This window comes from Betta splendens, chromosome 9 (genome assembly GCF_900634795.4).
Source record: "Betta splendens chromosome 9, fBetSpl5.4, whole genome shotgun sequence".
Taxonomy (NCBI): domain Eukaryota; kingdom Metazoa; phylum Chordata; class Actinopteri; order Anabantiformes; family Osphronemidae; genus Betta; species Betta splendens.
Genome location: NC_040889.2, coordinates 26,955,036 through 27,227,859, shown reverse-complemented (window position 1 = coordinate 27,227,859; position 272,824 = coordinate 26,955,036). Strand labels below are relative to the sequence as shown.

The following is a 272,824-nucleotide window of genomic DNA, read 5'->3' as shown; positions in this document are numbered from 1 at the left end:
TGAGAACAGAAAGCGAAGGTTAAATCTGTATGCCAATACTGAAGGATGCAGCATTGCTTGTAGTTTACTTTTAATGTACAATAAGCATGCATTATGTGGGTGTAATTACTTCAGCAGTGAGGTACTCAAGGATAGCTGCACTATACACAGCTGCTGTGGCTCCTACACGACCATGGCTGGTTGTGCGAGTCTTCAAGTGCCTGTGGATACGACCCACCGGAAACTGACAGGAAACAGTTAGGGGACAAGAGTTTAGATATAACAGAGGTATCCCTTGAATGCAATACAGCCACAAACTGTCAAATAAAGATTCAAAGGTTTACCTGCAGCCCAGCTCTCTGGGAACGTGACACTGCTTTTGCCTTGGCTTTGCCACTGTCTTTTCCTGCCTTGCCACCAGCCTGCATGAAGAGATTTTTAGGAAAATTGTTTATAAAAAGGTAGCATAAATGTGTAGACGTTAAATCAATAGACATGTTATTTATAAAGTTAAATGTTAGCTCGTGGGTTACAGTTTGGTAGAAAAACAACTGCGAAAGTAGCCGCTAAATAAATGTACAAGTGGATGAATATGTAACGTTACAGGTGCCCGGTTAAGCGGTTATGTTTCCCGCCAATTAAATAAAACCCAAAACAGACCAATGGGGGCGACAGTTACGGTGATGGTCACATGGAAAGAACTTTATTTTTTCTTTAAACTAACAAAGAACAACCCGAGAAACGACGGACGTGGGGAGCTGTCAAAGCAGCGCTGCCGCTCAGCCCGCGACTAACACAAAACAGACGCGCCGCGTTGACACGCTCAGTGAAACGAAGTTTTCATTCACGGTTTTCAAAACAAAAGAAGTTTCCCTCGGCGTCACATGAACTCTGTGAGCAGAGAACGCGCACCCTGGTGCCTTAGAGAAATGCAGTAATTTACAGACCTACTGCAAAAGTACCCTGATCAAAATAACAGTAACCAACCGTTAAGCTAATAAATAGCCCAACTTAGCTTGCTAAAACACCTATAAGTGGCTGGATCAAATCAAAAGCACTTCAAAATAAAACAAACTTATATCGGAGCGCTCCACTTGTCTAACCAAACTATCCGAAAAACACACCGCAGTGCTCACTACATTCCATTTACTATAAAAGCCATAAAACTGACGTAAACCGAGCACCTTAATGCTAACGTGTTAGCTGACAGTTAGCGCTTTAGCCAGCTTTTAAACCACACATCTTCTACTCGAATTTCCTCAGTCCAAATAAAAACCAGCACTTTCTACAGTGTAGCATTAAATACATTACAAATGCAACATCAACCCGGTTAATGCAATTAACATCAGCTGAAGAGAACATACCATTTTTCCGTCTCCTTATTTCACCGTAGAACAGAGCGGATAGCAAATAATTTCGGTTGCCGAAGCAAAGAAACAATAAACCCTTTTGCAAATCTTTCGCATGCGACCCCTCGTGGGAGTCTACATAGCCAATCAGAGTGCGTGTTGTTACTTCGAATCTCTGTTCTGACCAATTGCCACGCGTCTTGCAGAGCCTTCGCCCATCCCCCACTCATCGTGCCTGCCTTTGCGCACGAAACCAACAAGTAGGCGGGATTGTCCTTCCAGGGGCATCCATCCCAAAAATGTGCAAAATACACAGTCAGGAGGCCGTTGTGTCACTCCACTATTCCGCTTCCCATCCTATATAATAAAATAGTTTTGTGCCACTTGTATTAGAAAACTAGTTACAGTAGCAGTAATTAAATAAAAAGGTATTTCGCCGATGTAAATGTAATTAATTTGTGAAATACTGATAAGACGCGCTGTTATGGATTGTAAATACAACAACCACTCGAATGTCATCCACAGGGCGGCTGCGTTCTGTTGACAGACGAGAAACATGGCGAATGGAGGCGTACGGTCCTTGTCTGTTTATGTAATTGGCAGCACTGGCGCCCAATCAGAGTCTAGAAACGAGCGTCCGGTTTCCTCCGCGAGCTCAGCAAGCAAGGGGTGGGGTGGGGGTCAAAGATACGCAGAGAAACGGGCTGCTGGTGGCGAAGATGGCGGATGGGGACAGTGGCAGTGAGCGCGGAGGCAGCAGCGGTGGCGGTGGTGGCGGAGGGGGAGGAGGAGGCGGCGGTTTCCAGCATTACCAGCGGGAACCGGAGACACAGGAGCTGGCGTCGAAGCGGCTGGACATTCAGAACAAACGCTTCTACCTTGACGTCAAGCAGAACGCCAAAGGCCGGTTCATCAAAATAGCCGAGGTCGGCGCGGGGGGCTCGAAAAGTCGACTGACTCTGTCCATGTCAGTTGCGGCAGAGTTCCGCGACTACCTGGGGGATTTCATAGAGCACTACGCCCAGCTCGGGCCTAGCACCCCGGAGCAGATCGCGCAGTCATCCGGTGGAGATGACACCGGGCCTCGACGGGCCTTAAAGAGCGAGTTCTTGGTGCGTGAGAACCGAAAATACTACCTCGACCTGAAGGAGAACCAGAGGGGTCGCTTTCTCCGGATCCGGCAGACCGTCAACCGAGGCCCCGGCTTCGGGGTGGGAGTAGGGGGCATCCCGGGTGCTGGCCTGCAGGCCGGACAGACCATCGCGCTCCCGGCGCAGGGCTTAATAGAGTTCCGAGACGCCTTGGCCAAGTTGATAGACGACTACGGAGCCGACGAGGAGGAGCTGGCCGGCGGCGGAGGGGCCGGGGGCTACAGCGAGCTTCCGGAGGGCACCTCCATCATGGTGGACTCCAAGCGCTTCTTCTTTGACGTGGGATCCAACAAGTACGGAGTTTTCCTACGGGTGAGCGAAGTGAAGCCCAGTTATAGAAACTCTATAACAATCCCCTTCAAGGCGTGGAGCAAGTTCGGGGGAGCGTTCAGCCGCTACGCCGAGGAAATGAAGGAGATCCAGGAGCGGCACCGGGATAAGATGTACGAGAGGAGAGCCGGAGAGGAGTCTGAGGGGGACGACGTGGACGACGATTGATGGGAGAGGTGGCCGCTTGTGATGAAGCTGACAACACGACGCAAAGCCTGGAGAGAAACGGAGAGAAAAGAACGACCTAGCTATTCTGTGCATGACGAATCGAACTTAAAAATGCTAAAACAAAGGAGAAAAATAAAACGTATATTTGACTGAGAAATTACTGTCTATATAAGAGAATAATGTTCTAAAGTTTAGGTGGATGTTATAGCTAAACGAGTGCGGGCTGCTGAAGTCAGCCTTAGTAGATTCCCCATTGACAAAAATATATAAATATATAGCTCTATATATCTATATATATTGATTGTTCATTTGATAGCCTCACTTATGTAGCCCAGCAAATTCAGTTTGACAGTGCTCAAGATGCAGCAGCAGGTTACCAGTCCCACTTCCTGGTTGCTATCCAATGATAAGAGCCTGACCTCGAGCTGACCTTCTAGTCTGTGTGATGATAATGAGGAAGTGCGACATACTCAAACCAGCAGGTGCGGAGTGGGAGTAAGCCGGGGACCCTGCATCGCTGCCCGTGGCACTTAGTATGTGTTCTATGTCTAAAGAACAGCTTGCCCTGATAGACCCTCAACACCCAAGCCACGGTCTCCACTCTTACTGGGCATCGCAGGACATCCTCTTAGCCTGTTGGGGGAGGGGGGGTCCCGTAAGGTGATCTGTTACAAGCACATGGCTCATTTGGATTCTCTGGACGATCCAAATGAGTCCAAACGACCTCCTCCTCCTCCCCCTCCTCCCCCATCCTGTCTCTCTCCCTCCTGGGCATTCCTCAGGTGCTGAAGTGTGGGGAGGCCTGCTCACGCGTGGCTTGTTTTGTCTCAGGGCTGGCAAGTCTCCTGTGCATTCTGTGGGTTGTATCAGCGTAACCTGTGCCTGTGCATCATCTGCCCCGGCAGTTGAGACGCCTGTGGCAACTGGCGGCGTCTTGTGCGATGCAGGGCCACTTTTGACTGCAGTGACCTTTTTTTCCGTCAAAGCGGATGCAGTGAGCTCAGGCCTCTAGCACTGGTCAAAATGTTTTGAGTTAAAGCTTAATGTTGCCGGGCTTGAGCTATGGTCTCAAGGGATTTGACCTTGCTGACTTATTTAGGGTGCATCATTTGGATCCTTTAATCTTGAACTGAGACCATTAATGACTGAAGCATTTTCAGTCTGATTGTAAGAAAAATTAGGTGCTCTTGGAAAACAAAAACCCATAATGGGGTGCTGTACCTAAAGAAAAAAGAAACTATATATATAGATATAGATATATCTATATATAGATATAGATATACTGGAAGAGATTTACTTACTAAAAAGCAAGTATAGATAGAATTATTTTTCAAAAGAGATGTATTGAAATATGTCTTAGAAATATAAGACGTTTATTAGATAATGCTGCCTAAAGTGGCTTATTTAAAACACTAAACTTGGATGCAACTGTCCAGGGTGATATTTCATACCTGATTGTTTCCTAACATTCTTTTATTCCTTAGAGGAAATTTAAAGAGTACAATAAATTGATAAATAACATTGTTATAGCAATTTCTAGAAACAACTTCTTTGAAGTAGTTTGTCAGCAAACACTCAGCACTCCAGTTCACTTTACAGAGCATCATGTTGTCCCCTTTTTTTTTAAGTCCACCTATTGTTTTTAGCCTGGTTTGTCACAGGTTGGCTCTCCATCGGTCGCCATACGACACCAACAAACACCCCTAATCATCATGTTGTTGTTAGTGCTCCTTTTTTGAGATATGATCTTTTATTTGCATGCCTGCTCTCATAAGGAGCTGCCTTGTGTTTTTTTTCTTTTGCATACTCTGATTGCTGTATGATGGTATTTATCCATTTTGAGAGAAGTTTTAAGTTTCATTTTGGTATTGCAATTGAAAAAAGTTCACTTTTCAGACTAATAACAAAAAAAGCCACAAAGTACCCGTGCTTTGGGGAATGTCACTTTCATTGTCCCACTCCCTTGAGTGTGTAAACCTCTCGTTGAATTTTACTTTACCCACTTCAACACAGCAGATAAATGCCATATGAAAAAACAGAAACACCTGGGAGCAATACTTTTTTTCTTTTCTATTGATATAAATATACTATATATAATATTACACATGAGATTGAACTACATCCTTCTTCCTGTACTGTGTTACGTGAAATGGCAGCTGTTTCAGTCATGTGTGTTCTGCTGTAATATTCTACCAAGTTCCTTTCAACGAGAAATAAAAAAAGGTTTTTGCTCAGGGGAGGCGTGATTTTTTTAGACTTACAGAACTATTTCTAAAAAAACTATGAACAGCATATTTAAACAAAATGAAAGGCCATATTTTAATCTTAATATTGTTAGTAGACCAGTAAATTAATCTAATGATTTCAGCTCTTTGAAATCCTATTCTAGATCATTTATTGATCTCTAAGGGGAAAGAATCACTCGTTAAAGCTGCTACCATGCTGCTATAATGAGCATATTTCCCCCTTGGGATCGATAAAGTGTTATGTATCTGCCTCATGGTTAAACACGAATATATCATAGTGGCTTCCTCCTTAAAGTAGCATTGGAAAGTTGCCTTTTTATTGATGCGTTTCTTTCATTCTTAGAATTGTTCACATTTGGTCTCAAACTCCATCTACATACTGTAGTCAATAGAACCTGCAAGTTCTGAATCAGCACTTATTTATAGATTAGATCACAAATATTAAAATACTAATTTGAAACATTTGGGCAGACATTTAGAAGGTTAAATACTTATGAATAAAGTAGCTTTAAAGCAAGAAGTAAAAAATCTTCTGCCAGCACTGAAAGATTAAACCTACAACATGCAGCGGTATTGTTTTTGGTTGATCTCGGAGGACATGTGCTCACATCTCTCACCTAATTCAGTTTTGCCAGAAATAAATGCAATCATAACAATAAAACTGTTAGCTGGAAAGCTAGCAGAGGGAAGCTGTTTCATCAGCAGTGCCAAACCATCTAAGCTCCTGGTTTATACTCGACGTACCTCATTTCACACGCCCTGCAGGGCGCTTTCCTGGGGTTCTTGTAACGATTACAAGCACATCCAACACAAGAAAAAGTCTGTTTAATCAGATCTGTTGTCAGTGTGGAGAGCTTGGAAACTAACCGTGCTACTTAACCAGGAAGGCCTCATGGTGATAGAGGATCAGTTCAGGCCCTCTTGCTATTCAGATCTCTATAGATTAATAAAGGTGTGGCAGGTTCGCTTCACAAACAAGTGCTGTATCACGCTCAGCAGACCAGCTAGTGGTGGTTTTGGACTGGATCAGACACAGTGACCAACGCCAGCAGGTAACATGGGAATATGGAAGCTTCCCCTTGGATCTGTGGTTTTACTCGTCCTTCAAACTCGAATTGGAACCAATTCCAAATGAAAAGACATATTAAGAATAGACCCAACTATTGAGCAGTGGTCTAATACTTTACCCGTATCCGTCTGTGAGAGGAGCTTCATGATGTGACTTCGGACTCAGTTCTGCGCTGCTCTCCCAGCTTCTTGATCTGCTCAGTTTAATAGTCAGTTAACGCTATGGTTTAAACTCTAGTTTGAGTGTTTTTTTCTTTTTTCAAAGCTGCTCTCATCTACATCACCAATAAAACATAAACAACCAGAAATGTTGGCGTTATTATTTTAAGCTTCGATTTAGATGAAGATCAAATTGCATTTCATGGCAAATTAATGCAGAAACAAATGATGTTTCAAAAGGTTCTGCCACTGTTTCAGATTAATGTGCTTCTCCTGATGTCGTCATGACAGAGGTTGGACCAGAGAAGGTGCCAGGACACAAAACTGTCAGTTATAGGAAAGTGTAATTATCAAAGTAGTGGTAAGAAGATGTGTTTGGCGCTTTGACTCACTAGGTGGCGTAGGTCTCACTCTGGAGAAGCTATTAGAGTGGTAAGGATGTAATTGGATTCACAGTAGGTCTGAGAGGCTGCAGAAAGAATAGAAAGCATTAAGGAAAAAATCTAAGTAACCACCCTGTGGTATGACAAACTGTACATAAAGTGCAAGAAAATACAAAAATAAATCAATTTCATTACATGTAGTTGATACATATACTGGGATCTACCTTCAAAAGGAATTGAAACAACTATTTTAGTACAACTGCTCAGCTAAGAAGCGTGTCTGGAGTCTGGCTATTGACTATAAGACTTGTAGAAAACACACTTGATGACCTCTGATGATGATGATGTAATTGATGATCTTGCTTTTACAACGGTAAGTCATTTATGGTTTCGCAACATAACCAGCAAAGGAATATGTGGTTTCATAACACTAGAAATAGAATCTCCCAGACAGAAAGTGAAAAGAAGAGGAGAAAAGTGAGCAGCTCATAAAATCTCCAGTTTCACAATAGTGATGAAAGATTAGAATTGGTGGTGCATTTTTCCACGTACAGGACATGATTCAGCCTTTGTTGAGGTATTAGACTCAACACAGAACATGAGGCAAATGAATGTCCCTCAAGATAATAAAGAGTGAGAGGGAAATCCAGTCAGAGCTGAAACATCATATTAAAGGCTCAGTTTCCTGTGAGAGTGAGGCTAAATGCGTTCTGTGTTCTGCACTTCCTCTATTTGAGTCCCAGAGACATAAATGTTTTCCTTCGCATTAATGGCCCACACTACTTCCTCTCTGCCACACAGCCTCCGTGACCTCTCAGAGCGCAGTGATGACACAGTGTGTGTGTGCGTGCGTGCATGCTTGCATGTGGGCGAGAGAGGACACATCAAGGGCATGTAAATTCACTCCGAGCCGCTTGCCAGTAAAAGAGGATTATTTCATGTGGCCTGGTTCCTGATGGCTCGACCCAGAGAGACGAGCCATCGTTCAGAGCATTCAGAGCAACAGGAAGAGGCGAAGGTGAAGGGATCTCAACGCCCTGTTTGTTATAACCTCACTTTTCAGTGGGACAGAATTGCGGTAACCAGGGAGACTGGATGCATCAATGTGGAGCAGAAAAGCCGGGGATCCCACACATGCAGAGCAAATATCCTACAGTGCAGAATGAGCTATTTTTAGTCAGTGTTGCCATGTATGAGGAAAGTCTCCGACTCAGGCAACCATGTGTGCATTATTCAGCGTCATCCTCATCTGCTGCATAAATGGAAGAAATGATCAGCTCAATTTGACATAAGCAAGAGATGCAGCACAGCATGAGACGCACACGTGCAGTCGGGTGGCGGCTGTATCAACGTTTTACTGTCATGACACTTTACTGGACAGGTTTCCTCCCAAATACATACAATGGAATCTTTTTACAGTTTTTATTTGTTCTCTATTTTCTGATCTTTTGTAATTTTTGGGCATTTTATGCTCCATTTAACCTGAAACTGCAACACAATAGTGGCCTGGTAGCTCAATGGGAGGAGCGTCAGGGAAGCTGAAGGTCAGCTTGAACCCAGCTGATCCCACCAGGTGTGTCCTTGAGCAAGACACTTCACATTGGCTGGCTGTGCCCTGAGCTCGACTGCCCACTGCTCCCCCACGGGGGGGACACAATTTCCCCAAGAAGAGAAAGTTTGTCTTATCTTATCTGTAATAACATTATAAAGCCATATGTCAGCAGCAGAAATCAATCAGTGCTGAACACCACCTGCCACAAGGTAACTCACAAGGTGGCACAATTCACAAGCTAATGTTTTGCCTTTAAATTTTGTATTTCAATCTGACTGAGCTTTTATTAAATAAATTGAAGCTAAATTAATCCACAGTAATAAGGTAAGGTTCCATAAAATTAGTAAACTCCCAAAGTGTGGAAAATAAACTAAGTCCAAAGCAGTAATCCTCAAAATTATTTTAAGTCCCAGCAGCAGGGTCCCAAGTCAAGAAGGACAGTTCGCAAAAAATGCCTAAGTCCAGAGCAGTAAGATTCAGGGTCGACAGAGCCTTTATTCCACAAAAAAGTGACAGAAGACACGACAGACTGAGGATTTCTGCTTACAACATCACCTTATATACCCGTTGCTCACTGGGATTCAGCTCCCCGGACATTTGATCATCATCTTGAGCTTTTAGTGTGTTTTTTTTTACCATTATTGTATTATATTTTTACCCAGTAATAATCCCAAACAAAGTGAAGACACTTGTTGCTCTGCCCTTTTCTCCCCGGGCGGGGCAGCTCCCCTCCAAACCTTCACTTTCCCATGGTCAGGTTACTGTAGGTCAGGTGCCTGCAGCAGAAGCTGCACTCCTCCCACCTGCCTTATCTAGGTCAGTAAAACACACTGTACGTTTAATGGTCTTGGTGCTACTACACTTCTGTTGCATAACAGGGTCTCCTCTTCACACACATGACCCAGTGAGCGCTATTATCCACACCTGCCACAGTGGGTGCTGTTGTAGTACAGTAGGTGCTTTATTATTCTGTAACATTGTCAATTTTAGCAGTAATTACCTTATAACCTTTATGAATTTTTACATAACTGCATCCGCAACTTGCATCATCCATTACAGAATCTAAATGACATCTTTATTTCACACCACAGATGAGATTCTAAATGCACAACCGGTCATTAAAACAGTATCAGTTTAACTGCAGTACAGTACACACCTTTACAGCATCATTCTCCCACCACCCCAGGTGTCATTAAGACAGGTGACTCACATCCTCTGTGTTAGACACATGGCAGTTAGAAAGAGGCCTTGACACCGTCAAAATAAATGCTGCATAAATTTACACCTCTTTCCATAAAAATGGTAACAGTCAGCAGTGTTTTTTGGGTTTGACTCTAAAAAGTCATTTTTATTCAACGCCAGAAAATCATTCAGTGTCAGCTCATGTTGTTGATATAACCTGTGCAGACATGATGAGTAAACAATGCTTCCCTCTTTTAATTAAAAAAGCAGTAGCAACAGATTCTTGGAGTTGGTCCAAGGACTTGGCTTCCATTCACTCATCTCTCCATGCCCACTACTGTATGTAAACACCAACCAGCGCATGTAAGCAGGACAAGCTCTGTTTTGATCCAAGTCAGTCATTACTGGACAGAAGCAGTGGCTTTGGTGAGATGAGCTGCAGGGGGAGCTCTCTAAATGCAGAGCAAAAAAGCAAAAAGTGAGTGAAAAGTTCAAAGTGGGTGAGGCTCATCTGATGATGAAGCTGTTGCCTAGTCTGTGCACTGCATTTAGAAGCGTCTGCTCTGTGTTTACTGTAGCTGTGGCCTTGTAACCCTGCCTCTCACTGATTCTACGCTGGAATGGGCTCCAGCAAGCCTGCAACCCTTGGGGCCTGGTGAGAGAGTGAATCAGACAGCTGCTTGCGACATCGGAACCTGTTATAAGTTATTTAGATCTACCGGTTGTTGCAGTGCACAACACCATCCCTAGTCTAATCTATAACCGTTAATGTCGTTGCCCTGTTTTGAGTAGATCATTCACCTGTTTATCACGCAGGTTGAGTCAGAGATATAGATTGAAACATGACATAACTACAATTCAAATGTGAACCTATTATAACACAAGACTTTACACGCTCAAATGGAATGTGAACAAATCAGCCCTACAGCTGTTTTCTACAGTTTGTCTAAAGAACTAGACATTGAGCAAAACCAAAGCAGAACCAGTCCAGATTAATGAGACAGGTGTTGGTGTTCTGAAACCGCAGAACCGGGAACCGCTTGGACCCACCATGGCAGGCGTTGTCGTCTGAGGCAAAGCCACCGTGTCCTCCAGATCACCACGAAACAAGGCAAGCAAAAGGTCTTGGTGAGCATAGATAGTAGTTATAATCTAAAAGAGGTGGATAGAAAACTGGCCACTTCCCATAGCCTTTCGGCCGCCACCACCAGACTTCTACTTGTCGGCAGGGTTGAGCAGGTGCCACAACAAACACTGGGGCCCAACTTGGAGTGTCATGCCGTGGCAAACAGTGGAACAGGGGCAGAATCAGCTTGGAGTCCAGTAGCCGAGGCCGGGTGTGGGACCTGGGCAAGATGTGAAGCAGGAGCTGTGGTGGCGAGACGTGGGGCCGATGTGAACTGGAACAGATTCCGAATTGGAGAAGTGGGCATGGATGCTAAACTTGAACTGGAGCCAGTGGCATGGCCAACCATGGATCGGTGACTTGGACAGGATGTGGGACCACGGCACAGACGGGACGTGAAGCCAGCGTTGCAGAGACCAGGCCTACAGTAGCAAAAGTCTACCAGTGGCTGAAGCAGCAGACTGTAGGACCAGACGTAGAGTTTGACAAACACATGGAGCAGAAGAGGAACAAATGGCAGGAACTGCAGCAGTGGAAGATGGTGGAGTTGGAACTGGTAGAAGGACAGCACTGAAAGGAGTAGGGAGCAGATGGAGTGGTAAGCTCTGAGCCTTCAGCTCTTTCCAGATAGGCCAAGCTTCAATAGGTAATGGCAACATCAGAGGCGTGTGTTGCCTCTGGTAAACACTCCAGACAAAGACTTCCTGAAAATACTAAACTAAAGGATGGCGTTTTAACCCTGGTATCAGCCGGGGGGTTTCCAACAGAAGAGCGAGAAACAGTCCCCTGGGGCTGCAGCGGGGCATGAAGGGCAGCAGGGCGAGGCAAGGTCAGAGAGTCCTCTAGCAGGACAACAACTTGTTCAACACCATAGAAGCCCTCACACTCCTTCAGCCAAGGAGTGGAGGAACAACAGCCTTAGTCCAGTCTAATGTTGACTGTCTGGCGTGCACCTTAGGTAAACTAGGGAAAGTGGCATGGAGCTTGTACAGAGTCTCGATGACCTGGGCTCTATGGCCTGCTCTGACTGGGTCATTGTTACGACCCGCTATACAAAATGGCGGCTTGAGTCCTTGGGGGGTTCATTTGGACCCCCAAGTACATAGTAAATAGTAAATGACAAACCAAACACACTCCTAAACACACAAGGTACAAAACAAACAAAAGCACTAGATAACACTAATACAGCTAAACAAAAGGCTCGGTAAAACATTAACAAGGCTAAAAATGGAACTAAGATAAGGCATAAACAAACAAGGCTAAATCATGGTATGAATAAACGAGGCTAAGGCATGGCTGGAGTCTGGCTAAACATGAAAACAAGGAGCGAGGCTCAACATGAACAAACAACACACATGAACATGAACGTGGCTGAACAGAACTAGTGAGAGGTGCCAATGCATGTTTTATATACAAAGCAACACGTAGCAATGAATAACATGGCTAAACATGAAACAATGAGCTAGGGCAAGAGTAAGCGTCCTTCAAAGTCCACATCTGTAAGTGAGGGAAGGTGATGAAGGCAATGACCCAGCAGTGAACGCAGGGCTTGGAGTGTATTTGAAGGGCACAAGAGGGGAAAATCCAGGTGTAAGTAACTGTCCAGATTGCAGGGAGTTTAATGAGGGAGCGAGAGGAAGTGGGTGTGGTCCAAAGCAGAGGCGTGGCATGGTGAGGGAGGAGGGGTGGTCCAGAGCAGGAGAACGCCTCTACTCCAAAGTTCCTTGCGTGGGTTGGGCAGGTGCTGCAGCCATTACAACTCACTTTCTTCCTCTGGCGCTCTGTTCTTACACCGATGTCTTCCAGTCCAACAAAGTCACATCATAGTTTCAACAAAGTGTGACCTGAGTGACTGCATGCTATAGCTTGTCAGAGTCTGATGCAGGCATCCTGCACCAACATGGTTGTTCTCAGAAATGTATTTTAAAAGGTCTGTATCTTATTTTTAAATTGGGTTGGAATTGTTACAACTTGGTACAAAATAAAGGAAATTCAGGCATGTAGCCTTATTACATGCTGTGGTGTTCTGTTGTCAGTTCCAGGGGACCCCAGGGGAAAGAGCAGTAAACTATGATTAAAAGTGAAAACAAACACGCACACACGCGCACACACGCGCACACACGCGTGCACACGCGCGCACACACACACCACCTGTGAAATACTGATGGATGCGCGTCATCCTTTTCTGTAGAGATCATCTCCTGCGCAATTCTCGTCAGTCTGAACTGTCTCATTCTGGTTTCAACGGTTCATGGAGTCAGTTGTTATTGTCACGCAGTGTGTGTGTGTGTGTGTGTGTGTGTGTGTGTGTGTGTGTGTGTGTGTGTGTGTGTGTGTGTGTGTGTGTGTGTGTGTGTGTGTGTGTGTGTGTGTGTGTGTGTGTGTGCCAAGAAGTACTGTAAATCAAACCTCCTCAAACACATTCCTGTGCTGCACATGCTGTGTTTCTCCTGAGAAAGACACAGCATGGAGAAATTATGAAGGTGCCAATGCTTCACTAGCAGAAAAGCAGATGTGTGCATTTATGAGTGCTCAAAATCCAACCCGGCTGGATGTTTGTGAAACATTCTGCACTGTGTGTATGCAGACTCATCACCGTCCTGGCTGAGCCCAATGACGGTCATGTCGTCTGCATACTTCAGGAGTTTCACAGACGGTGCAGTCGTTGGTATAAAGGGAGAGGAGCAGTGGGGAGAGGACACATCCCTGCGGTGCGCTGGTGCTGATGGTGTGGGTTCCAGATGTGATGCTGCCCAGCCTCGCCTGCTGCTTCCTGCCTCCTCCAGGAGGCTCCTGATTCACTGATGTGGGATTGGGGACAGTGAGCTGGGTCAGTTTGTGGTGGAGTATTCCAGGGGTGATGGTATTGAAGGCTGGGTTGAAGTCCATGAACAGGATTCTGACACATGTGCCAGGGAGATCCAGGTGCTGCAGGATGTAGTGGAGTCCCAGGATTACTGCATCATCCTGTGGCCTGTTTTTCATGTAGGTGAACTGCAGAGGGTCCAGTAGGGGGTCTGTGAGGTCCTTCAGATGCCTCACCACCAGCCACTCAAACGTCTTCATGACCACACACGTCAGGGCGACAGGTCTAAATGGCTACAGGTCTGTTGCAGTTGAAGTTTGCTACATGATAACAAATCTGCCTACAGAAGGGAGGTTGGTCAGCTGGCCTCTTGGTGCAGTCACAATAACTAAAGTAGTAGATTTCAGAAGGAACCCTCCATCACTCCCTTCCCTCACCTTAACGGGTGACATCATAGCTACTGTGGAGTCATCCAGATTCCTGGGCTCCATCATCTGTGGGCACAATCTATTTGAGCTGGTGCCATTTTTATTTCATCTTATTCCGTCGACTATTTTGCACTGTACATCTCTAGCTATTGTCCTGAATATGTGTGTACTAGAAGTTTTTATGACAGCTACAGTACAAACTTGTGTATGTGCAAGTACATTTGGCAATGAAGCATTCCTGAGTCCTGATTCCTGATGTAGTTATAGACGCAAAAGATGAATCGAGTTGGCGGACGTCATCTGAAAGCTGAGTCCACGGGACTTTTTCCTTCTGACAGTCGTCTCAATACAACCCAACCTGCACAAAAGAGAATTTGCACTCACGTCCACCAGCGTGAGTAAAAGCATTGTCATTATGAAAGTGCGTTTGCTCCACCTTTCCCGACGGCCTCAGTGGTTATCTACAAACTGAAACTGTCATGTTTTGGGTTCATTTCCGGTTTTATTGTGTCGGATTTCCATTTCTGTTCAGTCCATGCCTAACGTTAATTCTCGTTCATATCACATCAGCTGTCTGCAATTAGTAATCATACCTGGCATTTAACACCCAGTACTCACCTCTGCCAGTTGCCAGATTGTCATTGATTCACTTCCGCTTTCCAGCAATTCATGATCCAGTCTAGTTACCAGTCCTGTTCTGTTCCTGACCGTGCCTCTAGCCTTGGTCTTTTGTACCTCAGCCGAGCTTGCCTGTTATCAGCCACTGCTTCTTACATGACACCGGCTCCGCCTAGTCATCTTGCATTGTATACGAGTTTCTCCGTTGCCGACCTTGCCTGCCAGACCACCGTTTTTGCCTTCGCCTCATCTCAGAGGTTTTCTGTATGTAAGTCACCTAACCATAATAAGACTCTAGTTTAAGATATCTGTGCCGTGCATGTGGGTCCGCTTTGTCAAGCCGAGAGCCAAACCTGACAGAAACTGTGTATCTGTGTTGTAGCAAACTCACACAAACATGTTTTAGCAAATGGGATTATGATTAACACTTAAACTTCTATTCCTACAAATTTTTATAAGTAATATAGTCATTTTAGTTAAATTATTATATGTGTATATGTATGTGTGTATGTGTACAGTAGATATACAGTGTATTTATTTCTTTTATATCTTTTTCACACAAATAGAGCCAGAAAACAAGATTACACAAACACAAATATAAAACATTTTTTAGGAATTGCATTTGTGTTTAATTTTTTTTGTTGTTTTTGTACATAAATCCTGTGAAATATCAATAGACACAACTAAGTTTGAAGTAGCAAAAACTGGCATGAACTCAATTACATGGAATAATACATTTGCTCTGCAGGGATTTTTTCCAAAACAAAACATGTCTAAATGTCAGAGGGAGCATTGAGCTGGACCCGATATAGCGTCTATGGCACAATAATAAGAAGGAAAACCATCAAAGAACCATTAACATTTAAAATCACAATTGAAGGAAGCACGTGTTGATGGAAAACCTGCACCAACAGACCTCAACACAATCAAAGGAGCAGACGACAGCTTCGCTCAGTACAGTCAACATTTTACACTTTAACCTTCTTCAGCGTCAGACAGACAGAAAAGTAGAACACCAACTTTTAGATTTAATTTAAAAGAAAAAAATTGCTGCGCATGAACAGTGAAATGGATAGTAAACATTGTCCTGGTGTGGCTCAAACATTAAAATTCATTCAGTATAAAATGTAAACAATCTCCTGAAGCAAACAGACATCACATTAAAGAACATTCCACAGTTTGCCACATCAGGGCAAAAGGCTTATAAGAAAATCATCATGAAAACATCTGAGGCTGCGAAACAAAGTGGGCATAAAGTTAAAGTTACACTTCACAAGCAATAGAATAATGAAAGCCTCAATCGATAAAATAAAAATCATTACAATTTAGAATGTAAAAGAGGAAATGCTCTAAAATCCAGCTGTTGAACATTGGTACTAGCTCCATTGTGCAGTTGTAGCTGAAGCAAAAGTGCAAAAGGCAAACGTGGAGTCACGTTGGAGAAGATCAAGCTGCCTGAAAACAGGAAAGAGGGAAAGAGCATGAGGAACAGTTTTTAGGCTGATGAGTGCACATTCAATACAAAGACTTGACCTAGTGACATACTAAAAATCACATAAACACTGTACCTCTACTTTGACTTGAGCAGAATGTGTTATCTCGCTGGTGAGGCCTACAACAGCCTCCGGAGAGATGGAAATGTACTTCTGTGGTATCGCCACAGTGCTCAAGCCCTGATAGCCACCAGCTCCCATGTTTTCCCACTTGAAACAGTGGTCCTCTTCTTGGACTGTTCCATCTGTAACGTCCTTCAACTGTGAATATAACAAACATTAAGATTTCCGTAGAAAACCTTCACAGTTGAATAAAAACTAAATGATGGGGGTTAAACTACAGTCCTCTGACCTCTGACCAGTTTCTAGTCTTTTTTTTCAAGATGGCAAAACATTTTTTTTTATTTCATATTTATTTATTCTTAATTCAGTAATTTCTTATTTTGATAACATAACTGAAAAAAGCTTAAATCATATCCATCTGAGTGACAATAACAATTCACCATTAATGCCTTAGATTCACTTAAACACTAATGAGAATGTTTTGGTAAAGATCTATATTTACCTCCAAGTTGACTTCATGCTCACTCTTCTTTTGCACTGTTAATAAAAACTTTTCTAGGTCCCTAATGAAAACGATGGCCAGCTGGGTTTCTTTCCTGTGTAGTTCCACTCTTGCTAAAAGCCCAAAGGAAAACAACAAATTATTAAAATATTTGTTTTTAACTATTCATAGGTAAATTTAATGTGATAGATAATTAAATTAAAATGCAACTTAAAAGCCACTCATTCAACAGTGGTTCCTTGTACCTCCCGTACCTGTGGATGCTTTCTCTTGCTCTCCATTTTGGAGGTCAGCAGCTTCCAGCCCCAGGTTATTTTTGGAGATCTTTCTGACCATGAAATATTTTCCAGTTATAGTCTTCAGATAAACCTGTTTCATTGTTGTATCCTCGTTGATGTTCTGTCAAAGGGGACAGAAAGGCTTTGAAAGTTAGAAACTCAATCTGTAGCATTTCATAAACCTGAAAATACACAGAACAAAAAAATCCACGTTTTCCGTATCTCTGCATTCATTAACAGAAAAGCTTCGTTTTGCACTGGGACAGTTTCCACACCTGTCTGGGATATACTGGGAGGCATGGAACAGCATTTCTTTAGCTACAGGAGAATGTCGTTTATCCACAAAAACCAATGTCTGCTTCCTCATAATGAACCTTGGGAGAGATGGCGGTGCACGGTGCAGCAGTGTCTTGCAAACTTTGTTTTATTATGGTTCTGGATCCAGATTTGGATTTAGGAATGAAACCAATGGGGCCCAGTATAGCGCCACTATTATTAAAATATTATTAGACCTGCTATTGAGTTTGTGTTTAAAATGACCAATTAATGGAAGATAGTTTGTATTTGCAGAACCTGCCAGGTCTTAAATCTAAAAACAATCACAACAATCTGTTTTCATTAGATAAACATTTACTCTGCTGTCGCTTCCTCGCGTTACTTATGGCAAAAGGCGCTCAGGCTGCGCGTCACTGACTATAAAAGTTAACTAAACTGAGCTCAACATCAACATAAATCAACCAAAGTGATTCGAAATTCATAACAAACTACATGAAATCCATAAGCACATGCGCAGCAGAATATAAAGGACGTCCGTCGGTGCACTAGTGTAAACCCGTGATATTGCGCCAATAAAGCAGCTCTTACGGTGCACACGGCAGCGCAAGAAAACACTGAAGCGCGCGAAGCAAAAACTTGGATATTACGCGGCGCGCATAAAGTAAAGCTTGTGCGCATTTCACTAGTGCCACTTACCCTGACAGAAGAAAGTCTGGTCGGCAGCGAGCGTCTCAGTGCGGAGCGAGTAAAGTCTGTGCGGAGGAAAGGCTTTAAGAAGCCACGGCCGCTGACGACAGTGACGTAGCGCCTCAGACAGCGACGATGGGATGGAGCAAACCGTGACAGTGATTCAAAAACATCAGCACAGCAATAAATGACGCACGCAGCCGTCGAAGACCGGCATGATTTTGTATTGCACGTTGCACCCAACCCAGCGTAGAAATGTATTGGGGAGCGGGCAGGGTGCACACAGCGCTGCAGACTGGCAGAGGTCCCAGTCACAGAAAGGCACCAGTCTGGGTCAAGGTCCACACGCTTCTCCCTGCACAGACACAAACTACACCGGAGATAAGAGGGGCCACAGGGATAGAGACCCAGTGCTTCAGGGCACCAGGTGGCACCACGGTGTGAATGGGATGCTTCAGCTCCCATGAGATGACAGCCCTCAGTCTAAACCACGACTCCACGCGTTGAACACGACGAACAGAAAGGCTCGTTAGAACATTTACTGGAATTCCCTTTTTCAGGAAACACTTGATTTGAAACACGTTGTGGGTTTCACTTACATCATGTTAACATTGATTTTATCACTTCTTAAAAAACACATACAGGTACCACATGTCTGGAGTTGTCAGTGTTCATGGTGACAAGTTTCATTCAAAATCCTGCCAGAATCCAAAACTATTTACCTGCAAGAACTCTTAGCGCCTTTAAAAGCATCTGCTGCCAAATTCTAAATTAGGTGACGTAATCCACATTTATTGGGAAAGATAACAATATTTCCCATTAAATGAATATTACATCACCATGAGCTGATGCTGTGATGTATCATCACCAGTGTTGAGTTTAAAGTGAGGACTGATATGATTAATAGTTTATTCTTAATTGTTGCCAAATATAAACGGGCCAAGACAAGTTGAGTAAAGAGAAATGAAACCAAACAGAAACATTTGTGTCAACTATGCTTCTGTAAAGTGTGTGTAAATCAGCTCTCTGCACGTTTAGCTACTGGGTTCAACTACGAGAAATGACTCTTCTACCGTTTGTTAAATTCACTAGTGTCTTCACTTAGTAAAGGTTCAATACGGATGTTTGAAATCCAGCATGAAATCCACCTACAAGACAAAGAATAGCTTTCATTATACAATGTGATGGTTGAGGTGTTTTAAAATATTAAGCCGCTGGTTTAGAATGAAAAGTGTTTAATACAAGAACACAAGAAAGAAGAAAAATTAACAATAACTATGGTCTTATGAATTGTGCAACTGTTTCTACCTCACAAAGGAAGCGACGTCTAACACAAACTATGTGGATATTGTTGCTAAATCAAAGAGGCCAAGTGTGAAACCTGGCTTTTATCTTGAACATTTCCTAAAGAAACAAAGCCCAACCTTGTGTGTATCACATCACCAGGAGATGTGGATTAGAGCTGCTGTAATGATGTTCTCGATCCTGAGGTTGAATTAAAACAAGGGATGATAAAGGTTTTAATCTTGTACACAAACCAAACGTTTTAGTTGGAATACAACGCAGGAAAGTAACTAGCGTCAGTTACCTGTTAACTGAAAGTGCCTCAGGGCCGGTAGGAGGACGAGCTCCGTCATCTTCTGTCTGGTTTCTCTCCACCAGTGAGGCACGTTACAGCAACTGTTCAATACAACGGCCTCAAACTGAAGCAGGCGTGAGCAGGGCCTCTTCAGACCCACATGATACCCGCTCTGTGAGGTTTCACATTCACTGCTCTCTAGATCAGATCACTTCACATCATTGTCACTCTCACTCACAGCTTCACTTACACGCGCATCACATAAATCCTGCACTGTGGAGTAGTAGTTGATACTTATCTCCCAACGGTTCGGATCCGGTGGAAAAACAAACAGCAGCAGTTCAAACCTGCAAATAGTGACAAAACAGCTGAATCTGGATCAAGTGCTTGTTTACAGAAGCTCCTGAACCCAGCGAAGGAACGGGACGGTGCTCAGTCACCGAGGGGGAGCGGAGAGTAAATTATTGTTTGTCTGAACAAGATTCAGTTCAAAAACATTCAGTTCAAAAACAGTGTAGGCGTCTTTGTACCTACTCTCACAAGGCCTGTTTGTAGTTCACTTGCTACATAAGAATTAAAGACAAATATTTGTAGACATGCTTTTAGTAATTCTTTTATTAAATTACTATATACACAATATACGAAACCTTGAGATAATGTAGGTACCCACAAAATCAAAATATGTGTTTCACAAGCAATTGAGAAATACACACGTTTAAAAATGCTCAGTGGCTAAAATGTAAGTTCCAGGTTCACGTGGAGTAAATCATGTATGAACATCCCACCCCCCCACACACTGTTCTGTAAATGGTGACTGTGCTTATGATGACGATTATTGCTTTTTACATCACAGTAGGTGAAGCCCTTGGGCACTAGACCACTTCATCGTAGACCAGCTGGACAGACACTTTGTCTTCCAGTGCTTCATTCTGTCTGTAAATGTACATGGGTGCGCCATCAGCAGACGGGCTGGTTTTCCCACCACCCTGCTTCTCACGGTTCTCCTCCTCCTCCTTAGAGAGCAAGTCGTTGTAGGAGGCCACACAAAGATCATGGTCCTGGAGGGACGCAGGGTATCGCGAAGACGCTCTCTCGATCCGCACCGAGCGCCTGACGGGTGTGAAGAAGCGAACCTCCTGCCCATTGACTCGAACTGGTTCCCTTGGTCGGTTCACTGGACCACTGAAGGAGATCATCACCATTAAATAAGTGGACATAGTTCTAGGCATGTTTTCATTCTTGACTGTTAATCTTTTTCATGTGTTCCTATAATTAATGCCCCCCAAAAGGCAATCCTTTTGACTCAGTCTTCTCTGGATATGTTGTCCCAGCACTTTTCCCGGACCGTCCTTATTTTTTCATTCTGGCACAAACTCAGCATTATTGTATTCGCATGAGCATGTGAGAGTGTGCTGGGAAGTACTTCCTCTCTGTCAGCTAAAATCTAGGTCAATTTGGACATTTGAAAAAGAAGTCAGCCTGTCAATTGTTCTGCTGTCACTTACTCGCAATAGCTGACAAACAAGGTATGTTTGATGAGCAAAGCGATATAGTACTGCCGTACTCTGACAGGTTTGTATTAACAGAACTTAGATGAGAGCAGTCACAAACTGCCACATTCATTTCCCAAACAAATGTTACTAATGGTAACGTCCCCGTCCCCAGAGGCACATGTTTTCTGTCACATGCTTCTAATGTAAATTCAACATCTTATGTACTAGCTGTTTCAAGATCCAAACCAGCAGATTGTGAAAAATCTACAGTATATTGGGATCTACATTAGAAATAAAGAAAATAAACACCAGACATACCCAGGAGTTGCTGTGATCTTGAACTTGACGACAGAGGAGTCTCCTTTCTCCCCATTGATAAGAGCTCGGACGGGTTCAGGCGTGCTCGCCAGGTTGTTGCTGCTCTCATCAGGGTTCTCATAAGATGGCATTTGATCCTGATCTTTCTTTATTTGTTCAGATGCTAACAAACACACAAGAGGCAGGAGTTAAAGCTGAATTAATGTGTATAATAACAACGTATGTGATTAAGCACAACAGATACAGTACTACCTTGAGTCTCATCCTTTTTCTTCAGAATCTCAAAGACCACAGTCCGCAGCTCATCTACTGGCTGAAAAGGGAAAAACAGGAACATGGCTTGTTATTTATTCTGGCATTGTTTCTCCCCCACAGGTCAACCTTGCGTCATTACACATGTCTATGGGTCTGCTCAGCTGAAAGAGATGTGTTCAACTTATCTAGAATTTCTGGCCCAGCATCAGCTTTTGGTCTTCAGCAGAAACCTCACACACTACCCCTCAGTGCCTGCCCCCAACTCCTCTCAGCACAACAGTGTTTAACAGGCATCTGCAGTGACCAAGACTTACTGTAGCAAGTGTTCAGGCACCTCAACATTGGAGTAAGACCAGATACAATAAAAACTATTTCTTTAAAAAGAACTTCACCAAACCCTAATGTAAAATGTCTTGAATTTCAAAAAATGTCAGATTTCTCTGAAAAATACCAGAAGCCAAGCTCCTGGCTCTCTTTTGGTCTAAAAAAAAACAAAGGTCTCATTTCTTGTTCAGTTCATTCATTTTGCTCATTTGCAACACTGTCCTCCCTGATTTAGATGTTACACAAGCCAGCGTTTTTCCCAGCACTGCATGCACATAGACGTTCAACAATGTTAACATTTAACAGCTACAGATGTGCTTTGATTTCAGGTCTGTAGTGTGAATGTCATACCTCCAACACAACAAGAACGGCCTCTTTAAACATGGGCAAGACATCAAGGTTGCCCTCCTGCTCCATGAGACGAGCCTGACAGATCCAGTATTTGGCAAATTTCTGAGAGATTGCTGGCAGCCGAGTGAGAACCCTCTTTACCTGCTCCAGAGGACAACCCTGTTGGTGCAAGACAGTGTCAACACAGGGAAAAGAAACTGTGACAGGATGACATAAACCCATCCAACATAACAAAGTATACCTCTTCAAGCAATTTAATGCAGTCAGCCAGGGCCCTGTCCACAGCCTGTATGAGAGAGTGGGCCTCATCTTCCTCCTTCATGGCGGTCCAGAAAGGCTGGGGCACTGCCACAGTGCGCCGGACCTGAGCTTTCACTGGCATTGGGGGACGTTTGTAGGAAATGCCCTTGGCTTCTCGCCATTCTTGTAGTTTTTTTCTAGAGAAACAACATTTTTTGCCATTATTTGAAAAGACAGCAAATTTGAAACACTGACATTTTTAAAAAAAACCATACTGCTGCACAGGTAAACTAAATCCAAAGTAAAGCTGAGTAAAGCTGCATTGATTTAATAAAGCTATGAAGTTCAACTAATATGTTTATTATGTTCCTACACAATTTATTTACACTGCTGTACATAGAAGAAACTAGTTACTAGAAGTATGTTTATAGCAAATTGTCATTGTTGTTTTTCTTTTTCTGCACTATTAATAATGTTGCACAGTTATTAGTTATTACTGTTCGTCTTCGTTTATTCTGTCTGTCTCTGTACTGTTATACTGCGTTATATCATATCATATCATATCATATCATATCATATCATATCATATCATCTTTATTGAGGTAATAGTTGCTGTGTAAAAGTTGAATCAAGGGCAGTGTTGCCTTATTGGATTCAATTTGATTATAGCGTTCACAATTGTGGCCAGTGTGTAATTTGTGTTTTTCAGTATGATTAGGACAACAAAGACCTAAATAAAATATACATGATATAAGATTTGTGACATGCTCAACTTAGTGTGACTCTCACTCTAGACTAGACTACAGTTTCACATTTAAAAAAACATCTAGTTGTACTTACATTCTCTCCTCCTGAGCAGCAGACAGTTTCTTTCGTTCAGTCTGTGGCGCAGCCCTGACTGGGACCTTTGGTGTCTTTAGCTCTGTGAGCTTTCCTGTAAGGCTAACGGTCCTGGCTGGCTGTGGAACCGTCTTTGACATCACTTGAACGTCCCGATTTTTACCCATTTGTTGGGAAAGCACATGTGCAGAACTACGTCCACTTTTACTTTGAGTCTCTCTACATTTCATGGTTTTAGCAGCCATCCCAGCCACAGAAGTCCCCCTGACTGAGCTGGAAGAGGACCTTGTTAATGGTTCCAAAGACGCTTGGGAAGTCACTTTGGATATTCTGTTGTTTTTCTTCCCTTTATCTTCGTATTTCTTCTTTATGGACCTGCCTGTGTTTTCACAGGCTGACTGACTGGTTGTGGACATTCCTGCTTTCCACTGTGGCTTAACAGTTGCTGCTTCACGTCGGGAGGACAGAGGTGCCGATTTCAGCTCTCCTATTTGACTCTTACAAGATGGCTGAGAATGTTTAACCAAAGGTGGCTTCAGGTTTGACTTGATCAGAACTTCATTTTTTCTAAATCTTGCAGACATGGAAAGAGTTGATTTCACATGGACAGGGTTGGTGGCGGCAGTGGTAGAAATAACTTTCTTTTGTGCAGTGGAGGTTCTCTGGGAAACTGAGGATAAGGGGCGGCATGCTGCCTTCTTAGAATTGGTGGTGAGAATATTACCAGGAGCTGTTTCAGAAGTGCGAATTAAGTGTGAATGCGTGGTTCTTGGCTGGGTAACTGCTGGAATCAGTCCTGTTTTTGTTTTGACAAGCGGTCCAAGACTCACCCTGACATTTACTGGGCCTGACAGGGCCACATTTGACCTACTGGTAAATCTGCTGTGTGATGCTGATACAGTTGTACGGCCTACATTTGAAGACACTTTGGCTGAAAATGGCTTTTCTGTATTCCTGGGTGCATTTGGATTAGGTTTGGAGGAAATTACTGTGTAGGTGCTTCTAAGAACAGAAATCTGTCTTTCATTACTCTGCTTATCATGGAAACCCCTTGTTGCATTCCCTTTGTTTAGATCACTGAGCACTCCTCTGGTCGGAATTTTTGTGCAGTGAACAGGCAGCGGCTTGACCTTTGAGGCCTCATATCCAACTTTTTGAGCAGGAACCTTATTCTCTTTTCCCAAAACAGCCTGTATAAAGAACCACCCATTAAAACAATATTATTTCCTGTACTTAATCATTAAGTAAACTTAGTTTCACATTAATAAACACGTTGAATTACAGTAACAGACACCCACCTTTAGTGCAGCCAAAGGTTTTTTGACTGGACAGTCAAAACGGGTCGAGCTGTGGAGCACAGAGAATATCACATCACTTGTCCTTAGACACGGTAAACAAAACATCACAACAACCTTGTGAGGCATAATGCAGTTTCGTTTCTTCTCTTACTTTGGGTTGGGCAGTTTCTGTTTTCCCTTTGTTGCCAAATACTCCATTAACTTCTGCTTACGTAGCTCTGTAACAAAATTAGACAGGTGTTAAATGAGTGTGGTGACAGATGTCTTACTTTTATCTTCTTTTATCTTCAATCGTTTAGGCTTTTCCCAGACACACATGCTTCTGTATAGACATGCTTGTACACAGGCACAATATTACACAGTATTCAGTGGTGTCAGTTCAGATTAATCAATTTTAAAGACATTTATCTTTTATCAGAGAAAAGTACAACAATGACATGACTGTGGACCTGGCTATTTTAGCCTCCTGCACAGGTTCAGGGCATTGGTACTTAATTTTCATAGCTCTCCTGTTCAACATAGACTTATTCCCCTCACACAGTAAATTTATTAATTGCACTGTTTTATCCTGACATCCTCTAATTTGCACAGTAATATTTGTTCTGCATTGTAATTTAGCACTTGCACTAATTTTGTCAAGATTTTTTTCACTTGTAGTGTGATGAGTTTTTCCAAAATATTTGTTATATGCACATGAGCCAATGGGCATCTTCTTCGGATTAATAGGATATCTATACACGTATAATAAACAGAAAGATGCCGCCACCTGGCTGCACGTTGCTGCTATAAAAACACAATGGAAAAAGTAACACAGCCATAGCCGCAGTCTAGAGAAAAGTTTCTTATTTACATAGATTTGTATTTTTAAGAAAACTTAAAAAACTAAAGTAGTTTCACACGTGGATTTGCCAAATGACACTACTTTAACGTACTTGTATATATGATCAATTAAAATGTTCGTTATAACGTTAACTGTAACGTTAGACTGTTAGCATGCTAACTTAAAGCTATACGTTTCAGTCATCTTTAAAGAAAGTAAGGCTAAATCAACTCACTAACCTTTTCTCGATACGACCTCTCCTTGCTCCATAGTTTAATTTGTTCCACGCTGTACCAAATTTATCGTTTTGAAATACTATGTCGTATAATTAGTTGATGATTACACGTTAAACTTCATAACAACAGAGCTCGCTCATCCGGGTTTGAATTTACCGGGAGTAAAGGCCCTCTCTTCTCTGATTGGACGAGTTTAAATTTCAAACATTCAGCACGCATGCCCACAACCTCTGCTCTGATTGGAACAACAACTCTGAGCAAAAGGTGCACGCAGATCTCGGAATAAAACTAAATCTCCAAAATCAAGCCTGGGTGTATGTCGACTAAGACCTACAACTCTCTTCTCCGTTTATCTAACAAAATAGCATAGCACCACTTTACATTAATTAAAATGTTCAATGTAGAAATACGGCGTGCAAGGCATAAAATGTTGATATATAAATTGTAAATTGGTTTACCCCTACGTTGCAACTTGATTGCCACAGCTTTCCATTATCTGAATTTCCTGAAACGCTGTGCGTCAGTTTGAAATGTGCCAAATAAATTCATAATAATCAGTCCGTTACATATTATAATATTTTAATAGATATTCACACTGCTGTAAACACAACACAAATTAAAAATAATTACACATATATACAGAAGTATTATTTTTAAGCAGCATGTAAAATGGCGCATAAATATTTAAATAAATAAATATTTATATGAATTCTCACATCACAAGACAATGCAATAGTGCCACCTAGTGGTGATAACGTATTATTTCAACCAACATCCTTTCACTCTGTACTTGGTACATACAGTGGAATATCGTAATAAAAGTAATAGAAAATATTTTTGTTACTGCTACTATGTTAATGCAGTGCCTTGTTTAAATTTACACAGAGTTTTTTTTTGTTAGTATTTCTATTCAGATGCACATCGCTTTCAACTCTGACGCTGGATGGTGAAGGTTCTGTAGCGATTGTCCGTCTCCTGGCACATCTCTACAGGATTGTTGTCGCTCTGTCCGGTGCTGATGTACCAGTCAGGAAAGCGAGCAGACATCAGGGTGCTGACGTTCAGCCCGGTGTCGTGTTTGTAGAACAGGAACCGCATCTCCTCACTATTGGGGCTGATAGTGGACAGACTACTTTTGTCCTCCACAACCTGAGGTAAAAAAACAAAGCGTCAAAAGGTCTGTTCATCACTCTCAACTATAACATTATTTCATAACTAATGAAAATGAATTTAGATGACTATTCAGATGACAGATAGATCCTTTTCTAGCTTTGTGAAACTGTGAAAGACTTTTACCTCCAGATGCAGAGTTGGCTCAGCATCATCCTTGAAGCAGGACAGGTACAGATCTGTGCCTTTGATGCGCAGAGTCACGGGTCTGGCCTCTCTGTCTGGTGACGGGTGTATGTAGGTCGACATGTTGAGGTAAACTGAGGAGAGAACAGATGATAGTCATGATAGTGAATGGTAAAATGCTCATAACTGGGATATCAGGCACAGGTGTGCTATGAGACATGACTTCTCATCCACTGACTGATGAACTATCCCCATGCACCTTGTCACTGTCTCACCTTTGCGGTGCTCATTGCCACCCTGCAGCATAATTGCGTAGAGCTTCAAGCTGTCTTGGCTCAGAACCAGGCTCCTCTTCTTAGTGTCATTTATGCTGCATTGGTATTCGACCCCACTGCTGAAATCATTCGACGGAGCAGACTCGCACTCGGTCACTAAATGTTCTGAGGGGAAAACAGGAACACCGGGTTAGCTGTCATCTTTCTCCATCTGAGCTTTCACAACTTTCACTATCCTTTGTTACTGGAACCAAATATGTGGGCGTAAAGTTAACTGTTGTCTGTGTGGTTACCTTCAATGATGCTCTCCATCACCACGTGCAGCAGGTTTTCGTCCCTGAACTCGGTGCTCAGCACGGACTGTGAGCCGCTGGTCTTCAGCCTCTCTAAGGCAATGATGATGTTGACCAAGTGTTTCATTTTAAGTGGCTGATGGGAGACCTCCAACTCCAGTCCCGTGGGCATCCTGTGGCTCCACTTCATGCTCACGCTGGATCTCATCTCACATTCCATCTTCAAGGCTGAGAAAGTTCTGCAGAAAGATATAATCGTTTTTAAGCTTCACTGATGCACTCAGGAGTTCAGAACCACAGCTGCATTATCCTTTAAATTACCTGCCAGAAAACGTGAGCTCACCTGTTAAAGTCAGTGGAGAGGATCTTGTATCTCTGTGCTTGGTTAGATTCCAGCAGTTGTTCTGTCTTCGCTGTTCTGTCTCTTTGCTTTTATAAACAGGAGGCAGTCGTCACAGGGAATTTCCTTCTCACAGTGGGAGGATCTACGTAGCTGATGATGAAAGACTGTACTTGTGACATTGAGAGAAAACCTGGACCCATCGCCGCCCACACCAGGAATACAGCATTACAAAATCATCCCAGGGCAATTAAGGTTTCCTGAAGGTGTGAGAAAACTCATCTTCACAATGTTCCTTCCATTTTTATTATGCATCTCAGGAATAATCTTCATTAAACCTTTAAAAGTAAACCTTTTGCTAACATCCTATCACAGCAACACATCTATGCTAGAAAGACCAACAGTTTTATTATCAAGAGTTATTATTCAAGTTTAAACAACATCTGTCCCCACAGTCTGGTTGTGACTAATTACAGGTTTGCTGTTATTACGTAATTTCTTAATTGTGCTAATAGAAACTATGTGTAACAGTCAATTAGCCCGAAAAGTCTGAAAGTGATGCGAAAAGTTTGCACAAAGGTAAAAGCAAAGGTTGAGTCTCTAGAGATTTTCAGACTGTTATTTTATTTTAAAAACAGATCACAGTGACACATTATATAAATGCCTCTAGAACTACCTCAAAATGTTACATACAGAATGTTTTGGTGTTGTTAAATACATGTGTGTATAGTTTTATAAATGACAGCTTTTTGCTGCTGCTGTTTCAGCTCTGCAGGGAACCAGCTGTGGAGCATCTTGGTTTTACAACTCCCTGCTCAATTCAGAAAAACAATTATATTTTACAGCAGGAAACTGCAGCTGGATTTATCGTACACAAACTAGAAGCGACTGGCTCACTGTTACATAACTGGCTTCTACGTCTCCTATCATTGAGGCAGACACTGCGTCATTCAGAAGCTGGATGCAGCCGGAAGCCACTTAGCACTGACTGGAAAGGTGCAGTTCTGCTAGAACGGTGTCACTTAGATGGATGGAGGAACGCACACATGTGCTTAACTATGGAGCTACCATGTACATGTATGTACACTAAGATATGATTATATAAACTTTATTCATCCCACAACGGGGAAAGTCTTTATTCTACAGCAGCAAAGAGACATTAAACACTACAGCAGGAAGAACAGTAAAAAGAACGGACGCAAGCAGCATCAACTATACGAAAAAATAAAACTATTAATTAAATTAATATTAGTTTAAATTAATAAAACAAATAATCAAGTAAAATCTTTAGTAAAAAATCAAGTACAATTTTCATAACTAGTGAACACCACTGAGTACAAAACCAACAATAGAACAACAGCAACAACAAATGAAGTACACGGTGTGTGTATTTGTGTGTCCCTGCAGTGTTGTTCAGTCTGACGAGTGAGACTGGTTTGACTCTCACTCAGCGACTCCATGTTGCAACATTCTTTCCTCGTCTGTTTCCACCGGTGCTGCTGACTCATCTTATTGTCCGATCCAGGAAATTCTTTTGGTGTGGCTGCACTTTTACTTCCCCTACTAGCTTTATTTTATATTGCATAGTTGCGTTGTGTCGTTATGTTTGCTAAAATTCCAAACTACGAAGTTGTTCACAATTTGGAAATTTTTTCCTACTAAAAAAAATCTAAATGTGAATCAGATGAGACAGCACAAAAAATGAACTCATGCTTTTGCAGTGATGGAGCAGAGCTCAGTTTTACTGAGCGAACCAGACACACACTGGATGGCAGATGTACGAGAGGCCAGTTACTCCTCATCCACCGAGATAGTGAGACGTTCAATGACCACACAGAGCTCGTTAATGATTTAAAAGCACTAAAAGCTCATTTGTGTATAAATTCACAGAACCCTTGATGCAAAAGTTGTGATCTATGGCAGAGCAGATTTCAGACAGATAGACGTGAGCCACAAGACTTTCTCTGTTCCACTAACAACATGAGGCACTAGTAAATATAGCGATAGAACAATGATTAGATGTAGTGTAACTGACTGGTCACATGCGAACACTACCCTCGGTTTCTACATCTGGGGGTTGAGTTTGCAAAATAATAAATCTTCTTCATCTCTGTTGTAATCTGTGTCGTCGATGATTATTACCCATTAATAAATGATCACATGGTTGTGGTTGTCTGCTCTCCTTTCGCAACACTCGTATCTTCTGTCTTTACAAAGACAACCACAGGACCTTCATTCATTCACATTCCTCTGGTGATACGAACACAGAGACAAACGTGTACGAACAGGGTTGAACAGGATTTTCTTCCTAGTTTCGAAGCAGTTTCGCTCTATAGACTCACATCTCACCAGAGATCTCCTCTGCCACTAGTGTGGACAGAAGGGGCAGCTCTGCAAAACTTATCTGAACAATAAAATTCCCAGTGATGTAAACACATCGGGAGCAGCAACTGCAGGATTTTCCTTCAAGGTTAAAATTCAACCCACTGACAGGAACTCAACCATTTTACTTCCTTGTCCACAACAATAAGCCCTGGGTGGATCTGTGAGTCAGGTTACTCATATTTCAAAGCAGATACTGCTCCCGGCTTTGACGCTTTGACGGAAAATTACAAAAGATGTCCGACAAGTCAGAAATTAATGCTTAAAAATAAAAAACGAGGCTCAAACTCTTTAAAATCAAAGTGTTTGATGAAAATACAAAACCTTTTTCTTTTCCTGGCACATTTCTAATTTCCTCATGCTTCCTCTCATACTGTATTTCCTACAGGAAGCAGCCTGTGACAACCTGTACACTGACTCATTCATTTAATCCAAGAGCTTGGTCAAAAATAAAATTGTGCAGAAATGATCTCTGGCCAATTGACAGCTCAGTTTAGACTTAAGACTCACTTAATACTGAATTAATACTTAATATAATTATTTTAAATGCATCCATTTGCATCTGCAGTAAACAAAGCGATTGATTGTAACCAGGTGTGACTTTCCTTCAGTCTGTGTTACATCCTAGAGAAAGGCCAGACCGAGCACAACAGGTGACAAACATGTCTCAGGTTTATTAATAACTTGCTTTATGTTTAAAACTCATACAGAAATTATAAAACAATATTTACAACTTGCACGTGTGTTGGTGTTTTTAAGTTAACCCATGTCAGAGGGAACGAACGCTGCCAAACAACAATCATGGAAAATAAAATAAACAAATGTTGTTTACTGACAGAGTGTCTGCGGTACAAACAAACAACCAGAGCTGATGCTCAGACACTCACACGGAAACCGAAAATATTTAAACTGCACATTCGAAGAATAACCTTGGCCTTAAAGACCTCAACCAAAAGAGCATGGGAGAGAGAGTGTGAAACCGTTTCAGGAGTGAACACATAAAAATGAATCCAGTACACTCATTAAAGCACAGCAAAGGCAACACAACGGTGACTCTGAGTTACTCAAGCGTCTGTCTGCATCTGTACAACATCAAATACAGCATCATATGAAGAAGGTTACAAAATTCTGGCCAGTAAAATTATTGCAACAGAGCTACTGAACCAGCAACTTTGGCAAATCTGTGGCCTTGAGCAACACTGCTTACCTTGTTAAAGTGCTTCTATTTTATCCACGACGTGTTCGATCCTTTCTTCACTTTCAAAATAGAGAACAATAGGAAGTTACTGATTTAAAACACGAGCATTTCTCCGAAACAACAAAAGAGAAAGAAAAGAAAGAAAGAAAAGAGACAAACAAATGAAGTGAAGCTATAAACTCACTTTTATCAAGATGCTGATGTTCTGATTTTTTTAATCTCATATCTCACTAGTGGATGGTAAGTTTTAAGATTATAATATATGTGTCCAACTACATCTGTACATTCAAACTTTATTTGCAGTGTTTATGTGGAGGTTTCAAGCTACGGCCTCCTTTATAGTTACTAATAGAAACGCTGGACCCACACAAGCGTAAAGGAAAACCTGCTGGTGTGCAATAGATTTTATTCAATAATATTCTGGTTCCTCCTTCGTTTTTGTGCAAAGATGACAAATGACACAACTACATGCAAACTGCTGCTGGCTTCGTTTTGGAGCAGCTCATTTATTTGGAGCTCAGGTGATGAGCTTGGCTGATGTTTCAAGTTAAAGCTATTGGGAGAATCTGGCTTCCTGAGATTTGTAAGGAGCAATTTGACGCTAAACAAGCACAATAAAGGGTGGAGGATAACTTTAATTGTTTAGTTTGGTGATCTTCTAAAACAACATAGGGAATAAGTGTTATAAAACTTTATCTACTTTAAATAAACTGACTGAAAAGGTTCGGCTGTTTGCAACCCGCACACATAGCAATGTCCTATAGTAAAACAGGTCAGGCCCATCAGGAATAAAACATTTGGTCTAATTAATATTTGTTTTTTACACCACTTTAGCAATTTCACAATTAGGCAAATGAAATGAAAAACAAAAACAAATTTTTATAAATACATTTTCATGTGCGGGACAAGGCTGTTAAACAGGCTTGAACTGTACTAACCATGTCTTTATTTTATACTATGACACATGTAACATTTGATCTGTATTAAATGATGACAAATAGTCTCCAAAGATTTATCACAAAATCAAATTTCATTTGAAAAAAATAAATGATCAGTTTCAGACTTTGGTGACAGATAAAATGAGAATAAAGTGCTTCAGGGCTCCTGTTTCAGGTCCTGATGAGGACTGCTAATACACTAATTCTGTAGAAAAGAACATTAAAGAAGCTTTACCCAGCTCTACGTGCACAAAATATCAGTTTGTTCACTGACCCAGACAGTAAGAAAAGGTCCTTAAGGTCATGTCTTGGGAAAAAAAAGACTAAATCTGTTCCACTTGTGATTGTCCAAATTTGAGACTGGCTGTTTGTATTTTGAGATGCCATCCTTCTTTTCAAGCGTCGCCTACACCTACAATTCCAAGAATCCCCCTTTTCCACATAATTGACAGAGCAGGTGCATCTTTGGATGCAACTGTTATTTATGTGCAATTGGGTAAAAAATGTTAGTGACACTGACAAAAGAGCAGCAAACAGAAAATAAAGATGCTATGACCTTAATAACAATAAAGGTTATGCAAGACTGCATTGCATTCTGGTAAATGTAGTAGTGTAGAAAGTGTATCAAGTGTGAATCAAGGTGGAACATTGTCATGAAACAAAAAAAAAAGAGCCTTTCATGTTTAAAACTTAAACCTGATGTACGAGTACGTTTTCATGTTTCCAATCACAAAACAAATCAAAGTCAGTTATGGTGGAAAAACAAAAAACAAAACGGCAAAAATCTCCAAATGTTTTGAATACACTTCACTTTAAAAGGTTCTCTGGTGCAGGACTATGTGATATTGAAAAACACAATAATAATAATAATAATAATAATAATAATCACAAAAATCACAAAATCTGGCTGATGCTGGGGATAAATGATGTTTGGCGGTTGCTCAGTACAAATGACCTGATAAAAACACAGTCCAAACAGAACCACTGACTGCAGAAGAACAACACTTTAAATCTTACAATAAGCCAAAATAAAATGTCTGATGCCCACCATCAGCAAAATATATATATTTATATGTATTTACACAGACATTAATCTAAATAAATAAAGTTTCAGATTTCTTACAGCATTTTCTAGGAGCTGATCAAGCTTCCCTCTTTTGGTTTCTGTTCCCACCATGTCAGGCGACGACCGTTTGGTCACATACACACATGAAAAGCGTCACACACAGTCAGACCCCCGTCTTCTTCAGCAGGACGCTCCGTGCAGAGCAGCTTCACTGCAGCGATTCCCACAGATGAACCTGAAGCGGCGTAGGGAGCGTTCACCAGTTCACTCTAAACATCTATCTGAACACATTCATTATAATCAGGTTGATTGTCTTGATCAGGATACAGACTACAGGCTGCCTAACGGTGCTGAATCTCCTAACTCTGGGATCAAGGCTCTGGGCTCATTTCTCTTTCTAAACAGTATATTGATAGACAGACACACCAAACCCTCTAGACTCCACAACAAAGAAAAAAGAAAAGGACTCAGGAGGAGTCTGTGTGTCCATCTCACACCCAATTCACCAATAAATATCTCATTCTAAATTTCTACACAACATATATTACTTTGTGTGAACGCCGCTGACGTGCTCGGGTCGTCTTTGTCTTCCAGCTGATGACGTGGGAGAGGACGTAGGATGCTACATGTGGCACAGAGCTGGTTGTTGGGGTTCGCAGGCTTCAACCGCGTGCTCACAGAGGACGCCGGGGAGTGGATGGGGAGGAGGGTGGCTGCTCCCTGAGTCTCTGATGACGGACAATGAAATGGAGACACACAGAGGGAGGAGGGGAATGGGGGGGGGCTTCCTGGCGTGGACAAGCAGGTCCTTCAGATCCGTCACCAGGTAAAACGTGGGGAGCATGCGCGCACACACAAACACACACTCAGGCCTTCTTTGCTTAAAATGAAGTGGGGGAGTGTTTGTGTTGACAAAAACTGGAGGAGGCAAATGTCCACAATACACTTTGGTGTGTGTGTGTGTGTGTGTGTGTGTGTTTGGTTTAAGTCTTGCATATTTACAATATGCATGCACATGGCTTGTCTCTTTGGGCTGACACACACGCACACTCACACACTCACTCACTTACTCACTTACTCACTCACTCACACACTCACACACTCATCTCCTCAGCTCAGACCCAAGTGTCGGTGTGTGTCGTCATATGCTGTTTTCCAGCTGGCTGTGGTGGTTCGCTGTGTGAGGCGAGTTCTGCTCGTTGAGGAGAAGCGTCGTCTCGTCCGGCCCGTTTTCTGTTGGGATGGAGTCCGTGCCCAGGTCCGTGATGGTGGGGGTGGCGGTGGGGCTGCCGTGATCCAGGCGAACCGTGCTGTGGCCGCTCTCCGGTGACTGAGGCGTGCTCTCCAGGCGAGACGCCATCAGGCCGTTCTGGTACTGAGACCGTGTGATCTGAAGAGGAACAAAACCATGAGCCCTACATGCATTTAAATGGAGTATGGCATAAAGAAAAAGCTAGAGCTAGCTAAATACTCCACCATCTTTCAGCAGCAGTTTGATGCAGAAAACAAAGCACAAAACCACAAATATAAAAGTAGAGGTAGAGGAATGAAGTGTGAAACGCTTGAACTACTCATCATTTTGGCACTGAAATAAACAAGATGCGAGTTTGTCCACTGTATTGATTGCGTGGGTGTCTATAAAACACAGACCAATTTCTCCTGTAATAAACCAGTAATACTAGTTCATCCACGGATGCTGGAATTATTTGTTTGTGCTGCGCTGACGTCGTGGTATAGCGCGTTTGTGTTTTTTATCTGTAGTTTGTACCTTGGCAAACTGCAGGTCGCTGAGGGCGCGCACGTAGAAGTCCGGCGTGTACTGGTGGGCCGGGTTGCTGTTGTTGAGCTGGCTGTTGCTGCCGCTGACGGACAGAGACTCGGTGCGGTCGGCTCCGCTCAGGGACGCCGTCCGGTTCAACCCGCCGAGGTGGGACGGCGAGCGGAACTCTGTGAAACACAAAATGTCATTACCAGCATCTGTAACAGCTGGAAAACACAAGGCCATGCTAAGAAGACACAAGATGCAAGAGTCCACAGCTACTCAGCATTGACTGGCTCTACGATGCAAACATCAGAGGGTGCGGTGAGGAGAGAAAGGCAGAAACGCCCTGACCCAATCATGAGGCTCATCACCCACCAACTACACAACTCATGACAACTGTCCACACACTTTTCACTGTTACAGAAGTAGAAATGTCAGCGATGTCAACAGGAATTCCAAACAAGCAGTGAAACTCCAACTGTCATCATCAAATTAGGCAAAACATAGAAGCAAGTTTCTATATTAAAACGTTAGTGCATGAAGATCCTGGACGATAAGGCAGAGGTGGAAACACACTAAAGCACCGTGGTTATGGTTTATGACAGACAAGTCAAATCCATGATAACTGTTGACAAACACTATACTTTCACCAATGAATCGTTTTATATGTCCTCATTCTGAACTCGTCCTTTAACTGTCTAGGCAGGGGTTTAAGCTAAATATGACCCAAATGGACAATAAATATTCAGGTATGAAAACAGTTTATAATGGATTAAATAATGGTTAATATTAGAATTCCATGTATATTTGTATGTTCTCTAAGTTGGTGTGGTCCTTCTGTTTCCGTTTAATTCCCACTCAGCCTTTAAGGCGTCACTTTTCCACCTCTGCTCCACCTTAGGGAGAAACTACGAGGACTAAACAAGTTTAGTGCGGCTTGATTGCATCATGGCATTTTTATCCAAACAACAGCACAGCTCTCGTACATGTCTCACACACTTCACATGCAGGCTGTGTGTTTTTACCGGAACCAGGGGGAGGGAGGGTTCCACCTGGAGGCCTCAGTGAGTCATAGGAAACGGTTTTACCTGCACACGTCAAATAGTTAACCTACAGGGTTAATCAGTACATCTACACGTATGGTACACTGTTAGTGGTTAGAGTCCACTTGGCAATAAAACAATACACGTTGTAATGTTAGAAATCCAGTAGGGAACTTTTTCTGTTTACATCTTCAACCTCTGCCGAAGTTCATCTACAAACAAAGAAGAGGGCCTGAAAAAAGCAGTCGTTAGTTCCTTGTTCGGCTTCATGTGACCATGTTCTGTTTATGTGGATTTTATGGAATAACATAAATCATCTAAGCCCCGTCTAAACACAACAGAAATGTTTACTTATTATTAGGTTAGAGTTCAATCCGCTGTTTACACTGACTAAACTTTCCACTTCCAACTTCAGTCACAGCTTTGACTCAGATACACATTCACACGTCTGCACTGCTGTAATGCACCAAATATTTAAACAGGGGCCAGAAAAAGCAGGTGACCTATTTCTCATTTCCTGGTTCTGCTTAAACAGATCATGAAACGTGATCTGATCTCCCCTAATGCCTGAAATATAAACAAACTCAATATTTCATTATGTCATTAAACACAGAAGATTAGAAACTCTGGTTTGTAACTGTGGTGAAGATCAGATCACTTTGTTTGTTTATTTTCACAGAAGCAGAAAGTCTAGACTCTATATCAGTAGTTAGTGACCTACAGTGATCTATTTATAACTAGTAACGGACAACATTCTGCCTAAATTCTGGCTCTACAGGTGAGGAGAAAGCATCTGAAGCCACTGTAGCTACAGTGCTGGAATGTTGGCAGATTAACTCTTTTCTCAACATCAAAATGAGTCTGTGCCTAATTTCTCTTCTTCAATTCATGGATCACACACACAAAAAGTCACCAGGTTCAGAGATGGGTTTGTCATTTGAGGTCAATGTTACGAAAGACTACGAACCACAAAAAAAAACACATTTGAGAAGCTGAAACCAGAGATTTTGAAAACCACTCACATGATGATCAGCCATCAGCGTTCGGGCAGGGGATGTTATTGTTGACTAGTTAGTGGGGGTTAACTAAGTGAAGGAGACCTGTGTGTTTGCTAACTCACTGCCACAGACTCAAACAGATGATGTTAAAATCTGCCCTTTACATCTGGGCAACAAAGAGTTTATTTGCCAACAAACAGCAGACAACCTGTGACTCTGTGGTCTGATCGTTCGCTGCCCAATATTAGAAGGTGTCTAATTTTCCCCAGTTACCCAAACTGGCGCAATTCAACCCCCCGGTGTTAAAGAACCCAGACATGCCGGAATTTACCTGGCAACCGAGAGAACAGAGAAAACCTCTTAAAGGAGAGGTGGCGAGGACGAGGTGCAGCCACTGAGAGGAGACAATGAGGGAAGGAGGAGGTGTTCGATGGGAGGAGGGGGAGGAAGGGAGAGTCACACAGTGAGAAAGGGGGAGACAGATCTGGTTCCAGATAGGCGAGGACATGCAAAACCACAGAGCAACACCGCATCAGATGACTGACTGAATATTCACACACATCTCTCTGGGCCCGAAGCTCCTGAAACTGAAAGCTGCTCAACGTTCACGCGAAGCTGAAGCAAAAGAAAGGCAAGAGGGTTCAGACAAGTCCCCTGGTGGCCAAGTTCTGTTTACCCTACGTACTACTGACCCGATGACCGTGGAATCCATTCAGTGCATGTTCCTACATTACTTCAACGACTGCGTCACTTTATTGTAACCACAAAGAAGCCATCAGCTGTAGTCAATCAAGAGGAATCTACGAGGCCTCGGATTTCAAAAATGAAGATATTATGGAACTTTTAACATCACTGGGACTAATAATCCTCTAGCATATTTGGACCTGGTTTATTCTGCAGGTTTATTTTTCATGATCTGATCCATCTGATGATGAAGCAGGAAACAAAAAAAAACAGACCAGGAAAACAGTATACGGAAACTTGACTAAAAGACACAGAACTGGCCTTAGACAGCGAGGAGACGCAACAGGAAAAAATGCTTCCTTATTTAGATTAAAAAGAGGAAGAGGGCATGACTTTCTGCATGTGTCATGAAATAAACGAGCTCTAGCGTGTTATTGGGGAACTTGAAAACCCTACTCGCTGTTCACACACAGGTCATTAAGCTCAGTTTAGATGTGACGTGAATGAGGTCGAGTAACGTGACCTAAAGTTGCCACACATTTAAGACTTTGTCAGATGGTGCCACTTATCTGTTACACATCCAAACTACAGCATTTTTATGTAGAACAAAGCTGAGCAGACCTCAAACTCCACAAGTGAAATCCCATGTGTTGCGTGAATTAATGATGGGCACACACAATTTGCAAACATGAAAGGAGAAGTTACAAGCACATTGCACACCTCATACTAAGCCTTTAGTACTACTTTTTGAATATGACGCACCAGACGATAGATGGTTACTTCCCTATTTTCACCACAAGACGTCAGTAAAAGCATTAAATCCTTATTACTTCAAGGAAAGGTTAACAGGTAAGGAAGATGGAGGGTTTAGACTCACCCAATGTGGGAGCACTTAAAGCCATGATGCCATAGTACGAGAAAGGCCCGGTCTCAAACTTCATGTTCTCATTTCCAGCCTCCACTTCCACTCGGCCCTGTTGGAAATTAAAACAGATGAAAAGCTTTATCTACTGTCTGGAAGGAACAGGCAGAACCCATTTATTACAGGTGGGAAGGACTCGATCAGACTCACCTGAGTGATGAGTACTGAGCACTTTAAATGAAGTTTGATCAGTTTGTTCTAAAAAAAATAATATGCTACTGTGTTTTTCAAGTTGCAATTACCAAATTATCATGTTTTTCTAAAAACATTGCAATTGCTGCAGAAATAAACTAAAACAATCATTAATTTACCAAAATATTTGATCACTTTTAATTTTATAACAAAGGTCATTGTACTTAAACCAAAAGCGTTGAGCTACATTGGACTGATGCTTTATGCATATGACACGTCTGAGCCTGCAGGGGGCGGTAGATGCTCAGGTAAAGACACTGTGTTGCCTGCTATGTTATTCACTAACGCAGAGTCTCTGCATCATTACTATAGAGGAAACATGTTTACTCTGGCTCTGCATAAACACTGGTGAAGGAGGCAACACTACTCTGATGAGGCATGATGTGATGCAAATGCAGCTTCTTTGGAAAATGAAGCTGAAAGGCGCGTCAGAAGGGGATGGATTTAGACATGCAGTGAGAGAGGAGAGGAGCAGAGAGAGAGGAGCAGAGAAGGGGGCTGAGGACGCCCCTGTGTTGATGCAGAGGCCTGGCCCGAATTGGCCCGATGGAATGTGTGAACTGCAGCAAGCACACAGAACAGTTAATCCAGTGTCATCCCTCCTTTCCCACATCCGTCAGTCCTGCCAACACACACACACACACACACACACACACACACACACACACACACACACACACACACACACACACACACACACACACACACACACACACACACACACACACACACACACACACACACACACACACACTCTCTCTCTCTCTCTAAAGCGCTTCACCTGTGGAAGCAGTTCTGTCACACGTGGATGTTTTAGAGGAACACTGCTCATCCAACAACAGTGTGCCATAATCTTCCCTCGTGTGGCTGTGGGTGTGGGGTGCGCGCCAAGCGCTGACACCTGGATGGGATACAACTGTATCTGGGGCTGTTACACAATGGGCTGCTCCTCTAACGACCTGCACTACAGGTGGATGCACTTAAGCAGAACAAGGCGGCAGCGACTTGGAATGTGAGTTCAAGTTCAGTGAATGAATTTGCGTCTCTCACTCACACCTGCTCAGTGCATCTATTTTCCATGCAGAGGAGGGTCAAATGCCTTGCTCAAGGACGACTAACTGCTGAAAGTCTTTACGAATCTATCAGCATGCGTGAGACGACGCTAATCAGCACGCAGCATATGCTCCGGCCTGGATGTATGAGGGCATCAGCTGCCTGCAAGACGCACGCATGTAGAAAAAGCCACACATGCCCCGTGAGAACAGCGGAGCGCTGACTTGGGGCGGTTGAATGCCATCTGCACTCATGCTCAGCTGGTGTTTAATTTAAAAGGGAGGCGTGGGGGTGGGAGAGGAGAGAGAGAATAGACACGGGGGAGGCAGAGGACAGGAGTGAGAGGTGTAAAACCTGATTTTCTTGGTAGTTAGAGCAACGCGCTGCACCAACACTGGGCTTTTAGTCAAAGGGCGCTTCAGTGGGTCACGGCAGAGTAAATGACTGGAGTGTGCTGCAGAGTTCTGCTGACTGAGCTCATGTTGATAGTACGTTAGTCTCAAGGCAAAAGACACGCGCAGGAATGTGGCAAGTGTACATGTAGCACCCTGCTCAGCATCAGGTAACATTAGCAGTACAGTAATAACAATACTAGGCAATCTGCAAGGATTTCAAAAGACCAGCAACAAACAGGTGTCATCAGCTGTCAAGGCACAAACGGTAAGAGAATAACTTCATTAGGATCTGTTCAAGCAGTTACAGAGACTTGACTCAAAGACGTTTAATAAGAGAGAACAGCTTGTAAGCGAGTTAGAGTTAGGCCTAAACGTCCCTCGGTGGGGGCATATTACACACAGCAGAAGGAGGAGGCCTCACCCTGAGCGTAGAAAAAGGCCAAGTCAGTGTGTGAACACAGTCCAGGGGATTCTGCGTTAGATGTGTGTGAAACTGATGAGCCCCCGCGGAGCTCTGTCACAGGTTCGTTAATAACTTATAGCGACGCCACTAGGGGGCTGAAACCAAACACACACGCTAGAGTGTGTGTGTGTTATAGAAATAAACTGAACCGTTGACTCAAGTTAATGGTTGTCAAACTGGTTCTGCAAAGTTACTGAGTCACACTTCAGCACCCGTTCACACACACAACCTAGATTTGTTCAGTGGGATGCAGCCACGTGAGTCAGTGTGGCCGTGTTTAACAGCTAAACCCCGGCCTGACGCTCAAATGTCAGGAGTGTGAAGTCACACTCTCATCAAGTCTCAGGGAATATTTCTTATTCTCCCAGGACGGATACATTCTCTGCTCCGCTCCACAACAGGAAGACTTGCTCACAAATGTGCTCTGACGCAATTATCCTGGAATGTGGCTACAAAAACATGGTGTAAAGCAGATATGCAGTCAATCAATTAGTGATAATGTTGTTATGTTAAGAATTTGTCTGGCTGGAAACAAAATAAACATATGATGATATGATAAGAAAACAATATCACTCATTTGCTGTCCAATATTTACATCATCTATGAACTCTACTGGCTCCTGATCCTACTAGTCAGAGGACAAACCCTCCATTATCTCCTTCCTAACTGTCTCTACCTCCTCTTTAGAGCTGAGCATTTACAGACCACATCTTTTACGGGTACATATCATACATAGAGGACTCCTGTTTTCAGTTGGATGCAGGAAATACAAATGTAAGACATTTATCATTCAAAACAAATATATGCACATATTTAATCCTAAAGCAAAGATGAGTGAGACTCCACTGCCAATCTAACAGCAGGCTTAATGTTAATATTTCCTTTCATCCAGACTTGATCGGGTTAAAACTTCAAATCCAAACTCAAAACTGTAGACAACAATAGTGTGGCTCTGTGGAGCGACTGCCGCTGTGAGGCTCCCAGAGCATCTTCACAGACACATGAATCACGCTGCTCATGAACAAACAGCCAGTCTGCAGACAGGACACCGAGACGCTGAATTATCTGCATCTGAGTGACTCCACCGAACTCCCACGCATCACATGTACGCAGACACGTAATGCTACACACACTGGATGGCTCGGTTCTGGTTCTGAGTGTGCAGCTGTGAAACCATACTCTCAGCACACGTCCATGCTCTGCTACTTCACACCATGAGTCTGAGACCATTTATCAGCGTTCACTCAGCTTCCACCGTTCTCACATGTGTAAAAGCAGATCACTTAAGTCTCACTGATCTGCCACAGTAAATTCATGAAATCACCATAAGTCAACATGTCAGGAGTCTGTCTTCCATTACATATGCATTTAGGAGAAAACAGATGGTGGCATTTATGGTCAGATGAGTCACCTGCCGCGCTCCCAACCAGTAGGCGAGCGAATTGAATCACTGACTGATTTAATAAGCACCAAAATGGCTTGAATCATACGCCGTCGCCTCTGTAGTTCAACCGCCACCCAGTTTAAACCATAACAGCAGTTCATGACAAATACTGACCAGACACTTTATAAAGGTACACCTCTCGTTTCAGGGTTGAAGATTGTCACGAAGAGCGGTAATTCTGAGGTACAGTGGGCGATGCAGTCGAACCGGAGGTGGCGGTTTGGGCTGGGTCATATATTGTAAATATGGTGGCAAAAATTCAAAAAACATTTCCAGATCTATCGCACTTTCTACTCAATTTCTTCCTCAAAACAAGTTGTACTGGAATGTGGCCAAACTTTGTTTACAGAACAAATAAAAGCACTTAAGACTACCACTATATTGTGCCATTAAATATTTGCCCATACATTTAAATGCTTTTGAACAGAAATAAGCAATTTTCTGATACTCTGACACAAAACAACCCTTATTTTGAGTGAACAAAATACAACCACACAAATTTTACAACATGGATGTTCCACACAGTCGTCAATTTACCACTGCTGGCTCCAGGGTTTTCTTTTACAAAGCAACAGAGGATAATTCACGTTGTGGCATAGTGGCACTAAATGCCTTCGCCTCCAAAAAGGTCTCAGCCGATTACACCACATGTGAGGTCTACACAACAGCCTCAGCCGCTCGGCCTCCCATGGTGGAAATATCACCAAGATGAATGAGGAAGAGAAAGTCCAAACACATCCAGAGCTTACTGAAGCTGGGTAATGGCTGTTTGGGGAAATGTGTGAGAAAGAGATTAAGACAATGAGCCATGGTTTTCCCAGCCTGAAGGATTTAGGCACACGTGTACATGTACACAGACATGCAAAAGTGGTGAAAGTGATTTACAGTGTGTGAACGTTCAAAGTGAGGCAGAAATGATCAGGGTAAAGGGTGAGGATGTATGTGTTTGGAATAAACGATAACTAAGCATGATGAGAATACAACTTCTCTTTTTTATCCATTATGAAACATTTAGTAGAATTAAAATAAATGTCTGACCCAACAGGTAACACTTAACACATCTGGACAACTCTCTGACAAAATATGCATATATTCAAGTCTTCTGCTATGATGCTTCAGCTCCAGCCTACTATTAAACTAGAAGCCAGTCGCTTTCTGCTACTCTGGAGCTGCATGACGCCGCCGACCACGTCACCATACATTACTAACCCGGCTCATCTGCAATTATCGCTTCGAAAAACACTAGTAATGTTTATTTACTGAGTTGTAGTTGAAGGTGAACGTCATGGCAAACACAGTGCTTCTAAATACAGACTGATGTGTAACGTAAACAAGGGCCAAAGGTTTAAGTAAACTCAAGTCAAAACAAATACAGTTGAATCTTTGAATTTGGCCGATTATTGAGTCGCCTTCATTACATCCTGGTTCAATTTAAGGTCAACAGAGGGATGTTATGGAGCTTTGGAGTTCCATTGTTATGATCCTCTGATGAAGTAAACATTACATTCAGATCAGCAGCTGCTTCCATTGTCTCTCATTTTAACAGGCAAATAGCACCAATAAAACACAACAGCATCAACAGGTCTGTCTTTTTCAGAGTTAAACCACAGTCCCTTTATATCTGTTTCAGTATCTTCCTGTTAAACACTGACTAAACAGCCGGTAGATAAGATAACAGATTAAACTATGAAACAGGTCACATCTAATAATGGTCCCTTCAGTAGTAGAACAAGATGTGATTGTGTGTAATTGCTGTACAGTCTGTATGAGAGTAATTCATTGACCTGTTTTATTCTCAAGTGTCCTGAATGAAGAACAGAACCGTGGACGTGCGGTTCAAGCCTAGAAACGGTGTGTGTCAGCCCTGAACCGCGGCTTATCTTATTATAGAGGCAATTGACTTTGTATCGGTTGGGAGTTGTTAGAACAATGCAGACAAGTTGCCCGTTCAGTTTTCTTTCTCTCAATAGACCAGGTGATTGTCTTAACACATTGTGCAATAAGGACAATTAATTCCTGCTTTTGCATTATTATTATTGTGACGAACATGTACGCTGTCAATCACAGATCTGGGTGAACCACCCCTGGAAGAGCAAAACCACAAATCTTTCTAAACAATAGTGAAGTTCACAAATGAATACTAAAATCTAGCACAGAGCTTAGTTATTAATTGGTCTTAGATAATAAGCCATGGTGGTGTGTGTCTGTGGTGAAGCAGAGGTCTGTATGTGGGTGGAGCAGTGAGATGTTCCCTCGTCGTTAGGCACGAATGAATCACAGATGCCTGTTCTTGTCTGATAACATCTGAGCAGACTGAGTAGTAAACACTGCACCACCTGCACATCACCTGTTTATTATCCTATATCCTTTAGTGTCAACAGACCAAACTCAGCTGCTTGCGTTTTCAACTGCCAAAAGAGAAGAGAAAGTAGTAGAAGACAATTTAAAATACTAGTTGGGATTTGAGGAGATGTTATAAATCCTGAAAGGTTTTTAATCATTGCATGTTTTAACAGACACAAAGGCGAAACAAAGCTACTCTCTGCTCTATCATCAGTTCCAGGACCCCTGTCAGGTCGCCTTCTGCCATCTGTCACAGCCTGCAGGTTAAAGCCACAGTTAACCACTCAATCCTGCTAAACTGCAGATCCACTATGAGAGGATGACGAGAGAAGTGGAGGAAAGAAGAGACGGAGGAGACGAGGGAAAAAGAAATGAGAAGAGGAAATATGTGTGGACGGCAAGTCTCATAATCCAGGGCTGCTGCACACACAACCTGTATTTTAGAAGCATGTAAGCGCTACATGGATCTTAGTAATAGTTATATATCGTCTAAAAAGTCAAGATCATGTTTCAGTTTCTCCTCCCACTCTCCTGAAGCCTGAATAACCATCAGTAAACGCATCTTTACATTTTGTTTGATCACCTAAATGTCTGTGGCAAACTCAATGATGACTTTGAAGGTCATGTGACAGTCGCTACTCCAGCCATAAAAGTTAATCATCTGCTGCAGAAGCACTAACGATACAAGGGTTATGTTCTGGTTTGAGAATTAAGCCCAAGTGTGTCCAGCGTTGGTGCGTATGAGAGTGTAAGTAGGATGTGGCTGCTGATCTACCACGCTCTGTGGGTGTAGGTGAATAAAGTCCAGGTTCATTTCTGTCTATTCCCATATCTGCTTCTCAGCAGCGGCTCATCCCACCCATGTCCTCCTGAGAGATTAAGCAAACCAGCGGCATCACGGTTTACCTGAAGGATGAGAACGAAGTAGTCGACGGGTTTGCCCCTCTGGTAGATGTAGTGATGAGGCGAGCGCTTGTCGCTGTCGCTGAACTTGATTTCCTGGATGACGTCTGGATGGCGCAGGATTCGTAGAAGCACCTTATCCGAGATCTGAGCAGGACTGAACAGGCTCACCTCTGCAGGACAAGACAGAGAGACACGGACACATGAGCAGAGCGCCATAGATTTTACATTAACTTGTATGAAAAGGATTTCCTCTTTGTATTGTATTGCTTGCCTCCCACTAACATATTGACTGAGTTGCTGATTAATGTGAAGAGTTCCTGGTTAAACGTGGTTCCCTTACATGTATTTCGCAACTGTTGCCGCACTTGTGTTGCAATCACTGCTCAACCATAAGCGCCTGATCCCCACCCAAACTGAAAACAAAGAAACTATCCACCCAGCAATGAAACCCTATGCAAACCGTAGTGAGAGCCGAAGTGGACACCTGTGACTAATGCTGCAATTCATCAAGTAACAGACAAACAAACTAATGTCACTGCTTCATGTTACGCTCACGTGTTCAGGCCATTAGCAAAACAACTAAATGCTGTGGCTGCATATGAATGTGCAGCATTTCTACCAAACCCCTGTTAAACCAGAGAGTTTTGACTTGTGGCGCCGATGGCATCACATCCAGCTTTCAGAAAATTCTCCAAGTTTAATAAACACACTTCCTCTCATCACTGCCTCGCTTTCCAGCTTCCAAGGCTACAGGATAAACCACTTACCGACATCCTGGGAATAATCATGTAGCTACATACAGCAACACGTTTATATGTACACACTGGAGCCCACAGCGCTGCTAGCTGTGTGTAGGACTGTGAGCAGCACCGGGATCAGTGACCACTGTGTGTGGCTCTGTGTACAGTACAGGCTTTCACCAGCCTGTTTCCTACCTGTAGCCAGGAAGCGATGGGCCGCCAGGAGCAGCTGCGGAGAGATCTTCACTTTAGATTCACTCTCGTGCTTGAAGGCGGAGAAGTCTCGCTTGTTTTTATTAGGTGCTACTCTTCTCCTGGTGCGGTTATCAGCTGAGGAGGGAGAAAGAATATACACATTAAAACCAACCTTGATCAATGCTTGATGTTGAAAAACTGCTGTGAGTGAAGACGAGCTGAATAATTGGACATAAAGTGGAAAACTAAAGTCAAACCTACTGTAAAGGTCTGATTCATCCAGGATTTCGGACTTTATGATCTCCTCAATCACATCTTCAAGGGTGACCAGCCCTAACACCTCGTAGAACGGGTCTCCCTCCCCCTCGTTGTTCACCTTCTGTACGATGGCCAGGTGGGATTTACCTGAGAGGAGACAAGAAGCGTCAGCTTTGCCTCTAGTGCTTTACAAATGTTTTACCCCGTACACTCCAACACAGCGAAGGCTTAGACAGAGGCCAAACACTGGCACACAGTATCACAACACTTGTGATTCCGCTTTATGCAGCTAAAGGTCCAAGGAAAAGCTTTGTTTCATTTGGCTTCTGTTAAATATCGAGTCATACACCACTTACTGACTGGTTGCTGAGCTGATCCCACAGGTGCCGACTTGAGCCCAGCGATGCTCTGAATTACAAATTCTCTGATGATATACAGGGTTTTAGTTTAAATCATTTGCTCTCTCTCACCCCAGCAAACTAACGTAGAACCAGTACTAACATGACATACTGATGTCTGCACAGACATCATTATTGCAGCAGGATGAGTGAGGACAGGCAGGATGTGATAAGACTCTTCACCACCTTCAGCTTTTTAATGATAGATATTGACATGTCATTCATTGTCTGTACAATCAAAAACTATCAGGTTGTAAGTGATAAAACATGAGGTCCAAAAGAAGAAAGTGTTTATATCTAAGTGATCAAAGGGATTTACAAAGAGCTCGTATGACAATTAATTATAAAAGACCAAAGGCTGGGAGTGTTTTACCCTGCGTGTGCCCTTGATGTCTGCCTGGGTGTCCTGGCAAACTAGGCTCTGCTGGCACGATGACACGAACACACTCCAAACATTCTCAGCTCACTTCAAATAGAGCAAGAATCCATTCTGCACGAGGCCAAGATCGACTCTAAGATGTCATGACATTAGACGCCGAGACGGGTGGATGGATGATGTGTGAGTGTTTAGTCTGGAAGTCTCAAGAGCGAGAGACAAGGCTGAGGACTTTGATTTGACTGACGGCGGGTGCCCTGGCCTGAGGGCTGATGGATTATTTTTATACCACAATCAGTGCTAGTGGAGGGAGGAGTCCTGTCCTGGGATCAGAGAGGAGAAATCTGAACAGAACGGAACATTCATCAACGGCTTCTCAAGATGCGAATTCCTGGGATCAGATTCGCTGCTGCCTGTGTGTCGCTGCTGTTTGTAAGTGTGTGGCCTCTCCCTGTGGTGCTGAGTCAATATTTCCAGAGGAAGTGAAACCCCAGGGGACATACTCACCCCCAGCTACTGGAGAGTGCCTCGAGAGCGAATTGACTTCAGAGCATGTCACTAACACAGAGAGCAAGGAAGCTCGTTGGTGTCTGAGACGTACAAAGTCACACAGGGATGTGCCTCTGTCACACAACATGAGTGCAGCGAGTTCACCTCAGGCTCAGACAGAAATACGCACAGATGTCGCTGATCAAAGTGTGAATGTGACATGGCAGGTCACATTGCTCATCCTCCTCGCGCAGCGTGAGGAGGTGACAGCAGAGGCCATCAGCGCTCCTCCACTTTGTAAAATTGCCACTTTATCTCGTTTAGTTTTTACCATGTGCGCGTTTTCAAGCTTTAATATCGCTTGAGATGAATCTGAAGGACACAATAGGACCACAGGACTAGGACTTGTCATCTATGTGCAGATCTGAGCCTCTGGTCCGATTCTCGGCCCCCTGGTCACCAGCATGGAAGCCCATCTGTTTGTTACCGCAAAACACTGGCGACAAAAGGACCGAGAGGTAGATGGATGAGTCTGAATGAAAAAGGAATGCCACACACAAACCACCTACGCACGCACAACACACCAACCAACCCGCTGCATAACACTGCTGCTAGGAGCAAAACACACAAACTGTGATGGGATGAAACAAAGACACTTGACCTCGATATGCATGTGCATTTTCAAATACATGACTAAACTTGTTGCAGAATGGGGAGAACTGATCAGCTTGTTTATTTTCTAGGCAGTGAAACCCCATGCAGGTAATTTACTCAGATATTAAGAGAGTAGGAATCACTTGTCTTTAAAATGATACAAAACCATAACTCTAGGCTTGACTTCATGGACACATTTAGCCAGTCCGGGCCTGGGTTGGGTCTTATTGCAACATGGTTCCACATCAACACAAGGATTCCCTGAGCAAATAGGACGCCCGGTTGTGAAACTTGATAACAAATATGAGTAGGCTACTCAGCAGCAGCTGAAACACAGCTGCAGGACAGGTTACGAGGAAGAAAGGCTCCTGCCTCCACTGGAGGAAGGTGCAGCGGCCATTGTTGTGAACAGTGAACCCATGCATGTATCACTACACACGGGAAGGAGCTCACGAAACAGCACCAAAAGAGGCAGTAGAAATAAGCTTGGTCTGACTCACACAGCCACAGTGACTACACAACACAGTCACAAGATTAGTCAGTAAAAAAAATTATAGTTAGCAGCTCTTGAGGCTGTGTTTTTGGTGATTGTCAGTCTGAGTGTAGACTTGTTGCCAATTATGGCTGGAAACTAAATGTCAACTTTTCTGTGCTCATTAAGCTGTTGTCTAGCACAAACTAGACTTTGTGCGTGACTCATGATCATGTCTATAACCAAGCTTGTGTTAACGCACATACGGGAAAACTTTGGTTTAGTTGAGTAAAAAAACAGGATAACAGAAATCTATGGTTCAACACCTAATAAGAACAACAGCGTTTGCAGCAGATACTTTCCCTTGAATACATAAAAAAAACTACTTCAAGCTTAAAAAAACACGTTGGAAGGTGGAATAAATAAAACTGAAGCATGTCATTTGCATTGCGTACATTAAATCATATCACCTGAACGATCAGATCATCAGTCAGATTTATCTAGACTTTATAATATACACTGTAATGCCTCCATGTGCATCTTCTGATCCCAAATTGATTTTAAGTCACGAGAAACTTTACCAGTGAGTTTATATTAGGGCCACAGTTATGTAACGTGATCTAGAGCAAATCTCAGCAGCAGAAAGGCGGCTGCGTGTGCCACCACATTAAGTCATTTCTGCTGAGCTGTTCCTTGTCCGTGCTGACTGATATCATTAGGGTCACAGTATGGAAGTGTTGATGTGTCACACACGCACCATGAAGTTGCACAGTCAGCACTTTGAGCTGCATCGACACGACAGGAAAAGGGTGAAAAGCAGCAGGAGGGCGATAAGAAGGCGAAGAGAATCAGAGAATAACTGATTTAAAGAGTGTTAATGTGAGCAGGTTTGTAAGACTCCACTCCCCATGTTATAGAGGAATCAGTGGCTAATAATAACTAATAAATCTACAAATATAAAAACTATTCAAACTCTCTTGTCACAGTTCTGCACATCTGCACACCCTGTACAGTATTTACTTTATTTTGGCTCTATTTAAAGCCTCTGAGTTCTAAGGGAAACATCTGGCTCTTTAGCTGTTACATCCTTCTTAATGTTCATGACAGTGGAGGGTAGTGACAGTTGGCTTTTAGAGCTTCTACACTGAAAACAGCTGCCTGCTGCAGCCAGAGATAATGCTCCGAGAGCAACGGGAGCAAACTAAACAGCAAAGATGCAGCACTGAGCATTAGAGCCTGACTGCAGAGAGGAAAGCTGCAGATGCAGGTGGGAGTTTCCACTTTGCCATGCATCCAAATCTGTACTGAAGCTGTAAATCGATACATGTTTGTCTATGAGGCAGGTAAAGTAAGAGTTGGAGCAGTTGGTTTTGCATAAATGATGTGAGGTTATTTTCCTGTTGTTGACTGTCATTTTTAAAGCCAGAGAGCTGTCACTGCCAGCAAACGAACAATCTTTAGACCATCAGAGACCATCCATCAGAAAGCAGAACCTGTGCTTAAATCAACTGATAGGTCTTTAAAAGAGAGAGCACACGATCAAGAATGGTCTCCAGGAGATAGATGGGTCAATGTAAATGTCAATAATCAACAGCAAAGTAAATATGTTCTATTTGCCACAACTGGTAAAGCTCAAAAGCAGGAAGGACAAATTAGGCAACGTGTGAGCAATAATGTGCTATGGAAGAACAGAAGCAAGATCTGAATCTAAGCTAATAACAGCAGTGTTTTAGTAACTGGCTGCAAAGAGAATGGAACTAGAACAATGACAATTTCTAGTTTCAGTGTCCATAAGCAAAAGTTCAAAAATCATTAACTTCAAACTAAATCTGATGCAATAAGCTGTAAGAGCCCCCGAGGGCTCCTGAAGCCTTACCAGCTACACCTGCTTGGCAGTGTTTATACATGTATATTCATAAACAGCTATCACTAAATAATTTAGCAGAGATGTGAACAGGTCATTCCAGTGTTCAGCTGTCTGGTGCCTAACGTGTCCCAGTAAGATCATGTTTTCATCTTACTCAAACCCTTCCAGCTGTTGTTGCATTGTCCGGTGACTGCTTTCTGCAAAACCACATCACAAAGACACTATTAGTATTTTAGTCCATTCAACTATTGCCAAGTAACTGAAACTGTCCTCAGGCAGTGAGAATAAGAAAAAAAGAAAAAAAAACAAGGACGAAGACAGGCAAAGGCACAAACGGGAGAATTAAGGGTCGAGACAAAAGACGTTGTGAGAGGAGAACAGAGGAGTGGATATTCACATCTGGAGTGTGACGAGCATCCATCAGTATGGGATCGGCTAAGCTCTCACTCAACACTCAAGGTTTATTAGAAAGATAATGAGCCAAGACAACATTGGAGTGGATCCAGGACATATCTGACTGTCCTTATGTGGCCCAGTTCAAACCCAATAAAACATCTGTGGAGCGATTCATGCACCAGCAACTGTCAAATGACTGCAGGGATGAGCATCATGGCAGTCACATGATCAAAGGTCACAACACAAAAACACTGCCTGCCGGTTCATATGGAGATCTGATTAAATCAGATTTTCCTTGTTTAGTCACAAATATTCTTTCTTTCAGTGTCGCTTTCTAGTGTTATTTTCCAGAATGTCATTAAAATTTCATATCTTCAGAAACATCACATCACGTTGCCGCAGGTTGGCTGCTGAGAAACGTCACACTACACTGTTTCGTTACTGGCCTGTTGTTTTACTATAAGCTCAACCTTAAAGTCTGGTTTGATTGTATAGAAAGCGCAACCCGGAGACACCTGCTGTATGTACACACATACCGACGCTGCTGGACGCCATCACCGTGGTAACTAATGCCAAGCAGCGAGCGAGAGGAACTTGAGATGTAAGCGGGGAGTCGGGTCAGTCCATAGGCAGGGGGCCAGCACACAAACAAGCCTGAGCTCCACCACATGAAGCGCCTCCACCAGCACCACAGGCTGCACAGTCACGGAGGGTGCCAACGCGGGACCAAAACAAATATGCGCCAACTGATTTGGAGAAAGTAGTCAGATATGTTTCTCTAAATTGCTTCATACAGTAGATGATCAATTAGTCAAAAAACATCTGGAAGCAGTTCCTATGTCTGTATGTGGGTTTCCAGTAAGTTATTGTAGAGGTTCTGTGGTCAGTCCTGTTGTCATAAGTCAGATGACATCTTAAGTGAAATTATAGCAGACGCTCGATGAACACACAGATAATAATTGCCCGGAAATACTAGAGATAAGATCAGCTGTTACATGCAACCAGCTCAAAAATTCTTCTTGATTACAAAAGCACAGATGCAAATCAGCCCCATAGCTCTAGGAAAAGCCACGGCGCAGTCTCTCCTGTGAATGACGATTCAAGTCTAGCTGTCTGCTTTTTGGATTTCATTAGATTATGGACCTGACAACACATGACAACACCCACTTTGTACTGCCTGGTGCAATTAATGCTCATAAGTTGTTTAAGACTTTATAAGTTAAAGATTTTCTAGATTGCAGCAGACGTTGGACCTGAGACACTGAACTATTTCTACACAACTGCTTGTTTCAGGGCATAAAAAAGCTTTTGGTTCATCTGTGCAGTTTTAGGGACAAAACCCAAAGAAAAAAAGTACTTAGTCATTGTATCTGCCACAATACTTTCACAGTAATGAATGAGCAGCATAATATGGGCTCATAATGCATCCAGGCTCAGGACCCATTCACATCAGGTTATGCCAGAATTTGTAACCTGCAACTATCAAAATTGTTTACTGTAGATGTAGAGGCCTGGATTACATTCAGGCTTTTAGTCATCTCATTATATCAAGTTTAAAGGCAAATAGGTTTACTCATGAAGAAATTTCTACTATGTGAAATAAACATAAAAGACTTTAAAGTCTTTATGATGAGAATGAGAGACTTCAAGCTTAAGACCTTAAACACAGCAACCGTGTGGCTTCTCATAATCACTTACAGTAATTCCCTCTGATAAAATTTGACCCAGCGTAGATTGTTTTCAGCTCTGTGTGTAGGCACTGCAGCTTGTTGCCAAACACCCCCACTTCATCAGTCAAGCCAGAAAAAAAACAAGCTGCAGAGCTGTTTAATGGCCAAATGTGCACCAAAACTCCAGCAGCTCAAAAGTCAACGTAAGACTTCGTAACATTTCTGCTGAAATGTGTTCAGGCAGACAAAACCACAGTGGCTTAGAGAAGCAGTCAGCAAAGTTAAGTGAAAGGTTGATACTGAGGCTGCTTTAGAGGCAGAGAATCGATCAGTCAGTCCTCGCTCTGCTACCATCCAGACACAGACAGTGCTTGGGTGTCTGTGCAAGTCTGTCTACGGTCTGTGACCTTGAGACAAGATGCCTGGGAGAGGAAAAACAAATCACTACGGGGGTGGCGTCATGTCCCCCAGAGAGGGAGTGTGCGCACTGTTGTGTTTGTGCACAAGAGGAAAAGGAGCGGGAGAAAGAAAAGTGATGAACTCAAGGTGATATTTGACTCTGACAAAGCCTCAACACTAGCAGAACCACAGAAGGCCCCTTGTTAATGAGAGCTACCAACCAGCAAGTTCACCACCAATAGCTGCAGCTCTAAATGGCTTGCATCCACCACAATCCCTGCTCAATTCCGTCACCTTCTAAAGTGAAACTGTCTTGGCAAAACCTCCCTGACACAGATTGTGGCACACAGCGCTGCCTATTAAGGCCAGAAACATACGAAGCAGCTTCAATCACATACTCATGCAGCCTTCGTTACGCTGATGCTCTTCAGTGCTGTTACGCCTGCAGCAGAGCTCTGTGCCCCAGAGACTGGACCAGGACCAGGTCTTGGCCCATACTCGTTTCCCTACAGATTTCACGACTCTGCTGTACAGACCTTTTTTGAACTCCTCCAGCATTGCGTCCAGCTTGGTGTCATGGAAAACAAAGTGCACAGGGTGGTTGTAGAACTTTGTGATGGTTTTTAAGGTGGTGCAGTCATCGGGGTCCACGAAGGCCAGGTCTTTGACGAACAGGACGTCCACAATGTTGGAGCGCTCGTCCTCGTACACGGGTATCCTGGTGTATCCGCTCTCCATGATCTCAGACATGGTGTTGAAGTCCAACACGGCGTCGCTGTGGATCATGAAGCAGTTGTTGAGCGACGTCATAACGTCCTCTACTGTTTTGGTCCTCAGCTCCAGCGCGCCTTGGATCATGTTGAGCTCCTCTTTCACCAGGTCATTGTACGGCTCAGTGACCTTCAGCATCTCCACCAGCTTCTCCCGGTTGTACACGGTGCCGATCTCCTGTCCAAGGATACAGTCGAGGAGTTTGCTGATGGGCCACGATAGAGGCAAAGTTAGGAGCATAAACAACTTTGTGAGCATGATAGTGTTCGCCCCCACCGCCAGCCCGTGCCGAGAGCACAGAGCCTGGGGGACGATCTCGCCGAAAATCACGATGCCGATGGTGGAGGCGACTACAGCGCCAAGACCAGACGTTGTGAGGTCGTCCAGGAGGATGGTCAGGCTGGTGTTGACCAGCACGTTGCCGAGGAGCAGGGAGCACAACAGATAATTGCCTTTCCTGCGGATGGGCTCAATCTTCCGTGCATATTTCTTCTCCTTCTCGGTGCCACAGCTCTGCACTATGCGGAGCTCCATCGGATCCAGCGCCATCAGTCCCAGGTTGAGTCCGCTGAACATGCCGGACAGCACCAGCAGACAACAGATGATGATCACCTGCAGCCAGATGGGCAACAGCCGCTTCTGTTCCTCCACCACGCGCAGTCGGACGTCTCTGTCGTCCAGCAGGCGCCACTTGTCCTCCTCCTCCTGGGTGTCCCGGACGCACAAGCCGAACACCTTCACCGCCTCACCCTTACGGAGCTGTTTGATGGTGAGGCTGACCAGCCCAGCGGTGTTCTGATTGTTTACCTCCATGCTCCCCTTCACTTCTATATCTTTTGTGAGTTCGGCACAAGTCCTGTTTACCGACAGCGTCATTGCGCTAAATTCATTATCGTCCAGTGCGGTGAACCCGACGAGCTTCGAGCTGTTTGGGAACAAGTGAAGCCCGTAGAACCTGAAGAGGATGTCGCTGCCTTCAGTCACCTGTATTTCCCCCCTCTCGGTAGTTTCGGACGGCTTTTCGCTCTTTTCCAGCCTCATGCCGAGTATTCGAGTAAAGCTTCTCGGCTCTGAAACCGCCGCCTCGGCCTGTTTTTCTGCAATAACCCAACAAAAAGCCAATAAAGTTAGCGTAAACCCCCATCCACTCGAGGCTGTCGCCATGTTTGTTTCGCTCTGCGTGAACGGGGGAACTGACGTCAACTCTTTTGCACATGCACATACCCTGAGCATTTAGCCAATCAGCGGCGCAAACGTCACTAGAAAACAACTTGACCGAGCCTCCTCTGTTTAAACTTTTAAGGTCGACTGCGGTGTTTTGTTTATTTAAGGTCGACCAAGCAGAGATTTCAAATTTCACTGACCTGACAGTTTTTTGTCGGGCTGATATCATGGACGGATTATCCTCTTAAGGGGAACCGGGCATTTTGGTTCCTACCCCTTCCTATTTTACGGTCCTAGCGCAACGAGCATTAAGTCTGTACACTAATGCCGTCATCCGGACTGATTTTCCTGTCCCAGCTGTCACCGGGTGAGTGTAAAGCTGTCTCCCCCTACTGGACAGTCAGTGTTAGTACATTTACAGACAGTCTAAAGTGGCCACTGATCAGGTTTCATCAGGGTGATGTCAGTGGTTGCAAAATGAGCCAAATGTTACACAGTGGTGTGCACCAAAACTACAAAATTTCAAAATGTTTTTTTGAAAATTATGAACAAATTGTATACTATAATTGTCCTACAACTAGTTCAATGACACACAACTCAAAAATACAGCCACAAAAAATATCTTTAATGCAATAGTGATTCAGACAGAGTAATGAGGCTGTTTGAACAGATTGTGAGAGTATATTGCATAGGTTGTTGATCTGGGATAGTCCTGGATGAAAGAGAAGTGGAAACTTTAGCCTGTGACTTCAACAATTCCTCAATGTCCCTAAGCAATAAAGTTCATTTCATTCTTTTATTGTCTTCTGATCAGTTTCAAGGAAACCAGCATTTTTGTCAATGTCCTTCTTACAGGTACAATCTTCCAACGTTTTTGTTTCACAAGATTACCAGAGAGAAGTGGTTTTGTAAGCATGCCAATGCAAAGCATGGACGTGATGAGACTATACGTCACTGAGGCCATGATAAATGTACTCTGCCACGCAGGTGCAGAGAGGCTTCCAAAGATGGGCAGGAATCCTCAATCAATCAAAGATGTCGCACAAGTTAAAAATCACACTGTGACCTATCAGTTCATAACCACATTCTTACAATGGTTTGTAAAAACAACATTTGAATGACTTAATGTTTTCACATTTGTAGATTAGCTTTGAGGTTTGCTATAAATGTTATAAATAAGAACAAGTTGCTAGTTTGGCTTGGATATAAATAATATAATACATAGTTCAAACACACACTGCTTTCTAAAACATATAAATATGTTCAAATATTGCATTTACTAAACCATGTCCTGTGGTTTTCTTAGTGATAAGCAAAGTTCTAGACAGATTAGTTAAAGCCATTTTCAAATGCTAAACTAGAATGACAAGTTTAGAAAAACAATCTCCGCCTCCCTGAGCAGAAAGTCACATCAATACTACATCTTAAATGTTGAATAAAAACACTCAAAAGCTTGGCAAAACACACCACCCTCCATATTGTTTTAAACTCTCTTTACAAGTAGGAGAGGCAACACACTCCCTTCTTATAGCTGGAGATTTTAAGAACTCAATGCAAAAGGCTAATATTGTAGAACACACTAGCAACTGTAGTTCACACATCTCTAACACTCAAATCAAATATATGTCTTTACAAGTCAACAAAAATCATTGCTATTGCACAGAAATACAGGGTATTTTCAATGGACACATCTAACAACAAGGCAGGTTATATGATGATTTGGTTTGACAGCATAAACGTCATTGCTCTCCCCAAAAACACAGTAAACCAAAAGAATGACATTGGTTGCATCTCAAATTCTATTTCTTTTTGCTTATAAAGCTGCTCTAACGGAAGATGCGTCATCATCCACATCAAAGGTTAAAATGAAAAACCCTTTTCCATTAGGCTCAGCTTCACTGAACAGCTTCCAGAGACAAAACGCAACCCCTTCTTTTACCTTCCTCAGTGCTGCAGTGAGCGACACTCAGAGGTGAACAAGTGCTTAAAGAGCGCAACATGATAATGACATTCAAAAGCACACAGACAATAAACAGACAGACCTAATATATTGTTTTTTTGTAAAAACATAACTAAGACACAAACAGTTTAGTGTACAATTTTCATCTAAAAGGCATAAAGTCAAATAAATACTCTTGAAGAAGCTCAAGGACAACTCTAAAAAAGGAGGTGGTTGACTTACAGTGACCTCATAGGCATGAATAGAGAGAGAGGTATTGTGAAAGCCCAGTTTTCATGGGCTTAAACAGTCAACGCTGACCACCACCCTTTCAAATACAAGCAGTGAATTGATGAAAACAAGACAAAGACATGCTACTGAGTCTTCCACACATTCACCACTGATGAAATGTAACAATTTAAAGAGACAGACAAGATTAAAATTGATATTTAAATATTGCAAAACATACAAAACATTTTAAGTGTAAACATTATGTTGGATGCCGTTTTTACACATGGAGAAATTATATAAAATAAGTCATGTCTGTCTTAGCTATAAATTGTTCTCATTAAATTGTACAAACAACATACTAAATCTTTTTTTATCATTACTGTAACAATATTGTTTATAATAACATCTGATTTGTATAAGTGTTTTCATTATACTGTTATAAATAGTTATATGTTAATTTCATACTGCGACTCCTCCAGCTTTGTCTTTTTAAAGGCAAAAATAATACTTGTATCTCTGCCGCGCACACACACACACTAACATGATCATACACACAAGCTGCCACAATCACACAGGGGCAGGGGAAGGGGTCACCAGGCAGCTCTATGTTCGATTGAGGGTTTGGAAGATTCTGGATATTTGAAGCATGACAGGGCCGGTCTCAGGATCATTCATCCACTGGGTGCTGTTCAGAGGGTTCTCCAGCATGTCTTCAAATGCTGCAGACCAACATGGAAGAAAGAAATGATTTGCCAAAAGAAGTAGCCTGTGAGTGTGTATCTAAAAACATACAGTACTTCAAATTGAATGCCTGAAAGAGTGCTTCACTCTGTTGATGTTAATAATGTTCATCTAAAGTGGTTGGAAAAAGCCTTTCCACTGCAGCACTAGGACCAGAGACCTGCCATTATCAAAAATGCTGAGCTGCTGTGGAGGTGGAACAAAATCCTCCACCAGGAAATCTAAATGTCACATCACTAAAAATAAAATTAAATGTAACTCTTTACTGTCCTTAAGATGATAATGCATAATAAATGTGAGCTGCACATGCTGTATTTTGTTTGCGTCACCGAAATTGAGTTCTACCTTTTTCATTACTTTAAAAACATTTATAGCATTGGTAAAACCACGCACAAATTAAATTATAGACTGTAATTCTTTTTTTTGCTTCAGCAACTTTAAGTCTCCAGCTGTGCTTGTGTTTAAAAAGCTTAAAGATGTTTTTGTTTGACCTAGAATTTGTCTTTACCTAGAAGGGTCTTGGGGTTGGTTAGACCCAGCTGGACCACTGGATTCTCTAGTATGGCTTGGAACAGCGGACTGTTGGTGTCAATCCCTTTGTCCAGATCTTCTGGAGAAGGCTTCCTGTCTCCCAGTAGCCATTCACACTGCACGGGAACATATTTTATTGGAGGACCAACTGCATATCATTTTCCATATTTTTATTTAATTATTTATCATCAGTTGTAGTTGATACACAACAACTTAGTTTGATTCCAAGGATTATGGGTAGCAATCAGCTACTGCTGTTTTTTTCTAATACAAGTTTTATTTGCCATCTTGCTGTGGGAGATGTGTGCACCTACCGCAGCATCCTGCTGGTTGTTATTGACTCTCAAAGCATCGATCACTTCTTTTTCATCAAAGCCCATCTCCATCAGTGCAATGACAGCCTGCAGAAACAAGAATGTGTTCAGTTTCAAAAAAGTAGCACAGCAATGTATAAAAGTTCTAGTTCAATAAAGCCACCCACTCTTGAGTCTGGTCTGAACTCCCGTTTCCTCCGGATTCTCTTAAAGATTTCTGTGAGCTCGTCCTGCTTGGTGCTCTCATCTGTGCCTGACTGGCTGGAGAGACTGCGTAGAAGGTTTGGACCAGAGGCTAATGTAGAGGCAGAGGGGCCTGGGGTGTCAGCTGCTGTGGCTCCTGATGCCCCAGAAGAGTCCTGCCCTGGTAGAGGCGTGTCTACAGAGGGATCGTCTACATGTTCGATGAGCCACTCCATCGCCTGAGTCACAGACATGCTGCAAGAGAGGGAAAGGTGGAGGAAAAAGACAAATGCAGCTTCTTGACTTTCTTAATTTTTGCAGAAAATGAATTAATAGAGTAAAGCAGATTTAGAAACAACCATCATCCATTGTGACATCATTATTACTAAACCAATACATACTGGTTCAATCGAAGAGCTTTGATGGCTCTGCTCTCAGGGAAACCCATCTCAGTGAGCTGCTGAAGGGCTGTTTCATCCACACGGTCCTCCTCATCTTCATCCAACATTGCTACAAGCCACCGAAAAACAAAGAGAGCAGAAACTGAAAGTGGGTGGAATGTCTAGAACAGTAATAATCAGGATGTTTTCTCTTGCGGGAATAAGATTACACATGACACGAATATTCGTAGCAATCTCTAAATTGCATTCACAGTCTTAAATCCAATGATTAAAAAAAAGTGAAATGTCAATGTCAAATATTTTAATTGTACTGCCTAAAACCTGTACTGCCTTCTAATGGCTCTGTGTTTGTTCACAGTATGTTAGCTCTGTAATACTCAAAGTACATTTTGACGCCTACGTCAATCCTAAGTATGATTATGTTATGACTATGACTTGTTGCAGGCACCATTTAAAAAAAGCTATTAAAAAGGGTTTTACCATTGGCTTTTTTGAAAAGTTCAACAGCATCAGGGTTCAAGGCAAGAAGCTTCTGGGCAACTTCAATGAGAGATACCAGTATTTTTCTAAGCTCTGTCTGAAACTGGAACAACACAAACACAGCAAAAATGAGTACAACCTCTGATACATTTCATTTTTTAACAGTGCACAAAGTTCCAAAAGTCTTACATCTCTGATGTTATGTTGGGTAACCGTGCGGTCAGTGTGGCGTGTGGACAGGCTGGAGGTGGCTTTAAGGATAGCATCTTTGTCTGGAGCTTTGTTATCTTGTTTTTTCTTTGACAGCCAGAAAAAAAGAGAAAGTTTTCAGACAGCAGCTAAAATGAGGCGTTGGTTTTCCTTTGCAAAAAAAAAAAAACTTTTTACAGCTGTACAAAATTATTCAGTAGTGAAGAAGAAATAAAGCTTACCTTTTCATCTGCACTAACATCTGCCATCTTTGGAGGGGTTGCTGGTGGTCTTTTCTTTATTAGTAGCAACACATCTACAATGCAATGCAGAGAAACAAGCTCGTGAAAAACCATGTGCAATCAGTTTGTCTAAATCCCCAAAACTTGTGACTAAGAGGTTGTAACACACCTTTATCTTTGAGATTTTCATCAGCAACAGTTTTAGTGTCTGTGAGGACTCTTTCTGTAGCAGCATGTATAAGTTTGTGGTGGGTAATTGTTTTGGGGTCTTCTAGATTTCCATGTACACACTATAAAAAGAAGCACACAAAAAAAAAATAAAGAAACAAACATTAAGCAGATGGGATGCAGCTGTCATTTTCATCATTACTCAGAACTAATGTTCACATGCTCTCAAGCGATTATGAATTGTTGTGCACTTTAATTTTAAAGTACATACATTTATCAGTAACTTGTTGGAAACTGTGAAATAAATAAAATAATGTTATTACTAGAAGCACTGGGTTAGATAACAAATGTCATCGTGACATTTGTGCTTGAGTGCTAATGTTACACAAAACTGGTCATCAATGGACATTTTGCGATGCAGCCACGAGAAGAGGGCATCCCGTTAGTCTTCAGCTGATGGTATAGGCCATAGAAGGAGAAGAGAGACGTGTGTAATAATAGACAACCTGAAACGCAGCATGCCTCCCTGACCAGCCTCAGCGAGCAGAAAGGGGCAGAGTCGAGCTGTTAGCTAGCTAGCTTAGAAGGGACAGCCAGCCTGCTAAATTATAAATAGCAAAGTCTACCCAGTTACTATAAATACAGAGCCTGTGACACTGACACGGACAGTTTACACAGACGGCATATACCCAGGCCAGAGGACTGACAGGACAGAAAAGCAGCAAAGGAGAGTAAAATGAGCCCAAAACCTACATGTTTCAAGCACTTCTCCTTTAGTTTCTCCACAGTGGTGTCTTCCGTGACCTCCTCCAGCCACTCCGTGCCATCCATGGTACAGATGTGTATTTTCAACACTTTTCCGGCAAATATTTTCTCCTCCTGGACGAACATACCTGTACTCTGGGGAGTAACCAGTACCAGTCCGGTGACGTTAGCTAGCAGCAGTTGTTCTGTGCTCCTGGCAAGCTAGCGTGCTAACCTTAGCACCTTGCTAGCTGTCGTTTTGTAAATCCGCCGACAACAGAAGAAACGCGTGCACCGACTAGCTGAGGGCCATATTCGGTTCACTCTGTCGGTTTTCGGTGGGCTAGCATCCGCTTAACTCGCCCGGTAGTTTCTTTCCCCCGTTAACGTATAAGCAGCCAGCCAACGAGTACCCTATTTTTACTGTAACGTTTGAACGTTGAACCTCAACTGTACTGTCCCCGATGCATCATGGGAGTCGTAGTTTTTATATCAATTCAACCTGAAAGTACTATGAAATGTTAGACATTAATATATTTCCGTAGTAAATGCAGCAAAATAGTAAAACAATTTAGTCTTATGTAAGCTGTGAGCTCCTCTGCTCATCATTTGTTTATTTAGCACATTTATTGTGGTCTTATTTTGTGGTATGTATGACATCACAACTTGGTCTTAATAGCTTTATTTGATACAATATACAATTTAAATATAAGTCTGTCTGAAGAAATTAAATGTTTTAATGAAACATTTCATCATCATTAAAAATCGTATTTTAAATCAAAAGAAAAACATTTTGATATTTTTTGAGGACCCACATAATACTAAATACAACAATAACATTACAGACAACAGAACAGATCATATTGCTTTTGAGTATGTACTCTGTATTGACTGATGAATATTCAGAATACTCCCGACAGATGTAAAAATATGGATCCATCCAGAAAAGCAGGCAACTGCCCCAGAGCCTTTTGCCCCCCAAGCACCAGATGTTCTAAGTGCCAAGTCATTTGTGCTAATAAAAGTACCAAAGTCAGTGAGGATGTCTTTAAGTGTCTGTTCTGGTCTGTGCAACAGAACCAAGCCCAGATATTTTCCCTTTTTCAGACTACAAAGTTTTTTTTTGCAGGAAAATCATAAGTAGCTTGTGGTTGACCTTTATTATTTTCACAATGTAAGTTAGTGGCAGTTTTCAAACCAAGGTCCATCTCCACCACTAGATGGAGACACACTAACAGTGACCTGTCCTTGCAACAACCATCAAATAAAGAACTGAAGCTTAAGAAGAAAGGTCATATTTAGCTTTGCTTAAACCAATCACATGTGAGGTATGTTATGGTTTCTTTTATTCTTACTCTAAGAGATAACAGACACAGACCCTAACAATAACATTTGTAGATCATCTATTGCAGCTAAACAAAGACAAGCTGTTAAAGTTCAAGACTCAAAAGTGTCCTTTATTAACACAAGAAACATTTTTACAGTATGACAAGCAAATGATAACTTTGCAAGAAGAAAGATATTACAAATATTACAACTGTACTACAAACTAATGTGGTTTTTAAAATTAAAACATTTTGCAAACTACAGAATGCCAAGGAGTGTCTCACAAAGCACTGAAGTGAATAACACTTAGTAACATACACACGGTTGCCTCAGTGGATCATTTGTTTAACAGAACAGAAATAAATATGAATATATAAACTTAATATGTATTTTTAAAAATGTCATTGAGAAAAATGTCGACTAACAATATATTGTATTTATTCATATATATTTCTATTCATTTATGCATCAATGGAGCAAAATACAAAATATATATTCTGTTCTGTTTTACATTTTTGAGGCTGTTGACTTGTGTGAAAATTACAAAAATCACATGCTTAAGACATCAGATTTTTTAAACAAAATCTTGCTTACAAGGGAAATGTTTAACATATTTACATGAGGAACACAGCCATAGGCTCAAACCTTTAGGAGGGAGGCAGGAAATGATGGTTCCTTTTCCCCCTGGACAATATACTGAGGCCAATGGGCCGTTTCTCCAAACCACAGGACTAACAGATACTCAAGCCTCTTTTATCTGCCAGTCTTCAAGAGGGCTGTTTACTGTACAACATATCACATCTCCACACAATGCAATCACACCTCAGGCACAACATTAAGTTCTTAAGTTGAGTAAAGAAATGTGCACCACTTCAGAAGAAAAAAATTACGTGACATTAAAAAAAGGGAGAGGACCTGTGTGTGAAACGTATGGTTCTGTTGACATTCACAACTGGTTTAATTATTATGAGAACTGAGAAACATTTCACACAAAACAAATTAAAATACTTGAAACACTGGGAGTTAAAATGTGCTCTATGCTCTATAAAATGCCACTTAATTACAATTTATCTTATAAACACGATTATACAAAGAATTGGAAAAGAAATAAAACATTTTGAGAATCATATGAAAAGTCAGAATATAAATACCCAGTGTGTTTGCTGTGCTTTCACTGTGGAATTTACTAAAAGAGAAAAGAAAACATCCTCTGTTCTGTTTGAACCAACACCATAGACCCCAAAATTTCTATATCAGGCAGTGCGTATAAATTAGATATTAATAAATAAAAAAATGGATGAAACACAGATGTTGCTGTTAGTAAAAAAGTAAAGTAAAAAACAGTCCAAATAAATCCTGTTTACAGCGTTGCTCTTTTTTGATTTTATTCACAGAGTGCCTTTTTATAAAAAATATACAGCAGCTTATCTGGCTGTGAGAATACAAGCGCTTCATTTGAACTGTTCCGGTAAATGTCCAATCTGAGACTGCATGCTTGTGGGCGGGCTCGAGATGCCCTCCGACCAGTCGGACATGTTGGAGTGAGGCGATGAGCTGGACCACTGATCAGGAGAGCCGGGGGAGGGGGTCAGAAATGGGTGGTCTGGCACCTGGACCTGATGATTAGGGGTGTTGTCCAAAGGGCCTGAATAACTGTGCTGGGAGGGTGGGGTGAGGAACTGGGTGCTGGGCATTGACTGGCTGATGGAGGGCATAATCTGGGTCTCCTGGGGCAGGATGGTGTGGATGGACATATTGGAGTTGCCTGTGCCTTGCTGGAGCTCTGGGGAACTGAGCTCACCGCTGATGAAGTTCTGGCTATTGGTGGTGTTTGAGTTCTGATGCTGCAGCTGGATGCTCTGCTGTTGTTGCTGCTGCTGCTGCTGCTGCTGTTGCTGCAGCTGTTGCAAGTTCTGCATCTGCTGCAGCTGCTGAGCCTGCATGATGTGGGGCTGTGGACCCAGTCTGGCGCTCTGGATTCCCTGGTAGGTAATCATCTGCGACAGACTGGTGGTGGGGTGGCTGCTGTGGAGGGAGGTCATCATCCCATGCTGCCCTCCCTGGTGCAGAGCAGCCTGGCCCCCAGTAGCTCCTCTCATGGGATTGAACTGCCCTGGCTGGCTCATGCTGCTGTGCATCCTGGGCAGCCAATCACACTGGCCGTTCATGGCGCCCTGGCCACTGGCGCCAGACACGGGAAGATGGGTGAGACGGGGAGGAAGTGGGTCGAACTGCATCCGAGCCAGCTCCTGCTTGTTTGGCATCACCATATGGTTTACGGCTAGGTGTGGGTCAGACATGCCCTGCAGATGGTTCAGGGAGACAGAGGGCGACTGCTGGAAAGGTGAGGTCATCATGGAGGGTGAGGCCACATCAGAGACGTATCCGTGTGGGGACTCCAGAGAGTCGACTGGTGACAGAACAGCCGAGCTGTCCAACAGGTTCCCAGACTTACCGTCCTGGGAGTTCTTCTTCTTCACCTTCATGTCTTTCCCCTCCTTGCAGCCAATGCCCTTGGCGCTGGGCTTACGTGCCTTTTTGCCATGGCCTTGACCTTGAGGCGGGGGCTGCTTCATGCCGCCCAGGAAGCCGTTGGGTGAGCAAAGGGGGGGTGACAATGTTGTGTTCAGCGAGCCTCCGTGCATGGGGGGACTTTGTACCAGGTTGTACTCATCCATCAGCCGCACAATGTCATGATGCATCCTTTCCTGTGCTATGTCCCTGGGTAGCCGGTCCATATGGTCACTTATTTCTCTGTTGGCGAAGTGGTCAAGTAAAACTTTGGCAGTTTCGTAGCTTCCTTCCCTGGCAGCCAAGAACAGAGGGGTTTCCTCCTAAGACAGACAGAAAAAGAGCAATTCATTAAGAACCTCACAGGTGAACAGGGGACTGTGACACAGTGTTAGAAGACACGTTATAATACCTTATTGTTCTGCATGTCCTTATTGGCCCCATTCTTTAGAAGCACAATAGCAGCTTCCAGGTTATTTACTGCTGCGGCCCAATGAAGGGCTGATTTACCTGAAGAAACAAAGGCAGTGTCTCAGTGTCTGACGCGATCGAGTACTCCGAGCATCTACTGAACGAGCAGCAAACATCACAGAAGTTTTACCAAAGTCATCGGTGGCGTTGACGTCGGCGTGGCAGTTAATGAGCTCCTCCACCATGCCCTCCACCGCCAGCCTGGAGGCCAAGATCAGGGGCGTGGTGCCGTCATGCATGCGGGCATCAAGGTCCGTGGCGCGGTTCCTGATGAGAATCTGTAAAGACGCACAATGGGTGAGTCCTTTAGAACGGATCTAATCAAACAAAATATATTGCATAAGTGTATGAGCAGCAGAATATTTTTCACCTTCGTGAAAGTAAAGCCGAATAATAAAAATAAAAGAATAATCCCAACAAAATTTACCTGGAAAACCCCCTGGGCGTCGGCGGCCACGGCCGCGTGCAGGGGCGTCCGGCCCATGTTGTCCTGGATGTTGGCGTCAGCGCTGGCCTCCAACAGGCGCTTGGCGGCGTCGGAGCGCGCGTAGCGGGCGGCCAGGTGCAGCGCCGTCTCGCCTGTGCGGTCCGTCTGGTTGTGAAGGTTGGCGCCTTGATAGATGAAGTCGTTAATCACGTTGGCGGATGCGTCCTCCTCCTCCTCGCTGTTGCCCGTCTCTAGACCTCCCCCACTGCAGGACGCGATCATCAGCGGCGTGAATCCGTCTGCACAGGAAGCAGATACAGGCGTAGGCGTACGGAGCGTGTAGGTAACAGACTGCGTGGCCAGCACAGACTTCAAAGCGTCAGATGGATCAAAACAAGGCAACAAACAAATCGAAGGTGGATTTGACACTTTTGCTCGAGTTGAATCATCACAGCTCCTTCTTCTCTATAATGGATTCTGATCAAGACTCCGAATCAGGAGAAGCTTCAGAAGGAAAGCGAAGCTGGGGGGATAGAGGCCGGGGCTCGCTAAAGCTAGGCAGCTGCAAAAACGGAGCATTAATATCTGACGGAGGCAGCTCAGTCAGTCCACTTGGAGAGGGTTTCTCCTCTTCAAAAGAATAGCAAGCCCCCGATCTCGCAGATTTGGTTGATTCAAGTGCATCGATCCACGACGGGGGGAAAAAAGTGTGCTCTAAAGTTGTTAACCCTGCTACTTTGATTTTCCATAGCTTTTCTCCCGGGAATTTGGCTCCTGCTACAAAATTGTGTTTTTGCATTTGATGCCTTCATTGGTTTTTTAATGTAGAATAAAAAAAGAAAGGCCTGTTACTGGTCAAATGATTAATCTGATCAGGTATCAGTGTTTTCCCCCAGGCGCCTGGCTTCCAGCTGCCTGCTTTGAAGAATATCCTTTACCCCGAGGACATGGGGCTTTACTCCGTGCATGACTACACACACACACACACACACACACACACACACACACACATTCACACACACACACACACACACACACCTAGAATGTTGACGTTAAATACTCAAACACCATAATGAAATAAATAAATAAATTCTTCTGTTGCACAAAAGTCAAACCACAAAAAACTCAACACATCCACTTAATTTTAGCTCTGTAAATTGACACATTCTAGTATTAAAACAAAATAACATTTTTTTAAGAAAGAAAAAATGAAAATCTGCATTATTATTCACAGACTGATTTTTACTTTTTATTTTCAAAAGGTCAATATATTTGTCATTCTTCATATTGTTGTTGGTAAACTGCCATTACGGTCCGGGCTAAATATTAATCATAACTAGGTCCACACACTCACTGGGAGCCTTTCGTTTTGTTATCGTGAAAACAAACTGGCCACCAACCTGGTCCCCGGACGTTGACATCCATGCAGTCATTCTCGATCTCTCCCTGTGGGGGTGTGGGAGCAATGGAGGGGATGCGCAGGTCAGCAGCGTCCAGGTGCTGCTGCGTCCACTGGCGGTGATCCGTCTGGTTGTCCACCTCCAGGATAGCCTGGTCGTCAAACTGCTGGAACGGCAGCACACCATTAAAATAGTTCAACTGTGAATGGGAAAGTTCAAATCGAATATTGAAAAGTTAAATGCAACGGCTGCGCTCCTCACCCTGAAGCGTTTCGCATCCGAAGGGTCGTCTTCTCCCCAATCGTTCTGAGTGTCATCCATGAGTGAAATGTCTGATGTGTTTTTCAGTGGCCTGCGATGAAGCAGAAATCCCAGTAAAAACCTGCTTCCATCCCATCTGAGCTGCTCACCAAACAAAAGCATTGATCAAATGCATACCCCACCCCTCCAGCCCCAGTCACTTAAAGCGCTCCTAAACCTGCTATATCATTATCATTAATGATTTCGGCAGAACAGCCCCTTTACCAAAATGTGACTGATCTCCGGTCACGACCATTTCGTGCCTCAGAACTAGCCCATTGCGGGTCCTGCACAGAAGCAGGTGCCCGACGACATCAGCGCCGCTGGTTGAATAAACACAAACTTACTTCAGTCCAACCGAATCCTCTCCGACGGGGTCGCGTCTCTTCTTCTTGCTGTTCTCGGTGGTCTTGAAGCCCTCAGGGAGCCAGAGGCGCCCGTGCTCATGGCGGCGCTTTCGGGCAGCCACCATCCCGACGCCGAGCAAGACCAGTATCCCCACGCCGCCCAGAACCAAGTAGACGAGGTAGGGGTTCTTCTCACCCGGGTCCTTACCGCCTGGTTGGAGAAGGGACAGCATGTTCAAGATGGGCGCGGGAACACACGTAAACCCACAGACTAGAGCAGGACACCCAGGAGAAGCCGGCGCTAGCCTGGCTCCTTGGCCCCGTCTTATGGTTCCCGCTTCCCAAACAAAGCGCGAGCAGCAGCAGGAGCCAGAAACTGACTGGTGATCCTCAGCGCTCGTGAAGCTAGCCTCCACTATCTACTCAGTAATAATCGGAATTGCTAACCACTTTTCATCAAAAAAGGAAAAAAAGGATGGGGCGTGATAAAAAAAGAAAAACGGGAAAAAAGAACACCACCACCTCCTCTCTCCCTTTTCAACCCCGGGTACCAAGAGACAACTTTACCATTTCTTCTTTAAGAGAAAAAAAGGGAGGGGATTAATGAACTTCAAATTACTGCACGCGCTTTAAGCTGTAAAGACGAAGGATTTATTAGGATTTTCGAGATAACAAAGACTCCCAACTTCTAGCACACTCCCGATCAATTTTTCCCCTTCTCTTTTTTTTCCACTAACGATTTTGAAATGATAAACTCCCCCAACCTAAACCCTTGGAGATGCATTAAGTCCTGGTATTACATTCAGCGAGGTGAAGGTTGCAGCAGCCCCTCACACTGTGGGATGAAGTGTGTCTGCATGTATGTGTGTGTGCGAGTGTGTTATCTGTGGACCTATATGTGTACATGTCTGAGAAAGACAGAGACAGTGATCGAGATGGTGGTACAATGTGTGAGCAGGGGGTTGGATGAGTTGATTTACAGCAATTAAGCACTTTGGAGCCCGAAGCCAGTGGATTTAAACACAGAGGGGAAGATTGATTGTTTAGGCCATGAGATTCACAATTGCATTTGTTCGCGGCTGCATAACAAATACACAATCAAAGAGTGCTGGGGTTAGGACCCGACCAGAGGGTGCAGCACATCCTCCCAGTTTGACTGTGAGCGTAAATATGCATGTGCCTCATCCGCCTGTGCACGAGTATGTGGTAAAAAGCAGTGATGGCTTTGCATGTTTGCAAAAACACTCAGAAAATTCATCCACATAAACGTGTTTCAGTTTTGGAAGTTTTACAGTAAAGAGTTGGGAGTTTTTTCTCTTTCTTTCAGTGCACATTGACCTAATATATACAAATAACACAAGTTCCCAGAGAGTGATTTTCAGAAATTGATGGAAACCAATGAACTTCAGGGAAAATAGGTTAAAAAAGAGAAGGCATCCAATATTCATGGTTTGTAGTTATGGGGCTTAAACTGGCAAACATAATTACTTCATCATTGCTTGAACATTTTCAAAGATCTTTCTGAGAAACAAGGTATACTCACTAAAAACAGACTCAATTTTGTAGGGAATGTCCAACTTTTTCCTGGATGCCAGAGCCCCAAGGAAGGCTGCAGCATCTTCGGTGTCCAGGAAACACTCACTGGACTGCTGGAAGCACTGCCGGTTGTCCACCTCCAGGTGAACGATTGAACTGAGGGAGCAGAGAACATCCAGATGTTACAGACAGCAAATAAAAACAAGCCATTAAACAGTCAATGAGCCTTAGTTTTCTTTCTTACCCTTTAATTTGAAGGTGATCCAGCTCCCTTTTCATCCTCCTGCTTCCTCCTTCCTCGTCAAACAGGCTCCTCTTCACCATATTCAGCACTCTGGCAGGAGCCTCTGACCACTTGTCCCCCGAGCGTTTGACGGTGTACTTCTCCAGCTCCTGCTTGTTGCCGTAGTACGGGTAAACCATCATCTGGCCGTCGGTGTCCTTCCTGAACAGCACGTTGGTCCGAAGCACGCGGCTCAGCTCGCGCAGGAAGCCGAAGGAGTTGTTGAGGAGCTGCTCGGGGGTGATGTGGACCACCACCACCAACTGGCCCAGCGCCAGCTTCTCCGGCACGTCACCGGCACAGTCCAGGCCGTCCCACTCACACTCCGCGTTGTTGCAGCCCTGGTCACAGTGGCCGTCGGCGTAGTGGTCCTTGCAGTACTGGTCATACAGGGGGCTGGAGAGGAAATGCAACAGGATGTAAGGACCAAAACATAATAACTCACAAACAGTCAGGGCCCAGTTAGTATAAGGTTCGAAGGCTGCTTACTTGCACTGTCCTTCCAGGGTCTGACAGTCGAATCCATCGTAGAGGCATCCAGCGTTATCACACTGCGAATCGCACTTGCCGTCGTTGAAGTACCTCCAGCACTGCAGCGCCACCGAGCAGTTCTTCCACGGGTGGTCGAAGTTCAGCGAGCAGTCGCCGTTGTCCCAGCCGCACGCGTGGTTGTTGCAGAGCACGTCGCAGTACTTGTTGTGCTTGTACTCCTCGCAGCGCGCGATGGCGCACGGCTCCTTCCCCTCGGTGGGCGGCACGATGTCGCGGCCGAATCCTCCCAGGAAGTTGTAGTCCAGGATGTGGCAGCGGAGGCCGTTGAAGTTGGCGGGGCAGACGCACTGGTAGTAGGGCGCCTCGGACGTGTACTCGCAGGTGCCGCCGTTGTAGCAGGGGCTGGAGTTGCAGGGGCTGTCGGTGGGGAACTGGCACTCGGGCCCCGAGAACGACGCCGTGCACAGGCACTTGGGACTCTTGTGGCTGGAGACGCAGGTGCCGCCGTTGCGACAGTGGAGGCTGCCGCAGGCCCGGGCGTCGGCCTCACACGTGGAGCCGCCGAAGCCCTGAGGAGGAGACGCGAACGGTGAACGAGGTACAATGCGTGAGGTGAGCGGGTGGAAGGATGAGTGCGGGCGCTCACAGGGGGACATCTGCAGATGAAGCCGTGGGGCGTGTTACTGGCCACAGCGCAGGTGCCTCCGTTACGGCAAGGCTTCGCTTTACAGCCGTCGAACACCTCCTCGCAGTGCTGACCTACGGGGGGAACCGAGAGTCACTCACACTGTTTACACCCAAACTAGCAGCACACGAGGCCGAACGGAGGCTGGACAGGACGCTGCTCACCTGTGTATCCGGTGCGACACTCGCAGTGGTACTTGTTGGTGAGCTGAACGCATCTGCGCATGCCCACGGGGTCGCACGGGTTGGACAGACACTCGTTGACGTCGCCCTCGCAGCGCTCGCCCACGTAGCCCGCGGGGCAGATGCACTGGTAGCCGCCCACGCCGTCCACGCACGTCCCCCTGTTGAAGCACTTGGGCTCCTTGGTGACGGGGTCGGTGAAAGGGTTGCAGTCGTCGATGTTGATCTCGCAGTGCACGCCTGGACGGCAGCGTGACGACAGCAAAGGGCGTAAAGTTAGAAAAACAGGGTCATAATTTGCTTTGCAGTGTGTGTGCGCTGCCTAAAGAATGTCCACTTGACATTTTAGTGCCCTCTGACAAAATCCACAGCCACAGAAAAATAACAGCGTGGGGAAAGACTCCCTCACTCTATAATTTCAGCAGGGTTGCACGGATCTATGACAGTAAGTGTAAAGTGAATGGAAAAGTTCATATCTCGCTGCACAGCGAGTGATTTGTCCACGCGTGAATAAAGATAGTGGGAAAATAAGGACTGGGTTCTTGTTTTGCTTTCTCCTTATTAGATTAGAATTTATTAAACATATAGTAAAAAAAATACTTGTAGAGGAAACGAAAAAGTTCCGACATGTTTCTCCACTGGCACCACACATGCTCCCTTCAGGTCTAAGAGAAAGATCGATGGCGTGTTTGACAAGCAGAGGAAGGGATGGGGCCACGATGGGAGGAGGAGCTTTCAGAAGCCCTGGCTGCTGTCAAGCCCTAATTAAGGGAGCGTGGACACAAGGAGGGCCGGAGCGGTGTGCAGGCGTGTGCGTGGGGGCCGCTGACCTTGGGTTCCCCGGGGACACGAGCATTTGTAGGTATTGATCAGGTCAATGCAGGTGCCCCCGTTCTGGCACGGCTGGGAGAAACATTCATTGATCTCCTCTGAGCAGTTGGTCCCCACGTAGCCTGGCAAGCACTGAGAGAGAGAGAGAGAGAGAGAGAGAGAGAGAGAGAGAGAGAGAGAGAGAGAGAGAGAGAGAGAGAGAGAGAGAGAGAGAGAGAGCGAGAGAGAGAGAGAGAGAGAGAGAGAGAGAGAGGAAGAAGAAGGGGGAAAGTTTAATCAATGGATGTCATGAAACAAAGTTGTGATTTCTGTTTACCTGGCTGTTTTCTGGCCTCCGTTCTGCCAAGGCCAGCAGATCCTTTAGTCCAAGGCAGATTAACATAACCAAGCGGTTCATTTTCTGCTCCTTTGAGCTGAATGGATGCGTGTTGGTCTTTAGGTTTATTACCTTGCAGGTGTATCCGCCTAGGAAGTCCGTGCAGGTGCCTCCGTTCTGGCAGGGACTGGGGGTGCACTCGTCCACCTGCTCCTCGCAGTAGCTGCCGGTGTAGCCCGCCTGGCAGTGGCAGTAGTGAACGTTCCCGGCATCCAGACACTGACCCGAGTTACGACACAGGTGGGCCACGTCCACGCCTTGGAGAGAGGGCGAGACAGCGGCTCGTGATGTGGGCGGTGAACGGCTGGCAGACAGTTCAGCACAGACCTGCTCGTCGGCCTTACCTCGCTGCTTGGCGGCCACTTCACAGGAGACGCTGGGAACGTCGCAGTAAAGGCCCGTCCAGCCGGTCTCACACCTGCACGTGTAGCTGGTGCCGCTCTGAAGGCAGGTCCCCCCGTTCTTACAGGGGTACGAGTCGCACCAGCGGACCAAGTTCTGAAAGGGCACACGGAGCGGAATGTTCAAATCAATCTCCTCAAACAGGAAGCACCCCCCCCACCACCCGCCGCCTACCTGACAGTTGAGCCCGGTGTAACCGTGGGGGCAGGTGCACTTGTAGGTGCCGTAGCTGTCGTGGCAGGTGCCGCCGTTGGAACACGGCCGAGAGTCGCACTCGTTGATGTCGTGCTGACAGTAGTTGCCGGTGAAGCCGGACGGACACAAACACGTGAAGGCGTTGATGCCGTCCACGCAGGTGCCGCCATTAAAGCAGGAGCTGTGGGAAAAAAACAACACGAAAAGTTTTTACACCGCACGGGAACGAAAATAACGACGTTGTCTGAGGGGAAGAAAGGAGCGAATCAATAAAATGTATTATTTAAGCTGCGAGCAAATCTACGTACATATTAAACCGTTTCTGCTAAACTTCCTTTGCTCATCTGCTGCTGCTGTTGGAGATATTGAAGTTGTGAATCAATACTCCACCAGAAGGGGCAGTAGAGAATGGAAACCTGTGCCTGTGCTTCTCATGATGCTGGCGGTGAACCTGCGCGGGGCCTTTACCTCTCGGTGCAGTCGGGGGTGTTGTTCTCACAGTGGATCCCGCTGAAGCCGGGCGGGCAGCTGCAGGTGTAGCTGTTGACGCAGTCGGTGCAGTTGGCGCCGTTCTTGCACGGGTTGCTCTCGCACTCGTTGATGTCTTCCTCGCACGCCGTCCCCCTGAAGCCGGGCAGACAGGTGCACAGGAAGCCGTTCACCTCGTCGGCGCACAGCCCTCCGTTGCTGCAGGGATCTGGAGGGACAGGACTCAGCTCAGCTCGGCCGGCGCGCTCTGGACGCCGGCGTGCGGCCTCCACCCGGGGAACTTACTGGGGTTGCAGTCGTCCAGGTCCGTCTCACAGTTGCGACCCGTGAAGCCCGGTTTGCAGGTGCACTGGTAGCTGCCCAGAGTGTTCTGGCAGCTCGCTCCGTTACGGCACGGATTCTTCACACACTCTTTAATGTCCACCTCACAGGTTTGGCCTTAGACAGAGAGCAGAGGGGCGCTTATCAGAATCTAAGCATGAGTAAAGGCACAATATCAAGTTTTTTTAGCATCACAAACATAGAATGGAAATGTGACGAAACTAGCACCACTTTTAAAGAACCAGCAGGAAGCGGTTGCGTCAGGATGCTCCTGTTTACCTTGCCATCCCTCAGGACAGACGCAGGAGAAGCTCTGATAGTCCTCCGACTCCTGACACACGCCCCCGTGTTTGCAGGGCTTGTTGCTGCAGGGAGCCATCAGGGTTTCACAGTTCTCTCCTGTGAACAGACACAAGCCATGATTAGGATGAAGTCACAGGCTGTGTTTTTAACTTTCACTGTGATATCAGGCAGGGGTCATGAACTTGGAGGCAGCCCAGGCCAAATGGACACAGACTCCTCGTCCAATCAGGCCTATCATAAGATTTTAACCAGGTTCTGTCTGTTCGAAGCCAGAGGGGACATTTCCCTATCAGTTTCCACAACACATGGCATGTACAGGAAGCCGGCTCCAGCTTCCGGCCATTGTTGACCATTTGCTGCTCTGTGAGACAGGAAGCAGGCAAACAGGAAACGTGTCAAGCAGCCGTTCCCACCCTGGCACAGGCAGAAGCCTTCTATTATTCAACAACCTGTGGATTTTTCCAAAAAGACGATTCAACAATCGCAAGAAAATTTGCCCTTCGCCTTTCCATTATTATCTTTGTCAAATAATAAGAGCGATGCCATGAAAATATTTTTCAGCTCTCTTATCAGGGAAGCGTGTGTTTCACAAAGGAGCGGAGTGAGTCAGAGGTCTGGTGTCTTTGAAACCTGAGGAAGTCTCGCTGCTTAGCCTAACGCCACATGTTTTTCCTCTTGGCCACTAACAGTGAGCACACAGGCGGTGGAAAATGTCACCTCAGTCCGGAAATGCCTGAACAACAGGCCGAGATGTGAGTATCAGACATTATAATCATGTTTTCATACCTGTGTAAGGCAGGATGCAGTTGCATTTGTAGCCAGCGACGTCATCGATGCATGTGCCCTGGTTGAGGCAGGGGTTGGAGGCGCATTCATTTATGTTTGTCTGGCAGTTTGGTCCTGTGATTAAAGCCGATAGACACAGACAGATGAATCATATAACAGTGGCTTCATTTGAATGTGGGTCACATGCTGAACAATGACAGACTCAGATCCATGTCTCCGCCGCCACTGACCGGTGAAGCCCATGCGACAGGTGCAGACGTAGCCGCTGGTCATGTCCTTGCAGGAGCCTCCGTTCATGCACGGGTTGGATTCGCACTCATTGTTGTTGATGTCACAGTTTTTACCGCTCCAGCCAGAGTCACACAGGCATTTATATCTGACGGGGAGAGAGGGGAGGGGCTCGTTACATCTTACAGTACTCTTTCAAGAACTTCCTACACAGCAGCTTGAATCAAAGCATCATTTTGCCAGTTTCGGACAGTCTCACCCATTAATCTTGTCTTCGCAGTGGCCGTGGATGCAGGGGTTGCTGAGGCACTCGTTGACCTGGGAGAAGCAGGTGTTGTCATGGTAACCGTCCGGACAGATGCAGCGGAAGCTGTTGATGCCGTCGATGCAGGTGCCGCCGTTGTGACAGGGCTTGATGGCGCACTCATCGACGTTGATGTTACACATGGTGCCTGCAGCGATGACGCCGGACAGATCACGCATCGAATTTGTGTATAAGACGGTTTTCTGCACACTCTTTGAAGACTTGTTATGTACACATGTAAACTCATCCAACCACAGACAATGCTGCCACACAATCAAGCCCTAGCTCGGTGCGGTGACTGTATCGTTTTCATAAACATGAGGGGTATTGGGTCCTCCTTTGTCGGCCACTTGAAGCGTTGACGCCATTCAGTCCAGTGCCACGCACAGAATAAAGGAGGCCCATTTTGCTTTAAAGCAGGGACAGGCTTCCAAGCTTTTAAAAGCTCAACTTTCAGAAATCCTTTCTGCTACTCGTCTCCCCAGCGACTGTGTGTGCCACAGTGTGCGTGTGTGGGAGGGCAGCCTGCTTGTCCTAACAGCAACAGGTTGGGGACGGGGTGGAGCTGGAAGGCGACACCGGTCGAGCCTCAGAGGAGCGCGCGCGCCCGCTCGCTCGCCATCTGTCGCCCTCCCCATCAGGACCACACTCCACTGTCCCCGTCTTTGATCCTAAAACCTGCACCGGCGTCACCTGAGACAGATGTTTATCTTGGGAGAGATTGAGGAGCCACAATGATTTAGTCTATCTAATATCAGGAATGAGCATAAAATTCCTGCAGTGGTCCAGCGTTTCCGTCGAGCTGCTCGCTAAACGGAGCAGTTCATTTCCCCCCAAAAGGTCAATAAAGTTAGCGCTAACCTCCATTGGTCGCTTACCAGTAAATCCGGGTTTACAGGAACACTCGTAGCCATTGATCTTGTCGATGCAGGTCCCATTGTCACACGGGTTGCTCATGCAGTCGTCGATATTGATTTCACAATTAATGCCTGGAAGAGAATCCGTTTTCAGTCCCTTCTAATAAAAGAATGAAGGCATTCCAGCGTGCTCCCACGCGGGCCTCACCTGTGGTTCCACTGGGGCAGCTGCAGACGTAGGCGTTCTCCTTGTCGTGGCAGGTGCCTCCGTTCCTGCAGGGCTGGCTCACACACTCGTCCACGTTGGCCTCGCACAGGCGCCCCGTGTAGCCGGGCTTGCAGTGGCAGCTGAAGGAGGCCAGGCCGTCGATGCAGGTACCGTAGTGGCAGGGGCTGGAGACGCACTCGTTGATCTCTATCTCACAGTGCCTCCCGGTGTAACCTGCCAAAAGGCGATTTTCTTTTAAACTGGTGTGTTTGCGTCTTTGAACCTTTTTCAGCCTGTTGTTCTTCATCCCTTTGTACCTTCGGTGCATTCGCATGTGTAGTTGTTGGGCCCGTCTTTGCACTTGGCGCCATTTTTGCACGGCGTGCTGGCACACTCGTCGATGTCTATTTGGCAGAGGTTTCCACTGAAGCCTGAAAAAAAAAAGATCAACAAGATGCTTGTTATTGTGCTCATGCGTGTGCAGGGGAGGGGGGGTGTGCACGCAGGCTGTGTTTACCGTGTCAAACCAGCACCGCTCATAATCCCGAGGCCGCAGCGTAAGAGCTTTCAGCAAATTAGAAATCTGCATGTTAATTAACAACTGTGCAACACTACAAGCTTTCTATTTTCCCTTTCACGTCTTTTCAGCACAGAACCAAAAGGAGAAGGGAGAGCGGGGGAGCCAATCAGGGGAGGGCGCGAGGGAGAGAAATGAGGAAAGAATGAAACGTACGAGGCCTCCTGACCGAGGGCTGAGAAACAAAGGAGGGCCTGTCTGCCCAACGCAACGCCAAACGGAGCCTGTTGCCTCCTTTGTCCCCCCCAAAACCTTCATCACAAAACGCATTCTCCTGTCTTGCTTTCACTCCTTCCCCACTACCCCCTCCGCTCTCTGCCCGCCTTTAAAAAGAGCCACCTTGACCTTTGACCCTGCACTATTCAAACTCCATGTCATTCAAAATGGCCCAGCAGGCTTTCTCCTTTCTCCCCGGAGTGATTCTCATGCCAGATATTTTATTGTCATCTCCTCTGTCACATGATGGTACAATCCAGGACGAGCATGATGAGCTGATGAAGAGATAAAGTTTTAGCCAAGCAGACAGATCAGTGGTGGCTCATGCAGGGAGGAAGTATTTGTGTAGTTAGTGGCAAGCTGATTTCGCTCACGGGACAATTTATTGACATGGAGAATTTGTACATGGAGAATTTGCACATTATATTAACAGATGATTTGTGTGAGTTTTGGACTAGTGGACCCAGAACCAATGAACCGTAGTAATCCAAAAGTGGAAAATCATCAGCGTGCAGACGGAGCCTGGAAAACAACACCAGTCTCTTCCACTGCCAGTTTCCAGCAGTGGGAAAAAAAGCTGGAACAGAACTGAGTGTTTATTTACCAGGATGCAAAGGTTCTCCCCAGCTCAGTAACAGCGAGTCCCAGTGCTGCTGACCGAGTCAAAACGTCTACGCAAAGCACGGATGCACACATATATGTATGCAAACACACGCATGGACCCGAGCAGCCAAAGAGGGATTTATCCCCGGGCTGCTGGAATCACACATTTCAATGCTCACAGTGGGGTTTCCATGGCTATTCTATGTACAGAAATAAAGAGGGGACCCTCGCCTCGCTCTGGCTCGCTACAGGGACAAATTTACATCTCAAGCAGCGCGGTTTGAACGCCTCCCTCTCTGCAGCCCTCCCTTCCTGTTGCAGCTAACGGTCTGCGCGTCTCACCCCCCCCCCCGACCACCACAGCTCCATCCACCCTTTCCCCATAAAAAACCCCAAACACTTTGCCACTGCCACTTTGAGCCGCTTCCACTCACTGTCACACACACGGTTTTCTAAGGAGTTAAGCCCTTGGGCTCACTCTCGTACCGCTCTTTATTCATTCTAAAGCTTTCTTGTTTGGATGTCTTTTTTCCTTCCATCTTTCCTCCTTCCTTTTCTTTTTCTCTCAACAGGAGGAAGCCTGCCTCTCTCCACCCAGGCCGCCTTTGATCCACCCGACTCAGAGCTTCTTCATTTTCCTCCCAGAAAGGAAAAAAAAAACACTTCCACCTCAATGATCCCAGTGAAAGAATGCAAATAATAAAAAAAACACATTTGGGGAGCCTGAACAGCCTTTCTTTCCTTTTTCTTTTTCTCTCCATCCAAAATTCAATAGTTGCATTCCTTCATTCCTGAACAAAACATCAATACCTCTTCGTCCAAATAGTGTAATTCCAATGGTGTTTCTCTGCAGAAGGACTCACTGGCCTCTGAATAGACCAGATGACAATTTCAACCACCACCTCAACGTATGAAGCACAGTAGTAGTGATGCTCTTGATCCCAGCAGTCACATCAGAATTCCAGCATAGACGCACACATTTGTGCCCAGTCATCACACTTTGGAAAACTTGTTAGAAAAGTTCAAACTTCCTCAAGTCTCTCCCTATAGATTTTTTTCCTCCCCTCCTCAACTGCTGCGTTGGTTCTGTGTTACCCAGGCCTGCAGAAGCCCGCCTCAGGGCTGGGATTAGTGCCCGTCCATAGAGCGTGTGTGTGTGTGTATGTGTGTGTGTGTGTGTGTGTGTGTGTGTGTGTGTGTGTGTGTGTGTGTGTGTGTGTGTGTGTGTGTGTGTGTGTGTGTGTGTGTGTGTGTGTGTGTGTGTGTGTGTGTTTGACAGGGGAAGCGAGAGGGAAGGAGGCAGAGACAGTGAGATCGACCTCTGTGCCCCCTGGCCCCGTGCCTCCCCCCCCCTCCACCCTGTTTTGCAGCGGTGCGGCAGCCTCACCTGTGGGGCACTGGCAGACGAACGAGTTGATCTTGTCGATACACTCGCCGTTGTTCAGGCAGGGCTTGTTTTTGCACTCGTCCGTATTGATCTCGCACATGATCCCCTCGTAGCCTAGCCAATTAGCAAAGGAGGACCAGGAGGGAGATGGATTGGTTAGACGGAGACACAGTGGGGCATTTTCACACTACTGTAACATACTGTAACCGAGGGGTTCGTATTCACTGGACTAATGACTGCCGTCACAGTTGAGACTATAGTTGATGTACTAACTTTCTCTGTACATCCAGATAGACAAATTCAGTTTTTATTCATATGGACCCAAGAATCAGCAGTACATCTGGTGAAGCGCGTCCCACCTGGCATGCAGATACAGTGGAAGACTCCGATCCAGTCCAGACAGGTGGCTTCGTTCTTACAGGGGTTCGACAGGCACTCGTTGACGTCTATCTCGCAGCGCGGCCCCATGTAACCGTGCTGGCACTTACACTGGAAGGAGCCCTTGGTGTTCATACAACTGCCCCCGTGCTCACACGGGTTGGAACCTGCAGAAACACAAACACGTGACCTCACGAGGAGCACTTCGCCTTTAGATGCGTGACAATAAATCAGAAGATTTTGTTTGTTGGCCAAAACCAAAGACTCAGCTCTGTGATTACAGACACAATTATGGGCACCGAAATGCCCATAATGACAGGAAAGAATGAGCTTGTATTTAGGCTTGTATAAAAAATGCACATTTTCTGACTAAGCTTTCTTCAGTGTAGCATGGGCAAATTATTATTATACTCAACACAATAGACACGTGTCTTCAATCAGTAGGATTTAAAGAGCTGCCAGGTGAGTGGATGTGAGTTTTTACCCAGCAAGCACTCGTCGACGTCCTGATCGCAGGAAGTCCCGAAGTATCCGGTCGGGCAGGTACAGAAATGGCCTCCGCTGACTGGGTTCGTGTCGCAGTTGGAGCCCTTCTGGCACGGGTTGCTGATGCAGGCGTCGTCCAGCTGGCACAGCAGACCTGGAGCAGACGAGCCAGCGTTACGACAGCGCTATGCTAGCATCGCGTATGCTAGCATCGCGTATGCTAGCATCGCGTATGCTAGCACCGCGTATGCTTGCAACATGAGGAGCGCTGGAACGCTCGAAAGGCACCTGTGCGTCCATGGGGGCACTGGCAGTAAAAGGAAGCCACGCGGTCGTGGCAGGTGGCCCCCTGGTGGCACGCGGCGCTGGCACAGTCGTCAATGTTGTCGCCGCAGTCGTCCCCCGTCCAGCCGTTCACGCACACGCACTGGTAGCCGCCGTGCGTGTTGAAGCAGGTGCCGCCGTTCTGGCAGGCGTTGGGCATCAGCTGGCACTCATCGACGTCCTCGGTGCAGAGCTGACCTGCGAGGGGGAAACGGTCTTTATGGCGTCAACGTGATCTGATCTGACTTCTTCACGGGGACGGAGGACGAACCTGTGAACTCCGGTCGACACTGGCAGTTGTACGTGTTCACGCCGTCTACGCACGTCCCTCCGTTCTGGCACTCGTGACCTGGACAGTCGTCGATGTTGTCTTTGCAGTTTTTCCCAGTAAAACCTGAAGCAAATAAAGAAACGTGACTAACAGAGACAATGTGTGCATCGCCGTTGGCGTTTGAGTTCGTGGAGGCTTCAATTTTCTCCCGGTTCGAAAACAACGTCCTCCAGATCACAACAAAGGGAGTGAAACTTCGCTACAGTTAAATGTGGTCAACTGTCTGTTTCCTTCCAAGAAAAATGGCAGCTGAAGGCTCTTGAGGCCTGTGGCAGCTTCTCCATGTAATAACATCCACTCCGCTATTCGGTTACACAAGAGGCAACCACCGCGCTGTACAAGTGGCAGCTTGGGTAATATAAAGTGAAAGCCAAAACCAGTACAAGTCATCATGGTGACTGCCAGGAGGCTTTGGGTCTTCGTTATATAAAGCTACTTCTGACTGACTTGCCAATAAGACGTTGTACGTAAGTTGAATGAGGCTCAGATGCTGCATCTCAAACAAATCATCTTGTTGGATTGCGAGAGAGCATGATTTTGTTCTTTATCTTATCTTATGTTTAGGTGGTTTTCACTCAGGAAACACTAATATGTAGGTGAACGTTGCATGTAAATCTCAAAATCAGTCCTTGTTGCGTCGATAAGTAGAAACAAGACAAAAACAAGGTGGACTGAGCGGAGGTGACGAGGTTCGAGCCAGCCTACGCTCCCAGCAGGCTTTGCTTCGCTCTGCTCTGCTCTGTGAAGAGGATGTTGTCCTCTGACCATTTCCTCAAGATAAGGCGCGATGCCTTCCTGCTCTGCCTCGTTCACACAATGTACACACCGAGGCAGAAACACACGTGTACACACACATACAGGACACAACATAAGCAGGAACAGCCCTGCCTTGAATGACATCATCTCCTGACCAGCAGGCACTGACATTTAAATTCCACCGCTGAGTCTCTATAAGAGACAGTCGTGTCGCTGCACATGACATTTCCACAATTGTTTTCTGTTCTTTATACTGAAAACGTGCCTTGAGATGACAGTTGCTGTGTCTTTAATGTAACACGAGGGCCGTACCTGGAACACAGGAGCATTCGTAGCTGCTCTCTCCCTTCTGGATGCAGGTGCCTCCGTTGAGGCAGGGCGACGGGCTGCAGGGCAGGTAGCGGCTCTCGCAGTGCTTGCCCGTGTAGTCCTGTGGACACTGGCACTGATACCCGCCCACCTCGTTGACGCACACGCCGCCGTTCTTGCAGGGCGACGGCTTCGCGTCACACTCGTTGACGTCCTGCTTGCAGGTCGCTCCGAAGTAAAACGGCGTGCAGGCGCAGACGTACTGGGAGTTGATGGTGGAGCACTGGCCCCCGTTGGCACATGGGTTGGAGGCACACAGGTCGCGGACCTGGCACAGTTTGCCTGCGTGTGAAGAGTAATGATGAGTTACACTCCCACTGGTGTTAAATGATCTAGAGATCATCATCAAACCACTGCTCTACCTGTCCACCCAGACAGGCAGCGGCACTTGAAGTCCACTGTGTTGCCTTTGGACTCGGCCCAACACGTGCCTCCATCCTGGCATGGCTGGGATTTACACGGGTCATGGAACTGGCACCTGTTTCCTAAGAATCCGTTCGGACACCTAGGTAAGACAAATGGGTTCAGGGTTATTGGGTTGTTGAAGTTGTTTACCCATCAATGGTCAGACTTTATTTATTTCATTCATAATTAGCAGTACACACAATCCTGAATCTCCTCAGCACTAACTAAAGACATCCCAGCTTTGGACAAGAAGGGGTCACCTGTCGTCTATGATGCTTAGAAATCAGCAGTCCGAGTCAAAGCTGTCTCCAATAGGCCTAAGTGCTATTTCTGCTGAGGAGGGTCCCAGCCTGCTGTTTTTACAACATAGCAACAGTCACAAGAAACTATTCTTTAAACGTGACATCCGTCTTTCTGTCTCCTCCCTGTGGACAATGTGCATCAGGCTGTAAAAAAGTGGCCCGAGCAGAAGGAGGAGGGGAACAAACTCCTGTGATGTTTCTCACAGGTTGTGTCTGAGCCATAAACGCCGTTCGGACCTCACAGCGAACAAGTTCCCAGAGAGAGAAGAGAGAGATCACACGGACATATTCACACATTTACAATTACAATGAGAGGGCGTCCCTTGAGGATACGCACGGCTCAACAAAGGGGCCATAGCGCGCACACACACACACACACACACACACACACACACACACACACACACACACACACACACACACACACACACACACACACACTCATACCTAGACAGTGTGACTCCTCCAGCCAAACACAGGCAGGAAGACTTTGCACAAAGTTCAAAGCCGGATCTCAGAACATTCACGCTGCAGATATGAGCAGCAACATTTTTTCTAGTTTAATCAGCCTTCTAACGTAATAGATTCTCAGTACAAGCACATTTAGGCCGGTACTTGGGTCCACAGCACAGATCTGCTACATTACACCCTCTCTTGTCCTACATCTCCATATTCATCAGTCAGATTCGCCATTGACGGCAAAGCTGGGTGGCCAAGAGGCTCGGCCATTACACAAACAAAGCATCTTCTCAATAGCACTGGAGACCGGGACAAAAAAATCTGCCGTATTTGGGAATTCTTGTTCCTAATCCATCCGACTCGTTTGTCAGCACTCATTCATCCTGAGGACAAGGCTACGTCTATGGCAGACTGTTTGAGCTGCGAGCCAACATTATGGCAACTTCAAAGCCCTGTGCCACCACCTCAGCGCTGGTTATTTTTGCCTCCCAGAGAGGATTTGCTCCAGGATCACACAAAGGATGGGAAGAGGATGAAACGGGAGAGGCTGTGGTGCAACCTCTGTCAAAAAACATGAAATATTCCTAAAGTCATTTGTCTACATTACTACAACTTTATTGTTTTTATATAGGAACAGGCTTCATAAACAAATGCTTGATTCTCACGCACAGACAATACTGAGCGCAAAACATCCTGCCGACATCAAAGTCAACAACACTGAAAGCTGCCGCCGTCACTGTGGAATACCTGACCAGAGACGGCTAGTCTGTTAGCAACAGCCCCAGGGGGTCCAGTGTGTGTGTGTGTGTGTGTGTGTGTGTGTGTGTGTGTGTGTGTGTGTGTGTGTGTTTGGGGCCAAGCCGTGGCCCCTCTGTAGCAACAGGCGTGTGTTTAGACAGGGTCTCCCTCTCAGGGGATTAAGCAGCCTGAGGACTGTGGCAAAGAAAGGAAAACATCCCATGCTGGACTGGCCGCTGCATAATGAGGCCTGGTGAGTGGTGGCACGTCACCGGTGAGGGCGGACGGCCGCACCTCAAACAAGCCGATAAATACAAACACTCATGAGCTCACTGATGATGACTGATAAACATACAGAGCGAGGGAGATAGAGATCGCAAGAAAAAGGAAACGCTAATATCAAGCAGACGTCCTGTCAACGCGAAAGCTTTAAATGAGTATCTATAAAAATCTGTAAGGAATAAACCTGCGTCTCACTGTCCACCAGTATTTTTTAGGGTCATTTATAGGTTAAGAGCCTACAGCAGGTCCAGCTGACTAACTGAGTCTGTCCTGGATGTGTTGGACGTGTCCAGACCAGCTCCACGCACCGCGCGGGTCCGACCGCGAGAAGGCGAGTCCGGCTGAGCGGCGGCGGGTGCTGAGGTCGCGAGGCGCCACACGAGCTCGTTGGAAAAAGGCCGCAGGGAGCAGGTGCGCATGTTAATGAGGAGACAGCAGCTGCTGCCCCGACCAAACAACCCCCCCCCTTCCTCCTCCTGCTCCCGTATCCCACCACTCTGCCTCCTTCCTCTGCACAGAGACCCACCAGCCACCAAAACCCATCACATCATAAGAAACCTTACGCTTTAAAACCAAATGATTATTAAAGCCCCAAGATGACGCCTGTGAAAACTATTCAGTAACAATAAGAACATCTTGAGTCGGACATTTTTTACAGTGTTGGTATCTGAACAGCTGCCCCCCTTCCTCCAACCACTTAGCAGAGAAATGAGGAGCGAGGAGTAAAAAGAGGCAGCGAGAGGAAAGGATGAGTGGGCCCATTGTTTTTCCTCCATTCAGCGCTGACCACAGGCCAGTTGCATTCAGCGGTTCCACCACCTCTTTCCTCTCCCGCCCCTCCTCTTTTTCCCACTCCGTCCCCAAAAACTCCTTCTGAATCCCTTTTAGGAATAAACACAGCTCATCCCTGAAATCTCCCCCTTGTTTTCTCACTACTGTTTTCACTTCCTTGGTTCAAAGCTGTACAGTTGTTGGCATCCACCTCTTTCCCGCCAAGCCCCCCCCCCAGTCCTGCTTTCACCCTCCGTTTATTGTCGCTGGTTGGACAAAGCATCAGAATTCACTTTACTGCAGCTCCCTCCCCCCAAAACCTGCTTTCAAGTTAGTCCCCACAGCTCCAACACATTTTACCAGTCTGCAAAGTAAAGCTGAAAATCCAAAGCACACACTGCTGAGGGGCAAACAAAGGGGTCGGAAAGGAAATTAGAACTGGACAGGTCGGGTTTCCAACAGAGAGATGGAAAGAGGCCGATAATTCAGGAGGAATTCTGTTGTTTACTCTAGAGTCCCCTGTCCTGACTTTGCACCTGAAAACCCTCAGCCTCACTTTATGATTCCCTGAAGAAACTGGCACTTGCCCTCGCGCAAACAGAGCCTGCACCCGTACCTCAGCGCACGTGGACGCTCTGTCCAAACACACTCCGCCTGGGACTAAATCAACCGCAGCACACGCTGGACAAAGAATGCTAACAGTTTGCTCTTTAACTTGGCAAGAACCCGTCAAATAAACGCCCGGCACAAAATGCCCCTTACAGTCTGAAACACTCCCGTCTCAGCGGGAGCTCAGACGCGGGTCCTAAAAAAAGGAGACCGAACAAAAGACATTCAACAAGTCTTTTATGGAGTTTTGACCAGGGTCAAAACAAACAGCCGGGCAGCTGCTTCAACAAGAGAAACCTGCCATCCCGCGGAGCAGGATAATCTCAACAGCAGCAGGTAAACTGGGCTGCTGCAAAGGTAAATAAAGCGGGCATGAAAAGAGGCGCACAAATCAGAAGCTGAGCAAATATCAGGTGTTTGAGCGGTGTCGTGTAACTGCAGCACAGCGGTGGAATTATCTGTTGCGGTAAGGCCGATACTGTTATTAACTCCTCTGTCATCTCTGCCAAGCAGCCCCTCATTGTTCTCCCCCGCGCTCACTTCTGGGACGTGTCTTCTTCCATTGCTGCCGCCGTAGCCTGTGGCAACAGGTCTGCATCACTGATGGGATGCATGACAGCGGCTCGGGCCTGCAGCAGATGTTGTGGTGACATCTGACCCCCGGTCGGGCGTCACTCTGAGGGACTTTCCTCAGTTAGAGGCCAATCTGCCATCTGCCATCTTTCTGAGGTCACACACAGATGGAGGCAAGGCTTTGTGTGTAATACGTGGGATACACATGTGTACTGTAAATAACAAGCAACTCAAAACGCAGGTTTTGGCAGCTGCACGAGTCCCACTCTGTCTGAATTTTAAGAAGCTTAGTGAATTGGGTTGTGCATTCATTCAATCATCTGCAAAGCCACGTAAAGCTCTGTGGGAGACAGCATCACTGTCTGGTTCCACTCCTTTAATGGCATAATTAGGATTATTCTAGGACAGATGTTTGTTTACCACCTTTAGGCCTTAGTAAACAAAGGCATGATCCCCGTCTAAGCTTCTGTTTAAAGTTAAGTTCATCATGGCCGCCGTTTCGACTGGTTAAGGCAAGATTGGCCTAACCCTCAAAAAAGACGGAATGGAGCCAACATCCTCAAATTAAGATGATAAATTTGTGTTTGATGTCACAACTGCTTTGATCCTGGAGTCAGGCTGTGTTGAGGAGTATGTTTGTTCCCTCATCTTTGTCTCTCCACCGCCCCTTTTCATTTCCTGGTTCCATCCAGGGTCTTGTCTGATCTGGAGCGGGTCCCTCTCCTCCTCTCTTGCAGCGGCCTATCGTGTGCTAACCACAGTGACAACTCTGCCACCACGGGTGGAGGTAATCAGCAGTTTAACGCACATTAATTTTAGCTTCTCTCTCTCTCACTCACAGGCTGTTAACATAAAAATAGCTCTAGGCTAAAACCAAAACCTGGCACAAAAAACAGGGATGTTGTTTGTTGTGGAACTGAAACCAGAGTTACCACCGAGTCCCCACTGGCTACACAAATTACAGGGGAAGCACTGACCCTCCTTCCTTCTCCTTGCATCCATCCTTCTTTTCCTTCCTCTCTAATCGTCCAGGAGGGCTGACCTGGCCAGCCCACATCTGGCAGCCTTCATTAGAGACCCTGTTTATTTGGGAGCATTACGGACCCAGCTCATGGGAAAGAGCCTGCTACCCCAGGGACCAGCATTCGAGAGCCACAGCGGCTCTAATGACTTCTGCCACAGCTTAGTTTTAGACATTGGGAACCACTTAAGGGCTTTACGAGGGTCTGGAGGTGTAGCGGACAGTGCAACCAGACCCTCGGCTTGTTAAGGTAGACGATCACTTCAGAGTTTAGGGAAGAGCTCGGCCAAGATGTCCCTTAATCTGATCCTCCTTGCAGCAACTCTCCCCTGAAAAGCAGGACCAGAACTGGGATGTTGGCTTTAATAGGGTCTGTGACCGTGTTGTTAAATGCTAACATGCATTGTGAATCAGTGTGTGCGCACTGAAACAAAGGTTGACAAGCTGACGGGTGCTGCTGTAATACTGTAATAAGAGTTTGTTCTGTCAATGATACCTAAATGCTAAATAGCTGCTGGCAAGCATCACTAACTTACTGAAGCACTGATGTGAACTTCTCAGGTGACTTCTGATGTAATAACATGTTTGAGACTCTTAAAATCTATGTAAATATGTGTGCCAGGATTTGACAGTGAATGACTTCTATTGTGATCTAGATTTTTGCAACATGTTTGTCTAATGTGTGTAACCTGTGCGTACAGGTGTTCTGGGTCACTGGGTACAATATTCAGATTCATATCTTACAATCTCAACTTGGAAAGACGATATAGAAAACTATAAGGGCGTCACACTCAGCTCCCCTAAACATCCTTTGAGTGTCAGCAACGAGAGGGAAAGCTGAAAGCGCACCTGGCAGACAAAGTCAATCTGTTTCTGTGTGAAGCTGAATGTGCAAAACCACAAGTAATCATGGGTATTATGGAGCACGCTGCTGTGTGGGTGAGGGCACGTCCTGCTTACTTTTTATACCCAGCCCACAGACAGGTGGTCTGGGTGAAAGAAGGAAAAAAACAAAAGAGGAAGCGTGGTTTGGAGGAAGCCCAGCGTCGTGCACATACGTGCTGACCGTCCGCGCCCCCGGATCAAAGTTTACGTGATTTGCCTCGGCATATGCCGTCCAGGGAAGATCAGATGTCCCTAATCCCCAGCTGAGGATCCCCACCACCAGGTCGCTTCATTCAGCCGGGCCAGTCTGCCGATCAGGCCTCTCACCAGCCGGACCCCTGCCAAAGGGAACCCAACACCAGCAGCCGCGGCCCTATAAAAGCCTCGCACTGTGCTTCACGTTGTGGGATGATATGATCAGATACGGCACCTTTTCTTCCCTCGGGCAGCGCTGAGGCCGTTTCCTGCCTCTGAATTGAGGTGGGGAGGAAGGGAGGGGGAGGTTGAGATAGACTCATCTAACCCGAGCAAACAGAGGTGCCATTGAAGAACCCCAAGAACCGCAGAGACAAGGGCCCACTTTCATTAAAAGGGATGTTAACTGTAGCTGCAACATAAATGACAGCCTATGGGATGAAAATAGTAATGTGACATATCAACCTCAGAACCAACAGACAAAACTACGCAGCAAACCCAAACGGCCGATGAAACCCAGATCAGCTCAATGTGAGTTCTGGGAAAAACACTAAGCAGAAAAGAGGGTTTAGAAGGTTTCTCATCCGAATGATCAACGTTCAGTGCGTGGAAGCTTTTTATGTGCAGCTGGAATAGAACCACAACATTTATCTCCTAACCTAAAAATCCTTAAACTGCACCCCACTTCTATCAACAGATTGTCTCGAAGTGGTCTGTATTTTGTCATCAGGCCGAGCAGCTAATGATGAAGGCATGTGATCTCTCAGCGCGGCGGGCTCTGCCGACGTCTCTCATCTCAGCGTGCGGAGAGAGGCTCTGCAGCAGGTTGCTTTGATTCCGACCCCGGTCTGGGTTGACTCGGCTCTGTCACTGCCCTCTGCCGCGGCCGAAGCCGCTGCAGTACATGAGGCCTCTGTGGAGATAAGCTCCAGCGAGGGTCCGACTGGGCCCTGGAGGCCAGATATGAAGAGGAGGTGGTATTTATGGGATGGCATGTCAAGTAGGCATCTTCGATGGACTATATAAAACTGAAGCATCCGGTCCGGCTCAGTTGACCTCAACACAGAGGGCCGGCAGCTCATAGTTCTGACAACAATGGAGTGAAAAACCCCAGCGTCTCTGAGCGCTCGAAAACCTGTAACGCAAATCAAAACCTCCCTTGACCAACACTTGTTAAAACCTGCTGGAAGCAGTGAGGATGCCCATGTCCACGTTTAATAGGAGACGTCTGAGGAGGACAGCGCAGGGGCACAATGCGGCCTTTGTGGCCCAGCGAGGAGGTGGGGGGGGGGTGAGAGGTGAATAATACAACCAGACCAAATTAAGATGTGGCAGAGTGCCGAGATGCCTGGGTCCCGCGGTCCCAGAGTTTGTGACCCGGCCGGTCACAGAGCAGTGAGACGACACTGGGCGGTGCTGTTCGCGCCAGGACTGAAAAAGGTTCTGGTTCAGAGCGGGAGTTTGTTGGCATTTATGGAAAGCACTGATGAGACAAAAATCTACCCTCGGCCATCTGTCCTGTGGAGTGAGAGAGAGAACGAGGAGAGTAGAGATGAGAGAGGAGCGACGAGAGAGGACGACTGAGAGATTCTGACGAGACTACGAGACCGAGATGAGAGGGAGACGAGAGAGAGCAGAGAGAGAGAATGAGAGAGAGAGAGAGAGAGAGGAGGCGGCAGAGAGAGAGGGAGAGAGTGAGAGAGAGAGAGACAGAGAGAGAGAGAGAGAGAGAGAGAGAGAGAGAGAGTTGAGGAGAGGACAGAATCCCAGGAGACAGAGGGGGTGGTAGGAGGACCGGGTCTGAGGGTCTCTCTGGGAAGCCTCACCCAGATTAGTCACACAGAATTAATGGCAGCAGAGAACAATGGCCGCTGAGCTTCTGGCAACCCCAGCTGTCGCGCCGCGAGAGGAGAGAGAAACAAGATTCAGGGCTGCAGCAGTTTGGCTGAGAGCGTGGCAGCGGTGCTCCCACTCTGACAGTGACCCGTCCTCATCAGGTCATCATTTCTGCCTCTGACACACGCAGCAGCGCCGGCGTGGGCCCACGCCGCCCACGGGGCCCGTTTCCAGCAGGCGCCGCTCACCCGTCACACAAACTCACACAGATGTTGAGTCGCTGGACTTACTTGCACTCTCCGTTCCCATCTGGAGTGGCTTCACACTTCCCCTGGTTCAAACACGACTCGGTGGACATGGAGCATCGCAGGCCTGTGGAAGGAAGAGGTTAATGGGCCTGCGTGCAACTCATTCAGCGGCTTCATGTTACAGCAGGTGACGCAGACTGCGCTCGGTCCAAACGCTGGCATTGATGCGTCAGGCGTTGGCTCCATCAACGTGGAGCCCGGGTGCCACTTTCGCGCCTGCGAGCGGAGTTTTAGCGGCGAACGGGGCGCTGACACGAGTTTGGCAGCGGCAGCAACGTGCGCCACTTTCCAGCTGCCGCTCAAAGAATGCGCCATTTGGGGGGTGACGCGTCCCCACGTTAAATAAAATAACAAGGACGGTGATGCTGATAACGTTCACACTGCACTGAGGCCCAACTGGAAATACAGGCGCCAACATAACAGTGAAAAGTGCAAAACGCATGGACTGGTGCCGTTCATTTAACAGCAGGAGCAGAAAACGTGACGGGACACGTTTGGTTCAAAGCCAACAGGTGCAGAAATCCTAAGATACAGGTCGACGTTACTGTAAAGAAGTCACGGGTAAAAAGCATTGGAGTCGAACAAAGTTTCAGGGAACGCCGCAGTTTCACGTGAACGCAACAAGTGGTTCGAAAACTTGGCTCGTCGCCGGTGAAAGCGCACTTTTTCTCCTCCGCGACAGAAAATGCGCCGAAATGAGAAGTCAGAACCCCCGGTCACTCACCTCGACTTAGTCCTATCAGCGACAACCAGAAAGTTAGTTGGACCAAGAAAATATGCATTCCTCCAGGTTTAAAACGCTTGTGCAAATCCACGCGGGTTTTCTCATAGATCCGATGGGACGTCTTCCTCCAACAGGTGAAAAAAGGCGCAAACGCGGCTCAGTTCATCCTTCGCTACATCCGCATGGAACGTGAACTCCGAGCGCGAGCTGCTGTCACTTCGGACACCGGGTTGGAAGTGACTTGTTCGGGACGCCCGTCTCCATTCGCTGTTCGGCGCCGAGGGGCGTTATTCTCCCACGCGCACACGGGCGCACACGCGCGCGCAAACACGCACTTGAGCAGTAGTTTGTCCGGAGGCAGGTACAAACTGCGAAACACGATGAGGAGATATGACAAACTTAGTTATTAATTAGACAGCATCAGCAGATTCCATCGTAAAACTTTAAGTTAACAAAAAAATCTGTTTGACATGTTTGTCCTGTTGCAGAAAGTCCCATTAATACAACAAACTATTAACTTTTGTGCACTAATAAGTTACATCCCACAATCGGTGAATCAAGGTCAGTGTGTAACGCTGTGGTCAGTCGGTCCCACGTTCCGCTCACCTGCACCTGACAAAGCATGGGAACGCGCCCGTTCGCACCCAGGCTCTGCTCCACTGGTAAATAAACACAGTTCGTGTTTCCACTCATCCCGTTTGCAGAGTCAGCGGCAACAGGAGCTGATTTCCATCGGGAGCTTTGTGAACCCGGTGGCAGCAGCTTCTCACAGGTGACACAAAGCACAAAACAGCACAACACAACACAGGTGTTTCTCACTTTCTAACTGCAGCTCAAGGGTTAGACATCGTCTTGTGGAGAAACCAAATTCAATACTTTGGGAGGTTTTCGAACTGGTATGTACATACATATAAAATGAAACCACAAGACTCCAGCCGCCATGATGCTCACTATTATTAAATTGAGTTACACCCTGAAGCTAATCTCTCCTTGGCTGATTTCCTGTTGCAGAGCTCAACCCAAGCACAGAGGTAGAACCTGCCTGAACCTTCATTATGGGGAACTCCACTGTTCTCATACATGAAGGCGAAGGGGCAGTAGATAGTTGGTAGTAACTAGTGTAACATAGTAATATGTTGTGTGTGACTGGAAGGACAATCATCAAAGCTGAAGAGTGAAGTTCACTTTGTTTCCAGAATAAGCGCGTCATACAAGCAGAGAGGAGCCACAACAACAGAATCACATTATGACACAGATCCCAAAATAATGAAATAAGGTGATGTGAATGAGATTTGTTCCAGCGATCATAAGTTAGATTTTAACGTTTGATGACGTAACAAGAGTCATAAGTTCTTATTCAAGTTTCACTTCAGGTCCAGAATCATGTGTTCTGTGTCAGCAGATTAATTCATGCAGCTGTTCTTGATCAAACTATTACTGGCTGGAGTAACTGGCCTCAGAGTGAATCAAGTTTATGCTGATAAAAACTAATCAATCTGATGGTATTTATAGATTAACAGTGAAGTTTATCTCATTGTTTTAGGTTAAATGCTGCATGTGTGTTTACACCACAGTCAGTTTAAGACGTTGCCCAGGAGGTGTTTAAGGTCCTGCAGACGTTATTATGTTGGAGACTCTTTATCATCTGTGTTTTTTAGTCTAACGTTTTTAAACAACAAAAGGTTCAGGGCTTGTGTCAAATATGTCTCTCTTTGCCTGTTGTGACTCTTTATGATTCATTTCGTCCTTGCTTTTTGTGTTCCTGATCTGTCTGTTGAAACACAACCCACATCACTGTTTTCAGTGAACCTGACAGGACGCTGCTTCTGAAGCACGGATCCAGCAGCCAACTCAGTGTCGGAGGTGGAGAGAGAGCAGGAGAGACGGTCTGATTCATCTGTGCGTAACCTACATAATCAAATCTGATTAGACGCTCGTTCCCATCAGATTAAAACAATACAATGAGTATTGTCATGTAAATATCAGATTTAGATTAGATGGATATTAACCAATTTAACCCAGTTTAAATTGAATGAAGTCAACTTAAAGGCTACGACAGATGAGTCTTTATATTGTGATATTTCCTACTTTTCACAGATTAAAACCTGCAGTGACCTGGTTTGACTCATGGTGTCTGTCCGTGTTCAACCAGTATTAGAAAACAATAACGCACGCGTCCCATTGACAACTTTTAATAACTGGTCATAAAGACAGAGGCTTAATGTGTTAATCAGGCTGGAGGCTGAGCCTGAGTGGAGGCATTTATTGTTCTTTTAGCATTTGTGTGGGATTTTACTACTATTCAATATTATTATAGGAAAAAACCTATAATGTATTGACTTGTTTGGATGATAAAGAGATGCGACCAAACTGCAGCTTGTTTTGAATGTGTGTCTCTGTGCCGCTCGTACGTTGGAGCGGCTCTGATGAACATGCGGTTTGTGGAAAAGCTGCACGTCCTCCACAACCAGCAGCAACAGGAGACACTCCGTTGACTCGAGCGTGTGGGAGGAAAAGCAGAAAATCACCACGTTACAAGTTTGATACATGTGTTTACACGCGCTGATTCTCTGCTGCCTCCATCCCTGTCAACAACAGAGCCACATTGTCTTCGCGTGTCATCCCCCAGATTTATAGGTTGTTGAACAGATCATGACTGTAGTGTCTGAATTTAATCTCCATTGTGTTTTAGGGGAAATGTGTTTATTGTATCGCATTGTGAGGCAGAGAATAAACAGGATTTGTGTTGGTTTCCGTCTCATTGTGTTGACGTGGGGGTCGGTGTCTGTCTCCATGACCGGCGAAGCACAGATGGAGGAACCTGTTCCTCCTCATCAGCCTCGTGAAGCGCAGACAGCGGCTCCCAGTCGGGTCGGACCAGAGAACCTCCTCCACGTCTCGCACGCGGCGACGACTCCTCGGTTCCTCCGTCGCTGTGTGTTTGAACGTTTCAGTCGCCGCGTGGCGCTGACAGGCGTCCTGGTCGCACGTCACAACCTGAGCATGGCTTTGCATAAAGGGCCTTTTGTTCGAGCGCGCGGGCGCTGCCTGCAGATGTGCTGTGTAACGGACAGGCCGCGACACGTTCAGGGAACGCGTCGTGCGAAGGACGCGTCGGCGCCACGCGTGGAGGTGAAGCGTCCGTGATGTCACACACGATCTCTGTGACACAGAATCAAACGGGAGTAGAAGGAAGAAGGCGACCAGTCAAACAGCTCCACATGTGCTCCTCTCCTTTAAAACACCCCTCTGTGTTGGTTTCCTGTTTCTTGTGATCTGTCCGCAGCGACTGGTCGTCCTCTGTAAGTGCTGCACTAATCTGCTTTCTCATGAAGCCCCAGAACCAACATGTGTCTCAATACGCTGCGACTTCTCCTCCTCGTCTGTGGAGCTCAGGCTCAAGTCCGTCTGCACTAACCACAGGTCACAAACATGAAACTTCACCTTTTTTGGAAAACAGAAGCAGAACTATTAACTGACTGTACTGTACTGACCCCTGACCTCCCTGAACGGAGTCTGACCTTTGACCCTCAAGTCTTTGGCTCAGTCCTGACGTCCCAGGAGCAAACTGGAGCATGTTTCCCGTCTTTGAGTCCAACATGAGTCAAATGGATGAATGTGCAGCGGTGAACTGTGTTAGTGACTTGTCTTCTGTCCATGTGGCTTGTGTTCATGCAGTGTTACAGTTATGGACAATGATCTTCTCAATCCACAGATCTGCAGACCTGCTTCTCAGTCCAAGGAGATTGTATAAAAGTCGTTTGTTATTGCTCCTTAACTCCAAGCAAGCCATTTTTAATTATCCACTTGTGTTTACTACACACGCACATTCACAGGCCTGCAATAAGCTGCACTGAAGGGAAAGAACTGACCTCTGGTGCCTCATGGCCCCTGAGGGACTGACATCAGCTGGATGAGACTGATTATGTCCAGTTAAGGACTGAATCGTGTGGTTACAAAGTTTGGTTTGTGGTTTCACTGATGTTTCTTTTTTCACAACATGCAGGCGACAGGTTTCCTGCTGAACAAACTGGTCAAGTGTGATTTGACTACAAAAAGTGTTTTCTGTTCCTATGAAGCAAACTATTAAAACCAAGCGGTTGATTTACGGCCACGTCTGAACTGAGCCCACAGAAGCCCACCTGAAGGAAGGAAAGTAGGCCATTGTATTGCAGTCGTATTATTTCCTAAGTGCTTCAAACACATATTAATGCATCCTGGTGTTACCGTATTGTTCTTTATCAGGGAGGAGGGATATTCACTTTATTGTTGAATCGTGCATTTGCCGTACGTTGCCCAATGAGAGGAAATGCAGACGAGGGTTTTCGGCTCCTGCTTTCCGGCAGTAGGAATCTTAAGGGAAGGAGGTGAGGGAGGGTTGTTTGGCAGAGTGGGAACGTGGCCATGCGGACTAATAGTTTAACGTGTAAACAGTTATGTTTGAATCTTTAGAGTGTACGATGCAATTTCAGTCAATAAATTCTGTACATTCGCATATATTCAGATTATGGGAATAAGGTCGCCCTGTCAAGGTTGTCCACATGCTGTTAGGACCGGCTCCATCGCCACAAGCCATTAGGCTAATGGTGCTAATGGCACTAATGAAAACTGGTACCTCTCGTGCCATTAACATCAGACATTTGTCACTTTTATGTCTGATGCAGCTGCTTCCCAGTATTGTGGCGCTGTGGCTGCATGAGCACAATGTGTGGGACAGCGAATGGCAGCGGGTCAGCGGTCCTCCAGCCAAGCGGAGTCGTGGGAGGTCCACGGGCCTTGGTTCTGTTTTTGAACATATCACCACAAACAGGAAGTCCCTGCAACCCAGTCGCACAAGGCCACTTCCTCCTTTTGTTTACAGGGGGTTGAGTTAAGCTCCCGTGGACAAAGTTGCACCGATGTTTGCTGCTCCAGCATCAACTGTGGCCCAGAGACCCCGACCCGTCCGTCTCAGAGCCACGCGGTGAAGTCAGGGAGCGCTCGCACCTGAAGCTGTAAAAGGTTAATGGATAAAACAAGTCCAGTTGTACCAGCAGCACAGATATCTGCATCCGCTAATGTCCCTGTGTAAAATACTATGAGCTGTAACTAAAGGCCAGAGTAATAGAAGAACGAGCGCCGGTTGGTTTCACTCTCTGGAGTCCAAATTGTCCAGTCGATTTTATTAGAATTTTGTTCTTGCTACTTTACTCCTGGTGCTGCGTAAAGTCTGAGTTGTTGTGCAGACGAAGGAGCAAATGGAAAAAGCAATAACAGAGGCTGTATTTTGAAGATGCAAATGTCTCTCGAGGGGTTTGTGTCCCACTTTAAACGTGAACCTTGGCCATTTGTCTGAGGTGCAGCCAGGAAAAATGCTGCATTTCACTGAGGTTGGGAACCATGTGGCCTTTCCCTTATTAAGATTTCCCAAGGGTCTCTGCAATTCCACTTCTGCTGCGCGCCCATCGCTCATTCCTTGTTCAAACTGAGTTCCTCCTTCTCGCTTCTCGTTTTTTATGCCTCCACCGTCTTAAGTCTCCACCGTTACAGTTGTTCTCCTGCTTTTTACGATTTAGCCTCACTCCCACACATCCAGTGATGCTGCCAGGTGTCTGAGGTTGTTTGGTTTGAATGATTTAACTGAAACATACAGACTTACACAGCAGTGATCGCTTTAATTCACGCTTAAAACTAAATCCATAACTCATAAACACACACAGTGAAGCTGAATCGTACACATATTCCTCAGCGCTGAATCACTTCCTGCAGAATTCCTCTCATTTGGTGCGTCACGGTTTCCCACTCGCAGCTCATTTTGTCATTCTTCTTATTTTACCGTCTTTGTCACTGCGGGGCCCTGCCCGTCTTCGGGCCAACATTTTTGAACATTAAATTGACAGGAAATAGAGCAAAGCGCTGTGAAAGCTCAGCGTGAAGCAGTGAAACCTGTGTGAATGGAGGGTGGGGTTCTTTTCTGCAGCCTGATGATGGATCTGCTCTGACAGCGTGTGCCTCTGTGCAGGACACTCACAAAGCGAGGGCGCTTCAGACACTGCTGCACGCATCAGACAGCATCGTGTGTGCAGACCAGTGGGACTCCAGCGCTCAACTATAAATACAGTAAATAAATGCATTTCTCAGCTGCCTTGTTGATGCTGGCGTAGGAACGGGCACGTGTCCCGGTCTGTTGGATGAACCTCAGGCTTCTGCTCGTCCAGTGATGTCTGACGTCTCTCAGGACGTCCTCGCCTTATTTCCTGTCCACTGAGTTATCAGCTCTCCTCCTGTGTGGCAGCGGTGACTTGGCCGTCGCTGTGCGGCTGGGACAGAGTGGCTCCGTGGCCCCGTGGGATTGTGGGTAAATATCTGGAGCCCAGTCATGGGAATGAAATGACTCCATGTCAAGGGTGGGTCGGGGGTGAATGATATGGACGCAGCCGGAGCAAGGTCACCCCCCAGACTGAGAGGGACTTTCTGTCCAACTCTCATTAAAGACTTTTTCCTCCTGTTTCTGATTCCTTTTCTTCATCCTCCTCATCGTCACTGCATTCCTCTCACAACTTTTCCCACTGCACAACCTTTAAATAACTGTTTTCCCAACACTTTAGCGCTGCCTTTAGTTTATTATCCCAAGATTTAATGTCTGCTCAAATCCCCAAAGTTTGGTCGAGACACTGTGTGTGTGTGTGTGTGTGTGTGTGTGTGTGTGTGTGTGTGTGTGTGTGTGTGTGTGTGTGTGTGTGTGTGTGTGTGTGTGTGTGTGTGTGTGTGTGTGTGTGTGTGTGTGTGCTGCTTGTTTGTTAGCGTAAGCCCTTAATTGTAGTTTGGGGCGAGGGAAGGAAGGGTGAGGATTAGCGCTGCTCTGTACCGCCGTGCAGCGTCTGCATGGGAACAGCGACGCGGGGCCTCAGAGAGCAGAGAAACTGGGGTTTGGTTTGTCCTGACGCTCGACTCGAGAGGACGTGACTGAATGGAAAGAATCACACACCTCTGGCTCGTCTCCAGGTGGGAGGCCTTTGTTGTGATCACATTTAAACGCATTTATTTTAAATGCACAAGTCTGCAGTTTACTGTAAACACGTAGAACCTTCATAATCCTACATGTTGGATTTCCCCTTTCCTGAGTCATTTATTCTAACAGACTTTATTGCGCAGTTTCTCACCATATATCAGATCTGTGTTAGTACACTGTAACAGATGAGTATTTACATTAGTTTATAAAGGAAGGCTGTGGCTTTCTGTTCTACTTACCTGACATTTTCACCTGCCGTAGCACATTAGCAGGTTGGGCTTTCCCCAGCAGATAACGACTGGATGGACGCGTGTGTGGATGTGAAACGATTCAGTCAGACTGAGCCAGATATTAAAAAGACCACATCACTGTTAACTGTAAGTACAATCATCACCAGGGTCGTGAACCCGAGGCAGCTGAGTTAATCTCCTGGGGCCAAACATCCTTTTGGATGAGTGTTGACCCAGGAGGTCCAGCTGCCATCACTCAACTTCTAGCTTCATTTATTTGTAGAGATATTTACAAATAGGCAGATCAGTTTCATAAACTTGCAGACATGCACGTTACATTGTTCTTGAACACATCACCATAAGAACCAAGAGGCTCAGTCCTGAGCAGAGCTGCTGGAGCCTGAACGCAACCAGGAGAACGCAAAAGTTATGTTTTCTGCAAGTAATCTCTTTAGCTCCTTGAAGGTTCCCACCTGTAATTCTCCTTTCACTTCCCAAAATGTAGACGTTAAGTATTTTGTAGTTCCTCTTTCGCCTATTTTCTTAATCCTGCTTTTAATAGAAAACAGCTATTTGAGGCTGCAGTTCACAGGGTGCTTGAATATCCTCTCTGTCCAAACAGACACAAACACCCTCCTCTCCACACATGGAGCTGTTTGCCCTCGTGTCTCTCTCCACTTAGTCTAAATAATCAAGTGGCATTAATCCTCAAACAGCAGCTGAGAGAAAGTGCTGGCTGAGCGTTTCCCATCCAGGACAACAGAAACCAACCTTCCATCAGGCTGAAGGAGCTTTTGTTAGGCGGCGGCTCTGCTCCTCTGCCTGTAACGTCATCGAGCAGTTTGTCCGACGGCTGCGAGACTTTCCGACGCTTCCGTTCCTCACAAAGGTCAGATTCTACTTGAGGATTTGATGAAGTGAGTACTTTAACATGTGGAGCTCTCTTCACTGCCAGCGCCGTGTTTTGGAGCAGAAAACAGCCACCTGGCATCGCATCTCAGCTCTGGAGTCAAATAATGTCGGACTCAGCAGAGAACCGAACAAGAACACAGAACACAGAACACAGAACTCGGCCTCTGAGTCCAGAAGTGAGCTCACGCAGTGTGTGAAGTCCTGTGAGTCAGTAACTGCCTGCTGCGAGTTTGTGTGTCAGATCAGGAAACTACACAACATTTCATTTCCTTGATTTGAGCTCTTTTAATCTGGTTTCTTCTTGATTGTTATCAGAATTTTGCATCCTCTTGTCTTTGTGTTACATTTGTTAAATGAGGCTGTCGGTGAAGGGTGTCCACCTCCTCCTGCCTGTTCTTGACCAGATGCTTTCAGGCAGAGCAGATGTGTCTCCTCGGCCTGAATGTCCTTTACTTCACGTTGAGATTCACAGGAAAAAGCTACAAAATGCAAATGCACCAGTCAGAAGCACCTCTGGCCTTTTTGATCACGTTAAAGGGCTACATCAGGAACTGCAAAGGCTGCTCCTGATTGGCTGATTGTGTCTGACTATAGCAAATGAGCATAACGGACCATATCGCCTCCAGTCCCCGCTTGACTCCATTAACAAAGCTCCACAATCATCTGCAGAAAACTGGAAGTGGAAATCGGATGTCTCAAGTGGGCTCGACAGGAAGCGTCCTGTCGTTCCCGGCTCTGAGCTGTGATCCCAGCAGAGGGGTCGCGTGAGGAGACCAGCACCAGCACCAGCACCAGCACCAGCACCAGCACCAGCACCAGCACCAGCGGCGGCGCCGGCCGCCCTCTGTCTGGGACTTTCATGCTGACGTTGCGTCTTCGTCGCCTGCATGGAGTCGGTCGTTTCCATGACCTCCTCCTGGACGTGGTACCTTGCTGCCACCGAGCATCTTTTGTTTGTCTGAAACCCGCCAACCTGTTTCTCCCCAGTCGACAGTGCGTTTCCTCCGTCTCTGTTCCTGTGGGACAAAGGAAACAGCCTCAGGGCTATTGGCCATTGTTCACCCTCTGCACCGCTACGTCTTTTTGTTCCCTCTCACAATTATTGCTGATTTTTTTTTTTTTTTGCAAAGCTTGAACAAAATTCTTTGGAGCATGGGAAAATGAGGAAATATTATGATGTTTGTGTTCACACAGTGATTTCCCTGCTACATTATGCAGGTTGGGGGGACCAAAATACATTTGCATGGGAGGAGGAGGACCCAAAAAGATCCTAACAAAGTTTTGATGCGGTTTGCTGCTGGTTGCATGTGATGGTGGTAAAAAAGGACAGTTGACAGGTCCTGAGCTGCTGACAACACAGTGCATTGACATGTTTATCCTCTAAACTGTCAACAAAACAATCAGTGGTGATTTTGCATAACTGACATTCATCACACAGCTCCAGTAAGTGAACGTTTTGGTTTTTGTGTGCACCGGGGGAAAAATCACTTGTCCTACACACCGTACAATTGATAGAGCCAGTAACTGAAGCGGTAAGGCTTTATTTACTCATCACTATATCAAATAGGTTTTATTCTGTAGATTACGTCATGTAAATGAAAAAAAAGTCTCATGTAAACTAATACTTGAGACTTTACATGCAGACAATAAGAATTGTCTCAACTGACGATGCTGTTTTTGTGGATCTGTCCAGGCCAAAGCGCTGCCTGCTGCTCCATAGCCTCTAGAGTCCAGTATCGCACACACCCAGTAGCAGGCCAGACTTGCTCCCAGTCTGTGCACTGGTCATCGTCTCGCTGTCTGGTCTCCTGAGAACAAAGGCTCTGACTGTGCTGGGACGGGCCGCGCTGGAACCAAAGGGACGTCTGGTTCTGACACAGTGGAGCCCAAAGCGACTCGGGCCACACAGGATTTCAGCCGTTGGTCACAATTATGCTGGAACCTTCTCCTAATTGCAGAGAGCTGGCTGGAGAGGCTGGAGGTCCGGACTGAGGGCTTCATTGAACGGACGGATGGAAGGGAGGAGGACGGGGATGAGCAGGGTCAGGGAGACGGTCGCTCATTAGGGGCCGAGCAGCTGCCAATCTCTGCGCTGCCTCTGCTCAACACAGGGATTTACTGCGAAGGCAGAAACGGAGAGTTCACTTTCTGCACTGCTTTCATCCACATTTACTATTTGGACATAATAAACTCTAATGTCTTCTTTGTATTTAAGTCTTTCATGGAATTTAAATGAGTCCTCTGTCGATTTTTCACCTTTTGATGCTTCTTGTGTTTTTTACCCCTTTTATCAAGACACTTATCACCTTTGTGTGTGTTATGTCTAACTGACATCACTGTATGATCACTGAAATCAGCCTTCAGCCCAGAGGACAGACAGGAACAGCTGGACCCCAGCAGTGGTTTTTAACGTTTTGCTTTTCCTCCAGGATTTGCAACCTTCTCCCTTATTGTAAACAAAACGTCCAACGGTCGTGCAGTACTGACGCTCACAGTGTAATTAGAGTGTTTTTGAAATAACTTCTTGTACATATTGCATCACTGAAAAGAACAGGACGGGGTTGATTATTTTGGCAAAGCTCCTTCTGTTACATTCTTTTATGCAAATTCTGATCAAACTGCCAGAAAAAGTATTTCAGCTTTATGTGTTACAAATTTGCATATGAAAACGTGTCTTCAGAGAATCTTAAGGTAAAACCACCTGATTTTAACGTGATGAGGAATCAACTGAGTCTCAGTTCAGGTTCATGTGTTCACGTGTGCGCTTGTTGCTTGTGGACCAGACCCTTCGGTGCCAGCGACCTAAAGCAGAACTTTGTTCCTTCAGGAATCTGTTGTAATTGAAGCTGATTGTGGACGGCAGTAAGAATCTCAGGAAGTTTCATATTTGTTCCCTTAATTCAGGTCCAGTCTGTCAGGAAGAAGCCAAAGCTGATTTCACTGCAAAATGGATGACAAGGTAGAACAATGAGGGCACGGCTACAGTTACAGTATGTGACGCAATGAAGGGTAGAGTTTGGTGAACGGTAACTTTCCATTGTGAAATATGTACAGGAAAAAGTTAAATTGTATAATATTTAGAAATGAATTTCAACAGCATCCTATCCAGGAATAGAATGACCCCAGTGCAGTGACCTCCGAACCCTAACCCCTGAAAGTTATTACCTGGAAACACCTAAAAGCTCCAGGGCATGAAGCCTTTTTGTTGGATGGAAGCTAAGTTGTAGAGAAACATTGATCTTGAGGTACTTTTTCCATTTTATACAACCTTGTTTTAATTTGAATTAGGCAGAGCTCAGTACTTTCTGTTACGTTTTAAACACTGATAGTATAAAAACAATAAAACCAACTAAGTGCTATTTTTGTACAACAGCTGCAAAACACATTTTTCCAAAATACTTTTACATTCATGTTATGAAACTCTTACATGTAACCTTCAAAGATTAGTGAAGCCTGGTGTGTGAAACTAAGCCTGGATTTGTTTATCAGCCAGATGATATGGCTGATATGCATCAGTGTTTTCAGACAAAACACAGTATTTATCCGTTGGCTCATTTACCCTCCTGTTAGTGATCACCTGCACATTCGCCTTAAGCCGTGAACTTGTGAACAGGAGACGCATACAGGTCAAAACAAACACCCGTCCTCTTAGTTTGGATGGCACCACACACACACACACACACACACACACACACACACACACACACACACACACACACACACACACACACACACACACACACACACACACACGCACACGCACACGCACACGCATGCACACACATACACACACGCACACACGCAGACACACACACACACACACACACACACACGCACGCACACACTCACGCACGCACGCACGCACACACACACACGCACACACACACACACACACACACACACACACACACACACACACACACACACACACACACACACACACACACACACAGTCACCGTTTAGTCCTGTGACCCAGACGAGCTTTGTGAAACCTGAGTGGGGACAAGTGTTTGTTGTCTGTTTGATGTTAATTTGTGGGTCCTGCAAGAAACACTATAAATGTAAGAAATATCAGATGCAGTGAATGTGGGGAGGGGTGACACCTCAGATGTCTTTACCTCAGCTGGCTTACGTGTGCATTTTGGTTTTTATATTGCACATTTCACTAAAAGTGTGTCATTCAGTCCTGCACTAATTGTGTAATTTCAGACGACATGAGACGCGACAGCAGCTGGCTGTAAACGCTGCTGCTGTGACGTGAGGGAGCAGCCGCGGACGACGTGCACGGCCACGTGCGCTCACACCAGCGGCCTTCACACACAGCCTTCATTGTCAGCAGCTGGATGGAGCTTAGCTGCTGTGTGCCTGCAGACCCGCACACGGAGGGCAGATAATGTGGTGTCAGAGCCTCGACTGGTCGGAACAATGGGACACAAATAGCTGTTCGTTTGCCTTCGTTTGTAGTGTAAGCGCGAAACCCCCCCTGTGAAGCTTCGGCCTTTATGAAGGAGGTTCATTGGTACAAACCTGCTTCTGGAAGCTGTTTTCACTCATAGATTACAAAATCTTACCAGGGCCATAAAGAAATGGCACCAATTATATTTTCATACTTAACCAAAATCATTGCATTTATTAGGCGTCATGTGTGAATGCAGGTGTGAGTCTGTCTCCTCGCTTGTGCAGGTTGTACTGTAATGTGTTTTTATTACTATGATATGAATGATCGATTGAAGTGGGAGATCTCAGGCCGGTGGAGGCCCGTCTGAGCGTGGGGGCGGGGGCTGGGTGGGGACGACGGAGGTTCCCATGCCCCGGAGCCCTCAGGGGAGTAGCGGTGGCAGATGTGACGTCTGGGGCTGCACCCCCACTCATCTCTGCTTCCTTTCATCCTCGGTTTGGACGACTGGACGTCCTGGTTTATCTGCTGCTCGTGTACAGAGGGCCGTCTCCACTCCATCACTGGATTTGTTAAATGGGAACACAGCAGAGACAGCTAATATCTGGAATCAGGTATTAATGTTAAGAGTAAGTAGTTTATTGATTTCACTTTTTCACCACAAATAACTGGATCTTTGCCGGTTCCACCATATTTTTAATAAGGTGTGTTTGAGAAGTTCTGGGAACCCGGCTGAGGTTTTGCCGTCAAATGCACTGTGTTTTGAAGCAAAACCACGAGGAGGCCTTATCATAACAACGATAAAAGAGAATTGTGGGTGAAGAAGGCCAAGCTCAGGCAGAAAGCAGCCGAGGAGATACAGCAACAGAGAAGGAAAGGATCCACCCAGATCCCCCCCGAGCCCGTTTTTCCAAGAGCCTGTCAGCGTGAGACAGCTGCGAGGAGAGGCCTTTATCTCACTAAGGCACTGAATTACAGCGGCCCTCTTGGAAAAAGCCGCGTCTCTGAGCGGCTGGATGAAAAAGATCCGGATCAGATCCCCCTCCTCTGAACAGATTAGGACCCTGTGAGCAGTCACACATCTGCAGCCTCCACGTTGCTCTTTGAAGCCCCGTGAGCGACTGTCGACACGCATCAAACGTGGCAACGAGAGCGCGGCCTCCGGAGCCGCCGAGGGACCGCGTGGCCCCGTCCGAAGACCGACGGGCGGCTGCGTGTCAGGACGCTCACCGAGCTCCTGACGACCTGAAAATAAACAGGCCGGACGGATACGGACCCGCTGCTTTGTGAACGCGCTTCTCTGGGAATTGGGAAAAAAGGATAGGAGGTGAGGGAGGCATAACAAATTAAGAAAGGACTTCCTGTACGGCTGGGAAACAACCGCTGGATAATTTAGCATGATAGCATCAGGAATAGCAAACAGGAAATGACCTCTGAAAACGCTGGTTTACTGTAAAGAGCAATCGTACCGAAAGACGTGCTCCTTCTAGGATACGTTTGTTCTCTAAGCTAATGCAATGACTTAACACACCTAAACTACAGAATGGAGCCAACTTGAAAATAACAACTTTCATTTCCCCCAGTGGTGCAAATTTTAAACCGCCAACTGAAAGTGGTTCAAATCTCCAGAATGAAAAAACTAAGGTGACTCAGTGTGTTTGTTTAGTCAGGCTCCACTCAAACATCCTGAGAATGTGCTTTCAGTGGGAACACAAATGTTTTAAATAGAACAAATTTGTTTTTCTCTACTAGAAGTTGAAAAATTGTCGTCTACCGTCAAGCTTTATTTATGAACTCAGTGGGTAAATTAGTGTCAGTGATGAAGGAAAAGCAGCCAATCCACGAGTGTTTGAGGCTCCTGTAGTTTTGTGGCTGCAGCTCAGCCAAGTAATTTGACTGCTTCATCAGTTGAGGTCCACACAGATTTCAGGCAGGCATTTGGACAGTGCTGCTCCACCTTGACTTAGATAAGCTTGCAGGAAGACCGGCCAATCAGAACAGAGTGTGGTCAGAGGAAGGCGGGCCTAAAGGCACAGGGACAGATGTGCTTCTGAAGGTCAAGGTCAAAGGAGTCGTTGAGTCCAGAGGCATTTTAACACCGTTTGCTTTTTTTACACTTGAAAATGCTACAATTCTAATTTAATTGAGTTAAACCTGAGAACGTAAACCATGAAAGAACATGGAGCCTTTAAAATGATGACAGCTAAAGTAGAGCTGAACCGACCACGTGCGTGAAAGCAGTCAGAGGGCGTAAACGTGCTCAGACGCCGGTGAGCGTCTCCATTTCATCGTGTGCTGCTTCGTCCCCTGATGCAGACGTTTACCACATCACAGATTCCTCCCTCCGTCCGCGGGGACGCTCCTGCCCCGGCAGCACCTGTTGCTTCACACACAGGAAGTGGTGGAAGTCGTGGGATCATCCGACACCGCTGTCCCTGCTGCATTAACACCCACACGCACACGAAGCTCAGCCCCTGAGCACAGCTTGAGGACAAGGCAAGAGGTGAGACAAAGGTTGGCTTCTGCCCCACACTTTCTTCCCCCGTGTCTCTGCCTACAGGGCAGGGCTTCCCTGTCACTGAAACTATGATACCGGAGCAAAGAGAAAGATCCCACAGTGTCTCAGATGTGTTGTCGACAAAGGGTCAGAGTTTGGCTTCCTTGTCAGGTTTTGTTTCAGATGTTTGGCTTTGTGGAAGAAATCCCAGCTGGGAGCGACCTGAGCGGAGGCTCAGCAGAGCCGAGGTACCACTGCCCCCTCCTGGCAGGGACCCAGGTGGACTCAACACGGGCCGTTTTCCTTTGCTTCTCTTTGCAAAAACTGGCAGCTGTGTCTGAAATAACCTTCCACAAGAAGATATTTGTATATTAAGTAATAAGAGTTTGTTTAGTTGTTTAGTGCAGTGACTGAATTGTGCATTCACAGAAGATTTGTTAGAAAGAAAAAAAGCCAAAACTGCAAAGTGTAGTTTCTTCTATACTTAATTTGTGTTACTTGTTGTTTTTATTTTCCTCTTTGGTGAATCTGACAAACAGCCCCAGGAGTTTTAGCGGAACGTCTGGTTATTGAAGAAAGTAAAGGACCTGCGGATGTAAATCATGCTTCAGCTGCAAGTTTTCCATAAATAATAAAGACCGGTCATTTTCCTTTTCAGTCTGTTAGAACATTTCCCACAGTCACTTTACACATTGATTGGAAGCTATTTTCCCCGTCTTTGTGTTTTCTGTGAAGCGTCGGCAGCGAGGCTCATCCCGGACATGTTGGTTTACACCCAGACGGCAGCTGTGTCAACAGCTGGCCCACGGCCCGACTCCTCTGGGGCTGATAACGTATCACTGTGACTGCGGCACAGATAAAGGGGATAACACGCTTTTTCAAACGTGCAAACTGTGACTTCTACCTGTTGTTGTGGTTGAGCAGCATCTGTCCTCACTGAGGTCTGTCTGTGTTATTTAACTGAATCCTAACTACATCTCAACAAAGCGAATCTTTCCACCCGTTTGATTCCTAACTGAGCTTTAGTTTGGAGTTCAACCTTATCATCTTCATCCTCAGGTTTACTACGTTCCACCGATCCAGGAATTCCAGAGTTATAATTAAATTACTCTAAGGCCTCGTCCAGAAGTCACCGTATGGAACTCATATGCTGAGGTTACGCTGAACAAACGTCAGGTCAGAAGGGCCCCGTCAGTGTCTGAGGTCAGAGCTGGTAGAAGCTAGTGATTTAAAATCATTCAAATCCTCACGCACTGTGTTTTAAGACAGAGGAACAGTGAACTCAGCTACTGGCGTTGGACGTGTTTACCTCCAGTGACTAACGTGATAAAGGCCAGGGGTTAATCCAATAAAGCTGACTCGCAGGTCATAAAACGCTCCCGCGGCTACTTGGGTTCCTCATTTAAGCAGCTTCAGGACACAAAGGTGATAAATGTCATTAGAACAACAAATGTTGTGAAGGTGAAGTCTTTAAAAAAGGTCAGAGAAAAGTCACAATGTGGTTCTTATGTCTTCACTCGTCTTCTTTACCCATAAATGCTTAACTTAAAGAAACAAAATGGAGACACAGAGGCGTTGATAAAATTAGGTTCACTTCTACATTTACACTCATCTGGTGCCAAGAAACACAACTGGATGAATGATAATCTTGTTTCTTTAACTGTTTCTTGAATTTAGATTATTAGATTAAACAACATTTAATAAAACATTGAGGCAAAATTTAACCTCAACAAAAAATATTCTATCAGAAACATGAATACATGATTTTGAGTGGCAGCAGCTCAGCTTTCTTACGTGTGAGAGGCGATCACCACGCTCAGCTCGGCCGCCATTAAGAGGTCGGAGGTCAGCGCTTATGTCTGACCCCACAACTGCTGACTGGTGCAGCTTATGTAGTGACACAATGGGAAACCGTGGGTCCAGCTCTCCATCTCTTTACTACCTCACTTCCTGTGTATCTGGCGTTAGAGGTCCAGTGTTTGTTTTTCTCCCACGGTTTACAACTGCACCAAACACAAGGAAGAAGACAACGACAAACACAGAGAGGAAAACACTCAGAGACAGAACATTCCTTCCACAGAGTTTTAATCAGCAATAGATGGAAATAGTTTGGTGACGCACAGGGAGATTGTGAAAATGCTGGTTTGGAGTGAGTCCATCTGGTCTGACTGGGATCAAACAGTCTCCACAGGTTAGAGATGAACCGGGTCAAGTATTTGTACTAGTTCTTATCCTCTGCAGCTGAGTTAGGTATTGATCTGTGACTCGTTCACACCTGCCGTCGTGCACTCTCCTGCCTGAGGCCTAGAACTTGTGCCTGCTGATACTATCACCAGGGATTAGCCAACAGCGCGTTTGTTGGTACATGCTCTCCCTCCATCTGATAGCGGTTACAGTCGCACAGCTGAGAGCTGCCCGAGCAACAAACTGGAAGCAGAAGTGAAGGTGTAAAAAAAGAGCATCATCTTCTTTTATGAAGCGGCAGAAGAACCATCATCTCTTTTACAGCATCGCTGGAGAAATCATTGAAGCTTTATCTTGCTCTTGTGATGTGATTTGATGTGATGTATTGTGATGTGATGTGATGTGATGTGATGTGATGTGATGTGATGTGATGTGATGTGATGTGATGTGATGTATTGTATTTTGATGTGATGCATTGTGATGTGATGTATTGTATTTTGATGTGATGTGATGTGATGTGATGTGATGTGATGTGATGTGATGTGATGTGATGTGATGTGATGTGATGTGATGTGATGTGATGTGATGTGATGTGATGTGATGTGATGTGATGTGATGTGATGTGATGTGATGTGATGTGATGTTCTGGGTTTCTACAAGCCAACATCAGGCTTTAAACTAATGGAAACCTGCCAAAACGAGGAGCGGTGGTTCAGAGAGCCCTGCCTCAGGTTACGAGACGCAGCTCTACAGCGGGCTTTGATGTGAGCTCATATCCAGGCAGAATAACGATGGTTCCTAATGATGTCTGCGCTGCGTTAGCGTGCTGCGGAGGGGGCTTTGTAGCCACACGGGCGTCTTTAATGAGTTTTATTTGTTTTGTTTTATCCCCTCCACCTCCTACTCACCTCGGTACACAGAGTAATGAAGAGGGAGGAGCGCACCCGGCTGAGAATCAACCTTCTCCACACCTTCGTGGGGCTAATTATCCAACTTTCACGAGGATCATCTCACAGCTTCACCTAAAGGAGAAAGATTTGTGCTCCTTTTTTGACATGCAATTCTACTTTAACCTCTGTAGTGTAAATGAGAGCGTGTTGTAATGTTGTCATGGATGAGGTGAAGTTTGGTTTACTCAAAAACAGCACGGAGCAGATGTTCAGTTGTTCAGTAGCTGAGGAAATAAAACAAATAAACAAGGAGTATGTCAAAAGAATTAGTAGAAAAAGAAAAAGAAATAAATAAATAATGAAAATACTAATATCCCCAGAATTATTACAATGGACCAGAAGTCAGAGTATCGTATTGGTGAATATAGCACAAAACACTTTTGTAAAAACTGTATATTTGAGTGCACTTTTGTTAAGACGTCCCAACTTTTCTGTCAACGCTGCACTAAACACGTGGTGAACTTTAATCCGTCTGTCCTACTTCAGAGCCATGTTCGCTCTCTCACAAGTCATAATCGCCGCCGCAGACGCTGCCTGGAAAGTGTGTCCTTTAGCCGTATCGGTCACAGCCTTTCTGCACACAATGCGCCGCCTATCTCCGTCTGATGCCGGGTCCCAGTCCACCTCCGCCTCATTAAGCATATGTCTCATTTTCCATTTCTGACAGGAGATAGCATAGAAGTGCACACAAAAGCACTATTTTCAGGCCCTTTTGCTCATCTCGTCTGAAAGTCTAATGAGAGCGGATCAAATATAACTGACACCGAGGGGAGACAAAGGCAGATGTAGCCCTGGGTGAGAGACGAGGCGCAGCAGAACAATGGACCTGGATGAGCCGTCACTGCGGCGGTACGGAGCAGGACCAGTGAATGCAGATGATTCTGTAATGAGGGATTAAGTGGTGGGATTATGGGTCTTTATTAAGATGTTTCTGATCCTCATTAGGCTGAATCTCATATCAGGGCATCGATTCCCTGCTCGCTCTCTGGAGGGAGAGCGGAGAGAAAGGAGAAAAAACTGAGAATGAACCGCGGTGAGACGTGCTGCTAATACGCTCCTCTGAGGGACGTAACGGGTGGAATTATCGTAGTGGGGATAAACAGTTTGTAAGTGGAGACACAAAAACACAGAGAGGAAGAATTAATGCTAAATTTACAAAAGGCTGCATGTCCAGGTCGACCGAGCTGCACATTAAATGAAATGGAATATAGGTTAAAGGAAATGGAAACAAACCAACTCAGTCTTATTCTGAGTCTGAGCGAGTGTTAATAACCAGAGAATCTCAGTTATTGCAGTATTTATGCAACAGTGTCCAAGTTTTCTGTGTGCGTCTGTAGACACAAGGTTTAGATTCCAGTCAGAGCCAGACTAAACTTCCTCCTGCTCACTTCAGCAACTCAACATTTATTTACGACGCGGAGGCACGAGTTTCAGCAGCGTGTGACTGAAAATCAGAGGAAAGTGGGATAACGGACAGCGAGACTCCCCTAAAATCTAAAGCTTTGAGAAGAAGAGTCAAACACACAGGAGCAGCTCAGGTGGTGACAGTTTTATTCAGTGCAGACTCTAATAGCAGGAGTCCATGATGCGCCTCATGCTCATGAACCTCATGCCGCTCATGCCCATGTTCATGAAGCTCCTGTACTCGCCGGGCCTCATGTACATCATCCTGCCTCTGTAGTGGGGCTGCTCGTACATCAGCCAGTGGCCGTCCATCACGTTGCAGGACATGCAGTTGGACATGCGGTAGCGGTCCATGATGTTGTCGCAGTCGTCCATCAGCTCGTACATCTGGCCTCCGAAGTTCTCCCTCTCGTAGATCCTCATCCTGTAGGAGCCGCGGTGCTGTGGGGCAGAGGAGCGGTGAGTGCCCGGTCCGAGCTCACGCCCGGCGGCCGAACATGCCCGGCCGCAGGCCTTACCATGGGGATCATCCTGCAGGAGCGGATGCAGTCGCTCATGCCGAACATGCTCATGTAGTCGGCGTACTCGCCCCTCCTCATGAAGTACTGGTTGCCCATGTAGTTGGTGCGGTCGTAGACCATGAAGCAGCCCCTCTCCACGCGGCAGGAGTGGCACCGGCTCATGTAGGAGGACATGTCGGGGCAGTCGCTCATGCACTCGTAGGAGCGGCCCTGGAAGTTCCTGTCCTCGTAGAAGACGATCTGAGGGGGAGAGAGAGGGAAGAGGGGCTCACACGGGTTCTGCGTGGGGCCCATGATGAAGCGCTACGTGAATGTGATGAGGACGGAAGCTTACCCTGCTCATCATGTTCATTCCAGTGGAGGTCATTGTGCTGTCAGTGGGCTGCTGCTGCTGCTGCTGCTGCTGCTGCTGCTGCTGCTTGTAGCGCTGTTCTTGCTCTTGCACCGAACTGTACCCCACCTGGTTTAACCCTTTCCTTTTATACCTGGCTCACAGACGGGGCCCTTTGTCCAAACCCCCTGAGCCAGCAGCCGCGCCATAGAAATGCAAAGAATATAGAGGGATTGTCCTCGTTTCCAGGGGCCGATGGGCTCAGAAATGTTTTCAGCGTCCGTTTCTCGTACAGCGTGGGGGTCGCAGAAAGGGTGAAAGGGTTAACAATCGGAAGGTCACATCTTGACATTGTTCGTTCAGCGCCGCACACTGTTTTGTCAGCAGCAGTGTTTTTCTGTTGTTACTGGTCCTGACGTACAACAAAGTGAATTGTTCGCAAAGTCACTGACATGTTGAAATCTGCCTTTTCGTGACAGACCAAAGTAAGGCAATAATGCTTTTCTATCATATTACACAGCATCTGACCCTGTATGGGCTCTGCCACTCAAATGAATTATTTTATTACATCTTGGTGAAAATTTCAGTAAAAGAGGTCATTTTACACAAATACAATAGAAACTATCTCTTTAAAAATAAAGAATATGTGCTATTTAAATCTTTTTAATGACTTTTTGACACCAGTTATAATAATAACAATAACAAACACATAAATTAAATACAATCATTTAAAAGTCATTTTTTAATGGTACAGTACAATACATTTCAAGTTAGAGCCTTTTTGTCAATATGGAACAACTAATAAGCAAATAATAAACCAGCTTCAAATGTTTGTGTAACATTTTATTCTGCTTTATCAAACACACATACCAATACCACAGTTTTAAGTTAACACACAAAAGATGCAGATGTTTTTATGAGATTTTAGTATTTATAAGAAACAAAAATGCTAAAAGATCTGATTGTGTTTTTCCTTTTGAAATGGCACTTTGAAAAAGAAGTCACAGATAATCTTAGGTAAAATATAATTGATTAAGGACTATTATTGAGATGGAACAGACATATATGTATTTATTTAAACTAAATAACTATTTATAACTAATATATAAATGAAGCTGGAAGCCTATGTTTTAAGCAGCCACTTGGCCCCATGATTAATATTTTGTTACTTTTAACAGATACATAAACATAAATACTGTTGGACCGCTGCTATTATGCGTGTGTTTGCCCTGTAGTTTGGGTTTTAGTCTAACACGGATGAGTGACAGGTCCTGGTCAGCTGCACTTCGACCTCTTGGCGCTGGGTGGCGCTGTGACGCGGCCGCGCTCCTCGTGTGACTCTCTTGTCTTAGTAACAGTCCGTGTTGTCAAGCGTTGCTAAGGAAGTGATTGAACTAGCGACACTTTTTAGCCACTGAAGCCGCACGTCCCTGATCGGTAACGTCACTTTAAGTGGATCACGGTTAAATAACATTATAAGACGTTAGCGTTAAGTGCCAGGCTGGTTACTGAGCGCATGTAATAAACGTCCGCTTTAAACCGCTGGCCTGGAGATCGCTGTTGATTTGCTCACTGTGTTTTTAAAGCTAGTTAGTTACTTTTGTTAGCTATGTTGTCTTTGTGTTTCATAGTATTGTAAACCATTTGATTCACTTACTGAGCTTCAGCATCCGCTTAGTTAGCTGTCAGCGGTCTTGGTGCCAGCTGACGTTAGCTGACCTACAACTATTGATGCTTGTTGCTAATGCTAAATTGGATGCTAATAAACGCAAACAGGATGATATATGAGCAATACGTAGAGACCTGCAAGTGGTTTAAGTTGAAAGTTTATGTCTAGTAAACCGTCTTTCCAGGATGGAAGAAGTTATTTCACAAGTAAAAACCAGTGGGTGTTAGTAGCACATAAAGTCAGACACTGGAAACATTACTCCATCAAAGGTTACAAGTGCTGACAGGTTTAAGTAACAGAAATAAAAGGTCCCATTGTTTCCATTTAATGTTGAATCTGTTAAATGTGAAGATAATGTTCTACAGTTTATCAAGAAGGTGATAATGTCCTTTTTTTCAATAGTTTTAGAAACTACATTGTTTTGAGTTTGATGTGTTTTACAGCCTAATTAACAGCCTTCTAAAACTATTCTAATCAGAACTAAATATTGTTAAATCTATAGAATGAGAACTGACTGATGGATTATACTACCAGTTGAATGTATTTCTGTCTTTGTCCAGATGTGTCTCATACTGATACGGAAGCTCTTTTTGGCCTTGTTCATGTCCTCGGACATGACGAGAAGATGACGATGAATGGAGACAGCCTGCATCAGTCCCTTGAGGCTCCCGACAAAAGAGATTCAGTCATCAATGAGAGCAGGTCTGGCAATTCCTTCCTAGTAGACGCCAAATCTCGCAACGAGTATAATGATTCCTTTAAACTCGCTGCCGGACACGGCCAGAAAACAAGAGATAACAATCCGTTCCAGCCTCAGCCGCCGTCACTGCCCAGGTCTAACAAGTCTGGCTCAGTTGAGAAGACTGTGAGAAACAGGAGGCTGAGATGTAGTCAAGAAAGCCTAAGTGACGCAGTTGAGACTTGCTCTTCCACAGACTCACTTAAAGAGGACCAAACGCTTCCAGGTCAAGGTGGCCGTGTTCTCAGCAGCTCCACCACACTCGGGAACCAGGGCACCAATGTAAGACCCCAGTCTGCCGTTGCTATTGGATCCCCGGTGTTCCGAGACAGGGGGAACAGCTTTTCTGAGGATGAACGAAGACCCCACAGTCAGCAGAGTGACCCGGCAGACCACTGGCAGATGTCCCCAAAGGTGCAGCTGTCTCCTGTTCAACCCATGGGGCCTCTGCCCGCACTGGACAGGAGTTTTGTGTCAGCTACTTTGAGGTCAGCTAATAGGATTAACAAGGATTGTTTGGATTATGGTTTGCCGAAGAGAGAGAGTCTTGGAAAGAGACTCCACAGGAACCTGAGCGACAGCCGGCTTCTGGAAAGCATGGGGTCGGACAGTGCCTCTGTGACTTCCCTGAGGTCCAACTACAGCGTGCTTAGCCCCATCAGGCACCAGGATGTGAGGAACAGGTACAGTTGGGATACAGATCATGTACATTATACAGTTTGTTTCCTCCTTAGTCTCCTCTAAAGCTTAGCTCAATTTCTCATTTTTTATGAAAGGACCTTAACTTTTTTTTAGGGTTTCTAAAGGTTTTATTTAAACATTTTAAAAAGGTATGTTTCTCTGCTAAAACATTTTCATAACAGTTGTCAGTTTTTTTAATAGCTCAGTTGTAGCATCCCTCATCAGCCACTAATGCAAGACTAGCTGGTTACCAATTTGAGCTGCTAATTTTCCTCTTCAGGAGCTTTCTAGAGGGCAGCTTGCTGGGAAGTGGTGCCCTGCTTGGGGCGGATGAGCTGGACCGTTACTTCCCTGAAAGAAGGGTGGGCGTCTACATTGCCACGTGGAACATGCAGGGAGAGAAGGTCTGAATAACTCATGCTTGAACATGAACAATTGCAATCCCACTTGTTGTTGCAGTAAAGTCTATATCATTTTCAGGAGCTTCCAGCCAACTTAGAAGATCTCCTCCTACCTACAGACTCTGAATTTACACAAGACTTCTATGTTATTGGGGTTCAGGAAGGCTGTCCTGACAGGTAAAGTATTCTTTACTTGTGTTTCCGTCATTGAAAAACTGTAAAGTTGCTACACTGTATATGTGCTTGTGTATGAGCAGGAGGGAGTGGGAGATCCGGCTTCAGGAGACTCTGGGACCATACTATGTTATGCTGTATGCAGCATCACATGGTGTTTTGTATCTCTCTGTATTTGCCAGGAGAGACCTCATCTGGTTCTGTTCAGGTCAGTCTTACAGACACTCACCTTAACCTCACAGTTATAGAGGATATGTCAGAATCAGATCACCGTGCTGCTGTTTTGACACTATCCTTCCATTTGTTCTGTTGACCCACCTAGAGGTGGAGCACGCCACAGTCACGACCAGGATCATCTCTCAGATCAAGACTAAGGGAGCTGTGGGGATCACCTTCACCTTTTTTGGCACTTCTTTCCTTTTCATAACATCACATTTTACCTGTGAGTATAAAGTTCCTCGGGTCAAGTAGGCTGCAAACAGATGCATCTTATTAAGTTATTACACTCAAAACTCATTCTACATATTTGGATTTCAGCTTTGCAGGTAGTGATGCTTCATGTGTTTCTTCTGTGTTGTCATTGTGGTTCTTCCAGCTGGAGACTCCAAAGTTTACGAGCGAGTTCTCGACTACAACAAGATCGTGGAGGCTTTAGCCCTTCCAAAGGGGCTTCCAGACACAAACCCTTATCGCTCCACATCATGTAAGACTTAAATTCTGGAAAAAAACGTCTTTTTGTATTTCTAGACCTCTTAGTAGCAGGTGAAGCATCAATATTGTTAAATATTACAATAATAATGCTCAAATTTAAGCCTTGTTGTCATTTTTAACTATAGCTGATGTCACCACGAGGTTTGACCAAGTTTTCTGGTTTGGAGATTTTAACTTTCGACTGAGTAAAGACCGGGCTGAAGTGGAAAATGCCATGACCCGTACTGTGGGAAGAGATATGAGTCCTCTGGTGGAGCATGACCAGCTCTCCAAGGAAATGAAGGATGGTAGGGTTTTATTTCTCAGGGAAAACATTTAGTTTTGTTGGGTTGTTCTCCCCCTGAGAATGTGCCTTTTCTCCCTCAGGTTCAATCTTTAAAGGCTTTCATGAGGCACCAATACACTTCTTCCCCACGTATAAATTTGATATCGGTTGCGATATCTATGACACTACTTCTAAACAGAGAACGCCTTCATACACAGTAAGAAGACTAAACCCATATACGCGAATACAAACAGCCTCTTAACATTGCCACAAAATGATCATATACACTTTTTAGAGGTGAAAGTCTAAACTTGACGTTGTGGTTTGACCCTGTGTTCACAGGACAGAATCCTGTTCAGAAGCAGACAGGCTGATGACATAAAAGCGATCATGTACACCAGCTGCTCCGGCATCAAGACGTCAGACCATCGGCCGGTTATTGGCGTCTTCCAGGTCAAACTTAGGCCGGGCAGAGACAAGTAAGTCCCGAGACACTACTACAATCCAGCATGAATGAAACAAACAAATATTTATAAATATTATATCGTGAATGAAAAACTCTTGTGGTTGTTGGGATTGTACTTCTACCACTAAATAAACTTTCTGACAGCTGTCAGTTCAGATATTGTTTAGACGTGTGTTGGACTAAATGTACTTGTGCTGGGTAGTATTCCTCTGGGTGCAGGACAGTTCGACCGAAGCCTGTACTTGGAAGGCATCAGGAGGAGGATCACCAGGGAGCTGAAAAGGAAGGAGGCCATGAAGAACCAAAGCAACAGCACCATCTGCTCCATCTCTTAGAGTGGATTTCTTAGAGGCTGAAGTGGATCATATTGTGCCACAAACAGGCAGCTGGATTAAGGAGCACAGGGAACCAGAGTTGTCTTAACTACACAGAAGCTCACTGCTGGTTGTAACTGAGCAGAGTGTGCCCTCTGTTGGATATAGTTGGGAACTGCGTACGAGTGCCCTGCAGGCCGAGGAAAGCTGAGGGCAGGTACCTCAGAAAGACACGGTCAAACCTTTTATTTATTCAGGCCCCTATTCAAACACGAGGACAGATTCGCAGGGTTGCAGCCTGACAGTCACCTTTTGTTTTTGTGCATTAATTTTTCTAATTACTTTCCGTTAAAAATTATCAATAACATTTCTTTCAGTGTTTAAAGACCTTGTGAATTTGTGATAAAAGTAATTTAGGTACAATTATAATTGTGGCTTAACTCAATTATTGTTGTAAGCAGTTTTATGGAGATGCAGCCTGACCGTTGAAAGAAGCTGTTACAACCACAAGGTATTTGTCATCAAATAGCCTAAAGGATGTTGCTGCAGTCACAGGGTTATAACTTGGTTTATGGTACTGTTAAATATCAGGGAGATTAAATATTAAATATTTTAGCTGATTTTTTTCAAGGAACTCACTTCCAACTTAATAAATGGAGTATGTTATTACTGTAACGCCTGTAACTTTGCTTTTTCGTGACTAGTTGAGGTAGTTCTTTGCAAGACTGTAACTTATTGCCTTACCTCCCATGTCACTGCTCTGTAACCTTACACCATTTATGTACTGTATGTACCACAGTCATCAACTTCTAGCATGAAGAATGGTCCAAAAAGTGCCTGTAGGTCTTGTTTCCGTTTCCTCAGGGCCTGTTTTTCTTTGATACGTCACCTAATATGTAACATCTAGTAATAAACATTTAACACATTTGTTGGCCAAATTATTAAATATACTATGAACTTATCGCCTCTCTTTGAATTATTCTCAGAGAATTATCTTAGTCCAACAACACTTTAGCACAGTCCAGTGCTCAGTGTGATGGGTACTCAATCCTGCTACATCTGATGTGCTCCAGACAGGCCGACTTCTCACCTCACTCCACTGTCTGTTTGAAAATTATGCAATATCATACAGTTTCTTTATTTATTCTATTAAATTTTATGGTACATTTTAAGTGAATTTATTACAAGAACAAATACATAATTAAGCAATATTCATTTTTAATGGTACATCTGACCTCAATGTGACTGAACCTACTTAGTTTTTGCTGGGACAAAGTGACTACAGTAATAAAGCTTTATAAACCGATCTATTTTCTTTATCAGTCCTCGGTTAAATATAGCAAAGTTGTGCTTTCCGCAGCAACACATGGACTTACACAAGTTTGTGTATGTTGTAGCTAGAGAAAGATGAGCTGGGGCTCTGAGTTGAGGGTGTGCAAACAGAAATGTCTAAACATAAGCTTTGACACTGGCAGGAAGGGAAGCCGCCCCCATTTTACTCTTCTCCCTAAAGCTATTCAAGTCAATTAGCTTAGTTATACAAGAACAAACGACTTCCTGTCCAAAAACAATAAATAAACATACTCTAAGTGGACATCCACTACTCTAGTAAAGTAAGTAAAGTAAAACCGAACTCTGCTTTGAATCCCTCAGTCTCATTAATTAAGCAGCTTGGTGAGGGTTTGGCTTCATGCTCCCCCCCAGAGTGAGCTGATTTCTGTCGTGTAAGGAAATACTAGGAAAAAAATTCCAGTCCAGTTTATTTACAGCGATATCAGACCTTCAGACTTTATGATTGACAATTAGGCTCTATCCAAAAAGACTATATCCACGGGGCAGGCGTCCATCTTTGCTGGACAGGGCAGCTTGGATTTTTTCATATGAGGGCAGGTCTGTCAGGTCTCCCAGAGCTGCTACTGCAGGCTTACTGCGCAGCATCTTACTTGTTACTCTTTTGATGTCACTGGCCGTCACGTTACCTGGGAATTAAGTAAAATAATCAGCAGGCTGTAGGAATCTTTCTTCACATTCATTTGGGTGTCATTTTGATTCCAAAATAAGGATATTTTCTGATTTCTTTAAAGCTATTTTCTATGAGGATGAATGAAACTAGTGCTGCTGTCCGGTACTCACCTATTAAATCACACAGCTCATGCGGCAACTTTCTCTTTCCAGTGGCAAGAACCTGGCGCCCAACATCTTCAAAAATCACTGGCCGGGCCTCAAGATTCATCATCAACATGGACTTTAGCTGAATTTTGGCCCTCTCCAGCTCTGACTGGACATCAGGGAAAAATATATATACGTTTCAATAGTAATAAAAAAGAAAAGAATAAAACAGCAGGATTTTTGCTGTAGTGACTTACCTCGTCTGGAGTAGCAGTCATATTAACAAACTCTCTTGTTATTACTTCCACCATTTCCCCTACCTAGTTATCAATGCAATAATGACAGGAAGAGTAAATTAGATTAGACATTTAAAAAATGTTATCTCAAGACAATAATAGAAAAATAGATTAAAAAACAATACATCGCGTAGGTCAAATTGAATATTAGAAATTTATAAACCCCCTCCAAAAAAACAGCTAAAGAAATTGTTTTCAAGACCTGCAGATACTGCATTGTATCTTAGATGTATACCAACCACTTTTGGGTAGGCACTGCCATGGATGCATAGCAGCCCTGTGTCCTCGTAGCTATGATGGTAAGAGGTGGCGTTGTACATCCAGTTATACCTACAACAGACAAAGACAGCAAGATTTGTGGCAACTAACACAACTATTGTTCTAAGAGTGCAAAATGCTAAAACAAAGCTTGTGAGGCCTTTACTTGTTGAGTACGTTGAGGTAGAGACGGGTGAACATGCCCTTCCCAGGTCCTCCGGCAGAAAAAGAACCCCCTCCACCCATCATTGTGTTGAGCACTGCAAAGGGAATAAAGTCCTCCTCAAGCTGCAAAAAGAAGAATGAGCTTTTAAATTCTAAAATCTTTGCTGTGAAAATGTATCAGGCAAAGACAAAGACACTCACCATGTAGGAGCTGCTCTCTAGGCCAATCATGATGTGGGTGCGCTTTGGAGTTTTATCAGGAACAAAATTCACCGACATATCCTTGTCTATCTAACAGATTAAAACAAGCCATTAATCTTCTGATGCAACATTAAGTTGTGGGATATTTATGGCTAAACGTATTAGCAACTTTCAACTATTTAAATGTCTTATCATTCTGTAATGAACAGATACTGTTGCCCTAACTTACTTTGACCATGCCACCAGTGTACTGTGCTACAGACATGTCCACATCTTGTACAGGTCCCAACCCCCACACTGGCGTCACATTCAGCAGGTACCTCCTGGCACACTCCACCAGCTGCTCATGGTCAACGCCAACTCCAGAGAGCACCATGCGGTCAGGAGTATAGTAGCTACGCAAGTAGTTGTAAATCATTTCCTGGTCAATAATGTCCACATTGTCTAAAGGACAAAAATGAGGCAGTCCAACTGTGTTGCCTCTGTATGCGGCCTGGAAACAAAAGTCACTTGTTAATAAATAAATTAATGAAATAACACTGTTTAATGTTGACAGTAACAACTAACCCTGCATTAATACATAATAAATTCAAATCAATTACTTTCTATTTATTATTGCCAGTTTAACAAAGAGTAATATGCAACTTATATGCAACTTACAGCATGAATCATCTCTTCAAGCAAGGGTTCAGGATCTGGCCTCATGCTTATATCCTCCAACTCGAAGCGTGTGGCCATTCTGGTCATCTCCATCTCTTCCTCTGTATGCAAACACACGCACTTAATATTACCAAGTGTACAGGTCACATCACTGGCAACTGCTCTTGTTTTAAGTAAAACCTGACTTACCCAGCAGTCGAGGGTGGAGGACAGCATCAGCAAGAAGGCTGACCACTGTGTCCAGGCTCTTTGCTTCTGCTGACACTGCATACGTGGCGATATCTCTGCACAGCAAAATGACAAAAAATAATAATAATGATAAATGGCACATAAATAAATTTTCAAGCCTTCTGTTCCCATAAAAGTAACAAACACACTTTACTTGTGAAGACAGAAATACACAGAACTTGATACTTGCCTTGTTGTTTTACAGTCACATATCCCTCCATGCTTTTCCAAAGCAAAAAGGATTTCATCTTTACTTCCGTACTGTGCTGTGGACTTAAAAAAACAAAGATTGTGATCAGCATCGTCTTACTCATTGCAGTGTTTGTAAATAAGTGGAAAATGTTCCAAAAGCAAAAGTACTTACAGAAAAGCTAAGTTTCTCTAAGAAATGTGAAATTCCACTTGGGTATTTAGCTTCATATCTTGATCCTGCTTTAACTAGAACTAAAATAGAGAGGGAAAAAAACACATTTCAGTCATACTGAGACATGTGTGACATGTGAAAAAGATCAATTAGAAAGATCAATTGTGGCACTTACTTCCAACTGTGCAGAATTGACCAAATTTGTTTTGGGAAGCGACTTTGAGGCCATTTTCTAGAGTGGTGATCTTGGTCTCAGATGTTTCATGACCATCCAAAGATGCAAACACTGGTTTAGGAATCCCAGGCAGCGGCGTAGAGAGCGATATATTTGGGTATCCACTGCCACTACTGTACTTTCTGTAAGTCGTGATCCCAAACCTTTAAAAGAACAAAGGGCAGCTATATAAAAAATGGCTTAGTCACACGTGATTTTTTAAATAATAAGTTGTTCTACTGAAGGTCAAACTGAAATAAGTATTCTTGATCTCCTAAAAATGTAACTGCCTTGTTATTAACTGTCGCTCAAAAGTAGGATCAGCTTGAAGAAAGTAAGTCAAATTTCGAGACTTATGTAACTGAATTAATGACTTATACTGCAAAAAGCCCAGTATCATTGATGGTTACATGGCCGTATGTATCCTGATTTTCCCTGTTTGTGCAACAGTCTACACATTTGGATTTGAACCACTTCAGCAAAACATGAAATCTCAATATGAATATTTTTTTTGGAAATAGCAATTGAAACGTGAGCAGTTTTGGGAGATGCCATTAATGTTTATATACAGTAAATAAGTATTATTACTGTTAGTACAACAACAAACAGAAGAAGTCTTTATTCCCACCAATCTTTTCTGTTTTCATTCTCATGTTTGCTTCGTGTAGTAACAACAACAACAACAATAATAATAATAACAATAATAATAATAATAATAATAATAATAACGTGTCTTTAAAAATATAACGACACCAACTACTACTACAACCAAAAACCGAAATACGACTCTGAAGAGTTCGAGACAATGGTGAAGCAATAAGAACGTGGCTAACACCAGCTGGTGTGTAGCAGGGCCAGATCAACTTTAAACTGCAACGTGTGACCTGCCGGTACGTGTCTATCAGGCCAGAAGCGCAACAATACCACGTCTAATAGTCAGCGCTACCTCACACATAGCAACGTCGTACTTTTTATTACGACATTATGCAACAGTAGTAACAACATGCGCTTTTAACAATTAGTACCATGCTAACTGAGTATGCTAACCTAAAAGAGGACGTATAGACGCTGCAGGAGACCGGCGGAGAGATGACAAGACAAACACTGAATTACTACTGCTCCGGCTCCTCTATAAACGATACAACCCCGGCAAATAGTCCAGAAAACGTATTATAAGCACTTTAGTACCTTTGGAAACCACTCCAGGTTCTACACTTCGTTAAGTGTGTCGCCATTTTGGGTCCTGTGCGTGACCAGGGCATAGCCCGGAAGAAGAAGTGTGGCGAAACGCTTGCCCGTTCCGCATTCCGATTGGTTGCTGTTTAAACGTGACCCGCCTCTCCGTAGGTCTCGTTGGACGAACAAAGCAACGCGGGATCTCAGTAAATGTCGTAGTCACAGATCGCAGCCTTATCGTAGGGACACATTTTTACCCGTGTTTATGTGAGATGGTGCAACGCTGCTGGACACGGACTGTCGTTTCCTTGTTCACAATCATCTAAAGTATTCCTTGATTGAAAAACGTGGACAACCTAAACGCTAATAACTTAATTACAATTGTATAGGTACTGGTTCCTCTAAATTATTCAAGATTTGCCCATAAATCAGGAATAGACTTTTCTCACTAAAAGCTGTGGCAAAACGACGTTAAATCGAACCTGACACAATTTGGGCTCTCGGATCCAAAACAGGACAATCAATCCTTTTAAAGTCATCAGCAGGTCAATAGCATTTGCCCACACATCACCAAGTCAGCTGAGAGCAAGTACATAGTACAAGAAAGACATATTGTGCATCTGCACAAGAATTAGACTGACAGAAGTGGATGTGACTGTGTGAAGCGCTTACAGCAGACAATGACCTGTGTGTTGCAGTTTGCCACAGCTGTGTGGTCGCTTTGCCTGCTTTCATGCTGCAGCTCAGCCTATGAACTCCAGGACACCATCCACACGCTGAAAGAAGAAAACCTGCACCTGCTGCAGCGCCTGGAGAACCTCACCCAGGCTGTGAGAGATTTAAAGCTGCTGCTGACAGAGCACTCCACAGGTGAGAGCTGAGACGCCCGTTATTAGATGATAAACGTTCACTGGCAGCTGGGAGTAAAGTAACCTTGAACCTTACAGGAATTAATTACAGTATCGCTTTTATTAGCCTTACAGTGACGAACATTTTAGAGGTGTATTTAATTTGAGAGTATTAGTATTTGTACATAAGAAGTTATGTTTTAGAAATCATCTTCTTCAGTGTCTGAGGGCGAACATGACTCTGAGTACCTGCACAGCTGGAAGGAGTGGACCCAGCATGGTAAGGTCTGCTATGTTGCAGTATTTTGCTCTTTGTGTATTTATCCTTCAAACAACTGTGTGTTTTTCAGGTATTAGCGCAGAGACTCATCAGATGTTAAAGCAGGTCTTCTGTGTAACTGAGATCCACAGCGCTGCCCAGTCCATCTTCATCACGCGACTCTTCCTTCTTCCTTCCACAGTTCTAGCACTGCTGACACAGATAATACTCTAAGTATAAGAATTCCCTTTGTTAAATTATTACATCAGATACATAAATATAATTTTATATTTATGTATCTAGTTATAGTTTTATTTGTTGATACGTATTCACAGTATGTTTGTGACACTGGTTGTTAATATTCTTCATTATAACAAGATTCAATAAAAAAAAAAAATAGCATCCACTGTCTTGTGCTTTTTCCGAAGTGATGTGGTCAAGCATAAACGTGTTTCTAGTGATCGCCAGCAGGGGGCACTGTTGCGCCCAGCTGCTGTGTTGACCTGTAAGCACACAGTTGTGACCTCCTTATGCTGCACTGAAAGGCAGCTCTTTGCTGCCTTCTCTTGTATATGCAGGAACTGTCTGTTGCAGACTTGTGCATGGGATTCATGTTACGCCAAGTTGTGCTATCTAACACATATTTGTGGTGAAGTGGGACTCTACAACTCCTTTGGTGGTTTATTTGATGTCCCAAATCCAACAATGCTACGTTTCGCCAGCTAAATCCGTCTTTGTCTGCATAATTAAAATGCCCCTTCCTGCATAGATTATAAATCGGTGCATTTGTACTTTAATTTCCATTTGATTATGCTGAATGGATCGTCAATTTACATTTGCAAGGACTTCATCTGGCGCCAGCAGACATGTGGCAAGACTGTAGTACGTCAGCTGCAGCCGTGCAGGAGAAGAAGCCACTGCACAAGCAGCTTTCTATACACCTGCTGATGCAAACTTCCTACCAAATGACCTCAGCTTTAAAAACACATTTTAAATTGAAACCTTTATCCATTAAGCATTAACCTTTAACACCAACATTATCCCTCCACAGACTAATCGAAAGAGGCTGTAACAGTCATTATTAGGCCTCATTAACGCACATTTGAACAGGAAACAGTTCAGTCTGCACACAGTTTGACACGTTATTGTGGTAAGTGCTGGCACATTTATGCAAACTGTAGGTCTGTTCATATAGTTTCATGCACGTTGAGGTTCATATCCATTTTTTTGTGTGTGTCCTGTCCCGCAGTTCAACAAGCCATTATTATTTCCATTTTTGACTGGAGGGTTATGTCTTCATTAATTTCCCCCAAGTGGTGGAATAGAATAGAATAGAATAGAATAGAATAGAATAGAATAGAATAGAATAGAATAGAAAACCTTTATTTTTCTCATGTTGGGGAAATAGCAAATAATACAGAAGATAATAAATAAACATTTCTCAAAAGAAAGACAAAGGCCGGGTGTAATCTCCACAGGTTGTCTAGAGTCTATAATCTATAATCATTACAACATTATGTACACATGACAATAAGAACTGTTTAAAATCTCACTTCACATTCTCCAGTGTCAGTGTTTTTACTGGATCATGCTTCTGGTCACAGTCTACACAACCTGTACACAATTAATGGTTTGGTGCTCATTACAGCTGTTGTCTTTGAATGCGAATGCGAGGTGTGTTTGTGTGTGAAGGGGGTGGGGGGAGTCCAGAACCCACCGCTTGTTCTGCCCCAGCTGGAGGCTCAGCAAACGCATGAAGAGAACAGTGGCTCTGCAGCACTGAGGACAAGTGGGCCGATGCTAAGCCAACACAGAACCAAGTCTGGACTCCTGCAGCGTGAGTAAAGCAAATGGACAAATGTGTGTTGTGTTCAACTTACAAATGGGCAATTGTCTCGTTTTAGATTCTTAATCTTAAAAGCTGCGCAAAAAATCTCACTGCGTCATTGTGTGGATTACTGTGTTTTTGTAGCTGAGAGAAAAGAGATGAAACTTTTAACAAACAGTTAAAGTACTTTTTTTAGAAATAGTGTTGAAGCATATGATGTGACCTGCATTGACCTGGAAATGAAAAGCAAATCTTCTATAAGTCACTTTCCAGTTGTTACTGCAGGCTACAAAGTAGAAATGAGTGATTGAACAATCTGCACTGCACGAAAAAGCATTAAAAAGTCAGTGTGGGCTGTGAACAACTTAATGACATGCTAAACAGGGTAAATGATCTTTTGTGAATCAAACAAATACACACCCCCGGGTCCTCAGCATGTTAGTGAAACCAGCCTCTAACAGTGATGACTAATGCACTCAATCTGAAATCAAGAGTTTTTTTTTTCATTAACAAATGGGCTCTGGTTGGAATCTTTGACTGGAGGTTTCCACAACGTACCCCTTTAGTCCCGGTACCGTTAAATCCAGCACTTATATACAGGAGCAAACAGTAGCAGATAAGTGACAAATGAGTAAGTACAACAACAGGTAAACTGAACTAAACTAAATACCATGTTTCACACAATGTCACCACCTGTTCTAATATGAAGTATTGGCACTGGACTGGAGAATTATTTCTATATCAAATCTGTGTTTTTAAAACATGCATGTCCAGTCTCCAGATGATTTACTTTAAACAGAAATCAATATTCCGTAACTATCTTCATGCAGATAACTCTTTTTCAGTCTTTTCTGTTTTACATTACAACATTAGCCGTAAAGGGGCAGCACTTACTTGTCCATATTAGGAATCATGAAAGCCTATATGATCAGAGGAGAAGCTGTCCACGCAGCGACCAATAACTGATCTTCACAGTACAAAGCTCCGCAGCCTCTTTTCATGTCACTTTCATTGAGTGGAGGGCCACGCTGCGAGCGCTATAAAGTGGCTGGGTCCATTCAAGGGACTAAAGAGGACAAAGCTGAGCTCGCTGCCACAGACTCACAACCAAAATAGGAATGAAGCAGAGGGGAGGGAGGGCGTACGAGCAGGACAGGCAGAGAGAGAGAGAGAGAGAGAGAGAGAGATTTCAAATTCACCTGCACATATAAACCAACAGCTTGTCTCATGTCCTCAGTGTCAGTATGAGGACAAGATGAGGATGCTTGATTTATCAGCAGGTTAGTCACTGAGATAGAAGTTGTTTCTGGGACGTTGCTCTGCACCTGTTTAAGACTTCACGAAGTGGGAATTCACAGCTGACGCCATGGATGAAGTGTGGAGGTCTGCCTGTGGCTCCCAGGGAGCTCTGCAGTAGGATGCACATCTGTGTCTCCACCTGGATGCTCCCACCGATGACGTCCCACCTCTGTTTCCTCATCCTGTCCAGCCTGGTCTCGTTCCAACTGGGTGAGTCCAACCGCCTGCATTCATCCAAGCAGTGAAGTTGTGTCCAACGCCCGTTCCTTCATTCTACATGTGGCAGGTTTGGAGGACGTTTTCTTCAGCCCCCAGGACCAGACGGTCACAGAGGGAGAAGGGGTTTTCCTCCAGTGTGTGTCTGGGGAAAGTTCATCTCCTGCAAGCATCTCCTGGTTCAAAGATGGACAGACGGTCACAAGAGGCAGACAGATCCAGGTAAGCAGTGATGGAGCAACCGTCTGAGTTGAGTCCTGGCCTCTTAGTGGCACTGGGTTCAACCAACATGTAATTCTTATCAAAAGCTGTAGTGATCAGACAGGGTTGAGCACAAATCTGGCACAGTCGTTACTAAACATCAAGCTTTTGATTTGACACTCTGTGAGGTGCATGCACCAGCTGTGGGGTCACTGGTTCCATTCAGTTTGTTGTGGTTTTGCTCTGTTTAGGGTGAGTATGGTGGTGGCACCCAGAAGAAAACCTCAGGGACTCTGCATCTGTTCAATGTGACATTGGAAGACGATGGATTTTACATCTGCGTGACACACAATCCTTTACTAAACATCACCAAGAAAAGCCAGCGGGCTAAGCTAACAGTGCACGGTGAGCATGTGACACTGTTTGTATAAATTATGCAAATGTATTTATCTGTCAAATTTATCAGGAATCATTTTGTTTAACTTCACATATATGTTTTGCACTGGTTTTATACATCTGTATGTGTTCGCCCGTCTTTCAGGGGTTCCCAGGCAGCTCCAGATCCAGCAGGGCCCTAACAACATCACCGTTGCCGCGGGAACAGAGGTCTCCATGAACTGCACTGTTGTCGGCTTCCCTGTTCCCATGGTGCACTGGTTCAAAGACGGCTGCCTCCTGACAAACTGCTCGGTCTCGTTCACTCTGCAGAACAATGGGCAGCTGCTCATATTCAGGTGTGAAAAATTTACCTGGATGTCCTTTTTGCTTGTTTTTCACTCTCTAAACGAGAGCTTTGTGATTCCTGCCTGTTCTGTAGAAACCTGAGCAAGGATCACGAGGGCCTTTATCACTGTGAAGCATCCAACCTGAAAAAGACAATCAAGTCCCCAACAGCCTTCTTAACTCTAGCCGGTACTGTCTGTGAATGTCTCAACTCTGCATTTTAATATATGAATGTATAGAAGGAAAATAAACCACTGCCAATCTGCTTTACAACACAACATGCGCTGCCCTTTCGCTCATGTTGTGCCTGCAGAGATGGACTGGAGGTTCATTCAACAGCCCACAGACCTGACAGTGAAGCGAGGAGACAGCGCCCGGGTCGCCTGCAGGCCTCCGTACAGCCGCCCTGCAGCCCAGGTGTCCTGGTTCAAAGACAACCAGCTGCTCCCTCGCACCCCCGGTGTGACGGTGCTGCCCGGTGGAGACCTGTTCTTTCACAGGTGTGTATGTGTTTAAAGTTCTATGAAAGTCCAGTTGAGACAATGCACGTCCTCCGAGTGAGACTGTTCATTTGCTGCAGTGTGCAGGAGAACGACAGTGGGAGCTACTTCTGCAGGGCCTCCAACATTCCCCTTCAGAGGTTCCTCTCCTCCAGAAGAGCAACACTAACCGTGCTGGGTACGGTGCTGGATCCGGGGCCCACATTTATGGGTGTAATATCCATCATAAACCTTCTCGCTCTTTTCTCCGCCTGCAGCCCCTCCCTCGGTGACTCTGTGGCCCCTGCTGGTCACGGTGCCTGTCGGGGCCCAGGTGGAGCTGGAATGCCGGGTGTCAGGTCACCCTCTGCCCTCCATCAGCTGGATCAAGAGAGGCCAGTCCAAGCAGACTGGAGGAAAGGTCACTACGGGGTGAGTTCACGCGCGGTGGCTTCATCAGTAGCTGCTGTCCACTGTTCCCTGTCATCTTTGAACAGGCTGAGAAACGCGACTCTGCACATCCAGTCGGTCAGGAGTTACGACGAGGGAGCGTATGTGTGTGAGGCGTCCAACCCACTGGGCCGGAGCCGCAGCACGGCCACGCTCAGAGTCGCTGGTAATGTTTGCACCCGCATCGAGCAGCAGAAAGTGTCTGAGGCAGCTGGAGGTGGTACTATGAGCCTAAGGTCTGGCCTGTCTGCTCCCAGTGAGCCCCATCATAGAGACGCTGGCTGCTCAGGTGAGCTGCAGGATCGGAGCTTCAGTGGTGCTGCCCTGCAGGGCTGTGGGGATTCTGCCCATCACATACACCTGGAGCAGAGCAGAGACGCCCTCCACCACCACTGCTTCTGACAGGATGCACACGGATGGTGGGTCAAAAGCTCTATTCATGAATGCTTTCATTAGGTTTGTCACCAGGTTCTAAGTAGAAACCACCTTCCATTTGATTCCACGCCTGGAAAAGGAGCGTGCATGAAAAGAAAAACCCAATGGATCCCGATACGTTTTGCTCTGTGTCTCATTCCTGGTGCAGCAGATGGAGCTTTGCATATTTCCAGTGTGCAGTTGTCTCATGCAGGAGAGTATTACTGCACCGCTGAGAACCGAGCAGGACGACAGCAGAGACGCACCGTCCTCACTGTCACAGGTAACACAACAGACACAGGGTTTCAAACCACGCGGGTTCTAACATAACCAGAGCTCTGGCTCTGAAACGAAATGAGAACCCTCTGGGTTTGGCTTTTCCCTTGACCCCGTGAGGACACTTGTCCTTCTCACCTGCAACTTGTTTTTCACGCCGTCCCGTCTGAAGCTGATGGAGACGAGCAGACGGGAGCGTTTTTGTCTGCTGTGAGTAAAAACCTCTGCTGACGCTCGTGTGATGCCGCCAGCCATTCTCATGCGTCACCGCTCCAGCATCGTTACTGTTTACGTGGTGCCTGTTCCATCACTGCTTTCACATCTGTGCTGTGGCCTGAGTTTTTCATGCTAAAACGTTGAGCTTGTCCTGAGCCTTTGTTTTCATTTTTTTCCAGAAATCCAAGTCGAGTGACTCTCGAGCCGAGAGGCAGATTATGGCGACACACGCCCCATCACCACATGTAGAGGCTCAGCATAATAAGGCTGCATGTAAGCCTCACTCAGATCCATCTATATTGAGCTTAGGAAAGACCATTAACCGTTTCCTCTTTCCTATTTTCAGGTTTTTCTTCACACTGTGATGCTACGACAATCATTTCCACCACTTCTGCAGGTCTGAGGAGACCATTGGCTGAGTTAAAGATGCAGACACAACACCAACCAGACTCACCAACACACAGTCCAGACCAGCCTCTGGTCACACAGATGCAGCCTCCTATGTTGCCTCCTCCTCCGCATCCAAACTTCCAGTCAGTGGACGTCGACAGACAGCTGCCGGTCACCATTTCTCCATCACCAACAGCACCCAGCCAGACATCTGTCGTCCACAGTGACGGTGTGAATGCGCTCCAGTATCTAAGCAGTGACAGTCAGTCCCCTTCCACAGTCACATCACCACAAGTTCAGCATGGAGTTATTGACAAGTTACTGATACAGTCTGATTCTGATGGTTCTAACGTCACTGTTAATAATTTAACCCAAACTGAGATGAGTCGTTCTGGTCCAGTTACACAGCTGAATCCATCTCAAACTCAGTCCCACCAGCTGCTTACAGAAGGTCACTTTCATGATTCCCACCGCGAGCCGACACCGACTCCGAGTGTCCAGAAACCCCATCAGCAGCTCTCAGCAGACGTCTCAGTAACACCCAAGGTTTATCCCCATCGACCCGTCACCTCGGGATTTTCACCCAAGTTCCACCTTGAGCTATCAGTAACCCAGCAATATTTCCCTTCCACACAACGCTCCCCCCTCACCGAGCCTCAGTTACCCCCTGTTCAACCTTCAACCAGGCCTACGCCTCCTCAAACCCAGTCTCAGTCACCTCCAACGCAACAGCCACAACGTTCAACGCTGCCCTCGAAGATTCCTGTCAACGTGTTTCCATTAAACGCTACCCAGCTGGACGCCACAGTAGAGTCATCTAAACCCACCAATGACTCTGAGGTGACGGAGTGGCAGAAGAGGAACACCTCCCAGTCTCCGATGACGAGCAACGACCCAAGGTACTGTAGGCTGATGAGCATCTGAACGGACTCAGTGTTTGTGGGTGAGAAGTCAGTGTCTGTGTTCTGTGCGCTCCAGAGTAACGCAGCAGTCTCCATCGTGGCTGCCTGTAATGGCGAAGCACGACATCCCCATCGTGGTGGGGGTGGGGGTGTCTTTGGCCTTCATCTTCATCACCGTCACCTTCTACTCAGTGGTCCAGAAGAATGACCCGGTGCCAACCAGCCGAGCAGGTCAGCAGCAAACACTAAAAACGTCTCAATCCATTAGCTGTAGATGTACTAAGCTAAGCTAAAGGCTAACTATGCCAAAGCAAACCAAACCACATGTTCTCCACAGTTCAGAGGAACCTCGGTGTGCCTGTACGAAACGCTGAGCGTCGAACTGCGGGAAGAACATACGAGAACAGGTAAAAACGCCGCTATGCAGTAAAAAGGAAACGCATTTGTTCTCGTCACGTCTTCGTTAACGGAGCATGAAACCAAAGTGCCGTGTGCCGCGTGCAGGGCCTTTGAAGACGACGACTGCGTGGCTGTGATCGAGCAGAGCCCCAACACGGCGGACACGCGGGCCCGGCCTCCGGGTCCCAGCCGGGTCACCGTGCAGATGGAGCCCACGTCTGAGGACGCTGAGGACGAGCCGGCTCTGGACAAGCACTCCGTCACCGTGGAGACGTATCCTGAGCCCATTCTCGACACAAAGGTTTGAATACACAGGTAAAGTGGTAGTTCTACTGCAGGAAACCCACTCATCTTCCTATCACAGATTGATTCTTCTCTGGAAGAAGAGAAAGGCTGCAGCCCGTCTCAGCCGAGCATCCAGCTGCAGTGCGCTGAGGACTGGACCAGTACCAGAGACGACCACAGCCCCTGCCAGGACGCCCTGCCTCCCCCGTCGTCCTTGCCCTCCCGCTCGCCCTCCCCCTCTCCGCCCTTCGGACGCCTGGAGGGCCTGCGCTCCTCGCTGACCCTGCGCGGCACCGAGCCGTGCGCGGCGCCCATCCACCACAGCCTCAGCGTCTCTCATGGCAACCCTCCCCTGCTCCTGTCGCACCACGTCTCGCTGGGACTCACTACGGTGGCGGTGGACGTCCATCTTTACCCAGCGTCCACCGCTTCGATGGCGGTAGCCACTGGCAGCCGTCTGAGTTCAGTGTCCAGTTCCACCACAGTGACTGCGCCTCTGTTCAGCCCCCCGTTAGTTAACAGTCAGGAAAACGAATCATCTGCCAGAATGAATCAGTGTAAGTAGCTGCAGCACAAGGTTCAGTCCAAGACGTCTCTTTGTTCATGTGTAGCTTTTAGCTTCAGCGCAGCGTTTTCTGTGTCACTGCTTGGATCAGGTTTTGCTACATTTTTTAATTACTATGAATTTAAATTGCTTCAAGTCTTTCTCTTGTCAAAACATGAATGAGAACAAGGACGAGTGTACCAGCATTTAACCCACATTAGTGCTTCGTTCCTGTGGTAGCTGTGCTTTGATACTGTAAGAAAACAGTTTGCAGGAAACATCTGAACAGTTGATGTGTAGAAGAGTCACATTTTTACATGTATGATGTAATCTGATACTTACAAATACTCATTTTTAGCAAGAGAGCCAAGGATTCATTACTTTGACAATATTGCAATTTTGGCGAGGAACTGTAGAGTTTGGTTGAGTGACCGGTTCACACTTCTACACTGAGCTATTTGACTGTTACACCGTTCAATAACCAAAGCAAACTGACCACAGACATGATTTAACGTGTGAGACGTGACCCTGTGACCTGTGTTGATTTGAGATTACGCTCTATGTTCTATTGAATCTAATGATGAACTTAACTTCTGTATAGAATAAAGTGTCTCTGTACTGATCCAAATGCAAGGCTCAACCGTCACTATCATGTTTATCACTGGGTAGAGACACAATCAAGCCTTCTTTTTCTTAATTATTATGTACTCTAGAGTTTTGAGTCATTCTTAGTAAATCCTTCAGTAGTTACACACAAAGCTTTAGATAAAACTGACTGCTCACAACCACAGAGTTTACACATTGAAACTAAAACAAAGCTGTCTGTTCTGTTCTTTGTGACCTGAGCAACAGATAAACCACAAGTGTGTGAGGTTTATTTTCACACAAGGAGATAAACCCACTTCATCCTGAAGCGTCAGTTAGTGTGAAAATTAATTTAAAGTAAAGAAAGAAAGTAAAGTAAAGAATTAATTTCCTTGTTAGTAGGTTCTTCATCGCATCATCAAATAAAAGAAACCTCTGTATCCATCCTCTACAAAGGCTGGCGTGTAATAATCAGCTTAAGTACCAACAGTATCAAATTAGAAAATATATCATTTTAGTCTTCTTCTCTTTAAACCATAGATGTTTTCACTGCTGATGCAACTGTAGCTGTAGCCGTAAGCTTCACACAGATAGTGTTTAATTAATTAGGAGCCTCACTTTATCAACATCTCTTCCTCAGAAAGAAAAAAGAAAGAAAACTCAGACCCACCCCCAAAGATGCTTATCTAGACTCATTTTCTGCAGCACCATCTAAATTGTGGTGAGAGTCTAATGCAAATGTGAAACCTGGAAACCTGATGTGCTAAATGCTCCCAGTGACTATAAAGTCCCGTCAACCCCCCCCCCCCCCACACACACACACACACACACACATATACACGCAAACATGCAGCAACAATAACTTTTACATTTCTTACTTGAAGGAGTTTAATTATTTGATTATAATGATATTATATAAATATGATTATAATATAATTGATAATCACAGCTGAAACATTAAAGCTCGGTGGAGGCTTTTTCTGGTGTTGCCTCATCCTCATGTTGTGGAACATGGAAGTCCACGTACGGACACCACTTGGTATTAAGGCAAACCAGTTTCTTTAAGGTGGAGGTTTTCACTATTTTAAATCCTGTCTCTCCCCCAAAGGTGCTGGGCTTCCAGTACTCGGGGGAGCAGATGGGGTTTCCCAGTAGGCCTTTTAGAGAGAAGGGAGCTCCCATCTCCACCATGCTCTCACCAAATATACCATTAGGACGCGTTTTCTCCAACATGACTCCAGGGTAAAACTCCAAAGCATCAATGTCTCCGTACAGTTCCTCTAATCCTCTGGCAATCTCTTCGTTGTCTGGGAAAGAGAAATAACAGCAGATTTATCGTTGGCCTCCATTTAACAAACTAGAGCTAACAGCCATTCAGGGGCCTGAGGCCCACATGAAACAGACATGGGAAAAAACATGTTGGTGTTATAGGAGAAAACACTCTGAGTATCTAAAGGGAGTTTCTGCCTACCAGTGAATTCATGAAAGGAGGTGTAAGGTCTTAGGTTAAACTTCTTCCTGTATTCATTGAAGGGCTGCAGACGTGCAGCTCTAGACTTTTCAATGATCTTCTCTGCCACTTTGAGCACTGCTTCATGAGTATTGAAACCTCCACCGATCTGAAAGACAGAAGTCATCAGTCTCCTAGTATGTGAACAAAGTGTGACCCAAGCATCGGCCTTGGAAGAAACAGACCCTCCTAAATTTGATGAGGAGGCAACAACCCCAGCAGCAACACTCTGCACACGCATGCTGCTGACACGTCTTATCTCACAATGCAATCTCATAACTGAGAAGTGATAGAATGAAATAAGTGGTTTAGTGGTTGCAGATAGCAATGTGTTGAGTCACACGTTGCACCAGCAGATCTGATCTATGAGATGGGGCTGCCTTTAAACGTTACTCTTTGGTGCATGCAGTTATTTGCTGAAGCTGTACATTAAAAGTTTAGCACCATAATGTTTTTTATAGGGGTTGTTTGCATCTGTGTAAAGTTAATCAAACGTATGTGCATGTATGTTATTACGCATGCTGAAAGCCAGGTTTAGCCAGATAAGTGTCTTGTTTTGCATGTGAGTGATGTAACGGTAGAAGATGAAGCTTGATCTGCATTACAGCAACCAAGTGCAACTGTAAGAAGCAAGCTCAACTTCCTATGGAGGTCAGGGTCTACTTCTGTAGTGTGTATCTTATGGTTTTCACCGACCAAGCAGCCGCCGCTGTTGGCTCCATGCGGCTGCGTCTGACGCTGTGCTCGTACCTGTCCCGCAGGCTGCCGCGAGAAGGCGTCCACCAGCGTCTCCACGCCGTAGTGCATGAGCAGGGAGGTGTTGTAAACGAACTGAGAGTACGGGACGTCGTCTCCGCCGATGAGGAAGCTGTCGGGCATCAGCGGGTGCCAGTGGTACAGCTGGCAGAACTCCAGAGCGATGCGGTTGCTGTACTGGAACTGCACCCTGAAGAGCAGGGACGGATCGAACCTCAGCTTGAGCCGGTAGCCACTCAGCTGCTGCACATACTCCTCTACTATGATGTTGATGATCTCGCCTGAAATAATGATGCACCCAATAAAAATCTTCAGAAGACGCCAGCTCAGTCCACTAATCAGCCCTCACTCATGCTAAACTCACCAATGATGATGAGTCTGGTCGTCTGGAAAAGCTGCTCATCGTCCCAGGTGGGATGTTCTGCCCGGAGGATGTCGCAGACTCTGTTGTGCTCCCTCAGCCATATGGTGGCGTACATGGTGAGGCCTGGGAGGAGGCCAAATATCTCCTGACCCGTGACCAGCCGCTGCTCCGGGGGACACGTTTCAGGATAGACCATGTGCACGGGGACCTCGGCTACTGTAGGAGGGTACATCTCACCCTTCACTAACTGGGTCCAAAGTAAAACGTGGTAAAGAGACGAATCACTGAGTGGTTAAACTCTAAATTGCTCTGTCAGACCACAGTAACACACTGACAGCAATGTGCTAAAAAACCTTCCTCTTGCATCACAGCTTTTAGCTTGAGATAGATTGAGGAAGTCATCTTATGAGCCATTATTGAAACTAAAAGAATGTGTAAGATAAAGAATGAAGTGGTGTCTGGGAAACGGACCGTACATACAGAACCATTTGGATTTACTCACTGATAACACCGAAGACACCACATTTACTTAATTTGAAGAATTCCGGGACCCAATAATAGTAAAGATAAATATAGATATAAATAAGACTAGTATTCTTAATTTACCTGATATTTCAGCTTTCCATCCTTATGAAGCCTCAGTTGATGCTGCCGCTCAAGGTCGACTCCATAGATATTGCTGGCATCTACCTGGAGAGTAAGAAGTCACAAGCACAAACGTAGAGGAAGAAGGGTTTAAATGACTCATGATTCAGAACATACACTGATGAATAAACAGCTTGTCTCACCCCATGTCCCAAAGCCTTGGTGAAGGCCCCATTCTCCCCATGCTTGGTGCTGAAGAACTGGTGGGTGAAGTGTTGAGCCATGAAGGCAAACATCACATTGGTTCCTTGAGGATCTGGTCGAAACGTTCTTCTCTTATAAAACCTGTGAGCCAAAACGCTGGCGTCCGGGAGGACGGGTTTCCCTGCAGAGAGGAGGACGCGTCAGTCGCCTGTCTGCGCTGAACCTGCAGCATCTGGACGGACCCCACCTTTGGTTCCCATGGGCAACGGGCAGTCCTCCGGCACCGGAGGCAGGAGCCGGGTGTAGTAGGACAGGTTGTAGTAGGACTCCCAGCTCAGGTACCCGTACTTGGTGTTGTAGGTCGGAGGGCTTGGAATCAGGTTGCTTCTGACTTTGGAACGATGAGAAAATATGTTATTTACTACAGCAATATCTCTTGAATACATTTTCCCTGCTCTCCTTTGAATGAACCTGGATTCCTGCTTCATAAAGTCCCTGCTGTTAATGTGTTTGTGAGCTACAGACCAGAAGGCTTTTCATTTCAGGGCACTTGTTAACATTGGGATCACAGCAGGACCAACATACTGTAAACCATCACAATAAAGCGCTGACAGAGAGGTTTGTCTCAGTCATCTGTAGCTGAGGGTTTGTACGAGCTGCATCGTGGCAGCAGGACTTTAATGTCTGACTCCCGTTCCAGATGATGGCAGCCATGTTTGATACCTGCTTGAAGCTGCGTGTACCTGGTGACCTGCACCGCGCTTCTTCTTACAACTATGACCTTACCAAAGGAAATCCTCACGCTTAAGTAAATCACTTCCTCTAAAGAAGCCACGGGCATGAACTTGTGCAAACACCAAACGTGTCCTTCAGATGCACTGGTTGTAGGAACTGCTAATAGATCACTGTGGAAAGGAGAAGTGAAGCAAACGCTGCTCGTCACCCACCTGTCAGCACTAGTCTCATGATGGTGTCTTGCAGGAAGGAGCTGTTGACAAAATCCCAGAACCACTGGAAGTGGGTGAGGATGTAGTGAACCACCGATGGACTGGGCTTCAGCATGTAATAAATTCTGGTCCAGATCTCAGCTAAACACAGACCAAGACCTAATTATTAGAGGAACCCCTGTGAGGTAATAATGAGTGTTACTGGTTAAACGTTAGGAGATGAACTCTGAGCTTGAAACTTCCCCACAGAAGAGAGCACGTCATTTGTAATGCAAAATAATTATTATTAATCATTTCTGTTGTTAAGATGAGATGTTTATTATATTTGAACTGTGTGGGTTTCGGTCTCCTTGAGGGCACTTGGGCAATGAGCTTTAAATGAAATCCCTCTCGCGTGATGAGCAGATTTATCTGTACTTACGAACGGTGCAGTTTTCTCCATAGAAGCCAGTTCGGGTGCAGTCACATTCGTATCGATCGGCACCGAACCTCACACAGACCCCTGAGTTCTGACAGGGGTAGTAACAGCAGGGGTTCACTGCAGACGAGGAGGGAGGCGGCGCGTGGCCTGAGGGAACAGGGGGCAGTTAGTGGAGGAGCCTCTTGAAGGCCATTCGTGTTTATGGGCTGAAGCCACGCTGCATATTGAGTCCACTGTCGACTAAAAGCATAAAACCACCACAAAGATGCAAAATGCACAAAGAAACAAAGTTGCCAAAAACACAAAAAAAACTCAACAACAAAGAACAAACTGAAGCCATCTTACAGTATCTTTAACACTGTGCAAATTGCATGCAGCTTCCTGTGTCGCCCCTAACGTCGCAGACGCCTAATGAGATAATGACTCTGCAGCTTCTTCTGAGAGGACCCTGGCTGAGCATCCAGCGGGTCCCTAAAACCTGGGTCCAGCACCTTCTCCCTGTGCTGCTCACACTCAAACACTCTTTTACCAACTATCATCAGTCCCAAACGTTAACTGCTTTAAAGCACAAAAGCAAATTAAAGGAACAGCTTACCAGCACCTTCATCAGCACGTGTCGACTTCAACAGCAGCAGGTTGAGAAACACCCACATGGAAAAGACACTGAGCCCTATTACAACAGAAGGACATCAGCAACCACACATGATGCTTTTAAATGATCAATTTAAATTAAAGTGTGAACTCACCTCTCATGACGTCCTCACGTTTGTCACACTTCATTAATAAAATGTGTGTTTCTAGTGTTTCAGATAGAAGCGATCTGAAGGACAGAGTTGGGCTTCTCTCAAGTTAACATAACAGCTCTGAGATGGTTTGACTGGCTTCATGGCATCTAATAATATATGGGCGGTGACACCGTTTCCTCCACTTCCTCTATTTAGTTTTTACACTTTATTATTGTTGGAACCAAAGACATATTTATTGTTTTTAACCCTGTTTGCTCTCTTTTTTTTAATTTTTAAAGACATTTTTTTGCGACTTACTTTTTGTCAATAGAACAAGAAGCTGGAAAGCTCCTCTTTGCAGTTTGGGGGTGGGAATAGTGCAGTAATAAAAGTGAAAGGAACTACAGTATAAACAGTGGATGTTAAATTCACTGAGCTCTAGCGCCACCTACTGGCAGATTATTGAATCAACAGATCGTTTTAAACCTCAGTGCTGTCTGTTTTCTTTATTCACTACGAGGTATACATGGCAAATTGTATATATTTGTATTTGTGTGTTACTACTGTATTTAATATAAGTGCCTTCAGCAAGATGCAGCTTAAGATAACAACCTTTATTTCAATCTAACTCCTGTATATTTAAATTGCAGAAGTGAATTTAAAAAGACAACAATGAATACAAAGAAAACAAGCACACATGAACTGATGAACTGCTTCATAACAGTTGTGGTTCATTCACATCATTTGGACAGTGTGGCTGTTTGGAAAGTGAAGAGTTTGTTAATAACACTCATATCTGCCTACAGAGCCTCTGTCTGAGATTTTTGCCTGTTGAAGTAACACTTCTGTCTAATTTCCTGCACACTGTAGCAATTTCAGAACTGTCCGTATGAGACGAGTTCAAATGTTTTTCTAACGACTTCTCAGTTTGTGACAGCTCCCTGCAGTGCCTTATTACGGAGCAGGTTAAGTTATTGGTCACCTACACTACTTTTACTGGATCGCATATTTTCCAGTCTCATCTAAAATCTCGTCTGGTCATTATCGCTGACATCATGGTTTCTGCAGCGTCGTCTTGCCAAACAGAAACCGCAGCATTGAGAGGTTTCTGGCTGGTGAACAGCATAGAACAAAAACGCTTTCTTTCCACTTTCTGTCACCAGAAAATAAATTAGTGTCTTTGTCACTTTGAGACTGTTTGCTTCAGGTGTGTTGGTAGCTGTAGTAACAAAGCATCAGAAATGAGTCTAGGGAAGAAACGAGATTTGGCCTCACAGCTCTAGACAGATGTCATGTCACCTTTGACACTAGAGCAATTATTATCCATCATTATTTTAGTTTCAATAGCAAATACTTTGTTATTTAAGTGCATGATTTGTGATGATTGCCTGATGTAGATGTATTACATTCTGTTTCCTATACATGGTTGATATGTAAAGAGATGCACACATCAGGAAGTCATTTTCAAATCAGCGTTTCCCGCCGTAAAGTGGCCGTAGAGCGCCCTCAGCCGCGCTGCTGGTCGCAGGCCGAGGCCGCTGCTTCCTACAGAATTCCTGGTAATTGAGGTCAGATGCTCCTGAGAGCAACCTGCACTGGGAGTAACCTGGAAGCATTTATTTTATGGGGAGATGTTTAGTTAAGCCACGCTCCACGCTCCAAAAGCGCCCGGGTCCGGCTGTGGTGATGACTGTGAGCGAGCCGGTTCCTGGCTTCTTCCTTCCCCGGGATCGGGTTGCAGATTAGCAGACTTCCTGTGTAGCTGAGGAACCAGCCGGTCCAGCTGATGGAGCGGCGGTGGCGATGGCGTCGTGGTTCTCCTCAGACGTGGTTTGTGACAGAGCGGCGCGGTGGCAGCTTTTAGCCCGGCCCGACTTCCTGCGGAGTCAGAACCACGTTGAGGCAGCAGTGAAGCTGCACAGTCCCACTCATGACGTGTTTAGTTCCTACCTGAGTCTCTGCACTGTGCTTTATCACAGCCGCCAGCTCATTGTGGGAACCTTATCATAACAAACCCGCAGTCCTGGTCCGGGTCCAGGTTCTGGAGCCTTCCCAGCCCCCTTTGCTGTTTCCTGCCCCACCTTGTGCACTTCCCCCCTCTCCTTGACACGGCTCAGCACCGCCGCCCGGCGCCTCCGGCGTCCAGCGTCAGCCGCGCTGCAGGATATCACAGGCGGCACGCAGCTAAACACTCACTGCGTGCGGCTCCAGTCATCCCAGCTCTGCGCATATTCAAGGTGACAGTTTAAACACTAGAGCCCCGCGCTGGCCTGACGGGCGACCCGGTTCTGGAGGAGGCCGGGTGGGCCTTGCTGACCTGAAAGGTCCAGCGTGATTAGCAGCAACAGGCACCTCTGATTGCTCCGGGTCACTGCAGGTGAGTGCAAGTGGTCGGAAGGAAGTCATTTTCCCTCTGGAGCTGGTTAACTGATTGTAAGTAGCCGATCCCTGACTCTGACCCAGTGCTCCGTATCTGAGCCGAAGCCAAGGAGCTGGACGGTGATCAGAGGCCAAACACAGCCGCAGCGTGTTCTCGTCACGTTGTGGCTGTGGAGTGATCGAGGCTGCAGGATCGAGCTCGAAGCATATTATTTTTATACAAACTTTCTTTCCCTCGGTCGTTGCTTGTTTTTCTAGTTATTTGCCAACGAGGAGATGAAACGTCTCTCTCAACATCCTCCGCACAGACGCACGTGTTTATCATCTGCAGCAGAGAGGTCGCGTAACATGAAGGTCAAAGGGTCACAGCAAGAACGCAGGTTACGGGTTCCACAATAACGATCCAAACGCACAACGACGTCCCAGTGATGAAATGCTGCCGCAGGTTGGTCCACGAGGAGGTTCCTCGCGCTGCACCTTCAACTTGACCTCAGGTGCCTCAGTCCATGTGTTTCTACTTAAAGCAGCAAGTCTGAAAATGAATGTGTCTTGTCCTCAGTCCTACTCTAAACATCCTTAACATTAAAGCTAATTACACACTATACTATATTACATTTTGTTGACAAACAATAGTAAGTGATCAGTTTTTATAACAATAAAAAACATCCTCATTTAATTTTTCCTTCCATTATGCCTACATTTAATCACCAATAGGAACCAGCCAATGTGTCTTCAGTATTTCCTTCGGGTTGTACTGGTACTGTAGTAGTCATCAGTAGAAGTACACACGCTGCGTTTGAGACCCTCCGTTTTCCAGCTTCCCCAGGTTTGCGCTTCCACCCGGCAGAGGACACGCGTGAGCTCGGCTCCTTTGGTGGAATTGATCAGCTGCTTCCTGGCTCCCAATAAAACGGCGTACTGTAATCCAGTTGATAAATATCAGGCAGAATACAGCAATCAGCTGAAAGCAATTTGCATGTCTGTGCTGAGGCCAGCGGCTCGTGATTTTCTCTCCTGTCATCTATCATAGGCCACACGCCTCGGCCAAAATACACAATACCCCCAAATTGATGTCATATGGAGCACAAGCCCGGAAAAAATCCCCACATTTTTCCTTGTCTGTACTTCAAATAAACTTGTATTTGTTAAATAACTGGAGAGGATTTTTTCAGAGAGGGATGGTGTAATGTGCCATTTCCTTTGTTTGTTGAAAGCCTGGCTGCAGGGCTGTAATCGAGACGGGTTTGATCTCAGAGTAGCTGCAGCCTGTTGAGTCCACGAGCGTCAGACCCTCAGGCGAACATTCCCGGCTGCGTTTCTGTTCAATTGTTGCTGTGCTTCTTCACATCCTCACCTCAGGGGAAGGTTGCTTTCGCTGTGACTTCCTCCACATCCTCCCTGCTCACGCCGTCCACACCGTCCACGCCGTCCACACCGTCCACACCATCCACGAGGTCCACACCGTCCACACCGTCCACGCCGTCCACAAGGTCCACACCGTCCACACCGTCCACAAGGTCCACACCGTCCACACCGTCCACAAGGTCCACGCCGTCCACACCGTCCACAAGGTCCACACCGTCCACAAGGTCCACGCCGTCCACAAGGTCCACACCGTCCACACCGTCCACAAGGTCCACACCGTCCACACCGTCCACAAGGTCCACGCCGTCCACACCGTCCACAAGGTCCACACCGTCCACAAGGTCCACACCGTCCACAAGGTCCACACCGTCCAAAAGGTCCACAAGGTCCACACCGTCCACACCGTCCACGCTGTCCACACCGTCTATGCCATCCACACCGTCCACACCGCCCACAAGGTCCACACCGTCCACGCCGTCCACGCCGTCCATACCGTCCACAAGGTCCACACCGTCCACGCCGTCCACAAGGTCCACACCGTCCACGCCGTCCACAAGGTCCACGCCGTCCACACCGTCCACGCCGTCCACACCGTCCACAAGGTCCACACCGTCCAAAAGGTCCACAAGGTCCATACCGTCCACAAGGTCCACGCCGTCCACGCCGTCCACAAGGTCCACGCCGTCCACACCGTCCACGCCGTCCACACCGTCCACAAGGTCCACACCGTCCAAAAGGTCCACAAGGTCCACGCCGTCCACACCGTCCACGCCGTCCACGCCGTCCACACCGTCCACACCGTCCACAAGGCTCACAAGGTCCACACCGTCCACGCCGCCCACACCGTCCACAAGGCTCACAAGGTCCACACCGTCCACAAGGTCCACACCGTCTACGCCATCCACACCGTCCACACCGTCCACGCCGTCCACACGGTCCTCGCCGTCCACGCCGTCCACGCCGTCCACAAGGTCCACAAGGTCCACAAGGTCCACACCGTCCACACCAGCCACAAGGTCCACACCGTCCAAAAGGTCCACAAGGTCCACACCGTCCGCAAGGTCCACACCGTCCACAAGGTCCACGCCGCCCACATCGTCCACAAGGTCCACACGTCCACGCCGTCCACACCGTCCACAAGGTCCACACCGTCCACGCCGTCCACAAGGTCCACACGTCCACGCCGTCCACACCGTCCACAAGGTCCACGCCGCCCACATCGTCCACAAGGTCCACACCGTCCACGCCGTCCACAAGGCTCACAAGGTCCACGCCGTCCACACCGTCCACACCGTCCACACCATCCACACCGTCCACGCCATCCACACCGTCCACAAGGTTCACACCGTCTACGCCATCCACACCGTCCACGCCATCCACACCGTCCACGCCGTCCACACCGTCCACGCCATCCACGCCGTCCACACCGTCCACAAGGCTCACAAGGTCCACACCGTCCACACCGTCCACAAGGTCCACACCGTCTACGCCATCCACGCCGTCCACACCGTCCACGCCATCCACGCCGTCCACGCTGTCCACGCCGTCCACAAGGCTCACAAGGTCCACACCGTCCACGCCGTCCACGCCGTCCACACCGTCCACGCCATCCACGCCGTCCACACCGTCCACAAGGCTCACAAGGTCCACACCGTCCACACTATCCACGCCGTCCACGCCGTCCACACCGTCCACACCGTCCACGCCATCCACACCGTTCACACCGGCCACAAGGTCCACACCGTCTATGCCGTCCACGCCGTCCACACGATTCACATCGTCCACACCGTCCAAACAATATGCATCGACTGACAAATCTGAGCTCCTGCCATCGTCTAGATCGTTTTCTTACTGGAGATATTTGATGATGATGATGATGATGATGATGATGATGATGATGATGATGATGATGATGATGATGATGATGATGATGATGATGATGATGATGATGATGATGATGATGATGATGATGATGATGATTCCATTTGCTGTTTTTGAGCTTCGGCGTTGGATGCTGTGATGTGACGACTTTCATCTGGATCATAACTCAAACAACCAGCGAGATAAGACGCTGGCGCTGCGTTCGAGGCTCTCTCCACCCGTCTCCAAACAGCAGGACGTCAGTCGCCCTGGAGCCTTTGAGGGGTTATTAGAGAAGAGAGAATCACTGCCCCAAGAACGGAGCACAGAAAGTTGGACTAAGTGGTGAACGACTGATCATGTTCGTCTTTCGCTCCAGTGATGATTAACGTGTTTACAAAAAAACACAGTGACACAAAAAACACATAATAAAGTTCATTTCAAATTTTCTCTGTTTCGGCCTTAAACTGGGGATAAACAGCTAAACAATGAAGTGGACAAACAAGACTCTGGATTAAAACAGACTGTGTCCACGTGCTCACGTGTGACGTGTGTGACAGTGCGTCCAAACGGATCCGGGTCCAGTGGATCCGTCCGGTAGAAGATCACTCACGTCCTCGTGGCCGTTTCACAGAGTGCAGTGACCTCACGGTGCTTAATTAAAACAACGCTTTCCTGTTCTGGAGTGTTGGATCTCCACGCAGTTATGAAAATGGTTGCTCCACTCGGCGCCTTTTGGCTCCTCGGCTACGTATTAGATTACAAATCAGTCAAAATGGAAATTGCTCGCAGCAGTTGTGTGTGCGAGCGTTTAGGCTTCACAGCCTGAGAGTGAGACCGTTCTACAAGCGTCTTGTCCATTAAAGACAAAGGGGTCCCTCCTTTGATCCCAACGTTTCCCAGCGTCCAGTCGATAAGACGCTGCCCTCGTGTGACCCCTGCACACACACACACACACACACACACACACACACACACACACACACACACACACACACACACACACGCACACACGCACGTATGCACATACACACACACACACACACACACACTCACAAACACGCACGCACACACACAGACACACACACACACGCACGCACGCACAGACACACAGACACACACGCACACACACACACAGACACACATGGCACGGCTCTAATAGCTTTAGCATGTGGTTGGGACTGTTCCTGTTGTGGCTGCTTGTGCAGGTCGACGCTCACACAACCAGGATGCAACAGGTGACGCGTCCTGCTTTATTGTGTGCTGCACATTTAAATGTGGAGACAAACCAGGGACCAGTTGTGTAAAACTCTAGTTTATGGTAATAAAACTAAACTAAACTAAAAAATAAATGAATGCCAAATGTGAAATGTATTATAAATCAAACAATATTCATAGCTTTCTGCTATTTATTGAAACAGGCTGACTGCATGTGTGCTAATGTTTGTTTTGTCTCTTATCATCTCTTATTGTGACTAATTTGTGTCACTCTGAGATTATTTTTGTGACCCAGATATTTTTATATGACTTTTTTTAAAAACATCATTAAAAATTCTACTTTTTCTGGCTAATCTGTGACTTTTTGCTAATTTTTTCTCTCTCGTGGCGGATCTGCGCCACTTTGTGGTCATTTTGTGTCACTGTGGTGGAGTTTCGTGTCTTTGTGGTTATTTTGGTAAAGTACACTGATGGGGAACTAGGGAACCAGGCAGCAAACCTGCAGCTCCTCTGACTAAGGGAGAATCTAAGAGAGAAGGGAATCCGTTAAAACTCTGTGACAAGGCTTTGTTATTACAGAAAGTGCTGCTCGTGTTTCACACATCTCACAGAAACTAAACAAAGAAACTACTCAGCTTTCATTGTTGAGCTTTGAGATGAACCCTGGTGTCAGTCAAAGTGTAAATCCTCACTAGTTCCGATCCCTGTGTATTAACGTCCACAGAGATAAGATTGGTCTGAGTTACAATATGGATCTAATTAATATGGATGTTTGGAAGTTTGAATGCATGTGTTGCTTTTTTATATCCTGGATCATGCATCAGAACCAGTGTCCTGTAACAACAGGAGATTGGTGTGAAATCTTTACTGGTGAGTGTGAAGTGACAGTAATGGACGTGAAATCACACTGCTCCTCCTTCAGTCGTCCTGCAGCTCGAGCAGCTTGCTTCCAGCTGACCTTCCTCCACGCGCTAATCACCGCTCATGCACAGAGCTGCTGAGGTGACAACACAAAGGCACTGAGACCATTCCATTCTGCAGCTAGTGCTTCCTAAGTGATCAATTAAACCTAAAGTGTCATTGATTTTACGGAAACCTTTACGATCTTTTATTGGTGCAGGGAGTTTGAGGATTTCATAAAAGACGCCTCAAGATGTGAGTTTATAAATTGATTAATTTGAAATGCACAACTGCACAAACATCAAGATATAAGTTGAGGAATGAAACATTTGTCATTCTAGAATTAATACAAAAACCCAGCTTTTTGTCTCATAATTTAGAAGGAATAGAAAAAAATCAATATAACCAACTTTACAGCTAAACCTAATTTGAGAAAAGATAATTTATTCACTTATTTAATAGTTAAAAAAATAAAATAATACATTTTTTTAATTTGAGACAATTACAAAGAAACATATGTATTTTACAAGAAGAGACAAATCAACTTCACATGCTGCATTCAGACATTAATAATTGACCAAACTCTAAAACATGAAATAAGAAATCAATCTTGTACAAAAAAGCAATTGATGCTTAATCAGCAATGGGGACATTTTTCCATCAAACACTAGCTCTGGCCTCAGATCTGCAAACCTGCGAAAAAGACAAACCTTCTAAACCACTTGTCTTTTCATTCATATTTACCATTAAATGAACTCCGCGCTGAATCCAGTGGAGGCTGAACCCGCGCGTGCGGACCAATGGGCAGCATCACGTCCCTTCTGATCCTAAACTGGGTGTAAACTTGGAGTTCGAGGCGGGGAGAAGAAACCACCGCGGACCAGCAGCTCTGGGAGTGTGTCTGGGAGGGACACTGGTGCCACTGGTTCCGCTCCCAGTCCCACAAAGTTGGTGAGGTTGGATTATTCTGAGGTCGGAGCGAGAGGAGGATGTTTCCTGTTACTGCGAGGGCAGCCTCAGAGAAGGGAAGCGGGATTATTTGGATTTCTGACTGTGATGTTCCGGGAAAACTTTGATTGGACGATGTTTTCGCTGCTGCTGGAAACGTCCCCATGTATGAAGTATACGTTTTTACTCTTGTAGGCCATCTCGTCTTTTTCACTGCCTCCAATATTTATACCTAGGCTGGTAATTAGCATAATCGTGCATTGCTGCTCATTTCAGCGAAATGAAGGACAACACGGACTCCGGATTACCACCCAGACGCAGATTTTTGGCTGTTTATGAATGCAGCTGTAATCACCCAGGGGAGCCTCAAGTGCTTAAATGGGTCCATCATGAGAAAGAGACAATCAAGCTCCTTTATGCCTCAAAATCAGCTGCAGTTTCTGCACATTGTCTGTTATGAATAGAGCGATCTCCAATTGAGCCTCTTCACTTTGGAGATTTTTCGATTTTCGATTATACAGCCATTGAAATTAGGATGCGCCGCTTTTTCTCTCTTAGCTTGGTGGCTCGGTTGCCTTTTCTTGATTGACAGATGAAATTGACACTCGGGTTGTCTCTTATCAAGCGAAGCGTTTCAATCCACTGCTAATTGCGCATACAGTGCCGTCCTTTCTTTTCACTGCGTTTGATTGCATTGGAATACAGCCTCCTAATGCGCCCAAGAGGAATGATCGATCACATATAGTTTTTTCCCCTTCTAATTGCATCAAAATTTCTTTTGTTGCCAGGGTTTAAATGCAGGAGAAACTGTTATTCGTTGTTTTGGACCGGATATAGTGTGGGTTGGGGCAGAGATGCGTAATGCGCAGAGCGAGCTCCATCTTCTCTCCAAATAGGCAGCGTTCAAGACCCGAAAATGGTGAGTCACAAACATCTGGACGAGTTGCTTTGCGATATTTGATTTCTTTGTTGTTCATCTGTGAGGTAAGTTCTGCTGCTTCCTCCTTCGCTTTCTGCAGAAACTTTCTGGGGACGGACAGCGTCTCTGGGCTGTGGGGTCTTGGGCAGAGGCGCACGTTTAATCGGGAGGACACTAGGCTGTACCTTCACGCGTTTACGATCAGGGATGGCGAGAAAAAGTCACCACGACTCGAATGATAATTTGAGGATTTGAGGAAGTTCGCACAACGCAACGTGTAGGCTGCGTGTGACGGATTTGGCGTTAAATGTACATAAAGGAATTATTAAAGCACACATCTTGATTGAAAAATGCAGTGTTATAAACACATATTCTGAAAAAAAACTGAAACACTTCTGAGATGTATTCTAATCGTCTGTTAGAAGCTTGTGCTTTTTCAGTCGTATTTAAACTGCACAGATCAGCAGGCTGCATTTCTCAGCCGTATTAGAATAAAATTAAAAAAAAAAACGCACGATGAAACGAGTCTGTGTTGTAGTCTAAGTCGGAGGTGAAGAAGGAGTCCGGAGAATCCAGTCCGTCGGAGGCCGCCTGCTTCTGCTCGCCTTCGGCGGCCAAGACCCAGTGCGCCAGCTGCGGCATGGAGATCCACGACCGATACCTGCTGAAGGTGAGGAAGCACAGCAACGTGCACGGGAACAGTCACTGGGTTCACACTGGAAATTAATTAATTAATTAGCACCAAGCTTCAATGTTTGTCCCGTTACCACAGAAATATGGCAAAACATTTTAATCTGGTTCTAATTTTCTGACACATCACCAGATTTTTTTTCTTTGGTGTCTTCATTTAACATTCAAATTAATTCGACTAGTTAAAATCATAATGGACAACACAACACGGCCCATTGAGTCTGTGGAGTGAGCGTCTCTTTATTCGCACAGGTCAATAACCTAAACTGGCATTTGGGCTGTTTGGAGTGTTCGGTGTGCAGAGCGTCTCTGCGACAGCACAGCAGCTGCTACGTCAAGAACAAGGAGATCTACTGCAAACTGGATTATTTCAGGTAAGATACGTTTTGCTCCGGGACGATTGTTTTTTTTGCAAAAAATGTACTTTATTACACAAATAATTAAATACTGACAATTCTAAAACGTAGTTGTCAGTAAAAATGTAATAAGGCGTTAGATATATTTAAATAATTAGTGAAGGGGCACCGTTTGATATTGAACATGGCCTTTTATTTTAGATTTGTTCGTTATTGATTTTAGAGTCTTTCGTTTTTATTGTGAATGCACACACAACTAGCGACAACACAAAATTTAAAAAAATGAGTTATTTTTAATTCAAATCATGTATCACTGCTTTTGTGAAAACCAAAGTACGACGATGATGATTTTTGTTCCAGCTTCGTTTTCTGTTTAATTTATGAGATTTCTCAAAAATCCCTAAAGCATATTTAATAAGAACGAAAAGATGACGTATGCAAATAGATATGTAATAAAACAGCTTCTTTACAAATACGGATGTTTATATCCTTTTGCTTAAATTTTTCAACTGTGGCTGAATGTACTGTAAAATATTTTTTGACTCCTAACTGATGTGTGAATAATTAAATGTCCAATTGAAATATTACTTGTTAGTTTGTAGGAGAACTCTAAACGTGCACGAGGAGCTCGTTTCACGTCTGTGTTCATTAACTTACGCGCTCACACGCGTGCGTTACCACAAACTGACTGAATTCTTGGGTTTAGTTTCCACTGGAGAAACATCGACCGCTCACTTTCTCAAAATCACTGCTTTGTTGCCTTTTTTCCACTCGCTCAAGCTCTTTCGACTGTAATGACTACGAACGTCTGACTTGACAAAATAAATGAGCATTCAGTCATCGACGTCGCCTCCAGTGACCACAGCGTCCTAAACACACGCAGTTTCTCTTCGGTCAAAGGTTTTACCCTCAGTTTAACCTCTCAGGCTTTAGACAAACTGACGGGAAGCTGCTTCTTTTTCTGATGAAAGGAAATTAAGAGTTTTAATGTTTAATTATCAAAGAGTAGCTGGAATGAAACCTTTATGAATCCTAAAACATTTCTCTGCTGTGGAACAACCTCTAAAGTCGCAGGTTCCTTTGTTCAGCTTAGAGCCTCCAAACAGGACACGTGTCTGGTTTTCTTCTTAAATTGCTTGAAGAGCTGATGAGCTACAGTCTCCAGTTTTGGACGAAGGGGCTGAACTTTGAGAAATTTTCCACTTTCATTTTTTTTTTTGTTTCCTTACATCATCCTGCTGATGTCGACTGAACTGAGACGCACGAAGCTTCCTGCCACAGATCAGTCCAAAACCTTACAATAACAAAACTTACAAAAGCCTGTTGTAGCCTAAAAACACAGTCACATGGGTTTCTGCTGTTGTGATTTAAATTTCTTTATTTGCAATGTGGTTTTTAAATTCATGAAAAACACACCAAAATGCAAAACAAATACAGAAAAACCTCTAACTCCTTCATGAGGTGATGAAGGTGGGGTTTGAATGTGACGTGATTCAGTGCAACCTCGCCATGTGCATATAAGCGGTGTAAACGGGCTCCTACAGAACCTGCCGCCGACCCAAACGGCCCGTTGTTCTCCTCCTCGCAGTAGGTTCGGCACCAAGTGCGCCCAGTGCGGCCGCCAGGTGTTCGCCAGCGACTGGGTGCGCCGGGCCCGGGGCAGCGTGTACCACCTGGCCTGCTTCGCCTGCTTCTCCTGCAAGCGGCAGCTGTCGACGGGCGAGGAGTTCGGCCTGGTGGAGGGCCGGGTTCTGTGCCGCAGCCACTACGACATCATGGTGGACAACCTGCGCCGAGCCGCAGAAAACGGTACGAGAACGGGCCCACTTCACCCAGTGTGAACGGGCCCGGAGCCTGAACACACCAGTATGAACCCAGCTGGCCACGATTACATCAGCCTCCACACCTCACACAGCTACACGCAGATTTCAAATCAATTAGAGCCAAACTAATGGAGTCACGTTGGCCGCTGAGCCTGCCTTGCTCACTGCCTCACTGCCACACGGTAACGACGCCAGTGGAGCCTCTGTTGAACACGATGTTATAAATACTCTGGCTGTTGGTTGTTTGTGCCGTCACTGAACACAGCACCCACAATAAATGTAAAGTGATGTGAGGCCTTTGCTCCGCGTGCAGGAACCGGTCTGACTCTAGAAGGAGCGCTGCCCTCAGACCAGGACTGTCAACCAAAACCAGCCAAGAGGGCGCGGACCTCGTTCACCGCGGAGCAGCTGCAGGTAGAAGCCGACACACGCTGTGACCGGAAGTCTGCAGGATATTCAGGGTTGTGTGTGTGCAGGTGATGCAGACGCAGTTCGCTCAGGACAACAACCCTGACGCTCAGACGCTCCAGAAACTGGCAGAAGTGACGGGACTGAGCAGACGAGTCATACAGGTGACAACAGATGAACAGACTGGGTTTTTATGGGAAGCCTGATTCTGAACAATAACAGCCACAATAACATTCTGCTGGGTTTTACATAAACGCTGTTAGATGATGGTAAACTCCTTCCACCCAACAGCATAGATGAGGCTGGGCGGTTACTTCTGTTGCCTAGGCAACGGTCAAAACCCAAACATTGAGTCTACGGTCATAGAGCAAGTTATATATATGAGTTAAGTCCTAGAAATAAGGTTTAGGAGGAAACAATAACAAGTTTGGCCAGGTTGTTGTAGTTGTTGTTGTCGTCATCTTTGTCCTCGTCCTCGTCCTCTTCCTCATCATCTTCCTCGTCCTCTTTCTCTTCCTCATCATCTTCCTCTTCCTCGTTCTCGTCGTCCTCTTCCTCGTTCTCGTCGTCCTCTTCCTCGTTCTCGTCGTCCTCTTCCTCGTTCTTGCCGTCCTCGTCCTCTTCCCCTTCCTCACCCTCCTCTCCCTCGTCCTCTTCCTTATCCTCCTCTTCCTCGTCGTCCTCTTCCTCTTCATCGTCCTCTTCCCCTTCCTCTTCTTCCTCTTCCTCGTCCTCGTCCTCTTCCCCTTCCTCTTCCTCTTCCTCATCCTCCTCTTCCTCGTCCTCTTCCTCTTCATCGTCCTCTTCCCCTTCCTCTTCTTCCTCTTCCTCGTCGTCCTCTTCCTCGTTCTCGTCGTCCTCTTCCTCGTTCTTGCCGTCCTCGTCCTCTTCCCCTTCCTCACCCTCCTCTCCCTCGTCCTCTTCCTTATCCTCCTCTTCCTCGTCGTCCTCTTCCTCTTCATCGTCCTCTTCCCCTTCCTCTTCCTCTTCCTCTTCCTCATCCTCCTCTTCCTCGTCCTCTTCCTCTTCATTGTCCTCTTCCCCTTCCTCCTCCTCCTCTCCCTCGTCCTCTTCCTTATCCTCCTCTTCCTCGTCGTCCTCTTCCTCTTCATCGTCCTCTTCCCCTTCCTCTTCTTCCTCTTCCTCGTCCTCTTCCCCTTCCTCTTCCTCATCCTCCTCTTCCTCTTCCTCTTCCTCTTCCTCTTCCTCGTCCTTGTCCTCTTCCTCATCCTCCTCTTTCTCGTCGTCCTCTTCCTCATCCTCATACTCTCCCATGTCCTCGTCCTTGTCGTTTCCATCCCTGCTTGTTCACGTACCTCTGACGTTTTTCCAGGTTTGGTTCCAGAACTGCCGAGCCCGACACAAAAAGCAGCCGCCTCAGGGCAGCTTCCCTCAGAGCGCCCCCCTGTCCAGGATGCCCCCATCACTGCCCGAAGACATCCACTACTCTCCGTTCAGCAGCCCGGACCGCCCACACCTCCTGGCCCTGCACGGATACCTGGACAGTGAGCTACCGTGGTTCCACTCACATATTAAAGTGCTGGGGCTGAACACTAATCAGCCAATAACACAAACAAATACCTACACTGCGGATTATAGTGTTCTTGATATTTCCTGTGCAGCTTCAGTTTTATTTTTAAATATGTTCCCTAAAATGAGTTTTGTATCTTGGTACAGAAAAAAGAAACAATATCCTTTCCTTTCATTGCATCTATTTTTGCAGAGCTCAACGGGCCTCGCTGTGTTGTTACGCTCATTGCTCTTCTCCTCTCTGTTCAGCTCACCCCTTCTCTGTCCTCACCGCTCCGGCCCACTTGACCCACCCGTCCATCTCACTGCCACAGCTTCCCATCAGCCGCTGACCTCCGGCTTCTCCTCCACCTCCGCCGTCGCCGCGCTGATGATATTGTGATCCAATAAATCCTTTGGGACGCGCTGTCAGTAACTTGCTCTGGTCGGGAATTTAATCCTCGGAAGCAGATTTTTTGGATTTTTTGATGTAAGTCTGCAGAGCTAATCAGACTGTGAGGAAGGGACAAACTTGGGAGTTTTTTCATTTTATTTTGTTTTTCATGACGCACAGACGACGACCACTTTTATTGTATTTTCCTTTTTGAAGGGACACAAACGTTACATCAGGTCAGGATGATCTTTTCCTTCTGTTAGCTCACTTATACAAAGTATTTTACACATACTGCTGCAATACGTGGTTCTTAAGAAGGAGACAGTGTGCTGTAGCAGCATTACAGAAAAACCTCAGCCTTTTTTATTGTTTTGTATTGAGCACATTGCAGGTTGTTTGTTGTTTGTCATTGTATTGTTGTCAGAAAATGGAAACACTTATTTATTCAGAACAAAACTTCACCTTAAAAAAGCACTTTTACAGTAAATGTGTCTTGAAATGAAATACGTTTGTGATTGTACATTGTAAATACTGCTATGGTTTAATAAAGGTATCAGATCTGTTATGAAAATATTAACGAGGGAATCTGGCTGGTTAACGCAAACAGAGAGTGAGAGGCTGCGAAGGTCAACTGCCTCCTGCACTAACCTGTTACTTGAAGCCGTCTCCAGCCACAAACCTACACATCATCTCCAATTTACATGCCGTTCTTAGCAGGAAATGTGATCAGCAGATTGCTGCTTTTCACGCAGCGCAGCAATCGATCGGACCGTTAGTCGGCTTTTATGAGGCCTTTTACACTGATTATCTACAGTTGTTAGATTGATTGGCAGCACTTACGCTGCTGTGATGTGAAGAGCACGTGTTACGGCGTATCATTAGATTTCGGTTTTTTCAAGCCGCATCAATGTGGCTTTTGTGAAGCGGAGGTGAATTCTCCAGCCGTGGAACGCCCATGCACTCAATCTGCAGCGAGGCCGAAGCCGAGGGGCGTTTCTGTGGCCGACGGCCGCAGCGTAAAACCCTCAGACTGTCACGTTTAACACAGTAAACAAAAGCATTTTCACTGGAGACAGAATGGAAGCACTGTGGTTCAAATAAATGAACGCGTCACAGCTCGGTTTGCAAACATCTGTGCATGTTTCCTTTTTCCATTTCTTAAAAATACTTTGCTGCCTTTAGGTCAAATGGACCCTTGAGACACAATAATGAGGAACACAGGAGCGAACTTGAATATTCCTCTAATTGTGTGTACCTTCAAAGTGTGGGTGAGTTTCACCTCTAACTCATAGCTAGAAAGAAAAACTGAACTGCAAACACATTTAAATGCAAACGCGTGCGTGGCTGCGGTTCCAGCAGGCGTCGGGCGGCCTGTTGCTCCTGGAGCAGCAGGAATGTTAGAAACGGGACAGTTTGACCCAGATGGGTCGTCACGCAGCAGAACTGCACCAGGTGACGTTTACACAATGGCTCCCTTCATGTCGCTCAGAGATTTAATTAAAGCTGCCCAACACTAAGCCAGGTGCGTGAGTGTCTGTTTCGCCTCCTTCTTAGCTGCATGTGCACTGTTTTTAATGTGTGTGACTGGAGAACGCCACATAAATGGGAGACTGATGGAGCACTCTTGTTATTTTCTAAAACTTTACCTTTAAATCCAAATTTCTTCTAATCAATCACTTTCAATCAAATCAATGCAGGAGGGAAAGCGGTGCTGCTCGTGGTGGCGTCGTAGAACAAAGGCTGAGATGACTATCGGGCTCGGGCCACCTGCCAGCACTACACTGCACAAACATTTCTCTCCAGCATTTCTTCCCCGTTCACTCCCTCTACGACACCAGCCCTTAAAGTGGCATTTAGGCATGTCTCTCTCCACGCACAAGCGTCCCTGAGCATTTAAGCCGCCCCGTTTTGTCATCCTGCATGCGTCCGCCTCTGTGATTGGCAGCTTCAAGTGGTAACAGATGAAAGCGGCCCCCCATGCTAATGAATAGGCCCCTGATTGCAGAGCTGCTCGCTCGCTGAATTACAGCGTCGGGCGCCTAATGAGCAGATACACTGCAGTGCCCTCGTCTCTGCGTATTCACATTTCTCTCCTTCTCGCTGATGAGCTCTCTCCTGCACAACAGTCAACAAAACCTCTGTGGAAGATTGCAATGTGAGCCATCTTCATCAGTGCTCTCCTCCTCCTCCTCCTCCTCAAGTTTATTTCCTGGCAAGGCCTTATATACTGCACATATATACATACAGTATTTGACTGAACTGATGATGCAAACGCTAAAGGGATGAGATCCAAAACCTGGTTCTAATAGTTTTGAAAATACAAATAAGGAAGAAAAGCCCATAAACAAATTGTTGTAATCTTTTAGTCTGAAAAATATTATATGATTATTCATTATTCATATAATGTTAGAATCTTATTTAACTGCGCATCTTATTGGAAGCTGTAATGTTACGACCCTGACACAGAACTGCAACAATGGCAGCTTCACCTCTGATATTATGGTCAGGTTGTTCTTTTTGAGGGTACAGTAACTGTCAATGTTCTTTGCAAATAACAAATGTCAAAAGATGTAAGATAAAGTTTTCACAAACAAGATGACAAACACCAGTGATTGGTTCCTTTTTTTAATATAAGATGCAGAAAATATCTTGCCCAGGTATCTCATCGTTAGTTTGGCTTATACGCATCCGTTTGTTGATTTATTTTGAAGGGTTCACTTCCGGGCTGGTACCTTTATTTTGTCCTGCGTTGCTTTCTGGCCCTTGGTATTTATACCATTGACGGCGTCGTCGTTTCACTTCCCCCGATGCACTTCTCCGTCCTCCGTCCACTCAGAACCTTGGACCACCTCACGTGACTTTGCTTCCGGGTTTCATTTCGTTCTGGAGGCGTGAGTTCCAGCCGTTCAGCACCGGCTCTGGTCTGCGTTTGTGCCACACGTTAACCGGTCGCGTTCCTCCTCAGCCTCCAGCCCTGAACCAGTCGCATCCCTCCATCTGTTCTCTTCCGCTAACCGACGTGCGCGAATCCCGCAGCTGTTTCACACAATAATAATAATGAATTGATTTGTTGTACTGAGCAGGCTTGTTCTCGACCTGCTGCGTCTACGGCTTCAAATCCACAGCGACCTCTCCTGCCAGTAGCTGCTGCTGTTTCTGGAAGCCTTTAGTTAAAGCACCCATTTAAAATGTCACGTCACCCGTCAACAACAAAGACGCAATGAAACCGAGATGTGTTGTTTAGACCAGGACTAAGTGACGCTTCAGAGCAGATGAGGCCGCAGTGAATTTACTTTGTGGTTTACTGTGTTTTGTTTAAGTGTGGACACGAACGGGTCTATTTAAGTCACAGCTGGATTCAGGATCAACAAATACACACAGCAGGTTCCCACCACGGTTCATTTGGGGGTTTGACAACGCATCACGTCAGGGTGCTTCGGAAGAAGTTGGGTCTAATTCACTCTCCTGAGGCTCCAGGGAGCGGACGGTGGCGCTGCAGTCTGGGCTTTAACCAAATAGTTGAGCTGCATATTGTCAAATGGTCTGAACCATACGTTCTAGAGAAACGCTGTATTCTGTACCCGCCGTCACTGCATTTATACTGTGTTCTCTGATCAGATTCATATTGGAGCAAGAGATGAGCTCAGCCAGGATTGACCTCTGCTGCTCAAAGCTGGCCGAGATCCTCATAATGTGATGATAAATGTGCAGCTTACTGTTCCCCAAAGAAAACCAGCATCCACTTTTTAGTTCAACGTTTAATTTTGAAAAGACTTCGTGCATCGCTTCCTACCTCTGTGATAAACCGACAATTACACTGACCACAGGGAGACATGAATGCAACATCCTGGAATCTCTAGTTCTTATGGGAAGCAGTGTTGATTAAAACACTGACTCACTGCTAAACAAATGAAATGGAGCTGGTGCTGGAGGGATTTCCAGCTGTAGTGATGATTCCTGCAGCAGCAGGTAGAGAAAGTGACGTGCTCAGGGTGCGGCTCCGCGTGCGACCCACTAGGTGGCGGTGATGGTGCGTGATGCGGGCAGAGGGTGATGGGCTCGGGCGGAGTGAGAGGCGCTGAACCAGGTCAGGGGTTCTGTGAGATCTGATCCCCAGAGACAATACAGCAGCAGGGTATTACCCTGCATGATAACGAGTTATCATGTGTGCAAAGAGGCGTCACCGCGCGTTTCCAGTTGAACCGGACCCACGCCCTGCATTTCTCAGGGGTCTTCACTTTCTTTTCACCCTGCTCCTCCATTGTTCCTGCTCCCGTCCGTGTTCCGCCGGGGCGTCCTCGGGTGAAAGCGGCGTCTCACGTTGCTCAGGAGGCATTGTGTCCACGCTCAATGGGATCACTGTGGAGACGGCGGCGTTCCTGTTTCCAGCACCGGCGCGCGCTCCGGGTTTCACCCAGTCGGGTCAGACCAGAACCTGAGGGGTTTGGACCCAGCGTACGAACATGCGAGGCCAAATGTTGCTCTGTGTCCGTTCGAGTGAAACGTTTTGTTTCGTGGCACCTTTTTACTAAACCACATAGAACCTCTTGTTCGACTATTTACTTTGTCATTTATAGTATTCATTGCTTGAAGTGTATCTAAGCTTTTTTAAATGAGATTATCGTTGCTATGTATTAAACCTGCCGGCAGCACGTGAAGCTGCTCCATCGTCCCCGATACGTTAATGACTCATTAATTAATTAGTTAATTAAACGAATAAAGCCGTTACAGCTGCTGTTTACAAGCATGTGACGCTTCATACAGTGAAACAATTTGAAAGTGTGCCTCAAACTACGTGTGTTTATTAAATGCCCACCTTTTTTCACTCCTCTCAGGTGTCGAGTTGCGTCGTGCTGTGTTGCTGTGGGATTGGACACAGTGACTCCTCCCAAACAAAGAGTCACAGACTCACCGGGGAAATCTGGTCCGACCGCTCTCACTCACAGCGACGGCGTCAAAACCTGGTTGAGGAGCGCGAGACGAAGCCCACGGACCGACTCAACTCTGTGAGTATTGCTCCGTTCCTCTACTCTCGTGTTTGAGCAGCTCCATGTCATTCAGTCAGAAAATGTTTGTAATTGAAAGTGAGCACAAATACCAGAGAAAAAGCAGCTTCAATGACTAAAAGAGGATGCAAAACAAGCAGAGATGGGACGATGTCGTGTCTTAGCCCTTTGGTGATTTTCAGTTCATGGTGAATAGGAAACTAAAAATGCATTAAAAGTTTGGCCTCGACTCCATTCAGTAAAATGCCTGCTGGCTTTTCTTTTTTCCACAGAACCATGGCCTCCACCCTCTCTGTGCGCAGCTACTCCATCCGCCAGCCCTCCTTCTCCAGCATGTCCACCCGGGACAGCGGGCGCAGCCTCCGCCCCAAGCCCTCCGTCTCCCCGCTGGCCGCCGTCAGCACGCTGTCCCTGTCGCGCTCCGTCTCCGTGGGCAACGGCCTGAACATGCTGGGCTCCAGCCTCTCGCTGAACGGCCGCGGCGCCGGCGCCAGCGAGAAGGAGACCATGCAGGGCCTGAATGAGCGCCTGGCCACCTACCTGGACAAGGTGCGCTCGCTGGAGCGCTCCAACGCCGAGCTGGAGGTCCGGATCAAGCAGCTGATGCTGGAGAGGACGCCGAAGGGACACGACATAGAGGCAATGATGGCCCAGGCGCACGCCATCGGGCAGGAGGTCAGTGAGAAGCCGCTTTTCTGCCAGTGACATTAGACTCCTCTGTTCCTCTGAATGAGCTTCCACCGTGTTCCTGCTAAGGTGAGAAAGAAGACTCTGGAGAACGCCCGCATCATGCTGGAGATTGACAACGCCAGGCTGGCGGCCGATGACTTCAGGGTCAAGTGAGTGTCTCTCTCACACGCACGCACACGCACGCACACGCACACACACACACACACACACACACACACACACACACACACACACACACACACACACACACACGCACACGCACACACACACACACACTAAGGGATCACATATGAGTGTCAGACTACAGACACGTGTGAATAAATGACCTTTCTGTCAGCCTGCGAAATAAGAGCCCCACTCCCACGGTGCTCAGGCTCCAGAGAGCATCAGCCTGAACATCCACTTATGACAGCGGTGAGGAAATGTACCTTTCCCACAGGTGGGAGGCAGAGGCCACTCTGTGCCAGTCGGTGGAGAGGGACTGTCAGGCGCTGAAGAGAGCGAAGTCCGACCACGACCAGATCATCGCCACTCTGCGAGGAGACCTGGACAGCCTGAAGGAGGAGCTCTACTTCCTGAAGAAGAATCACGACGAGGTGAGATCCGCGGCGAAGTCAGGGTCACAGACGTGATCAATGAATGACAAGTTTAAATATTGGATGCCTGTGAGACTCTGTGAATTCCCAGAGCTGCCTGAGACTCAACATGATGAATATCATCCAGACAAGCTGTAAAACATTCCAGGTAGAGCTGCACCAGTGGGCGAAGAATCAAATGTGTGTTTCTCTTCTTAGACAAACAGAAGGTTTGTCTCGCGCTCAGGGCACCTCATTTACTGTATTCAGTATGTGAAATATGACAACGCTAAGCGTCCACGCAGCTCTTTGTCTCTGTGGTGACTCCAAATAGAAAGGTAACACCCACATACACAACACGGTACCTGAGCCCATCCTGCCGGAGGGACCGTGTGTGTTTAAACCGTCAGGTGTTCAGGATGTGGGCGGAGCCTCGCAGGCGCTGCCCTGCTTCCTGCAAGTGTGACTGACACACTGCTTTTAATGCAGTTTTTTTATTAATGAATTAGGTCACACTTAGATTATCCTGCAACGACTTTAGAATAAATTATAGTTTATGAATGGTTTATTACATTTTTGTACACTGTGTAAAAAACGTAAATAGGTTTTGTTAAAGGGGAAACTAAATGTGATCTTTAATTACACATCTAACTTCCAGCACCTTCCTTTCTGTGAACACTCGCAGGAGATGAGCTCTCTCAAGGTGCGAATGGCCAATGAACAGGTGAATGTGGAGGTGGATGCAGCTCAGGGTCCTGATCTGGGGGCCATAATGGCTGAGCTCCGGGTCCAGTACGAAGGCATCGCTCGCAAAAACAAGGAGGAGGCTGAGGCCTGGTACCTCAGGAAGGTAAAACCCTCCGCCTCTTGTTCCGGCGTTTGCTGTGGTGTCACTGTGTGCGCTGCGTATTGTGCGTCACACGACGTGTTTGTGTGCAGCTGGAAGCAGTGCAGTCGGAGGTCAAAGAGAGCAACGAGGCCCTGCGATGTGCTCAGGGGGAGCTCGGAGAGAGAAGACGTTTCCTGCAGGCTCTGGAAGTTGAGCTCGACAGTCTTCGCAAGCAGGTACGCGTGGAGCAGAGCTGCATTGAGCTTCATTGGAGCTTAAAACAGCTGCTTTCACTCGACAAGGAGCTGCTGAAGTGCACTGCTATAATGATCAATCAGTGGCGGCTGACGAGACCTAGGGGCAAACAAGGAAGTGTGCAGTGTTTCCACTGCGTGTGACTTCATGCAGACGAGGCAACTACAGGTGGTGGATGTTTGCTCAGCCTGATGCTGAGCACACAGCAATGAATGCGGGATGTGATCATGCTGACAGTGTGGAGGACCTCAGGCTGAGTGGATGGATGAGCTGCAATAAAATGGAATGAAAGGGTGTAATGACTGTGTACTTTACAGTACATGATGGTGATGACACCCAATGTCTGTTGGTAAATAAGCAGCTGTTGCTTTACATTTGGTGCCAATGTGTCAGATGTTTTAATGCAGCTTTGAAATTCAAACCATTCATGGAAAATCCAAATTACCTATGTAAGCTCAGCTGAACCTGTGTGCGGTGGTCAGGTTGGCGTGTTGGAAGGAAACCTGGGAGAAACGGGCCACAAGTACTCTGTGGAGATGGACCGCCTGCAGCTCACACTCACCCAGCTGGAGGATGAGCTGTCTCAGCTGCGTCTGGACATGCAGCGCAACAAAACCGACTACGAGCAGCTGCTGCGCATCAAACAGAACCTGGAGATGGAGATCGCCACGTACAGGAGGCTGCTGGAAGGAGAGGAAGTGTGAGTGAGGCGGCACCGCATTCACTTCAAGGCTTAATGTACATGTGCCTGTAGTCAAGACGTCTCTGTTGTCCCACAGGGTGAAAGAAGCGCCAGCGCCGCCCAAAAGTAAGTCAAAGTTAAGAAATGCAACTATTCTGTGAGTAAAAGTATCAAGGTACAACTGTACAAAACAACTTGGATCAACGATTGCTTGATTCTGGATTCGTCTCCGCCACATCTGATGGCATCATGTACTTTCTGTGGCGTTCCATCACTAACACTGGCTTCATCCCTGGCTGTTGCAGAGGATCCTGACGTCCGGACCAGGAAGATTGTAAAGGTCGTCACCCAGACCATGATCAACGGGAAAGTGGTGGATGAGTCGAGTGAGGTGGAGCAGATAGAGGAGAGCAAAAAATGAGCCGACGCGTCCTGCACATTCTGAACAAACACGTCTGTGAAATCCAGGACTTTACTTGAGTACACCCCAGATTCTGACACTTGTTTCTTACTTGTTTTCTTCATTTTATAGATAAATAGATTTTGGATAGAAAAAGACAGAAAAAGATTTTTATTTTTTATTTTAAAAAATTAGGGTGTGTGATTCCATTTTAAAAGATATAACAAAAAATTTAGGCCTTACTGATGGATAATATATGTACTATCATTTATTTTAGTGTCCTTATGAGAACCAAATTGTCCACTTAATATGGACAATGAGGAATATGAAAATGGAATATTGTCCATATTTTAATATTGTATGTATTAATAAAAGCCAAACAAAGGATTGTCCAGTGCTATAAATCCATGGAATGTCACACTGTGAATTTCTATTTGCCACAGTAATCTTGACTCAATATTGAAACATCTAGTAGTTTAGTATCTGGGTAAAGCAAATACACTGAGCCTCAAATTGATTTTGTTTATGATTGTACTTTCATACTAAAGACTTATGTTTATTTTTTATTACAATTTATATAAACAGATTGTACATTCGCTATCGACATTGTTAGAAAACATGCACAGTGTGACTCAATCCAATAAACAACTCTGCCATTAATTCTACTTTTACAAAGTTATCATTTCACAGTTTTTAAAATTGGGCTCTCAGTAAGGTTATAATTCTACAATACTGTATGTTTATTTTTATTATGTTTATTATTGAGGTCTCTAGTTGTACTCTACTGAAATATTTTACTAATGGTTTCTAATTTGTTGACCCCCGATTCAATTTAAATATGATGTCACAAGACATAAGACATCTTTATTATTATAATCAACTATGCTTCGACTCCACCCACTGTGACCTCAGGAGGTCTTTATTTTACAACTGTACAGTAGCTACTGTGACCAACACTTGCAGTGTATCAATAATGGTATAATTGAAGTTTGTTTCAACCAAAGCTGTACATTGTCAATAAAAATAAATACTATGCCATCTTGATTTTTGGATTGCTGCCTTAAACTCTGGTTATTTACTGTATACTGTAGGTTCGACCCCTTTCCTTTGAATCTGTGCCTCTGTCGCAGGCATCCACAAGGGACCGGAACAAAACTTTACAGTAGCATGAATAAGATCCATTGTGCAACTGTCTTATGATTCAGAGCTAACGTGACAAAGGTCAGATGTCACTGCCACACAAAGAACCTACAGTCAAACAGAGGTGTCCGAGGTTTATGTTCCACCTGACAGTTGTTTTTAGGTTGGATGGTATTAATGGATATTATTGAAAGACCTCATTCTTTTAAACAGCCAGTGAATCATCAAGTCTTTGTGAAGACGGTCCCTGAGCAGCGCTGTCATTTGGGGATTTCAGCTACTGTGTTATTACCAGGTCACATGGGTGTTATCTTACACTGAGAGGTTTCATAGACTGTTGCTTATGTGTTGGATGTGCATATTATGTGCAAATTGTTTTTCTTCTTGTTATATTCAAGTCTATCAGCCAATGTCCTAAACTATTGTAAGGGAGATATGGTAAAATCTAAATGTATTCAGTAACAATGTGAAACAATAATAAATGGACACATTATAATCAGTATGTTGTGATTTGGATTTAATTTTTTAAAAAAGTGTCATAGTATCAGGCAGCCACGTGCATAACAGACACCACACTGACATCTACGGGTCTGGGGATGAAATGCAGCGCACAATGGACCACTAATGACGTTTGCATGTACTCTAATATCGTAACATATCGAAACATTCTATATTTAAATATTTATTAAATATTTAAATATATTCGAACCACTGTTTTGCGTTTAACTTGAAATATCTCAATTGAAAGGTTGTGAAAATAAAATTATTTAATTTCACAATGATAGTATAGAGAGTGCGAGTTTAAGTTCTAGAAAGTGGACGTGTACAGTATGTGTAACCTGGGGTTTGTGTCGTGTTGTGCACTGTAGTGTAGCGCTTCGGGCTCATTTCATAATGTAGGTTTGACGCCAACCAACACAGCATTGAGTATTATTTTACAGCCTATACTCTAGTTTGATTAGATACATGATAATATTTAATATTATGAGCTGGTCTGTATAATTTGTATATTTTGGAAACAAGTTAGCTAATGGACGTTTTAGCTTTGCTAGCTGAATTTGAGCAGCTAGCAGCTAAACTAAATTACACCGGTTACTAACAGTAGCTTCATGCAAGCGAGCGATAGATTCCCGCCTTAACGCTACTTGAGTTTCCAGTTGAGGTGTCACATTAATACGTTATTCATGTTTAATTTGTTGTATATTCTCAGCTATTTGTGCGTTTGTGTGTTTACAGGTGCGAACACGACATCTGTTTGCCGTCTCAGTTTTTCTCGGCTGTCACGTTTAAAGCTCTCGACTATGTTTTCGAGGTGAGGTCACGTCTCACTCTTATGTTTTTAACCGCACTGACGTCTGAAGGGAACCGCGTCCGTTTGTCTTTGAGGCCGCCACCAGTTTGAAGGTCGTGACGCGCGTGCTGGCGCTGCCGGTGCCGGTGCCGTCCCTTCCTGGAACCGGTGACCTGTACGCTCACAGCGGCGCGTTGCCTGACATCACGTACAGGACGCCGTGGGTCCGAGGTAAACGGACATGGGTCCTGTTTAATTTGCTGGGGAAGTATTTAGTTTTACATTCATTTCTTGTGCACTTGACAGAAAAGGTGATCTCCACCTGTAAGTTCTTAATCAGTGGATCTGCGTTCGATGACTTGGGAGGAAAAAAACAATCCGTTCATTTACCGGAAAGGTGGCATCACTTTCAAACACTAACGTTCAGTCACTCTGCATAACATTTGAAAATTATTGTTAAAAACTTGGATAATATTATTCCACTTTTTGGTTATTCCAGATATAATGTGACCTTGAGTGAGACACAACTGGATGTGGATGTACTACCCACTTTAAATTCACTACAGCATCAGGACCAGCATGAGTTTGTGTGTCCTTTCACACAAAGGGATCCATGTCTGGAGTCCTTCTTCAAGTGGACGACTGACGGGACAGAACCTGCACATGAGAACAAAGGTAAACCAGCAGGTCCCAGATACAGTAGGTTCCTGTCACTTGTTATTTCAATTAAATCATTTAACCTAAATTCAGTTCCAAGTCCTCACAATACAAGGGAACAGCAGAGGACTATTTGTGCATAACGTTGTGCACCACATCCTCTTTATATTTATTTATAGCCTCTAGCTTGGTACAACAGACAGTTTATTTCAGGAAGCTAATGAAAGGGTTACCCTCCAAATAGGGTTTCTATTTCTAAATACCCAGGATACTATAATACCACACTACTGTACAAACCTACTTTTGGGTAAGTTTCTTTGTGTTGTTTTGTTTTTGTAGTCATTGTAAGTCTGTTTGCATTTGCTATCGGACATTTTAGTGACATCAGTTTAAAGAGTTCTGTAATTGCCTAAAATGAAGCAAATGTTATGTTAGAAGAGTAACTGACTTCTTGATTCTAAAAACGTGTTTGTTCAAGAGCTACTGCTGCCAGAAGAGTTTGTGGGTCTTGATTACCTGCCACATTTTAAGAGGTATTTGCCATCACTGAAAGCCAAAGTGTCGAGGCTGAGGACTCTTCATGTGGCTGACCCCCTGCTGAGCGCAACAGGACACCCCATCTCTGAGGACACTCTGTTTAGGTCTGGGCTTATGCTTCATTTAGAATTTAGCAACTTTATGCCTCCATGTGTGTTCACTATAACACCATAGTCTTTGTATTGTTTTTAGACAGTATGTGTCATATGAAAGACCTCCTGATGTGAAAACCAGTGACTTTCAGTGGTGTGTGAACATTCATGAGGAGTTTGGAAAAGAATTATTTTTGGAAGAGGTAATGAAATTGTATTCTTCATTTAATCTATGAAACGTTTGCTGATGATTATGTATTGCTGTTTTTATGTCTGTAGTCTTTAGTGTTGCCTTTTGTACTGGACACTGTTGAACTCACCGCAGAAAACGTCACTTCGTTCTCAAATGTTTGTGGTCAAATAAGCGTTGCTCCTGAACCACTAGATGAGCAGCCACCAGTCCTGGATGTGCTTAATCAGGGTGAAAACTATTTTAAGAAAGCTTTCATTGAAATATAAATGCACAAATCAATTAATAAACAAATGGATATGACTGCATTTCCTACAGCTTCACATGCATCAACATCAGTGGATATTTCACAGTATGATGCACCAGAGGAGGCCACCAGGGATAACAAAATAAACAAAGGCCTGATGGAGTCAGAGATGGCAGGTACATTTTACAGGAAACACAAAGGTGTCATATGTTGTTTGTCATATTGCGTAAAAGGGTTATAATAAAACAAACATTATCTGGCTTGTCAAGTTACATGAATTATTGTTTAAGAAGCAGTGACAGTTTGCTGCTGTGAATATTCCTTGGTGACATCTTGCTCCGGTATCATAATTCTGTTTTACAAGGATGTTTGGTGCCTCTAAGTGAAATAGAGCTGGATCTGATTCTCACCCAAACTCCCAAGAACAGTCCGATCAAACTCGGTCTGTCCTCTGGATTGCAAAAGGAAGGCTTGTCTCCACCCTGTAGACAGTGAGTATATCAGGTCAAAACACTATTACAACGACCCGATTAGACCTACCTCAGAAAATCCCTCCATCAAATTGTTCTTCACAATAACATGATTAGGGTTCTTGTGGTACAGTTCCTAGAGTCACTTTTGATGTTGATTGTTATGATCTAGAGCTTTGATATCTACCAGAGCTTGGAATGATATGCAGATGGGCCTTTGGAAGGCAGAGAAGCACCCCGTCTTTGTGGTTGGATTCCTGTTAGCAGGTAGGCTGCAGTAGGATGTTGTGTAAATGTTTTTGCTCCCCAATTTTGCTGATTAAACAGTTGGATCATTTTGGAAGTCTCACCTTGCATAGCAGTTGAACTGTAGCATAGTAGTAGTAGTAGTGGTCCCTACAGTAATTAAACGGCGTTATGTTTTTAGCCAACCACGACCTAAAACTTGAGGGGCTGCTATACTTTTTGCAAACCACCAGGTGTCATCATTTTCCTTGAAATGAAAGCACCTAAGTTCACACTCGTCAATTCTCACAGCAACTGATGAATGCACACTATAAGAGTTAATCTATAAATAAAAAAGTTTATAGTAGAATTTTGCAAGCACTTTAATCAACCGTGAACTGATAAATCTCCGCCTAAATCTTCAAAGAATACTCACTTATTAAAGCTTTATTTATTTACAGAGCCTCAAATAGATGAAACAGCTGTTGACTTCCAGCCTTTGTCTGAAGCCTTGAACATCATCAAACTGAAAGATGCTACTTTTCTTCAAGTTGACGAGTTGCAATCACAGATGACGGAGGGAACCCCACCGATGTATGTGTGCAGCGACTATGTGATCACAGACAGCATGAGGTCCGAGTTTTCCTGCACAGAGTCCAAGGAGAAGGTGGAAGACTTTGAAAAACGGCCACTTGAACACTTTAACTGTGAGTATTGCATATGGCATTTTATTAGCAGACACGATGGTAAAACCTTTAAAAACTTTAGAAAAGTGTTATTATTGCAACGTGAATAAAAACAGGCTGTTTAGATTACACATTGTGCATTGATTAATTTATTGCTTAAAAAGTATTCCTGCATATTTTCTAACTACATATCACGTCCTGTTTCACACGTTCTTTGGTTTCAGTTACAGTCAGATCCATCCTGATGAGTCCCATTCACACAACCCAGGTGCCTTTGATAAATTCAGACTCTATTGCTTTACATGGTGAGGCTACGATAGATGACGCCCTTCTCCAAGAAGACAAAGCTGATGATGCATCTTCAGGGATGTACAGTGAAGTTGTCAAGCCAGCAGCATTCATTTCAAGACCTGCTGCTAACACCATAGAAAAGGTTCCCCACAAGGTGTTTCCAGGAGTTGGAGCCCTGTCTTCTGAGCATAACAGCATCAGCATGTGTAGAGAAAACAGCAGGACAGAGCAGAGTGGTCACATGCCTGAGTCGGCTGTGCCACTGAGAATAAATAACACACGTCTACGGGAGGACGTCCTCGACCCTCTGTCCACCTTCATGATTCTGAGATCTCAGCAGAAGTCTTCACTCACTGTAGACCCTCAGAGGTCCGTAGGCACTGCAGGTACAGAATCCTAGGTCTTAGCGTCTGCCTCTCAGACAAGGCCTAATAGATATTATTGTGACAAAACATTCCCTGGACACCTCAAACACAAACTCAGAATAAAGCCACATAAATGGAAATGGCACCATCTAGTGGTCATATAAAGAATATCCACCACATCTACCTCAAGTATTCAAGTATTTACATAAACAAATCTTTTGAATGCTGATAAAACTAGCTCCGACCTGCGTCACACATGTTTGTTTGACACGTTTTCATCATCAGTTAGCAGGTTGTTAAAAAATGTATCTGCGCTTTAAGTAAAAAAAGATTTAGACATCAGCATGATAAACATTTTGTGTTGTAATTCATACCTAATTTTGACTCTTTCGTGATATATTGACAGTAATCTTTTGTCTTTTTTATCAGCACGAAATTCAGACCAACATACATCCACACCTCCTCCAGATCAGATCTACAGACCAGACCGGCTCCCAACATTTACCAATGCCGTTTTTTCAGAAAGTGCTACTAAAGAGCAGAAAGTGGTTGAACCGGTGATTGGTCAGCTGGTCAGTAATGTCATTCTATCAGAACCTCAGGTGAAGCAGGACGACAGAGTAGTTCAGGTTCAAGCTACAGGTGTGACACATTTACAACACCCCCAGTTCAGTCATGTACTAAAAGGATTATTAAAGAATCTGGATATTTTAATTTACATTTACAGACTAAAAAAGCAAACGAAAACCTGAAAATACTGCAAAATAATTGGAACAACTGGAAATGTTTACTTGTACAGTATAGCCTGTCTTAACTTTGAAAACAGTCTCAGATGGTGTTCTTTTTAATCTTCTGTGCCTTCATTCCCCTGCAGTCAGCCAGCAGCGTGCCTACTTTGAGCTACTAGCCTTCGCTCAGCCTTGTTTGAGCGCAGCTCGAAAGCTGGGGCTCAAGTTTCCTGTGCGGGGGGACTTCAGCTGCCTGGCACCAGACCAGACACATTTTCTCCTCAAACAGCAGGAGAAGGCGCTTTGCAGCACACATGCACAGAGTACAGAGCTGGTCGGAGGTAAGAAAAGCTATTTTAAAGATGCATGCATGGTTGTATAAACATTTCAACACTGTACATTCCCGCTGTGTTTTGTGCAGATCAGAAGCTGCTTTACAACTGGGCAGCTTTGGTCCATGTGCTGGTGACTTTCAAAGAGTTGCTGCTGAAGTGCAACCTCAGTACTGCACTGGGTCAGTATAACTCTGGTTTGCTCTCTAATGTTAAATGTAAATTAAGAAAATATAGTGTTTGAGTTTAACATTCAGCGTAAATTATCTTGAACTGAACTCTAAGGTTGTAGGTTGTCCAGCCTATTTGTCTTTATGTCCACATGTCAAAGTAAATATTTTGTTCATTAAAAAATGATTGTTTTAGGCGAATCTGACCTATGAATAAATAATTTTTGACCATTGTTTCTTGACTGCCCCTGATGAAACAAGTTGCTTAAATAGCTTTCTTTGTTTTAATAAGTAAAATCTTCGATTGAACTAAACTAAATGATGGCCTTGTGTCCTTTAGAATACCTGGAAAAGGTGGATCAGTCATGTGCAGAGGAGAGTCTGGAGCAGCTAGTGAAGAAGCTAAAGATCATCCTCTTCCTCAGCCTCAATGACCAAGAGTCCAACCTGAAGCTGCAGGAGCTACAGAAGCTGCTTGCTGCATGGCTGCACTCCAGGAAAGGACAGGACCACATAGAGAAAGTCAGAGAAACCACTACAAATCAGTCAATAGATGTATTTCTTAATACATTTGATTCATCAGTTACATTATATCTAAATTAAAATTTGACTAATTTGTTGTATCTTGTGTCTGTGTTTTTGCTGTGCTCCTGAACTTTCTGTAGATTCTGGTCATAACATCAGTTGACTCTGACAACAGACCTATAATCAACAGCTTGAGCCAAGTGCCTGGTGAGCACCTACAGGACTGATCTCTGCCGTGTCACTGTTATCAAACTCTGTGGTTACAAAGCTAACCCAAAGTAACGTTCATCTACAGTATTTTGTGTCTGTGATACTGTTAGTGTACAGATGAGTGTCTTCATGTTGTTGCAGATGCGGCTGTAACTGCAGTTTGTCCAGAAGAGAACAAAACCAAACTGAACGGTGCTCGAGTGGTTAGCAGGTGGGCTGGATTTACAAATGCAAAAGTAGATAGATAGATAGATAGATAGATAGATAGATAGATAGATAGATAGATAGATAGATAGATAGATAGATAGATAGATAGATAGATAGATAGATAGATAGATAGATAGATAGATAGATAGATAGATAGATAGATAGATAGATAGATAGATAGATAAATACAAGGAATATTAAAATCCTTCTTACATAATTTAATTCTGAATATGAATATGACTATACTGTACGTTTTTGCTCTACTGGGACTATGGCAGTGTAATAGACTGTTTAAGGTCTTTATGTGCGAATGTACTTGTGCTCAGTTTATGTGTGTAGTATGCTTTTTGTCCTTTTGTCCTTCGGGGTTTGCCATACTCTGGGAAGGGACATGCGCACTGCGTACAGGTGAGCGCCGGGATCTCTCTCTCTCTCTCTCTCTCTCTGCCCGCTGGAATAAAGTGAAGAAGATCGAAACTCAAACGCGTCGTCCTGTCATGTATGAATGTATAGTTTAGCCCACGTAAAATACCCGGCTACATTAGTGGCAGCGGTGGGATACACATAAACAGAGCACATAAAGACCTTAAACAGTCTGCTACAGCAGCAAAGTAAAATGCTATCTGAACTGTCTGAACTAGAAATACCAAGTGTTGCTTAGACACTGCCATCCTGTGTGTCCAGTGTGTGCAACAGTGTGTGTGCTGTGGTGTATGAGCAGCACATCGGTCCGGACTTCCCGTGGAGCTGTTTCTCTCTGGTGGTGGAGTACGACCATCCAGGCCACTCTCCGTGGTCGATAGTCTGCAGGGAGAGAAGCATCAGCCACCTCAGCTTCAGCACCGTCCTACAGGACCCTGGTGGCTGGCGTCAAACACATTCACACAGTTCATTAGCTTAAAATTGTTTTTAATGGTGCATGTTGTGTTTCATAAAGAGGTAAAGCCATCGTGGCGCCTGGAGGACAATGTGCCCTATGTGTTGGTTGTGACGGACGGGCTTCTTAATCGTCCACTGTTGCTACAGACACTCGAGTCAGGGTACAGTTTCTCATTCACCCAAAGCTAAATCTGTGTGTAAAAGCCAATTCATGCTTTGTCACGTGTCTATAGGGCATGTGTTACTGTAAATGTGACCAGGGACTTTCCTCTAAGAGCCAAAATAATTTGCATTTGTATAGATTTCCAAAAGTAAAGCAAACATAACACTTGTAATTAGCATGTCACGTTGAAATATACCAAAGATCATCCTTTCTATGCAGGTTTGGAAGGCACTTTTTATCCACACTAGTGCACTTTATGATAGAGCGACAGCATTCTGTCTGCGTTGGTGGTATAGTGGTTAGCATAGCTGCCTTCCAAGCAGTTGACCCGGGTTCGATTCCCGGCCAACGCAGTCATTTTTAAAGGAAACATCTTTTGGTGATATATTGGGAATGTTATAAACATTTCATTTAGAGGCTGCATAGATTACATTTTCAAACATTCGCGAGCATTTGTTTAGAGTTTGAACTGTGCATTTAGAGAAAAATGTTGTAGTTTGGATAGTGGGGTTCTTTTTACTTCATAATTTCCTTACTTGCGTTGGTGGTATAGTGGTTAGCATAGCTGCCTTCCAAGCAGTTGACCCGGGTTCGATTCCCGGCCAACGCAGCTACTTTTATTGTTTTCTTTTCAGGAAAACACTTTGCGCCTTATGTCTTGAGAATGCGATAAACATTATGGAAAGGCATAAATTTGATTTTCAGACATTCAAACAAGTGCTTGTCTGTCTCTCTTCAACATTTGCCTGTCGCCCCTTTTGGTTTAGTGGTTATAGTGTAGCTGCAGTTGATGATTCTGGAGAAATCAAAAAGCATTTCATGTGGAGTCTGCAAAAGTTACTTTTTTCAGATATTTAAACAAACCTTTGACTTGTTACACTGCTACCCCATCTTGTTTGGTATATAGATGCAAAAACTGTGACACTGCTTAAATACCTTTGAACCTGAAGTTAGCTTTTTGTTGAGCAGGAGTAATATTGTAATTATATATTGTATTTATAGTTTGCCTATACTGCAGGCAGCCTTTAAATACCTTTGGTGGAGCCTGGAGATTCTCCAGAGTCCTGGGGGAGAGTGGCAGTGACCTAGTTCAGTGCTGCTGTGTAATTACTGCTTGCATTGCAGCAGTCAGACTACATGAATGGAGAGGAGTGTTTGCTTCTTATGAGGGATAATCTTGTTTTTACCTGGAAAGCAACTGTTGTACTGGACTAGTGTTCAGTGTCATTTTCTGACTAACCCTCCAAATAGGTTTAAATAAAATTAAAGAAATGTTGTTTTTTCTTCTTTCTTGATTAAGTGTAAATGTGTACTCTTGCTAGTTTCTACTCCAGTTAGTTTGATAGTTGGTTTAAACAGTTTTTATCATGCTGTGATGTTCTTTTAACTGTCATATGGTTAAACACATCTCTGTGTGTGCAGGTATAATGTAATAGTGCTGGAGAGAAGCCACTGTGCGTCCCTGCAGATGATCGGTGGCACAAATTACTACGATGTGATCACAGTGGATGAAATCACTGTCATCATCATTCAGGTATGAAGAGAAGAAAAAAACACCAAATAATCAGCTAATTATAGATCATTTAACGTCAAATGATGCTTGTTTAGTCACTTGGTTCTTCCCTGTTTAATTCTTTGCCTGTGTTTGTAGCAGCAGGATGAGCTGTGTCAGGAACGGGCCAGTGAGAGGCTGGTGATGAGGCTGAGTGCTCTCTCTCTTCAGTACAGCTGCTGTTGGCTCATCCTGCACTGCCCAGACATTCAGGAAGGGGGGTCAGTGTCCAACACACACACAACCAAGAAACACTCTGCACACATGCACTCACCACCAACTGCCCTGTGACAGATTCTCCAGTGAAGCTTTCAGCAACTTGGTTTTAGTTTATTCATCTCTGGTGCTGTTTGGGATGAAGACTGAAGATCTAGACGTCAAGGTAGAAAGCAAACTTGATGTCTCAGCTTCTAACTACACTTCCTCAAAGAAAACATTTCACTGTCTGTGTAATTAGTGTGGATGTTGTTTTATGATCACTAGATCTAGAAGAATACAAAAAACAATGTCAGTAACCAGTGGCAGAAATAGGATATTCCATATTATACTAACTGCCTCCTGAATGTGGGTAAATCAAATTGTTTTCAGTGAGTGTCTGAGTTAGGTTCCGGTACTGATTGGAACCATTTAGTTGTACTTTACTGCTCATTCTTTCAGGTGCTGATTGTGTCAGATGTGCTGGAAATTGCCAAGTGGATCAACCAGATCTGCTTCCACAGCCTGATGTTAAGCGACCGGGATCCTCTCAGTTACCTGAACAGAGACTGGGTGACTGTGACACCTTCAGAGGTGAAGACAACGTCACAAAACCTTAAGAACATTTGCCTGCCTACAGTAAGTTTTCTGCTGGTTAACATCTGCGTGTGTCCATGTGTCTGTGTGCTTACACACCTTTGCCTCTAGGAGGAAATGTGCTTGTTGCAGTTTCCGTGCATTAACCCTCTGGTTGGACAGCTCATGCTGAGCAAAGCACCGTCCTTCCAGTGGCTCCTGGGGGCCTCGTTGTCTCAGCTGCATCAGCTGCTTCCTGAGGTGCCACATAAAGTCCTCAAGGTGAGCTGAATCAAACAAACATTGTGCGGCTCCTCGATAATGTGCTTTGACTGAAGGCTACATGTGTTGCTTTACTGTCACGTGTTTCTGGGTGATGATACAAGACATTTTTTAATTGTGTAATCAAATACTCAAACATAAATACTTTTACTATACAGAGCTACAACCAGTGTGAATTTGATGTGTTTCAGTTTGTATAGACTCTCATTGAACTGAAAAGGGTTGTAATAAGGCAGAGTTTGAACAGGGCAAATACTGTATATATATACTGTATATGGTCTGGGCTAAGGTTGGTTCTGTTTGATGGGTCCAGTTTACCTGAAGGTGAGGAGGATAACTATTAACACCTGCAGGGCTGGTTTCAGTCAAATGTTCAATGGCAGATGTTAATTTCAGATCCTCTCTCTTCCTGGTTTTAGCTGTTCACTGACACCACCTCACTGTACACGCTGCCTGTAGACCTCAACCAGATCAATTCTCAGACTGTCACCACAAACCAGCAAACCAGCCCGTGGACCAAAACTGTTGGACCTGAGCACGTAGTCTCTCAGCCCTCCACCAATCCACAACCAGGTACACTTTATAATGACCACAACACCAGCTTCCTTTTTGGAGTCAGGAGGGCAGAGGGAAGCTTCTGTGAACACAGCCCAGACCCAGCAAAGAGTGGATATTTCAGGCTTGACCTGAGCTGCCACTCCTTTGGCAGTCCAGATGTTTTACTGCAGAGGAGCTGGGACAGCAGTCGGGCAGAGAAGACCAGAGACAGAGAGGAAGTAAAGTTTAATGGGTGGATAAGCAGAGCTGGAACTGTAGGAAGAGTCGCTGAGAGGGTTAATGATGAGTGGACGCTTGGAGCTCCAAGAAAATACTTACACACAACTGACAGCCCTCTGAAATTGGACTCCACCTTTGGTCACAGCCCCATCCTGCAGCAGCCAGTCAGCAGTAAACTGTCCACATACTCTACAGTCCACGCTGACATCACACATGCTGACAGCCATCACATTTGCTACAGTCCAAGCCCTGCACCAGACGGCTCACTGTGGGGTCGAGGTCACACTGGCAACCACTGGGCCTCCAGCAATGGAGGGGGGGCAACACCTTCAAACTACGGTTCTAAATGCTGGGTAGGACAGGAGAGGAAGAGGAGTGAACAGGCTGCAGGTTTGGTTAGAACAGGTAGGTAACAAGGAGCAAAAATAAATCTATAAATAAATTTTATATATGAGACTTATATATACAAATCCATAAATAAAATAATTCATAAACAAATACTGAAATAAAAGCACAATTACATATACTTAAGTCACGTTTGTTACAATTATTCATATTTTATGTCTTGATTTACGATTAAATGCATTTCTAGATCTATTTTTTTTCATTGTATGGTAATTCAGTAGGTGGACATCTAAAGAATAGGTTTATTTTGAGTTGTGAAATAATTTTTATTCAATATGCTGAGAAATGTTCTTATTTGTTTTGCAGTGTTGACGCCATTGAAGAAATCGAGGCTGAGTTATGAGTGGAAGCTGTATGACTTTTAAGAGTAATGAAATTCAAGTTCTGTGTTCTATAATTTAGGTTTTAGCTCGTTTGTTCTCATTCACGTTAAAACTGACTGCAGACGTTCATGTTCTCATCTTCCATTAGATTTTTTATCTTTAAACAACTCTCCAGATGATTCCTGATTTAGACCTTATTTAATTCCTCCTGTTGAACTGCTGTGAACACTGTAATAAATACCGACATAAAAGATGTAATTTTATAAAACATGTATTAGCTATTAAATTTGTTACATGAACACACTAAATCAGCTTGAAGCTACATTGTAATTTTTTAAAACAAGTCACAGCATGTGTATATTCTGTTAAATAAATTAAATAATGAAATAAGATTATAATTGTGGACATGTAGCTTCTGTTTTCCTTTGGACAGCGCATGCTCAGTAGTGGGAACTAATAGTGATTTATGGTTTGAGGAGTGCGATCGAGGGATAAAGTCTCTCATTTTCACAGCTTCGATGGTGGGGCTATTTTTTTCTCACATTTAGTGAAGCAATCCCCTTATCGCGGTCTCTCAGCATGTGGAGTGAGTGCTTATCTTCACGAGCCAGCAGAGTGAAGCCAGCTCCCTGAGGAATGATCCCCAGACAAAGACGATCCCCGGGGGCATTGACTGCGAACCTCGCTGCCTCTGGACGGCCACATCCAGCCCCACCTCGCCATCAATAACCCAGCTTTTTTTACGGACATCTCTGTGTCTCTCAGGCTTTTGCCTTCTAACAAGCAGTGCACAAAGAGGCAGAAAATGTTTTGTTTTTTTAATGGCACAGGCACAAAAGCAGTGTGCAGGATGGACGGAGGAGTCCCCACATGTGCGAAGGTTGAGTAAACAGCAGGGTAATGGTGCAGTAATTGTCCTGGGCTGTTACTTCAGCTCCAGACTGAATGGGACAGCAGAGATATGGTGGGAATTAACAGGCTGTTTAGCTGCGCTTAGATTTAGATCCAGCTACAGCTGTAAAGGTCACACGGCTGTTATCTTCAATCACAGGCGGCAGTTAAACCAGTCACCTGTGTGTTAAAAAGGAGTTTTCTGGTAAAACACTGATTGTGGATCACAGTGATCATGGAGCATCCTAGAGGGAATAAAGACTTGTGTACAGTTAACACATGCCGCAGTTTAACAAATTCACATTTAATAGTGTAGCTGCAGCCGAAATATCTGAAAATGAACAGTTATACACACAGAAAACAGAAGAGAGTCGCCTGGAGAGTTAATTTCAGGGCTGTTGTCTGGTCCTTCGTACTCATCAGTTCTGTAACATCAGAGAGGAAGACGTCAGCTTGACTAAACCTTCACTTGATTTTTTCTGACACACCAGCTATTTTATGACTTTAGTTTAGTTTATGTCCAATACAAATTATAAATACTGTGTCTACTGTATGTTATGAAGTGGTACAGTGCTGATCAATCTGTAGCCATATGATAAATATATGCAAAAACACAAGAAACACAATAGACCAGTCATGTCATTAAAGCTCTTTGCTTTCAGATTCCACTTAACACCAAACAGTGAATTAACCACTAAGGTTTCAGGTCTTTTCCTCCTCACTCACTGATTTTAGCCCTAACCTGCAAGATGAATTACAGGTTCAGGTGTGATGTTCTTTCACACACTGGCCAAAGCAGCCAGCAGTGAGTCTGCAGACCTGCAGCCGGGGCTGGACGGAGCCAGCGAGCGGTGGCGCCTGGCCTGCAGGTGCAGCCTCTTGGACGTGCAGCATGGACCATGAATGGCTGATTCAGAGAAACAGCCCCCATCGGGCCTGTTCTCCAGGCCCGGGGCTAATCCCAGGCCCTAATCGGATTATGTAAATTCCTACTCCACATAGGGACTTTTATGGAAGGCTGCGTCTTTGAAACAACACTTGAAGGGTGTAAAAAGAACAGTGACAATTGGTTAAACTAGACTTGTTTTTTTATCTGAACGGAGGTTGAAAGTGGGAGGCAGAGGGGGGGGAGAGAGAGGGGTGAGGCGTGGTTGGATAGAGGTGAGTAGGGGCTCTCCCTGTTTTCTCTGTAATATATGTGTGGCCCTTTGGAATGGCTCAACAAGATTACCATAGTCAAAACAAAACCCATATTGTTCAACTGTCAATCTGGATATGGTATTTTTACCTTTTGTAGCCCAATCAGGCTGAACTCAATGGCAGCGAAGACAGTGATATCAAGGTCTTTTCCACAGTGGAGGGACGGTGGGTTGTCCACGCCTAATGTCAGAGAAACAGAATGGAACAAATGTCCACACCAGTAAGAGACGGATCAGAGAGATGAACGTCTCAGTTTCACTTCAATGGGAATTTATTTGTCACCTTGAGCTAACCTTCAAGGATTAAATGAGCAATGAATCATAAAAGCTGAACAAATAGTCACTTAAAAGGCTGTTGAATCATAAAAGCTGCAAAAACGGAACTGCAGTGAAGTTAAATGTTGCACATAGACATCCAAAATAAAAATATTATGAGTGATAATTTATGGACAAAACAGTCATAAAGCACCTCCTCTGGCTCGAAACAACAGGCAGAACGGTGTGTGTGTGTGTGTGTGTGTGTGTGTGTGTGTGTGTGTGTGTCAGTCCCCAGCTACCTCCAACCTCCACAACACAACACGTCACACAATAGGGTTCACTCTGCTATAAAATGTGGGATGCGAGCATGCAGCAGTCTTCCCCCGTCTCTCTCCCTGTCTGTCTGCTCCCCATCCCTCCCTCTTTCTCTTCTACTCTCCCCGTCGCTCTCGCTCACAAGGATCGCAGCGAGCATGAGAACACGCGACTGAGTGGACACTGACACCGATGACCTGCTGACTCTGAGACTTCTTCAAACCTCATACAGGTTAGAAATTTAAAGGCTAATACATGCTTTTGTTTTCCCTTGAGACCTTGTGTTTCCCCTGGTACAAGTAAATAATTAATAGACCACCCGGAGCACAGGTTGCAACAAGGATTTCAGTTTGTCCTGCAGCTACATTAGACATTGCATCAAATGTTGAGTTCAGTTTAAAAGCTTTAATTTAACTATAGGTTTGGGAAAGAAAAATCAGCTGGAAATCAGCTTACCATGGATACATTTAGTTATTGTTTTCTAGCATAATTAGTGGATATTTGCAGGATATTTTAGGTATTGACAGACATTATCTAGTAATAACTACAGTTTTACATGAATGAAGTTTGACAGTTTTGAGAAATTCATAAAAAAATATGAAATTTCATGTTGGTGCAGCTGCTGGATGAATGAATAATCTAGGTGAAATGTTCAAAGTAAACGTTTTGTATGAGTCGTAGAGTCAGAAATGAAGAGAATAAGCCAATTTATAAAAAACAAGGATTTAAACAATAATTTTTGTACAAAAACTACAGTTTTGCCTAATTGCTTAAATAGAATCTTGTTGACTAATAAATAAAAACAGATTTGTGACAAATGCCGTTTACAACCAAGCTGACACCTGTAATGGTCTTGCTTTGTCCAGAGTTTATAACCTGAAAATATTCTGTTTGTGTTTCATAAATCATCTGGTATCAAAGACAACAACAGATTTACAGTATGTCAAAACTACTTGAATGCAACTTTTGGAAAGAAGCAGCTGATTAACATCCTGTCAATCAACAGCTCTGCTCAGCATCATGACCAGGAAGGTCTTCACCAACACGAGGGAGCGTTGGCGCCAGCACAACGTTAACACGGCCTTCGCCGAGCTCCGCAAGCTGATCCCCACCCATCCTCCAGAGAAGAAGCTGAGCAAGAACGAGATCCTGCGCCTGGCCATGCGCTACATCAACTTCCTGGTGCAGCTGCTGGAGAGCCAGAGCGGGCAGCCGGCCAGCCACTCCCCCACCGCTCTGCTCACCTTCCTCAGAGGAAACATGGAGCAGCTGCGCTCCCCCGCGCACGCCTGGGCCCTGACCAGCGACACCGAGGCGCCGTCACCTGGATCCAGCTGCGACAGCTCCGAGGCCTGGTAGAATCGCAAAGGGAAAAGAAGAACTTGAGTGGAATGGCTGATCCTTTTCCTGGCTCCAAAAGCTGACCCGGTCCTCTTGAGACTACAGTATGTTGTCTCTGCCTTTGTCACCTGTGTGTGGCTCGTGTTTCAGTGCAGAAGATGCAGTACTGTGTGATACGGATGGACTCCAATGTGGCTGCCTGCTCGCTGATCAGTGTTCAAATGAATTTGTATTCTGCATGGATGTGTGAAACCTGTACAAAATTCCCTTTGTGTCCTCGCCATTAATATTCCTCAACCCCCCTGGAATTAATTTATTCCTGCAGTGTTTTGCCAATAAGGAAAATGGAAGGGATTAGGGAATTCCTCATTTTGAAGCAACAGATTCAGAAAAGCGCTTGAATAGATAACAGCTCAGCCAGTTCTCCAGGCTGCAATCATCTCCAGATAGCTGAGGGCACTTTGTTTAAAAAAAAAAAAAAAACAACAAAAAAATCCTTCTGTCAGAAGACATCTCCTGACCTTTAGTCGTCAAGGTCATGACTTTCGGTTCTTATTTTTTTTTTCTGTGTTCAGTATTTGTGGAGTTTTAAAAACAGGATTGAACTAAAACTGACAGTCCTCCTCACTGCACAAACACCTTCTCATTTACAGTACACGTTCTCATTTTCGGTCTTGTTACATGCGCATGTTCAAATAGCCAAAGATATCGAAGCGATTGTTTGCTGTGAAGAGTGTGATTATCTTCCGATACCACTTTTGTAAGTTATTTTTGTTTGCTTGTGAATGCATACTGTTATTTATTTGACCTATTTATTTAATAAATGACTTGTTTATAAAACACGCATGAAGAGCAAATACTTACAAGGTTCTGGATTACGTTGCTGTAGCAGGTTGGTCATTTAACTAGTGTAACAGACATCTAAACATGTTTCTGTGACTATTTTTACTAACTAGAAAGTGAAACACAGACTCAGCAGAAAATCAGCCTGTGTTGGCCACTGTTCACTAGTTAAGAGCAGACCCACGGCCTCTTTGTCCTGTGATGACCCTGTGGACACAAAGCTGACCTCTGCTCCCTGTCCAATGACCACAGGCCTGAGAGACGCCCTAAATGTGACAGCTTAACTTGTGACCCCGGAGGTTAGAGGTTGCTCTGGAGTCAAACACTGACCAGTTGACCACCGTGCAGATGCAGGTTTTAGGGAGGATCACATCTGAATGTAGGAGCACTAATTAACAGAAGCTACTGTAAAATCCCTCTAACGACCTATAAACTCTTCCATCTTGTTGCGTTATAGATTCAGTCAATTCATCGATGACACTTAAACGCTTTAAGCCCAGAGCGAGGTCTTTACATTGTATTTGCTTCTGACACCTGGGATGTTTGCAGCCGTTGCCGTGTCTGGAAGACGTTTGAACTGGAGTCGTGTGTGTACACAACTAATCGCCTATTGTCACTGTGGAAAATGTTTCCCGTTTTCAGGCAGAAGGCTGCAACTAACTGAGCTGAAGAGCAAACACTGAGCCGGTTTGGGTGCTTTCACTCTGGCTGTTAAACTCTCCTAACAGCGTGTAAACGGAGCAGAGAGCAGCTGGACACACTGACTGGAGGTCTGTGGGAACTGACAGCTGATTCTTTGTAAAAGAAAAAAAATACTGAAAAACAAATGACAATAGTGAACAGCAGAAGTCTGTCCCACGTCATGATTTTGTCATATTTACCTTTGTGCAGTTTCATGGTGACCGAAATAAGACGATACAAACCGGTGAAAGCTGAACCTAATATTAAAACCTTTTTCATACTATTTACGTCAGTGCCTGTTTAAAGATGCTTCAATCATCATTTGAAACTGGAGAGGAAGACATGAGACAGCGTCAAGATTATTGCTGTCAGGCTGCAAATGCGTTTTGCTGATACACCTTATTTATGTTACTCTGACCTTAACTTTCTCACAGGATTATAAATCCCTGCATTGAAAATAACAACAAATCTGAACGCTTCTCATTCCCTCCACCAAGTGTAGTTGCCTGATTGACTATTCTCTCCCAAGTATGTGGGTAATCGTCTATTGAGAGCACATTTCCTTATCAGCGTCTAGCACACTGTCTGAATCCGTTATCACAATGGGCCAGATCAGTGCAGGCAGCCCCTCGCTCTCCCGGCTGAGGCGCCCGTGAAAAAGAATTTCTGGAGTTGGGTGCCAAACGATAGGCCCTGAGCTCTTTATCCCCTCAAAGCCAATTCACACTCTGCATGTTTAAATATCTGAGCTCAACCCCAGCCTACACTCGAGCTCCCCCTCCTCCCCTCTCGCCTTGCCGCTCGCTCCCTCTACCGCTGCACGTCTAAGCAGGGACTGCAGCCTCGGCCGACCTGCAGCCCCGGGTGGGCGGCTGCTGCTGGGATGCAGGTGCAGGGCTGGTTGGAGGCTGAGAGGAGGGGAGACCTTCATTGTTGGGCTGGACAGCACCCTCTCTCCTCTGGAGCACACTCTGATGGGGAAGCCCACTGACAATCACACATCCTAATCTGATTATGCAAATATCTACTTCAAAAAGCAATACGCTGTAACCCTTAGCCTGTGGTGGGAAGAGAGAGCAAAGGAGGAGGAAAGAGGCGAGGAAGTGGCAGAAATGTAGAGGAAAACAAGGAAGGGAAGTTAAAAGTGGAAAATATACAGGCCACCTCAGTGATTTAGCAGTTTAGCATGCGACACCCTGATGTCAGGTTCTCCCTAACATCCTCTGTGCCACCAGAGGAGGTCTGAGAACAAAACACTATACACTTACAGATTCTGAATGGCCAACGAATCCCTCAACGCCATTGAATTCAATATTCAAATGCTTATTGTTTTTCCAGACACTCCCAAAACCAGCGTCAAAAGGAATCTACAATGTTAATGAGGGGGCCAAAGCACCCGGACTTAGGGTTTAGACACCCAAACAGGGTGACACCCCAAACACTGGAGAGTGACATTTCCAAGGAAAAGGACTTCAACATTATGAGTAACGCTCGCTTAATTGAGAAAGCCTGACATCAAGTACAGGTGCGTCGGTTTTGTAGTTTTGCTACAAAAAAGTGAAAATGTGTCCAAAAATCTGTCACAATCTGCTGTATCTTGGTGTGAAGCCCATTTAAATCTTAGGAATTTACGCTTTATCCACTAACAAACTTGATATGCGTGGGACCATTGCCTAATGGCTTATACTGTACGTTGTAATAGTGGAGACGTGAGCCAGAGTTCAGCTTTGTCGAGTTAATGATTTTCATAACTAGTGCAAAAGATCAGGAAACCGCCGTCATTCTGTCCAACCATGGAGGTGAGACAGCGTCTCTCTGCGTGTGCTCTGCTGCTTTTTTGTATGACACTGAGTACAAATGGAGGAAACATCTTGGTGTGGTACACTGAAGGCAGCCACTGGATCAACATGAAGCCTGTGCTGGACACGCTGGTCGACAGAGGACACCAGGTGACGGTGCTGGTTCCCAGTGCCTCAATGTACATGAAAACCAGTGAACCTTCTCGCTTTCGCTATGAACCCTTCAATGTGTCCTTCTCACCGGAGGACATGGAGAAGCACATGGAGAACTTCCTTTACTTCTCAATGTATGAGATGGATCAAATGAACTACTTGCAGATTTACATCAAATTAATGGGTTTTATGAAAACTGACATGAACTATTCTTTGATGTATTTGGATGCTGTGCTGAAATCTGACACCATGGAGAAGTTAAAGGAGGGACAATATGATGTCCTTGTGGCTGATCCGTTGTTTCCTGGAAGTGACCTAACAGCAGAGCTTTTGGGAATCCCTCTGGTTTTCACCCTGCGATTTTCCATGGCCCATAACTGGGAGCGATACTGTGGTCAGCTACCTGCTCCACCTTCCTTTGTCCCTGCTGCCATGAGCAAACTGACAGACAGGATGAGCTTCTCCGAGAGACTGTGGAACTTTCTCTTCTACGCAGGGCAGGACATGGTGGTGGAACAAGCTTACTGGCAAGATTTAGATAAATATTACTCTGAGGTGAAAGGTGAGTCAACTTTGCTGCACAAATGCTTTGCAATAACACTTGGACTACATGAAGTCTTTTCCTTCCCTTTTTCCTTAGTGGCCTTTGACAAAATAATATTGTAATATTCAAGCATTAATGAAATTTTTGTGATATGTGACAGGAAAACCCACCAGCGCCTGTGAGACAATGAGCAGAGCAGACATTTGGTTGATGAGAACTTACTGGGACTTTGATTTCCCTCATCCATTTCTTCCTAACTTCAAGTTTGTCGGGGGGATCCACTGCAGACCTGCTAAACCTTTACCAGACGTAGGTGACGATGCCACTATAGGACTATAAATAGTTTATTAAATCTATTAGTTTCTGCCTGGACACCTAGCTGTTCATTGTTTTAGACAAAAAAGGCAATTACAATAATTACAAGTCACTCTGTCCTTTTTCTTTGAAAACCAGGAGTGTCCTTTCTAATGACACTAAGCTCCATAATGTAGCTCTTATCATTCAGGAACTTACACTATTGTATTTGGATGTGCTGTTTAATAATCTATGCACAAAATGAATAAACATCCACTAAGTTCTCCTGATCTGTGAAAATGGAAACAGTGCCACATGATTTGAAATGGGACTATTATTGTATTTTCTTGCAGGATATGGAAGAATTTGTGCAAAGTTCTGGAGATGACGGAATCGTAGTCTTCACTTTGGGATCCCTAATCAACAACATCACCACAGAGAAGGCAAATATGATCGCCTCAGCTCTGGGTCAGGTTCCACAGAAGGTCAGAGTACACTCTATTCAGTACAGTAAAGGCCAGGTGAAACAAACCTGCAGTTTTATGGTTATATTTGTAACATTATCTATAGGTTCTGTGGAGGTACAGAGGTGAAAAACCAGGGACACTGGGTGCAAACACAAGAATATATGACTGGATCCCTCAGAATGATCTACTGGGCAAGTGAATGTAACTACACTCTACAGCAGTGGTCCCCAACATTTTTTGGAGTCATAGGCTCCTCTTCTGTCTCACTTACGCTGCACAAAGAAACTTTCATAAGTTAGATTTTTTTGCTAGATTGGGGGTTTCAATTAAGCTGTAATGTATTACATGTTACCAGCTGGAGCGACCTGTTTAAGAATGTGGCAGTTGTAGATAAGACACGCGATCAAAGCAAGAGTCTTAAAATGAGTCAAGAGATACAGTAGTCGCAGGCAAATTTAGTGAATCCAGCATACAGTTATGTTTAGTGGTAATAGAGTAACAGATCTTTGATCTCTTCACAAAAAACTATCTCCACTTAATATCAGGTCACCCCAAGACCAGAGCGTTTATCACCCATGGCGGCACAAATGGCATTTATGAGGCCATCTACCACGGAGTTCCTCTGGTGGGCATCCCCATGTTCGGTGACCAGTCAGATAACATAGTCCACATGCTGTCAAAGGGAGCTGCACTTCTCATGGACTTCAACACTATGACAACGGACGACCTTAGGGATGCAGTCAATGCTGTCATCAATGACAAATCGTAAGTTGTCTTAATGATGTTGAGTTGATTTAGTGAATTTGATTTCATTTTTAAATTTAAGCTCTGTTTGGATCTTTAGAGAATTGACATTAAAAATGCAGAAGCAAGACTAAACATGTTTTATTAAAATCCATGAAGACTTTTAAAGAACCTTTTCATGATTCTGCAACCACACACAATGTATGAAAGTATGATTCAGCATCATTTTCAACCCTCTTAGGTACAAGGAAAATGCCATGCGTCTGTCCAGCATCCACCACGACAGACCAATGACTCCTCTGGAAGAGGCAGTGTTCTGGATAGAGTTCACTCTAAGAAACAAAGGGGCCAAACACTTGAGGGTCCAGGCCCATCAGCTCACCTGGTACCAGTATCACAGCCTGGATGTCCTGGTGTTCCTCCTCACTGTGGTCCTGCTGCTCATAGTCCTCTTGGTGAAGACCTGCACATTCTGCCTGAGGAGGTGCTGTTGTAGAACAGAAAAGAAGAAGACTGAGTAAGGATTAGGGAAAAAGTAGTATGATGTAAAAAACATGTCTGTAAAATTTTACAAACATTTGTGATCATTCTCTGACAGCTTCTAGCTCAGATTAAATGTTCTAGCTCTGAATCCTACGACAAGAAAACTTACTGACTTGAACTTACAGTACATTTAAAATATGAACTTCTTTTAAGTGGTGTGGTTAAAACTATGATTGGTTTAAAAATTTTTTGGTTGTATGTTTTTAGTGAATTGAAGTAAGATTTAGACAATAGTGTTGTAACCATGATTACAGTTACAGTATGTTGTTGTATTGTTGAATCCCACAATTGTCACTAAAATAACTTGAAACTGACAGAAGTAATAATAAATCACATTTCAATGAAAATAATAAAAGGTTATAAAACTTGATTTTGTTTTTCAATTTAGTTAAACAAGAGCTTTTTAAAATGCATACCTCAAAACAGACACAATATCTATCTATCAACAATATTTTAATAAGTTGAATTTGACTAAATAGCTATTTATTATCACGTGTTCCTGGCCTTGTTCATAGTAACTGCTGTGTCTGTCAAACTAAAATAGGACAATACTTGTGGTTTAATTAGTTTTGTGTATGGATGAAATATCATAATTAAAACTATTCCTACAGTAGATTTACACATTCATATCCTTGTGGTATTAACGCTTTTTGTGAAGTATCTTGACTATGTGCTGTCAGAAAGATGCTGAAAAGGAGGAAAACATGACTTCTCAACTCATGGGTAAAATAAAATAAATTATATCAAAATATAGATTTGCTGTGACTTGTACAATAAATGACTGATGCCAAGTTTAAAGACACAGCTGTTATGCTATTACAGGGCACACTTGACTAGGTATTATTCTCTATTCATAATCTGAGTTTTGAGGCACAACATAAATAGGTGAGCAGGAAACTCATGTGCCATGTCAAAAATGTCAAAGCTACAGTAATCAACAAAGAAAGTACAATGTGCTATCACCAATGAAAGAATTTTTAACAACAGAAATGCACTTAGCTACCCATACCCCAAAATGATTTTCTTTGCCTCTCACTAATGATGAGGGACTGTTATATCTAGGTGTGTGTGTGTGTGTGTGTGTGTGTGTGTGTGTGTGTGTGTGTGTGTGTGTGTGTGTGTGTGTGTGTGTGTGTGTGTGTGTGTGTGTGTTGCCCTGCGATGGACTGGCGACCTGTCCAGGGTGTACCCTGCCTCTCGTCCATAGCCAGCTATGGCTATGGGCTCCAGCACCCCCGCAACCCCACATATGGGATTCAGCGGTTTGGAAAATGGATGGAATAGATGTTATATCTACAGTAGTTGGCTTCATCATTTATGACAGGGATCAAAAAACTGCAAAGTCACGCTGATACACTAAGTTAATTATGAGGAGTTAGTTCTCCATGGACCCATGTGTTCCCACAATGCTAACAACACAACTGCACCCCAGCCCTTCGAGCCAAAATCCATATCGAGGTCTTTTTGAAGTGACTCTGCAATTTACCTTTGCAACCATTACTTGTTACCTCTACCCTCCTTATTGGGGTGTGCTTAAATATGTCACGTTGCAACAAAGAGGAATTGTGACCCAACCATCTCGCATGTTGGGTTAATGATTGTTTTTATACAAGCATAAAGTACACTACAAAGGATCAGGAAACCGCTGTCATTCTGTCCAACCATGGAGGTGAGGCAGCGTCTCTCTGCATGTGCTCTGCTGCTTCTTTGTATGACACTGAGTACAAATGGAGGAAACATCTTGGTGTGGTACACTGAAGCCAGCCACTGGATCAACATGAAGCCTGTGCTGGACACGCTGGTCGACAGAGGACACCAGGTGACGGTGCTGGTCCCCAGTGCCTCACTGTTCATGAAAACCAATGAAACCTCTCGCTTTCGCTATGAACCCTTCGATGTGTCCTTCACAAAAGAAGATATGGAGGGGTTTGTTAAAGAGTTCCTTCAGTTTTCTATGTACGAGATGCATCAAATGAACTACGTGCAGCTTTACATCAGATTCATCGATATATTAACAACAAACCTAAACTATACTCTGATGTATCTGGAGGGTGTGCTGAAATCAGACACCACGATGAGGAAGCTGAAGGATGGAAAGTACGACCTCCTCCTGGCTGATCCCGTCTACGCTGGCAGCGACCTAACAGCAGAGATTTTGGGAATCCCCCTGGTTTTCACCCTGCGATTTTCCATGGCCCATACCTGGGAGAGATACTGTGGTCAGCTACCTACTCCACCTTCCTACGTCCCTGCTGCCATGAGCAAACTGACAGACAGGATGAGCTTCTCAGAGAGACTGTGGAACGTTGTCTTCTACGCAGTGCAAGATATAGTGTTCGAAAACATTTTTTGGAAAAGGTTAGATAAATATTACTCTGAGATCAAAGGTGAGTCAACTGGGCAGCAAGAAAATGTTGTTGGTGAAGCACATAGTTGAAGCATCTAATCTGAAGTTTGTTTGTTTTTTAATGAGACCTTCTAATGAGCAGATATCATTAAATTCTTTTGCAATGTGACAGGAAAACCCACCAGCACCTGTGAAACATTGAGCAGAGCAGACATCTGACAAATTTGTTGGTGGGATCCACTGCAGACCTGCTAAACCTTTACCAGACGTAGGTACTACTTCGAGCCTTTAAATTTTTTGTTACACTTCCACAGTATTATTGTACAGTACTTACAGTACTATTACAGTACTATTGAAAGACAGTGAAGAATAATGCATGTAAATGTAAATTCTCTGCTCAAAGACTCCAGGTGGTTTGTGGCAGTTTAATACTATAGCCCTATTGTTGCAGGACATGGAAGAGTTTGAACAGAGATAATAGCATCGTGGTCATAATACAAAGCTAGTTATTCAACAAAATATACAAGTACACATACTGTAAACCCCATATTGTCTTCATATTAAATTGTTTTTTATTCCTTTTATTTGTTCAAAGAATATTGTTACTGATCAGCACCTTGTTCACAGGTCCTGTGGAGATACAATGGAGAAAAAACAGAGACTCTGGGATCAAACACCAAATTCTATGACTGGCTCCCACAGAATGATTTACTAGGTAAAATAAACCCTTAACAGAAAACCGCCAAAGCTACTTAACTGGCCTTTAACACTGATTTAGATATTTACATTCACATCAGGTCACCTCAACACCAGAGCCTTCATTACTCACGGCGGTGCAAACGGGGTTTATGAGGCCATCTACCACGGTGTTCCCATGGTGGGCATCCCCATGTTTTGTGACAAGCCAGAGAACATGGGTCGTATGAAATCAAAGGGGGGTGCAGTTATGATGGACATAAAGTCTATGAAGGCTAAGGATCTTAGAGATGCACTCAATGCTGTCGTCAACGGCAAATCGTAAGTTCTTGTAACTACACATATTAAATGTATTTGAGTTTAAACGTAGTGCAAGAAAATTGAATTGAAATTTTTTCTTTGAAAAAATAAATAGGGCAGAATAAGTAATAATAAATTAATTACATGTAAGATGTTGCTAGAAGCAACATTCGTTTCTTAGCTACTCTAATTCTCAACAGGGTTTAGTGTAGATTTATTTAAAAACCACCTGTCACAAATCACTGCAATCAATGAGGTGTAAAATGCCTCGACAGAAAAATATCAGATTTAAAAAAACGTTCCATTAACAATGCAAAGAAACTAAAGTGTCAACATTTTAAATGGTCCACTTTTTTATACCCTCTACTGAATATCCACATTCACAGGTACAAGGAAAATGCCATGCGTCTGTCCAGCATCCACCACGACAGACCAATGACTCCTCTGGAAGAGGCAGTGTTCTGGATAGAGTTCACTCTAAGGAACAAAGGGGCTAAACACTTGAGGGTCCAGGCCCATCAGCTCACCTGGTACCAGTATCACAGCCTGGATGTCCTGGTTTTCCTCCTCACTGTGGTCCTGCTGCTCATAGTCCTCTTGGTGAAGACCTGCACATTCTGCCTGAGGAGGTGCTGTGGCAGAACAGGAAAGAAAAAGACTGAGTAATGGGGTGAAAGTTAATGTAATTATTAACAAACTCATTGTCTTGGGCGTGTACTAAATTCTACCTACGATATAAATTTTTGGCTTGAAACCAGTTAATTGTTACAACGCTGACCAACTGAATTTAGAAGAAAAAGTAGAAAGTTTTAAGGTCTTAAACATAAAGAAATGAAATAAAATCACCATTAACTTGACCAAATTACATTTATGTGCGTTCTTCCATTAGCAGCCTAATTACCGACAGGCCAAGCGTGCTGCAGCCCGTGCCGTTGCGGAGGCAAAAACTCGGACTTGAGAGGAGTTCGGGGAGGGCATGGAGAAAGATTATCGTACGGCCTTAAAGAGATTCTGGCAATCTGTTTGACGCCTCAGAAGGGGGAAGCAGTCCTTCACCAAGTCTGTTTGCAGTGGAGGTGGGGAGCTGTTGACCTTGACTGGGGATGTTATCGGACGGTGGAAGGAGTACCTCCTCACCCCTTTCAACACGTCTTCTGCTGAGGAAGCAGAGGCAGGGGACTCAAAGGTGGACTTGCCCATCACCCAGGCTGAGGTCACTGAGGTAGTTAGTAAGCTCCTCGGTGGCAGGGCAGCAGGGGTGGATGACATCCGTCCTGAGTACCTCAAGTCTCTGTATGTTGTAAGGCTGTCTTGGGTGACACGCCTCTGCAACATCACGTGGACAAGGGGGACAGTTCCTTTGGACTGGACAACCGGGGTGGTAGTCCCTTTTCACAAAAAGGGGGACAGGAGAATATGTTCCAACTGTAGGGGGATCACACTTCTCAGCCTCCCTGGGAAAGTCTATGCCAGGGTACTGGAGACGAGAATTCTGCCGATTGTCGAACCTCGAATACAGGAGGAACAATGTGGGTTTTCGGCCTGGTCGTGGAACACTGGACCAGCTTAATACACTCAGCATGGTGCTTGTGGGGTTGTGAGAGTTTGCCCCACCCATGTACATGTGTTTTGTGAACCTGGAGAAGACAATCACCGCATCCCTCATGGCATCCTGTCGGGGGTGCTCCGAGAATATGAAGTCCAAGGCTCTTTGCTAAGGGTTGTTCGGTCTCTGTACACCTGGAGCAGGAGCTTGGTTTTGCATTGCCAGCAGTAAGTCAGACCTGTTCATGTTGGACTTCGGCAAGGCTGCCCTTTGTCACCGATTCTATTCATTATTTTTATGGACAGAATTTTTAGGCGCAGCCAGGGGCCGGAGGGGGTCTGGTTTGAGGACCACAGGATAGCTTCTCTGCTTTTTGCAGATGATGTTGTCCCATTGGCTTCATCGGGCCAGGACCTTCAGTGTGCGCTGGTGCGGTTCGCAGCTGAGTGTGAAGCGACTGGGATGAGAATCAGTTCCTCCAAATCTGAGGCCATGCTTCTCGACCGGAAAAAGGTGGTTGGCTCTCTCCAGGTTAAAGGAGAGTTCCTGGCCCAAGTGGAAGAGTTTAAGTACCTTGGGGTCTTGTTCACAAGTGAGGGAAGAAGCGTTAGATTGACAGACGCATTGGTGCAGCGGCTGCAGCAATGCGGTTGGTGTACCAGTCCATCATGGTGAAGAGGGAGCTGAGCCGAAAGGCAAAGGTCAATCTACATTCCTACCCTCACCTAGATCACAGATACAAGTGGCCGAAATGAGCTTCCTCCGCAGGGTGGCTGGGCGCTCCCTTAGAGATAAGGTGAGGACCTCTGTCACCTGGGAGGAGCTTGGAGTAGAGTCGGTGCTCCTCCACATCGAGAGGAGCCAGTTGAGGTGGCTCGGGCATCTGGTTCGGATGCCTCCTGGATGCCTCCCTGGGGAGGTGTTCCGGGCATGTACCACCGGTAGGAGGCCCCGTGGAAGACCCAGGACACGCTGGAGAGATTATGTCTATCGGCCGGCCTGGGAACGCCTGGGGGTCCCACCGGAAGAGCTGGAGGAAGTGTCCGGGGAGAGGGAAGTCTGGAACTCTTTGCTCAGACGGATAAGCGGTGGAAAATGGATGGATGCAGATGTATGTATCCAGACATAAGCAACTTTATATGCATAGTAAAAGCAGCAAGGTGAAAACACCAGAAATGTCATCAAATGTTAAATATTCCAAAGCTTCCTTATCAATATAGCAATGACAAAAGGAAACCTTACAGGATCAGACACAAGATGAGACTTAACACAGTGGGATGAACCAAGATCAATAATTCCTCTGGATGAGGAAGTGTTCTAGATAGAGTTCACTCTAAGAAACAAAGGGGCTGAACACTTGAGGGTCCAGGCCCATCAGCTCACCTGGTACCAGTATCACAGCCTGGATGTCCTGGTGTTCCTCCTCACTGTGATCCTGCTGCTCATAGTCCTCTTGGTGAAGACCTGCACATTCTGCTTGAAGATGTGCTGGGAAATGGGAAGAACAAAGGCTGAATAAAGACAAAGGCTGAATAAGGCAGTAGGGGAAAGTAGTAAAATGTAAAAAACATTTCCAAAAAAGTTATAAGTGGAGCTATTTAACATTTAAGTTTGCTGATAAATGATTATTTCATTTAGAATGAAAATAATTCAAAATAAGTCCTTAAAACCTGATTTAGCCTTTAACAAAAGCTTTACGCAATATCTACTGTAATTTTCACAAGTTAAATTTAAGTAAATTACAATTTATTACTTTTGTAAGTTTCAGTGACCTTTGTGGGTTTTTCCTTTATTTCTGGTAAAATTATTCTCATTTCATAAACTGTCCTTCTTAAGGCAAAACATAAATAGATAATAATTAAACTCAATATAAGTGTAGCACAAGTTGTGTGCGCCATCTACTGAAACCAATCAAAAATAGCATCTGTTATTTTTACTGGAGGAATTTTCAGCTTAGTTTTACTTTATTTATATAAAAAGAACAGCAAACATATAAAACTGTAGCTTCTGTAAAAATGAACTTTAGTGACATGTCAAAAGTGTCAAATCAACAGTAATCAACAAAAGAAGCAGTCCTCTCAAATCTAAATCAAATTTTTACTCTTAACCGTAAATTAAAAATATGTAAAATGTAAATGTTTTTCCTTGCCTCTCACTAATGTTCAGGCACTATTAAACCTACTGTAGTTGACTTATTGACTATCATCTAAGACCTGCACCAAAAACTGCAAAGCCATCTATGGACACTGATACACTGTGTTAATTATATGCCTTTATAACAGGCAGGCTTTGCTAAGATGCCAATTAAAAATTAAACTAATTCTTTTAGGCCTCATGCTCCCACACTCCTGTTGTGTGAGGAGTTATTTCTCCACGAACCTATGTGCTCCTACAACGCTAACAACACAACTGCACCCCAGCCCTTTGAGCCAAAATCCATATTGAGGTCTTTTTGAAGTGACTTCGCAATTTACCTTTGCAACCATTACTTGTTACCTCTATCCTCCTTATTGGGGTGTGCTTAAATATGTCACGCTGCACAAAGAGGAATTGTGACCCAACCATCTCGCATGTTGGGTTAATGATTGTTTTTATACAAGCATAAAGTACACTACAAAGGGTCAGGAGACCACCGTCATTCTATCCAACCATGGAGGTGAGGCAGCGTCTCTCTGCATGTGCTCTGCTGCTTCTTTGTATGACACTGAGTACAAATGGAGGAAACATCTTGGTGTGGTACGCTGAAGCCAGCCACTGGATCAACATGAAGCCTGTGCTGGACACACTGGTCGACAGAGGACACCAGGTGACGGTGCTGGTCCCCAGTGCCTCACTGTTCATGAAAACCAATGAAACCTCTCGCTTTCGCTACGAACCCTTCGATGTGTCCTTCACAAAAGAAGATATGGAGGGGTTTGTTAAAGAGTTCCTTCAGTTTTCTATGTACGAGATGCATCAAATGAACTACGTGCAGCTTTACATCAGATTCATCGATATATTAACAACAAACCTAAACTATACTCTAATGTATCTGGACGGTGTGCTGAAATCAGACACCATGATGAGGAAGCTGAAGGATGGAAAGTACGACCTCCTCCTGGCTGATCCCGTCTACGCTGGCAGCGACCTAACAGCAGAGATTTTGGGAATCCCCCTGGTTTTCACCCTGCGATTTTCCATGGCCCATACCTGGGAGAGATACTGTGGTCAGCTACCTACTCCACCTTCCTACGTCCCTGCTGCCATGAGCAAACTGACAGACAGGATGAGCTTCTCAGAGAGACTGTGGAACGTTGTCTTCTACGCAGTGCAAGATATAGTGTTCGAAAACATTTTTTGGAAAAGGTTAGATAAATATTACTCTGAGATCAAAGGTGAGTCAACTGGGCAGCAAGAAAATGTTGTTGGTGAAGCACATAGTTGAAGCATCTAATCTGAAGTATTGATGAGAGCTTCTAATGAGCAGATGTCATTCAATTCTTTTGCATTGTGACAGGAAAACCCACCAGCGCCTGTAAGACAATGAGCAGAGCAGACATCTGGTTGATGAGAACTTACTGGGACTTTGATTTCCCTCGTCCTTTGCTCCCCAACTTCAAATTTGTTGGTGGGATCCACTGCAGACCTGCTAAACCTTTACCAGACGTAGGTGACGATGCTACTCTTTCAAGCCCATTGATTTTTTGTTACACTTCCACAGTATTTTTAGAGATAAGACAGTTAAGGAAAATGCAGGAATGTTCTAAAAAGAAAAGTTAATAAAGTAAGTATTTCTTATAACAAATGTAAATCAATAACAGTATTCTCCACTCGAAGACAACATGATAAGACTCCAGCTAGTTTAACCCTTATGCCACCCTCGTGCCTACATTTTTGGCATTTTTTTTGTTGCTGATCATTTTGGCTGCGTTACAGCTGCTGGCATGATTTTTGTGAGAAATGTTACTTTTTAGTTGAATCTTTGAAATCCATTGTCTTTTACTTTTATTGTAATTTATACATTTTGTATACACTGGAGACCCTTGTGGCCTTTTTTGCCATGCACACAAAAAGTGCTATAAAATCATGACACAAGCTTTTTATCATTTTCAGGATTTTAAAATCTATGATGATTTTATAGAAGTTTTTGTGAGCATGGCAAAAAAGGCCACGAGGATCTCGAAAGGGAGGTTTTAGGAGGGCGGCATTGAGGGTTAAGGTGGTATGATACTATAGCACTATTGTTGCAGGACATGGAAGAGTTTGTACAGAGTTCAGGACATAACGGTGTCGTGGTCTTCACTCTGGGATCCATAATCAAGAATATCACAATAGAAAAGGCAAACCTGATCGCTTCAGGCCTGGCTCAGATCCCACAAAAGGTCAGAACACACTTGGAGTCAAATACTGCATGATTTAAACAGTACCACACAATTAGTTATTAATAGTTACTGTATATTGCATGAATCATGAACTACATTGCATGAACACAGAACTAAGCTATACCAAATATTAGATGAGGCAATGAAGTGGACATATCAAACCACACAGACCTAAATTGATACAACTATACATTAACCACATATAGAATGTTTTAAACATTCTATATGTGACATGTAACAAAACGTATGGTTTGTATGTAAACAAAACAAACCATATGTACCTCATATTTATTGTTATTGTGCATTATTGCATTAGATATATATGTGAATCATATATTTATTAAGGTCAGAACACACTGTTAAACTAACAATGTTTGGCTTTAACAGTACTATATTTGTTAATCTGACTGCATAAATACCACTAATTTTGGTATTACCTTCATATATCATTTATTCCTTTTATTTTTTCAAGCATAGTGTTACTGATCAGCACCTTGTTCACAGGTTCTATGGAGATACAGTGGAGAAAAACCAGAGACTCTGGGTGCAAACACCAAATTATATGACTGGATCCCTCAGAATGATTTACTAGGTGAAATAAACCCAATTACAAAAAAATACAAATGTTACTTAACTAGTCTTCAACACTGATCTAGATATTTACGTTTACATCAGGTCACCCCAAGACCAGAGCCTTCATTACGCACGGCGGTGCAAATGGGGTTTATGAAGCCATCTACCACGGTGTTCCCATGGTGGGCATCCCCATGTTTGCTGACCAGCCAGGAAATATAGTCCACATGAAGACTAAAGGTGCTGCAGTTATGGTGGACGTAAACTCTATGAAGGCTGAGGATCTTAGAGATGCACTCAATGCTGTCATCAATGATAAATCGTAAGTTCTTGTAACTATTTTTGTATATTCTGAGGTTTTAACATAGTCTGAGACTCTTTAAAAACACATAGGGCACAATTAGTTATAACAGATGATGTTGCTACCTGTCTTAAAAGCCACTGCATTAAATCCAGAGTTAATGTGGTGTTAAGTGCTCTAACAGAACAATATCTCTAAAAAAAGTGTTCCATAATATATAATAAAGCATTTCATTTGTTTTCCATTAACAATGTGAAGAAACTAAAGTTTCAAAATTTTAAATCTACACATTCACAGGTACAAGGAAAATGCCATGCGTCTGTCCAGCATCCACCACGACAGACCAATGACTCCTCTGGAAGAGGCAGTGTTCTGGATAGAGTTCACTCTAAGAAACAAAGGGGCTAAACACTTGAGGGTCCAGGCCCATCAGCTCACCTGGTACCAGTATCACAGCCTGGATGTCCTGGTGTTCCTCCTCACTGTGGTCCTGCTGCTCATAGTCCTCTTGGTGAAGACCTGCACATTCTGCCTGAGGAGGTGCTGTGGCAGAACAGGAAAGAAAAAGACTGAGTAATGGGGTGAAAGTTAATGTAATTATTAACAAACTCATTGTCTTGGGCGTGTACTAAATTCTACCTATGATATGAATTCTTGGCTTGAAACCAGCTGACAACGCTGACCAACTGAATTGAGAAGAACAAGGAGAAAGTTTTAAATATAGTCTTAAACATAATGAAATAAAATCACTATTAACTTGACCAAAATTACATTCATGAGCGTTCTGCCGTTTGCAAACGTTGTCCAATCTTTCAGTCATTCAGCGTAAAATTAGCCATAAATCAATCAGTGTCTATCAGTGTCTTTGGTGGTAATTCTGCCTCTGAATTTGAAATAAATAACATGACCGCATATTTAGATATAATTATTGATATTATCTGATTTGATATCCAGACATTAGCAACTTTACAGTATATGCACAGTAAAAGCAGCAAGATGAAAACACCAGAAATGTCATTGAATGTTACATATTCCAAAGCTTCCTTTCCAATATAGCAACGACCAGAGGAAACCTTACAGGACCACCTACAAGATGGGACTTAACACAATGGGATGAACAAAGTATTTATCTTTAAGTCAGCTCCTATTAAAATGCTGTTAAAATTTTAGACAGGACAAACATGAAACTATGACAAACATAACAAAAAGGTTTGTTTCCCCTTTAAATACTGAAGCCACACCAACCCTTACATAGCACCAGTGCCTCCCACATGCACAGGGCCTCACTTTTACTCTTCTGTGGTAGGAGGGAATTCTTTTTTACACACACACACACCCCCACAAGCTCTTGCAACTTCCTCAAATTATGCAACCAAGTCACAGCCCTTTGAGCTGAAATCAGTCTCCCTTTGCTCCCTCCACAGCAGAGTTACAACCTGGCACGCTCAAGCTTGTTTCTACCTGGTGGATATTTGGTACAGATCAGAGGATTCATGTCTTTACATTTGCAGTACTTGGTTGTGGTCTGTCTCTTAAATCCAATGTGTCATTAAAAGAACCATTACAGTAGGTCTTTGTTATTGGATCTAAAAACACAATGATTTTCTAAACAAAGGAACAGGAAGCAGAGGACCTTCTCCACAACCATGGAGGTGAGACAGCGTCTCTCTGCGTGTGCTCTGCTGCTTCTTTGTATGACACTGAGTACAAATGGAGGAAACATCTTGGTGTGGTACACTGAAGCCAGCCACTGGATCAACATGAAGCCTGTGTTGGACACGCTGGTCGACAGAGGACACCAGGTGACGGTGCTGGTTCCCAGTGTGTCAAAGTACATGAAAACCAATGAAACCTCTCGCTTTCGCTATGAACCCTTCAATGTGTCCTTCACAATGGAGGATATGGACGGGTTTCTTAAAGAGTTTTTTAAATTTACAATGTATGACATGCATCAAATGAACTATTTGCAGCTTTACAGTAAATTTATGGATATTATAAAGAACAGCCTAAAGTTTTCTCTGATGCATCTGGACGGCATGGTGAAGTCAGACATCATGAAAAAGCTAAAGGAAGGAAAATATGACCTCCTCCTTGCTGACCCAAATTATCCTGGAAGTGACCTAACAGCAGAGATTTTGGGAATCCCGCTGGTTTTCTCCCTACGATTTTCCTTAGCCCACAACTCAGAGCGGCACTGCGGTCAGCTACCTACTCCACCTTCCTATGTCCCTGCTGCCATGAGTGAACTTACAGACAAAATGAACTTTTTAGAGAGACTGGGGAACTTTCTCTTCTACGCAGTGCAGGACATCATGTTGGATAGGATTGTTTGGAAAGAATTAGATAAATATTACTCTGAAGTTAAAGGTAAGTCATCCAGTTTGCACAATAATAAACACCTGGACAAAGTTCCAGAGTGGAAGGATTTAATATGAATTCTTTTGCATTGTGACAGGAAAACACACCAGCGCCTGTGAGACAATGAGCAGAGCAGACATCTGGCTGATGAGAACTTACTGGGACTTTGATTTCCCTCGTCCTTTGCTCCCCAACTTCAAATTTGTAGGTGAGATCCACTGCAGACCTGCTAAACCTTTACCAGACATAGGTGACGACTCCACTATTTCAAGCCTGAAAATGCTCAATAAAGAAAATATTGCTGTCAGTCAATATTTCCTGTAAAACTGTGAATCAATATTCACTATACTATTCTCCGTTTAAAGACTACAGCTGGTTTGTATCGGTATGATACTATAGCACTGTTGTTGCAGGACATGGAAGAGTTTGTACAGAGTTCAGGACATAATGGCATCGTGGTCTTCAGTTTAGGATCCATAATCAAGAATATCACAATAGAAAAGGCAAACACAATCGCCTCAGGCCTGGCTCAGAGCCCACAAAAGGTCAGAACACACTTGGAGTTATATTGCATGAAACATGAACTACATTGCATGAACAGAGAACTACTGTAAGGTATAACAAATATTAGATGGGGCAATGACGTGGACAAACACGGACCTAAATTTAGAACAATAAATTAACCACATATGGAATGTTTTACAAAGCCATATGTACCTCATATTTATTCTTATTGTGCATTATTGCATTAGATATACAGTATATGAGAATCATATATTTACTATATAAGAAATTATAAAGTAAGGTTAGCACAGTATTTAATGATAAGCATCATTGTTTGCAGGTGCTGTGGAAATATAGTGGAGAAAAACCAGAGACTCTGGGATCAAACACCAAATTATATGACTGGCTCCCACAGAATGATTTACTAGGTGAAATAAACCCTTAACAAAAAAAACCTTCTTAACTGGCCTTCAGCAGTGATCTAAATATTTATGTTTACATCAGGTCACCCCAAGACCAGAGCCTTCATTACGCACGGCGGTGCAAATGGGGTTTATGAGGCCATCTACCACGGTGTTCCCATGGTGGGCATCCCCGTGTTTGGTGACCAGCCAGAGAACCTGGGCCGTATGAAGTCTAAGGGCGCTGCAGTTACTGTGAACTTCAACGCCATGAAGTCTGATGATCTTAGAGATGCAGTTGCTGCTGTTATTAACGACAAATCGTAAGTTCTTTTAGCTGTTGAAACAATTTTTCACATGTAAAACCCTTTTCTTTTTAATCCCACCAGTGTTAAAAAGTTGCATAAACCTACAAATTATAGAACCATTTTCAGTTTATTCTAAAGTGATATTTGCCAATGACTGAATAAGCAACACTATGAAACCCTCCTTTTGTTTTCTTTAAGAATGCTTTACATTCAAATCTCCTCTACTGTATATCCACATTCACAGGTACAAGGAAAATGCCATGCGTCTGTCCAGCATCCACCACGACAGATCAATGACTCCTCTGGAAGAGGCAGTGTTCTGGATAGAGTTTACTCTAAGAAACAAAGGGGCTAAACACTTGAGGGTCCAGGCCCATCAGCTCACCTGGTACCAGTATCACAGCCTGGATGTCCTGGTGTTCCTCCTCACTGTGGTCCTGCTGCTCATAGTCCTCTTGGTGAAGACCTGCACATTCTGCCTGAGAAGGTGCTTTCACAGAACAGGAAAGAAGAAGACTGAGTAATGATTTAATGTGGTTGGACAGAAAGTATTAAAACTTAACACTTGTACTATGATGAACCCACAATATTATTAAATGAACTTAAGAAACAGTGATCTGTTGTGACATTTTATCAATGACCTCAAAAATGTCCTGAAAGCAGAAGGCAGTCAGTCTTATTTGTAACAACATTATACAATTGTATTCACACAAATGAACTGATATTAATTAAAAATATTTAGCAATAAATAAAAGCGATTATAAATTCTTATTCAAGCTGATTGTACTTTTAAATCTGCATCTTTCCATCTATTGTTTGGTACATACTTTTTCAGTTTTCCAACTTCCTTTATAATAATACATTTAATGCAGGCAGCAACATATTCTGCAATGTCATAGATGAAAACAAGTAACAGTAACACACTAAACACATGCAAACAAGTGAATATGCTTTAGCCCCAGTGTAGTACAGTACACTCACCTCTCAACTCTTTCAGATTCCTACTTTTAAACAAGACAATGTACTGTAGATCCTGTAAAGGCCAATATAAATATTAGATTCAAATCTGTCATATTGCTTTAAATGCAGAACTAAACAGGTCTCATGGTATAAAATGATTGAAACTCCATGATTTGATCATAAAAGTCTGGCACACACTGTAAAGATGGAAAAACCCGACAACTCCTACAGTGGAAACCAACTCCATCTTTGCACCTAACCAGCTATAATGGAACACAAGTCTGTTGATAAAGATTTGTGAATAGTCATCTCCTAGATCATTACAGTATCACCCACCACACACACACTAACAGTAGGAAAGCTACTGTATTGTACAGTATGTGGTCAGCTCCCTCCAGGCACAGCACATGTCTGCCCTCTTGTGATACAACAAAAGAAGTGAAGTGTCATTACACAAAGCAACAGTTTTACCTAAAGTCTGGTTTGACTTTACTACACACAGAAAATCTAAGCACAGTTAGAAAATAAGTGTTGTTAATCAGCATAATCCCATACAACCCCACAATAATGAAAAAGGAAGAAATAGAATATCTTATGGATCAGCTACATCACCAGTTAAGATATTTAGGTGAAATGATAAAACACTTCATGGGTCACAGTAAGGTCAAAGAGATTGGCTTCTTTAAACCTCTAAGGCATTGTTTTAGGTTTACACATCAGGATGTTTAAGCTATTAGATAAGATATAAAGACCTTTTATTGCCATACTTTGTCTCTTATATACAAAAATATCACAACTGAGAAAATATGTTAGGGACACAGCTTCATTAGAAATATGCCTTTTAAAACTGTCATTCTGTAAAACAGAATGTATGAATCATAGCTGACAGTGACTTAAACAGTCCCACATTTCACTTAGCAAAAATGTCAAATTCATAGATTCACACTTTGCACTAAAAAAAAAGTCAACTGAGACAATATGTCGACAGCATTGCTTTCTTCAGCGATCAGCCTTTAAAACTGTGTGTGTTCTCTTTAAATGCTGAAGCCAAGATAAGCCTCACACAGCAACGGTACCTCCTCCACGCACTTTGCCCCACTCATGCACCTTCGGGCTAGGAAGAGATTTCTGTTGCACACACCCACAAGTCCACAATTCCTCTAATTACGTAACCATGTCTTCGAGCTGGTTTCCTACAGCCGTTTACTCTCTCCACAGCAGGGCGGTACAGCCCACCATACTTAGGCCTATCTCTAACATAGGGACTTTTACTACAGGCCAAGGTTTATTATTGACTTTTCACCAATATTACAGAACCTTCCACCTTTTAACCACTTGGTCGGGTGTGGCGCCTATATCTTGTGTGTAACACTGCACAAAGAGGCAAGGTGAGCTCGAGTAACCTTTTTTAGTCATTGTGTTTCTAGGATCCAATAACAAGGGATCAGGAAACCGCCGTCATTCTATCCAACCATGGAGGTGAGGCAGCGTCTCTCTGCATGTGCTCTGCTGCTTTTTTGTATGACACAGAGTACAAATGGAGGAAACATCTTGGTGTGGTACACTGAAGGCAGCCACTGGATCAACATGAAGCCTGTGTTGGACACACTGGTCGACAGAGGACACCAGGTGACGGTGCTGGTCCCCAGCGTCTCAATGTATATGAAAACCAATGAAACTTCTCGCTTCCGCTACGAACCCTTTGATGTCTCCTTCACAATGGCAGACCTCAAAGCCTTTCTTGAAGAGTTCCTTCACTTTTCCATACATGAGATGGCTGAAATGAATTTCCTGCAGATTTTAGGCAGATTCCTAGACATGATGAAAAACAACCTGGAGATTTCTCTGCAGTATTTGGACGGTGTGTTGAAATCAGACACCATCATAAAGAAGTTAAAGGATGGAAAGTATGACCTTCTTCTGGCTGATCCCATCTACCCTGGCAGCGACCTAACAGCAGAGATTTTGGGAATCCCTCTGGTTTTCACCCTGCGATTTTCCATGGCCCATAATGTGGAGCGATACTGTGGTCAGCTACCTACTCCACCTTCCTACGTCCCTGCTGCCATGAGCAAACTGACAGACAAGATGAGCTTCTCAGAGAGACTGGGGAACGTTCTCTTTTACGCAGTGCAGGACATCATGTTGGATAGGATGTTTTGGAAAGAATTAGATAAATATTACTCTGAAATAAAAGGTGAGTCATCCAAGGAAAATATTTGTTATAAAAGCTATAAAAGTACAAAGCAGTACTTGAAGCAACTAATCTGAAGTATTGATGAGACCTTTTAACGGGCAGCTGTCATTAATTCCTTTTGCACTATGACAGGAAAGCCGACCAGCGCCTGTCAGACATTGAGCAGAGCAGACATTTGGTTGATGAGAACTTACTGGGACTTTGATTTCCCTCGTCCTTTGCTCCCCAACTTTAAATTTGTTGGTGGGATCCACTGTAGACCTGCTAAACCTTTACCAGACGTAGGTGACAACTATACTACCGTACTTCAAGCCTCTTTATCATTTTTGTCAGAAAAACTCAATTGAACTGTAACAATAACTGTACAACACAAGACTATGCTGAACCAAAAACAAATTACACCGTCAGTATTCCTTAAAGAATTTATAAAAGTAAAAAGATAAAACTACTTTGCATTGACAGATTACTGTTCTTTTTGCAGGATATGGAAGAGTTTGTGCAAAGTTCGGGAGATAATGGTATTGTGGTCTTCAGTTTGGGATCCATAATCAACAATATCACCACAGACAAGGCAAACCTGATTGCCTCAAGCCTGGCTCAGATCCCACAAAAGGTTAGACCACTGCTAAAGTGACAACTGCTTTCCACAAATAAAATTAAATTAAACTTGTTTCACTCCAGCTACTGTTCCATATAGCTTTGTAGTACAATACATTTTGTGCTATATAAAAAAATTATAAATGAAATTAGCATGTTACTGATATGTATTGTTGTTTGTAGGTTTTGTGGAAATACAGTGGAGAAAAACCAAAGACCCTGGGTGCAAACACCAGAATCTATGACTGGATCCCTCAGAATGATTTACTGGGTAATAAAAGCTACTGAACTGGCTTCAGTACTGATCATTATGACCAACTATAAAACGTAATGTTTAACAGAACAGCATATCAAAAGTCCATAAAAGAAAAAAACATGATATAATGAAGTTGTTCATAAGGGGTGGATCAGTCCAGACGGAAACATTTCCCAATACATAAAACTTTCTTCTTAAAATGTTTATGAATTGATAATGAGTGAGATGCTCAAATGTGAAAATATCTTTTAAGTGATTTTTCCACAGGGCTTCTAGATAGTATTTAAACACTGAATTAATAATTCAATATTGAGCATGCTAATGCCACCTGAGAGTTTACAGTATTCTGAGTCACAGTACATGACTGGAAAGTCTGTTGTGATTGTAGAAAGTAATCCATGTTCCATCAGGTCACCCTAAGACCAGAGCCTTCATTACTCACGGTGGCACAAATGGGATTTATGAGGCCATCTACCACGGTGTTCCCATGGTTGGTATCCCCGTGTTTGGTGACCAGCCAGAGAACATGGTCCATGTGATGTCGAAGGGAGCTGCAGTTACTGTGGACTTCAACGCCATGAAGTCTGATGATCTTAGAGATGCAGTTGCTGCTGTTATCAACGACAAATCGTAAGTTTTTTAACTATCTTTAGTGTTTGAGGTTTCTAATTTAGGTCTACAAGTGCTAACTGCACCACAAAAGGACTGCAATTAATTCAAAGTTAAATAAGGAATCATGTTAAGTTAACTTCAGTATTTGAAAATGTATATTATTGAGAATGACAAATCGTAAGTTCTTTTAGCTGTTGAAACAATTTTTCACATGTAAAACCCTTTTCTTTTTAATCCCACCAGTGTTAAAAAGTTGCATAAACCTACAAATTATAGAACCATTTTCAGTTTATTCTAAAGTGATATTTGCCAATGACTGAATAAGCAACACTATGAAACCCTCCTTTTGTTTTCTTTAAGAATGCTTGACATTCAAATCTCCTCTACTGTATATCCACATTCACAGGTACAAGGAAAATGCCATGCGTCTGTCCAGCATCCACCACGACAGACCAATGACTCCTCTGGAAGAGGCAGTGTTCTGGATAGAGTTCACTCTAAGAAACAAAGGGGCTAAACACTTGAGGGTCCAGGCCCATCAGCTCACCTGGTACCAGTATCACAGCCTGGATGTCCTGGTGTTCCTCCTCACTGTGGTCCTGCTGCTCATAGTCCTCTTGGTGAAGACCTGCACATTCTGCCTGAGGAGGTGCTGTGGCAGAACAGGAAAGAGAAAGACTGAGTAATGGGGTGAAAGTTAATGTGACAGACAGGAAATTAGTCTCAAGGATATACTAAAAAAACTCACAATAATCTGCATTTCAAGTTTGTTCTGAAACCAGTCAATTGTCAAAATTTCAACAGAAACAATTATAACTCTTGAAAGGATAAACATGTAAAATTGAACTAAAAGTACCAGTAACCACTTGAAATAGCAAGTAAGGTATAAGAAAATTGTTATTAGGGCTCCATGTACCAGAAACACTCATGCATTTAAATAAATCTAATTGTCATCGTTGTTCAATATTTTTCTGTTAATATTTTGGATATTTACTACAGGTCAAACATTATCCTTTTTCTTTGTATGAAAATTTGTATGTATTTGCATTACATTTGACCTTTAACCACTTGGTTGGGGTGTGTTTGTCATGCTACACCAACTGGAACTGAAAGTCATAGTTAAACCTTGTTTAAGGTTAATGATTGAATAAATGAGGTGAAAACACTACAAAGGATCAGGAAACTGCTATCGTTCTATTCAACCATGGAGCTGAGGCAGCGTCTCACTGTATGTGTTCAAATGTTTTTTTGCATGACACAACTGTGGGAGGGGAATTCTCCCACACACGGACATGCTCTTTCAACTTCCTCATATTCTGTAACCACGTCTCAGCCTTTTGAGATGAGATTTGTCTACTTTACTTTTTGTTTTACACCATTGATCTGCAGCAGAAACTTTCAAGCCTCAATCCTTAAGCCTGTTTCTAGCTTGTGGACTTTTACTACAGGCCAAACATTGTTCTTTTCTTAAAATTGACTGGCATTTACATTACATTTGAACTTTAACCACATGGTTAAGGTGTGTCATGCTACACTAACCGGAACTAAAAGTCATAGTTAAAGCTTGTTAAAAGGTTAATAATTGTTTTTTAGGAACTCCTACTACAAAGGATCAGGAAACCGCTGTCATTCTGTCCAACCATGGAGGTGAGGCAGCGTCTCTCTGCGTGTGCTCTGCTGCTTCTTTGTATGACACTGAGTACAAATGGAGGAAACATCTTGGTGTGGTACACTGAAGGCAGTCACTGGATCAACATGAAGCCTGTGCTGGACACACTGGTCGACAGAGGACACCAGGTGACGGTGCTGGTCCCCAGCGTCTCAATGTACATGAAAACCAATGAAACCTCTCGCTTGCGCTACGAACCCTTCAATGTGTCCTTCACAATGGATGATATGCAGGAGATTTTTCAAAAGTTACTTCACTTCACCATATATGAGGTTGAGCAAATGAACACCTTACAAATGTTCGTTGGATTTATTAATTTAATGACCAAAAACCTGATCATGACTCTGGAATACTTGGACGGCGTGTTAAAATCAGAAACCATCAACAAGTTGAAAGATGGGAAGTATGACCTCCTTCTGGCCGACCCCATGTACCCAGGCAGCGATTTGACAGCAGAGATTTTGGGAATTCCTCTGGTTTTCTCCCTGCGACTTACTGTTGGGAATAACTGGGAGAGGCACTGTGGTCAGCTACCTGTTCCACCTTCCTACGTCCCTGCTCCTTTGAGCAAATTGACAGACAGCATGAGCTTCTTGGAGAGACTGAAGAACTTTCTCTTATACGTAGTGCAGGACAGCATGTTAGCATATTATTATTGGCCAAAAGTAGACAAGTATTACTCTGAAGTCAAAGGTGAGTCAAACCGGCAGTAGAAAAAGTGTGAATCTTCACTTATTAATACAGAGTCCTACTTGTGTTAACCTGTATTACAGTATTTGCAGGGCTGCTAGATCCAATGACTTCGACAAGCATTGCATGATATTTGTAAAATTTTAAAGACTCATTCAGGCATAAACACAATTTGCAATCAGAAAAAGCCATTAATTACTTTCCCATTATGACAGGAAAACCCACCAGCGCCTGTGAGACGATGAGTAGAACAGACATCTGGTTGATGAGAACTTACTGGGACTTTGAGTACCCTCGTCCTTTGCTCCCCAACTTCAAATTTGTTGGTGGGATCCACTGCAGACCTGCTAAACCTTTACCAGAAGTAAGTGACGACTCCGCTTATCAGAAGCCTATTCAGATTTATTACACTTCAGCATTCCTGACAAAAATGAGAGGAAAGGTGGTCAGTTAGCATTTCAAACAAACAATAGTCAAAAAGAATAACAAAAAAAGGAGAAGACATACATGAAAATGTCAGTGAGTTTGCATGGGAATGATTTTTAATTATTTCTTACAGAATATGGAAGATTTTGTGCAAAGTTCTGGGAACAATGGCATTGTGGTCTTCAGTTTGGGATCCATGATCAACAATATCACCACAGAGAAAGCAAACATGATCGCCTCAAGCCTGGCCCAGATCCCACAAAAGGTGCACTCCTTGGACGTCAGGCTAATAAACATGAATGAAGAATACCAATCTGCTCCACAGCTCTACCAGAGTGGTGGCAAAATGCTGATCTGCAAAAATGCTCATTAAATCATATAAATTATATGTGATATCAGAAACAATTCAATTTTTCAATTTTTTATTTATTATTATTTTTGCTTACAGTACTATCACATGCAAAGAGGTCTAATTTTATTTGATATTTATAACATTTATAAAAATAAAAATAAAATTTAAGTTAGAACTGAGTATAATGATGATGATGGAGAGGGTATGGATGTATTTACCTACTCTCATACAGTAAATTTGAATACACATATGTAATATATACACCCAGTGTCACCAAAGTACAGACCATAATAGTAGTGAAACTGTTGTGGTATTTACAGTAGTTGTTGTTCCTTACAGTTTTAGGATGCACCATTAAATGTACTGCTATTAAGAATGTTCTTATACAAAATGGTTACAGTCCTTAGTGATCACTATAATTATTTGTAGGTGCTGTGGAGATACCGTGGAGCAAAACCAGAGACTCTGGGAACAAACACCAAAATATATGACTGGATCCCACAGAACGATTTACTGGGTAAGATGAATCCTTACAAAACCTACCAAATTTGCATCTACTAGTTTATTTTTATTATTACAATTTGGAAAGTCTGTTGCTATCAAACTGGCATGCATGCATGCGCATATATATGAATAAACAAATGAATGAGCAAATTAACTGTCCGCCATTAAATTACACTGAATTTCCTAGTTCCTGAAGTATTGGTTACTTCCAAATTGGAACTGGCCTTTACAAGCCATTTTAAGCAGGGAACATAATTCATCTTTTATATCAGGTCACCCTAAGACCAGAGCCTTCATTACTCACGGTGGCACGAATGGGGTTTATGAGGCCATCTACCACGGTGTTCCCATGGTGGGCATCCCCATGTTTGGTGACCAGCCAGAGAACCTGGACCGTATAAAGTCTAAGGGCGCTGCAGTTACTGTGAACTTCAACGCCATGAAGTCTGATGATCTAAGAGATGCACTTAAAGCTGTTATCAATGACAAATCGTAAGTTCTTTTGACTAGTTCAATTATTTTAGACATGTAAAACTGTTATCTTTTGAATTCCACTGATGTTGAAAAGTTACATACAGTAGATAAATAAAACTTCCAGATTGTACAAGAATTTTAGAATTAGGACACAATTTATTAACAGTTCTTTTATTTAAAGGTCCCTGCATATGCAAATTTTTTTAGGCATTCTGAAACATTTATAAGAGACTCTAGTTACCGTTCACACACTCTACTTGTTTCACATTTTGCTACCTCAGCCAATCCCCTCTAAGCACATTCACAGAACCACCTCCGGTCCGGCCCAAAAAACTGTTTCTGACACACACAATCAGAGAGTGGAGCTGCAGCATAGCTGTCTATCACAGACAGCAATGTGCTCTTTTTGGCTTGAATACTTGCAGACACCTTAATGAGACACAGAAGTCCAATACTCTTTAACATAAAAAGCAATATAAGCAGTCTCCTTTAAGGTTCCTTCTACAGTGATATTTCACAATGACTGAATGAGCTACACAACTCAACACTCCTTTTGTTTTAAAGCAACTTTGAATTAAAAATGATCAACATTAAAATTCCTTCTACTTAATATCCACATTCACAGGTACAAGGAAAATGCCATGCGTCTGTCCAGCATCCACCACGACAGACCAATGACTCCTCTGGAAGAGGCAGTGTTCTGGATAGAGTTCACTCTAAGAAACAAAGGGGCCAAACACTTGAGGGTCCAGGCCCATCAGCTCACCTGGTACCAGTATCACAGCCTGGATGTCCTGGTGTTCCTCCTCACTGTGGTCCTGCTGCTCATAGTCCTCTTGGTGAAGACCTGCACATTCTGCCTGAGGAGGTGCTGTGGCAAAACAGGAAAGAGAAAGACTGAGTAATGGGGTGAAAGTTAATGTGACAGATAAGAAACTAGTCTCAAGGTTATACTATAGAAACCTCACAATATTCTGTATTTCAAAGTATTACCTTGAACCAGTCAATTGGTAAAATATTAAGAAAAACAATTCTTTTTTAAGGATAAACATATAAAGTTGAACTAAAACTACCAATAACCACTTGAAATCGCAAATATACTGTAAAGAGTTTTCTTATTCGATGCCCATGTATCAGAAATGCTCATAAACGATTCTTTAGCACAAACACTCATCAACAACTACACTGAAAATTAGACTGAAACTGTTTGTGAAGTTGACATTCAGTAATGTGTTCACAAAGCATTTTTCAGTCAATTTTATCAAAGTGCATCTTTTAGGATTTTGTTGTAATATTAAAGTGAAAACCAACATTTTACCTTATCCTGCAGTCATGCACATGTGTGCTAACTGGCACCAATAAGAACAGTCAAGTAAGTTTTGGCAGGGGAAATATTTAGTGATAAGCTTCATACTGGAAAAGATAAGAATGTTTTGGATCAGTGCAAGTAAAGTCATTCTAAAAACCAGAAACCAGAATGTGAACCATCATTTACAGCGATGCTTTCAACATTAAATAAGCTGCCACCTGAGAAAATAAAAAGGAAAACAAAACTAGAGAAAAATAGACCAGTTGCCATGACTCAACGTCTCAATCATTACTGAGAATCTTCAAATTAAAGTAGTAAGTTGAGAACACTGGTCCATTAGAAATGTGTCGTAAAAACTGGTCTGTGTCCTCTTTAAATACTGAAACCAATCCCTTAGAGAGAATAGGCCCCTCCCCCGAGTGCTTTGACTCAATCATACACAACTGTGGGAGGAGGGGAATTCTCCCACACACAGACATGCTCTTTCAACTTCCTCATATTCTGTAACCACGTCTCAGGCTTTTGAGATGAGATTTGTCTACTTTACTTTTTGTTTTACACTATTGCTCTGCAGCAGAAACTTTCAAGCCTCAATCCTTAAGCCTGTTTCTAGCTTGTGGACTTTTACTACAGGCCAAACATTGTTCTTTTCTTAAAATTGACTGGCATTTACATTACATTTGAACTTTAACCACATGGTTAAGGTGTGTCATGCTACACTAACCGGAACTAAAAGTCATAGTTAAACCTTGTTAAAAGGTTAGTAATTGTTTTTTAGGAACTCATACTACAAAGGATCAAGAAACTGCTGTCATTCTATCCAACCATGGAGGTGAGGCAGCGTCTCTCTGCGTGTGCTCTGCTGCTTCTTTGTATGACACTGAGTACAAATGGAGGAAACATCTTGGTGTGGTACACTGAAGGCAGCCACTGGATCAACATGAAGCCTGTGCTGGACACACTGGTCGACAGAGGACACCAGGTGACGGTGCTGGTCCCCAGCGTCTCAATGTACATGAAAACCAATGAAACCTCTCGCTTGCGCTACGAACCCTTCGATGTGTCCTTCACAATGGATGATATGCAGGAGATTTTGCAAAAGTTACTTCACTTCACTATATATGAGGTGGATCAAATGTATTCCGTGCAAATGTTCATTACATTGATAGATTTGTTGAACAGAAACCTGGTTATGTATCTGGAATACTTGGACGGCGTGTTAAAATCAGAAACCATCAACAAGTTGAAAGATGGGAAGTATGACCTCCTTCTGGCCGACCCCATGTACCCTGGCAGCGATTTGACAGCAGAGATTTTGGGAATTCCTCTGGTTTTCTCCCTGCGACTTACTGTTGGGAATAACTGGGAGAGGCACTGTGGTCAGCTACCTGTTCCACCTTCCTACGTCCCTGCTCCTTTGAGCCATTTGACAGACAGCATGAGCTTCTTTGAGAGACTGAAGAACTTTCTCTTATACGCAGTGCAGGACATCATGTTAGCATATTATTATTGGCCAAAAGTAGACAAGTATTACTCTGAAGTCAAAGGTGAGTCAAACCGGCAGTAAAAAAAAGTGTGAATCATCACTTATTTATAGAGTCCTACTTGTGTTAACCTGTATTACAGTATTTGCAGGGCTGCTAGATCCAATGGCTTCGACAAGCATTGCATGATATTTGTAAAATTTTAAAGACTCATTCAGGCCTAAACACAATTTGCACTCAGAAAAAGGCATTAATTACTTTCCTATTATGACAGGAAAACCCACCAGTGCCTGTGAGACGATGAGTAGAACAGACATCTGGTTGATGAGAACTTACTGGGACTTTGAGTACCCTCGTCCTTTGCTCCCCAACTTCAAATTTGTTGGTGGGATCCACTGCAGACCTGCTAAACCTTTACCAGAAGTAAGTGGCGACTCCGCGTATCAGAAGCCTATTCAGATTTATTACACTTCAGCATTCCTGACAAAAATGAGAGGAAAGGTGGTCAGTTAGCATTTCAAACAAACAATAGTCAAAAAGAATAACAAAAAGAAGAGAAGACATACATGAAAATGTCAGTGACTTTGCATGGGAATGATTTTATAATTATTTCTTACAGAATATGGAAGATTTTGTGCAAAGTTCTGGGAACGATGGCATTGTGGTCTTCAGTTTGGGATCCTTGATCAACAATATCACCACAGAGAAAGCAAACATGATCGCCTCAAGCCTGGCCCAGATCCCACAAAAGGTGCACTCCTCGGACGTCAGGCTAATAAACATGAATGAAGAATACCAATCTGCTCCACAGCTCTACCAGAGGTGGTGGCAAAATGCTGATCTGCAAAAATGCTCAATAAATCATATATTAAATTATGTGATATCAGAAACAATTTAATTTTTCAATTTTTTTTATTATTATTATTTGCTTACAGTACTATTACATGCACACAGGTCTAATTTTATTTGATATTTATAACATTTAAAAAAATAAAAATAAAATTTAAGTTAGAACTGAGTATGATGATGATGATGGAGAGGGTATGGATGTATTTACCTACTCTCATACAGTAAATTTGAGTACACATATGTAATATATACACTCAGTGTCACCAAAGTACAGACCATAATAGTAGTGAAACTGTTGTGGTATTTACAGTAGTTGTTGTTCCTTACAGTTTTAGGATGCACCATTAAATGTACTGCTATTAAGAATGTTCTTATACAAAATGGTTACAGTCTTTAGTGATCACTATAATTATTTGTAGGTGCTGTGGAGATACCGTGGAGCAAAACCAGAGACTCTGGGAACAAACACTAAAATATACGACTGGATCCCACAGAACGATTTACTGGGTAAGATGAATCCTTACAAAACCTACCAAATTTGCATCTACTAGTTTATTTTTATTATTACAATTTGGAAAGTCTGTTGCTATGCATATATATATGCATACATATATATATATATATATGCATATATATATATATATATACACACTCTATTCTCACCCTCCGCGGGTGGTCTCATCCACTTTCCAAGCTCGGGTCCTCTACCAGAGGCCAGGGAGCTTGAGGGTTCTGCGCAGTATCCTTGCTGTTCCTAGGACTGCACTTTTCTGGACTGAGATTTCGGATGTTTTTCCAGGGATCTGTCGTAGCCACTCCTCCAGTTTGGGGGTCACAGCCCCTAGTGCTCCGATCACCACAGGCACTACTGTGGCAAGACCTTTCAAGCTACCGCCTACCTCATATCATGAGAGACAATGAACCACGAGATACCGGCTCAGACGTCGCCCGGTCTAACAAGGTCTGCGTCAGGTGTTGGGGAACCAGAGCACCTTGGCGAGAAGTGGGCTACTGGAACAAGAAAGAAATGGCTGAGATGCGAGAACAAGGCTCTGTTGGAATGCTACTACTCAAGTAACCCTAGTCAGAGGGGTTACATGCAAAGAATGTGCAGTGAATGGGAACGGAGAAACCCACATTCAAGGCTGACGGCGAAGCAACTAGTAGCTCAGTGTTCCAACATCCACAAACGGCAACTGCTATCACAACTTGAGATTGACGAGATACAACACAAATGCTACGGCAAGGGGGAGCCAGGACGCCAGGTCAGAGGGGAGGTTTCACCATCTCCCCAACCGGAAATTGGGTACGAAGCCCCAATAAGCACAGATACGCTGAGCGAGGCAGCGACTGACCTGAAAGATAAGATCATGGCGAGATTGAACAGGCAACTCCGAACCCCACTACAACGGCTAAGTGAAGTACCATCAGAAAGACTCATGGAAGATGTGAATGCAGCATTGAGAGCGATCCCTACCACAACAATCACAGAAACCAATGAGCTGATATACGCTTCAGCATCAGTGATCCTAGAGGTGCTTGGCCATAAGAGCAACCATGGGAGCCATGAGAAACAATACCCACCATGGAAACGAAGGTTGGAGGCAAAAATCAAGGCAGCTCGGAGGGAAGTGAGCCAAATGACAGAGGCCCAGAGAGGTGCAATGAAAAGACCGATGCCCAAGAGGTACAGCCAGATGACCATACCTGAAGCACTCGAAACTGCCAAGCAAAGGCTACAAGCCTTGGCCAGCCGCCTAAAGAGATACACCAGAGATAACGAAGCCAGACGAATAAACCGGCTGTTCGCAACACAACCTGCGAAAGTGTACTCTCAATGGCAGGGTAATAACAACAGAGGCATCACACAACAGTGATGCACAGTGGCTGGTGGATCTGAGGGAAGACCACAGCAACCTCCCTGAACAGAATCCAGTGACTATCACAGTGGCAGACATCCAACATAGAGTCTCAGGTATGAAAAACTGGACAGCACCTGGCCCTGACATGATCCACGCCTACTGGCTAAAGAAGCTCACTGCAATCCACGAGACTGCTGACAGAATGGTAATGGCGAACCAACCAGACATTGTGGTGGTGGATAAAGAGCAGAGGAAAGCCGTAGTGGTGGATGTGGCAATACCAAGCGATGGCAACATCAGGAAAAAGGAACATGAGAAACTAGAGAAATACCATGGGCTCAGGGAAGAACTGGAGAAGACTTGGAAGGTGAAGGCCACAGTGGTGCCTGTGGTGATCGGAGCACTAGGGGCTGTGACCCCCAAACTGGAGGAGTGGCTACAACAGATCCCTGGAAAAACATCCGAAATCTCAGTCCAGAAAAGTGCAGTCCTAGGAACAGCAAGGATACTGCGCAGAACCCTCAAGCTCCCTGGCCTCTGGTAGAGGACCCGAGCTTGGAAAGTGGATGAGACCACCCGCGGAGGGTGAGAATAGAGTGTGTATATATATGAATAAACAAATGAATGAATGAGGAAATTAACTGTTTGCCATTAAATTACACTGAATTTCCTAGTTCCTAAAGTATTGGTTGCTTCCAAATAGGAAATGGCCTTTACAAGCCATTTTAAGCAGGGAAAATAATTCATCTTTTATATCAGGTCACCCTAAGACCAGAGCCTTCATTACTCACGGTGGCACGAATGGGGTTTATGAGGCCATCTACCACGGTGTTCCCATGGTGGGCATCCCCATGTTTGGTGACCAGCCAGAGAACCTGGACCGTATAAAGTCTAAGGGCGCTGCAGTTACTGTGAACTTCAACGCCATGAAGTCTGATGATCTAAGAGATGCACTTAAAGCTGTTATCAATGACAAATCGTAAGTTCTTTTGACTAGTTCAATTATTTTAGACATGTAAAACTGTTATCTTTTGAATTCCACTGATGTTGAAAAGTTACATACAGTAGATAAATAAAACCTCCAGATTGTACAAGAATTTTAGAATTAGGACACAATTTATTAACAGTTCTTTTATTTAAAGGTCCCTGCACGTTCAAGTTTTTTTAGGCATTCTGAAACATTTATAAGAGACTCTAGTTACCGTTCACACACTCCGGATGTGTTAGAAGTACACACTCTACTTGTTTCACTTTTCACTTTTTGCTACCTCAGCCAATTTAAGGTTCCTTCTACAGTGATATTTCACAATGACTGAATGAGCTACACAACTCAACACTCCTTTTGTTTTAAAGCAACTTTGAATTAAAAATGATCAACATTAAAATTCCCTCTACTGAATATCCACATTCACAGGTACAAGGAAAATGCCATGCGTCTGTCCAGCATCCACCACGACAGACCAATGACTCCTCTGGAAGAGGCAGTGTTCTGGATAGAGTTTACTCTAAGAAACAAAGGGGCTAAACACTTGAGGGTCCAGGCCCATCAGCTCACCTGGTACCAGTATCACAGCCTGGATGTCCTGGTGTTCCTCCTCACTGTGGTCCTGCTGCTCATAGTCCTCTTGGTGAAGACCTGCACATTCTGCCTGAGGAGGTGCTGTGGCAGAACAGGAAAGAAAAAGACTGAGTAATGATTTAATGTGAATGAAAGAAAGTAGTTAAACTTAAGCTTGTACTATGATGAACCCACAATATTTTGAACTAACCATTTATTCCTCCATGAGGTGTTTAGGAGGCCATCAGTTCTAAAAAGTACATTAACGGTGACCCGTTTAGGTGACATATTTAAAATTTAAACCAACATACCAATCTTTTAACATTTGCTCCATGTATTTAAATCACTAATACATTGTCTCACATGTGTCAGCTGTTTCTGCATAACTGCACCTGAGGCCAATTTGACAATTAATGCTGTGAGCTCATTGGCTGGTTTGGCCTTGAATAAAAACACGGCACGTAGGAGTTCATTTTGTGACTTTACTTAGATAATACTGATGCACCCCCCCACACACACACTTAGGCTAATCATATATATGTATTGAAAAAGATGCATGACTTAAATCCAAATTTAACAGAAAATACTGCTTCAACGTAAATCATAATATATTCAAACTATAAAGAGTCATCCCATGTCATCTAGAAATTCTGGAGGCAGCTTACAGAGCTTCACACAAAAGACTTGACATTTATATCTGCATTTTCATTTAAGGTTTCCCCCTTCATCTTTTAAATTTTCCATCTTCTTTAACCTTCCATAACATAAGCTCCATGCAGGCAGCAGCATCTTCTGCAGTGTCGTGGCCACAAACTGGAGGAAACAGTAACACATTATTTACACAAAACAGGCACAAACCTTTAAACATGCCCAGTCATTTACTTTAAATGAAATTACTACAACTTGAAGTCTTTATTAGGATTCAGAGTGGTAAAAAGACAAGACACTTTTAATAGCAGTACTTCAGCTGCGATAACCCACCACTCTCTTGAATGATTCTACGGAGGTATTCAGCAGTGAGGTGGTTGAGGGTCAGCTTGTGAGGGGGGCCCAAGCGGTGTGGGAAGACAACTGATGTGTCCACCACCTTCCCATGTAGCAACTACAGTAAAGAGGAAGACAGCTGAAGCTTCTATTGGGCAATCCTGAAGAACCGCAATACCAAGCAACTTTAACCTTAATCTTTCACAATGTCTCCATACAGTAACTGCACCAGTGCCCCTGTACTTAAAATAGTGAATGTCTAAGGTGTTTTGTGTTCACATGGAATATTTGAGTCACACCATTTTTTTCGAACATTTTGATAATGTTTGAGGTTTATTCATCTGCATGTGTGGCTTTGTGCTCAAGGTTAAAGTTTAATGTAAACATGCTATTTCAAGGACCTTAAGTATATACACTCATGTGCATTAGACAAGTTAGCCTGAACTGAAACAAACAATTGTTGTTAAAACAGATCTGTCAAACAAAGTTAATATAGACAGTGATATTGCAAAAAACCTTAGTCACCTTCAGGGCACAGAGGTCTGTTTCCAGGCTGTGTCCAATCAGAATAGTGTCTGCGCTAATGAAGCTCAGCAAGGTCTGTTGTACCTCTCTGAGGGGGGTGTGGTTACCCTTCACATCTTCCTCACTGATGCCTGAAAATCTACATTTGTAGTTTTAATTATCTCATTTATTAGAAGTCTGGGACTTCTACTGTTAAAATGTCCTACATGTATATGGTATTGTATGCACTGGTAATGAAGATAATATCTCAAATCTTAAAGGGCAAACCTGCAGTGCCCGTTAAACTGTAGGAAGACTATGCAAATGTTTTTACTTTTCAAACTAGCACAACTCTGGCGGTATCAGATAGCAAGTTTTAGTATAGTAATAGGAGGTTAAGGGAGTTACATTACCTGGTGTTGTAGTCTATTACATCATCAGGTCTGACAAAGGTGTCATAGATTACTTGCAAATTAGAGTTGACCACCGTCACTCTAGACAGCTCCAGACCGTGAACGGTGTAACACTAAAGACAAACATCATCACGATATTAACAAACTTTTGATTTTAAAATTAGAACACAACAACTTTCATCGTTAATATAGGTAATGGGACTACTCCTCCTCAATTCTTTCAAAAGTGTAAACTTAATGTATTTAGTCTAAGGCAAAGAATAAAATTATTTCATTATATACAATTGGTCACTTTGTCCTTTTTGTAATCGTAAGCAAAATTGAACAATAAAAGCTGTAGGTGAGATTTACTGTTATATTCTCAAGAAACTACCTGAAAGATAATATCACAAATTTAACAGAACATTTATTCCCACAACATTCACCATTTCACAATCCAAAGAGTAGACTCCAGGACAGGTGGGATGTCTGGGAATAGTTGACACAAACCCATCCAGACTAAGTGAATCATGGACATGAAGCTAGAAAATAAATAAATAAATAATACATTTATTATTATTATTATTATTATTATTATTATTATACAGTCACAGTTAAATCGGAGGGAAAAAAAAAAAAAACAAACATGCCATTTCACTACCTTAAACACCTGACAGCCTGGTGCTCCCATGACTCCCTGACAGCAGCTGTAGCGCGTCTCTACACCACCTGGCACTAACAGATTCAAATATGTTAATGACAATATTCAATAAAGTTCATGAAGAAGTGCCTATACATAAAAGTAGCTATTGTAGATGACCATATTGTGCAAGATTCCTGTGGGTTAGGTCTTTCATTATTACAATTATTTATTATTATTTTATAATATTATTACAACATTTGAAAATTGTGGCGCTAAATGTTATATTCACCTCTATTTTCAACTCCTTTGCCATAGTGATAGTTGCACTCCTCCTTGCGAATGTGTTTCCCCATTCGGTTCACAGAGTAAGTAGCTCCACAGCGGCAGCAGATTCTTTTCAGGGCTTTTACAAACAGAAATAAAAAAAAAAGATAAATGCCAACAACAATGTTAATTCAATCATCATAGATCCACCCTCTAGTGTTTAAAAAAAAAAAAAAAAAAAAAAAAAAACGAACATTACACCCAGGAATGAATTTAGGTTTAGCATCACACTTACGATCTGTAGTGCCTTTCTTGGTCTCTGCAAAGAGGGTTGCACAACCAGGTTTCTCAGGATGCTGGACAGGATAGTTGCCTTCAATCAGCTTTTCCTCAGTCAAAATATAATCTGTCAAGCTCTCATAAAATGCAGCATCATCTGCTGGAAGAAATAAAATGAAACTAAAATGTATTTAATGAAATAGGAGCGGGGTCTGTAGAGAAAGTAATGCTCACCATCTTTAGAAGTCTCCAGGTTAAATGGTATGTTGCCTTTACAGTTTTGTATGTTGACTTGAGCTTTATCTGTGCGTTGAAAAAATAAAACAAAAACTAATAAAGTAAACTGAAGCTAATTCTTAACCTTTGTTACCCTACCTTGCCCCGATGCTTTCCCATAATTTACCTTTGGGAGCAACGGCACTCTGGTTTTTCAGCTTCTTCAGTGCATTCACTGCAACACTCAGATATTTAAGTTTGTTCACGCTGCGGTTGTAAACAGCCTTCTCTTCTGCAAGGGCCTATTAACGCCACAAAAAGAGAAAAATAAACGGTGTGCTGTTTGTCAGTGTGAATGACTTTTGTATGAGCTCACCTTTTCAAATGCATCATTCACATTAACTGTTGTTTTTATGAACTCCTTTGTGAACATGTTGACATAACGCTGTCGGACATCATGGGGCACCTTCTCTTTGGCAGCGTCACACTGCTGCTTCAGTTTACGTTTCACCACTGGCTGAAGGATAAGTCAGGATTATTATAAAAAAAAAAAACTTAAGTTACAATAGAAAGCTTAAAAAAAAAAAAAGTTTTACCTTAGCAGCAGTAGGCTGAGGAGCAGTTAAGACCGATGCACTCGACTGTGCCGGAACAAAAGCTGGCTCACGTGCTGGAACAGGAATAAGCACAGGTGCAGCCGTGCGAAATCTCTGCACAGTAGCAACTGCAGGTGGAAAATATGCTTGCTTCACAGCAAGAGTGCTTGTATGCACTTGACTAATGGGAGTAAGCACTGGGGTAACTGGGCTGGAAGTGGAAGCAACAGGCACGGGGAAAGCGCCCTCTGGGAGGATCAAATGCAGGTTGTTGCCCATGTTAATCACAGTAGTACCTAGAGGTATGTAGTTCATGTAAGCTGTGGAACAAAACAGAAAATGCATGAAACCTAAAGTTACACAGCAACAAAACAGAAGCTTATAGTACTTTAGCACATTAGCATTCACAGATTGAAGAAATATTTAAACCATTTCAGAAAAAAAAAGCCAAATTAAAAGCCAAGAGACATTTACCATTTTGTAAGTGAGCAGACTGCTGGTTTTCTGAGACTTGGGTGGAGGAAAAACGTGCATTCTGGGTTTCAGGTTTCCTCTGACAGGTAGAGGAAACAAATGTTTGACTACCTTTGAGTGATGCAGTCAACATTGAGGCTCTTTGCTGGATTTGGCAGGTATTTGAGGTAAATCCCGACGTTTCTGGTACACGCAGGGGTATCAAAACCTGGGGCTGAGGTCTACTCTTAACCACAGTCTTGTCAATAAGAGCAAAAAAAAAAAAACTTATAAAATTGGGAAAAATAGCATTTTCCATAGTAAAACATTCTTATAGTATTAACTGTTCAGACAGCAGCCGTCCCTGTATGTACCTCTGCATGTTTGGCTTCATGAGCCACTCTCTTCTTTACAGGAAGAGACTGCGTTTTGACATCAATTTCCGATTTATTCAAATCCATACCTTCAACCTATTAACAAAAAAAAAACCACAATCATTACTATGACTTAACAATGTTAAAACTTTCTAAAGCATACTTACAGAAGCGTCAGACTTTACATTTCCCTCATCATTTGCCTCCATGAAGATCCTGTAGCATTCCTCCATTGGGTCACTGTCGGACAGCTCCACATCAGAGTAGTTGAAATCTGCCTCAGAGCTGGACTCAGCCTTGTTACACGCCTTAACCAAAAGCTGCTGACTGGGTTCAGACTTGGTAATCTTATTCATCAATGAGCTTGCAGAGAGTTCTGTTTCTTTGTATTGTGCGCCTGAAGTTTGGTTACTGTCCGATTTATCCTGTATATGCCCTGGCATTTTGCGTAATGGTTTCTGACTATCCAGTTCCAACAAGGGCATCATTTTCTTGGGAGAACAGTGATTATCAATTCCATTTTGAATGAGCTCCTGAATTCCAGTTTGCTTGATGTGCTGCCTGGACGGTGAGACGGCATTAAAAAGTGGAGGATTACAAAAAAGTGAATTGGTCTGTGAATAGGCACATGATTGCAGTGCATCCATTTTTTTAACACTTGGGGGCAGCTCACAGTTAGCGTTGTCTTTAACTTCAACAATATTCCAAAGATCTTCTGTGGCTGCAGAAAGATTTACAGGTTCACAACTATTCTTAAATTCTGCAACAGTATCCTGAAAATCAACTCTATGATGTACAGCTTCTGGGTCTTCCAAGCATTCAGTTACACTTCCAACACGTAATTTTGTGTTCTCAGAAGAATCAGACAGATCTTTGTTTCTTACGATGCTTGATGCAGATGTGACTTTACACGCATCAGCACTTGAAGTGGACAGCAGAGAGGAATCTAATAAAACAGACTCTCTGTAAACAGCCAACTCCTCTTCAATATTCTGGAACGCATCAAAACAATCAGCAAGTTCTTGAACTCTGCATCTCTTTTTTTCCGGTGAGGGAGGGATGTCAATAATTAGGACATCGTCTTCATTAGAGTCTTCAATTTGCTCTAAATATGGTGATTTGGAGAGCGGAATCTGATGCGCTTGTTGCATCTTTGAGTTACAGAGAACAGGATTTTTTGCCCTTTTTAAACCTTGATCTTTATTAGTGTGTTTTTTGTTCCTATTTGATGAGCCGCAAGACCGCAGGACAGCAGAAAAGTTGGACAAAGGGTCATACTCCAAATCAGTCCTTGGTTTTGAGTGGTCAACAACGTACTTCCTTGCTTTGGAGGAACATTTAGTCAAGTCTGTACATATAGGCAATTGGCAGGCTTCTTTATCTACAGGGTTACTTCCAGTAACAAACTTTGATGCAGACGTGTTTTGTGCAGTAACATTGCTTCCTGTCTGTACTGTCTGATAATGAGACAGCCGTCTTTGTTCCTGCTCTACCTCATGTCTTACAGTTTCAATCTCCTTGTTGATCCGTTCCAACTCCTGGAGGCAATCATCCCTTGTCTCGCCATCCACAGTTGTTCCACAGATAGTATGCAGATAACCATCTTGGACTCCTGTTTAGAGCAAACATGACAGCCATGACATTACAGCTAAAGAAAAAAAAACACAGTGAAACAAGTTTAGACATTAACAGATGTTATCTGCAGGAGTAAAACATTTTCACACTATTATCATTTATATGCGTTTTACATGCTTACTGTATGTGAAATCTTGCTTACTTTGAATTTCCCTTTAAAAAGGGAAATGATTAAGGGTTAAAAAAAAAACATTTTTCAATGGAAAGGGGAAATGAGCAGCATCATCTACGACACATTTGAATAAAAGCAGTTCATCGTTTACTTTACCTTTTAAACAAATGTCAAAGACATCTGTTAGTTGAGTCGCATATTTGACGATCGAATTTATCACTAATTTCAGTTTCGACCATTGCCTTGTTTATTTATACATTTTATAACCCAACTACAACAAATTCGCCATATATACACACACTACACTTCTACATAAACAAACATTTTAATTAAAAAAAACTACAGGCTAGTTGGCGGGGTTTGTGTTGGGACAGTAAACCCAGCAAATTCATTAAGAGTTTGTCAACTAAATATAGACATTTAATCATCGTGGTGATCAAAAGATTTTTCTAAACATTGTCCGCTTTTTAATATATACGTCAAACGTGAAAAGTTGTCAATACGCGCGAGTGGTACAAGTTGGAGTTAGCGTTAGCTTACGGTTAGCCTAGCATCTCAAACACTGACCTGATGCGTCAACTACGGATGCTTTGTACGATGTTCCAGACGTATCCCGTAGTTCTGTAGCATGTTTGTAAAAACAGTGAGGCCGCTCGCAAAGCCCATGTTTTAGGACAGGACACTCTATGGAAGAAAATATACCGGACGAAGGAAACATCGACAGCGAAAGCTGTTTAAATAACGGTCAACCAACAGGTGACGGATCTAAACGAACTTGATGAGACGTCAGCCTCACTTATATACACTGTGAAGAGGTCACGCGACGACCGTTTAATGCTGTAGTAATTTCTAAAAAAGGTTAAATATGTATATTTTAGTGAGCTAAAACAAACTTTGTATCACGGAGAACATTTATCTATAGTATATAACTGTAATACAGTATGTTTTAGTCTAAAAGGTTTGAGGCTCGAGCCCTCCAGGCCGATAGATGGCAGTGCTGTGTTCATCAAACTACAGCTGCTTCAGCGAAGGAGCGTTCAGCGTGTCGTCCAACAACACAAACAGCCCCGTGCAGCTACGTAGCCTTCATCAAAACTCTAAAACACAGCTAAGTTACGCTGTTTGAAATGGATAATAGCGAAGAGGAGATGGAAGAGGATGAAAACGAGTGGAGAAAAGGTCTCGTAGATTCAGAGGCGATTAGCTCCAGCGTGGCTTCTGGTAAAGTTAAAACGGGCACTAGTTTTTTTTATAATGTAAATTTACAGCAGTTTGACGGATCTGCTAGTTGCTTAGATTTAATAACGAGAATAACGTTTTGTTATTGGTTCGGTCATCGAGAGTCGTAGGAAATTGTTATGGTTCTTTTTTCACACAATTAAGTAACTCTGTACTGCATTGTCACCTAGTACTTTGTGGTAATGTCCTGTCTCTATTTCAGGTTCAGGTCTCAATAAGGCACCAGAGCTGTTATCAGAAAACAGAGTCATTCTGCATTTTGACCTGGACTGCTTCTATGCTCAGGTGGAAATGATCAGAAACCCAGCTCTGAGAGATGTCCCTTTGGGTAAAATGATCAATTTCTAAAGAGTAAGCCTGAGTCCAAAGCACACAAAATTCCCATGTGTTGTAATGTTTCTTACATTACCAGGTGTTCAGCAGAAATATATCGTAGTCACATGTAACTATGTGGCAAGGGAGCAGGGTCTCACCAAGCTCATGTCTGTGACTGATGCCAAAGAGAAATGTCCCCAGCTGGTGCTGGTCAACGGGGAAAACCTGACCCATTACAGAGAAATGTCCTACAAAGTCACAGGTAGACAGGCAAGCTACACTGCATCCACAAGTAATATTATTCTGTTGTGTTTACATTCACACTACGGAGTATTCAATAAGACTGAAGATAATCAAATTGCAGTATTGCAGTTCGACTATTATTTCTTAGCTTCTTGTTTACAAATACACAATAACCCAGAGATTGGACTTATATTTGTAACTCAAAGTCTTCAGAATTTTTTTGTGACCTTTTGCTTACCTTGCGCTTACCTTGTTTTGTGTGATAAACGCAGAGCTGTTGATGTCCTACAGTCCACTGGTAGAGAGACTTGGATTTGATGAAAACTTCATGGACATCACAGAGGTGGTGGAAAAAAGACTCGCACAAACAGACTCTAACAATGTTTCATTCAAAGGACATGTCTTCAATAATTTGAGTGAGTCACATTTGTACTTGTGATGTGTAACTGCCTCCGTCTGATTTCTGAACATCTGGCTTATGGAAACTGGGAAATGAGATGTAAAACAACCCTAAAAGCAAAACTATGTCAAATATTTGCATTGTACTTTCAGTTTCCCACTACATGAAAGTTAATTCTGTAAATGTTTGGGGTTTCACACCCATAGATTAACATTTAGCATATGTTTTTCTTTTTCTTTTCCTGCACAGGTGCAGATGTTAAAGCCAGTGAACACCCAAGACTGGCTGTAGGTTCACACATTGCAGCAGAGCTGAGGGACATCATCCACAGTAAACTGGGCCTGACTGGATGTGCAGGCATTGCTTCCAACAAGCTACTGGCTAAACTGGTGTCGGGCACCTTCAAACCTAATCAGCAAACCACTCTGCTGCCACAGAACGTCAGTGACATCATGGACTGCCTGAGCAGTCTCCGCAAAGTTCCTGGTATTAACAGTAGCTTAACAAAATTAGTTTAGTATGAGTGAATATTTTCCTTTTGAGATATGAAATAACTATTAAATACTATGTTTTGTATCTTTGGCAGTGCTACCAATTAACTTATCACTAATTGTTAGGTGTGGGTCACCAAACTGCTAAGAGACTTCATTCCTTGGGATTAGAGAGTGTAAAAAGCCTACAGCTCTTCCCACTGAACAACTTGGTGAGAGAGTTCGGTGGCCCCATGGCTCAGCGTTTGAAGAATCTGGCCTTTGGCATTGATGACTCACCAGTCACCACTACTGGAGCCCCTCAGGTGAGATGTAATATTTTCTGCTTTTACTTAACTAGCCATTGTGTCTTTGCAGTCTCTTAAAGCAAGTAGTAAGGACGCAGTGCATCACCCTTTAGTAGTTTTAATGTTTGTGCTTGTTATTTTGTCATCCACCCTCAGTCTCTCAGTGATGAAGACTCCTTCAAGAAAATATCCTGTACTAAAGATGTTTTGGAGAAGATTCAACAACTCTTGAACAGTCTGGTGGAGAGGTCAGGGCTAGTTGCACAACTAGATCATAAAATTATTATATTGTTACTTTAGGCTGAAGGTATAATTTACTGAATCCAGCCTTTATTATCTGTTACATAATTAGGATGCACAAAGATGGCAGGCTGCCTCAAACCTTCAGACTCACCATTCGTAGATTCTCAGCAACCAACAAGTGGTTCAATCGGGAGAGCAGACAGTGTCCAATCCCCAAGCACATTGGACAGAAAGTCATATCTGGTAACTAATGGACACTGTAACATCACCTTTGCGTACTGGACTTCCAAACATTATAAGTACTCGTGTGCAGAAAACATTTTTATTAGATTGGGGTGTGTTTAGAACGAGACAGATATAACTAATGCTTTTATTGTGTATATTAAAACATGACTCTCTGTAATGTCTCTGTACTGTAGGAAGCTGTGATGATGCTGTGGTCCAGTTGGTCTCGTTGGCCATGAAGCTCTTCCACAAGATGGTTGATAGTAGCACCACTTTCCATCTCACTCTTATTAATGTTTGTTTTAGCAACCTGCAAAACAAAGGACCTGCTTCTAGTGGAAAAGGCTCTATAACATCTTTCTTCACACAAAGCACGTTGCCCAGAAATCCACAGCCCTTGTCGTCACAAATCCAGGTAGTGCAGTGGAGTTACAGTATGTTATCCTGACTGACGTCCTGTTACATGATGCGCTCAGAATTATCTTTTCTCAGAAATTGTGTGAGTATTCTGATGTAAGTTATATTCTTAAAATATTTGTGCTCTTCCTCCTTCTTTTATCCCAAACAGGGTGACTCCTCTCAGTATGGTGGTGGTCACTGCATGGATCATCAGTGCAGCACAAACAGCAGGACTAGCCAACATTCCTCACAAAAGACAGTAACCACAAAAAGCTGCCGTAGCTCTGGAGAAGCATTACATGGCTTCAGATGGAGACAGAGCTCTGTTGTTGCTGAAGAAGATAATGAAAAAGGATCCCTCAGCAGAGAGAAGTCAGTCAGCGATGGAGCAAATAAAACAGTGACCCATAAACTGCCTTCAAATGTTGACCCAGAGGTGTTCAAGCTTCTCCCTGAGGATATTCAGAAGGAACTGTTGTCTCCTGCCTACATCAGCTCCTTCCCCAGCATGTCCACAAACTTGTCAAATGCAGCTTCAGCCCCATATGCGTCTCAAATAGCAGAAAATGAGCCTCCATCAATATTTACAGTGTCACAAAGTGGTAAAAACATAAAAGAAATCCTTAACAGATCAGAGTCAACATCTACACATCACCAGCAGCCTGCAGGCGCGTGTCCAGCAGAAAATGTCAAGGAAGAAAGGAAAGAAATGTTTCCTCAGCCTGCTGACTGTAAGTTCCCGGGAAATGTGGACCCTACGGTGTTTTCTGAGCTTCCGCCGGATGTTCAAACGGAGTTAATGTGTGAATGGAAGCAACAGAAGATAGTTGTGAAGCACCCCTTTACTAAGAAACCTGGTAGAAGCTTCCTGACCAAAGAACAAAAGGCTGCAGGGAAAAGCAACCAGGCAAACAGTTTGTTGAAGTATTTCAAACCCAGTTGAAGAGAAGGTTTAATAGGTTAATCTTGTGTTTTTTTGTAATGTTACTGTAAAGTTATATTAAAAGAAACATCAATGTGTGTATATATAAACAAATTGTTTCTAAATATTAAAAGAGTTATTTTAAAAAGAATCCTACAACTGTCTGATTTTGACACTCACTGAAATAATATGACAAAAACCGTCTAAAGCGTTTACACAATCCGTTGTTCAGCCTTCTTTTCCTCATGAGAAATACCAGAAAAGCACAAGGTCTTGAAGCACAGCCCCATTTGAGTCCTTCTGGATGAAGCTCCTCCCTGGATCACATGCAGGAAGGGGGAAAGGTTCAGGATTCACTACATGCCATCACACCACCAGAGTATTTGGTTGAATTAGAGCGAGTGAATGATTGCTGGCCTTTACTTCTGATGTGGCATCCTGGTAGGTAGCGAAATTCATTCATTAGATTTGTGATCATCGTGAATCTGTTTATGAGGAATGTTTGGCTGTGCTGCATTGAATGTGGATATTTTCGGGAACTGTGGCACTTGGTTTTTGTACAGATGCGTTTGCACCAGCAGGTCTGTGAAATCAGATCAAAATGTTACGGAGACTTGAATGGTTCCGAGCAGTGTTGGGTCGCCTCAACGCCTCAATGAGAGAATTTCAGTCTGTAAAACAGGCGGCGTTTCTTCCTTCAAAGTCGTAGAAATCTCCATGGAGGCATTTGACCACTCATGTGGAAGCCGGAGCCAGTCATGTGCTAGTCTCTCTCCAGTCGGTGCTGCTGAGCGGGGAGTCAGTGTCCTCCTAAGTCTGTGTGATGCTCCCTCACCCTCAGACTGAAAACTGCAGCTTACACAGAAGAATTTCACCTTTGGTTTCCAGTTCAGCCAGTTCCTGTGAGCGATGTAGGATTACCAGTGTGCCACAGCTAATAATTACCCAGAGACCTCCAAAGCCTCAGTTTACACCACACTTTGTAAGTTGTTTACAAAATTTGATTTGTTCATGTTGATCTCCTTTATTTTAAAGTTGATGCCAGGGCTCCTTTTGTCTCAGCGTCACGATGGCCGACTGGGACTATGACTATCTGATCAAGCTGCTGGCCCTGGGCGACTCCGGGGTTGGAAAGACCACCTTCCTCTACCGGTACACCGACAACAAGTTCAACCGCAAGTTCACCACCACAGTGGGCATCGACTTCAGGGAAAAGCGCGTGGTGAGTGGTGGAACGAGGCAGCTGTCGTAATATAGTGCAGTGTTTTTCTGTTCAGGTGACGTGTGGTATTCATCTGAAGGTTTATGTTGCTCTGTGGTCCAGATGTACACAGGCACGGGTGCCGATGGGGAAAGTGAGAAGAATTTCAGAGTCCACCTGCAGCTCTGGGACACAGCAGGACAAGAGAGGTGAATTTACCTGGATGCTCCATCTCCATATTGTACATCTTAGACATGTTCATGTAAATCACCCGTGTGTATTTGCCATTTGTTTTCAGGTTTCGCAGCCTCACCACAGCTTTCTTCAGAGATGCCATGGGATTCCTGCTGATGTTCGACTTGACCAGTCAGCAAAGCTTCCTCAACATCAGGAACTGGATGAGTATGTGTTATCTGAGCCTGCTCCTCTTCTGCTTTTAGTCATGCAGCATCAGTAAAACCTTCACACAGACTTCTAAGCCTTTCTTCCTGTCTCATTGCGTTACATGGATTCATATTACTGTTGTGTTGCCTAGGTCAGCTACAGGCCAACGCATACTGTGATAGCCCTGATGTGGTGCTGGTGGGCACCAAGGCGGACCTCCGAGACGCGAGGGATGTTCACACCAGGCAGGCCAGAGATCTGGCAGAAAGATATGGGTGAGTCAAGCTGACTGTGTGCAGGGGAAATGAATATTAGTGGACTCACCATCTGTAATTAAACTAAGCTTTCCGGTTTTATGAAGGAGAATGAATTCAAAATCATCACATGTGATCTTAAAAAGATTATGCCAGTGAAGTGATTTGGTAATTCTGCAGAAACAGTTGTCTTGTGGCACCACAGGATGGTGCTGGTGAGCTGAGTAGTTCGATCCTGGGTTCAGCTGATGTTTCCTCTCCTCAGCGTGCCCTACTTCGAGACGAGCGCTCTGACGGGCGTTGACGTGGACCGGGCAGTGAGCACCCTGTTGGACCTGGTCATGAAGAGGATGGAGCAGAGCACACACGGGGGCCACGGCTCTGAGTCCAACGGCAGCCCCATCGCCAGCCACGAGGTAGAGGAGGCTCCAGTCAGACGGAGGTGTGCCTGCTGATGGAGCCACCACCTGCAGCGACGTTAGCTGAGGCAGCATGCAAAATAAACACAAGATCTTTACTTGATAAACAGAAATGTAGGCCAGTAGGACTCTGGCTTGTGTTGGTGTTTTTTATTTAACTGTGCGTCATTTAGTGAAAAAGAGAAGCAAGAAGTTAAATACAGGACTTGTAAGTGTCAAACGTTTTAATATTTAGTCTTTTCTGGCCTCTCAGTCAGAATGTGTCAAAATGTTAAATCCCTTTTTCAATATGAAGCTTGTGGAGTCATGTTGTAGTACTTTTAAATGTGTTGCTGATGTCTGTTCAAGTTTTTACCCATATCTAAGCAAAACATGTGTTTTTCTTTGATCATTTGTGCTTTAATTCATTGATTATATCATTGTAAATATCGGTTTACTGTATATTGAAAGAATGAGGTAAATAAGTTAGTGATAAACTCTATTTTCTCTTCTGGTTTTTGATTAAAATTTAATTCTTTGATTTCTTAAAGACAAAGTATCAAATTGGACTAAACATGACATTAACCTAATGAACCCTGGACCAGTCGTGGTTCTGAAGTGATCTAATCGTCTTCAAATGGGTGATAGCAGAGAAAAATACAGTTTTTATTTGACACATTGAGGCATTGATGGGTGAAATATGCAGGCACATAACATTCATTATGAAGCATGGTCAAAAACATTGAAGACACGGTTATGTTTCCTATATTGATGTTTGTTTTAGTTAAAACAACCAAGCTAGCACAGTCCCTCACATGACTTTAATACAACATGTTTACATAAGCAGCCAAGCTTGTGTGTGTGATGGAACAAAACTGCCATGCTGATCGGACAGAGTACCAGAATGTCAGTGTGTTGTTGGAGCACATCCTGTATCGTGTTTACAGCTGTCGCCTTCTGGGCATTTCAGCGTGACGCACACGAAGCTCCGCTGGGATCACAATCCTCACACACTTTGCTAGTGTCTTTGTCATTTACACACATTCCCACGCACTGATTTCCAAAGGTCCAGCATTCGTGTCAGCGCCAGTGGATTATTTTCAAAGAAATCAACCTACAGAGTGACATTCATGGAGTCTTTGATCATGTGCCACAAAAAGAGATCATTAGAAATAAGATTCACCATAAAAACACAAGTTTCCTCTATAATAATACGTTATTTGCTGTTGAACATATTCTAAACTGCTGAGCTCCTGGTCTTTGGTGCACCTACAAACATTCCTAAAGAGGGGACTACAGGAATTACTCTTAATTCATACATCTATTAGTGGCCTGAAATTAATTACTCAAACTGTCTTCAGATATGTTTTTGTGGTTGTCGTGGTGAATACACTGTGATTTAGAAACACAACTTAAAATTTAAATGTTGACTTCTCCAAATAAAGCACTAAAGTCGCTTGGAGTAAATGCTTGTCGTGCTAAATCCTGACGAGAACAAAAGCACACGCCACATCGTGAGTGTGACGCTGGAGCGCAGTGTGCGTTAAACCTCAGCTAAAGACAGAATTCCTAACAAGGAGCACTTGTTGCAGAGTCATGGGGTGGTCATGTGGCCGGCCTTCTCGGCTCGGACCAACCGGGTCGTTCTGGACCCCTCGGACCCCTCGGACCCGGCCTGCTCCAGCCTGGTGCCACCCAGACTGTTTCTGACCAGGTTTGGCTACGGTTTTAAAAAAATAAAGCTCGTTCATTTGAAGTTTCTAGAGATTTGGTCCCATGTGGAATATAGCTGTGGGGTTTGTTCGTAGCCTTCTCTCAGTCAAAGACATCGGTAAAAGCATCATATCATTAGAAATACAAACAATAGCAAAGAACTAAACGTTACCCCCAAAACAATCTTCAAAAATTTTGTAGAAAACTAGCCTACAGATCTTGTAGCGCCTCACATGCAACGTCACTTAGATGGCTCATGCTTTTATACAAGATGCAGTAATAACATTCCTTTGGAATTGTGGTTCCTTCCTTAATTCTCTCCCAGTTTACAAATGCGTTATGATAAATAGAGATTAAGATTAGTTGTTGGTGGATATTAAATAACTGAGGGATTTGTGTCTAAGTATTTTCTGTTTGTTCCTAGTTGTGCTCACACAGTGACTCACTGTATGTCACGAGATTTCATTGATCCAATGTGTGGACGTGTGTGAGATCCAGCTGCAGTTTGTCTTAATTCAGTTTAGAACTGAATCCATTAAAACCAATTTGACCACAAAACTAATTCTGGTGCAACGAGGGATTTCTTATACAACTTCCAGCTTGTAATCACTTTAACTCTATTACATAAATTGTAAAAGTGAAATTATGTTAACATAAATTGTGTTGTGGTTCGCTAATATATATTGATATTTGCCACTAATGAATGAAAACTATCACTGATGATGTGAAACCTCCTAAAAACAGTTTGGACTAAACTGATGAAAGTCTCATATCTGCATGTTCAACATCGACGTCTGTGCTCTTCAACAGAGATTAATAAGTCAACCAGATCCTAGATTTATAGATTCTGGGATGGCGGACGAGCTCTTGGTGTTTGACCGAAACCTGGACGATCACCAGCGTTATTAAACCCCAGAGGAGCAGATCTAAATCTTTAGGTTTGTCACCTTCAACTCAGTAGCTGCTGTAGTGTGACTATAGTCTAGTTGAACGATATGAAATGATCATATATGCCACGTTTACAGCTAGTATCACGACATGTCCTGGACCGGACCAGATCACATGTGGAAGGTGGGCTGTGATCTGATTCTGTTCACATGCTGTCTGCTGTAACGAGCTGTAACCTCAGAGTGTGGCCCAATAAACAGCGTTTGATCTCACAGCAGCACTGCATCTGGACAAACGCACATACGTCTGTGTGAACTCTGGTCTCAGCGTCCACTTGTGATCTGACTGAGCGGAACATATCTGAGTAGCAGGCGTAAACATGGTCATAGACTCAGAACCTAATGTAGGCTGATATTAAGCTCCAAAATTCTGTGTTGCAATGAAAATGTTTACTTTCCGTCTGTGGATTTATGGCTTATTGTTGGAATGTTGATCGTTATTCCAAAAATTTAAGAATCTCAACAAAATTTGAAGAGGACTGTCACGCTGTCTACGCAGAATAAAAGACACAGAAGAATAATATATACACATACAGTAGAGTACAGTCTCGTAAACAAATACCATCGTCTGTAGCAGTGCAGATTGTCTGACACCTCGTGAGGGAGGGGCTGGAAACTGGAACTGCACCTCTGGAGGCTTTGAATCTGATTACAAAAAACACTGATCTAACTCCTTCCCTGAGATTAGGCAGTGGTTTCAGTGTACAGAATCAGTATACTGTTGTAGAAGGCGATCCGTCGATCAGAGCTGGAATAGTGGACTGTTGGCTGAAGCCAACTCCAGCTGAAATATACACTAGGTGCTCTACTGGTTACACTACGGCCGGCAGCCATGCAGTGAGGGCGATGGATGCAACTGAGCAGCTTGAAGTCCTAGTTGTACTACTGTACTTAACACAAGGAAACACTGGGTGGGTCTGTGGTTTACATCCCCGGTGGGCGTGACACCGCTAGGTAAAATGAACATGCACTGTGCGCCACAGAAGAAGGTGCAGTGGAGCTGATGGTCTGGATCACGGTCTCGGATCGGAGCCTGCAGCCGTGCCCCCGCGCCGGCCTACGCGCTGCAGTGCGTCAGGCTGAGCTTGATCACGCCCTCCCTGTGCAGCTTGTAGAGCAGCTTGAACTCACTGGGCAGCTGGTGCGTCTCCTGCCACTTGGTGGTGAACTTGGTGCCCTTCTTGTCGTAGTAGTGGTAGGGCAGGTCCTTGCCCGTGTTGGGGTCCCAGCCGAAGGGCCAGAAGCCGTACAGGTGGATCTCGTCACACATGGCGGAGGCCAGCGTGTACATGAGGATCCCAGTACTGAGACGCTTGGGAGAGAGGTTTTTAGTCTTCCAGTACCTGGGAACAAAACCACAGGTTAAAAATGTTCAGAATAATGTGATTTATTCTTCATTAGCTTTTAGCTGGTCCTGATTTATGTTTTATTTACTTTTATCACTGCCTCCTTATTCTAACGTTTTGTCACTGTTTGTTAATAAAACTAAGACACTAAAACCCTCATACTGTATTTTCCCTCTTTAAGCCTCTGGGAAACAGACTTTCATATCATCAGATATAGCACCAGCATCAGCAACAATAAAGTTCCTTGTCTCCTTGTAAATTCCTTCATGATTATCAACAGGCGTGACCTCACTGCATTTTAAAATAGCTGCAGCCATAATGAACTGTTTCCGTTGACGTTCTGTCACTTCACTGGTGCTCACGCGCTCAGTCAGATCTTACTTGTTGACATCGTGCATGATGTTCCCTGGCCAGGCCAGTTCAATCTTCAGTTGACCCTTATGCTCCACAAAGAAGTCCACCAGGGTCCTGGTGACGGTGGCTGAGGTATGGAGGAAGAAGGCTGGGATCCACAGGATGGCCCCCTCCAGCTTCTTCAGGTTCAGAAAGAAATTGTTCCTGTCTTGAATGGTCAGCAGGTTGTTGTAGTACCTCTCCAGGATGCTGGGGTTGAAGGTGGTCAGGTTGGTCTTCTTTCCCACGTCCTTGGAGTAGATCTCGGTTGGGGCGAAGTTGCACCGGAAGACGAAGTCCGCCTGGTCGATTTCTGGGCCGCAGTGGCTGCCTGTGAGGATGCCGCTGTTTCCCACCACCGCACACATGCTGTAGTGCTTGTTGACGATGGGGGAGATGTCCGGCAGCAGGGACTTGAAGTTGTTGCTGATGGAGAAGACGTATTTGTTGCTGGAGTAGTCGAAGTGCATGAGCTGGCCCACGTGCACGCTGTTTTTTGTGAGGGAGAAGTTTTTGGGAATGTCGATGTAGCTGAAGATGTCTTTCCTGAAAAAGAAAAGCAGCAAATCTATAAGTGAAAATGAATGAAAATCTGATACTTATCAAACACAGTCGTAATTGTCTCCTGATTTGATGGTCACTTTCCAGCTGACTAACATAAGACAGTTTGTTTCAGTGTTCTTGCCTCTGCTGATAGAAGGCAGTCTTGTTGAACTTCCATTTGGACGGTTTTCCCTGCAGCTCCTCGTTCAGAGCGTTGGTCAGGGGAATGAAGGACGGGTCCAGAAAATTCATGGCAAACTGAGACCTGTGAGGAACAAATGACATGAGTCACCATTATGTAATACAGGAGTCTTTAAATTCACTGTGTTTGAAGATCTGAATTGAATTTGATGGTTTTGTCATCAAGCATTTGAATGAAATCCTTAATTTAGAGGCAATTTTCCATCAGTGTTGAGTTTTCTGCTTTTCATCATTAGAGGCTTTTTCTCAGTCTGATCTCTTGGTATCAATCAATAATATTGTAATATATTGACCTGATAATATTCGGGCTGTGGCCAGCTGTGACTGTGCGTGTTCCTGGTTCCCGTTCATATTACCACAGCTGGACAAACACAACTTCACCTTTAAAACTATGGCGCATTATCTGCATAAATGCACTTCACTGTGTCCCGAGCCGCGGAATGTGGACGCGACGCTGAATAAGACGCAAACGCCTGCGGACGTCGTGAGACCTGAGAGGAAGGTTTGGCCGATGCGTGGATGCTGTGCGCGTGAAGCTGCTCCGGGGCTCCAGCATCAGCACCTGGGACCGCTCAGCCTTTGATCGACGGGCTCGCGCACGCTAGGCCCGTCTCCCGCGTCCGTGCCCACGCCGCCCAGGCTCCGCATCGCACCGACCACCCCCAAAATGAGCACTCACCGAAATCCCGCGTGGAACATGATCCTCGGGCCTCCCATGTAGTATTTGGAGGAGGTGAAGAGGCTGTCCTTCCTCAGGGAGACGTAGCTGATGAGGGACAGGATGAGCACGGCGACGCACAGAATGACCAGCCCCAGAGCCTTGGCGATGCGGACCATCTTGGCCACGTTTTCATTCCCAGTCCCAGTAGGTAGCTGCGGCGAGGCGTCGGCCTATGTTGTCATCGTCGGGAACGCTGATGGCCGCATGCACGACGCAGACGGGTCGGCTCATACGATGGCGTAAAATGGACGGCTGGTGGCGGTGGGCTGCATCGTGAAGGCGCAGCACCTCGCTCGGCTCTCATTCCTCCGCACGCGCAGCCCGACTGCTGGTCCGCTGCGACTCTGCTCCAGGCGGCCGGATTAATCACGGAGATGCTCATATGCGTGTCAGCACCTGCAGCCAGTAAGGAAGCCCCCTCCGCCAGCACCAGCGCCAGCGCCAGCAGAAAGCAGAGGCACCTCCGCCTCCTCACAGCGGGCGGTCCAGCGTCTCTGCAGCTGGACCAATAATCAGCTGGAAGGAATGGACAAAAACGACGATGGAGGCTGGGAACGGGAAGTGACCCTCTGCCCTGCTTCTGCTAGCTTTAATTTGAGCATCGAATACCTTGACTCATTTTCCTTATTTAGTAAGTTATTTCATCACAAGATCCAATCCCATATTCCTTGGTTCATCCTTAACACAATCAACGAGTTAGACAAGTAAACACACTATACCACAATCAAGAAACGTATTAGAGTACTGCCTATTACGATTATACTTTATTTTAAATTGACCTCTTCAGAATAACACTGGAGGATTTTGGTATTGCTAATTTTATGTGCAAATGTAATTTGGGTACTTCTTTCAACACAGAGCCAATGATCAAGAGAGACAAACTGAAACAAGCAAAAACATCAGGATTCATAGATAAAAAGTATTTTTATTTGCATGGGTGATTTCTGACCCTTTCAACATATGTAACATTAAATTTTTATCTTTCCTTTTTAAACATGTTATGTACATTTTTTTGCTTTTTACAGTTAGCTTATCTTGGTAAACAGTAACATCACAATCACATGTTTTCATGCATATACAGTTCACACTAACATGTCATATATGTCACATTAAGTTTACAAATGTTTGTACATAAACATACATGTGCAGAATACGGTAAACATGAGTATAAAATTGTTATATAAAAAGACTGAGGATGTGCTGGTTTGTTAGCTGGTATTCAACAGTGAGTGCACATCCAGTTCTTCTTTGTGCGTCACTATTTTTCCTGGAATGTGTCAAGCTTGGACACAAAAGAGAGAACGTCTGTTAAAAAGGACATTCAGATGACTCTTCATCAAGCTGCCATGATATTGCAATTTTAAACTTTTGCTCTATTATGATATGTTTTCATTTGATATTGAAGAACACACATTAAAATAAATGAACACAGGCACTTAACAATTGGAACCTGTCACTCGGTATACCTAAAGAGCACGTGGTACCACACAAGTGAAGAGTAGTTACAATTTGGGAGACAAATACACATCAGTCACTACTGCACAATGAACACATGTCACTTTCTGCAGCTGAGAAAGGTGGTGGGGAAAAAGGCTCCTTCTCCGTCACTGCCAGGTGAACCACACGGCGTCTCTCCGCAGCACATGTCCTCACAGGAGTCCTCGCTGCACGACAAGACAAAGCCGTTAAAATTACAACACAGAGCAGAAGGCATCCATCTATGGAATGACAGACATAAGATGGTGCTAGTATAGTATAAAAGAAGTCTGAAGTTAATAGAGCTAGAGTTTTTTATGACTAAGAACCAAATTCAAATCATCTTTATGAACCTATTCTGTGTGTTTACTGTGAAAGTGGCTTCCTAACCTATCACTCTCATTCCAGCTGTCCTCAGGAATCGTTGGCAGACCAGGAATACTGAAGTGGTTGGCTTGGAGATTCTGTGCTGTTCTCCTGGACACGATCCAGACAAGCTTTTTGTTGTCTGGTTTGTTGCATTCACTTGAGCGATACTCTGTCATACACTTTGCCACCAGCTCCTTCCAGTGGAGCAGCTCGCCGTCACTGATCTGTGAAGACGACAAACAGGAAACATCTGAGAGGGTGCAGGCAGGAGCAGTCTAAAAATAACACAAGTATTGTTTTTTTTCTCCACATACTGTACATGCAAGTGGTTGACACAGTACAATTAACCGGGACTTTACAAATATGTAATGCATTATCAAGTGCCACAATAGATAAAATTAGTAGTTGAGTGTGTAGTAGCTGACTGTTTCTATACCTTTAGATGTCTTTGGAATTGCTGGACAATCTTCAACATGCAGGTGGATTGGAGAGCATCAAACTCCTGAGCAATCAGAGACAGGGCCAACACTGATGGCTGCAAAGGGGAAAAAACAAAATTCTGATTAGTTCCGAGATTCAAAGTAATCGCTTTTATGCTGTGAAATTGCCACCTGGGAACAAGTCTTACTTTTGCCTTAGAGAAAACAAGCCGGCATAAGCAGGCTTTTAGCTGGGCTTCCAGTCTCCCAATGCTTGGGAGGTCCTCCCTTAAAATATAGAGGGAATCCTAATGTGATCTGCCAGAATAAGTCTCAAAATGCAGATTCTGCATGACCAACTCCATGCAAGGTGGAGCCACGCATCAGAAAAGACAGCAACTTAAACATGATAGAAACTGAAATATTTACCTTCCAACGGACGAGGATGTGAAGGCTGAGTAGTAGAGGCGTAGGAAGGTTAAGGCTGTCACTGCCTCAGGCTCCACGTTGAGCTTCTCCGAAATGATCTTCTCCATACGACAGAGGTCGGACACAGTGAACCTGCTTTGGCTGATTCTAATGAGTTCTTGGGTCGGTGACACATTGGTCTCATCTTCAACCATTTTAGCTGCAATGTGAAGACAGCCAACTCCAATACAGGGCAAGTGTTTGGGCTGCACCTGTAACCAAACAGCAGGAAGTGTGTGTAAACACCCCATAGTTCACACAATAATGGCCTGGAGAAAAAGCCTGGTGCTCAAAGAGGGATTTTATTTAGCAGCAGTCGTGTAAATTGATCTTGCTCAAACTTAAACGTATTAAGATAGATTTGAGCAGTTCAATGCTTTGTCAAACTGCTACCTTCATAATGGTGAGAAATCTGTCGAGCAAATTCACAGCTTGAACAAAGGTCTGGGTGCTGTAGCCAAAGAAGCTGGTCAGGCCCCACAGCTCCTCCACTCTTGAATCGCGGCTTTTCGCAGACACTCCACTGTGGTTCTGAAAATGGATCATTGTATATGAGGTCACTAGGAACGGCTTACATTCCTGCACAGACAGCCAAAAATATATAAAGTAGGTCAGTGGGTTACCTCTGCAGAAGCCGACTCTATCAGCTTAAGGCCTGTCTCTCTGGGAAGAAAGTTGTACTCTTTTGCACAACATGACTTCAACTCTTTCAAGAGCAGACTGTCAATGACTTGAAGATCCCTCATCCTGGAAAAGACAACTGGATCTTAAGCCTCTGTTGTGCAAACTCGTAAATCCCCAGCAACTGTTTCCCTCAGCTACACAAAGAGGGGCTCAGTGTCCTAAACACAAACACTGGGCGTCACGTATCACCGCACACACCCCCACCGTGATCCCAGCCCCCTGCACAAACAACCGCACGTACTTCACGACACTCGTGACGACGTTTTTTTATCGGGATTTTCAGCCCACCTTAAGAATAAATCGCGAGAAACAACATATTTGCTGCAACATTAACCGATTATTTTACATAGAAAGACTCCAGAAAAGGAGTCCGGAATCATGTCACTTTTAAGCAAGAGCGAATGATAAGAGGGTTAGGTCTTATTTTAGCATTACTATAGTATTACAATATTATAAACTCTAAGTACCACTAACGCAACAGAAAATGCACTAAGCAAAATTATAAACGTCAACAGAGCTAATGTTGACGTTGGCTAGTTTGGATTAGACGTAAAGCTAAACGTCTGCTGGACCGTAAGTAGGTCACCCAGTGAATCACAACAAGGACATTCCTATATATTTTCGAGGACGGCAAACCCATTGACATACACTGTAGTCCAACCTAACAATGCATGTTAAATGACACGGTTAGAATTATTAACCCTTAATGGCTAAAAGGCAAATGTCGTTACTGCTAGCTACTGTAACTAACTCGGTTAGCTTGCTGGCGTAAATAAAAAGACCCCGTCTCCTTACCTCGCCCAGAAGCTGTCGATCTGCTGGATGATAAGAGCGCTGCAGCTTAGCTACGCTTCTCATAACTTCATGTTGTTCTTTTTGATTGCGAATATGATCTGAAACTGTGAAAAACAATATCCTTGACCCTTACTGCAAAGAGAGGGTCCGCCCTACACCAACTAAACACTGACCTCCTGAACTACGACGACCATCATGCACGTTTGGAAACGCGTCCCATTACGTGATTGCGTCACAACAAACGGTAAAATAGCGGATATCGACGTGCTATTTCAAAGTATCGGCGCTAACGTTATAATTTATGGGGTTAAATAAAAAATGTTACTTTTAGGCTTATGACATTATTATCGTATTATTACTCCTCAAATGTATTATTATAGACGTTGTAAGCATAGCTGGTAGTTAGCGCGAGCAACGGGTTCTGTTTCCATGGAGATGAAACTTTGCGTAATGACAGCCTGCCTACTGTAGTAACTCTGAAAAACAGCGGGAAGATATCTGAAGGCATACAAGGGTTTGTTGTTACTGTGAGATATGTCATCAGGTTCTCAGTCCACTGAAGACTTCGGATTTCTGAGAAAAAATGGCGCCTATTCACGCATTGAACTCCCACCGAAACCAAGGCAACCAGCGACAAAAACAACTGGTAAGCTAGCGCAACAAGCTACGCTGCCCCTAGCTAACTGCTAAGTAGGTTACTTTTGACCAACGAGCTTTTTCTTTTCTAGCCAAAGCATGAATACGCGTTTGTCTCTTTGTAGAAACCCGTGACGCTACTCCTCGACTGAGATTTAACAGTATGACGCTGGATGAACTGAGGTACCGCAGCGTCACTATGACTTTTGACATTATTTATTGCAGGGATATTTGTAATTTGATATTTATGTTAATCGGTAAAACGCGCTACTACAAAGACCAATATTTAGGTCAGCCGTTCAAATACATTTCATTTTTTGATAGTGAGGAGCTTGACAAGCGAACCAAAGAAACTCAAAGATTGCAGGAGGTGGTGGAAAATGCTACAAAAGCAGCACTACAGAGGTTTGGCTGCACGCATTGTATCAACAACTCACATGGACAAAGCTGCCACGAACCCACATTTAACGTCTGTGAGTACAACCTCATACAACATATGGTTTAATGGCTGTAATGATGTGTGTCCCATCTTACATTAATTGTGTATATTTTGGTGACCACCTTTTACATGTTTTTCAGCTTCCCAGCAGGCAGTGGCAACGCCCTGGCTCTGTGGCCAGAATGTAAGCCAAGCAGTGGACCAAAGGCTTGTTAGTTCAGCTGAAAATGACCTGCACAATGCAATGGATGTTTGTCCTCAACAACTGCCTGGTTTACAGCTCAAAAAGGTTCCTGATTTTATTGCAGACATGAAACTTATCGTTATTGTTTGTTGTTGTGATCTGTGTCAATATGTATAATGTTTTTTAATACAGACACATGATCAGTCAAAACAGGGAATGCTTAGTTTTGACAAAGCCATTGTGAACCTGCAGACGGAACTGCATAAAGTGGAGATGGAGAAGGAGGCCCAGTCTAGCTTCAGGTGAACATACTGATAAACCATTCCTGTGTAAAGACAGATTTTAAAACGTTCTCCCTGTAACCTACAGATCTTTTCACTTGTAGATTGAAAGAGTCGATAACACATGTTGATCAGATGAAAAAGATGCTGTGCATGTTGGAGGATCTCCAAAACATTAAAAGGACTGCGGACCAGAAACTTCAAGACACAGAGGCTGAAGCATTTGCACTTAATAAGAAAGTAGAAAAACTCGAAGAGGTCATGAAGAAAATGTATTCTTCAGTCTTATTTGATGAGCATAAGCAATGTGTCAACGATGATGTGACCAGTCCAAACATTACCACTCATTCATCTGGTGCCTTAAAGTTAAGCGACGGTGATAAGAATGAAATAGACAAGCTACAAGAGAAAGCTGTTTTGGTAAGGACTATACATTGCCTGTGGATGAAGCGTTTGTGCCAGACTTTATTTTGTTAAGTAATTAATTTTCTTTTGTGTTATAACAGTCACTAGATCATCTGCGAAGTGAAGAATGCGGTGGATTAAAAGAGCAAAAAGAGAGGTAATTGCCTATGTAGGACTGTAACTATTAGTCTATCTATTGTTTATTCGATTAGCAAAAACATTAGAAACCCAGACACCGTTTTCCCCATCCTGCTTCTTTACTGTATTAAAAATCAGGCCTTTGTCAAATTCAGCCTTCCTTTGTCTAGTGTGCATATTCATACAGGCTATTAGACAGTATATTTTTAAACCATAAAAGAACAAAGTCTATCATTAGGAAGTGTGTAGTTTACCACTTTTCCTGTTGTTGTTGTTGTTGTTGTTGCTGTTGCTGGTGTTATAGAATGGAAGACTTAATTGCATGTCTTGGCCAAGAGGTGGCGCTGTTGACTCACATGTTGACTTCGTCAAAAACATCCAGCGTCAGCTTGAGTATAAAGTTAGAGCAACTAAAGTAAGTTATGTTCCAAAATAATGCCAGTTTAATCCGAGACTGTTCGCTTTTTGACCTGGTTCACATAATAGATTAATATTGAATGTGCATGACTGAATGTATGTCATTTGTAATGTGCGTTCCCAGGAAACTTGTAGAGCGACAGACGTCACTGCAGCATTGCCAAGTCACTGAACTAGAGTCAACCCTTTCTAGCCATAAAGATAACGTAAGAATCATTTCAATCACTCTGAATGTCTCATTCAGTTGTAACTACATGAAACATGTGTCCTGTGAAAGTTTTAGAAAGTCTTATGATATGTTTATATATATATACACACTCTATTCTCACCCTCCGCGGGTGGTCTCATCCACTTTCCAAGCTCGGGTCCTCTACCAGAGGCCAGGGAGCTTGAGGGTTCTGCGCAGTATCCTTGCTGTTCCTAGGACTGCACTTTTCTGGACTGAGATTTCGGATGTTTTTCCAGGGATCTGTCGTAGCCACTCCTCCAGTTTGGGGGTCACAGCCCCTAGTGCTCCGATCACCACAGGCACCACTGTGGCCTTCACCTTCCAAGCCTTCTCCAGTTCTTCTCTGAGCCCTTGGTATTTCTCTAGTTTCTCATGTTCCTTTTTCCTGATGTTGCCATCGCTTGGTATTGCCACATCCACCACTACGGCTTTCCTCTGTTCTTTGTCCACCACCACAATGTCTGGTTGGTTCGCCATTACCTTTCTTTCTGTCCGTATCTGGAAGTCCCACAGGATCTTGGCTCGCTCGTTCTCTACCACCTTGGGAGGTGTTTCCCACTTTGACCTTGGGGTTTCCAGTCCATACTCCGCGCAGATGTTCCTGTATACTATGCCAGCCACTTGGTTGTGGCGTTCCATGTATGCTTTGCCTGCCAGCATCTTACACCCTGCAGTTATGTGCTGAACCGTCTCTGGGGCCTCTTTGCACAGTCTACACCTTGGGTCTTGTCTGGTGTGGTAGATCTGGGCCTCTATGGCTCTGGTGCTCAGGGCCTGCTCCTGTGCAGCCAGGATGAGTGCCTCTGTGCTGTCCTTCAGCCCAGCCCTTTCAAGCCATTGGTAGGATTTGTTGAGATCAGCCACTTCAGTTATGCTCCGGTGGTACATCCCGTGCAAGGGCTTGTCCTCCCATGATGGTCCCTCTTCCAGCATCTCATCCTCTGTTCTCCACTGCCTGAGACATTCACTCAGCACGTCATCTGTCGTGGCCTTATCCTTGATGTACTTATGGATCTTGGATGTTTCATCCTGGATAGTGGCTCTCACGCTCACTAGTCCTCGGCCTCCTTCCTTGCGGCTAGCGTACAGTCTCAGGGTGCTGGATTTGGGGTGGAACCCTCCGTGCATGGTGAGGAGCTTTCGTGTCTTAACATCTGTGGTCTGTATCTCTTCCTTTGGCCACCTTATTATTCCTGCAGGGTATCTGATCACTGGCAGAGCGTAGCTGTTTATTGCCCGGGATTTGTTCTTGCCATTGAGCTGGCTTCTTAGGACTTGCCTTACTCGTTGGAGGTATTTGGCTGTTGCCGCATTCCTTGTTGCCTGTTCAAGGTTGCCGTTTGCCTGTGGTATTCCAAGGTACTTGTAGTTGTCCTCAATGTCTGCTATTGTTCCTTCTGGGAGTGAGACCCCTTCTGTGTGTATTACCTTGCCTCTCTTTGTCACCATCCTCCCACATTTCTCGAGTCCGAATGACATCCCGATGTCCGAGCTGTAGATCCTGGTGGTGTGGATCAGCGAGTCGATGTCTCGCTCACTCTTGGCGTACAGCTTGATGTCATCCATGTAGAGGAGGTGACTTATAGTGGCCCCGTTCCGGAGTCGGTATCCATAGCCAGTCTTGTTTATTATTTGGCTGAGGGGGTTCAGACCTATGCAGAACAGCAGTGGGGACAGTGCATCTCCTTGGTATATGCCACATTTGATGGATACTTGGGCAAGTGGCTTCCCATTGGCTTCAAGGGTGGTTCTCCACAACCTCATCGAGTTTGCAATGAAGGCCCTTAGAGTTCTGTTGATGTTGTACAGCTCCAAGCATTCAGTGATCCATGTGTGTGGCATTGAGTCATAGGCTTTCTTGTAGTCGATCCAGGCTGTGCACAGGTTGGTGTGTCGCATTCTGCAGTCTTGGGCGACTGTTCTGTCTACCAGGAGTTGGTGTTTGGCTCCTCTGGTATCCTTACCAATGCCCTTCTGTGCTTCGCTCATGTATTGACTCATGTGCCCACTTATCTTAGCTGCGATGATGCCTGACATGAGCTTCCATGTTGTGGAGAGACAGGTTATTGGCCGGTAGTTGGATGGGACTGTGCCCTTTGAGGGATCCTTCATTATCAGGATCGTTCGCCCTTCGGTTAGCCATTCAGGGTGAGTCCCATCCCTTAGCAACTGGTTCATTTGTGCTGCCAGGCGCTCATGGATTGCAGTGAGCTTCTTTAGCCAGTAGGCGTGGATCATGTCAGGGCCAGGTGCTGTCCAGTTTTTCATACCTGAGACTCTATGTTGGATGTCTGCCACTGTGATAGTCACTGGATTCTGTTCAGGGAGGTTGCTGTGGTCTTCCCTCAGATCCACCAGCCACTGTGCATCACTGTTGTGTGATGCCTCCCTTTCCCATATACCCTTCCAGTACTGTTCAGTTTCCAGCCTTGGTGGGTCTGCTCTGTTGTTATTACCCTGCCATTGAGAGTACACTTTCGCAGGTTGTGTTGCGAACAGCCGGTTTATTCGTCTGGCTTCGTTATCTCTGGTGTATCTCTTTAGGCGGCTGGCCAAGGCTTGTAGCCTTTGCTTGGCAGTTTCGAGTGCTTCAGGTATGGTCATCTGGCTGTACCTCTTGGGCATCGGTCTTTTCATTGCACCTCTCTGGGCCTCTGTCATTTGGCTCACTTCCCTCCGAGCTGCCTTGATTTTTTGCCTCCAACCTTCGTTTCCATGGTGGGTATTGTTTCTCATGGCTCCCATGGTTGCTCTTATAGCCAAGCACCTCTAGGATGGAAACCCCAAGGTCAAAGTGGGAAACACCTCCCAAGGTGGTAGAGAACGAGCGAGCCAAGATCCTGTGGGACTTCCAGATCCAGACTGACAGAATGGTAATGGCGAACCAACCAGACATTGTGGTGGTGGATAAAGAGCAGAGGAAAGCCGTAGTGGTGGATGTGGCAATACCAAGCGATGGCAACATCAGGAAAAAGGAACATGAGAAACTAGAGAAATACCAAGGGCTCAGAGAAGAACTGGAGAAGGCTTGGAGGCTGAGGGCCACAGTGGTGCCTGTGGTGATCGGAGCACTGGGGGCTGTGACCCCCAAACTGGAGGAGTGGCTACGACAGATCCCTGGAAAAACATCCGAAATCTCAGTCCAGAAAAGTGCAGTCCTAGGAACAGCAAGGATACTGCGCAGAACCCTCAAGCTCCCTGGCCTCTGGTAGAGGACCCGAGCTTGGAAAGTGGATGAGACCACCCGCGGAGGGTGAGAATAGAGTGTATATAGTGAGGTGTGCTATATATGAATGTTACATATCCAACTCAATTTATAAATGTTTGTATGTTATGTGATGTGTGTGATTTGTTTTTTAATTTTAAAGATGTAAAGAAAGATGTTCCTTTTCTTCTATAATGGACATTTAAAGTAATTTAATTTTAAGGAATTTTTTTTACTGTGTGCTAATCCTAAATAGATTTGTTGTCTGGAGCAGCAGCTCTTTCAGGCTCAGTCTCAGCTGATGGATGCTCGAACAAAGCAGGAGCAATCTTTACAACAAGCAGAGGAACTTCAATCCCAGTTTGAGCAACTCCAGGTGCTTTAACACACCCACTTTCAGCAGCATTAGTTTTTTCTTTTATCATACTCTTAGTCCTGATATAGATGCATGCTTACAATGAAGAACACAGTGTCAATGGAAACTCAAGGGTCATGTTTGTGTCATATGATGCAATTCAGTGATGATTAGGTTTGTTTTGATGGAGCAACCTATTGGTAATGCTGGCGAAACAAATAAAGGTGCTGGTAGGTTGAGTAAGACAGGCTCAGGAAGAGGATCTATTTAGGGAATTATCGTTGCAATACCAATATTGTATTTATTCAGAAATAGTAATAATTGTCATTGCAGAGCAGGCTTCAGTCAGACATCCAACAATAACAAGGTAAATTGTCAAGTCAGTTTCTGTACTTTTAAGACTCATATTTTTAGTGTAAACAGACTAAAATGTTTCATATTCAAATATATTCAACACTCTGTAATTGCTTTTTTGTGCTGTAGAACTATGGCAGTCAGCAGCAGTCTGAGCTGCAGATGGAGGTGAATTTCCTGAGAGGACGACTGGAGGTGGCCAGGGAGCAGCTTTGCAGAGATGGAGAGAAGGAAATCTACTTGCAGGCCTTGTTTGAGCGAAGGGTCCAAGAGCAGAGGGAAACCCAGGTACTCCTCCAGGAGAAAGACAAAGTACTTCAACTGAGGCAGCAAGAAAACAGGGAGGTAATAAACCATGGGCGTGTGCATCATGATGACAAACTCTGATAACTACAGTACCTGCCTTCTGAATGAATGTCTAAATGAATTAAGCAGAACTGATGCTTCCAGCTCCTTTCCAGTTTGGAAGAGGGTGAGAGAGAGTGCCAGACCCTGCATGCAGAAGGAGAGACACTGAGGCTGAAGCTGGAGGATCAAGAGAAGATAATAAATATTTTGAGATTGCAAACAGAGAGCAGTGTCCTGATGACAGAGCAGCACAGCCACACTATTGAAAGCTTACACCAGGAGAATAGCCTCCTCAGCAACCAGCTAAACCAGCATAAGCTGGAGCTTGAGCACCTTAGGGTGAGGAACAAACCAAAGCAGAATATGATTCTACTACTTTTTTGTAAGTCATTTTGTTTTTTTTATTACTTTTCTTTCTACTTTTCTTTCCTCTTCTGCTGTCTATTATTCAGGCTGAGTTGGACCAGCACAAGTCAGACCTGGCTGCTGCAGAGCGTGAGAGGCAGCAGCTTCAGGCCTCTATGGCTGAACAAAGGCAACGTGTCCAAGAGGAGACTCTGGAGAAGCAGCATCTGATCACCCAGCTGGAGAGCCAGCACATACAGTTTCTCACCCTTTCAAGTAATTTAGACAAATAATACCCATAAATATATATACTCATAAATAAACCTTCAAATGTGACTTTGGAAAAAAAACTCTTTACTCTCTTTGGTTTATTAATTACTACATAGTACAGTATTAACGTTGACTTGTGCCTTACTCAATGCCCGGAGACTGTCATGACCAGCAGGACCTCTGTTATCTGTGAACAATTGGATATGCACAGCAGTTTTTTTTTTCATAAGGAATTCTAACTCCCTCCAATGCTGTTTCTAGAAAAAGTTCGGCTCTCGTTTCTTGCCAAATTAAATGATCTTCTTGTCCTGCTGTGTTTAAAAAAACAAAGAACCATATTTAGTATGTTTTCATTGTCAACCAAGCCCTTCCATGGTTGATTATGAGCTTATGTGCTAATGTATGTATTTGTTTGGGCACGATTTCAGAGGAGTATAAGGAGTTGCAAAGGCTGCACAGCTGTAGGAAAGAGGAGCACGAGGGTGTGGTGCTGGAGCTTCAGAGTCAGCTAAAGAACACCCATGATGAGCTGGACCAGGTCAGAACCACTCTGAGGACTCTGGAAGAAGCTGATGGACACGGTTAGAGCCATGTAATTATTTAAACAGAGACTTCACATGATGTACAAAAAATACCTGAGAAATTAATTTGATTGAATCCAGACGTGATTAGATAATAGTGATTTATTATGGATCATAATCAAGTCAAGGAATGTTATTGTAGTAAATTATACTGTATATAACCTCCTCTTTTGTCTTTTAGTCGGAGATAAAATGTGACTTGTGTAACCATGAAAATATGTGTTTTTATATATACAAGGCCTGTCTAGAATTTACAAGATTATTATCTAATGTACATTATGTTATTTTTACACTTCACCTGTCTCTGTGTTGCTTTGTCTGGGTTTGTCCCCACCTCAGGTCTTCAAGTAGCCATGGACATGCAGAAGGAAATAACTGCCAGACGAGAGCAGGTTGACAAACTGCAGGGCAACGTCCTCCATCTAGAAGAGGCTCTGGACAAAATGTACCAGGTGAAAAAATGATGATGTAATGTAGCAATGTTCCTCCAGCTAAGTTCAAGTTCAGCCTTTAGACAGGTTTCCAAGACCTTTTCAGTCTTCAGTCCAAGACTACTGAAATCTAACCATGACTATGTCATTTGTTTGAGCCAGTTTTGTGTTTTAGTTTTTGCATTTAGAATTGTTGAATGTGTTGAAACCGTTGCTCATTTATTCTCCTGATCCAGAAAAAGCGTTACCAAAACCTGAAAACCCAGCGTCAGCTCCAGGAGCTCAGTTTCATCAGGGAGGAAAAAAGACAACTTGCTAATGAGCTTGAGGCTCTTCGCCCTAAAGACCAACTGTTAAGGGACCGCATTGGTGAGCTGGAGGCTGTCCTCCACAAGGTGCTGCTTATTTACTCTAGCCATATGTTTGGTTTTAACCAAAATAATGCAAAGGATGGAGTTAGCAACTATCATAACACAAAATATGAATGCAGCCTAAATTTTAATTTTGCAAGTGCTGCTCTAAATTTTCCAAATTAGTATCTTTGTTTTGAACAGAGCAAAAGTCTAAGTTTACATTTTCAGATAAACAAACCATTCTTATCAGTCCTGTTTTGTATCTGCTTGTCTTATTACTGTGTTTATCTTTCATGTGCTCTGTATCTTCGCACAGATGTCAGAGAGCTTTACAAACTGTCAAGATTTCATCCAGCTGCAGGAGCAGAAGTTTTTCTGCCTAAAACTCCAACATATCCTGGACTTGAAGGTACAATACAAGCAGGACTCAACCATGTGATTTTCTCCCTGCCTGTTTAAGCCTATTATGGTCAGAGCTAAATAAATAAATGAATGATATTACATTTTTGTTTGTGTTCATTTTGTACAGGAGCTCAATGGTAAACAATTAAGCAGCGCTTTGAATGAACCTCCAACTGTGCAGAACTCCATGACCCCGTGTGCAGTGACTGCACCGCCCTCCTTCCAGCACCTCTCCAACACTCAAACCAAGGTACACCCAAATACTTTCTGGATTTAACCTGACCTTTTTTAGGTTCCTACTATTAATTAAACTGATGTTACCACAAATCTAAAGTGACCTTTTCTATTTGTTTGGCATCTAAAGTCAAAGACGCAACAAGAGGACTGCACCCAGGAGCACAGGTCTGTGGCAGAAGGAGTGATTTCAGAGAACCTCAGACCACACAGTGATAACAGCACTGCGGACAGCAGCTTTTACAGAAGGAGGTCTGCACCGGAGAGAGTGCATAGCACCGCATTGTACGTTCACCCCTATTCCCACACTAGAAGGATTAACTTCATTCTTAGGCTAGCTTAGGTCACATCTGCAAATCATGTGATTCTACTAAGTGAGCATGAAGTCATCAGAGTGGAAAGGAGAAGGGTCTATAGATGAGTGGGTTCATTGACCACTTCACAGTTTGTGTTTTTTTTTTATTGCACTATCAAAGTTGTTGTCCTATAAATAATGAATTAATCAATTCTTCTTATTTGTTAGTTAATGTGATATATGGAATGTCTTGTGTCTTTATTTTAATATTCCCAGCAGCACTGATGAGATCAAACAAGCAAAATCTGACACCAGATTAAGAAGAAAGACCTATGGCAGGTAGGGAGAGTGTTAAACCCACCCATCACGCTGTAATCCATTAGGTTTTAATGCTTTCAGTGGTCACAAAATCTACCAGTGTGACCTTTGACCCCTCATACAACATGTAAGATGCTTCAAAGTGCTACTGACTGTTTAATGTGCTGTAATGCATTTGTTTGCAAATATGCTGTGTCCAGTGAGCCACGTTTGCTGAGGACAGCTGAGCTGAATGGAAGAATAAATAACAATTCCTTCATTGAAAGTAAGTTTACATCACCTAATCTTGATTTTTATTCTGAAAACTTTAGTCCATAAATTTTCTGCTGTAGCTTCTCAGATGCAAGAGGTGAAAATTAGTTTTATTGGAAATCTGAAAAAGATACTAAGGCACTTTTCTCATTTTTAGTCCAAAATATATGAGCAGATTTATTAATAATACGTAAATTAGTCCAGTATGATTAAATTGACATTATGACTTTCGTACTCTGTGTTATTTGCATCCAGCGCCTGCAGCAAGGTTCACATACGCCCCACAGCCCCTCTCCCTGGGTCGGAAGTCACCTGTCCACGCTCTCCTGACCTCTGACCCAAGCAGCTAGCACTGACATGATGCAACAGCCCCAAGGTCCATATCAGTGAGTTGTTATGAGCTAATCAAAATATATTTCAGCCTTTCTGTTCCATCTTATACTTGTTGCACCATCAGCTGTTCACAGACTTCATATTTTCCAGCATACTGTGTTTTGTCTTTCAGAACAAAGACTGAACAGATGTTTGGGCATCAACACAAGGTTTTTTAAAAATCCCAAATTACTGCATTTTTATAATTTATTAATAAAATGTTTGTTTATTAAAGAGCTTAGTAAGTTATTTGTCACCTTTTCTGAGCAAGATCTGTTTTCTGCACAGAGCAAGTTTAACACACACATACTTGTATATGTAAAAATAGTTGAAGAGCAAAAGTCTATTCAGAAGTTACAGGCATGAAACGTACTAAAAGTACAGTAAGTTATTTTTCTTTATCTTATTGTTCTTTTTTTAGTTACCCAGACATACAGACTTCTTTGTCAGTTTTTGTTCCCTTTTTAGGTGATAGTTATATTTCAGAAGGTGCAGAGAGAAACATGCAAATATTTCAGGCAAAGTTCTCCTTTTTCTTTCCTTTTTTCAGAGGCTTGAAACATTACACGCTTCTTTGAATGTGTAGTCTGATCTTTTAGTTTGCATCCAACATTTCATATTTTGATCAACCAACCTTTACTGCTTATGTGACACGTGGAAACAATATATAGGCATGAATTGGCCTTACTCATATACAGATGGTGAAGTGTTTTTCACTTCAGTGGTGAAAGGTGGAAATGAAGGATGTTGTCGCTCACTGTGGTGCGTTCAGAAACGCTCTCTTGTGCTGCAGTTGTCTGACTTTTCTTGATAACGTTCGTTTAGTGGACTCGAACTATGAATGTTTGCACTGCTGTACAATGGTTTACTGAGTAATTTTAAAGTTATTGATAATTTTGGCAATTCAGATAATTCTACTTATTAAACTGTCCTTTTACTTGCATTTTATTTGCAGGACCTCCCTGTTTTGCTTTGTGTGCTTGTCTCTTTCTTGGCTCTGGACAGCTTTCCTCTTCTCCCTCCTCCACAAGTTCTTCTGTAGGAAGTGCAGAGGCACTGTTTACGCACACGTCTGGCTCCAAAATGGAAACCACCTTATCAAATAACTAGAGAGATGAAGGCGTGTAAATATGCATTAACGCAGCATAACTCTGCTGCCTACTCGCAGCCAGCAGAGCTTGATCGTTTAGGCTGCTGTTTCTTTTACCTCTGGGGTCATGTGATCCTTATAGTACGGGTACATAGCCAGAGGGTGTTGTTTGAGCCTTCCCTCCACAGCCGCCACATGTTCTCTGCGAATCTGCGTCTGGGTCATTTGCTTTGAGAAGCAAACATGCTCTTTTGAGATGGACGTCCTTGGTTGTTGACTGGTCTTTTCTTTTGGATTGCTTTGGAAAATGACTGGTGAGAGGCCTCTGTGGATTGGAGATAAGACTGGCGAGCAATCACTGAAGTCATCTAGGTTCATGTTGACACAACACCAGCAACTGCTGACAGATATCTTCTTTGTCTGGTCTTTGGGATACTTGAGCTGGAACCTGGACCTCTACTGCCTGGACATTTACTATAGTGAAATACATACAAAGTAGTGATCGGGTCATGGTCTTGCTACACCTGGGCACCATAATTACAGTTCTGGCACATTATGTTCCCATTTCTCACAAAGACTGTTCCACAGTATGTGTCAACGACTTCAATTTCACATACAGGTACAAATGTAATTTGAAACCTGCAGACAAAAAGAACCCTTATTGTTTATTGGTTGGGAGGCTTGTTACCTCTGCACTACAGAGAAAAGGGAGGAACTGAATAGTTTTGTGCAACGTACATCAGTTCAATATACAGCTGTGAGTCTTATGTCCGGTGAAAAAAACCCCAAAACCGAAACGTCCGGTTTCAGTTTGAGCATCAGCAGACTTTCATAAGCAGGAAGTAGGTTTTTCTCTTTTGGTGGATAGTCCTGTAAGTTCCCCAACTGCCCAGACTCTACTGAATATCACTGTCTGCTGTTACCAGCTGAGCTGAGGGTAACTATCAGATGTAAAGAGAGCAGCCAGTCACAGCCGAGCGTTAAACAACTCATTCACTGCACGTCCAGGAACACTGATACGGCATCAGATGGGTGCAGTGGTGATGAAGCATCAGGATCTACCCCGTGTGTAACTAGTCCGCTGAGCAGACACACACCTGCTGTTTATTAGCTGTTGGTAATATTTTTCATATTAACGTGAGAATGGTGTTTGGACAGATTGCTGCCAACAGAACTAATACATCAACATTCACTGAACAACAGTACTATTCAGCCAAACAATAATTCTTGACAGACTTAACTATAAAACTATAAAGAGGAAAGACACAATGACCCTTTTTAAGCTTTAAGAAATTATTGACATTGACACATTATTATTATTATTGCAAAAAATATTTCGCTAAATATTTAATTGGTTAAAGGTTCTTGATGTGATTATTATTCCATAACAGAGCCTGTAACCAGCCAAATACTTGCCGTTTGGGACTAGCAGAATAGAAATAGCTCCACTCGTTAAGTGCTGATGATATTCATTTACCCGTAGGTCCGTTTACAGCGCGTTTGACAATGTTGCTGCAGCTGTTGTGTTGTTTGAGTGACAGTTGCCATGGTGCCGTTGCTACTGTTTGCCTGATGCTCTCTTCTTAAAATAACTGTACACGTCACTAGATGAGTTTTACTGTAGCAGCTTAACGTGGAGCTAATTTTAACTTGCTTTATTCATGCAATTGAACTTGTACTAGTTACAAATAAATGGCAACCTGTAGCGGTCACAGTGAGACCATGCTTTACTATAAGGATTCCTCCACAGATTAGTGTTGAATTAATTATGCATGCTAAGCTATCTGCTCCCGCAGTCCTCCCTATCGTTGTGTTTAGTGGCTAACCAGAAGGGGTGCTAATTTTTATATTAGTTTATAATTACTGAATGAAGCGATTGGTTTTTAGGAGCGTTGTGTTTCGTGCTTCTCTGTTGTGATTGCTGCTGACTGTATTGAATCACATGTTGCTCCCTTTAGGGGCTGGTAAATTAGCTAATTATCCTTAGTCATGTTGCTGAACTCTCCCGCTGTTCAAACACCAGGGAAAACACATCTGGGACACAGAGGCTCCTGTTTCCTCTCTTTCAACTGATGATCTTTCGTTACAGCAACAAACCAAGTCTGTAAACAGCTTCGTAACAGTCAGGCCTGTTTTCATTTGTTTGCCAGTGACATTGGAATCTAGGAAGTGGATCCATAGCAGGCAGCTTCGTGTGGCTGTAAACAGTACATTTGGGATGTACTGAACAGTTCATGCTGTTGTTAAAGTCTCTACAGTCACACCCATCACTTGTCCTCTACCGGAATATTATAAACCCATAAAACATTGAAGAGCAGCTTGAAGTCATTGGTGATATTGCATTATCAAATGCAGATGAAAAATATTTTCAATAAGCAGAAAAAAGGAAAACTCAAAACCAATTTATAATACAATGAATCTTTGACGTTTAACCTTCCCATGTTTGCGTGACTCGTGTTTCTGGCTGTTTTTCACTCAGCTTTTTCTTTTACTAAGGTTTTCTCACTTGGACTATTACACTATTCTATTGTAATTTCACAGTTGTGTTTAAATGCTTCGGATAATAAGCATCTGATGGAAGTTGTCATTTCATGGATCATCTTTTTTGTTTGGTCACAAAATCAGCCATTAAAATGAATGAAAAGAAATCATTAAATCCTAAGTGTGAGATCCACGTAGACCATGAATCGCTTTGTTTGTCACTCCAGCCATCCTTGCACTAGTCCGCCGCCTAAAGATTCCTCGTGCTGTCACAGGACACAGTGCTGCTCCACAGATCTATGCATTGATAATGTAGCGCGGCGCTACGTCAGCATGGAGCCACGTCTGACGAATTTACAACTTTGGTTAGAGCAAGCAGATGTTGTTCATGTGAACGTTCCTCCCTAGAAGGTTGTTCAGCATATTTCTCCCATGTGTTTTGGGAGTCCTACCATAACCTGCAGAGGTCAAAGGTCAAGTTAGGCATTTCCTTCTGCTTTGTGCTCTGGTGATAACCTACCTTGATTATGCAACCAGTTCTTTTAAAATTATCTTTTTCCAACTGGAGTTCTAAATGTGTTAAGAAACTCATCAAACTATAGCACAGGTTATTTTTATATAGCGTATAATTTACAGAGGAAGGAGAGCAACCACACCCCCCACACGGAGGTCGAGCTATTAACTAGACTTCCCTTTAACTACTCAGATGTTTACATTGCTTGTGTTTGTCGGCCTGGGCTCATGATGGATGTTGCTGCTGTTTTATTTTTGCCGCCATGTAGTTTTCTTATCTTATCTCATTAATTGAAACAAGGAAACGGCTTAAACTCCGTGTACTTCACATTCCGTGCTTTTCTTTTCCTTTCCAAAGAATTTCCTTCTGGGCACACAATACATAAATATTGAAATGTTCATTATAGACAGAACATTTATAAGGCGTCATCGCCTTATAAATCATCATTGTCTATAATCTGCTCTCTCAATGGTTGCATGACTTTGGGACGTTCAGACCCTTTGCTAAAAAAATATACATCCGTGAGTAAGTAACAGGATCTGTAGCTCGCATGCAAACTGCTGGAGAAAGTTTGAAAGTTCTGATCAACTAAATTTAGAAATGAATCCATTTGTTATTTATTTGTGCATAATTAGAACCAAAAACATCTTTATGAAGATTTTGATGCAAACTGTGACAGTGAAATCAGGCAACTGATTATTTGTTTCATGACGTGTGTTCTTTTGTTTTTATTTATTCTACACCTACACAATTGAATAAAAAACACAACGACAGGACAACATTAATTTTCCTCCAGAGACAACTTTCTACTTCTCATTTGTGAATAAATGACAATTGGGGGAAACTGCTGTAATACACGGGAAATGTTATTGTTTATGGTGGAATAAGAGGCTTTGGCAGCATGCTGGCTTTCCAGTAAAAAAAGGCTTTAGTGCCATTTTTAACTAGGTTCCCTTAAGGATGTTGAGCAACAGTAAAAACACAATACAGGGGAAAGGATGTGCAAAGCTTCAGACACTACCTGTACAGGATGTGCTCACGGTGTGGCACCAGAGGTCTCTCCTCTTCCTTTCTGTCTAATGTCAAGGTCAGCTGTTGGTAAATGAGTGCTTGTTTTCATCACCTTTATTACTCTTAAACGTCACACACCCTTGACTTCTGGTTTCAGGGAGGAGTGTGTGTGTGTGTGTGTGGGGGGGGGGGTCAGGGGGTTATTAAATTAAAACAATTAAAACACAAATTCTCTTATTGCTTATCGAGGATAATTTTCTTAGATTTGTTCCTCATTTCATAAAAGATAGTTCTCCTGAACCAGAAAGACAATATCAAAAATCCTAAACATTGTCATCTACATTAACCTTTGGTGGTTAAATTGCTTATTTTGTCTCATTCAGTTCACTATAACATTATAACTGCAGGTTCCAAACCATATTTTGTATCATTACACATTGTGTGTGCTACTGGTTTCTGATACAGAGCTGTAGTCGTGTTGCAGGATCAGTTTCCCAGCAGCTTTATCCTAATGAACAGTGCATACATTGTTGCATAATGTCCACAGCAGGTTTGATCGCGGTCATTGTGAAAAATGTAAAATCACAATAAACAGGGTGCAAGTTTCCCAAAATTGGCATCATAGAAAACAAGCAGATTATTTTTCTGGCTTGCCGAGTGGCGTAGCAGGGGTCACTCCTGAAATTCTTAAATTAACACTTGCTCTGAGTGGGAACAATGACTCACTGTCCACTGTAACAAAATATGTTGGTTGAATGGTGGGAAATGTACCACACCTAAAGGAGCTCTAAGTTCAGAGCATCATTTAACCGCTGTTAAGTAAACAAACCAAATGTCTGACCATGAGGAGACATGTACAATGAACGTTTCTTCTTATGGCTCCTTTTGAATTTTTTACATTGCATAACCTTGTTTTGTCTCCTGAGTCCAGCCATCGGTGGTGGAAGTTCTCAGATCATTTACTTAAAGCCTCCCTCACTGAATAATGTGTTTTCACACATTTCCGCCTGTCGTCCTCCTGCTTCTGGTCAGAACGATTATAAAGAAACGTCTGAGAGCGAGCTTCTTTTAAACATTAAATATTTTAGCTAATAAATACTGATCCAATAAACATCTTTATGGAACGTGAAACCTACTGTAGAATATGATGACGTATACAATTATACAATCAATAAATACCTAGATAATTTTACTTTTTAAAACCAGGAGCACTCACTGTTTTTTTCTATTAACCTGCAATACTTGAATAATGTTACATCTCATCAGTTGAGCTATAAAGACATTACTCAATAAATGTTTAGTTCCCTCCTATTTCTATATGAGGTAACGTTTCTTCTGTCTGCCTCCACACAGTGGGTTCTTGTGGTGGTCACTGTGATCCTCTTTAAGGGCGGTAAGGAATGGATGAATCCAGAATTAAAGTCAGACTGAGTCGTCTTCCCCTCGCGTTTTCTCTCCTCATGCATTAATCTCCTCCAGTGAAAAGGTCCGCCACTCCTCACGTCTCCCGTCCCACAGCGATGCCTGTATATCTGCCTCTGCCTTTACAAAGGCTGTCTCAGTCTCCAGAGTGCTGTGACTTAATGTTCGGTACCAGGCTCCAGCGTGGTGCAGGCCCGTGGGACGGAGGACACCGCTGACGTGTCACTCAGTATTTAGAGGAAGAGTTAATGTTGTTTCTGTACTATTGATACAAGATGGGAGCAGCCGACAGGGAAGACGGATTGTAGGATCTCTTCATCTTAGAGACACAACGTTCTTCCAAAGCGAGCCTTGGTATGTGCTTGACTTCCACACAAGCAGACACTCGGCATCATGTCAGTTTCTAGCATGACCTACTGTACTTTGTCAATTGCTTCCATTCAAACACACCTGTTTATTTGGTTCCTCTGTGCAGATGAAACCTCCGATAGCTTTGTGAGCCAGGCCCAGGCTCAGACCTGCACAAGAATAGAGGGCAGCTAATTTCAATTTGAAAGATCTGAATCATTGTTTGCACACTGTGCGTGTTAGTTCCTATCTTATTTACCAGGTGGAGGGCGTTTACTTGGCTGATCCACCCATCAGCTCTCAAACAGGATCCACTGCTCAGGTGCGACGTCGTCCCTGTGATTGCGTTAGCGAACGCGTGTCCCAGTGTGAAGCAAAGCCCACGTGAGTTAGTGTGTGACCCATGTCGCATGTTGGTGTAGTGAAGAGCTCAGAAGCGCTGACTGTGCAGAATGCAGGAAACATTCAGAGAATACTTTCTTTCCCAAACTCATGAATGGACATTTGTGTCTAAATCAATGTGGTTGCTGTTCAGCCTCATTTGCACTTCAGGCCTTCCTTCAAAGTGCAAACCAAAAGCTACTGGTGCATTTTTTGTTGGCCGAACACAATGAAAGATTAGTGGGAACAGACCCTAGTTTGAAAAGGTGGTTTACCCTCTGGATAAAAGCCTCCTTGTTGTCGTCCTTTATGATCCTCTACGTAGAGATATTGACACAAGACTTGATATGTAACTGCGGCGTTTGCGTGTAGACCCTCAAAATCGAGTGTCTGCAGCTTCCAACTAGTCCAACAACAAAAAAAATCAGTGTCGCTCTGCTGAGCTAACATAAAAAGAGGCCATTACAAAGGTTGAACTGTCTTACCCCTCTTCACCCTCCCAGCCTTTCTTTTGGCAGGAACAATGTTGCTGCATTACTTGACTGTTATCCTTCCCCCCTGATGATTTTCTTTAGCATTTTTTACTCCTCTTGTTTGAACAGATGCCGCCCCCCCCCCCGCAGTCCCCGTCCTCTGGGATCACCATGAAGCTTAGTACAATGAGGTAACACTCAGTGACATTAATGTTGAGTCCAGCCCAGTCAGTTCCTTCCAGAAAGGAACATCAAGGGATGTGATGTATGGCACTTCCTGAGAAAAAATTACATTCTTTTGTCCTTCTGGATTTATAAAAACATTATGAAAGAGGCGGCTGAATGAACGTGCTGACCTTTCAGCGCGTCCATTACTGCCTGAACCAAATTTTACAGCAGGATCCATAACCTGTTGGCCACAAACCAAACCTCACATAAAGTCCAGTCAATGAGGAACAGATCAGTCACGAGATAACACATCTTTCCCAAGACGGCTTCAGATTCATTGCACATTAGAGCTGCACCCAGTTTGATGAATCGCGGAATGACTGACTGAAATGGAGCACGGACACACTTACGCTGCTTTCTCGTCTCATTAGGTAATGTACGTCAGCTGACGTCTCGGCCGCTAGAATTCTGGGTAAAAGCATTCTCTTCAGATAAGCAGCTGTTGTTGTCTGTAAATAAGGATGTTGGTGCCCCACAATTCACAGTATCCTGTTTCAGCCCTGCGCTGCTTAGATGCCTTCAGTGAGAAAGAATCTAAAAGGCACCGAAGGACCCTAGAAATGTCACCTTTGACCTTTTGACTTCTGACTTCAGAATATGATAGCGTTTGGTAACACATTCATGAGTTTATCGTTGTGGACAAGTGATAGGAAGTCAAACTGAAAATTCTACAAGCATTACTGCAACGTTAACGTTCCAGTGCACCGGCCACATGGTGTTGGCAGCAATGCCTTTATATTTGAAAGACGTCCTAAAATCAGCGAATAAGCAACAATCAAAATAAGCCATACAATTTATCTGATGCTTAAAATGAAAAACTAACATGTTTTATTGTGACATTGTGGCTTTTCAACTGACTACAGCTTTGCAGAATAAGCATCAAGACAAGTCTTTTTGTTTTGATTCAGATATTGCACAAAATGAATTGAAGCAGAGAAAAAACAATTTCAAGTCAGGCCTTGTTCGCGTTAAAGCAGTGAAACAAGCTCAGGCAAAGCACAGGATGCTACAAACCTCTTGGGCAAAATAGCTACAATCGTTGTAAATTGAATAAAAGATCTTTATGCAGGCAGAACAAGCTGTTGCTGAGGCCTCAGGGTTGTTTATCTACCATCGAGAAAAAAGGAAATAAAAGCATACCAAATAGCAGAAACAGCACAATGATCATTATATTAATAGATATGCACATATGGTGCAGAGTCACATCACCAGCTAAACTTTAACAACATATACTGTTAATGTTCATTTATTTCTAGCTTTATGAAATTAAATTAACTTTATTATTTAAAAACAGTGAATGTTCTTCTCACCCTCTAAAAAAACATTTTTTAAAAGCTGCACATTAAAACAGATTCAGTATTAACCTGATTCCAAGCTTGTTTGTCTTATTTACAGGCCAGCTGCCATCTTTGTTTGACCGTAAGAAGAGACTGTACCTTCACTGTAGCTTCAGAACTAGATAAAATACGTATAAACCTGGCTGATTAGAAGAAGCACACCAATGTCTGTTATTACAGGAGAGGCATAAACGTATTGATGCAACTGCATTTGAAGAGTCTGGTCCAAACGTCCTTTCTCTGCATTCATGTCTTTACTCTGTCAGATTTACACTTTACTGATGTTTTTGTGTGGGTCTGTTAAGTCAAACACTTTGTCTCCAGGTTAAAGACAGTTTCGTCAACAACACTGTTGACAGTTAAACATTGACACAACTCATTCTTAAAGTGGACTGCAAATGTTCTGTATGCGACTCATATTTGTCAGCATCTCGTATGTCTCATAATCCACAATGTGACATAGAAATTTTGCACATTTCTGCTTTTTCCTCTACATCACATCAGAGGTTAATTTGCCTCCACAGCCGCTCAACATCCACTTTTCTGCAGAGCGTCGCCTCGTCCGGTTCCCCCTTTATAGGAGCCCCGCCTCGAAATCAGTCGATCAAATTCAACATCGTGCACACCAGCGTCAGGCCAATCAGCGTCGAGGGGGGTGGTCCTGAGCCGGTGGTCCGGGAGGCCGCTGGCCAATCAGAGCGCCTGCTGCTCGGACAAACCGATCGCGTCAACGGTCGTTGGCTGTTTGAATGGTTCATTATTCATGTCCACGCTGGGCTTATTTAAGGAGACACGATGAGGCGAGGTGGCGGAATCACTATAAAAGCTAACGGATCTCCGCTGACTGCACTGTTCCGCGCTCGCGTGCTCGCCAAGTATCACGACACCCGCTGTTCCAACTGTCCCCGTATCATAAATAAATAATAAATAAGTTCCCTGCGCGCGCCCGGCGCATTCCCGGCGAGCTCGCGGGTTTCCCACCACCGCCATGTGGAGGATTCACTCATAATCCAGGCGGTTTGTTTGTTCTAGTGCAAACTCAGAAACGCCGCAATAAACAACAGCCACGTAAATATAATACACTTTAAACAAAACAACACGTTTTGTTTGGCGCTTCGGCATATGGTTAATATTGGTGACATCAGCCATGTCAGGAAAGCACCACCGCCTCCGGGCTTTTTCACTCAACACACACCCACCGCCCATGCAGCCTCCCAAAGCGACGCGCTTCGCCCGAGCGAACTCATTAATGCGTAGAGGAAGGGGAGGAGGCGCAGGTCTACGCCTCGACGCGCTCAGCGCCGCTGTTTCATTCCGCCGCCGCCTCCGAGCAGCTCGGTCCCGCTGCTCCAGCACTGTTATACTTTTTGTTCCATAAGAAGTGCCAACGCTTTTGATAGTAGCCCCGCCCGCTCCGGACGGGTAGAGAGACGTTCAAAGCAGCTGCTGCTCGGGAGACGGCGGACGCGACGCGCGCCGTGCCTTCGACAACTTCGCTCCCACGTTTCTGGGGAGACTCGAACGCCTCGCTTCGCCGAAGTTGCGTCCGCTCGAGAGGGACAGAACATCCGCCGGCATCATGACTCGGAGGTCCTGTGCCATCTACGCCACCGGGATCGTGTGCGCTCACCTCCTGATCGTGGGAATCGCCCTGGTCGTGGCTCAAGTCTTCCAAACCATGATTCACAGCCGGTTAAAGAAGGTGAGTGGCACGAGCGCGTCCACGCCAGCATCCTGTCACTTCGGGCTTTTAAACGTCAACGCGTTTCAGCTGCAGCGGCCGCTCGCGCGCATTCAGCAACACCGGTGGCAGGACACGCAGGGTCACGGGATAATTGTACGAGTGTGCGTTTTCATTATCTGATGCTCAGCCGTTCACGTAGGCAGCGTTTTACTTGTGCTGTGTCCGCATCCCCGAGATGTGCGGAACGAACCCAGCGCCTTAATCCGCAGAGGTTGTGCAGCGTTTAACGTCAGCTTGGAGCGTTTCACGCGAGCGTCTATTAAAACGGAGGCTCAATCATTGTGCGTCTTAAATAAAGCAAACTAAACCCCGATAACCTCCACGCTGTGGGTGAAAAGCCCCTTTAACCGCACGGAGGGGAAACGGTGAAGTGACACACACACACACACACACACACACACACACACACACACACACACACACACAGGTGAGTTAATGTGACCTCACCACGTTTTGTGGCGTTTTATCTTTAACGCACAAGCGTTTACGTTCCTCTGAGGCTCTGCAGCATCGCTGCCATTTAATCGTGCACCAATGAATTAGGCTTCACCTTCACCCGCGGCAGTTGGATGGGGAACGCATGCGCCTTCTCCCGCCGGTGCCTGGAGCCCGCGTGACCCGGTGACACATTTGTTTGGACGGGCTTGGTGGTTCTGATCGTTGAGGACGGGTCACCTGTAGTAAGACTGGAAACGTGAGCCGGTGGGGAGGGGGAGGTGTGCTGCTCCGGAGGGTGGGGGGAGGGGTCTGGGGACCAGGGACTCCCTGATTCCCCGCGGTGAATGCAGACAGTAGCGCGAATTACGCGGTGCTGAAGTCGTCCGGTGGAGGAACGAGCGTAAACGCGGATGACGCTGGAGGAGCGGGATTAAAAGTCGCAGCTCGGCGTGTTTGCGCATTTTCAGTCTTCGGTTTCGCAGATCAATAAAGATTGGATCAGTCGTCTCAGCCAATATGAGTAAATTAATACAGTGGCTTCGTTTCATTGAGCCTGTTGGGAGTTCGTAATTATCCAGTCAGACTAACGCTGCGCCTCGATGCTCATCTGACTTGTCTCAGATTTTACATTTTCAGTCGAGGAAAAACTCCAAACGCCTACTTTTTTCAGCATGAAGTGATGCGCGTGCGGCACAACTGTCACTCAGGCTGGTGGTATTTTTGGATTCCTGCTCCCAACTAAAAACGAGGGGTCGGGCTTTTATTTGGGCGTGTGTGTGTGTGTATGTGTGTGTGTATCTGCGTGCGTGTGTGTGTATCTGCGTGCGTGTGTGTGTGTGTGTGTGTGTATCTGCGTGCGTGTGTGTATCTGCGTGCGTGTGTGTGTATCTGCGTGTGTGTGTATCTGCGTGCGTGTGTGTGTGTGTATCTGCGTGAGCGTGTGTATCTGCGTGCGCGTGTGTGTCGGTGTGTGCGTGTGTATCGGTGTGTATCTGTGTGTGTGTGTGTGTATCTGCGTGTGTGTGTATCTGCGTGCGCGTGTGTGTGTATCTGCGTGCGCGTGTGTGTCGGTGCGTGCGTGTGTATCGGTGTGTATCTGTGTGTGTGTGCGCTGTTTAAGGCTTGCAGTGATGGGGGAGCTGCCCTATGGGCTGGTCGCCAGCCGACACCTCAGCCCACCCTAAAATACCCCACATTCCTCTCAGTCAGAGGAGCTGGATGTTGTGAGACTCAGACTGTACTTTTAAATCTCTCTGCCCGTTTGCTCCTTCAAAGTCACTAAAGAACAAGACATTGTCCAAATTGGGGTTTAACGGCTGCTGCACTGATTTGGTCTCCATCCATGTAAGTTTAGGTCCGGACCTCATTTCCCCCTCGTTGGGAACCGTGGCAGCTTCCCAGGGGCCCAAATGAAGTTCTTCGAAGTTGATCGCTCGTGATGAAGCTGGAATTAACACCAGGCGACAGCGCCGCTAATCCTCTTGTCGGTCCTCCCGTGGAAGCGCGTGGGCTCGACTCCGCTCCAAAAAGCGGCCTAATCTGATGTCAGACGCGGCCTCGTTCAGGTGCCGAGTCACCGCCGGCTCCAGGACACAGATTCTGCGGCGCAGGGCGTGTGATGGGTTTGACAGACGTCTTATTCCGTCGCCTGCGGTCCCGCCGTTGTTGCTCCAGGTGTTCCGCTCCGACGAGGAAGCTGAAAGTGACCCCGCCCCCGCGCGCCGCTCCCCTCTGAGCGGAGCCGGTGAGGCGGGGCGGGTTCGGCTCCGGCTCGGGCCGCTCCGGTCGCACTCTGCGCTTTCTCCTCGTGCACCTGCAGATCAGACCGCGTCGCGGCTCCTGCTGCGTGACTCACGTCGCCGTCATTGTTTAAACTCATTAACGCTGGAGTTCATCCGCCCTGACGAACCTTCGCCTCTCGTGTTGCTGCTCTTCAGGCTTCGTTGAGGGTTTTCACGCTGGCCACGGACGCCCGTTTGCCTGTGGAAAGGAAGAATCCCAGTCACTTGTGCCAGTTAATCATAATGTGTCTTTACTGCAGACCAGCGTTGCGCTCTCTGGTCATGACAGTCACACGCTCCCTTGGTTTCACTTCAGAGCTTAATCAAAAAGCCTCAGGAGGTTCTCATGCGTTAAATATCCAGCTTCCCTCTTTCCTGCAACGCGGAGTTATGAAATCGTGACACAGCTCACCACTTAAACCAAAAATGATGAATCTGTCATTTTTGTGTCATTTGACGTTTTGCCAATGTTTCGATGGCGTCAGACAACACAGCCAGTTACTGTGAGGAATCCTAACCTGAAAACACCACCATCATGGTTCCTACAGTCAAAGCGTTTGCTGCTTCGCTCAAGACTGTTTTGAACCCGGAAACGTGAACATGTTTCACTTTGAAACATTTTAGAGAATGACAATAGTCGCTTCAGCTGCGTTTGAATAGTTTCTCCTCATCAAATGCAACCATCTCAGTTTTATCTACATATCTTTGGTTTTTCTGACACACAATCTTAATTTACTTTTATATTAAGCAGCAGAGCGGAAGTGACGCGACAGGCGAGCGCTTGTACAGGAAAAAACACGTTTGAACGTAGGAAACTGGAGCCCAAACAGGAAGTGGAGGCCACACTTAAAGCTGCATTGTCTCGACGCCTCGCGTGTGTGTGACCTTTCTTTAAGTGCATCCCATTGAGGGGACAGGGGTTTTCAGGAACACTGAACAGTCCTGGCGGGAAGTCGGCCGCTCCTCCCTCAGTGTTAAAATAATCCCAACATTTGAAAAGGCCGTTTCTGTTCCTGGTAACGCGCCTTCAGTCAACAACCTGAGGCCTTTCACACAGACGCATGTCGCTGTCGTGTGGATGCGCTCACCTGGTTTCCTGTGTCGTTGGAGCTGATGCTGCACTCAGGCTGTTGCTGTTGCGTGGCCCTCGTACAGGCTCCCGCTGAGGGTTGACTGAGTGCAGACTTTCTGTCTTCTTCTGTCTTCCTCTGGGTTTCCTCTGAGAACGTTGCTGTCTTTTAGTTTTCTCAGTGTGAACATATGTTTTTGCCTTTTTGCTCACAGGAAATCACTTTGACGGAGAAGAGCCAGGTGTTTGAGTCATGGAAGAACCCCCCTCCCCCCGTTTACATGGAGTATTACTTCTTCAACGTGACCAACCCAGAGGAGTTCCAGGCAGGAGGCAAGGCCTCTGTGAAGCAGATTGGACCCTACACATACAGGTGGGTGCGACTGCTGCGCCTTGAACCTCGTGTGCTGCTGTAAATGTGTCCTAGGGGAACGGAACTGGCTGCAGTTTCGTCCGCTTTGGTGAAAGCCTTGTTGAACCGGAGTTCACTGAGGATGACTTTGTATTGTGAAATCAAAACAAAAGACATCTGGACTCACTCGCTGACTGTCCTGTCCACACCAGGGAGTACAGGCCAAGGGAAAACGTTACCTTCCTGGAAAATGGCACCAAAGTCTACGCCCTCAACCCCAAATCCTTCGTCTTCGTGCCTGAGAAGTCGGTGGGTGACCCCGAGGTCGACCTCATCAGGACCGTCAACATCCCATTCGTGGTAAGACATTGTCAGGACAGAAGAATGTGTGGAAACGACTCATCAGACTTCCCGCACATGTTTTTCTTTGACTGTACTGTCCCTCCTTTATTTTGTCAGGTCATATTGCTAATGTAAACTTATGTGTGTGTGTGATGGGAGCGTTGTCATGGCCTCGTCCACTCATTTCTTTTTGCCCTCCTGCTTCAGGTGGTGATGAACGAGCTCAACTCCTACTCCTTCTTCCTGCGCTCCTTTGTGTCCATGTACATGAGAAGCCTGGGCGTCGAGCTGTTCATAACCCGCACGGTGCACGAGTTCCTGTGGGGCTTCAAAGACCCCATTCTCACGAAGATCCACTCCATGAAGCCGGACGTCGACGAATACTTTGGGCTGATGTGGAAGGTGAGTTAGAGCCGCGGCTGGTGTTATTTCAGTGCAACAACCTGAAGAAAGCGCGGAACGGTTTGTAAGAAGTGAGACTGGCCACATGCTGATGGAACATGCTCGGACTTCCTGTTCTAGCGTCTCAAGAGCAGCCTTGTGACGCTGAGAGATGCATTTTTCAAACAGAACTCATGATATTTTTTTTTTTTTTTTTTTTTTTTTTTTTAAATGGATCTACACAAGAAACCATCAGACTCACGAACTTTTATCAGTGAAAAAAGTAGTTACTAATAAACTGCGGTTAAAGAATAATGCAACAAAGTCTTTTTCTTTTTTTTCTTTTTTTTTGACTCAGGCTCAGCTGTTGTTCGTCACATAAGCGTTGTCTGAACCTCTTGTCTTTGTTTCCACAGAAAAATGGCACCCATGAAGGAGAGTTTGTGTTCCACACCGGGGAGGAGAACTACTTGGATTATGGCAAGATTGACACGTGGAACGGCCTGAGGTAAAGAATGAGCCATGTTTGACCTTCTAGGAAACATTGTGGGTGTTTTTCCTGCTGTTCCCCGCTTGGACTTTATTTCTTTCAAAGCCTCCAGAAATCAGAAATTATCAGAAATTGGCCAAAATGTGTGCTGGCATCAAGTAGAGCCGAGTATGTGCGACGTTGCCCACAAGCACTAACAGCTTTTGTCCAACAGGCAGATGTCGTGGTGGTCCTCCAATCAGAGCAACATGATCAACGGGACGGACGGCGCGGTCTTCCACCCCCTGATCAACCGAAACGAGCTGCTCTACATCTTCGCTGCTGATCTGTGCAGGTCCGTGTGGTTCTCAGATTCGTTTGCAGCATCTAGGCAGAAAGTGAGGCTGAAGTTGGGGAGTTGAGGCTGTTGCACAGCATTTACACATCCACTGATAGCAACCTGTGTGTTTCACGTCTTATAAGCCACACGTGAGTCATGTTTTTGACCTAGACACACCTAGAAACCCTTGAACAAGCACAGGAAGCAGTATAGCCATTTATTTTATGGCCCTAATGCCGTAAATCGTGATTGTCTGGTTTCCTCCTGATGCCTTTGAGTCCCTTCATGAATCCTTGAGGCTGGTGCTGACTCAGCGTTCTGCCCCCAGGTCTATTCATCTAGCTTACGTGGACGACGTGGAGGTGAAGGGCATCCAGGCGTACCGCTTCGCCCCACCGAGCGACGTCCTCATGAGCCCCACAGACAACCCCACCAACGCCGGCTTCTGCGTGCCGGCCGGAGACTGCCTGGGCACCGGGGTGCTCAAAGTCAGCGTCTGCAGACAAGGTAGGAGCGCAGTCACCCAACGGTCTGACCCAGAGACCCACCACCCATATTACACCCCTCTGATAACAGACTACTACCTCCATGACACAGTTTCCCGTGTCCACCCCCCAAAATGTCCTTCGGCCGAGCTGCCCCTTCCCCGGTGGCTCACACTCCTGTTTGAACACGGTTTTACTCAACTCACGGTTCAATGATTAACTGTGCTGACTGTGTGTGCTGGCTATTGATGTGTTTTATGGTGGTCATTGAGTAGAGAGAGATACCTCTGATAAGGCAATCTGTGCAGGCACTGACACATGGAAGTTATTGTAGTGTCATTAAAAGATGTGCTTCCGTAGCCACAGGAATCTGAACCTGCTCATGAAAGGCTCCTGCTGCTAGAACCTAAAGTTTTACACCATGGAATGCACCCACTGCTCTACCTGAACAGTTCATCTTATTGTGTTTGAGTTGTTGTTGCCTCTGCAGTCCGACTGAATCGTGTTGTTTTTTTGTTTTTTTTCAAGGTGCTCCCATCGTGGTTTCCTTCCCCCACTTTTACCAGGCCGACCCCATGTACATCAATGCCATCGATGGGCTCAGTCCCAACAAGGAGGAGCACGAGACGTACCTCGACCTGCAACCGGTACGACCCATCTTTAGTTTAACAGACCGTACTGTGTCTGTTATGACTCCGATGTATTTGAATGACGATGCATCCTAAAGTAGATTTATGTCAAAACTAGGTAGCTTGTAAGTCAGAATGCCTCAAAGCCGTTGTACTTCTCTGTTTTCAGACCACAGGGGTTCCCATTCGAGCCTGCAAGCGAGCGCAGCTCAATATCATTCTGAAGAGAGTCCAAGGCTTCCCGTAAGTGAACTGCTCAACTCTCACCCACTTTGATGTTGCCACACTGTCCCCGTTTCGGCCACATGTTGAGCCAGATGTCCTCTCTGACCTGTCTGTCTGTCGTTCTGCTCTGCAGCGCAACAAAGTTCCTCAACCACACCATCTTCCCCATCATGTTCGTCAATGAGGTGAGGACCTTTTTCCTCTTCTAATCACAATCTGGGTGAACAGAGTCAATGCTGACGTCTTTCTCATCACCAGACGGCGACTATTGACGATGAATCTGCAACCAAGATGAGGACGCTGCTCCTCATTTTGACGCTTGTGTCAAACTTCCCTGTGCTCATTGTGGGCATGGGCATCATCCTTCTGCTGGTGCTCCTCTTTTTGCTCTGCCGAAATCGCCAGAAGAAGGTAGGAGCCGGCGCTGTGGCGTGGACTTAACTGTAGCGTTAACATGGTGTGGCGTGTGTCTGACAGTAGCTCACGGTACCAATGGGGCCTCTGTAGATGATGTAATGGTAGAAGTTTTGACTGGACTTGTGCACGTTTGCCAGTTTCCTGTATTAACCTCCCTGTGCTGCTGCAGGTTTAACCCTTGAGCATGTTAACGCTGCATGTCCTGCACAGCAAAAACCAGCATGAGCAGATTCCTGCTATTCCTTATCAAAGACTCTTTATTTCCTGCTGAATGTTTCCTAACATCATTTCCGTTTTGCTAGTGTAGCTTTGAGCTAACGTAGCACTGTTCAGTACTAAAGTGCATTGAACTGTAGAAGTCGTGACTGAAGTGCAGCACATGTTTGCCTCTTATCTCCACTAGTGCAGGCCTGTTGATTTGAACCCTTGCCTTACTGCCCTCAGATTATTGTAGTTCAGGTTGTTCAGGGTCAGTGGCCTGCAGTGGATATGCTAGGTTAGAGATAATAGTTTGGGAAATACTTTTTAGGTTCTAATGAGGAGATGGATATTTTATTCACGTTGTGCTAAAATGAAGCTTGAACTCAGCCACACTAAAGGGAAGGAATGAACTATATTTTGAGCGGACAGTTCAGATCTTCAGCTCAGCACAGAGAGGATGTTAAGTACGTGCTTAATTGCAATGTTAAAATGTGTATGTTGTATTAACCAATTTTAATTTTCTGTAACCCCTTTTTTCCCTTTTCTGTTTTAGAATGAAGTAAAACGTATTGATTTTACTGAAGCTTTTCATTCTTTTACTGTAAGTTTTCATTTTTGCCTTGTTTGCTGTTCTTTTAATTTGTTAAGCATCATCTATCATCATTGTTGTTGTTATCAGTGTTACCCTTTTGGACATGAGCTTTCTTTGAGTTCTTGCCTTATACTGTTAAGTTTTGGTTCCTATTTAAAGTCTGTGGTGGTTTTGGTCCTGACTAAATTGTTGTGGTTTCTTTTTTTCTTCAGTCAAAACATTTCTTCCCATTTTAATGTGTGTTGAGAGTAAAACACAACCTTCCTGCGTTCTGTGAATAACGCCTTGTCTTTCCGGCGTTTCCCATCCAGACGGCGAAAGACGACACGGCCTACACTCAGGTCAGCGGCAAACCCGACGAGCCGTCGGAAACCACAGCCAACCAGCCGTCGAAGAACGGCTCCTACATCGCCATGTCTCCTGTGGAGGCCCAGAAGTGTTGATCCGGAGTCGGGCTCCCCAGGCCCGGGACGGGGGCTGAGGGGAGCAGCACGGGGTGTTTCATGACCGCGGGTGGGGGTATACACACACTGTGGGCTCCCTTTCACTTATTTCTGGGGGTGGGGGAGGATGGGGGGGAGGGGGTTGGGACACAATCCCCAGAAAAAGTATAGTCAACAAAGACATTGCTCCTCTCACTGAGCCTCTTATGACTCTGTCCTCCTCTGCACTACCTGCTGAGCATGGCCCTCACTGCCTGCTGTCCTGCAACACAACAACTCCCACACTTTGTAATTTTTCCTCATTTCCATCCCAGTCGACCCAAAACACGAAGGGAGTCCGTCTGGGCTTTGCCAGGACGAGCCTTTATCTGCAGTTCTTCTGAGGGAACAAACGCAATCGTCTGATCAGACGCTAGGCTAACGTGGTTAGCATCAGCCGAGCAGCGGGGAAAGTCGTTACATTTCAAACAGTTTAAGGAAATATAATGCCCTGTATTGTTAGTGTGAAGCTCGGAATGCTTTAGTTTTGCTAACAATTGAAGCTATCAAATCCTTTTATACAAAGAAAATGGACTGAGCCAAACTATTTATAGGGTTCTCCCTTGTTTCCTAAGATAAATTAGTGCAGCCACACGTCGGCCTCTAAAAGCGTTTGTGTCCTGTTTTATTGGACAATAGGCGACTTTTTTTTTTATTTTGAAATACTCGTGATTTTCATCCACTCCTCACTTCCGCCAACGCCACCTGTTCCTCACATTCACAACACTAGAAGTATTCCGAGGCCTCGGCTTCAGGTGATGAACAGCTAGCTGTAGAATTGTCGAGACCTTCACCAGTAGCTTAATGAAATCGCACATTCAAGCTTCATCAGTCGTAATGAACAGGAGACCCCATCCACAGAACTTCCAGTGGAGACTTGAACCTGCTTTCTGCCTTACGACCGTTCATTACTCACCCATTGTTCAAATAAGCTGGGAATCTTTCGCCGTTGTACATAACAAAGGGGGAAACGTTGCGATACCTCTGATCGAATCCAGCAGGCAGTCGCCCACGTGTGCTGAAGGACACTAACTTGGCCGGGTGTCGGCCGCTCCTCTGTCTACACTGTCGCATATTAGAGAAAGCACAACTGGGGCCGCTCAGAGCGGCCTCCGCAGGCTGCCGGCTTCACTCCCAGCCTCTTCTGTACATATTTACAGCTGACAAAGTGCCGTGATGAATCTAGTGGCGTCGCTGCCGCTGGGAGAGTTGTTCAGTGATGTCCAGGCAAACGCAGCACGCAACACTTGAATCACGTTGTCTTAAACGTCACGCCCGAAACGCTCGTCTCCCACGGACCCGCTGGTTTGCACCAGGGGAGCGTGGATTCAAGGCCATAATACTGTCGACGTAGAGAGTTGTCTGCACTTTGCCTGGAACTTGTGCCCTGTGTATTTACTTGTTTATGTTGGTCCTTTCACTTTCATTCTAGTCATTTCAAAACAGGTGGTCCATTATATTCCGTACATTTCAACGGTTCGTCCTAGTATTGGCTGTAAAGGATGTTGCAGTGAATTCGCCCACGTAAACATCGCTGCCTCTGTTATTTGCTTGTCGGCACATGGAGTGTCTTTTTTGATTTACTTTTGTATTTGTTATTGCTGCTAAAACACACCTGTGGACTTGTATTTACCATGATGTGCTGGGTTTGTGTGATCCGCGGAGGCTTAAGCCTTGAAGGCGTTTTGTTGCCAAACCTTTGACACCTGAGCATATGATACAAAGCCCAAAGCTCACCGTAATTTATTGGAGTCAGCAGTTACACCTGTCTGTTCGCCAGCTGTGACGTCCTCACAGCTGACTGTTCATTCCTCTATAAGCACATGATGCGACCATATCCTATGTATGGGTCTTTTATTATGGACTGGGTAAAACTTAGTTATCTGGTGGCGCCCTGAAAGACGAGCCGAGTGCCAGGAGTCTGCTAGAGATTGGTCACATTGAGGTGGAAGGTCTTTCAGAGCAAATGTCTGACACGCAAATGTGTTGATTTAATTCCTGGTCATTTTGTTTGTGCTGCTCAGTTTGGTTAGGTCATCAATGACTGGAAGAAGAGTACTTCACCTCTGAACCTTCTGGTTTCAATCAAGACAGATAAACCTTGAGCATTAGGTCACAGTTCCCACTTAACGATTGGTCAAGAAATATTTCAGCACATAATCATCCATTTAAACTATCTTTGAAGCCACTTAATCTGCTGCTTCATTGACATTGGGAGTGTCTCACCAAAGCACATTTTCCCAAATGTTGCATGATTCTTCCTCATATTTTTTTTAACGTACCAATCTACAGTCTTGTTCAGACCTGAGTCCTTGCTCTGTGGCCTTCTCTGCTGCTCCTGTCCCATTTCTACCACACCAACCTTTGAGTCCAGGCCTTCCAACCCGCTGGCTCGTCTCTCCCTGACCAAAGATAACCCACAGACCGGCCCCAGTGCTATGTTTACTCTCCTCTGTGATAAGTTCTGCCACAAATTGCCTTTTTTTTTTTTTTTCTTAAAACTTGTGCCACCACACACCAACTATGTGAACTGACTTGCAACAGTGTTGCGTGAGTGTGAACATGTGTGTATGTGCCTTTTTTTTTTTTTGAACAAGGCAAAAAGTAAGAAAAAAAAACACTTGGTAATTTGGTAGATGATTCAACAAGTGCAAGAGCAAACAAAAGTAATCAATGCTCTTTGTGAGCAGGAAGAAATCTCAGTATTATGTAAGACAAAGCAATACAAAGTTATAGTTATAAATAGTTGTTTTGTAAGGGGCCACACTATTTATGTATCCTTATTTTCCTGATTACTCTTTTTCTTAGTTTCACTTGTGTAGGAGTATTTTCCTTTTTATGTAGCATGATTTAGGTTTTTGTTTTTTGTAATATTCATCTTGAGTACATTTCATTGTGAAACAAAGACCAGTATGCTACACTGGGACCAGTTGGAGCTCTGAGTGTTCATGAGTGGTGTAAACGTGTTTGTGGAGCCAAATGCACCATTTTGTCAAACTGGAGCGATTTGCTGGAAGGCTGATTATCTTGATGACTAATGTACTGATGCTGTGTGACCTGTCTAGATGAATGACGCCCTCCTTCAGGGATGAGCACTAGTGCCATACTCTCCTTTAAGTTTCATTAATTTGCTTTTTGGTGTAAAGCCAAATTGCATCTGCCCTTTCTGATGTTCTGACATCACTAACAGACATTTCCTTTGAAGATAAACTAATTTGTTTTGCTGCTGAAAATGACAATCTCCTTGTCATGTGAGGTGCAAAATGATTTCAAATATTCATTTTTAGTTTTGATAATTTACACTGCACAGATGTTTCTACAGTGCTTTTGTAAACATTTCTAGTGTATTTGCAAAAAAATAAAAGTTGCAATAATGTGCAAAGTTTTTACACTTGTCAGATTCTTTTCTAAACTCCTCTTTACAGAGTTTGTATTTAAATGAGCCAGTCACAGGCCTGACTAAGCAGGTCGTTGGTGCTGTGTCTGCAGACGCTTCAAAATCGATCAGGGTGCAGGGGTCGCGTTCATGTTGTCCCCCAAATGAAAGTGGGTCAAAGGCCTCCACATCTTTGCTTCTATGCAGGATCAGGCCCTGGGGTTCCGGACCGGGTTCTGGGGTGCGGGCTCTGGGTTCGGGACCGGTTGCTCTGGGGTTCGGGCTCTGGGTTCGAGACCGGTTGCTCTGGGGTTCGGGCTCTAGGTTCGGGACCGGTTGCTCTGGGTTTCTGGACCGGTTGCTCTGGGGTTCGGGCTCTGGGTTCGGGACCGGTTGCTCTGGGTTTCTGGAACGGTTGCTCTGGGGTTCGGGCTCTGGGTTCGGGACCGGTTGCTCTGGGTTCGGGACCGGTTGCTCTGGGGTTCGGGCTCTGGGTTCGAGACCGGTTGCTCTGGGGTTCGGGCTCTAGGTTCGGGACCGGTTGCTCTGGGTTTCTGGACCGGTTGCTCTGGGGTTCGGGCTCTGGGTTCGGGACCGGTTGCTCTGGGGTTCGGGCTCTGGGTTCGGGACCGGTTGCTCTGGGTTTCTGGACCGGTTGCTCTGGGGATTGGGCTCTGGGTTCGGGACCGGTTGCTCTGGGGTTCGGGCTCTGGGTTCGGGACCGGTTGCTCTGGGGTTCGGGCTCTAGGTTCGGGACCGGTTGCTCTGGGTTTCTGGACCGGTTGCTCTGGGGTTCGGGCTCTGGGTTCGGGACCGGTTGCTCTG

The 272,824-nt window shown here is 44.3% G+C and overlaps 29 protein-coding genes, 4 long non-coding RNA genes and 2 other non-coding genes across 69 annotated transcripts in view; 20 read left to right on the top strand and 15 right to left on the bottom strand.

Moving 5' to 3' along the window:
• The window catches only part of LOC114862464 (histone H2A.V), a 2,198-nt gene extending 699 nt beyond the window's left edge, over positions 1 to 1,499 (bottom strand). The window contains exons 1-3 of one of the 2 annotated variants that reach the window (XM_029162784.3): positions 1,344 to 1,499; positions 324 to 401; positions 110 to 223 (exon numbers count right to left, since the gene is read on the bottom strand). In XM_029162784.3, coding sequence (XP_029018617.1) covers positions 110 to 223; positions 324 to 401; positions 1,344 to 1,346 — 195 coding nt within the window. In that variant the 5' untranslated portion in view covers positions 1,347 to 1,499. Of the gene's footprint in view, positions 1 to 109; positions 224 to 323; positions 408 to 1,343 lie in introns of those variants that run through there. The other variant, XM_055511644.1, reaches the window with a different exon arrangement.
• Positions 1,500 to 2,025: 526 nt separating this feature from the next.
• On the top strand, positions 2,026 to 5,211 carry LOC114862463 (transcriptional activator protein Pur-beta). Its single transcript, XM_029162782.3, has one exon. The coding sequence runs from the start codon at positions 2,048 to 2,050 to the stop codon at positions 2,975 to 2,977; it is 930 nt and encodes a 309-aa protein (XP_029018615.1). The 5' UTR covers positions 2,026 to 2,047; the 3' UTR covers positions 2,978 to 5,211.
• A 10,184-nt stretch (positions 5,212 to 15,395) lies between these two features.
• Positions 15,396 to 25,777, bottom strand: ckap2l (cytoskeleton associated protein 2-like). Of its 4 annotated transcripts, XM_055512173.1 has the most exons (15): positions 25,602 to 25,777; positions 24,694 to 24,760; positions 24,543 to 24,591; positions 23,245 to 24,434; positions 22,406 to 22,601; positions 22,165 to 22,323; positions 21,487 to 21,547; positions 21,235 to 21,397; positions 19,433 to 20,605; positions 19,269 to 19,329; positions 17,854 to 18,992; positions 16,858 to 17,002; positions 16,604 to 16,716; positions 16,114 to 16,299; positions 15,396 to 16,000 (listed from the first exon to the last, which is right to left on the bottom strand). In XM_055512173.1, the coding sequence occupies exons 1-9, from the start codon at positions 25,630 to 25,632 to the stop codon at positions 20,296 to 20,298; spliced, it is 2,226 nt and encodes a 741-aa protein (XP_055368148.1). In that variant the 5' UTR covers positions 25,633 to 25,777; the 3' UTR covers positions 15,396 to 16,000; positions 16,114 to 16,299; positions 16,604 to 16,716; positions 16,858 to 17,002; positions 17,854 to 18,992; positions 19,269 to 19,329; positions 19,433 to 20,295. The 4 variants fall into 4 exon arrangements, with proteins under 4 accessions (XP_055368148.1, XP_055368146.1, XP_055368147.1 ...); XM_055512171.1 differs by having other exon boundaries at positions 19,269 to 20,605; XM_055512172.1 differs by having other exon boundaries at positions 17,854 to 19,329.
• Positions 25,778 to 26,160: 383 nt separating this feature from the next.
• LOC114863211 (interleukin-1 beta-like) lies at positions 26,161 to 27,950 on the bottom strand. The gene is made up of 5 exons (XM_029164102.3): positions 27,806 to 27,950; positions 27,463 to 27,701; positions 27,170 to 27,334; positions 26,895 to 27,028; positions 26,161 to 26,747 (listed from the first exon to the last, which is right to left on the bottom strand). Exons 2-5 carry the CDS (start codon positions 27,680 to 27,682, stop codon positions 26,526 to 26,528), a joined length of 741 nt encoding a protein of 246 aa, XP_029019935.1. The 5' UTR covers positions 27,683 to 27,701; positions 27,806 to 27,950; the 3' UTR covers positions 26,161 to 26,525.
• Positions 27,951 to 30,838: 2,888 nt separating this feature from the next.
• LOC114862276 (metal transporter CNNM4) lies at positions 30,839 to 55,483 on the bottom strand. Of its 3 annotated transcripts, XM_029162429.3 has the most exons (9): positions 54,042 to 55,483; positions 46,788 to 46,931; positions 46,527 to 46,661; positions 45,592 to 45,761; positions 38,751 to 38,847; positions 37,521 to 37,583; positions 36,174 to 36,236; positions 35,155 to 35,333; positions 30,839 to 34,776 (listed from the first exon to the last, which is right to left on the bottom strand). In XM_029162429.3, exons 1-9 carry the CDS (start codon positions 55,438 to 55,440, stop codon positions 34,528 to 34,530), a joined length of 2,499 nt encoding a protein of 832 aa, XP_029018262.1. In that variant the 5' UTR covers positions 55,441 to 55,483; the 3' UTR covers positions 30,839 to 34,527. The 3 variants fall into 3 exon arrangements, with proteins under 3 accessions (XP_029018262.1, XP_029018263.1, XP_029018264.1); XM_029162430.3 differs by lacking the exon at positions 36,174 to 36,236; XM_029162431.3 differs by lacking the exons at positions 36,174 to 36,236; positions 37,521 to 37,583.
• A 561-nt stretch (positions 55,484 to 56,044) lies between these two features.
• ubac1 (UBA domain containing 1) lies at positions 56,045 to 62,073 on the bottom strand. The gene is made up of 10 exons (XM_029161523.3): positions 61,613 to 62,073; positions 60,861 to 60,981; positions 60,692 to 60,765; positions 60,450 to 60,557; positions 60,261 to 60,363; positions 59,781 to 59,889; positions 59,364 to 59,634; positions 59,197 to 59,283; positions 58,860 to 58,998; positions 56,045 to 58,329 (listed from the first exon to the last, which is right to left on the bottom strand). The coding sequence occupies exons 1-10, from the start codon at positions 61,748 to 61,750 to the stop codon at positions 58,214 to 58,216; spliced, it is 1,266 nt and encodes a 421-aa protein (XP_029017356.1). The 5' UTR covers positions 61,751 to 62,073; the 3' UTR covers positions 56,045 to 58,213.
• A 960-nt stretch (positions 62,074 to 63,033) lies between these two features.
• LOC114861860 (neurogenic locus notch homolog protein 1-like) lies at positions 63,034 to 91,647 on the bottom strand. 2 transcript variants are annotated; one of them, XM_029161521.3, is made up of 34 exons: positions 91,399 to 91,647; positions 90,657 to 90,738; positions 82,653 to 82,795; positions 82,234 to 82,572; positions 81,106 to 81,228; positions 80,799 to 81,032; positions 80,509 to 80,664; positions 80,006 to 80,191; positions 79,647 to 79,760; positions 77,181 to 77,294; positions 76,864 to 77,097; positions 76,677 to 76,787; positions 75,754 to 75,946; positions 75,497 to 75,642; positions 75,267 to 75,380; positions 74,457 to 74,576; positions 74,142 to 74,294; positions 73,836 to 74,064; positions 73,347 to 73,548; positions 73,115 to 73,268; positions 72,843 to 73,027; positions 72,394 to 72,526; positions 71,546 to 71,803; positions 71,343 to 71,455; positions 70,694 to 71,265; positions 70,166 to 70,600; positions 69,929 to 70,077; positions 68,386 to 68,596; positions 68,000 to 68,090; positions 67,739 to 67,904; positions 66,339 to 66,637; positions 66,042 to 66,189; positions 65,853 to 65,950; positions 63,034 to 65,763 (listed from the first exon to the last, which is right to left on the bottom strand). In XM_029161521.3, exons 1-34 carry the CDS (start codon positions 91,454 to 91,456, stop codon positions 64,381 to 64,383), a joined length of 7,446 nt encoding a protein of 2,481 aa, XP_029017354.1. In that variant the 5' UTR covers positions 91,457 to 91,647; the 3' UTR covers positions 63,034 to 64,380. The 2 variants fall into 2 exon arrangements, with proteins under 2 accessions (XP_029017354.1, XP_029017355.1); XM_029161522.3 differs by having other exon boundaries at positions 67,739 to 67,901; positions 91,399 to 91,646.
• Positions 91,648 to 111,093: 19,446 nt separating this feature from the next.
• Positions 111,094 to 111,959, bottom strand: LOC114862284 (gamma-crystallin M2-like). The gene is made up of 3 exons (XM_029162438.3): positions 111,819 to 111,959; positions 111,482 to 111,724; positions 111,094 to 111,404 (listed from the first exon to the last, which is right to left on the bottom strand). The coding sequence occupies exons 1-3, from the start codon at positions 111,849 to 111,851 to the stop codon at positions 111,126 to 111,128; spliced, it is 555 nt and encodes a 184-aa protein (XP_029018271.1). The 5' UTR covers positions 111,852 to 111,959; the 3' UTR covers positions 111,094 to 111,125.
• A 1,160-nt stretch (positions 111,960 to 113,119) lies between these two features.
• Positions 113,120 to 118,196, top strand: inpp5e (inositol polyphosphate-5-phosphatase E). Of its 2 annotated transcripts, XM_029163464.2 has the most exons (12): positions 113,120 to 113,252; positions 114,045 to 114,186; positions 114,420 to 114,906; positions 115,185 to 115,308; positions 115,385 to 115,482; positions 115,563 to 115,687; positions 115,802 to 115,921; positions 116,075 to 116,182; positions 116,316 to 116,477; positions 116,557 to 116,672; positions 116,798 to 116,934; positions 117,124 to 118,196. In XM_029163464.2, exons 2-12 carry the CDS (start codon positions 114,120 to 114,122, stop codon positions 117,254 to 117,256), a joined length of 1,677 nt encoding a protein of 558 aa, XP_029019297.1. In that variant the 5' UTR covers positions 113,120 to 113,252; positions 114,045 to 114,119; the 3' UTR covers positions 117,257 to 118,196. The 2 variants fall into 2 exon arrangements, with proteins under 2 accessions (XP_029019297.1, XP_029019296.1); XM_029163463.2 differs by having other exon boundaries at positions 114,045 to 114,906.
• Positions 118,197 to 118,362: 166 nt separating this feature from the next.
• On the bottom strand, positions 118,363 to 123,069 carry pmpca (peptidase, mitochondrial processing subunit alpha). Its single transcript, XM_029163466.2, has 13 exons — positions 122,919 to 123,069; positions 121,692 to 121,894; positions 121,517 to 121,596; positions 121,343 to 121,425; positions 121,114 to 121,208; positions 120,925 to 121,025; positions 120,494 to 120,757; positions 120,265 to 120,354; positions 120,065 to 120,186; positions 119,880 to 119,970; positions 119,602 to 119,664; positions 119,369 to 119,513; positions 118,363 to 119,214 (listed from the first exon to the last, which is right to left on the bottom strand). Exons 1-13 carry the CDS (start codon positions 122,990 to 122,992, stop codon positions 119,045 to 119,047), a joined length of 1,581 nt encoding a protein of 526 aa, XP_029019299.1. The 5' UTR covers positions 122,993 to 123,069; the 3' UTR covers positions 118,363 to 119,044.
• Positions 123,070 to 125,748: 2,679 nt separating this feature from the next.
• On the top strand, positions 125,749 to 133,263 carry LOC114862909 (hemicentin-2). 3 transcript variants are annotated; one of them, XM_029163669.3, is made up of 19 exons: positions 125,749 to 125,850; positions 127,176 to 127,350; positions 127,427 to 127,578; positions 127,809 to 127,962; positions 128,099 to 128,291; positions 128,375 to 128,469; positions 128,594 to 128,780; positions 128,861 to 128,958; positions 129,038 to 129,191; positions 129,257 to 129,375; positions 129,467 to 129,628; positions 129,793 to 129,906; positions 130,072 to 130,109; positions 130,295 to 130,388; positions 130,462 to 131,404; positions 131,484 to 131,638; positions 131,745 to 131,814; positions 131,912 to 132,107; positions 132,171 to 133,263. In XM_029163669.3, exons 2-19 carry the CDS (start codon positions 127,212 to 127,214, stop codon positions 132,654 to 132,656), a joined length of 3,549 nt encoding a protein of 1,182 aa, XP_029019502.1. In that variant the 5' UTR covers positions 125,749 to 125,850; positions 127,176 to 127,211; the 3' UTR covers positions 132,657 to 133,263. The 3 variants fall into 3 exon arrangements, with proteins under 3 accessions (XP_029019502.1, XP_055367921.1, XP_040928392.1); XM_055511946.1 differs by having other exon boundaries at positions 125,772 to 125,850; positions 127,200 to 127,350; XM_041072458.1 differs by having other exon boundaries at positions 125,782 to 127,350; positions 129,796 to 129,906.
• Positions 133,264 to 134,083: 820 nt separating this feature from the next.
• Positions 134,084 to 139,121, bottom strand: ptgs1 (prostaglandin-endoperoxide synthase 1). Its single transcript, XM_029163670.3, has 11 exons — positions 138,754 to 139,121; positions 138,603 to 138,677; positions 138,008 to 138,154; positions 137,587 to 137,727; positions 136,887 to 137,030; positions 136,639 to 136,820; positions 136,457 to 136,540; positions 135,851 to 136,097; positions 135,481 to 135,767; positions 134,692 to 134,839; positions 134,084 to 134,527 (listed from the first exon to the last, which is right to left on the bottom strand). The coding sequence occupies exons 1-11, from the start codon at positions 138,785 to 138,787 to the stop codon at positions 134,178 to 134,180; spliced, it is 1,839 nt and encodes a 612-aa protein (XP_029019503.1). The 5' UTR covers positions 138,788 to 139,121; the 3' UTR covers positions 134,084 to 134,177.
• Positions 139,122 to 140,535: 1,414 nt separating this feature from the next.
• LOC129604659 (histidine-rich protein PFHRP-II-like) lies at positions 140,536 to 144,288 on the top strand. Its single transcript, XM_055512010.1, has 9 exons — positions 140,536 to 140,617; positions 142,471 to 142,583; positions 142,836 to 142,979; positions 143,079 to 143,150; positions 143,286 to 143,447; positions 143,511 to 143,582; positions 143,680 to 143,859; positions 143,914 to 144,039; positions 144,112 to 144,288. The coding sequence occupies exons 1-9, from the start codon at positions 140,536 to 140,538 to the stop codon at positions 144,286 to 144,288; spliced, it is 1,128 nt and encodes a 375-aa protein (XP_055367985.1).
• A 3,029-nt stretch (positions 144,289 to 147,317) lies between these two features.
• Positions 147,318 to 154,078, top strand: lhx6b (LIM homeobox 6b). 3 transcript variants are annotated; one of them, XM_029163904.3, is made up of 9 exons: positions 147,322 to 147,568; positions 148,191 to 148,321; positions 148,860 to 148,991; positions 149,264 to 149,385; positions 150,956 to 151,176; positions 151,504 to 151,604; positions 151,667 to 151,762; positions 152,932 to 153,103; positions 153,378 to 154,078. In XM_029163904.3, exons 2-9 carry the CDS (start codon positions 148,319 to 148,321, stop codon positions 153,458 to 153,460), a joined length of 930 nt encoding a protein of 309 aa, XP_029019737.1. In that variant the 5' UTR covers positions 147,322 to 147,568; positions 148,191 to 148,318; the 3' UTR covers positions 153,461 to 154,078. The 3 variants fall into 3 exon arrangements, with proteins under 3 accessions (XP_029019738.1, XP_029019739.1, XP_029019737.1); XM_029163905.3 differs by having other exon boundaries at positions 147,318 to 148,321; positions 150,959 to 151,176; XM_029163906.3 differs by having other exon boundaries at positions 147,321 to 148,321; positions 148,866 to 148,991.
• Positions 154,079 to 156,935: 2,857 nt separating this feature from the next.
• krt1-c5 (keratin, type 1, gene c5) lies at positions 156,936 to 162,990 on the top strand. The gene is made up of 9 exons (XM_029164122.3): positions 156,936 to 158,507; positions 158,780 to 159,182; positions 159,264 to 159,346; positions 159,637 to 159,793; positions 160,458 to 160,622; positions 160,712 to 160,837; positions 161,339 to 161,556; positions 161,636 to 161,664; positions 161,844 to 162,990. Exons 2-9 carry the CDS (start codon positions 158,784 to 158,786, stop codon positions 161,957 to 161,959), a joined length of 1,293 nt encoding a protein of 430 aa, XP_029019955.1. The 5' UTR covers positions 156,936 to 158,507; positions 158,780 to 158,783; the 3' UTR covers positions 161,960 to 162,990.
• On the bottom strand, positions 161,419 to 164,535 carry LOC129604607 (uncharacterized). Its single transcript, XR_008695642.1, has 3 exons — positions 164,408 to 164,535; positions 161,734 to 161,849; positions 161,419 to 161,539 (listed from the first exon to the last, which is right to left on the bottom strand). It is a non-coding gene; the product is annotated as an uncharacterized LOC129604607 (long non-coding RNA).
• On the top strand, positions 163,638 to 175,845 carry LOC114862686 (protein shortage in chiasmata 1 ortholog). 4 transcript variants are annotated; one of them, XM_055511793.1, is made up of 28 exons: positions 163,638 to 163,715; positions 164,315 to 164,390; positions 164,465 to 164,600; positions 164,676 to 164,766; positions 164,869 to 165,044; positions 165,505 to 165,667; positions 165,756 to 165,858; positions 165,935 to 166,076; positions 166,164 to 166,268; positions 166,457 to 166,583; positions 166,735 to 166,829; positions 167,249 to 167,494; positions 167,698 to 168,150; positions 168,559 to 168,771; positions 169,004 to 169,198; positions 169,279 to 169,371; positions 169,700 to 169,881; positions 170,025 to 170,091; positions 170,236 to 170,305; positions 170,986 to 171,161; positions 171,239 to 171,341; positions 172,766 to 172,877; positions 172,998 to 173,116; positions 173,190 to 173,277; positions 173,553 to 173,729; positions 173,799 to 173,948; positions 174,368 to 175,130; positions 175,437 to 175,845. In XM_055511793.1, exons 1-28 carry the CDS (start codon positions 163,675 to 163,677, stop codon positions 175,493 to 175,495), a joined length of 4,521 nt encoding a protein of 1,506 aa, XP_055367768.1. In that variant the 5' UTR covers positions 163,638 to 163,674; the 3' UTR covers positions 175,496 to 175,845. The 4 variants fall into 4 exon arrangements, with proteins under 4 accessions (XP_055367768.1, XP_055367769.1, XP_055367767.1 ...); XM_055511794.1 differs by having other exon boundaries at positions 172,995 to 173,116; positions 173,553 to 173,684; XM_055511792.1 differs by having other exon boundaries at positions 172,995 to 173,116.
• Positions 171,625 to 171,696, top strand: trnag-ucc (transfer RNA glycine (anticodon UCC)). Its single transcript has one exon. It is a non-coding gene; the product is annotated as a tRNA-Gly (tRNA).
• trnag-ucc (transfer RNA glycine (anticodon UCC)) lies at positions 171,882 to 171,953 on the top strand. Its single transcript has one exon. It is a non-coding gene; the product is annotated as a tRNA-Gly (tRNA).
• A 782-nt stretch (positions 175,846 to 176,627) lies between the features above and the next one.
• On the bottom strand, positions 176,628 to 179,405 carry LOC129604606 (uncharacterized). The gene is made up of 3 exons (XR_008695641.1): positions 179,361 to 179,405; positions 177,633 to 177,724; positions 176,628 to 176,769 (listed from the first exon to the last, which is right to left on the bottom strand). It is a non-coding gene; the product is annotated as an uncharacterized LOC129604606 (long non-coding RNA).
• On the top strand, positions 178,170 to 179,978 carry tal2 (T-cell acute lymphocytic leukemia 2). Its single transcript, XM_029163283.3, has 2 exons — positions 178,170 to 178,348; positions 179,123 to 179,978. The coding sequence occupies exon 2, from the start codon at positions 179,137 to 179,139 to the stop codon at positions 179,473 to 179,475; it is 339 nt and encodes a 112-aa protein (XP_029019116.1). The 5' UTR covers positions 178,170 to 178,348; positions 179,123 to 179,136; the 3' UTR covers positions 179,476 to 179,978.
• A 1,964-nt stretch (positions 179,979 to 181,942) lies between these two features.
• Positions 181,943 to 185,893, top strand: LOC114862692 (UDP-glucuronosyltransferase 2A2-like). The gene is made up of 6 exons (XM_029163280.2): positions 181,943 to 183,495; positions 183,638 to 183,786; positions 184,125 to 184,256; positions 184,342 to 184,429; positions 184,784 to 185,003; positions 185,224 to 185,893. The coding sequence occupies exons 1-6, from the start codon at positions 182,775 to 182,777 to the stop codon at positions 185,501 to 185,503; spliced, it is 1,590 nt and encodes a 529-aa protein (XP_029019113.1). The 5' UTR covers positions 181,943 to 182,774; the 3' UTR covers positions 185,504 to 185,893.
• Positions 185,439 to 189,893, bottom strand: LOC114862696 (uncharacterized). Its single transcript, XR_005898194.2, has 3 exons — positions 189,770 to 189,893; positions 189,396 to 189,500; positions 185,439 to 185,469 (listed from the first exon to the last, which is right to left on the bottom strand). It is a non-coding gene; the product is annotated as an uncharacterized LOC114862696 (long non-coding RNA).
• LOC114862689 (UDP-glucuronosyltransferase 2A2-like) lies at positions 187,153 to 196,232 on the top strand. Its single transcript, XM_029163274.3, has 7 exons — positions 187,153 to 187,916; positions 193,166 to 193,788; positions 193,911 to 194,059; positions 194,644 to 194,775; positions 195,280 to 195,367; positions 195,451 to 195,670; positions 195,947 to 196,232. Exons 1-7 carry the CDS (start codon positions 187,189 to 187,191, stop codon positions 196,224 to 196,226), a joined length of 2,220 nt encoding a protein of 739 aa, XP_029019107.2. The 5' UTR covers positions 187,153 to 187,188; the 3' UTR covers positions 196,227 to 196,232.
• On the top strand, positions 188,583 to 189,743 carry LOC129604605 (UDP-glucuronosyltransferase 2B20-like). Its single transcript, XM_055511807.1, has 2 exons — positions 188,583 to 188,889; positions 189,255 to 189,743. The coding sequence occupies exons 1-2, from the start codon at positions 188,747 to 188,749 to the stop codon at positions 189,532 to 189,534; spliced, it is 423 nt and encodes a 140-aa protein (XP_055367782.1). The 5' UTR covers positions 188,583 to 188,746; the 3' UTR covers positions 189,535 to 189,743.
• A 1,063-nt stretch (positions 196,233 to 197,295) lies between the features above and the next one.
• LOC114862693 (UDP-glucuronosyltransferase 2A1-like) lies at positions 197,296 to 209,357 on the top strand. Of its 4 annotated transcripts, XM_029163275.2 has the most exons (7): positions 197,296 to 198,016; positions 201,751 to 202,377; positions 202,510 to 202,658; positions 202,859 to 202,990; positions 203,158 to 203,245; positions 203,641 to 203,860; positions 204,249 to 204,970. In XM_029163275.2, exons 1-7 carry the CDS (start codon positions 197,296 to 197,298, stop codon positions 204,526 to 204,528), a joined length of 2,217 nt encoding a protein of 738 aa, XP_029019108.2. In that variant the 3' UTR covers positions 204,529 to 204,970. The 4 variants fall into 4 exon arrangements, with proteins under 4 accessions (XP_029019108.2, XP_055367778.1, XP_055367777.1 ...); XM_055511803.1 differs by lacking the exons at positions 201,751 to 202,377; positions 202,510 to 202,658; positions 202,859 to 202,990; ... (1 more) ...; positions 203,641 to 203,860; positions 204,249 to 204,970 and adding exons at positions 206,417 to 206,565; positions 206,761 to 206,892; positions 207,409 to 207,496; positions 207,756 to 207,975; positions 208,583 to 209,353; XM_055511802.1 differs by lacking the exons at positions 197,296 to 198,016; positions 201,751 to 202,377; positions 202,510 to 202,658; ... (1 more) ...; positions 203,158 to 203,245; positions 203,641 to 203,860 and adding exons at positions 206,417 to 206,565; positions 206,761 to 206,892; positions 207,409 to 207,496; positions 207,756 to 207,975; positions 208,583 to 209,357 and having other exon boundaries at positions 204,525 to 206,204.
• zgc:152968 (uncharacterized protein LOC564848 homolog) lies at positions 208,709 to 222,189 on the bottom strand. Of its 7 annotated transcripts, XR_008695639.1 has the most exons (20): positions 222,039 to 222,189; positions 219,892 to 221,336; positions 219,725 to 219,820; positions 219,372 to 219,609; positions 218,898 to 219,217; positions 218,678 to 218,818; positions 218,489 to 218,603; positions 218,320 to 218,388; positions 218,102 to 218,245; positions 217,832 to 217,945; positions 217,561 to 217,634; positions 217,346 to 217,441; positions 216,921 to 217,033; positions 216,529 to 216,667; positions 216,001 to 216,121; positions 215,774 to 215,832; positions 215,017 to 215,121; positions 211,087 to 211,230; positions 209,276 to 209,370; positions 208,724 to 208,828 (listed from the first exon to the last, which is right to left on the bottom strand). XR_008695639.1 is itself a non-coding variant. In XM_055511798.1 (18 exons), the coding sequence occupies exons 1-17, from the start codon at positions 222,187 to 222,189 to the stop codon at positions 215,029 to 215,031; spliced, it is 3,528 nt and encodes a 1,175-aa protein (XP_055367773.1). In that variant the 3' UTR covers positions 208,709 to 208,828; positions 215,017 to 215,028. The 7 variants fall into 7 exon arrangements, 5 of the variants coding, with proteins under 5 accessions (XP_055367773.1, XP_055367772.1, XP_055367770.1 ...); XR_008695640.1 differs by lacking the exon at positions 209,276 to 209,370; XM_055511798.1 differs by lacking the exons at positions 209,276 to 209,370; positions 211,087 to 211,230 and having other exon boundaries at positions 208,709 to 208,828.
• Positions 209,739 to 210,833, top strand: LOC129604658 (UDP-glucuronosyltransferase 2B31). Its single transcript, XM_055512009.1, has one exon. The coding sequence runs from the start codon at positions 210,093 to 210,095 to the stop codon at positions 210,831 to 210,833; it is 741 nt and encodes a 246-aa protein (XP_055367984.1). The 5' UTR covers positions 209,739 to 210,092.
• poli (polymerase (DNA directed) iota) lies at positions 222,092 to 226,386 on the top strand. Of its 3 annotated transcripts, none has more exons than XR_003787037.3 (11): positions 222,092 to 222,227; positions 222,422 to 222,692; positions 222,913 to 223,038; positions 223,123 to 223,287; positions 223,541 to 223,684; positions 223,918 to 224,154; positions 224,286 to 224,464; positions 224,603 to 224,694; positions 224,799 to 224,932; positions 225,221 to 225,329; positions 225,483 to 225,619. XR_003787037.3 is itself a non-coding variant. In XM_029163273.3 (11 exons), the coding sequence occupies exons 2-11, from the start codon at positions 222,599 to 222,601 to the stop codon at positions 226,254 to 226,256; spliced, it is 2,124 nt and encodes a 707-aa protein (XP_029019106.1). In that variant the 5' UTR covers positions 222,092 to 222,227; positions 222,422 to 222,598; the 3' UTR covers positions 226,257 to 226,386. The 3 variants fall into 3 exon arrangements, 2 of the variants coding, with proteins under 2 accessions (XP_029019106.1, XP_029019105.1); XM_029163273.3 differs by having other exon boundaries at positions 222,422 to 222,650; positions 225,109 to 225,329; positions 225,483 to 226,386; XM_029163272.3 differs by having other exon boundaries at positions 225,109 to 225,329; positions 225,483 to 226,386.
• Positions 226,387 to 226,537: 151 nt separating this feature from the next.
• LOC114861281 (ras-related protein Rab-27B-like) lies at positions 226,538 to 228,963 on the top strand. Its single transcript, XM_029160300.3, has 6 exons — positions 226,538 to 226,676; positions 227,271 to 227,457; positions 227,560 to 227,645; positions 227,735 to 227,838; positions 227,972 to 228,095; positions 228,340 to 228,963. Exons 2-6 carry the CDS (start codon positions 227,305 to 227,307, stop codon positions 228,527 to 228,529), a joined length of 657 nt encoding a protein of 218 aa, XP_029016133.1. The 5' UTR covers positions 226,538 to 226,676; positions 227,271 to 227,304; the 3' UTR covers positions 228,530 to 228,963.
• Positions 228,964 to 229,114: 151 nt separating this feature from the next.
• Positions 229,115 to 235,091, bottom strand: LOC114861278 (sia-alpha-2,3-Gal-beta-1,4-GlcNAc-R:alpha 2,8-sialyltransferase-like). Its single transcript, XM_029160297.3, has 4 exons — positions 234,295 to 235,091; positions 233,557 to 233,679; positions 232,860 to 233,417; positions 229,115 to 232,475 (listed from the first exon to the last, which is right to left on the bottom strand). Exons 1-4 carry the CDS (start codon positions 234,450 to 234,452, stop codon positions 232,190 to 232,192), a joined length of 1,125 nt encoding a protein of 374 aa, XP_029016130.1. The 5' UTR covers positions 234,453 to 235,091; the 3' UTR covers positions 229,115 to 232,189.
• A 150-nt stretch (positions 235,092 to 235,241) lies between these two features.
• Positions 235,242 to 238,717, bottom strand: LOC114861280 (cyclin-G2-like). Of its 2 annotated transcripts, XM_029160299.3 has the most exons (8): positions 238,548 to 238,714; positions 237,692 to 237,815; positions 237,462 to 237,599; positions 237,030 to 237,280; positions 236,810 to 236,888; positions 236,618 to 236,716; positions 236,203 to 236,405; positions 235,242 to 236,000 (listed from the first exon to the last, which is right to left on the bottom strand). In XM_029160299.3, the coding sequence occupies exons 2-8, from the start codon at positions 237,812 to 237,814 to the stop codon at positions 235,892 to 235,894; spliced, it is 1,002 nt and encodes a 333-aa protein (XP_029016132.1). In that variant the 5' UTR covers position 237,815; positions 238,548 to 238,714; the 3' UTR covers positions 235,242 to 235,891. The 2 variants fall into 2 exon arrangements, with proteins under 2 accessions (XP_029016132.1, XP_029016131.1); XM_029160298.3 differs by having other exon boundaries at positions 236,618 to 236,888; positions 238,548 to 238,717.
• Positions 238,718 to 238,888: 171 nt separating this feature from the next.
• On the top strand, positions 238,889 to 249,640 carry LOC114861276 (coiled-coil domain-containing protein 158-like). 7 transcript variants are annotated; one of them, XM_041072038.2, is made up of 23 exons: positions 238,894 to 239,193; positions 239,309 to 239,366; positions 239,508 to 239,656; positions 239,763 to 239,911; positions 239,999 to 240,108; positions 240,192 to 240,507; positions 240,594 to 240,649; positions 240,935 to 241,045; positions 241,172 to 241,253; positions 244,738 to 244,857; positions 245,320 to 245,535; positions 245,641 to 245,877; positions 245,991 to 246,159; positions 246,582 to 246,734; positions 247,074 to 247,186; positions 247,402 to 247,560; positions 247,835 to 247,927; positions 248,048 to 248,170; positions 248,285 to 248,439; positions 248,726 to 248,788; positions 248,968 to 249,032; positions 249,275 to 249,395; positions 249,525 to 249,640. In XM_041072038.2, the coding sequence occupies exons 1-22, from the start codon at positions 239,082 to 239,084 to the stop codon at positions 249,367 to 249,369; spliced, it is 2,904 nt and encodes a 967-aa protein (XP_040927972.1). In that variant the 5' UTR covers positions 238,894 to 239,081; the 3' UTR covers positions 249,370 to 249,395; positions 249,525 to 249,640. The 7 variants fall into 7 exon arrangements, 6 of the variants coding, with proteins under 6 accessions (XP_040927972.1, XP_029016125.1, XP_029016127.1 ...); XM_029160292.3 differs by lacking the exon at positions 249,525 to 249,640 and having other exon boundaries at positions 244,756 to 244,857; positions 249,275 to 249,405; XM_029160294.3 differs by lacking the exon at positions 249,525 to 249,640 and having other exon boundaries at positions 248,285 to 248,406; positions 248,729 to 248,788; positions 249,275 to 249,405.
• A 5,064-nt stretch (positions 249,641 to 254,704) lies between these two features.
• Positions 254,705 to 259,319, top strand: LOC114861282 (uncharacterized). The gene is made up of 3 exons (XR_003786773.3): positions 254,705 to 256,263; positions 257,241 to 257,302; positions 258,735 to 259,319. It is a non-coding gene; the product is annotated as an uncharacterized LOC114861282 (long non-coding RNA).
• A 636-nt stretch (positions 259,320 to 259,955) lies between these two features.
• On the top strand, positions 259,956 to 272,009 carry scarb2a (scavenger receptor class B, member 2a). Of its 2 annotated transcripts, XM_029160295.3 has the most exons (13): positions 259,959 to 260,378; positions 263,924 to 264,081; positions 264,273 to 264,420; positions 264,610 to 264,804; positions 265,200 to 265,291; positions 265,488 to 265,607; positions 265,921 to 266,099; positions 266,606 to 266,724; positions 266,876 to 266,949; positions 267,065 to 267,116; positions 267,190 to 267,342; positions 268,103 to 268,150; positions 268,453 to 272,009. In XM_029160295.3, exons 1-13 carry the CDS (start codon positions 260,256 to 260,258, stop codon positions 268,582 to 268,584), a joined length of 1,593 nt encoding a protein of 530 aa, XP_029016128.1. In that variant the 5' UTR covers positions 259,959 to 260,255; the 3' UTR covers positions 268,585 to 272,009. The 2 variants fall into 2 exon arrangements, with proteins under 2 accessions (XP_029016129.1, XP_029016128.1); XM_029160296.2 differs by lacking the exon at positions 268,103 to 268,150 and having other exon boundaries at positions 259,956 to 260,378.
• The last annotated feature ends 815 nt before the right edge of the window (positions 272,010 to 272,824 follow it).

Bases quoted from the DNA above. Each gene is read 5' to 3' on its own strand.
- LOC114862909 (XM_029163669.3), top strand. From the start codon at position 127,212: ATGAAGTGTGGAGGTCTGCCTGTGGCTCCCAGGGAGCTCTGCAGTAGG. The intron at 129,192-129,256 runs GTGAGTTCACGC...ATCTTTGAACAG, and splicing joins GGAGGAAAGGTCACTACGGG to GCTGAGAAACGCGACTCTGC. The intron at 129,907-130,071 runs GTAACACAACAG...TCCCGTCTGAAG, and splicing joins CACCGTCCTCACTGTCACAG to CTGATGGAGACGAGCAGACG.
- LOC114863211 (XM_029164102.3), bottom strand. From the start codon at position 27,682: ATGGAATGTGAGATGAGATCCAGCGTGAGCATGAAGTGGAGCCACAGG. The intron at 27,335-27,462 runs GTAACCACACAG...TTTTCCCCTCAG, and splicing joins GATGGAGAGCATCATTGAAG to AACATTTAGTGACCGAGTGC. The intron at 27,029-27,169 runs GTGAGACAGTGA...TTCTCTCCTCAG, and splicing joins TGGCAATGAGCACCGCAAAG to TTTACCTCAACATGTCGACC.
- LOC129604605 (XM_055511807.1), top strand. From the start codon at position 188,747: ATGGTGGGCATCCCCATGTTTTGTGACAAGCCAGAGAACATGGGTCGT. The intron at 188,890-189,254 runs GTAAGTTCTTGT...CCACATTCACAG, and splicing joins GCTGTCGTCAACGGCAAATC to GTACAAGGAAAATGCCATGC.
- poli (XM_029163272.3), top strand. From the start codon at position 222,599: ATGGATAATAGCGAAGAGGAGATGGAAGAGGATGAAAACGAGTGGAGA. The intron at 223,288-223,540 runs GTAGACAGGCAA...TGATAAACGCAG, and splicing joins AATGTCCTACAAAGTCACAG to AGCTGTTGATGTCCTACAGT. The intron at 223,685-223,917 runs GTGAGTCACATT...TTTCCTGCACAG, and splicing joins ACATGTCTTCAATAATTTGA to GTGCAGATGTTAAAGCCAGT.
- LOC114862693 (XM_029163275.2), top strand. From the start codon at position 197,296: ATGGAGGTGAGACAGCGTCTCTCTGCGTGTGCTCTGCTGCTTCTTTGT. The intron at 198,017-201,750 runs GTAAGTCATCCA...GGTACACTGAAG, and splicing joins ATATTACTCTGAAGTTAAAG to GCAGCCACTGGATCAACATG. The intron at 202,378-202,509 runs GTGAGTCATCCA...GCACTATGACAG, and splicing joins ATATTACTCTGAAATAAAAG to GAAAGCCGACCAGCGCCTGT.
- LOC114862692 (XM_029163280.2), top strand. From the start codon at position 182,775: ATGGAGGTGAGACAGCGTCTCTCTGCGTGTGCTCTGCTGCTTTTTTGT. The intron at 183,496-183,637 runs GTGAGTCAACTT...GATATGTGACAG, and splicing joins ATATTACTCTGAGGTGAAAG to GAAAACCCACCAGCGCCTGT. The intron at 185,004-185,223 runs GTAAGTTGTCTT...CAACCCTCTTAG, and splicing joins GCTGTCATCAATGACAAATC to GTACAAGGAAAATGCCATGC.
- LOC114861278 (XM_029160297.3), bottom strand. From the start codon at position 234,452: ATGGTCCGCATCGCCAAGGCTCTGGGGCTGGTCATTCTGTGCGTCGCC. The intron at 233,680-234,294 runs GTGAGTGCTCAT...TGTTCCTCACAG, and splicing joins ATGTTCCACGCGGGATTTCG to GTCTCAGTTTGCCATGAATT. The intron at 233,418-233,556 runs GCAAGAACACTG...TTTCTTTTTCAG, and splicing joins ACTGCCTTCTATCAGCAGAG to GAAAGACATCTTCAGCTACA.
- scarb2a (XM_029160295.3), top strand. From the start codon at position 260,256: ATGACTCGGAGGTCCTGTGCCATCTACGCCACCGGGATCGTGTGCGCT. The intron at 264,082-264,272 runs GTGGGTGCGACT...TGTCCACACCAG, and splicing joins ATTGGACCCTACACATACAG to GGAGTACAGGCCAAGGGAAA. The intron at 268,151-268,452 runs GTAAGTTTTCAT...TTTCCCATCCAG, and splicing joins AAGCTTTTCATTCTTTTACT to ACGGCGAAAGACGACACGGC.
- tal2 (XM_029163283.3), top strand. From the start codon at position 179,137: ATGACCAGGAAGGTCTTCACCAACACGAGGGAGCGTTGGCGCCAGCAC.
- LOC114862686 (XM_055511792.1), top strand. From the start codon at position 163,675: ATGAAATGCAGCGCACAATGGACCACTAATGACGTTTGCAT. The intron at 165,045-165,504 runs GTAAACCAGCAG...TGTTTGTTCAAG, and splicing joins ACCTGCACATGAGAACAAAG to AGCTACTGCTGCCAGAAGAG. The intron at 166,584-166,734 runs GTGAGTATATCA...GTTATGATCTAG, and splicing joins TTGTCTCCACCCTGTAGACA to AGCTTTGATATCTACCAGAG.
- LOC114862284 (XM_029162438.3), bottom strand. From the start codon at position 111,851: ATGACCTCCACTGGAATGAACATGATGAGCAGG. The intron at 111,725-111,818 runs GTAAGCTTCCGT...TCTCCCCCTCAG, and splicing joins GAATGAACATGATGAGCAGG to ATCGTCTTCTACGAGGACAG. The intron at 111,405-111,481 runs GTAAGGCCTGCG...TCTGCCCCACAG, and splicing joins CCTGCAGGATGATCCCCATG to CACCGCGGCTCCTACAGGAT.
- LOC114861276 (XM_041072038.2), top strand. From the start codon at position 239,082: ATGTCATCAGGTTCTCAGTCCACTGAAGACTTCGGATTTCTGAGAAAA. The intron at 239,194-239,308 runs GTAAGCTAGCGC...GTCTCTTTGTAG, and splicing joins ACCAGCGACAAAAACAACTG to AAACCCGTGACGCTACTCCT. The intron at 239,657-239,762 runs GTGAGTACAACC...CATGTTTTTCAG, and splicing joins CGAACCCACATTTAACGTCT to CTTCCCAGCAGGCAGTGGCA.
- zgc:152968 (XM_055511798.1), bottom strand. From the start codon at position 222,189: ATGTTTCCTTCGTCCGGTATATTTTCTTCCATAGAGTGTCCTGTCCTA. The intron at 219,610-219,724 runs GTACATACAGGG...CTTATTGACAAG, and splicing joins ATGAAGCCAAACATGCAGAG to ACTGTGGTTAAGAGTAGACC. The intron at 215,833-216,000 runs GTGGGTTATCGC...TGTTTCCTCCAG, and splicing joins TAGAATCATTCAAGAGAGTG to TTTGTGGCCACGACACTGCA.
- LOC114861281 (XM_029160300.3), top strand. From the start codon at position 227,305: ATGGCCGACTGGGACTATGACTATCTGATCAAGCTGCTGGCCCTGGGC. The intron at 227,458-227,559 runs GTGAGTGGTGGA...TCTGTGGTCCAG, and splicing joins ACTTCAGGGAAAAGCGCGTG to ATGTACACAGGCACGGGTGC. The intron at 227,646-227,734 runs GTGAATTTACCT...ATTTGTTTTCAG, and splicing joins GACACAGCAGGACAAGAGAG to GTTTCGCAGCCTCACCACAG.
- ubac1 (XM_029161523.3), bottom strand. From the start codon at position 61,750: ATGTTCGTCCAGGAGGAGAAAATATTTGCCGGAAAAGTGTTGAAAATA. The intron at 60,766-60,860 runs GTGTGTTACAAC...ATTGCATTGTAG, and splicing joins TGAAAATCTCAAAGATAAAG to ATGTGTTGCTACTAATAAAG. The intron at 58,999-59,196 runs GTAGGTGCACAC...GTTCCCGTGCAG, and splicing joins ACAACCAGCAGGATGCTGCG to TGTGAATGGCTACTGGGAGA.
- ptgs1 (XM_029163670.3), bottom strand. From the start codon at position 138,787: ATGAAGTGTGACAAACGTGAGGACGTCATGAGAG. The intron at 137,031-137,586 runs GTGGGTGACGAG...ATCGTTCCAAAG, and splicing joins CATGAGACTAGTGCTGACAG to TCAGAAGCAACCTGATTCCA. The intron at 136,098-136,456 runs GTAAATTAAGAA...CTTTGGACCCAG, and splicing joins ATGGAAAGCTGAAATATCAG to TTAGTGAAGGGTGAGATGTA.
- krt1-c5 (XM_029164122.3), top strand. From the start codon at position 158,784: ATGGCCTCCACCCTCTCTGTGCGCAGCTACTCCATCCGCCAGCCCTCC. The intron at 159,794-160,457 runs GTGAGATCCGCG...GAACACTCGCAG, and splicing joins TGAAGAAGAATCACGACGAG to GAGATGAGCTCTCTCAAGGT. The intron at 160,623-160,711 runs GTAAAACCCTCC...GTTTGTGTGCAG, and splicing joins AGGCCTGGTACCTCAGGAAG to CTGGAAGCAGTGCAGTCGGA.
- LOC114862689 (XM_029163274.3), top strand. From the start codon at position 187,189: ATGGAGGTGAGGCAGCGTCTCTCTGCATGTGCTCTGCTGCTTCTTTGT. The intron at 187,917-193,165 runs GTCAACTGGGCA...CGCTGAAGCCAG, and splicing joins TACTCTGAGATCAAAGGTGA to CCACTGGATCAACATGAAGC. The intron at 194,776-195,279 runs GTCAGAACACAC...CCTTGTTCACAG, and splicing joins TGGCTCAGATCCCACAAAAG to GTTCTATGGAGATACAGTGG.
- LOC129604659 (XM_055512010.1), top strand. From the start codon at position 140,536: ATGGCGTCGTGGTTCTCCTCAGACGTGGTTTGTGACAGAGCGGCGCGG. The intron at 142,584-142,835 runs GTCCACGCCGTC...ACCGTCCACAAG, and splicing joins AGGTCCACACCGTCCACACC to GTCCACACCGTCCAAAAGGT. The intron at 142,980-143,078 runs GTCCACACCGTC...ACCGTCCACAAG, and splicing joins CCGTCCATACCGTCCACAAG to GTCCACACCGTCCAAAAGGT.
- LOC114861280 (XM_029160298.3), bottom strand. From the start codon at position 237,814: ATGAGGGATCTTCAAGTCATTGACAGTCTGCTCTTGAAAGAGTTGAAG. The intron at 237,281-237,461 runs GTAGCAGTTTGA...GTTTGGTTACAG, and splicing joins GATTTCTCACCATTATGAAG to GTGCAGCCCAAACACTTGCC. The intron at 236,001-236,202 runs GTTAGGAAGCCA...CTTGTCGTGCAG, and splicing joins AGCTGGAATGAGAGTGATAG to CGAGGACTCCTGTGAGGACA.
- pmpca (XM_029163466.2), bottom strand. From the start codon at position 122,992: ATGCCCTGGTCACGCACAGGACCCAAAATGGCGACACACTTAACGAAG. The intron at 121,426-121,516 runs GTAAGTACTTTT...TGTTTTTTTAAG, and splicing joins TAGAGAAACTTAGCTTTTCT to TCCACAGCACAGTACGGAAG. The intron at 120,758-120,924 runs GTAAGTTGCATA...TTTTGTTTCCAG, and splicing joins TTGAAGAGATGATTCATGCT to GCCGCATACAGAGGCAACAC.
- ckap2l (XM_029163558.3), bottom strand. From the start codon at position 25,632: ATGGAGCAAGGAGAGGTCGTATCGAGAAAAG. The intron at 24,592-24,693 runs GTAAGAGAAGAA...TGTGCTCCACAG, and splicing joins CAGAAACTGCCCAACCCAAA to CTCGACCCGTTTTGACTGTC. The intron at 21,548-22,164 runs GTATGACATTCA...TTCCCTTTTCAG, and splicing joins CCGTTCTTGTTGTGTTGGAG to CCAGTAGATGAGCTGCGGAC.
- LOC114861860 (XM_029161521.3), bottom strand. From the start codon at position 91,456: ATGCATATTTTCTTGGTCCAACTAACTTTCTGGTTGTCGCTGATAGGA. The intron at 82,573-82,652 runs GTAGAGCAGTGG...CTTCACACGCAG, and splicing joins CTGCCTGTCTGGGTGGACAG to GCAAACTGTGCCAGGTCCGC. The intron at 80,192-80,508 runs GTAAAAACTCAC...GTGTTTCTGCAG, and splicing joins CGTCGACGAGTGCTTGCTGG to GTTCCAACCCGTGTGAGCAC.
- lhx6b (XM_029163904.3), top strand. The intron at 151,177-151,503 runs GTACGAGAACGG...CTCCGCGTGCAG, and splicing joins GCGCCGAGCCGCAGAAAACG to GAACCGGTCTGACTCTAGAA. The intron at 153,104-153,377 runs GTGAGCTACCGT...CTCTCTGTTCAG, and splicing joins CCTGCACGGATACCTGGACA to CTCACCCCTTCTCTGTCCTC.
- LOC129604658 (XM_055512009.1), top strand. From the start codon at position 210,093: ATGGAGGTGAGGCAGCGTCTCTCTGCGTGTGCTCTGCTGCTTCTTTGT.
- LOC114862276 (XM_029162429.3), bottom strand. From the start codon at position 55,440: ATGGCGACAGCCTCGAGTGGATGGGGGTTTACGCTAACTTTATTGGCT. The intron at 36,237-37,520 runs GTAAATTCCGGC...TGACGTGTGCAG, and splicing joins TCTGTTCTCTCGGTTGCCAG to GTAAAACCGTTTCCTATGAC. The intron at 34,777-35,154 runs GTACAAACTACA...GTTCCTCTTCAG, and splicing joins GCGACCTGCAGTTTGCCAAG to ATCACACGGTCTCAGTACCA.
- LOC114862463 (XM_029162782.3), top strand. From the start codon at position 2,048: ATGGCGGATGGGGACAGTGGCAGTGAGCGCGGAGGCAGCAGCGGTGGC.
- inpp5e (XM_029163463.2), top strand. From the start codon at position 114,110: ATGACGATGAATGGAGACAGCCTGCATCAGTCCCTTGAGGCTCCCGAC. The intron at 114,907-115,184 runs GTACAGTTGGGA...TTTCCTCTTCAG, and splicing joins CACCAGGATGTGAGGAACAG to GAGCTTTCTAGAGGGCAGCT. The intron at 116,935-117,123 runs GTAAGTCCCGAG...TGTGCTGGGTAG, and splicing joins CTTAGGCCGGGCAGAGACAA to TATTCCTCTGGGTGCAGGAC.